We start from the raw sequence: 279,945 nt of genomic DNA on the forward strand, positions 1-279,945 counted from the left end.
TGTTGATTGGAAATTTGTACTATTTTTCTTTTTTAATTTTCGTTGATTGGAAATAAACTATGATTGAATTGACTGATTGATTGATATCCAAAAAGAGAACAATTCTAATAAAGTGTAGGACCCACGCTTTATTACGATTGCTTTAGTTTACTTTTTTTTTTGCATTTTTCCGTCATTCCAAAGCCGATTTTCATCAAATAAACTTTGAATTCCTCTTAAAATGGTATGCTCTGTACTATATCATAAATCATAAGTGTTTTCTTGGTATCTCACAAAAAGTTAAAAGCCCAATTCTCATCTCCACCAACACTGTACCGTCCCTTTAATGATGTTTAAGTACACCGCGCTTTAAACTATTTGTGACCCTGCACCTCAAAACAAACAAAAAGTCGCCAGACATGAATTTTTAGGTAAGACCATATTCTGAAAGAGCAGACTTTAAGCTTTAAAATGATGTATAACTCAAATCAAATGGATTCTTCTAACATATCTAAATATTTGAAAGAAAGCACAAACTCAGGAAAAGTGTGAACTGAGAAAAGAGGCTCTGAAGTACAGTGTCTATTCAAGCGCTTAATCTTTACCAAACCGTGCTGGCTGTGCGATGAATGGGACAGAAAACAGGAAGTAAACCACCAGATTAACAACAATGAAGGGATTATCAAATTAAACTGAAATTATAGGCATGCCTCATTAACACATTCTGTCCATAATTAATGCCAACTTTCAAAGCAGTAGCACTATCCTTTCAAAAGTTATTCGAGTTGAAAGTGAAGAGTGTGGACAAGGTTTTTCAGAAATGAAAAAGGGATTCTAAAGACACACCTAATCACACTATTCTACCAAAAATGTTTGAGATAAACTGCTAAAAAAACACACTTTCCTGCCCGTTTTATGATACCAAATTTTAGCATAATGTAAAAGAAGACCCGCTCTTTCAGAAAATATGAAAAAGTCAAATTCGGATAAGGTGACCCATTTCACTTGAAGAGTTTGTTGGCAAAAATCGATAAGTCCATATTTGTCAAATGGAGATATTTGCCATTAAAGGTCAAGAAAAATAAAGAGAATAATAACAAAAATTTTGCTACTTTTGACCATAACTTCAAAAATGAACCTGTATAATGTAGTGACCAATATATCATTTAAAAGGTATTATTTTGTACTTTATGACAGAGACCGTACTTCAAAATCTTCAAAAATGGACTTATCGGTTTCTGGAAACAAACTCTTCACTTATTTCCAGTCCTCGCGCAAAATCAGTGTGTGCGACTTTATGTTCGTTTTGAGGTGCACGGTCACATTTGTACAATGCCATGAAAATATGCAATGAAACAATTCACCTCAAAAGTGTGTGCGTGTGTGTGTGTTTTTTTTTTCTATTTACGGTTTGAGGAGATTAAAGTGTATATGTCGTAAGATTGCATTGATACGCATATGTGAAATTTTACACTGGTTATATTGACGGTATCATTACCACATACAACGATCTATGAAATGATACATTGATTTTAGAAATGAATAAATCCATTCTACCTACCGCTTTCCTTCACGAGCAGAGATCCGACAACCAGAAGGACTAGGCACGCAATCCGAAAGTTCTTCATTTTTCCTAGCGAGTGATAGATCAGAGAATTTTTTTCAGGCAAGTGTCTTCTGCTATCTGCCACGGTAGACTCTCTGGACCCTTCTTAGTTGCTCTCGGTTTCATTTACCTGCTGATCCACCAAATACATCTATTGAAAATTTACTATCCGTGCACTGTTTATTAGGCCATACAATGATGAGCCATTTTTCCCTCCTAGTGAAATAGCGACATTGTGTCAGACAACAAAGGAGAATGGGTGGTCCTCTGCAAAACAAATATGGGGCTTTCTTGCTTCGTCAACGGTCAACATGGTTGAAATGCCAAACTGTTTATACAAACAGCACTGACAATTGTCCCAAAAGAAAAATATGAAAGGAATAATAACTGAAAGCCTGTTGACTGCCTAGCTAATTCTACAGACGATTGACGGCGTTACAGTTTCATGATCATAATTTTTCAAAAAAATATCTTTGACTGTCTTTATCATTTTCTTTTTAAATCTGTGATTGGTAAAAATCTAGATACCTTTTTACATAAATTTAACACATATGCATCTCCTCTGTTGCAACTATGCATTAGCACTTGAAATAATGAAAAAAAAATCCATGAAATCTTTCTTTAAAAAAAATAAAAAGCACAAGGTTCTCTACTTGTTACTAACATAAGCATGCTAACAGGGCATTATTATCATTGTTATACTTTTTTTTTTCAAAGAGGCCAGTCGAGTGCTCTTTTATCGTGTTATTATGTTTGTCTTTATGTTTATGTTTATGTATCGTTTTATTTTTGGATACATTTTCTTTTTTGTCCATGTCCTCCAGTAACGAATGGTTGCAGTCTTCTCATTGAGCGTCTAGCGATGGGGTAACCGACACTTTTCCCTAAAACATCAGTTGAAGTGCTTTAGTAGTATCGCTGCTTTCAGTCATCCACTATCTTCTGTCAACTTTCCCCCTGAATTATGTCATTCGATTTTCTTCTTTATTTTTTTCTCTCTTTTCTCCTTTATTTCCTTACAACAGATATAACTATGTATAACCGAACGGTGTTATCGCTTTACAAAGTCCATTATTCTTCTTGTTGGCTCCTATCATAATTGCACGTACTATGACTTTTTTGTTTTCCTGTTTTATCGTTTGCTATCAAACTGCGCTTGTAAGCTTTTTTGGTATACTTTTATTTATTTATTTATATGTTTTATTTTCACAGGGTGGATCCATCAGTGGATTAAACACTGTTGTTCTTGGAGGCCCTGCATGAACACATACATACAAATAGACACATGATAATTATACGATACCAACATCAAAATCAAGTTTGCAGTATCAAATCTGCATATATCTTAACATACTATACACTAATATATATTAAACTCACAATTTAACAAATATTATGTAACGCATTACATCCTCATATTCTTGAATTTCTTATACCTAAAAAAAAAAAAAACAGGAGAAAAAAAACAGAACTTTACTAAATCATATCACTATATAACTTTCATACTTTTTGCCATAATACGTTTCCTCTGCAAAAGTTCTTTATTCATAGTTAATTCATAACGATATCTAGCTTTATCTATATGACTAATGGGAATAAACTGAACTTGGACTTAAATTTCAATACTCACCATATAGTTTGGGTTTATTTAGATGTCCGTTTAGTGGCGGATGCGGCGACACGCCATTTTTCAGCGACAGTGCTCCTGTCTTATTCTCTCCAAGGACTTCTCTCCAAGGGTTAGGATTAGAGTTGTGGTAGGATTTAGGTTTAGTTTGATCTGAGGATTAGGATTAGGTTATGTGTGTGGGTAGGAATTTATGTTTATCTCAATTTTAGCCAAGCATTTCAATTGCTTAAGAAATAGGCTAATCGATTTTTTATTATTTCTCTTTTGACCCTATTCGTCTGTCAATAAGTATAACTTCCTTATGTCGCTTAGGGCGGACGTCCACTTGGGCGCGGACAAGCCCCGGAAGGGTTGCGGAAGCAAAATCTGTTATTTCGGCATCCTGTCCGCGACAAACGCGGAATAACTTTGTGAATCGGCTTGTCCTGGGACATTCCTAGGACTGTCCGCGGACTGTCCGCGGACTGTCCGCGGACTGACTGCGGACATTCCTAGGAATCACTACGGAAGAGCGCGAAATACCTCGGAATATGCTAATCGTAGCCGGGCAGCGCGGAAACATCTAGGATTACACCAGGAATGAACGCGGACAATCAGGATGCCTTCCGGACAACAAAAGTTAGGCATGCGGACAAACTGCGGACAATACCAGGAAAATGGAAAGGTATAAATTTGGCGCTGACTTTAACTTTTCCTCATTTGACTGCTGAGCCGTCATTGATGCTCCTTGTTTTGCTTCCGCAGTAGCGGCTGATATTATATTAATATGATTGGTCAATATCATTTGATAAATGTGACCACCAAAAGTCGAAGAATAGGATTGTCTGCATGTCGGCTGATGACTCATTTTTTTTTTATTTCTGATTTGTCTCATCTGGGAGAACAATTTTTTTTTTATATCTATCTATATATATATATATATATATATATATATATATATATATATATAATATGCATAAAAATGTAAATGTATATACATATATATATATATATGTATATACAATTGTATAATCATGTTGATAAGGTAGTCCACGTATGGGCAAGATAAAAAGATAAGTAACAAAACTGCAACAAAGTTCATGCTGTATTCACCAACGATTTATTTCTTCACAAGAAATAAACTGTTGGTGAATACGGCATGAACTTTGTTGCAGTTTTGTTACTTATATTACTAACTGTTACTAATGTTACTATTTATATATATATATATTCTTTATTCCTTTTTTTTAGACATGTGCTTTATCCATCGTGAAGTATATACATGTTTTGTCTGATACTTCTGTAGAGCATGCCAAAATGATCCTAATCATTAAATTTGTTTTTCTTTCTCTGATTTTTACCCTTGTGCATCTCTAACCCTCTCTTATTTTGATCACTTTTGAACATTTTTAAGTCCGAGAATTTTTTTTTTCATGCTTAGAGCTTACTAGCCTATTGCTAATGAAGTGTAAAAATGGGGAAATATTTGTAACCTACTTTATTTTACTTTTTTTTTTTGGGGGGGGGGGTTCAGCTGGGCTGTCAAATTGGACCATCGAGTTTGTTTGCAGCTAAAACAAAAAGAAGAAAAAGTATTAGGTAATAACAACTACGAAAATCATTTAGTTAAAGAATATTTCTGAAATGATTTGTGATGCTTAATGTGTACTTAAATATATACACTCAGCAAAAAACAAAGCAAAAGAAAGACAAAAATGTAACACTTTTTCGAGTTCATGATTTATTGCTTTTTCTCTCATTTCACTTGAGTTTTGAAGTGACAGAAAATTCTTCATTTTCCTCCATCATCTTTACCTTTCGTTGTTATTTTGGGCTTCAAAGATATTACATTGTAATGAGACCACAGGTATATCTTTGCAATTGAATTCATGCTTTGTAGTGTGATGAATTTGTCTTTTGTTCTAATATGTTGTATCAGTAGAAAGCATTTACGTGTGAATAACAACTTGTTCATGTTTATATAATACATTAACATTTAGCTAAAAATTCTATGCTTTTTTCTGAGTGTACTTCCACCTACTTTTGTGATTTTTCAGCTGGGCTGTCACATGAGACAACCTAGTTTGTTTGCAAATAAAATACGAAAACAACATAAAGGAAAATGTACTATAGTAAGTAATAGGAACCAGGAAAGTCACTCAGATGAAAAATAATTTCTGAAAAGATCAAATCAAAACAAACTTACTAGGATGTTAGGGGGCTGATTTCACTTCTTTCTGGTTGCTTTTGGCACAGTCTCTACTACCTTCTTCTTTGCCTTCTGGGACCGGAAATTCCTTAGATTTACCTGTTCGTCATCACTAGACGAAAGGTGTGCCTGTGATGGGGATATTTGCATGGGGGCCTCGCCTCCCTTCTTGGTCATTTTGCGTTTCATTGGCATGAAGTGTCGACATTTTCGTGTCTGGATCACAAAATTTCCGCATCGGTTCCGGACACTGGCATATATAGATCCGCATCGGCTCCGCGCTGTCCTAAAACATTCCTGGTGTCTTCCGCTTTCATTCGGGAAGCTTCCCCACGCCGTGGGATTCTTTCCGGAGCGTGTGCGGAAGGAGCGGAAGGGTTCCGGACAAGCGGGACATCCTCAGGACAACGTCAGGACAAGTCGCCGAAGGTGTCAGGAAGTTCATTTCCGCGTCCAAATTTTGGTCTCGATCAAAATTTGGACGCGGAAATTTTTCTCTCTCCCGAAGGTGCGGAAACGCCCGGACATGTTTAGGACAGTGAGCGGACACGTTCAGGAACGTGCGGACAGGTTCCCGAAGGAGTGCGGAATACCAAATTTGCATTCCGGGGCTTGTCCGCGTCTTGTCCGCGCCCTAGTGGACGCCTGGTCTTAAGAAACAGGACACTGGTTGCCCTTAGTATTGATGTATACAACAGCTGATGTTACGTGACCAGCGAATTTGATTTCTCCTTTTTACGATATACAGGGAGAGGATAAAATAACATACTTGTGAGACAAATAAGAAAATCTCACACTTTATGTCATAAGAAAAAGCAACACGCCACACAAAGAAAGAAAACCGAAGAACAAAGTTTACAGTTTGCTTATGTTTATTGATATAAGTACCAAAACATGAAGTAATTTATAAGAAATGTTATATGTTCAGTGCTTAGTCATTCTCACTGTAAGTTTCATAATAGTTCATACTGTAAGTTGGCCCTATATGGCCAGTAAGAGACAAAGCATGATGGTCGTGGCGGGCTTCTAATTCCCCAAACACAGTTCAAACTGCATCTGCACCGGAGACGTCACCTCAGTCATTGCCCACATCACTGACGTCACGTTTGGTGAGCTCGACATTCTCCATCTTCGACACCTCCGGAGCATCCTTCACTTCACGTTTCATGATGTCCTGCAATCGCACTACGAAAGTTAAGAAGAGCAACAAGACATAATCAGGAATGTTACCGGACTGTCTTTGCTTTTTCACTGAAAGTCGTTGTGGCGTCATGAGAGATATTATGTCATTGATAGGTAGATGTGTACAAGCGCGTCAAAGCGAGCGAGAGTGCATGAGAGCAAAAGTGTAAGTACACAGGTGACAAAACATATTCTATATCACATGCGCAATGTAGGGCAAATTGACATCAGTTTGTCATAACCATCAAATTATGTGAAAGAAGTATCTATTCTTGTCATGCATATTATGTGGTCGGAAGTGGATTTTCTAATTGATATAAACAAGTTCATATTTCTGAAGCATTACAATTGACGAAACACAACTCCAAAAAAATCTGGGTAAATATATGAGGAGTGCTTACAATATCTGGAAATTTGTGCCAGAAGTCCACCAAAGAACAATCTTTGGATGCAGTAATACCTTATGCATAGGAAAATAACATGATTATTTAGTATTACTTACCGCCTTTACGAGGGTACCAGTCGCCTTGTATACCTCCACCTTGAGCAAAGAAGTAAAGAAAATGGGTGAAATGATTATTTTATGTTATCCAAAATAAGAATAGTAGCACGACTGTCTTTACAATACAGCAAACTAGTGTGCACAGTGGTGGAACACATGATTTATTAGTGGCATTATGCAACCCTCAAATTTACCATGGATCTTTCCTTCGTTCTCCGTGTTAGTGATCAATCTGCAACCCTTCCTGATAAATTTTCTCCCTGCTTACACGTCTGACATGATGGTTCAATATATAATATCTGACCATTTCTTATTATTCTCTACATTTACGAGAAATATCATTTCAAGACAACTAAAATTATTTTTAAAAAAACTTAGAGTGTTCTGATAAAACATTGTTCAGACGAACTGACCGCCCTTCTGTTTAAGACAATGAGGATGGAAACTGTACACATTATATTTTCGGTTACAAGTACTGATTAATATTTCATTATTCATCACCCAATTCAAGACTTACAAAAATAATTATACAAAAGAAAATGCTGGGTTTCAAATTTTCTTTTGCGATCAATCAACAGAAAATAAATATTTTGTTTTACACGTATGCATTCAAACCTATTGGAAAAAAGTAAGTTATGAAAAACTGTGATAAAGGCACAGTTAGAAATGTTTTTGAGAAGGAAAAGTAATTATTTAAAAAATCGGTTAAACCTATTTACAAATAATATGACAAAAATTAGTTGAGGATTTTCTCAACGCATTTGCCTGGCGATATAAAAATGAATAATGATTGCTTCACTCAAGTTGAATCGTCTAAATTTTTAGGTCCTTATATTGACCATGAATTAACATGGAAATATCATATAGATTACTTGTCTAAGATGTTTTCGAGAAATACTGGGATCTTAAATAAGCTAAAACATTTTTCCCAAGTATATTATATATATATATATATATATATATATATTCAACGCTTGTTTTACCCTATCTCAGTTACGGTATACTTGCCTGGGGCAACTGTGCCAAATTACACATTGATAGAATTTCCAAACTACAAAAACGGGCTATTCGTTCAGTTAATTTAGCCGATTTTTATTGTCACACGAATTATTTTTTTCTTTGAGAGCAGACTCCTATATAAGGTTGCTGACTTGTTTTCATATAACTTACGCACATTTATGTTTCAGTTGTCAGCCAACGGCTTGCCCGACGTATTTACCCACATGTTTCAGAAAAAAACCATGCCGTCCATGCTTACCCAACAAGACAAAGAGATTCCTTTTACCTTCCAGATACTCGCACACTACTTGCTCAAAAAACAATTGTTTTTACCGGACCTAAATTCTGGAATGATCTTCCCACCGACTTAATCAATTGCTTTAGTATTTTTATATTCAAACAAAAATTGAAATCAAAGTTAATAAATGAATAAAAACTGCCTGATTAGAATTTTCTTTCATATGCTATCTGCAGTATCCTCATTTAATGTATGATGAATCAACCTGCAGTTTATGATTGTTTACTTCTGGTTTGTGCTCCCATTATACAATCACTGCATCCGTACCAGTAGTAACATATTGAACTCGTTATGAATTTGATTCTAGACATGTGTGTGTATATACTTGTGTATCTATATGCTATATTACAATTTTTACCCTGTTCTTATTCCTTAGGTTTTTTTCCTTTTCTTTTTCATCTCTTTTATTTTCTTTTTCCTTTGTACCTTGATAATTTAGTTTTTATATAGTTTCGTCATTATTACTTTGTGTCCTATCTCCATTGAATGCATATTTATGTATATTACATACATATGTATATTTCGATGAAATGTATCTCAAGTGAAATATGAAAATAAATATGCTGGAACTGTTTACTGTGTCTCGAGTGTAAGACCGTTGCAGTTTCATTTATTCAATTCAATTCAATTCAACAATTGTTACACATATGAATGGAATATTTGAATTATTTAGACTGATATTGAGAAGGCTTTTGTAATATCGTTTGTTATAATTAGTCTCGAATCTAGATCTTATTCAAAATGTACCTCCCTTTATAAGGAATTCCATTTTTTAGGTTACTCAAGCTCGGACACCATATTCTTCTTTTCCTATATTATAGAAAACAGAGCTCATACATTTTCTTTCCAGATTAAAAGAACACCATTGAGCACCCTTGAACAATCGGAGAAAATTTCAACTTCGTGTCAGTTATATTGATGAGGGGTAAAACAGGTTAAAATGTCAACGGTATAACTATTAAGAAATTGGGGACAATCACGATTACAACTTAATTCATGGTAGCTTTTAAAGGACATAGAACGTAAAATGATGTAAAATTGTGGACACTGAATATGTATTATATACTTTAGGATTTCATGCCGTTTCATTTCGTTTTATTTATTTGTTTGCTTTCATACGCAAATAATACTAAATAATTGCAAATTAGGAAAATCGATTTGTACATGGTAAAATGTCATGAAGCATTGATACAAATGAAAACAATAATATTACAAAAGTTTAATACATGTACAGCTGTTGAAAAGAATTTCAACGTAGAGAAGTGCAAATTGGACTTTTGTACTTTTATTTGACGTGTTGACGAATAAATGAACTCCGTTAAATTCGATCTAGATGAATATTTTGTTTAATGATCATGATTGTATTGAAGATATTCATCACGCACAATCAACTGCTTTTAGCAGTGGGGGAGGGGATGTCATGTAAGATTCATGTATTTGATGCTGGCCATGCGCATTACGGTATTACACGAGTTGGTGACACATTATCTCCCGTTTAAAGTAGTAGACATACATTGGTACCAGTAGTCTTCTTTGGTCAAAGGTTTAAGTCCGAGTCATTTTCTTCAAACTGCCCATACCGTTACCAAACGTTACTTATACGTATTCTGCTGTCCAGTTAAATATATATATATATATATATATATATATATATATATATATTATAGCGTTACAGGCCATGATTGGCAACAAAATCTGCAATGACAAATTTGAATCTTCTTTCAAAATGAACTTTGTTTTCTCAAAATTTGCAAGAATTACAGAGGAAGGTGCTCAAAAAAGGAAAAAGTTTTACATTTGGGGGTTATACTCTGATTCTTGACCATCAGCGCTGTCATGCGGCTGAAACCATCGGAAATCCTTGTCAGGAACGTTTTCTGTTAGGGATTGGCTAAAAGAGAAGGTTCAGAAAAATTTGATGCTGTACTTTCAAAACCCATGTAATTTATATGAAATTGACCAAGTTGTAGAAGAAGAGCTACTAGATGCAGGAAAACTATAAAAATGGGTGATTCGTGTGCTCGTTTCTGTGCCAGCAGCGCCCCCATGCGGCAGAGATCATTGTACGACCCCATGACAGATTAGGTCATACACCTATCCAGGGATGCCCTGATCGGGTGGGTTCAGGAATATCATGCTGTACATTCAAAACCCATGACATTTTCACCAAACTTGACAAAATCATAAAAGAAGGCTTTCTAATTGCAGAAAAAGACCAATACAAATGGGTGGGGGGGGGGGGGGGGGTGATGTGTCATGTGCTCGTTTTTGTGCTACCAGCGCCTAGGCGCATCAGAAATCATCCTTAGGACCCCAAAATCTGTTTATAAACCTATCCTGAGTGCACCGATGAGGTAGGGTTCAGGAATGTCATGCTGTCCATTCAAAATCCAATTCATTTTCATGCAACTTAATCAAATTGTAGAAGAAGTGTTTCTTAATGTAGAACAATTGTAAAAATGGGGAGGGGGGGGGGGAGGGGTCGTTAGCTAGTTTTTGTACCCGCGGCGCCTCCGCGCATCGGAAATCATCCAAGACCCCAAAATCTGGTCAGGAACCAATGGAGGGATAGCCTGATAGGATGGGTTCATGAATGTAATGCTTTACACTCGAAACCCCATGTATCCCTCCCCTCCCCCCCCCAAAAAAAAAGTAAATATATTTCAGTGATATAGGGTGGAAAAATATTACGAAAGGGAGGTCCATATGCGTTTTTGTTATTTTGTTATTGGTCTTGCACAGCCCTTAATAATGATACGTGGATGCAAATGTGGAAAAGTCCACATTGACCTAATTTGTTTGTTTGCTTTTTACCCACTTGCTGAAACTGTGCCAAAAGTAATACAGTGTATAAGGAATTTGGTGTTTTGACATTAGTCTGTCCTATAAGAGGGGAAAAAACCCACACTGAATATAGCGTTGATTACAGATTGCATTTGTTTTTCTGTTGAAGTGGTTGGTATGTTGTTAACTACATAGCGAAGTGCCTTGAGTACCGGGCGCCCATCCACCTTGAAAAAATATAATTCTTTGAATCTCCTTTGCTACACTAGATTTGGTCATAAAAAGTAATATTTTAATAGTAAAAGTGCTAAATACATATCTTTTTGTAACCTTGTATTTTGATTGTAACGAAAAATTATAAAGATATCAGTAATGACAAGTTTATGTCTAACTGAGATTTTAACAGATATATACTCGGGTAGTTACAGTTGCTAAACTAAAAGATGAAAAGTGTCCCCTTCATGTTTTTTTAATACTTCGAGGACGGACTAGTCTCGTAGACTGGTAGTGGTGATACTCGACTTGATCATCTTGATGAACAGATAATAAACTGCTAGTAACTAAAAAGATCTAAGGAATAAAAATGGAAACAGCTCATTAAAACTTCCAATCTTCCCAGTTCCATCGATCAGTGCTGTTTACGTGCTACGCGGCTCGGACCGCTGAACTGTGTGTATACGCAACGCGTATACAGTCGGCACGCGGGCAGAGTGAAGCCGCCCAGCGCAGCCACGGTGGGAAGCTGTCGGGTATCCGTACAGTAGGTATAGCTCAGCTCAGCGCGCTCAGCGAGCTCATCACTGACCAACCTGCGCATTTAGGATGCGCACAAAGGCACAAACGTAAGTGAGGAACGTCCTTATAAGCATGTTTTCAGCATCCTTCTCATCACGTTTCGATGTGTCTGACCTTAAGGGCAGTGAAAATAAATAAAGTAAATCCAGTAACTTGCATCACCACAGACTAACATTGATGACTTTGTGTAATAACTATGTAAAATAGGTTCTGTACGAAAGTTGAGAACCTACCTCCGAAACCACCTAGTTGTGCATCTGTTGAGCAGAAAGAGACAAAAAAAGAAACCGATATCAAAACAGATTGAATGTAAAAGATGTTTTACAGAATTCTTCAGAAGGAACATTTATTAGAGTGATGGGTCTTATAAGTGACTCTCGGGCTGGGTTATGACAGGGCGAATCTCCACTTAATAAACGATAACAATCCAATATTCATTACTAACCTTACTGAATATAAAAACAGTCGTCGAAAGATAACATCAAGAACTGGTTTCAAGAATCTACAATAACTGATTGCTTAACCACTACAGTGCCTTACTTATGTACAAGTGCAATGGGCACAAACATACATATTTATTGCGACGAAATGAAACATTGAAACAATTCACGTCAAAAGTGGGTGTGTGTATTGTTATCACTGTCTTTTCATTTACGGTGGGCGGATATTCCGATGTAAATATGTAGCGTGATATTTCAATGATTATGTATTACTCTCATAAAAACCCGAAATTTGTAGAAAATGTTTTGCAAAAAGAGTTTGTATATGGAATCATGGATGGCTGATAACAATTTAAAAATCAATGTTGATAAAACTGTATGTTATTTGGTACAAATAATATGTTAAAAAAGCAAGAGTATTTGCATGTTAAACTTAGGGGTAACAATTACTTCAGGTGAATAGTTTTAAATATCTGGGAATTTTTGTAGATAACAAGTTATTATGGTATGTTCACATTGAACAACTATGCAACAAGTTAAGTAAAATGATTAGTTATATGGGTCGTTTGAGACAGTTTGTTAATATGACTGAATTGAAACTGATATATAACTCTATTGTGTTACCTCATTTTGATGATGGTGATGTAGTGTGGCAATCCGCGAACGGTAACTCTCTTTCCCAACTTCAGAAGATGCAAAATAGAGCCGGGAGATTGATTTTAAAAGTTAACCCTTATTCCCATATTACTACCAGTGATGTTCATTATAGCTTAGGGTGGAATGCAGTAATCAATAAACCAAAAAAAAAAAAACTCATCTGCTTTCATTTATGTATAAGATTATGAATAACATGGCCCCCGAATATATGAAAGATATTTTTAAGTACAAGACATCACCATACTCTCTCCGTAATCATAACGTTTTACAGTTACCTCGGCCAAAAACTAATTATTGTAAGAGATCTTTTTCATACAGAGGTGCATCAGCGTATAACAACTTACCCAATGATTTGCGTCAAATTTCCTCTTTACCCGTTTTTAAGTTCAATTTAGTTAAAACCGAAATCCTTTCTATTTGATCTTTTTTGTGCTTCAAACCTTTGAACAATGTGTGATAATATGGTATATATGTAGTTACAATGTAGTAATGTATGTACCGTTCTATTTGTGTTTGTGTATATTTTATTCTATCATCAGTCCCTGATTGTATGAAATCTTTGTGTACAGGACCCCATGGAAGACCAGAAGTGACTGTCATTGTCACTACTGAAAATGGGCTACCCTCCGTATGTATTTTTTTCTTTACTGACCTTTTTGTATGAAATGTGTTGGTTTTTTAGTACGGAAATAAAACAACAACAACAACAATGTATCTTTGAAAATTCACAGCGGTGATATATCAGTAAATGTTTCTAACCAAGGTCACTTTGAAATCATGCATTGATTAGAAAGAAGTAAATAGGGTATTGTCTATAATTCAATTCCACCTACCGCTTTCCTTTACGAACAAAGCGCCGACAACCAGAAGGATTAAAAACGCAATTCCAAAGTTCTTCATTTTCTCCGCGAGCGAGTAGAAAATTGTTCGTGATTCAATACTGGAGATTAAGATGTGTCTTCCGTTTAACAACTGAGGGAAACTCACTGAACTCCTCCAAGCAGCTGACAGTTTTATTCATTCGCTGTTTGAACCAACTACACAGTGTACATGTATACATCTGATCTGTGCACCTCTTATACATTCATATATACCTACACGCTTTTTTATCCCTCCTATAGCAAACATTTATAGTGTGATAGGTTCAAACAAGGGAGGAGAATGGGATGGTCTTCTGCAAAATAAATACCGGGCTTTCATGTTTCTTGATCCGGACAATCTGGTAAGAATTCCAGGTATGTCAAGGAAACGACAATCACAATTCTGTCAAAAGAAAAATATGAAAGGCGCAGGCCCCATGAAAGTGAGAGCCTGTTCAGTGTCTCGTTTTTTCTTTACACGCATGACCACATTCCTGCGCCATGAGAATGAAAATAAAGAATATCGGTCCTTTTTTTAGTAGTAAAAAAAGAAGATCCAAATAGAATGGCCCATCCCATTCTCGTCAAATATTTTGTGTGTGTGTGTTTGTGTTTTTTTTTTTTATCAGTACAGAACCTGAAACGAGCGCTTTTTACTTTGAAATACATGTACTTCATTTTGTCGGACCGGAGTCAATCTCGTAAAAGTTTTCAATTTTTTTTTCATTAAATAAAAATGAAGAAATATATCCTACATGTCTAATTCTTATACCTATCGGTGTCTTGTTTGAAACAACAACTAAAACAACAACAACAACTGCACCAAAGAGGTAGCCAAAATCATATTTGAAGACAGAAACATCTGTAACCTGAATCTTCAATCATCAATCAGTTCTTTTTACACCACCGTGAATTCATTTAAGTACACCCACATTTTAGCAGAGGGATTTCAGATCTTAGAGGGCATTCACTATCATTCAGTGAATGAAACTATATTTTGTGTTATTTAGTGAAAGATGATTAGCATTATAATCATGTCAAAATTTTCATTTGATTGCTTTTTATTTAGATCTTATTGCATTTACAAAATTATCATCGACCGACCTTTAGAGAATAAAACGCAAAGGATCTTGATAAAGCGGAAATTATGTGCTCCAACGTGTTACAGGTGAAAAGGGAGTCGGAACCTGGGAAATGCTTTGTGATTTTAACGCAAAGAAGGACAAATTTAGATTTTCTTTTATTTTTGCTGGGCTCACAATGAAAGTGAAATCTATAGGATTCGAAATACGTGGACTCTTCTTTCATGATTCCCATTGTTTTCTGGAAATTTCATCAAGGGCATCCAATGTTTGTATAGCTACGTCGAGAAAATGGCATGTATTAGATGCTGTACATGCGTATTGCACGCGGATTGGCGACCTTCCATATTTTGGGCGAACGTAAAACTGTACGCCCGCTGATTTAGTATGTATAATATGTATTTCGACGATGCAGTAAAATGATACATATAAAACATTTCTGCAATTCACACTTTATTTTAGGCTAAAATTGACCATAATAGAAAATAACACAACGAAACAGTCTTGCATCCACCCTATTTACATTTGCAAAGTTTTGTGAGTGTTGATAAACTTTCTACACCACCATCCAAATAGAATGGCCCATCCCATTCTCGTCAAATATTTTGTGTGTGTGTGTTTGTGTTTTTTTTTTATCAGTACAGAACCTGAAACGAGCGCTTTTTACTTTGAAATACATGTACTTCATTTTGTCGGACCGGAGTCAATCTCGTAAAAGTTTTCAATTTTTTTTTTCATTAAATAAAAATGAAGAAATATATCCTACATGTTTAATTCTTATACCTATCGGTGTCTTGTTTGAAACAACAACTAAAACAACAACAACAACTGCACCAAAGAGGTAGCCAAAATCATATTTGAAGACAGAAACATCTGTAACCTGAATCTTCAATCATCAATCAGTTCTTTTTATACCACCGTGAATTCATTGAAGTACACCCACATTTTAGCAGAGGGATTTCAGATCTTAGAGGGCATTCACTATCATTCAGTGAATGAAACTATATTTTGTGTTATTTAGTGAAAGATGATTAGCATTATAATCATGTCAAAATTTTCATTTGATTACTTTTTATTTAGATCTTATTGCATTTACAAAATTATCATCGACCGACCTTTAGAGAATAAAACGCAAAGGATCTTGATAAAGCGGAAATTATGTGCTCCAACGTGTTACAGGTGAAAAGGGAGTCGGAACCTGGGAAATGCTTTGTGATTTTAACGCAAAGAAGGACAAATTTAGATTTCTTTTATTTTTGCTGGGCTCACAATGAAAGTGAACTCTATAGGATTCGAAATACGTGGACTCTTCTTTCATGATTCCCATTGTTTTCTGGAAATTTCATCGAGGGCATCCAATGTTTGTATAGCTACGTCGAGAAAATGGCATGTATTAGATGCTGAACATGCGTATTGCACGCGGATTGGCGACCTTCCATATTTTGGGCGAACGTAAAACTGTACGCCCGCTGATTTAGTATGCATAATATGTATTTCGACGATGCAGTAAAATAATACATATAAAACATTTTTCCAATTCACACTTTATTTTAGGCTAAAATTGACCATAATAGAAAATAACACAACGAAACAGTCTTGCATTCACCCTATTTACATTTGCAAAGTTTTGTGAGTGTTGATAAACTTTCTACACCACCATTCCGTTGTGCATCTGTTGAGGTAAAAAAAAAACCTAGAAATGTCGCTATGGCGACTGATGCTTCCGCATTGATGCATGATTCTCCCAATAGGTGTATGGTACAATGTCTTCACAATGTGTTATGACAGTTTCACATAACTGGCAAAATATTGAAATGACAGGTTTGTCAAAAATATTTTGAATGTTCACTTTCCTTGAACTAGGTTTGCTATAATTGCCTAAGAGTGCAGGTACATGTATTTGGGGAATTAAGGATTCTTATTTGACTTCTGACCAACCCTTTTATACTTTCATGCATTGAGTAATTTCCAAGGCATGAAGGAAGAGTCTAATTAAAGTATAAACTAGATTTTTTTTTAAATTTTGCATTTAAACCTGGCCTTTGATCCTTAACCTTTGACCTTTGACCTTCTGGCTGGAAATTTCCCAGAGAATCTCCATTAGGTAATACATGTATATATCAAGCTTCAAAAATGATAATGCAAGCATTGCATTTACCAGTACATGAGGGAAATAGTTAAATTTTGAGGAGTTAACCTTGACCTTTGTCCCCCTGACTATTGACCCATGACCCCTACATTCCCTAGATAATCCCTGCCAGTCAGTACGTACGTATGTTCCAAGTTCCATGAAGATACATTGAAGCATTTGCGAGAAAAGTGAAATTGTAACATTTCACCTAACCTTTGACCTTATGACATGAAACTCTCTGGAGAATTTTTTATGCTGTAGTACATGTCTACACTAAGTTTCAAGAAAATACCTGCAGGCATTGCATAGATAAGGGGGAAATAGCAACATTTTAAGTATTTGACCTTAACCTTTTGACCTTTGACCTCTTGCCAATGTCACTTGCTTGATCCAGTCTTGAGTATTGCGTAAATGGATACAATTTCATGATTTGACCTCGACCTTTGACCTTTGGCCTTTGGTCGATTTCACCCAAAATCTAATTACGTAATTGCCTCATCATACTTTATACTTGGACCAAGTTTGGTAAAATTCCAAACAATCCTTACTCAAGTTATCGCGTAAACGACCGCGGACGGACGTACGTACGGACGTACGGACGTACGGACGTGCGGACAACCCGAAAACATAATGCCTCCAGCACCACTTCGTGGCGGAGGCATAAAAAGACATTCAAAGCAGAATGAATAAAATGTACATTTCACAAAGTAGCTCAACATCTACTTTATAGGAAAGGAAGGACTGATACAAAGGGCCTCATAATTATGAAAGAGCAGGTCTCCATGTACACTCTAAAAAAATGGAACTGGGTTCGCTGCCCCAGTCACACAGTGCTTTACGATGGATTACGTCCGCCGCGGATGATACGAATGAGTGGACGCAGGGGGACACATTGTGGACGCAGGCATCCGCAGGGACGTATGTAGACGTAACTGTCCGTAACTCATCCGTAAAGAAACGCAAAATGACGTCGTCAAACCTGCGAAATTTTGAAACGTTTAAAATTTCACAGAGGGACGCCACCGACGCAAACTTAAGCAAGTAACCATAACCAAACGTAAGTCTCCGTAACTGAACGTAACTACCCGTGGCTTGGACGCAGACCATCCGCAAAAAAATACCTCTCGTCTGTTTGCGTTCGCTTACGTCCACCGTATAAGTATCCGAAATTAACCGCAAGTTAACGTATCACAACAGTTTCGTCCGCTTACGGATATTTACGGACAGCTACGGATGCTGCGGACAATTGCGTCCTTCGACGTTTTCCGTTTTCCACTCGCATGGGAACACAGAGGCTCGTGGGAAGGCACACTACTCCTGTTGCCAAGCTGCACCGCCTTTACCTGAAGGAATGCTATACAGTCGGAGCGGTGGAGAGGCAGAACTGCATGGTCATATTATGAAATTTCTCCCACAATTAATGGTCATTTTAAGTGGCACCCATATACCACATATAATCATGACATCGGTTGACTCTTGGTGCTGAACTTTTTTTTTCTTGTACTCTTCGAATGTATATTTTTCGAAAAAAGCAATATTTTGGGTAGGGGATGGGGTGACAGCATTTTATTCACTTTTCTGGCCGGGAAGGTGTGGGACAGGGGCAACTATATAGACTTAGAACGAATTTAGTATTTCTCTATAGTCTTACCCACTTTACGCTCCATCGAATGTGCATTACATTTTTTACAATAATAATAATGATGATAATAATAATTATTAAAGGACATTTATATTGCCCAGCTACTACAATAATACACTCTACAGCGCATTACAAAATGACATGCATACAAGAAACTCAAACAGAAAATACATTACTTCAAGAGATGACTTGATATTGTACTTGGGTGTGGGAGGGGTGTTTGAAAGTTTTGATGTCTTTTTTTTCTGTAAATTTAATAAGCATGGCTTTATCATAAATATCTCCTTAACATAACCCAGTAAGTCATGAATATCGCTGAACAACGACAGCGTAACCACAGTTAGTCTATTCCATGACTGCAAGTAATATTTTCTCACTCTAATGTTAGTAACTTTTCGATCTATATTTTATTTAATTTGTGGTATAGTGATGTTATATGTGACCCTGCACCACAAAACACACAAAAAGTCGCCACACAATCATGAAATTTTAGTTGAGAGCATATTCTAAAAGAGCAGACTTTAAGCTTTAAAATGATGTATTACTCAAATCAAATGGACTCTCTTAACCTATCTAAATATTGGAAAGAATGCACACACTCAGAAAAAGTGTAAACTGAGAAAAGAGGCTGTGAAGTACAGTGTCTATTCAAGCGCTTAATCTTTATCAAGCCATGCTGGTTGTGCGATGAATGGGACAAAAAACAGGATGGAAACCACCGGAGTAACAAATATGATTGGATTATCAGATTAAACTGAAATTAATAATGATAATAATGATGATAATAATACTGATGATGATAATAATAATAATAATAATAATAATAATAATAATAATATTTATGATAATAATAATAATAATATTTATGATAATAATAATAATAATAATGATAATAATAATAATAAGGCCTTATTTACCCAGGGTAGCCAAGTGAAGATCGGCTCTGTTGACCCATTTCCCCTATTTTCAGTCCTCACACAAAATCAGTGTGTGCGACTTTTTGATAGTTTTGTGATACACGGTCACATATATTCTTTACATTTATGACGTTTATTCAAATTTGAGTTGCACAAATAAAATTCAAACTTCAAGTTCAAAATTTCATATATCTTTTATCATTGTAAAGCAAATTAAAGGTTTACGATTTTTTTCACAACTTGTACGTAATTCAATTTCAGTTTTCCCCAGTGTATAATGCAAGACAGTCCAAAATGTGATAACCTTGCTGTCATAATACACTGACTTAGCAGGGATCGTAAGAGAAAACAAATTGTCCATAGTTATTCATAACAATCTGTAACTATCCGTAACTATCCGAAAATATCCGCAACTCTCCGCAAGTGTTCAGAACTATTATGTGCCAATTCGTAAGAATATCCGCAAGTGGACGCAAGTATTCGCATCTGGTCGTATCTGTCCGTATCGCCCGCATTTTTTGCCCGCATGTTTTGTACAAATTTCTGGTGACGGCAAAGGATCCGCGGGGGTCCGCGGAAAAATGACTTTTTTGGACGTAACGCCGGACGTAGAGCATTGTGTGACTGGGGCTTAATGCCCCAGTCACACAGTGCTTTACGATGGGTTACGTCCGCCGCGGATAGATACGGATGAGTGAACGCAGGGGGACGCAGCGTGGACGCAGGCATCCGCAGGGACGTATGTAGACGTAACTGTCCGTAACTCATCCGTAAAGAAACGCAAAATGACGGCGCCAAGCCTGCGAAATTTTGAAATGTTCAAAATTTCGCAGAGGGATTCTACGGATGCAGACTAACGGAAGTAACCGTAACCAAGCGTAATTATCCGTAACTGAACGTAACTATCCGTAGCCTGGACGCAGACCATCCGCAAAATATTTTACCTCCCGTCCGTTTGCGTTCGTTTACGTCCACCGTAAGTATCCGAAAGTAACCGCAAGTTAACGTATCTCAACACTTTCGTCCGCTTGCGGGTATTTGCGGACAGTTACGGATGCTGCGGACGATTACGTCCTTCGACGTCTTCCATTTTCCACTCGCATGGGAACACAGAGACTCGTGGGAAGCCACACAACTCGTGTTGCCAAGCTGCAGTGCATTTACCTGAAGGAATGCTACAACACAGTCGGAGCAGTGGAGAGGCAGAACCACAAGGTCAAACTTAATTATGAAATTTCTCCCACAAATGGTCATTTTAGGTGGCACCCATATACTCATGACATCGGTTGACCCTTAGTGCTGAACTTTTTTTCTTGCACTCTTTGAATGTATATTTTTCGAAAAGGCAACATTTTGGGTAGGGGATGGGGTGACAGCATTTTATTCACTTTTCTGGCCGGGAAAGGTGTGGGACAGCGATAACTATATAAAATGAGAACGAATTTAGTATTTCTCTATTGTCTTACCCACTTTACGCTCCATGGAATGTGTATTACATTTTGTGTGTGTGTGTATATATATATATATATATATATATATATATATATATATATATATATATATATTGTACTTAGGTGTTGGAGGGGTGTTTCATTTCATTTCATTTCATTTCATTTATTTCATTCTTTCTTTCTTTTCGGCAAACATAACACGAAATGAATCAGAAGATATAACATAGGCATGTATTCGACTTTACATGGTAGATAATATTTAACAAATACAAAATTATACATGCATACCGACAAGATACAAAGTTATGTCTGGAGAAAAAAAAGAAACAAAAAAGCTAAGTAATGAATCGTATATTATCTTAGTATGAATTCAACAAAAAAAGTTTCGAATTCAAAGATAAAGAGTTTTTTATATCACAGCTTAAAGAATTCCAGAATCTAGGGCCAGTGTAAATAAGTGTATTTTGGGCCAATAAGGTTCTCAGAAGGGCTAAATGAAACTCATTAGATCGCCTCATGGGATAATTATGAAAAAGTTGATTTCTTGGAAACATTGAATTAAAAATACTGGGAAGTGCAAGACAACGGGATATGAGATTTAAGTCTATTAATGATACCAATATTACGCAAAATTATTTTACTAATATTAATAATATGAGAGGCTTCCACGAAAGTTTATCGTCCACTGTAATACCGAGATACTTCATGTGAGATACACGTTCTACATGAACGTCATCAAAAATGATATCTGTACGTAAAACTTCTATAGACTTACTAAATAACATATACTTGATTTTCTGAAGATTTAGTGATTATTTATTGGCTCTTATCCATTGAGTCACTTTTTAAAATTCAGAATTGACAGTATGGACAAGGGTAAATGGATTTTGATGGGAGAAAAAATATTTGAATCATCGGAAAAAAGTATAAAAGAAAGTATGTCGGATGATATGTAAAAATCATTAATGTAAATGATGAAAAGTGAAGGTCCTAATATAAGTTTTTGAAGTGTTTGAAAGTCTTGATGTCTTTTTTTTTCTGGAAATTTCATAAGCATTGCTTTATTATAAAAATCTCCTTAACATAACCCAATAAGTCATGAATATCGCTGCACAACGACAGCGTTACAACAGTTTGTCTATTCCGTGACTGTAAGTAATAATTTTCTTATTCTAATGTTTAACTTATTAGTAGAGGCTACTATGTAATCCCGTGAGATTTTTATGCCAAAATTGATTTTATTAGCTAACTTTGTCAATATTGGGGTGCTGAATCCAAAAAACTTTGGTTCCATTTTTTCCAACCACGTCTTCAGCCGCCATTTTGAATTTCAAAATGGCCGCCATAGCAAACTGTATTTTGACCCATATTTCATAAAGTGAGCATTGTAGAAGCTTCAAATTTGGTGCAAAATGCATGAGTGTGATGTCAGACACTCTGATATATCTTTTTCTGATATTGTGGATTGTTTTGATACAATTTGTAGGCTGCCATCTTGAGTTTCAAAATGGCCGCCATAGCAAACTGTAATTTGACCCATATCTCATAAAGTGAGCGTTGTAGAAGCTTCAAATTTGGTGCAAAATGCATCGTTGTGATATCAGACACTCTGATATATCTTTTTCTGATATTGTGGATTGTTTTGTACAGTTTGTAGGCTGCCATCTTGAAATTCAAAATGGCCGCCAAAGCGTTTTTACCCATATCTCAGGTTGCAATTATTGTAGAAGCATCAAATTTTCAAGAATGCACGTGCTTGTGGTGTCCAACATTCCAGTACAGCCGTTTCCTAATTGTGGATCATTAGACAGGCCACCATATTGAAATTCAAGATGGCTGCCATAGAAAACATATTATACTGTTGTAAGCGCCTTAGATGAATTTGCCAAAATTGTTCTAGATAGACCGAATTCATTTCCAGGTCAAGCAGAATGACAGCCATCTCTCAATTCAAAATGGTCGCCGTAAATTCAAAATGTAAGGACGAGGTTCCAATGACGTCATCAAGCCATTGCTGAGGGGCAAAAACTGCGTATGGGGGGAGGGGGCATATTACACATTATTTTGCATCGTGGAACCTCGTTAATGATTATATTTAAGCCCAATCAGTAAAATATTTGTACAAAAGAAAGTATTGATACAACTGAAGGCGATCTTCAAAAACTTGATGCTGCCTCGAGAGAATGAAGACAAACAAGGAAAAGTCTCGCAATGGCCAATGGCAAGAAAGGCCATGGTCACCCTACCAGGCATCACATTCACAAGCTTGTTTGTTGGCCACAAACTGAAACAAGATTTGCTGGACACTAGATATATTTCTGGAATAATACAGAATGAATAAGGAATGAGTAGGCTTTTTCCTGATTGCCCTTGAGTGGGTCATCTTCAGTTATTAAGACTTCCAAAATGCTTACTGCTGTACTGCCAGTGATTCTAAAACAACAAAGGAGCAGTAATAGCTCAGTTCTGTGGCGCTTTGCATGCGTCAGAATTCCTCCACAATTTAGAAGACCATCACATGAGGGTAATCTCAAAAATTGTCACTGCTTTGAAGCTGATGAATGTGGTGTTCGGCAATCAGCTATCAGAAACATTCAAGGGGGATATTTCTAGAAAGAGATGAAAAGGGAAGTTGTCATGTTCTGTACCAAGAATTTGTATCTAGGAGAATTAAAATAATATATCAATCTCTGGGATAGTGTGAAAAAGGGCAGACATTCAACTCGTGCGATTAAAATACACCATGTAAGATTGGATCCAAAGTCATTAAGCTTAAGAGGATCACCAACTTCTCCTAACATTTCTACTGGCTCTACCAGTCTACAGTCTAATAGACCTGTCATTATCCAGTCATTGCTGAACGATACAATTATCGGAAGGTATAAGTTCTAAGTAATTCCACAATCACTCTTCATCTCATAATTTCATGGCCATCTCCTCATTCTCACTATCGAAGGTTCATTTTTCATACCCATGCCTTGGAAACCCACAAAACTGAGCCATATAATCAGCCTGAGAGTTGAAATACTGATCAGTCATTTCCATCTGACACAGAGACTACATCACTGAAAGAAAAGAAACAAAGGGTTCATCAAAGATGCCATGGGAGCTGTCACCCGTCACTCACAACGAGGAAACAGATAGCCTCATTCCATTGTATGTATAGATGCTACTTCAAGAGCAACGGGAAAATCAGAGATATTGATGATTCTTACGTAGACACTGACATCTCAATTCTCCTCATGGATCTTGTAAGTTTGCTTTACTTACTGCATTGCATGATATTTGCTCCATCACTGTATGGAAAAAGAAATGATAAAAGTACAATTGACATTATTGAGAGATTATCTTCTGCAGTTTTTCGAAAAAAAAAACCAAAAGTCTGCTTTTCCATGCCTTTTATGGTGCTGGCTGAAGTTGAAAATTTGAGGATGTCTCAAAGAGCAGATGGACCAAGAAGTATCTAAACCTGGAATCATGCAGAATGTGCAATGACACAGTCCATGCCTCCCAGAAGTTTGGCGTGGATGACTTCAACCAGGACAATCTCACGCTTTACCCTCGTAGAGTCTTGATACAACAAATCCAGAGAGCAAAGCTCGTAAACTCTCACAACCTAATTTGTGCCTCTAAAACAGGGAAATATGATATATTACATAGTAGTTGTTTCCAGAGGTTATGCATATAGAACGTTCAATTAAATGCTTTGAGATTTTCCTACACCAACGGTGGCCACAGAATTCATTATCATGCTCACATAGCAAGAAGGATTAATGCGAAAGTCACTGTTTCTGGAAGAATTTCATAGAACCAATTCTCCCTTGTGTGCAGCCTTAAAGTGCTGTGACTTCAAAAACATATGCAGGGAATGAGCCTAGAAGACATATCTATTAAAGTGACTATCCCATGAATTTTTGGAATGTAGGGCTAATGTTGTAAACTCTACAACCAAAACGTCTAAATGGGGCATCTAGTCATTCAGACACAGTTATTAAGAAAGGTTCTTTTGAAATTCATTTGTTTTGACGTCAGAATCAAATGATTTCCCATTCACAATTTTTACCCAAACGCAATGCTTTTAAAGGAATGTTTCCCATGGCAGCCATTTTGCATTTCAACATGGCAGTATACCTATAGGACAGGAAGCAGTCCCGCCTACGCAATTAATTCACTGTTCGGGTGATCGACTTACACATGAGTGTTCCAGCATGCTTGGGTTTGCAGTTTAAAGATCTTGAATTTCAAGAGTGGCGACCAATGCGAATAATCCATTATGATTACAGAATGTATAGGCCCTATGTGTGTTTTTTAAAAGAATGCATACTGTACGCCACCATAAGCATTCATATGTCTAAAAGTTGCTTGTAACCAGAGATAGCTGAAAAGCAGCCATTTTGAATGTTAAGATGGCCGCCTCGAAAGTGATCTGCAATTTAAGGGAGGGAAAAGTGCATCTGAATGCTCAACATCATGAGCCCGGTTTATGCCCGAAATGTGAACTTTCTTTATTGCTTACAACATGAGATATGGGTCAAAAAATACGTTCTGGTACGGCGGCCATTTTGAATTTCAAGATGGCCACCTTCAATATCAAAATGAACCATCGTTTCAGAAAAAGGTGTTTCAGAATGTCTGATAGCATATACACACGCTCTTTGCCCCAAATTAGAACCGTATACACAATGTATACAATATGAGATACAGGCCCAATTACATTTGTTATTGTGGCCATTTTGAATTTCAAGATGGCCGCCAATGAAAATGATCCATCATTTAAAAAAAAATGTATGTTATTAGCATGTCTGACATCACAAGCATGCTTTTTGCCCCAAATTTATACTTTCCATAATGTTTACAATCTTAGATATGGGTAAAATATATTTAGCAATGGCGGCCATTTTGAATTTGAAGATGGCTGCCTAAAAACTGTATCAAACCTATCTACAGTATCAGAAAATGGTGCATCAGAATGTCTGACATCATAAACATGCTTTTTGCATCAAATTTGAACCTATTATGATGCTCACATTATGAGAACTGGGTCAAAATACAGTTTGCTATGGCGGCCATTTTGAAATTCAAAATGGCGGCTGAAGACGTGGTCGGAAAAAATGGAACCAAAGTTTTTTGGATTCAGCACCCCCAAATTGACCAAGTCAGCTAAAAAAAATCAATTTTGGCACGAAAATCTCACGGGACCCAATATCTCGACATAGCAGACCGTACTATATCGATCTATATTGTATTATATTTGTGGTATAATTATGTTAGGCATTCTTTACATTTATGAAGTTTATTCATATTTGAGTTGCAAAAATAAAATTCAAACCTCAAGTTCAAAATTTCATATATCTTTTATTACTGTAAAGCAAATTAAAGGATTACGAACTTGTACGTAATTCAATTTCAGTTTTCCCCGGTGTACAATGTAAGACAGTCCAATATGTGATAACCTTGTTGTCATAATACACTGACGAAGCAGGGATCGTCACAGAAAACCATACTGTCCATAATCATTTATAACAATCTGTAACTATCCGTAACTATCCGAAAATGTCCGCAACTCTCCGCAAGTGTTCAGAACTATTATGTGCCAATTCGCAAGAACATCCGCAAGTGGACGCAAGTACTCGCATCTGGTCGTATTTGTCCGTATCGCCCGCATTTTTTCCCCGTATGTTTTGAACAAATTTTCTGGTGACGGCAAAGGATCCGCGGGAGTCCGCAGAAAAAATGACTTTTTTGGACGCCACGTCGGACGCAGAGCATTATGTGACTGGGGCCTAAGGTCACACATCGTTCCGGATCAAAAAGGACTTAGAAATTGGTCATGAAGACCCGAAATGGTGTCACCCTGATCCAATTCATGACTCTGGATGGGATCATATCTGACCCCATTCCTTGTCATTTCTGACCCGCTTACAGGTACAAAGAGTGCGGGAAACTGGTAAAGTCAGGAATAGAAATAAAAAGTACGCAAAGGTGCTAAAAGGGGGAACAGAAAATAGGGGGAAGAAGAAGAAGAAGAGAGAGAGACAGAGAGACAGAGAGACAGAGAAAGGAAAACCTAAATTATTTTGATGCATACACCCAAAGAGCTTCAAACAGAACCTTCTTGATTATAATAAACAATTCACCTCAACAAGTGTTGTTGGTTTTTTTTTTGTTTGCAATATACGTTGAATCGAGTTTCATATGAAGGTAGAATGAGTTTGCGTTGATATGAACATTTGAAATTATTAAACAGAGGCGATATTTTAGTAAATTTTGATAAATAAAACTGCTTGTGACAAAATGCATTAGAAAGACAGAGATGAAAAGGAATGTATTATTCTCTTGAACCTGAAGCTTTCATTCTCCCCGAACAACGTTCCGACAGTGAGGATTGGATATAGATATGCAACTGCACTTTTTTTTTTCAGCGAGTGGGCAAAAAGCTTTCAAGTGGTTACATATTGTTCAGCAAGGTTTGTCTTCTGCTGTTACAGCCAAGGTAGACGCTCTGGTCCCCACCAAGCACCTCACAGTTTCAGTCATCCAGCGAGCGTAGGCCTATACACTATCCTCAGCTGACTATATACCCCGAATCCAAGTTTGCTTTCCTGTGCATTTTTTATGCAGCAATATACTGATACGCCTTTTCTCATCCTAGTGATCCAAATAATTAATACAATGTTCATTTACAGTGTCACCCCGAGTGTAAAGCAACAAAGGAGAAAAAGATTGTCCTCTGCAAAATAAATACGGGGCTTTCATGTTTCGTCAACCGGTCAACGTGGTTGGAATTCCGAACTTTTCATACAAAATTGCACAATTCTATTGTTCAATTCTATTCTGACAATTCTACCAAGAGGAAAATATGAAAGCTTACAGAAAAGCCTCTTTCACTGTCTAGTTCTACGCAAGCATGACCACGTTTACTGCTTCACGCATACAATACTTTAATCGAATCTCTTCATCAATTTATGAGAAAACTAATTATATGCAGTACTACCATGCCCGAACTTGAACGAATATACTATTCGTGCATGTACTATCAGTACATATCATGCTTTAGTTGACAAGTATAATAGATCGGCGACAATAGCAGTGCTATTTCATTATGGTCAATATTATACAATTGACATGAAGAAATAACGCTGGAACACAGTCTTGCAACAATGGGGACAGACTTCTGCATTTTGTAAGACTTAAAAATTGAGTCCCATTTTATCGCTTCTTCAGTTTCCATTAGCTTCTTTTGGAATGATAAGATCTAAAAGGAAGAAGAGTAGCATTTTACTGAACTCCTCCGAGGTTTATTCTCGTGTGGTTGTAGGCTTTCAACTAATGCATGGTTTTTGTGTAGGATGTGAAATAGATTCTGCATGAAAACAAATCTCCATTCAACCTTTCAGCTTTCCTTCTGCATGAACAGAGCTTCCACAATGAGGACTAGATAGATATGTAATTACAAATTTTTATTTTTAATTTTTTAATTTTTTATTTTTTTTTGTGAGTGGGCAAAAAGCTTCCAAGCTGTTGGCAATTGTTCAGGAAGGTTTTCCTTCTGCTGTTAAACAGCCAAGGTAGACTTTCTGGTCGCCTCCAAGCACTTCACAGCTTCAGTCACCCAAGTGAAATTGTTTAACAAGATTTTTCTTCTGCTGCAACAGCCAAGGTAGACGCTCTGGTCCCCACCAAGCATCTCACAGTTTCAGTCATCCAGCGTAGGCCTATACACAATATACCTCGAATCCGAGTTTGCTTTCCTGTGCATTTTTATGCAGCGATACACTGCTATACGCCTCTCTTCATACTAGCGAGATAGATTAACCCTTTCTGTGCCAATAAGTTAAATGTGCACAAATTACACACAAACACCAATGGACAGGAAATAAACGTGGTACACAAAGTGTTAACAGTGTCACACAACAAAGGAGAATGGGATTGTCCTCTGCAAAATAAATAGGGGGCTTTCATGTTTCGTCAACCGGTCAACGTGGTTGGAATTCCAAACTTTTCCTACAAAATTGAATAGCGCTGACAATTCTACCAAGAGGAAAATATGAAAGCTTACAGAAAAGCCTCTTTCATTGTCTAATTCTACGCAAGCATGAACACGTTTACTGCTTCATGCATATAATACTTCAATCTAATCTCTTCATCAATTTATGAGAAAACCTTTCTTATATGCAGTAATACCATGCCCAAAATTGAACGAATTTACTATTCGTGCCTATACTATCACTATACATTTCATGCGACAGGTAGGAGACAACGCGGCAATAGTAGTGCCATGAAGAAACAACAATGAGGACAGATTTTGCACCTGGAAACTTAAAAACTTCGTCTCATTTTATCGCTCTTTTTCAGTTTCTGTTAGCATCTATAGAATGAAAAGATCTTATAGGCAAAAAGGTAGCACCTCCGAAATTTATTCATATTCTTGTGTGATTGTATTACAGACTTCCGAAGAAGCATGGATTTTAGGTACGATGTCCTGCATGAAAACAAATCCTTTATTAAACATGACAACCTATACCTCCAGCAGAAAGCAGGTGTTGTGGAAAAGCTGCATCTGTCACGGCGGAGAAGAAGAAGAAGAAGAAGAAGAAAACCAACAACAACCAAGAGGAATTAACGAAAAATGAAAATGGACATGGTTATGATAGAATTTTCCCAAGCCAAATTCCGTAACTGAGCAGAAAGGTGGCGTTATGCCGTAACATATATAAGATACCAGCGCGCTGGATAATGACATAGAAAACCTTCTACTTAAAAATCCATTAATCATATGTGTTTGATAACATAAACGACAATACAAACGATACTACGCATCTTTATTCAGTTTACTTTGTGTGAAAGTATTTGTGGATGAAAAAAATGCGGAAATATAGAAACTATTATTTTCAATGTAAGCACTGTTTTTTGGCGTAAATGTACACTGCACACAAAAGACACAACAGTGGAACCCTTTCCCTCAAAAACTGTTTTTCCCTTCATTAACGGTGGTTGGAGGTTCAGTTGTCTATGTGGTGTAATGTCACTTGATAGGCTTTGCTCGATTTGTTTTCTTTTTTAAGAGCCAGCAGTGGAGACATTTTATTTGTTGTTCCAAAATAAAATCAACTGTGAAAGTCCGCATTGTGTTGATTAGACGGAAGTAAAGAGGATATAATCGATAAATCCATTTGACCTACTACTCTCCTTGGCCAACAAAGCTCTACAATAATAGTATGATATTGTCAGGCCACAAAGATAAACGGACCAACTTCTGCAAAATAGTGGGACTTTCATGTGTTGCCTCAACCGGACTACATGCATTCCAAGCATTTCATGGAAACTTTCACAACAGCTCTACCAAGAAAAAGAAAAGAAAAAGAAAGAAAGAAAAGAATAATGGTAGTAAAATCTGAAAGGCATTTGAAGTCTGGTTATTTCTACATATGCATGACACGCTTCTGATTCATGCGAATAATTCTCCTAAAATCTCTACGCTTTTATCTATTCAGTAACACCAAGGTCGAACCTGAATGGAATAGCAGGTCAAAATCTAATTGTGGAATTGACAAAACCTGAAACCACCGTATTTAGGAGATGAACGTATAGTACTGTGTCTCATAACATCGTTGAGTTTTGCTGCTGTGGATGCACTTTGGTAGTGAAAAGTGTCTGAGATCTGTGAGCTGATAAAAGAAGTCAAAAGATTTTAACTTGATTGTTTTATCAGATACGACTTATTTTGTCGAATCGTAATCATCCTCGTGAGAGTTTTCTACCGGTTTCCTGCTAAAATGAGGAAATTTACCATTATATGTCTGACTCTTCTGGCTGTCGGTGCCTTGTTCGCGAATGAAAGCGGTAAGTCGAAATTGAAATCGGTTACAATCTGAATCGTTTTACAATATCATTAGTTAATTTTCTAATGTCATTTGAATTGATTTGTTCGAAATTACCCCTACATTCTACAATAAAAGTAACGCTTGTTTTTTTAGAATTCAAGGGCGTAAATGGTCACTGCATTGCTGGATATCCTATTCCACAAACGCATGATGTAATGTATTTTTAGCTTGTTGTAGGCATATGTACTAATCTGTTTTAAAAGGTGTGTTAGTTATCGTTCCCAATGCATCTGGAGAAATTATGTGCGACCTTTGATATAAAATTGTAATATTTTATCTCATCTTGTCTCAACTTTTCTCCTCTGCTGAAATAGATGCAGCTGTTTTCCCGCAGCGGGCTCCTCCTCGTGGTAGGTTATACGCATCCAAATGTGTATTATCTTAGATTTTGTGTAAGAGTTAGTGTATTATGGCAGTGTATTATCCTTCCCGGAAAATTTGTTTTGTCGTTTTATACTTGGTGACTCATAAGCACCAGGATTTCTATTGGCGATTTTAATCATCGATATGTATCGCTCCTTATTGATACAGACATTTTCTTCATTGTTGTGTGTATTTCTTTCATATATTATGTGAAGAGGCATATAGTTTTCTTTTGGTAATGAATCAAAAGTAACGTATCCATATCTGTGCACATGGGCATTTTATTACTACCTTAATGGACAATGTTTTACGATATTCAATTCAATTCAATTGAATTCTCGCTATCGCCAATGACGTAAAAAGTACCCGGATGTGGCTTTTTCGTCAAGATTTAGTGCACTTGGTAGCAAGGGCACTTCCGGCGCGGGGCATTATTTGCACAACGCTAGCGTGCGCGTACTTGTACCTTACCTATAGCGCAGCGCCGACCACGGATACTAGTACAGTAGGCCGCTGTACCGCCCGAGCCAGCGAGTGGCCAGGCCTGTCATACTCGTACACTGTAGTCCCCGCCCGCCGGCGGCCGGCCTTGCATTAGCATGCACCACTGCACGCAGCGCATAAGCTAACACATACCGGTACTGCTTGATCATGCGATCGATGTGCACATCACAGATCAGTCATCTCTGCATACGCTGAAAATATGCTGGAAAATATTCATCCACCTGGATATACAGTATATCGTCATGGAATGCCCATCTTTTGTCTTTATTTGTTCTCTGTCGAAATGTCGCGAACACAATCGGGAACGAACAGTGATCTCGAACTTATCCTGTCTCCGAAGCAATTTCTTCGAAGTAAGTACGTACAATGTACGTAGGCACTAGGCCTATCTACTACCTAGTGCTACTACCACTACTAGTAAGTCGCGCGTGCACGTACTGCGCTGTGGAGTCACCCGCAAACTTCACCCACGCTGCCACGTCACGTCTCGCATGCCAGTAAGGGTTCTATTTCTGCGGATTTTTTTCATTTATTGTCGTGCGAACAACACATGCCAGCTTCCCAGCAACAACCAATAGTTGTATTAACAGCAATTTCTTAAGAATGGAGAAATTTCAAATCATATTAAAGCTGTAATTCAAGTTGAGAAAACCGGAAGTACACGTAGAATACAGTCGGTTGTGTGTGTAAATAGCATTAGTCATGTATCACGCGCGTACGAACGGAAGTGATTTTGCTACCGGACTATCCCACAATGCACCGTAAATGACGCTTAAATCAACATCCGGGTACTTTTTACGTCATTGGCGATAGCGAGAATTCGTTTATTCATCTCATTCTCTGATAAAATAATACAACAGTATTTAATTCTACAATACAGAACAAAAAGATAATCAGTCATTTACATATATCTGTGAAAATGAAAAAAAAAGAACTTGAATAAAGCCAGAAAGGCCTTGTAAAGTAAGTTCCCTTATGTACGAGTATGCACAAAATAATTGATTTTTAAGGTACAAAGTGTGACATGGACAGAGAACCAACGAATACAACGATATTTCGTGGTTAGATAAATAAATAAATAAATAGGTAAATAAATACAACAATATTTCGCGGTTATGCGTCTTTCTTATGTGGGTATTGTATTTCTATAAATTGTATTTGTATTGTATCGTATGCATTTATATCTATAAATTATATTTGTTCGTATGCCATGATGATGATGATGTCTTAACTCATCTTGCATCTAACCATCTGCTTCAACAGGTGCAGTTTTACTAAGGGACCATCCTCCTCCGCCACCGTCGGGAGGTACGTAACCGAGGTTTTATGTTTTTCACTTTTGCTGCACGTACTCCTTCATTTGTTTTTCGTGGGGGGGGGGGGGGTTCTCATAGAGAAAAGAATCAAACACATTAAAGATTTACAAATACATCTGATAAAGTGGTCTGGATACATTAATATATTATTTCGGAATTTCTCGTAGATCGTTTTTATCTATTATGTCAAAACTACTCAGCAGTGGATGTTTAATCGATGTAGGATATTAAACGACAACACGCTTCATTGTTTGAAACTACTGTTTATATCTGCATGGTACAAGGAACGTGACAAAACACTCGTCCCCGTCCATCTTCTGCCTCAGTTCAACAGTGTTGTCCCTCTGTTATTACACGTTAGGTTCACAAAGCGGAGACATTCATTCATATTCAATACGTATACTTTTTAATAACAGTTATTTGAATAACTTGAGAATTCTGTTGGTTTACAAAACTTTGCGCATCTGGTGTTGGACCTGATTCATGAAATTATCTCCCTAACCATATGAAAGTAATTTACTGAAAACAAACAAACAAACAAGAAAAAAAATCAAATGAAATTAGAAGAAATGATTTTTTATGACTTCTCAAGGATTGGGTTGACGGTATAGCCAAATTGTAGCAGAAACACATAATTATGTCCAATTCATTATCTAAAGCATAACCGTATTCAGGGCTCGACACTAACGGTGGCCCGGTGGCCCGGGGCCACCAAAAAGAAAGTCGGGCCACCAAATTTCAAAAACGGGCAAATTTAGTGGCCCGCCTTGGGCCACCAAATTATTTTGAAAAGTATGTCAATAAATTCGTAACTTTTTGCGCCGGAAATTAGCAGTTAAACTTGTTTAAAGGATGGATGAAAAGGACTGAATTAGTGCCTGAGAGTGAGTATTACGAGTTTGTTGAGGTTTATTTATGAGTAGATATGTCCAACTTACAATTCTTACTATGATAAAACTTAGATATTTGACTGATTACAAAAACAGGACTTTTAATGTTTTTTATTTATTTTTTTTCGGGCCACAAAATTTTTCTCTCGGGCCACCAAAAATATGAAATTGAGGATTTTGTTGGCCCCATCGGGCTACCAAACAAAAAAGTTAGTGTGGAGCCCTGCCATATCCATTATTATTCTTGATTATCCAGGACACTTTCACTTTGTGTTTATGTATGTGTGTGTGTGTGTGTGTGTGTGCATAGGCGCCGGAAGTGGGGGGGGGGCAGGGGGGGCGGCCGCCCCCCCCCCCAATCCAAAAAGTGGGGGGGCAAAACGCATTTTTGCCCCCCCAAAAAGCCCCCCCCCCAAAAAAAAAAAAATGATAATAAAATAATGATAATAATAATAGTGATAATAAAAATAAATGAATAAACAAAGAAAATACAATAAATATGTATATATATGAATAAAAGGGAAAAAATATGGCTACAAACGGCAGCTTTTGGACTGTAAAATGTCAAAATTTTCAAGCTCGCTCGCTTCGCTCGCTCGCATCCAGCAGTTGAGCCCAGTGCGCCTCCCCCTTAATTTCTAAAGCGAAAAACATAGCTGCGACGGCAGTTGTTGGACTCTAGAATGTCAAAATTTTCAAGCTCGCTCACTTCGCTCGCTCGCATTGAATCGTTATGCCATTCTCCTAATGTTGCTGACAGTAATTGCCAGTAGTTGCGCCCGATGCTCCCACCCCTTAGTTTCCAAAGCGAAAGATAAATATAGCTACAAACGGGAGTTTTGGGACTGTAAAATGTCAAAATTTTCAAGCTCGCTCGCTTCGCTCGCTCGCATTGAATCGTTATGCCACTCTCCTAATGTTGCTGCCAGCAGTTGCGTCCGATGCCCCCCCTTAATTTCCAAAGCGAAAGATATAGCTACAAACGGGAGTTTGGGGACTGTAAAATGTCAAAATTCTCAAGCTCGCTCGCTTTGCTCGCTCGCATTGAATCGTTATGCCATTCTCCTAATGTTGCTGCCAATAATTGCCAGCAGTTGCGCCCGATGCGCCCCCATTTATTTCAAAGCGAAATATGTAGCTACGAATAAAACTCCAGTTTTGGAACTGTAGAATATCAAAATTTTGACTTCGCTCGCTCGCATTTTATTGTTATGCCATTCACCTTATGTTGCTGACAGTTGAATTTGTCGATCGTTTCACACCGTCATTCCATATTCCATGTAAGGAAAACTTACAATGTTCTTCAATGACTGCGTCGTTGAATGTATCACATTCCGTAATGTATTGTAGTCCCATTTTTGCTCACGCACACACGCACAAGCATACAGACCGTTAAAATTACTTTATGGTTCCCCCCATGTTTCGACCCACCGTACGCCACTTTACATATATATATATATATATATATATATATATATATATACATGTATATATATAATAGATTTGTGTGCGTGTGCGTGTGTATGTGTATATTGTGTAACATATGCATGGTCTAATCTTGAGCCCCCTCCAATGTTTGCCCCCCCCCCCCCCCCAATCCAAAACTGCTTCCGGCGCGCCTGTGTGTGTGTGTTGAACCTGATTAGAGCTTTTAGTCGCTTTGACATTATGAAAGGGTGGTCAGTCTTAAAGACTATCATTGCATATGTTTATTTCGAGAATCCCTGCAATATGGAACATGTCATGGAAGAGAATGCAATAATGTATTGTAATATCTGTCTATCAAATATTTCATTTCAATTCATTTTATTTTCATACTTCTCATTTATGAACATTACAACAGAAATAATGATACAAGTTCTTTTACCTTGTAAACAATGTGCAGAAAACAAACGATATACATGGTGATAACACAGCAATTGTAATGATGACTGGTCAAAATCGAAATGAGGTTGAACAAAGAGAAGTATGACGGGAACTACATGAAAGCTAGCTTGTTTGGCTGTAAGGAAAAGCCTACTTTTATTTGGTATATGCATTATAAACTATACAGATTTCTTTTGTTCAACCCGATTTTTGGAAAGAAATTAATTCTGCCTAAACCTCTTTGAATAACATTTGCGGATTTACATTCTTATTGAAATTGACGTTGAAGAAAGGAAATGATACAGTGATTCTTTGATTTCTTTTTTAGTCGACAAACCCCATCGCTGAGGAATGATTTGATGCATTTTCTAAACTTTTGCTTGGATTCCCTTTCTCTTGTAGTGCGAGACGTGACGAAACGTGAAGTGCAGTATGTTCTTGAGCTGCTGAAGAAGGGAAAATAAATGATGAACACAACAATGATGAAGGCAATGACTAAAATAAAATCGGCAAAGGCCTTGAGGTCATAATGAAATGAAGTGTAATGGTTGTGTTTGTTATTGTTTCTTTTTCTTCGTAATTTTGATAAAATTACTATGGTAGCGTCAATGTCTTCTTTGTCGTCTTACTACCTTGCTTGAAAACTTTCCCGATGTTCCAACAAAACTGCTCACCAAACCCCCGATTTTCAATCCTGAGAATGCAAAATGCTCTCCGTGTGTTAGTGTGTTTGTGTGTGTGTGTTAGTGTGTGTGTGTGTGTGTGTTTGGGGGGGGGGGGAGGAGGAGGAGGAGGGGTTACATTCTCTCCTCCAAAACACCCGCTCGTTCACTGGCCATAGATGTTAGATTTTTTTTTTTACTCATTTATACTTTATTAATGAATATCGTCCATAACACATGTCTAAGCAGTCGAGACCATCACACTGGACGTCCAGACCATCTATGTATGTTATATTTAGCTACTACTCCCCTGTATCTCTATTAGTTACATAATCGAAGAAAAACAATTCTTTGAAATGTTCCACAGTACCCAATACTTTTCCCGTCCTGAAGATGTAGTTTTGTTTTGTCTATGATAATTGGACATGTCGGTATTAACATGATAAACAACTCATATAACTACACCAGCTCTTTATTTACTTATTTTTTTTTTAGAAGGAAACATAGCTGCATATCATAATAGTTTATCAATACTGTTATCATATGGCAACCACGTATTGGATCATAATAATGTGTTCACAGTCAAATGGAAAAATAAAAACCCACCACATATGACTTGATGTACATCTAATTTTGAATTTTGAGAAGTAAACATATGCTTATGTGTTGTTTGAAGGTTTGCATGGTGAAGTACATGAGAAGAAAATATTTGCGGTGACACCATGTGTATGTAGTCCTTAACCGGATCGTTGTTTGGCAGAAGAGCCTAGAAAGAGGATAATTGAAGAGGGAATCGACATATGGGGGTTGTAAGGGGGCAAAAAGTGAAGAGTGGAGGACAGTAATGGGCTAGAAGTTGAAGTTGCATTAGTGGAGACGGCAGAGAAAGGAACAGAGAGAGTGGTAAGGAAGAATAGAGTGAGAATCAAGTAAGATGTTCGGACATCTGTAGAAGGGGAAAGATGAAATAGAAGGGAAGAAGAAGAGGGAGGAGTTGAATGTTGGAGAATCATGGAGATAAGAGAGAGAAGTGAAGATTCATGAAACCAAGAGAAGAACGAAATCGGCGAACAGTGTGGACTATGGAATGCGGAATCAATGGAGAAAGGACGAATAATCCCGTGAAGGAAGGTAATTAGTAGAGGAGATGAGACTATGTTGAGAGAAGGGAAAGAGAGAGAAAGAGAGGGGGAGAAAACAAAAAAAAAGAAGAAAAAGAACAAATTGAAATTCAAGAAGTAAAGGAGAGGGAGCTTGGGTGGATCCTAGAAATAAATGCTGCAGAGGAGAGAAAAAAAAATGGAGAGGAAAATTGATGACAGTTAAATCCAGAAAAGGTTCTTGTAGGAGAAATGCCAAAAATGAGAGATTGAAAAAAGGTTAAAGTGTAGACCTGAGGGGAGAAGGCAAGAGAAATAACTTGTGGAGAAAACTGTAAATTAATACAAATGGTAGATGTGTAGATTATGTGACCGTGCACCACAAAACAAACAAAAAACCGCACCCCTTGATTTTACGTAAGGACTCAAAACAGCTGAAATGGGTCACCCAAATCAATCTTGAGTGTTTTTCATATTTTCTGAAAGAGCTATCTTTCTTCTACAATATTCTTTAGTTTGGGATCATGACACGAATGGGAAAGTGTGTTTTCAGCATTTTTTTTACAACCCCTTTTTGGGGGAGAGTATAAGAATGATCAGGTATGTATTAGATACCCTTTTCATTTCTTGAAATTGTTTGTAACCTCTTCACTTTCAAGTCTAATAACTTTTGAAATGATAATGCTACTGTGTTGTAAATTGGCATTAATCATGGATAGAATGTGTTAATAGAACATGCGTGATTTCAGCTTAATCTAATAATCCCTTCATTGTTGTTGCTCCGGTGGGTGACATCCTGTTTTTTGTCCTTTTCATTGTACAGCTAGCGCAGCTTGGTGAAAGATTAAGCGCTTGAATAGACCCTGTACTTCAGGGCCTCTTTTCTCAGTTCACACTTTTCCAGAGTGTGTGCTTTCTTTCTAGTATTTAGATTATACATCATTTTAAAGCTTAGAGTCTGCTCTTTCAGAAACTGCCCCTCCCTAAAAATCCATTTCTGGCGACGTTTTGTTGGTTTGGTGGTGCAGGGTTACATATATACACACATATATATATATATATATATATATATATATATATATATATAATATATATATATTTATGATACAGACCTGCAGTGCATGACAAAAGTTATAGCGCACGCAGAATATAACTATCCAGATGTAATGAATATATCTGAAAATACTTTTAAAGTTTAAAAAATAAGATGTGGTTACGTTATCTGTGAGAAGTCAACTGATATAGTTGAAACTTTTAATGAGCATTTCTCTTCAGTTGGTAAAAATTTAGGGCGGAATGTTCACCCGACGCATAAAACATTCAATGACTTCTTAGGTGCGTCTAACCCCAATCCAATATTTTTTCTTGTATCAACTCATAGAGAAGAAGTTTTCAAAATTGTATGTGATCTTCTTGATAAGAAAAATTCTGGTTTTGATGGTATTAATAACCGTTTACTGAAAAGTATTATTGTTTATGTCGTTGATCCCCTTGTCCACATTTTTAATCTATCTATCTCGGCTGATGTTGTACCCGACAATATGAAAATAGCTAAGGTTGTCCCAGTGTTTAAAAAGGGGGACAAAATTAAGTGATGTTGATAATCACAGGCCCATTTTTTTATTATCAAGTATGTCAACTGTTTTAGAAAGAATTAAATATGTTAGAACATCTAGATTTTGCCAAGCAAATCATATATCTACTGATTCATAATTTGGTTTTTCGTGAAAGCCATATCACATCACATGCTCTACTTTCGTTTGTAGAAAAAGCGACACATGCATTAGATAATGTTTTGTCATATGGTAGGTATCTTCCCGGACTTCTCCAAGGCCTTCCACACTATCAATCATGAAATACTACTCAGCAAATTATATCATTATGGAATTCGTGAGAAGGCCTTGGAGTGGTTCAGGAGCTACCTATCTAATAGAAAACAATTTGTGACTTTTAACAATATAAACTCTCAGATGTTAGATATAAATTATGGTGTTCCACAAGGTAGTTTATTAGGCCCACTGCTCTTTATGATTTATATTAATGAATTTCATAGATCTTCGAAATTATCGTTTATAATGTTTGCAGATGATTCCAATCTTTTTGTTCCGCCCACCCCACTCCATTTTTATTTTACCGTATTTAATTTATGAGATTTTAGTGTGGGGCAACACATCAATTCCTTTGAGAAAAAAAAATGTTATTGCAAAAAAAAAGTCGTTAAGAGTAATCTCTAATTTAAATCCGTGTGCTCACACTGATAATTTGTTTTGTGGTAATAAGTTATTAAAGATAAATGATTTATTTCAGTTGGGTCAATTTATGTTCAAATATGATAATTAAAGTTTACCACAAATATTTGATCAAATCTTTCGACGAAATGATGCTGTACACAATTATCCTCTCGACGTTCCGGTGAATATCATTTACCATTACTACGTACAATATCTCGCCCAATATACATTCGTTTTTACTGGCCCGAGGTTCTGGAACAGCTTTTATAATACTCTAAAAGATGCTCTGACTTTTTCTTCCTTCAAATCAAAACTGAAAACATCTTTTGTCATCCTCACGTAAACAAACAAACAAACAAACAAACAAGCAAATAGAAAATTGATTTTTTGGGTTATTTTCATGACAATGAATAAATAAATTAATGATGAGTATTTTTTTTGATAATTAAGAGTTTTGCTTTTAAGCCAAATTCGTATAGAATTTCAATTTCTTCCCCATGCCTTGATTACCTTTCCAGATAACTGAATGTAGACATTGTCTTCTTTTGTTTCCCTCCCTTTCTTTGTCATGCCTATCTATAGGTTTATTTTCTGTCTGTTCCGTCCCTGCTTTTGTTTTTGTCCTTGTCTTTTTTTATTTTCTGATTATTTCGCCTGACATCAGGATATCAAAATTTTATACATGGAGTCCCTGACGGATCGTGAGATGCCCTCACCTTCTAGAGTAATTCACAAATTTTACAAGCTATGCTTTTCTTGTGAATTCCTTTTTCCATGTAAAGTTGTAGATTAAGATTGTCATGCTTACTTGTTTATTTATTCAAACCAGAGTTGATATCATTATAATAATTGTATTCATGTTTTGTTGAAAATTACGTGATTCAAAGTTCCTTTTGATGTTATGTACTCATGTAAGCGTTAGGTTTATTACTTTGTATTACTTAATGTGAAAGTAAAATAATTTTGAATTGAAAAAAAAATGCAAATTTATTTTGTACTCCAGTCAAATGGGACAAGGAGTAGAAAAAAAAAATCCGCACACAGTTATGCATTGTATCCTTGTAACATTTGGTTAATATTTGCATGAATAATATAGTATAGTATAGTATAGTATAGAATAGTATAAGGTGTTGAAGTATTGCCACTAACGGTCATGACTGCGAAGACACAATGTAGCTTCCAAACTGTCTGCTCGTACTAATTTCCTTCCCAGAATATTAACGCCACCTAACGACAGTAGAAGCAGCAGGTTCAGCTGGATGGCCTTCGGAAAAGCAATCAAATCGTAACGAAAACAACATCAACGCTACATCGGCTGGTTACTGGAATGTAATACTCGAATGTATCATCTTCCAAAGTCATTAACGATCTTAAACACACATTTCGTTTAAATGAATAGTTTTGCCTAGAAATTAGCTCGCACACATATCATACGAATTTACCTTTATGACCTATAGCATAAGATCATCTTATGGATTTATGAAATATCAATCTCAAGGTATAGCTTTGACATTCCACTCTAATGTGTGTTATATCTTTGGTTGTTGTTATACCTTGCGCATTATAAAAACATTGCAACGACTTCATGGAAAACTTGTCAATGGAAGTGGAATAAGTGAATAAGCAAGTGAAATATTCGTAATCATTGCAACAATTATCGTCATGGGGGAAAAATTAAAGTTACGACATTGCAATGAAAGAAAAAATGAAGCATGAACTGATGAAGTTCCAATGAGTTGTGTCTGCCAAATCTTTGATATTACCAAGAAATGCCACATAGCAAACGAATATTCGAACTACAGATAGCAAAAACTTTAAAATCATTATTCCATATTGATCATACAGACTCTCTGTCGTCTTTTGGTTGAAGACTTGTTCGGCTTAAAGAGAACATTTTTTTCTTTTTTGATTCAATGTACCTTAAACTAACAACCACATCTGTCGGATTTTGCGTGTGTGTGTGTTTGTTGTTGTCGTTGTTGAAAGTCAGTCAACAATGTAATAGTAAATGAAATAGTGCTTTGTTGACCATAATATGTTGAAGTACCAAAATATGATGTAATTATAGTTTTCGAAAAGCCGTAAAATAGTCCTCTTATTCCTTTTTATGTGACAAAAAGGTATCCAAACAATAGATATATCAGGTCTGATAGAAATGATTAAAAATAGCGATTTCCTAAGATTTTTCTTTCATTTCATATGATATGGAATCATTTACACTACCAATTAAGCTTTGCTTTTGAAGATGGTCCCTGCATTTCCAATTTCAAATAATATTGTATACATTAAAGTAATTTTAGTCTAATTTGAAATGTTCCTTATCGCACAATTTACATTCAGGGTGGTGAGTTGGCTCAGTCGGTAGCGCGTCTGCCTCACAATCCTAAGGAGCCGGGTTCGAACCCGAGTCTGGACTGAGCAATGTTGTGTGTAATCATACCGTCCCCTCTGGCAAGAGGTACAGTAAAACACTCTGTCCCTCGGAAAGGACACGGAGGTCCCGTGTATGAGAGAGTCACAACTCATGCGCGTAAAAGATCCCGCTTCATTCATTCATCGCAAAGAGCAGGGTGTTTGTTATAACCCGGTGAAGTGGTCCTGCCTCACATCTGACTGGACCCCATGGAAGACCAGCATTGCACAGCTGAATATGGGCTATCCAGCCATCGTCCCAGATGTAAAAATGAACAAACATTCAATTTGGCATTGTTGAATATTTTTCTCCCCATATTTTCTTTAAACTATCGTACCTCACAATGTGTAACAATTCATACGTTTTATGACATATTATTGTCTAACCTTGTTATACATTGTAATGATAACGGAATGCAGAAATCAACTAAACATGAATTGAATTGAACTGAAAGGTATAATGGAATTGAGTATGAAAAAAAAATGGAATTTCGAAGCTGCTCTACGGACAACAATGTGTTCCATTTGGCAGTTTACAGCGGATTTATTATGGCACTGAAAATCTGCGGGCTGTTTAAAGAATTTGTTAACATCAATAATACACTGTTAAAACATCCGGGTCAGAACTGACCCAGAAAGGGTCCGTTGGGGTCACATCCCATTCCGGGTCAGATATGACAAGGAATGGGGTCAGATATGACCCCATTCAGAGTGATGAATTGGGTCAGGGTGACCCTATTTCGGGTTTTCATGATAAAATTCCAAGTCACTTTTGACCCGGAGTGACCCCAAAGGACCCGGTTTCGGGTCAGTTCTGACCTGGATTTTTGTAGAGTGTAATGATGATAATACGGTATTCCCTTATAATTCTCTGTAACTCTTCAATCTTGACCTTTTTCGCTCTAAGACTCCGTTTACAGTGCAGGGCTGGGCCGAGCCGCGGCCCAGTCCAGCCTCAATTGCGAGGCCGAGCCCCGCAATTTTGTCCGTTTACACTGCCGGGCTCGGCCGCGCTTTTAATTCAAACCTTTCAATATTTTGTCGTAGTGGCGCTCTGCTTGTAAACAAACGCAATTTGGTATAGTCTGGTTTTCAGACCCTTTGTCAACTGGATTCCGTGGCGACGAAGTCGCCGTTCGGGCAAAAAACTTTGCCGAAGGAAAAATCCTTTGCAGGACAAAACCACCTTAAACTATACTAGTTTTCGACGTTGAGGGGGTTAATATCCTGAATAACGAAATAGTACGAGCAGAGGGTTTGGAAGCCAGACTAAAATTGGGCCGCATTTGGCCCAGTTTGCGCTTACACTGAGAAAGGGCCGGGCTCGCCCGAGACCACCTCCAGAGCGTGGCCAAATGCGCGGCCAATTTTGGCCCCGCATTTGGCCGTTGCGCGTTTAAACTGAAATGAAGGCGGGCTCGACCGCGGCCGAGCCGCGGCCGAGCTTCGCACTGTAAACGGGGTCCAGCCTTTGGCACTCTCTCTTTCTCCATCTGGAAGCAATATGATGTTGTTTCGCATCATGCAGAGCGCCCTCAGAGTCCGTACGGTATGCAACCTCCACTCCAGGGCTCACACCCGTAAATACAATGGAATGTCCCAGACCCCTTCACAAATTCGTACCAAAGATACCAAAATGAATGAAGGAAATCATGGATTAAAAATCTATAATGTAGTTTGGCAAAAAAATGAATAGCTGTATAGATATTGAGTATGAATTCCTCTACAAACAGCATTTTGGTTGGAAGATGAAAGCTTTTCTGATGGAATTTGAGGGGACTATATTTCATTGGGTACGTGTACGGAAAATAGGAGATTTTTTGAGTGACAAGAACTCGTAATCTGGCTTTGCGGACCCCTGGCAGAATTTGGACTGAAGAATCCACCCTGAAAATTTGATGGATGAAAGGGTATACCTCACTTATCCAGGACAGTGAAGCTGAAACACCTCATTTCTCCTAGCTATTTTACATAATTTTTTGAGATTTGATTTTTAACACACATCCCTATGGGGAAATATTTATGGGTGTGAGCCCTCCAAAGCAATCTTGAGCTGGAGGCGAGGAACTCAGGAGCAAAGAGTATAGAAGCTACGCTAATGGGGCGTGCTCTCGCGATTTCGCGGGTGTAGTACGCCATGAATCCCCACATGGAGCCCAACGGCGGCCATTTTAGTAATAATACCGCGAGCTTCTTAACACGTGAGCCTATGGAGCGATCTGTACCTTCCTTTCATTTTCTTCACTTTAATGAGGCACAGAGCGGTAGAATTGTGTTTCAGACCTCAAAATATCACAAGAAGTATATTTTCTATCGATGCGTTAAAAAAATTGAAGTAATGTCATTACTTTTCAATCTGTGGTGCCTCAAAGTTTGTGTTTGAGCTGACAAACGTCGTCTATCTCTTTTGCTCTCCCTCCCGAAACATAGTTTGTGCTACTTAAGCTCAAACTTTGTGGGACTGCAGATTGGAAAATAAATGACATTAAATTTTCTTCAAATGCATTTCGGGATTAGACAGGAATGATACTTCTGTATGACAAACCGAGATCCTAAGTTCATCTCTAAATAAGAACTCTGTCTCTTTGTTTCAGAGCTGCGTACCTTCAGGTGCTATAGCCAACAATTAACACGGTATCTGCAGGTTGAAAGAGAAGGGCAGATGCACTGATGAGATATGTAATCCTCTATCTCCCCCCAAGTCTTTGGCGCGAAGAAAATGTCAAGAGTCCAAAACGTGACAAAGACTGATCCAGTAATACCGTGGTGTAGTAATAATAACGCTGGGAATAGGTCCATAAAGTTCCGTAGGCAAAAGAGTAAAATCCATAATACGAAACGCGAAAACAAACCAAAGTTAGAACAATGTTCAGAATCCAAAACTGCTGGTAAGCACAACTATAACGCAGGAACACAACAACAATTTCAAGGGAACTGCATGGCTGAAATCACATGGAGTAATCCGAGTGCCAAGCAGGCTGTCTGGTGCGACGGGCAGAGCGTCGGGGTGCAGCAGGGGTGCCAGGCGAGGGGGAAGCGACGAGTGCAGGAGCTGGAACCGGGTCAGGAGGTGTGGGAGGTGTCTCGCGTGGCGTCCCTGGGCAGTCAGCAGTAGGGGGGGGGGGATGGCCGTATGGAGATGACGCCGTCTAGGAGAAGCATCACTGGCTGTCATCTGAAGTGGAGGATCACTGGGAACTGGTTCAGGGTTGCAGTGGGGAACATCAGCAGCGCCGGTTGGGTGTGGTGAGGGTGGTACGCATCTCGCAAGGTTGGAGAGGGGTATGGGTGCTGGCCGGCGAGGAGCAGAGATGTCGACCTCCATAGTCGGTGGGGGTGGGCGCTGTTGAACAGGGACATACTTCCGAAGAAATTTCCTGTTACGGAGGGTGACCCTCCCAGAACCGTCAACTACAGTCCCGGTCCTGTCCCACTTAAGTGGATGTGGTCCTGTCTGATTCTGAATCCGGACATGGTCTCCAACAGCAAGGGGGAGGAGTCGTTTGGTATGCTCAGCCCAACGTTCCACATCTCTCATGTGGCGGGTGCGAAGTGCCTCTTCCCGAGCTACCAGGGTTTCACGCCATGTCTGGTGCGGTAAGTATTTGCCAGGAGCAACAGGGATGAAGTCTTGGATGGCATGGCCAAAGACACACATAGCCGGAGACAACTTGGTGTCCCTATCGGGCGTGTTTCGGTACTGTAGCATGGCACGTTGGAAGGCATCAGTGTCCAGGGCACCTGTGGGGCTGGTGTTGGACATGATAAGGCGCTTCACAGATTTGACAGCTACCTCAGCCCGACAGTTGCTATATGGATATGCGACAGAAGAAAGTCTGTGATGAACACCCCAGTCCTTGAGGAAGCAGCGCGTGGTAACTGCCGTGAATTCAGGTCCACCATCTGATGCTAATTCGTCTGGAATCCCAAAGGTGGCGAATGTCCGTCGCAGGCAAGAAATGAGTCCAGGTGCTCCCTGAGTGGATCGCTCAACGATTGGCCAATTGGAGTAGCGGTCTACAATGACCAAGTAGTTGCAGCCTCTGTAGTGAAAGTAGTCTGCGCAGACACATTGGAAGGGGTAGGCCGGAGACAGCAGAGGAGTTGGTGGTGCACTCGGGTTGGAGGGTGCAATCCTGTTGCATTGGTGACACTGTGCACGGAGGGCCGCGATGGCTGGAGTGATCCCAGGCCAAAAGACGGAGGACTCCGCTCTGGCAGTCATGGAGGTGACACCTTGGTGTGCAGCATGCAGATGAGCCAGGACTTCCTCCCGGAGAGATGGTGGAATGACAATGCGATCCTTGTAGAGGATGATACCATCAACTGCAGAAAGTGCGTCACGGAAAGGGAAGTATTCCCGGATAGTTGTGGGGAGCTCATGACGAAATTCCGGCATGCCAGCTTCGATAGCATTGAGGAGCGCCTGCATGTTGTCATCACTGGCTGTGGCAGTACGGACCCTGTCCCACGTGACTGACTTCAAGTGGAGGGATTCCAGGGCACATGTGACAGAGGAGAGCATGCAAACCTCGACAGAGTTGTCGTGGGGGGTCATGGTGCGGAGACCCGTCATGAGGGTTGCGGAATGCAGGAACGTGGCGGGGGTCAATGCGATCGTGGCAATGTCATCAGGCAGGTGCAGTTTTTCAGGTTCACCAGTTGGGTGGCGAGAAAGACAGTCTGTGGCACGGTGCCTGACGCCGGGAATATGAACCATGCGGAACCTGTAGCGCAGGGTTTTCTCATTCAAATTCCTCAGGCGGGGATTTGGGATGTCCTGAAGGGCATGGTCTGCGAAGATCTTGAGGAGGGGTTTATGATCAACCGCTATGATGAGGTCCTCACAGCCCAAGACAAAATATCTCGCCTTGTCCAGGGCGTCAGCGACAGCAAGGGCTTCGCCTTCCACTGGAGCATAGCGTGTCTCAGCGGCATGAGTGAACCTGCTGCCGACGAGGGTGATCTTCCAGCCCGAATTGCAGCAGAAGGGTTCAACGTCATTGCAGCTGCAGTGTTTTTGCAGGAGCCAGAAGCCAATGCCATCCTTGGACCAGTCCGTGGCAAGACAGGTGAGTTTGCTTGGGTCAAAAATGCGCACACCTTCTTCAATCTCACTGGCAATAGCAGCTTTGGACTCGTCGAATGCTCTCTGGAGGGCTGCAGTCCACACGAAGGGTGTTTTAGGCTTCAACAGTTCACGGAATGGTAGCATCTTCTCAGCCATACTGAAGGCGTAGGACACTTGATTGACGAGACCAAACCAGGAGCGCACGTCCGTGATGTCAGTAGGCGTAGGGAAGTCAAGGATTGCCTGTAAGTACTTCTGGCATGGGCGAACACTGTCTGGAGTAATCTCAAATCCAGCGAATTCCACGACATCTGCGCCAAACGTGAACTTCTTGGGATTGAGGGTGATCCCATTGCGGCCGCAGATATCCAGCCATTCGACAGCCTGGAAGAAACTGTCCCGCAGCGTGTCAGCCCACAGGAGGACGTCGTCGACACATTTCGTCCTGTTGTGGATGCTGGAGACAATCTCATCATACCGCCTGGTGTATCCGTCTCCAGAGGCAATATACCCTTGAGGGGCTGTCTTGTAGCGGTACCTGCCCCACGGAGTAATGAAGGTGGTGAGGTGTCGGTCCTCGGGACATAAGGGGACACTGTGATAACCGTTCCATGCATCAAGTACGGTCTTTTTCTTGCCATGAGGAACGGATCGTGCCTGGATGAAGGGCGATGGTGTGTGATGTGTTTCACGGGTAGCGTGTGCGTTGAGAGCCTGGAGGTCAACTGTTCGACGTGGTTTAATATCCTTCTTAGCACACACCACCATCCTGTGGCACCAGGTAACGGGCTCTCCAATGGGGACGGGTTCCAGTACACCCAACTGTACATCGTGATCTAAGCCAGCCTTGACGGCATCCCGCCAATTGAGCGGGACTGGCACAGGCGTGTGATGGGCGACTGGCTCCGCATCTGGGTCCACCATCAATTTCATAGGGGGGCTGTCCATGAGCGGCAGGGGTTGATGCTCGCACGTGTTGAATGTGCTGGACTGGTAATAGTCAAAAAGATATTGTTGGAGCTTCACCCGGTTTGCCGCAGTTGCAGGGAATGGCAGTTCGGTAGGAGGCGGTGGGGGCAGTTGGCGTCGAGGGGAGGTACAGGCGATCTTTTCGGGGGCCTCCTTAAGGGTGGCGGCCTTGTCCAATTGGGGTGCACCTGGCGCCATGCCAAGAGTGGGGAAGCTGTCAGGGATGATCCCCAAATCGATGCAGGCCTCTTTGCTGAGGAAGAGCTTGTCAGGACTGTCTGTGATGTAAGTCAGTTGCCGAGACTCGACGACGTGGCCAAGGGGATTCCTGCCCGATAGGCGTAGAGGAACAGCACCAAGGATCGCAATGCCACCATTAGTTGCAGTGTGCATCTCCATGGTAACTGGGATGAGATCTTGCTGGCGTAGCCCGAGGCGGTGGAGGACCTTCAGACCGGCGAGGCAGCTCTGGCACCCAGTGTCCGCCATGGCTGGGATGGCACTGGTTTGCGAGGGGGATGAGAGGTTAAAGCCGAGAGCTTGGTAGTCCCCTGGGACAGCCTGCACGGTCACGTTGAGGTAAGGTTGAGGTTTCGATCTCTTCCTGTGCCATGCTTTGGAAATGTCGTCATATACATGGTGGTCAATGGGGAGGCCGGGTGGGTGTCCAACATCGCGAATGGTGCACAGGGCGTCAAAGATGGCCCCTTCCTGCTCGCCCATAGAGGGCGACTGTGGGACCTTTGGCTTGCCTTTGCTGCGGCAGACATCCTCGACATGATGAAACTTGTCGCAGTGTCCGCATTTATGTCCGTATGCTGGGCACTGCGACTTGCGGACTCGAGTGGGAGCGCTCCGTCCGTGCCCCTTCTTTCCGCAGTAGGCGCATAGTTCTTGCCGTTCCTTGGGATGTGCCTGCTTTGCTTTCCTATAGGAACTGCTGGCTGCTTCCACCGTGTGCGAGTCAAGGAGTGAGGAGGCGGAGCGTTTACCAGCCTCTTTCGCCTCAATGAACTGGAAGACTTCTTCTAGGCCCATATCTTGTTTTTTGTCGCCTAGGAGATCGAGTTGGATTTCAGAGTCGGCGATTCCCCTGGTTAGCACATCCCGCATAATTGTGTCAGTGTAATTAACATCTGCACCACAGGAGGGGCAGGCTATGATGAATTTGCAGATGTCTGCCTGACCTCGTAGGCGAGCTCCGAAGCTGCGAACTGTCTCGTCTCTATCTTGACGCATGTTGTGGAGCGTTACACGGGCGACCATGGTGTTCTCCTCACGAACCGCAAGCTTCTTGATGGCTGCCAGCACCTCGTCCTCAGTTTTGTTGGTGAGGCTGCCACCAGCGGCTCTTGTGAGGTCCTTCCGGAGGGGTTCATCGCAACATTCAAGGAGCTGTACGACCCTGTCTTTCCCTGTGATCTTGGTGGCATCCACATAGTCGGACCACCTTGACGTGAAGTAGTTCCATTCGTCGCTGGTACCAGCGGCAGCAACCGTTGGCCTCTTAACCTTCTCTACCTTGGCAACTTGTCCAGAGGTGTGAATGGCAGTGAGGAGGGCAGCTACGATGGCGGCGTCAAGGTCTGGTGTGGTGTAGTCACAGTTGGGTATGGGGCAGCTAACCGCAGGCATGTTGGGGAGTTGATCGAATTAAGTTCACAATACCGTGTTCATAAATAAGAACTCTGTCTCTTTGTTTCAGAGCTGCGTACCTTCAGGTGCTATAGCCAACAATGAACACGGTATCTGCAGGTTGAAAGAGAAGGGCAGATGCACTGATGAGTAATGTAATCCTCTAATCTCTTCCCCTGTGTGCCCCCTAAAAAGGGGGAAAAATGAAAGGGAGACAGAAATACGAGGGCCTAGTGATACGGCACGCTGATTATGATAGCGTAGATATACGCCCTCTATCGGTCTGTTACTTTTAATGGCGCAATGGCGCCCGTATTTCGCCCATGAGCGTACTACGCGAAATCGCGGGAGTTAGCCCTCTTAGCGTAGCTTCTATACTCTTTGCTCAGGAGTTTGACAGATTTCCCGGTCAATTTTCAAATTTCTCCGAACACTTTAAAAGAAACCTGTTCTGACATTTTTTACTTGTCTGATAATTCTAATCTACATTTTTTGATGCCTACAACTGGAAAGAGAGGATTCTAAAACCCAGGATAAGCCTGTAATGATTTTTTGAAAAAAATGAAAACGAGCAAGCCAAGGAACGATCCACACAATTTGGCATACGTCACAGGTGCCAACCTCCGACTTTAGCAAAACGAACTACACATGTCAATTTACTGATGAAATCTCACACGAAATACTGCAAAAACTGTTATTTAGTAAAATTGCAATATGGAGCTGAAATAAACATGTTAAGCAATATTTATTAATTTTTAGAAGGAATCTCTTCAAAAGATTTTTATTTAGATAAAATTCGTGGAGAATATTCCAGATATGCAAAATGAAATTGGCATCATTGTCCGAACGTGCTGCCCATAGAAAACTGTGTGTAAGTAACGTTGCACTAACTATGCATTGATGATAAGCGATAATGGTTCGACATCACAGTTCAAACTATCTAACGAAGATGAGGACTGAGTGATTCTTAAAATCTAAATCCAAAAAATAGTCAACGGCAATCACGGTTTACGCCTAGTTAGAAGAAAACAGCACCCAGTACATATAAACTCTAGCCTAGAACTAGGACTAGGACAAGTGAGCAGTCAAGGACCGAGAAGATTCTACTCGCCGCCCCGTCGACAGCTGTACTGTCACAGCGCTAATAATAGGCACAGCGTAAACGTTTCGTATGCAATACATACCCCTGCTGCCAGAACTTGAAGAAAGTCCAGACGAAAGTCCAGACTCCAAGGTCTAGCGTTGCCGCTAGATCTAGGCCCTTGTCCAGCAGGCCCTGTTGTTTCTGTGCTGAATTTTGCAGGTAAGGTATCTGCTTTATGGATTTTCAATGTTTTTGTAGTCGAGATAAATCACATGGTGGTCGTATTAACACCATGGACTAACTTAGATCTAGTTTTAGTAGGACCCATCTTACCTCGGAAGAGTGGCCTGACCACGTAGATACAAACAGTGCCGCCGCTTCGCGATCCAAGCGCTGGTGTAACGCTAGGCATAGTGCTAGAGTACTTCCGTATCCATGTAGATATCTCAAAATTCACTTAACCAAATTGCACCAAAATCACAAGAAATATTTTATGACTCGTGTCCACTTGCTCACGCTAATTGGAACCAAATCGCAAGTCGGGAAGCATAAGTGAAGTTGTTGACTTTCCTGTCGTCGCTAAAAACAATCTGCTCTGTAGGACTAAACAAGAGTGATCGCGGCGTAGTAGCCCTACGGCCTGCGCACGCACAGACTGAAGTTAGCCACCTAATATCATGAGACAAATCTTTCAAGTAATCGGGAGCAAAAATCAATTTAAAAATTTTTTGAGCTCAGTTGAATGAAAAATAAAGTTCGTAAATCACACAAATCGCCAAAATCATGACATTTTTTAGTTTAGTTCCCGCGTAAATTCCCCGTTCGCAAAGTACTAGTCGGCTAACTTCAGCTCTAGATTGTGCATGTCGTGTTTACCAAGATCTCTCGCGAAGAGTGAGTTTTTTTAACTTGAAAGTCGGCGTCAATATTAATACTTCTCGATTACCGATTTCGTTCAAATATAATACAGTATTTTAAAATATGCTTAGAAGTATATCCTGTAATTTTGGTGCGATTTGGTTCAGCGAAATTTGAGACAGCTGCATGGATAGGACAGTACACAAGTGCCGCCTGCTAGCTAAATTGGGCCTAAGCGTCGTCTGCTACTCGGCACGATTTAACGCACGCGTATGCGGGGGCTTGTAATCAGAGATATATTTGGCACCTGTGACATCACAACATCCGGGCTCGTCAGCTCATTAGCATAATTCTCGCCAAAAAAGTTCCATTTTCAACACGAAGTTACGGGCTAAATCGTTATGAAATTTTGATTCTGTTTGCACCTCTGGGTGAACAACATATAAAAAAATAAAAAACCGGTACAATGCCCTTTTAAAGGGTGTGTACAGTTCTGGTCGAGGAGAGGATTTAGCTTTCAACGTTTTGCGAGATATTCAGAAACCACTCTATGAGATGTCAAAGAGCATGCAATTCTAAGGAGTATCAAAAGTTTATTTGATGGAAATCGGTTTTGAAATGGCTGAGATATCCAAAAACAGGGTGGAACAAAGAGATGCTAGTAAAAGACGTGGCCTGTCGCCTTTTATCATTATCACTTTTTTGGATGTCTCAAGTCTCATCAAATAAACGTTGAATCTTTCTAAAAATTACATGCTCTTTCATATCTTTATAAGAGGTTTCTCATTATCTCACTTAGGAATGTTCAACACATGAATCCCCATCTCAACGAGAACCGTGCAGTCCCTTTTACATTTGGAGCAATCAAATTCGCCCGAAATACGATTGCGGTAAACACAAAACCATAAATCATCTACCATTATTACGAATAATTCTTGCCCAAAACACATTCGTTTTTACTGCACCGAGGTTGTGGAACAGCCTTGACAACACTCTATAAGATACTCTGACTTTTCCTTCCTTTAAATAAAAACTGAAAAATATTTTTTGTCATTATCAAAAAAAAAACAAACAAACACATAAATAAAGATGATTTTTTTTGTCATCCTCAAAAATATAAACAAATACATAGATAAACATTTGGTTATACTTTCCTGAAAGTTTTCGCATCCCTGCAATTGCATTTTTATTTGATTTGAGAAGCAGAATAAATGCGAACGAAATGCTAGTAACTGTGCATGGTAACAGTTTTGACCATGCGTTTTCCCGAAATGAAAATATAAAAAAGGAAAAGAAAATGGCCCCAAATTTTGTCCCATGCAGACAGGGCACCAAGGGGGCGTCCCTGGTGTGAAATTTACGAACTTGAAACTGCATTCACCATTATACTTGATAACTCCAACTTAGCTTTATTACATCGTATTCTAAAAATGATTGAGAAAATGTTTCAATTCCGACGATTGGCGTGTACGTTTGTCTATGTACGCATGCTGGATCGAAATGTCTGTTGTGCCGATGCGGATACACTGTTTGCAATGATTCTACTTTGGATGAAAGAGCCAGCAAATCGACCTCCAAATAAAGAATGTTTCATGCTCATAAACCATTATAATGATTTCTTTAGGTTATTGCAGACATGTCTGATTTAATCGCGCATACACGAAAACGTTTTGCAATCAACATTAATTGGTGGCGCAAAAACGAAATGGGTGCTATTCGTTATTCCGAAGGTTCGCTATTCCAAAGGTTCGTTATTCCGAAGGGTCGTTAATCCGAAACACACAAATTCTCCATACCCAGAGGTTCGTTAATCCGAGAATGAAAAGAGGTTCGTTAATCCGAAAATGAAATTCGGAATAATGAACCTTCGGAATAACGAGCTGTAACCAACGAAATCACGGGCTCTGAAACGAAATATCTGGCTGTTTGAATTAACAGAAATGACCAATACATGTATAGGCAGGATACAACTATAATATCCTTTGAATCCTTATCGTTGCTTATACGAATTTGGTTTTCAGGAGATTGTAATTCACCTGTATTAAGGAGTACACACAAAGCAGATGACAGTGTGACATGATGAAATAATATACATTCTCGACATCTTCCCAATGAAATCAAACTCGCTGATCAAATTCTTTATTTAAAAGGGAAATGAACATCCGATGATATATCACGTGGTGAATTAAACTAAAACCGAGACAAAGATCAGATGGGCATATATGATTATGGTCACATGATGCATCGGCGTGGAGAAATGTATAGATTTGATTGTTCTTTTACCTGCAAAATAGATAATGATAATAATGTTATCATTATCTATTATTACAATATTACGCGATAAGTTAAGAAAAGACCAGCTCCTATAATTTTGTGTTTCATGAATACAATAACTTTGGCAAGGTGTGAAAACTCGATGCAAAGATTTTTTTTTTAATTATTGCTGCACTGTGTTTTTAATAAATTGTTGTAGGCCTAAAAAAATGATTTCATGTCATCATGTATTCAAATCTACGTGTATTCAAACGTTTCATTGTATTTATATTTTGTTGGAGATAATCAACAACATGAATTGGAACTTAAAAGATGACTAAACCTCTTTAGTCTCACTTTTCTTTTTCAAGAGGCGTCGTCGATTTACACCCAACTCAGTTTGGGTTTTTCTTGTTAGTGCGATATATTGGTATTGATATTGAAATTGATTCGTTCTCCCGTTGTAGGCCTATAGGCCTACGTACCAAGGCATATCATGTACTGCACATTTTACATTCATAAATATGAACTCATCTTGACCCAATCGTGAAGCCCTGTCATATTTGAATAAAAATGAAGGTGAAAAGAAAAAAAAAACCCCGAAAATAACTGACTTTTATATTTTCATGAATGGGTAATTTCTCGAACAGAACAGAAACCTTATGTGGGGGCTGGACGTGATGTCCTTCAAATATACCGGGACAATCCTTTATCGTTTCCTTGAGCAGCGTGTAGGCATTCTCTTCCTTCCTTCCTTCCTTCCATTTTTCCATCTATTCTGTCGAGTCGTGTCATGTTGCTGTGTGTCTCCTATTTTGTTCCGTCTTGTCTTAAATTATACTTGTGTTAAGCATATGCAAATAATAGAAGTATTTCATTAGATTTTTCTTGAGTGGCTCACAGTCTACAAGCTTGCTTTTTAGTGGACCTCTCAGTTCTTTTTTTTTCCCAACTGAAACATAACCTTATATTATTTTGCGTATACATACATATATATGTAACTTTATCATTGTATCATTTGATATCATTTGCAAGTTGTATGTATACGATTGTGATATGATTCCTAATTTATACTGTGTTACGTTCTGTTGGAAAAAGGAGAAGAATAAAATAAAAATGAAATGAATGAAATGAAATGAATATGAGATAGGTTCACCAAACATTATGCTATTATTTCATGCGTGAAATACAAAGAAGCACACAAGCCAAATAATACTACAGTCTTTCCCTAAATGACCCCATAAGCGGGAATTGAACTGAAAAACTTTCTCGGAGAAGATGTCAAGGCTGACGAGAAAAAAGGAAGAAATTGCTATAACTGTGCATTTCACTCATTTTTTTTTTCTTGTAGAAGTGATCATGCATTTCAAGGTATAAGACCAACAGAAGCTCAATAATGATTGAAATAACACATGAGCAATGCCAGCGTGCGGGATGGCACAGAATCTGAATTTGGATTTAGGATTGGATATGTTACTCAGCTGTTGCCGTTAGCTTGTGTTCTAGGTGTGTTAAAGTCACGAATGAGGACTAGACGTTTTCAAGTCACGAAAGTCATAATTTTTATAAAATGACCTCGATGAGTCTAATCTTACCCAAGCATTCACAACGTTTTAAACCCTCTCATTACGCAAACCCAGGCTAGAAACATACGATATTGTTCACGTTCGCATTTCGATTGATAAAGGGAAAAACAAATCAAAGTGAAAATATGAATTGCAAAACCACCCTCGCGTAAATACAATTAAACACCACACCGACTCAGCCTGCAAACTATACGCTAATGCATAATATGCATTAGCGTATAGTTTGCAGGCTGATGACGAAAATGTTACAAAACGGGAACACAACATGATTAATACATCATGCAACTTCTAAGGAATAATTCCGTGATTGGGGAAATCTCTGATATCTTACTTAAACGAATGTTTTTCAGGGAAACAAACATATTTAGCACACAAGCCAGACAAAATCGTCCATAGTTAAAACGGGAGAGAGAGAGAGAGAGAGAGAGAGAGAGAGAGAGAGATCGGTAGGCTTCTAATTCAATCATCTTTTGCCAATAGTCAACCAGTTAATAATGACCACGTGTTCGCTTCAAGTTGTCTGCTGTTCCCCTTTTGTCGAAAGTAACGTTGGCATTGTCTGTTCAAAATTTTGGCACATGCCCAAGCACATAAACTTTTCATACAAAGCTCACCTGCTCACATCAATGATTATAGGTTTGAAAGAGCGAAAAAAAAAGAGAGCGTAGTTCTCGGCCCTATTTCACAAATCGGTAGAAATATGACACGGTTTTACATCTCAGGTAACGATTTGTAATGTCATGATTTATCCATGTCATGGGGAAAGGCTATTCAAACAATACTGGAAAGATGAATATCACTGTGAAAATGTTCATTTTTTATAGTTTTCATATGATACCGAGCATAAACAGAGTCAACAGAGAAATTCATTGCAGGAGCGAAATACTGTTCAAGGACGTATACATGTCAGATAGAAAATGCATTGTTTGTTTGGATGTAAAAGGTCATGGACGATAATTCAGAGCAGAGTTTTCCCTTTGTAGATTCCCGAGGGTGCTGCAAAGCGATTCTTTGTCTGCTTGTCTAGTGGGGTGCCTATCAGTCGAAGTTTATCACGTGATTCTCATTGCCCAATGTAATGCTTCGTCTACTAGCGATGATTTATTCGTACATTATCTTCTTATATGTATGAAAATGACGCATTCTATCAACCCTGGATAAAACAATGAAAGTGATCACTACAATTCATGAGGGCCATATCTGCCATTTAGTTCATTCACCCATTCGTCGACAGGCGGTTCTCATTTATTTACCCCTGGGTCAAAGGGAACAGTATGACGCATCTATTCATAATCATAGAGACTTTCCAAGAGTTCAGAGCATCCTTCGCTTTTTGATTCTCCACACGACGCCCATCTAATGTTGTACTCAGCATGACTTGTTATACTACAGTAACCCTACAACTGTGACATTACAACTTATACTGAAATATATAAATTGTCAATTAGTGCACATAAGATTTATTTGTAAACATACTGTGAATTGATACGCAAACTGTCAATTGACGCACTGTCTCAAGCGAGTAAAACGATTCCAAAGAGTCAACTTCCGTGTAATTCCTTGTGCTGTAATTTGATAAAAGCTGAAATCGAAAGGTGCAATGATAGTGTTACGAATACATTGCAATACACTGACATACAATTATTGTGTAGACTATACCGATCTCGTAAGATTCAACACTTTGATAAGATTAAAAACGCAACTATTACACCCGCTACACATGTACTTCTTCAATCCCAACAATTTGAGGAGGCTAAGCCGCTAATGGTTACGGCCATGAGCCTTATCATCTTGAGACTCCGGGTTCGAGTTTATTGTGATCCGGCAATCCATCTTTTGCCAAGACACTGTATTTTCATTCCCAGTCCTTCGAAGCCGAATAACAGACGTAAGTCTTGTGTTTGCTGGTTTTAAATTCACCAAACTACTTTCTTAGTATCACAACCTAAGAAGAATAAAGTCCTAAATCCAGTTTAAACGCAAACTATGTCCAATTTGATTGCATTTATTCTGGATGCAAGGCGACATTAGTAAACTGCACAGCAATCTTTTGCCTTACGTTTTCTTTCCACACCAGCTGGCTTCTACAAATGGCGATATGACATTTCATTAATTTTCACGATACCATGCGTACTGAAGGAACCAATGAATGATTCATAGTCTTTAAATGCCAAAAAGCTCCAATATAATAAAATTCCAATTAACTTCACTGTATGAATGATGTCTTAGGGTAAGCTTTCTCAATGGTTTATATATAGCCGGCCGCCAATCCAGACACTGACAAAATTCAGTGGTTCATATTGTCCTTTGACGGCATGTCCCGAGTGGAGTAGGCCTAATATCATTATGATAAATAATTATGATCATATTTACCCATGATTCCCTCGTATCTTTAACACTACCATCCTAGCATCGACAGGTAGGCTGTACTCCTTTATAGGCCTATAACTTGGTAGTTTGGTTTCCAGACCCATTGCCAAGCAGTCACTTCCACAAAATGGACCCTCCGCGGCGACTCGTCGCCCCCGATATGCCCGATGAAGTTGTCGCCCCTTGCCGAAGTCATCTGCAGGACCAACCAGGTCAACCTGCTACTTCTTTCGTCGTTAGAGGGCGCCCATATTCAGGGAAGCAACAGGTAGTACAAAAGGGTGGGGATGCCAGATTGATAACTTGGTCTTGAAGGACATTGTGGGCAAAACATCTTTTTTTCAGTATCTTAATTCTCATTTTCTTTATGTAGTATGCATGATTTCCTATGATTTGTTTTTGAGTGTCTGTTTGTTTGATTTTTGTATTTAATTTTTTCTTTTTTTTTCTTTTTTGTTACTTTTTTTTTGAAAGTTTCCTATACTATGTATAAAATGTTGTATTTTGTAATTGTATGATTTTTTACTTCACGGACTCACAGAAGAACAGCCATTGGCTGAAGTGAGTGACCCGTGGTGAAATAAAATAAACTCAAACTCAAACTCAAACTCATTCAAGGATGAATACACCAGGTGGAATTCGAACCCAAACTCTGCTGTTTGAAAAGCCAGTCTCGTAACCACCGCTGTTTTACACCTTGTACGACTAAAATATGATTACAGTGGTCTCCTTACAAAAGGTTCAGATATCAGATATTGATAGATGAAATGAATGGCAGAAATGGAGTAAGAAAGTTTTAACTTGGAGAGAAAGTCATCCTAGGCGGCTTGGATGCCACTTTTAAAGGAGGTTTCACAGTCGGAGCCGGAGGCTTACTATAGTCATTTATGTGGTCATTGCACGGTCAATTGGTAGATGAAATCAGAAGAAAGTGGTTAAACGAAAGTTGAAGAGAAGAAGTACAGTACGGTGGGAGGGAGAAGTAGGGCAAAGTTTGGCGAGGACGGAACAAGACAATAAGAATGGTGAGGACCATTTTGAGTGCTAGGGTGCTAGGGATTAAGTCCGTCTTCAGTGTATGGAGGAATTTCTTACAGGCAGACCAGTTAATTCTATGTTGTCAAATCTTTGTCTTATCAAGATGTTTATCTTTGCTTGTTTATTTCTCTCTTTTTTTTCAAAAGACAGTCAACCATTTAAGTCATGTGACAAATAGTGTCCCTAAGCTTTAGTGTATTATCGTTTTGCTCTTGAAATATCCGGTGTTTTGCAGCTGCCAGTGTTTTTATTACGACAGTGACTCATATTTATATTTTGTTATATCATTTATAGTGACTGAAGTATTATTATTTTTCTTATTATTATTGTTTTTCTTCTTCTTCTTTTTCTTCTTCTTTTTTATTACATAAAATTTGGCAACCTTACATCATCATTCTGGTCTTATCTTCTATCCGTTCTCCGTTTCTTTTTCACAAACACTGATTACTCGGGGCTTACAGCCAAACAAGCTAGCTTTCATGTAGGTCCCGTCATACTTCTCTTTGATCAACCCCATTTCGATTTCGATTTTGACCAGTTATCATTACATGTAATTACTGTGTTATCACCATGTATATTGTTTGTTTTCTGCACATTGTTCACAAGGTAAAAGAACTTGTCTGGTTTCTGTTGTAATGTTCATAAATGAGAAGTATGAAAAAATAAATGAATTGAATTAGTGCACAAATTCACGCCAGCGACACTTCAGTGACGCCGTTGATGAATGTTTAGCAACTCATCGCTCTCAATTTTTAGTTAGAGACTCATAATCTACTTTCTCTTCGTTTCCTCTTTTCGTTGAAATTCGATGTAAGGGAAGAAAGAATTATCTTAAAAGCAAGATCCTTTATATGCACCGCTTTCGAAGTTTACAAGATATGTTTTCTGAATGACCCACCACGTATAGAGAAGCGGGCATTGCTTATGCATTATTTGAAAAAAAAAGAAACAACTGCCAGATGGTGGAAAATAAATATTTTTGAGACCAAAATACGAATGACAGTCACTGAGGTGTTAAATTAGGGGAGAGTAAATCTGTTCTTGCCAAAACGGGAAAAAGAATCAGGTGTTGTTTTCTTTCATTTTTTCTTAGTCTTTATGAACGTATATTCTCTAAATTGGACGAGCTCATCAAATGGTCTGAACGTTTTGAGAAAGTAACTATTATTATGACGAGTTTGCCGATCATTCATGTTTCTTTTCTTTTATTCTGGTTTACTGAGCTTTGCTATACGATGTGCATCTCAGGGTGATGAGAGAGAGCACTCGTCACTATGCATGGGTTCGATCCGGAGGCCTACACCCCCTGTCGTTACGTGTTCCTAATCTTGACGTTGATCAAGGCTAACAGAGTTTGATGCGGCTGACACAGAAACCCATTTTTAAACATGATCTTTCTGGTGCAGGTGAACAGTCATTAAACAGTCTTTTTTAAAAGTAAAGAACAATAATAACAACAACGTATTTAAAGTGAGATTCCTTGCTCGAAATTCACTTTGGACAGATTTCTTAAACATCTAACGAATGAATAGCAAAGTTAATGAAATTGTCACTTTAATGTGGTTTCATGAAAGAGGGAAATCTGTCACAATAATTAGGTTATCAAGCAAAGAAAGTAAGCTGAAGTTATCGCTTCAGAACTCGTCATTAATTTGTGCACGTGAACATAAACAAATGATTCTCTTTGTCAATGATTGAAATCTTAATAGCGTTGAAAATCTCTGATAAACTGCTGTGGGGATAGAAACTATTTCTTTTCCCCGTTGGCTTAATGAATTCATATAAAATGGGATTAATATTCAAGATGAGTGAGTAGAGAAAAGAGAAATTTTAAAAGTCCACAAAGTTCTTCTCTTTCGTCCAATTCCACTTTAACTGTCACTGACATGCACTATTTTGTCTTCCATTACTTTCCTCTCCCTTTGTGTGCTTTGAAGGCTGATTGCAACAGAAAACCCTGAGCTATAAAACTGTACACATGCACTGTCTAAAGTTCATGGCACAAAAGGGGTAATAAACTCAACTTGAACACGGGGTCGGGAGGATAATGGCTTAACATGCAGTACAAAAATCAAACAAGCAGGCAAGAAAATAAAAGATTAACTAATTTGTAGGATCAGGTACAGTCTGCGGAAGATCTGTTTCTTCGTACCTTAGGCGTTTAACTTAAAAAAAAAATTGAATTCGAGGCCAAAAGTCATTGTACTAAAGTGTGCTTCATGTTTATAGCGTTGCCAACATTTTGATCTCGCTACAAGCGATGTGGCTGTGGGCCTGTCAGGGGGTGTGCATGCACCTGGTTTAAAGTAACCCATTTTAAGCATATCTAATGAAGTGACGAGAAACGAGGAAATACGCAAGCATGCAAGCATGACAAACATGCGCACAAAACAAAACAAAACAACAGACAGTCAAAAACGTAACCGAATAAAATGTTTGGACAAAATTAATGATCAGTATTTGGGTCCCCAAAACATCTTAGTTTACGTAGGATTTACAATATATTTCGTTGACTGTGTAAACTTGTTTTACTTATTAAACAAATTTCCATAGTGACTGCTGAAACTTGAGTCCCATGATGTCCCTCTCACTTAGAAATGGTGAGTCGGTGCATGCTTCATTTGATTATGTGAAGTTCTATACACATCATGCATTTGAAATAGCATGCATACTTTATGATCACATCAACAATTATAGAAATGTCTTCTAATCAAACTATAGATTGGAAAGTGAATGACAATTGATAATAATTTACCTTACCTTAATTACCCTCGTATTTTCAAGGTAATTTTTTGCTCAAACACGGACACGCAAGAGCTCACAAAAATGCGTCTGTCAAACATCAAACATCTTGTTCAATCTTAACACAAAAATTGTTTCTCAAAAACAAACCTCTAGCAAATTGGAGACAAACAATAATGATAAACCACTATTAATCATTGTTAATGGATTGATCACGTAATTTCCAGTTTTTACTCAGTTAAGCGACTTATCGGTACACTTTCTATAAAAAGCAGCAAAACAGATCAAAATCCAAAACACTTGTTTGTGCCATGAACAATTTGGTTGAGAATTCAATTCTTTTGTTTCAGATAAGTTAAGTAAGAAATATTACCAATGGCGACGTGTCAGTATAAAACAAGCGAATATATTTGTGGAATATCGCTCCTTCTTCGACAATGACGTAGTTTTTTTCTTTTTCACTTGTAGATACAAACTTTACCCCTAATGTAAATTTCCAAGCCATTTCACAAAATCGAACGAAATAAGAAGAAGACAGAATGAAGATCAATGGGCAAATGTCAGATTGACCGCAATTAGATACTAGCGGTTATAAGTGGTTATATGGCATTTTTTTAATTACTATTATTCTTAAAAATATTACTTCCCACCAAAATTCTTTCTCCATCCCTTAATAGACTTTGAGAAGAAAACAGCAGCAGCAGCAGCAGCAACAACAAGAACTGATGTCCACAAGTGTTGTTTTTGCAAGTAATTTTAAAACCGCTTTACGTACTAATGCCATTATTATTTTGTACAGTAATACATGTAATGCATACATGCAATATACATACGATACATACATACAAGATGAGTTAATTGCTGCTAGATTTTGACAATGGCTATATCAGTTCTTAAAAGAAGGAAATGCATACAGGTGCATATAGGCAAACTGTGAATCGTATCAAGGAAAGGTTGTCGGAAACGGAGGGAACTGCTAAATTGCCTTGCTTGTAGAATGCAGTCCCCTCATGAGCAGTATCTTTCGCTGGTTCATATTTCTAACTTTACTCTCTTTTAATATCGTTAACTTGAACATGGAGGGGAGTTCCACTTTAAGCTATGGTCGGAGTAGGTATCACTTGATATGATGCTTCCTATAGCAGATGACATACCTTTAGCCACACGGATATCCAAATACCCAGGTCTGGCATGGATTACCGTCTGTTCTGACCGCTTTGACCTTGTCAAAAGTTTTTTTCTTTCTTTATTATGTCTTTGTCCATCTGAGTCCACAGTAGCTTGTGGTATATAGCACAGGTCAATATAACCTGTGCCCATTATTCATAATCACTACCTTCTTCTTTGCCAAGCAATTAGTCATTGTGTGTTGAGTTAATGAGTCCTTTACTTTGTCTGGCACAAAATAGTGCAAAGATAATCACCACCCTCTGATTTGGGTTTATAAACCGAATGTATCTTGCCAATCAGGAATTTGTGTAAACGCAAAGTTTGAAAAAGAGAAGTTTCATTAGATGTACAGTGTATATCAATGAGTCAGTCGGGTGTCCATATTTATTTTAAATATTATACAAGACAAACTATAAAGTCTTATGGGTTTCTTCACTCCTCCGACACTCTATTAGGGTTCTGTCGCTTAATACACTTGGAAAACAGCGCTTATGGCTTTTCTGTCCTTTCATTTGAAGAAGAATGGATTCTTCTCTCGTCTTGGTGAAAGTGCAAAATGTTCTTCTATTTATAACCATTTCACTAGGGGTCTAATTGATATTCTCGCTTCCTTTTAAGGTAGTTTTGTGATTTGACCATCCGCACATGATAATATAAAATCATCACATTTTGATTAAGGTGGAGAGCAGTAATTTTAGTCATTTAAATCACATCATTATTATTCACATGCTTTACAAACAAAATCCTACACATGGTAGGGATCGTTCACGTGGAATTGAAAATAATTTACAACTGAATCTTATTGAAAGGACAAGTAATAAACAATGAACACAGATAAAACTGTGACTTATGACTCAAACTTTTATTAGAACATGATAACATCGATTCAATCTTCAATCATCGTTCAAGCAAACTATACATGCATAAGTGTTGTAAGCTCAACACACGGTTTTTTTTTGTAATTCTCATAGCACACTCTACCTCATTTCATTTCATTTCAATTACTTCCATATCCAAATAATATAAAATAATTGCAAAGTTGCATAATCGATTTGTACAAGAAGGTGAAAACTTTAAGCCGATTCCGAATGATACTTTTAGAGGAAAACACATTTTTCGTTTGTTGTTTTTGTGGATTAATATCACATTTATTCGACATGATGAAACGTGCTTCCCTGAACATATACCGTTAGGAGATGAATTGTTCGTAATCACAGGTCAAATCATGTTCAAGGATCATTTTCACAGTTGTTAAAGAAGAATAATCTCCACTGCGAAATCAGCCAACTTTTCATCACGCAATCTTCTTATTTGTCATTAATATAGGGAACATATGTCTGCAAAGCAAGTTCCAGGAAGTTACGCCCTTGTACAGAGAAAGACGGATTTTACTCTGACCGTCGATGTAATGTTTCGGTTAATTGAATACACACCACGAAATGAAAGGTCGTTCAAGTCAGTATGAATAGTTATGACGTTAAGATGACGCAATTAAAGAGAAAAGAACATTCAGGTCCTTGTGTGCCAAACCAAATGACTTGTGGGAGATGAAGTAAGATGAAAGAACATTTCCACTTATGGTGTGCCACGCAATGTGATTTGTCATCCGCCCACAAGCACGACAAGTATAAGTAGGTGAGAAAGCTCTTCCCCTTTCATTCTCACAGCCATCGAAGCTCCGCTGGATGTGAATGGTATCATACGGTATAGTGATCCTTAAAGGTTAACATAGGATGTAACCCTATAATCTCAGTTGTCATCACCTAGTCGCCTGCACATTCGAAGAGACATTTCCAGGCATGAGTCAGAGGCCGCCGGACGTCAGTTTTGACTTCTTCTTGAATTCAAGACATGACATCTCTCATTGTTCTTCGCCTAAATCGTTAGGCATAGCCTTCACTAAAGTTTGCTGTTACCTGTCCAACGATACGACTGAATAATACAGTGAACATTTCAATCATACCACCGAAATAAAGGCAACTTTGTGATATGAAGGAATACTGCGTTGGTTATATCTCTGTTCACTTCGTTTCAAGTGACAAGTGAAATTTCAGTCTAGGTTCACGTAATTATTGAGATAACTTAGGGTTAAACATACAACTTTTATAGCGAATGCAGAGTCAAGTTTCATTGCAATGGGATTCTTGATTTGCTCATCTCTGCCACTCGTGTATTTTGTCATGTCTGGGAGATTTCGAATCAACTATGGCATTCCATTGAATGGAAACAAGTTTGCTTATCGTGCTATTATGAATGTCGATCGAGATAAGTAAAGCTAGTATAGCTCATTAAGCGTGACTCAGCATTTCTTGTCGAAAAACATGCAGAAAAGCAATGTGTACGCCTGTGTTCATCACATGGCGGTTCGACGAGGTATGCAGAAAGAAACAACAAACATAATAGACTAAAAGAAGACGAATCTCGATGACCCCCCCCACACACACAAACAAAACAGCAGCAGCAACAACAACGTAAATGCGACAATTGCTTTACACGTGACCCTTATAAAAGTGCGAAAGAAAGAGTGGATAAAAAATATAAAGAGAAGAAATGGATGAATAAAAGAGTTGAATAATGAGCCAGTCAAGTAAATCATAATTACACCGACTCAGTGGTAATAAAATGTGGCAGCAAATTAATGAACAAGTTTAAAAGGGAGAATGAAACCTTAATGCATAACTATGCTGTTTAAATGAATGCAGCTATTTTCTAATAGTAAAACTTATCAGCGAAGTTTTAGACAATAATTTTTTGAAAAGTTATGATTTTTTTTAAAGCTTGGGTGACGCCATTGCTGGATGAGAAAACTGCATCGATCTGTTCTACTACATCCTCAATCGACATGTATATTTGGATTTCATACTCCCTTAACTTTAATCCTCTGGACAAAAGAACAAAAGAATGAAAGATATTTTGTTTATTAAGGCTTAATAAATGAACAGAGGACAATAAAAATAAAGACATTGCTCCATCATCAACTACATTATGCTTTCTCTTGGTGGTTTAATATTAGATCATGGAATACTGCCGTCTGTAATTAATTTGAAGAAATTTTATCCCTTATGTTCTACGATATATCATAAGTGACAAGACAGGCAGGAATTGTGAGGGGGTGGACGTTGACGCAAGCATTTGTTATCATTGTTTGTTGGGGATCGGTTATTGGCACTCAGTTCTCGAAACTCGTTGTATGCAGGCTGTAATTGAACAGCGCCATCTAGCGGAATAACGACGCTCACAACGATCTCTGTGTGAGAGGACTCTCATCATTTCATCGTAATAAATTCCATTGCACTTTCAAAGTGCGGGATTGGGGGATGAAGACACAGAATATTTATTGCGTTCGTTACAACTCTTTTTTTTTTCAAAGAAAAAATAAGGAGAAATAATCTATAATCACAATTATACGGACACACATGCAGGCAGGCACAATCTTCTATCCCTCCCCGAAGTTTGTGTGTGTGTGTGTGTGTGTGCGTGTGTGTTTATTTTTGTTTGTTTTCAAGTCGCTCTGTCTTCTTCAATCCCCCCCCCCCCCTCCGCGACCTACGTATTTCAAGCTATATCAGCTTTTCAAAAGGGTTCTGTACATTGAAGCTCAGACATATATCGAACGGCATTGTTTTTCACTTCAGGTAGATGACTTACTAACTCGGCGCCTCGACAAGCAACATATAAATGGGCATATCTTATGAGGACAAATTCGGCAATATGTCACATATATACCTTTTGGTGCAATGACATAATCTCTCCAACAAGTGCAATGACGTCATAATAACAACAGTCAACAACCACGCAAGTGCATTGCCGTCTGCTCACATTTCAGAAATGATTAGTCGCTTTTTTTTTTCTTTTCTTTTTTTCCTGGCAAGCTAAAAGTATGAAAGAGATGGAGAGATTGGACGCGTGATCGAAACACGGTTGGTTGATCAATTATCTCTCACTGGGACAACTGACGCTTTTGTTTATGTTTTTCTGCACATATTACCGCCATCTTGGCATCGCTGCCTCTAACTATCAGGGACATCTTTTCGCACACACAATAATAATGTTCTTCCTTTGAACAATGCCGTCGCCGTCCGACAGGGGTTTCAAGATCCGTTAGCGTGATATTCAGTAGGATATTAGAAGAGACAAAAATAATCTCTTCCCATTTAATCGTGAACACACTGTATTACAACCATCACTTCTACTGCTTCAGATACTATATACTCTCGCTACTACTACTACTGCTGCTGCTACTATCTATACTTTGTAATGTTACTACAAATCCTGCTAGTACTATACTTCTGCAGTGCACACGATTCTATAAAATATTTCTGAAATATGGCGGCAGGGTCGTTACTATAATTGCAATTGATACAGGTGAAACCAGCACACTTTTGATTGAGAATTAATTCTGAACACGTGGGCGAACGTCGTGCTAAGGTTTCAGAGAATACCTGCCCAATTTCTTACCGCGTTATCTTTCCACACCTTCCCCCTGTTGTTAATACTTAGATAGTTGTTGGGGGCCGTGGAACAGAACGGATTATAAGAAGCCCCCTTTCGGTCCCCACCCTATTCCTTTCCGTTTTTGATGTACCTGTTATTCTTCTGACCTTTAACTGAAAGAAAAAGGATAACACCTCACCACGCTTAAACAGGTGTTCTACTCGGCTTCGTGATCTTTTATGTGCTGATAACATGTAGTTATTTCTGGGAGCCACGTTGCGAATTATTCACCATTCAATGAGGCAGGCTTATCTGTAAAATAAGAAATACTTTATCTCAGAAAAAAAAATTGCGTCATGACGAATGATGCTTCGAGATGTATTCAGAAAGAATGTAAAAACAAAAACAAAAACGCACTCGACAGTATTAAACACATTGCTCCCCTCCGATCCCCTCCCCCTCCCCATCCCCTCCCCTTCCCCCAAAGTTAAACGAGTTATTAGTTAGTCCTCTTTCGTCGCAAAATTTGTCAAGTTCTCGGACTTCCGAAAAGTGGGCGATAAAACTGGTGGCACCCACAGAAGATAAAGCAACACAATCCTTTCTGACGCAAGACTACTGACTTGCCCTGTTGAGACAAAGGGACATCCTTCAAGTTCATCGCACGCTTTTGCGCTGCAGAGCCGTGATTTTATTATTTTAAATGTAGAATAACGACTAACTTTAGTATCTAATTGCTTGCAATGTACAATTTTGATCCATTTTGTAAGTGATTGAGTGCATTATGTGCTTGTGTGTGTGTGTGTGTGTGTGTGTGTGTGTGTGTGTGTGTGTGTGTGCATGTGTGTCTATGTGTCAGTGTATGCGTTCGCCTATTTCAAAAATTTTGTTCGTTTTCAGTTTACTGCTCACTTATGTTCGGAAAGATATTTATTATGGGTAATAATTATGACTTACTGTGCATAGTTGGGAGGGGAGGGGAGTCATGTTGTTAATACTTTCAAACTTCTTTCACATCTGTTTATTGCATTCTTTGACATGAGATGTTATGTTTTAAGTCCTCTTTTTTTACATTTGTACATTTAAATGGAATGGATATGACAGTGATTAGTACGAGGAATGATAATTTCTAAAAGAATACGGGGGGGGGGGGATGTATGATATCCCTCAGTGCAAGTTCATGTGTATGACAGTGAGTCTATCGATGCCATCGATGATATGATAACCGATACTGCAAGTGACATGTTATCACATGTTCGGTTGCTCACTGGAAAGTTTGTCGATTTGCAGCATTGAAAAAGCACTTTCTTTCAAAAACTCTTCTGTATCCTGTTTCAATATGAAAGTCGTGTAGAATCTATAGTGTAGTAGAAAAGCAGTCATCATCTTTGTTTTCTGTCATATGAGATAGGGACAGTGGGAGAAAGAGGGGGAGGAGAGGGGAGGAAATTAGGAACATGGACACATTGTTAAGAAAAAGTGTTATCGACAGGCACTTGGCACTCGTTTGAAGATGTGTCTTGTCATGCTGTGAGCGCGTACTACTGCTCGCCACTGGGGCCGCGGAATGTTTTGCAATGTGTGTGTGTGTGTGTGTGTGGGGGGGGTAGGGGGTGTGAGGGGGGGGGGGGGGGGTAGGGGGTGTGAGGGGGAATCCAGGGGAAACAAGTTCAAGTAGGCCCTATTTGAAAGAGCAAATGCAATTATGTGCCCATCTCCATACCTAATGATGAAAATGATTTTAAAAAAGAGGACATTTGCGGAATACATTCGGATCTTTTGAACGCAGTACACCTTAGTGAAGCTGAAGAAAAAAAAAGGACAGTTCCTTCAAATGTTATGAAATTTCAAGACTTTGGTTAATCCATGTTCCCCTCATCGCTAGATAAGAAGGTTTCTAAAAAAATGTGATGTCACAGTAGGGCAAAGATATGAAAGAAATTTTCTAGCATGTAATATTAAAGGGACACTTGACTAAAGGCTATTTGACTTGTAAGCAATATCAATCTTTTTCAAGAACCAATTAGGATGAATGGCTTATCATCCTCCACAATCAAATAGTTCTTTCGTAGTCAGAAAACTCAAGCCATTATCGAATTAAGACTGAATTCTTTTTTTGTTGTTGGTAGAATTCAACTAACCCTATCAAGACCGTCATCTCGGAACACTGAATCTACAGATGCCGCAGTCAACTGTTCTGCCCTCTACAACCCTGGAACATGTATGTAAAACACCACTGGATTTGTTCACAATGTTATTTTGCTGCAAAGAATCGTCATACTTCTGTGCGTCAGTCCCAGGGTCCTTGTTCTTGTAATTCTAATGTAGCTGCACGTCCCTTGTTTCTTTCATTCGTCTGTCATCTCTTGTTTTTCTCGTCTTCCCACAGTTTGATGGCCCTCATATGCGACCAATATATCTCCCAAAGTGTAAGGCACAAGAAGCAAATGATACTCTGATTGGGCTTTTGAGGATTGTTAATAATCCAGAGAGGCCCCGGTGCCTTGAAAGATAGAATGAAAAGTGCAACTCAAAGAAATAGGATAGTGGGGAAAATAACAACAACAATAGCAACAACAACTGCAGCAGCAGCAACAACAACAAAAAATAAAATATCGGAAGGGAAAGTTAAAACTCATCTCATTGGTTGTTCATACCCAAACGCGTCCCTGACTTTTAGTACGCCTCCGTTCAACAACCTCTTTAGAATTCCCAGAACCGAATCAGCAGGTGACTGGAGGAAAAGACTATACTCGTCTTGTATCGTATGCGTTTCTGCGATGAGCGACCAAATCATGAAATACAACATGAAGAAAAGAAGAACGGTAATCTAGTACCACAGGCATCAATACACGTGAAGTAAAGACTTATTCATCGTATCATTTGACTCCTAAGAGCTGCATCCTCACCTGAATGTGAAGAAAGAAAGAAAAGAAAAAAATATATACTTTTTGCAACCGATGAAGACGATGTGCTGACTTACTCAGTTGCTCAGAAATTGATAGCAAGTGAAACCTGTCTTGTTTACCAATTTAATCTTTAAAAGAACAATGATAACTAAAATAATGTGATATGAACTGAAACATCAATTCTACGTGTCACATGCATTTGACTTGCAAGGATTACAAAGTAAGATGAATTATCAACACGTCGTAAAACGTGATGTATTAATGTTTCATAAAGTAATCGTAAGGCTATACCATGATTATGCCACAACGATCACAATTATTATTTCGCTAAGGCTACAAAGTCTGACATTGGTGTCGTTAGAAGTCTCAAGGGGGTTGAAGGTTAATTGATATCTCTCGTTGGAGCGCCCCCATCCCATTCTCTGTCTGTCATTCAAGGTCGTTACGGTCACTGGGTTAGCCCCTTCCCTCCTCCTCGACGTTCCTGCCGGTATGACAGTATGGCAAGCCAAATGTCCCAGAAAGGCGATAAGCTGAGTTTAGACTTGTCGGCGTTAAACTCAGTATATCGCTCGAAAGAAACTTAGTTCGTCGCTCTATAAACTTGATTTATTGTCAAAATACTTAGATTATCCGTGGATAACTAGGTTTAACAGGATGAACTTTCGCTCGATAAAGTGTAGTTTTCACTCTACAAAAAAAAATATTGATAAACTAATTTTGTTTGTTTATTTGTTTGTTTGTTTTTTTTTTTTAATTCATCGGTCGATAAACCAAGTTTTTCGATTTATGGGACATTTGGCTTGCCATATGACAGGCGGCCCTAACTCACCTTGGCTGCCTTGAATTACTCCCTATTTTCTTAGTGACGCATCTGATCTGTTTATGGCTCCCTCGCCACAACGTTACGATGAAATGAAGGAACGGCATTCGATGTTCATCCAGTACTGGCAATATATCAGACACTTACTTACATTTTCTGACACTTCGCTCCTCTCGTACCAGAAATAAATTTCTCGAATCAAGAATGTTTAGGTTTAATGTTTAACGCTGAGGGAATTTTCTTCTTCTTCTTCTTCTTCTTCTTCTTCTTCTTCTTCTTCTTATCTGTCTTTGGCCCCTAGATTTCTCACATGTAAAACCATCCTAACAGACTACGCAGGGGCATTAAATAGATGACAAGAACATCTTCTTGTACAAATCAATCATTCTCAAGTCACGTCGTACTCATAACATTTTACACTAGTATCGTCTTGTACACCTATGAATGCATCTGCGTCACTGTAGTGTTTTATTATCTTGTCTGGTATGCTTTTTTTCGTATGTTGTCTTTGAAAAAAAAGGCATTCATCTCATCAGAACACATTAATTTTTATAAGCTCATAGAGGTTAAAATCAAATTATTGGTGCATCTTAGGAAATGAAAGCAGAATTGGGAATCGCAGATGCAACACTAAAATTTATGCCATGATGTGTACGTTATTATTTCCAACATCAATCCCTTGATGGCCTCTGTTTCTTAATCTATAAGGAAGTGTCACATTATCATCTTTTTCTGTCATTAAAAGGCATGATCTCGACGATAAAAATGTAGACAGAACTTACCTGACGAATCACATCCTACTTCCTTGATGGAACCTTGGCAAACACCCTTGGCACTTCAAGGTTATTTAAAGAGCTCTTGGCTTCAATCTCCTAACAAGTTGCGGAGGTGATGTGCGCTAAAATTACCGCCCGCTATATACTCTAGATACAGAATGTCGTCGGAAGAAGTGTGGCGGGAAGTGTGTGGGATGGGGGTTGCTGACAAGACAAGGTTGTGTCCTGTACCTATAATATTTTAGCAGTTACCTTGGACCCAACCGCACGATTTCGTAGTCTCTTTTTTTGTCAACTTATATCCCAGTAATCAGTTGTTGTTTGCTGTTCTTGTAAAGATTGATATGATGGGTTTTCTATTTACACAATCGAGTGCTTGAAGAAACCGAAATGTTAAAACAAATTATCTAACCTCGTGTTTGCAAGATGTTAACATATCATTTTCCCATCTTTAGATGAGTTGAATTATCTCTAAGTTAAAAAAAAAAGAGAGAGAAAGTAACACACGGCACACGTCTGTAGCTGAGGGAAATATTCGCTTCAGCGGATGACGTTATTCTAAGGACTTCTGTTAAGAAAAGAAATCTCTTCGTTACTGGGTGGGAGTTACTTGGCTCCAACTTGCTGATCACGTGCTGATGGTAATAATGGAATCCGGTGAGTTAAGTCCTTCTGCAGTCCGCGTCTCAGCTTTTTTTCTTTTTTTTAATCTTACCTTTGAGTATTATCATAATATACTTCAGACTGGACCAGGAGAACTTTCTCCCGGTCCTTCGGAGGAAATACTTCATTTTGACACACTAAGGGTGAGCGCCAAGAAACAACAGAAGTTGCAGGGTCCCTGCTGACAAATTTGTCTCACTTGTCTGACCAAAACAAAAAGAAAAGAAAAATGTGCCGACTCATCCTATAGCATGTCATCAAATACAGTCTCCTGAGATTATTTCAAAGGTGACGTAAAGTGCAGTGGCTTTCCATGTCTAAGTTGACTTTTAATCAGATAAATACACAGAGTAAAAACAGACAGACACTTTGGTAGAGGTCTAACCAACATCGGATGTTGTAATAAGAAAGTTATGACATCTTAAAGTTGTGTGTTTGGATCGAATTTAGGCACGCAGATGGGAGAAAAAGGCGACGATGTAATTCCCTCTCAGTTACTCTTTCTTTGGTTTGCAAAAGAAACAAAAGAAAAATGACCATGTTTTTGATCGATTACTCAGCAATTCCAACCGCTGTCTTCTCTATCCTGTTGCTTGGTTTTAAAATGGCTACAATCTCACTAAACAATGTGTATACTGATTTCATGAAAACGAGGAAACTTAGTAATCTTGGTGACATATATGGTATCATCACCTTTATTAACATGAGTTTGTTGTTGCGACTATTATCATTGAGTATGACGAAACATAAAGAACTTTAAAAGTCTATGAAGTTTCTTATTTTTTGTCGATTGTCACGAAACTTTACTTTTCTGTTTGTCTGATAGTAGGCCTACTCTTGTCATAAAAGCCAATGTACATGATGTGGAATCACGCCTTAAGTGCGCTAGCCCACAGTATTTCGTTCCCCTCCCCCATCCCACATTGCCAAGTGTATCGGCCTGCGACCTGCTCTAATCCTTTCCGCGTGTAAATCTCCCTCAAGACCGCGACACCAGTGAACGAGCAAACTGAAAAGTGCTGTTAACGCCCTCCTGCTTTTAAGCTGATCACGTGGAGCTTCTAAGCATAATGCGCTGGCTTCACCAATGAAGGCCGGGTTTTTTTTTTTCCTTTATGCAGTACACAAAGCAGCACGACAGTAGCCTTCTTGCAGGAAGATTCCGAGCTAAGTTTTCCTTTGCGACTGGAGGTTGCCCGTCTAGAAAGACCAGCATTGTTTTCGCGAAGACCCTAGCGCGCGAGGCCAAGAAGACAGTACGTCGCCAACGATCAAACATTTGCGTTCGATGGCTCATCGACTACCATTATGGTTGCGAAACGAATCGGCAAGTACATGTATGAAGGGGATTTCTGTCGATGGGATATTCAAAATGAGCAAGGCTGAGGGGAGATAATTACGATTTCGTAATTGAGAGGGCCAGTCTAGTGAAATCACTCATCGTAGAATAGGAAGCCAATTAGACTCACGGCATGGACATTAATAAAGAAACTCTTACATAATGTTTCCAGTGTGAAAAAATCTGAGATGCAAATCAATCTGCTTCAAACCAATTATTCTCAACATTTGCTAGGATTATAAACAAACAAGTTAGAATAAACCATTTAAGGGACAGTTGTTTATCGGCATGGTGATATTGTTAGGTATGATTTTTTTCCATGTATTTGAACATTGGGCGGTACCTCCCACCCCATATGACAGTTGTATGACCCAGGTTCGATTTCCGAGTCTTGATGTTGTGCGTATTAACATTCATACCTTCTCCTCTGGAAGAGGCAAAACACTAGCTGTCCCTTAATAAGACATAAAATGGAGGTCCCGTGTTATAGAGAGACACAACTCAATGCACGTAAGAGATTCCTCTTCATTCATTCATTTCAAAGAGCAGGGAGCATAATCCGGTGAGATGGTCCGCCTCATATATCCAACTGGACCCCATAAAAGACCAGCTAGTGCAGCTGAAAATGGGTCATCTAGACATCTAATTAGATGGAAAACGAATGAACAAAGAAACAAACATAACGATACACCTCAATCAGCAAAGTTCTACAATTCTGAAAATTGTGAGCAGCCACAAGGATAGACCGTTTATTCAATGTTCAAAGCACGCCCACATAATAGCAATCAGCCCGTCATAACCAGTATGTCTGCAGTGCGGGCGTTTAAAGTTATTATTCTTTTTTTTTCATTCTTTTTTTTTTTTTACTATAGCAAAAGCAGTGTTTTAACTCCATCCAGTGAATTTAATTCAGCGATGGTGAGAGAATGGTTCTATTCTTTGCTTTTTTATGTAAGAGAGAAAGAATTACGGTTCGCTGACAGTCAAAAGATTTCAGGACAAAAGACAATTGCCTCTATAAAACAATGGATGATGAAACGATGAGAGTGGAACCAAGAAGGTCTCGCACGTACCTGCTATTGAAATGGAGTTTCCGGAGCCCCTTTCAAAGGAGAACTCCGGATGATTTTCAGGCTTTTGCATTTGAACACCTACAAACTGATTGTACTGGGCACAAAGACACATAATTTGATATACAGAGATTGGGATAAGAAATAAGAATGTTTTCAAAATTCATAACAAATCACAGTGAACAAGAATGATGACATATAGCGTGTAGCAACTTCATATCAGTAAGCATGACTGGGTGCCCATGCAAGCAGATAGAACAATAGAAGAAAACACAGGTGAACTTGTTGAACTTGTTGAACATTATGGTATTGTAATGAATTATGTTGTTTCTTGTTACTTTACTGGATTGAGTCTCTATGGGTCTCTATGTCTCTATGTCTATGTCTCTGTCATCATCCTTATTCAATGTATAAACATATGATTTGAGTTTTTCAGAGTATTGGTTTGTTTGATCAAGAACCCCAATAAGTTCCACAAATCCATACGTGGCACTATCACTTTATGTACAGTCCTACCTAATCTAAAATTGTGTAAATCGTCTACAATGTCCCTTTAATTTGTCTCAGAGAAAAGGCACTATGTTAAAAGTATTAAAAACAAACTAAAATACCAGTTCGACGAGACTTAATTGATTGTTGTTTACGAAGGTGAACTCTTTGGAAATTCCTTCTACCTCGAAGGATATATATTCTCTCCTTGGAATTATTTGGGGACCTTATCGTTTCTTTTTCATTCACAAAGCATGAAGATGTTTTTGAGTGATTTGGAGCGGAATATGACTGCGGTTTGTCTCCAGTATATTCTCATTAAAGCATCAGCGCCTGCCCACATGCAAATTGTATGATTGGAAACAAAAGAAGTGAGTTTATACAGTCAACTAAACAAAACGCGCAGCAGATAATACATACCTCGTACTTTTAGGTCAATTAAAAACAAAGAAGAAGAAGAAGAAAAAAAAAAAGAATATAGTGTGCGTCTCCATGAAAAAATCATTTACAGGTGTGAGATCAGACGGAGCCGGAGATTTAGGGTCCGTGCCAAATGGGGGCGGTATAACGCTGATTAGTTATAACCCGGTTTGCTGCACACAATAAGCCCCAGCCGAAGATTGAAATAGCGTCCCGCAGGGAGCGAAATGATATCTCAGCGAGATCGAGAAGGGATCAGGAGGGACATCCCTTTTTAGCCTTTTCCTGAGTTCGCTCTTGGCTTATCTCACTGATTGTGGATCAGCCGGGAATCCAAGCCTAACATTTTGTTTGTTTGTTGTTGTTTTTTTTTTCTTGTGTGGAGGGAGTTCTTGTTTGATGAGGAAAAAAAAACAGAGAAGCCAGACAATATTGTACTACAAGTGTGCCTCGAATTTGTTGATTTTTTTTTTTTTTGACGAGAGGTCCCTCCATTTTCCCCCCGTTTGTTTGTCTGCTCTTCACCTTGGTGCGTTGGATCTATCACGCAGGGCATCGCAAATTTCATTTTGTCCGCGACCTCGTAGCTGTGGCGTAGAGACGGAAGGCGATGTTTGTTAGGTCGACACGTACAAATATGCCGATCATTCCATCCCATTAAGAGAGATAATCGTCCAACTTCGAGCAGCCCCTGTAATCCAAGGAGCGGAGAACCTCCCAGGGCACAATCGAGGTGTGCTACTGGAATTTGACTCGGGCGACTATCGGTGTGTAAAGTCAAAGGTGTATATTAAAAAGCAAACGCATGAACTCCATGTCAACAGAAGCGGAGCCCTTTAGTAGAGTGATTCATACTTTTGCGGTATAAGCTCGCTTGCCCTTACCTGTTGTGGTCCTAGTGTATGCTAACAGCTCCCAACAACGTGTATAGCTCTGTCAATCGATAAAGACGAACATACTTTGATTGGCAGGGCAACTGTTAACGTTATGAGCAGCACCAGCACCTGCCGATTTTGCAAAGTCAGACGGGCGCCTGGACCAGTGGTGCGACCTGAACCATTGCCGATCATGTCTTCCACTGGGCAGACCTTGATGGACTCCTTAAAATGGATCTATGTCTACTTCTTCCTCTTCCTCATGCTGCTTCTACCACCTGGATTCAACACGAGAAATCACATGTCCGAAGATTTCGGGGAGGCGTTACAGCTCCGAGGTGAGCCATGAACATCTTGTTTCATGCGTAATTTCTGCCTGTGACTGCAATGGGAGAGCTGTATCACAGAGGATGAGGCCCTAGACTCCTCCTCTATAGGGTGCAACCTCAACATGACGTTAAACCCACTGGCTTTCCCATTATTATTATGACCTATTATACATACGTTAATGAGTATAAAACGTCAGAGCCATAGTATTTGCAGGCCCTTGTTGGGGAACATTTGAATACTGAAGAGAATACACTTTACCCCCCAAAATAAATAAATAAATAAATAAAATGCAGTAATAATCATTATTGTCATTTTCTTATGTTCCAGACAACTTTGTCATTGAAAGCAAGATATTTATTAAGCAGAGGGTGAAGGTTGAGGTGTGAGTTTTCTTCAATTTTTTCTTCCTCTATAAGTGAAATTTGAAATATCACAACACACTGCTGATCTGCAATTTTAACAAACACGTCTAGAAAAAAAAAAAAGAACTAGTGGGATTGGAACCTGTCATCTACTGCTGCCGGGCAGCGACATTACCACCAGGATATACCTGGTTCCTTTTTTCCGACATGTTTGTTTAAATTAGATCAGGAGTTGCGATCTTAGTAATTTCATTGTAGAGGGAGAAAAAAAAATGAAGGGAACTCACACCTCAACTTTATCCTCACTAATATATGATCGCCATGCCGGTCTTAAATAGTGGAATAGTACAAAAGGGAAGCAGTTTTATGCTAATAATTTTGTGATAATCTGCACGTTGTTGCAATGATGATGATGATGATGATGGTGGTAATCATAATGATAATTATGATTATGATAATTGTAATAGCGATCATAATGATGATGTACTTTAATTGAGCCGGAGTGGCCTCATCGGAGAGTGTGAGCGCCTCTCTGAGAAACAGGGTCCTGACATTATCGTCACTGGTCACAATCCTCGTTATGTGCACCTGAGTCAAAATGTAACGGCATGGGTAAATGTCGTTGATGGATCATGCAGACGAAGCTCAAAATCTCTAATTCATGAGCCCAAAGCTTTCATCGCCATACTACAAGCACTATTAGACATCGGAACTTCCAGGTCGACATAATTTATTATACCCACTTACCCTAGTGATACTTTTCCAAGAAGAATGATCACATCTCTGTATACATGGTATAATAGCAGCACCCCAGAGTTCATTTCCCGCTAGTCTGATGCGCCATCTTTCTTTCCAAGCTTACTGGCAGTTGTTAATCCATTTCGTGATGTAAAGGAAAAATAATAACATCTAATTCAAAGAATAATTCCAAACATTGCTTAAATTAAATTAAATCACAGCACCCCAGAGTTCGTTTCTCGCTAATCTGAAGTGTCATCTTTCTTTCCAAGCCTACGATGGAAGTTGTTGATTCATTTCTTGATGTAAAGGAAAAGTATCAACATCAAGTCCAAAGAATAATTCCAAACAGATATCTTTAGATAAGTTACATCAAATCGAAACCAACATGTTGTGCACGTTTAGTTACAACAGCAGTGCTGTATTTACCTTAGATATAGACTACATACGATTTCCATGTCATCCACAGATGATGCGAGTAAACATGGCAAAGTTCGAGGGGGTTTCACGCCCTTACACCATAAGTAAGGTACTTACACATAAGCTTTCGGTGAAATCAACGCCAAGGGAGCTATGCGCACAGTTGCTCATGCTCATTCAGTACGTAAATAGGAGATGTAACACACGTCAAGTGTATTATTCAAGCATTTATAACCGCATGCAACATCAGTCTGAGATCTTTCTCATTTTCATTGGCAAACAATATCTTCTGCAGCGGATCTTTTATTCTTTATACCTCTAAAATCTAACTCAATTGTTATCATGTCTCATCAACGTAGACGATATTCATTACGAATTGAATCGAAATCAATACATTTTAATTTGTTATTTTGCTCATGCCCTACGGATGACATAATAGTGTATTATGCATAATCAAGCCTATGTAGATAAAAGGCAATGAAGGAGTATTTTGCGTCAGTATATCTACATTATTTCAAGCACGCTATGCAGAGGTCGGAGATTCGGTAGCAAGATATGCAAATGGCATAAATGACGCTGTACCTCTAAAAATGGCCACAACGTGCTCCTCAAAACAATGGAAAATTCCGATGATATCTTGGATAACGCTTGAGAAATCGTATGTTCGTGCATAGCACCTACAAAAAAGAAATGTAAAGACGAGCAACCGAGCAGCCAGTCGGAAAGACAGCGACGTGTGGAATTCAAACATTGTTTGAGCAGCGAGTTGCATACAATGGTAGCTCAAACACTAAGGCCGGAATCTTAAATGAACGTCAATGGCCTAATTACTAGTGACACTATAGGCCTATACGACCACATTACCGGGCCGGGAGTTTCTAGCCCGCGAGTTGATGACCAGGATACCAAACAACAGTAATACAAGCATTAGTCCAAGTATTTAAAGTTCCGTATCGAATCAGATGTTTACGAAGTATATAGCATTGATACTACAAGTCTTTAACGTTCCGCATCGAAGCAGATGTTTACGAAATAGCACTGTCCGATGTCTCTTCTCGAGGTATTTATTCATATCATTGTGATGAGTTTTATACGTTTCTTTTTCGAGACAGATACCCTGCGCATGCAAAGCAATGTGTTTTATACATATTCACACGCCCCCGGAATTCCTGTCCTTTTTTTCTTCATTTCACCCAAAATGTCAGGTATGTTGACAAAAAGATGGGGGAGATATGGCTGCCTTATGCGTTCATATTTCTTCATATCTTTGAGCTTCCTGTTAGCTTCACATAATAATACATGTCTACACAATACTTTGTACCATACAAAATCCATTCACCTTCAGATAAACTCTTTCGCAAACAAATAGATCAATATTTGTTCGAAGGCTAGGCAAATAGAGCGGAAGACATACAGTGTACACGGACCAGATTGTGCTCCGTACATTCATATTCCAGCGGTGATGCGTTGTATAAATAAAGCCTTCTGTAATATGAGTCAAATCTCAATTTCAAACATGAGCCCGGCTCTGTGATTTGTTTCTCAATCATGTCGAGTAAGTAGGCTATTTTCTCGGCGTAATTCGAGCCTGACGAGGCAGCGTTTTGCATTAACCTTATCGGACAGAAAAGTTTCATTTTCAATAATGTTTTTTTGGGGGGTGAAAGCTAGAAGTAATACAATTTTCATGCTTTTCATCTGTTACTGCGATCTGCTTCAGTCTGAGGGGATTCAACAGACACAGACCATACCTCTGACAATGTCTGAATTTTGAAGAAAAAGAAAAGAGCGAACGTGACACGGGAACTGAAATTTCATTACCGTTTTCTTATCATGCTTCCAAACTTGGATCACTCCCTGGTTTCAGGCTGAAGTAAAAAAAGATAATAACAACAAAAAATACAAAAAAGCAGAAAGCGAAAAACAAAAACAAAAACAAAGCAGAGCGAAAACAAACAAATAAATGTTCAAACTAGAATTTGACAGTTGTCAATTATGATTACCAACGAGCAATGATGAAGTCATGTTTGCGAGGATTATCAGAAGGTCAGCGATGCAAATAAACTCAGAACATCATCTCCCATACAGGAGAAGTTCATTGTAGTCAGTCAAAACTTCAGTTCTCTGTTCTCTAGTGTGACAGAAACATTTTTTTTCTTTATTATCATTTCATCCCCAGTGGTTCACCTATATGAATTCCATTGGTCCTGACAATTCTTCTACACTTATCATATTCACAACTGGGAGTCATTTTAACATCGAGTTGACTTGATATAGAGAGAAGAATTAAAAGAAAAAGAGAGAAAAGATTCAATACATCAAGACTTCACGTTATTTCTTGGCTAGCGAGTTCCTTATTCTCCGGAATATTCATTTTTGTGTTGCACAATGGTCAGCCTGCACCTGTCATAAGTTTGCCAGTACTTGTGTGCCTCTTCTCGCCATCCTTCGCTCTTTCTGTGGGGCCCCGCAGTTCCGGTCTGCGAAGGCCAGCAGAGTACACTTTGAAGGTTTCGAAAGACAAGCAGATAATCTACGTCAGTTCACAATTAGAAATCCTCATTCAATATACAGCCAAAGTTGCCTCATTTGTCATGGGTGCCCCACGAATCAAGCACCACGCTGACATTTCTTTAAAGAGTACACGAAAAATGTAAATCGTGCCCATCGACTGAGCTCGGAGAGACCTCAATCTTCTTCCATTTGCATCACACTTTGATTGGGCTTGGAGTGATGTTCACACGCTTCAACAGCAGTTCAATGTTGCATGTTGAATTATGGTGAATATCCACTTCACTAAACACAAACCAGTTACGTGGGTGGACTGCAAAGATATTTCATGGGTGCTGGAATGCATATTATGGGTGCTGGAATGCATATTACACTGCTAGGGGGGGGGGGGAAAGCTTTATAGGGGCATGGCTGATGTTATGACTTCATTAATCAAACATTTATGGTGTTCAAAGAAAGAAACGGTTGACAGAATAACGGTTCCGCCAGCTATTGTAATCTTCTTTTTCCCTTTGATTTTGAAACTGGCTGGTACTTGTTTAACCATAAGATTAGGCTTCTATAGTTATACAGTATATCGAAGTCATGAACACAGTCTACATCTGCAAATACCATGGCGAATCTGTTTGTGACGAACTTATACAACCGACACTGACCTGCACGTACACATAAACAAGAACTTTTATTGTGTAATTTTTTCCCATTTCTCCTCCAAACGCACACTCACACACATGAATAACACAGCTGTATATATTCGTATAAATATAAGAATGAGTCTCAAATTACGCCATCTGTAGATCCAACAAGAAGGTTTTTATTCACAAAATTTTCAGCCTGCCTCAGGCCTTCGTCAGTGTAGTGTAACCTTCTTGCTGGATCTACAGATGGCGTATTTGAGACTCATTCTTCTATTAATCATAACATTCGAAGTCCAACACGTGGAAAATTCCAAGATGAATATATAAATGTATATATATATATATATATATATATATATATATATATATATATATATATATATATATGGTACAGTGATGTAAATGCTTGAGTAATATCCCTTGAGTCTATTTCCTCTATATTATAGTCCGCAATATCGCGGCTACTGTTTTAGGTATAACATTGACCGTGGTTACCAATATTACGGACTCGGTAGAAAAATCTGGTAATAATTTGTTCCTCTCCTTTCTTTCCATACTTGGTTTCTATTCATTGCGTCATCTGGCAATGGATCATACCACAGTCTATAACTGACCCCATAAACTGACAGATAAAAATGAAATTGCGTTGTTTGATTGCTTAAAACGACTTATCTGAGAGAGTCTATTGGCTGGTGTGTTTATTATGTTGTTTGCATAATCTTATAACCCTGTATCCAACCTGTGACGTGTGTTCACATGTAGCGTTGCTTCTCTATATAATTATTTATCTCTCTCGTTTTCACGATGCGCAATATCCAGGGATATGTCCGCAACTTACTGTACCCTATTAGGCGGGAATTCCCTGGCCGTTGTAGCTAGTATATTCAGGATAATCGCTGATATTGATGTAATAATTATGTCATCCCCTATGAACAAAACGCTCTGATTTTGTCATCTCAAAACTACACAGAACTAAACGTTGATAACATATCCTCCCCTAAAATATGAACACATTCGTCACGTCTGATTAGAAAATTAGCAGTGATGGATCCCCCTGTACAATGGTTTTGGTGACCAGGTGGACACGATTGAATATTGTCGAATGTCAAAGCATCTAAGCCAGAACAAGGAAGATTATGTTACCTTGTGGAGAAATAAAAGGAAAATGAAAATTATTACTTCCAGTATACTTTATGGGAACAAAGATCACATTCTTAATAATGGATATAACACTGGTTAATGAGAGTAATGTTAATAATGACAATGTTGATAATAGTGATATCAATAGTACTTTGTCTTACACAGGATAGCCTATTTTTGTATGTAAAGCTCCACTTTGACATTATCATCCCCTAGAATTGTCAGGTATGCTTTACAACTATACTACTATTTTTATATGTTATACTCTACCTGGGTAAGGAGGGATAATTATGGTTGCATGGTCCCAAACCCAAGGGGTCAGTGCTGTTCGTTATTCCGAAGGTTCGCTATTCCGAAGGTTCGTTATTCCGAAGGTTCGTTAATCCGTAACACACAAATTCCCTATACCTAGAGGTTTGTTAATCCGAAAATGAAGAGGGGTTCGTTAATCCGAACATTTGTGGCGTTATTCCGAAGGTTCGTTATTCCGATGATTTTTGATCCGAAAATGAAATTCGGGATAACGAACCTTCGGAATAACGAATCTTCGGACTGAAGAGCCTTCGGAATAACGAAACTTCGGAATAACGAGCTGTAACCAACCCAAGAACCCCTCCCTGATTTCGCGTCTGCACATTAATACCACATGCTGTCTCAGATTATTCACAATTGATAAACTTATATCAGCGGACACTCGGTATAATGTCCGAATCTTGACCTCACCACTTGCGTTGACTGTTCGTAACATAAGGCCACTATGTCGCTGATGACCATTTTGATTATCGTTATCAGGACAGGGAGAGAGAGAGAGAGAGAGAGAGAGAGAGAGATGGGGGGAGGCGGGGGAGGGAGTTGACAGATAAACCTATATGGTTTACTGATGGGGATTTATTTTGTAGAAAGATGTGTGTTTTTGACGATTGTCGACTTTCATGGTCATTATCTTCACTTTCATTTTCCCGTATTCAGAGGTAACGTTGTTCTTGACTACTTGTTATTACTTGCCTATAGATTACCAACACTTCTTCGCAATGACATTCATGCACATGGTTGGAATTGATGGTACATCCTCTAGGCAATAAATCAAACTAGATGATAGCTATGAACTAAATGTTTGATAAAACTGCCGCGAGGAAGAGTGGTAATAATGGGACAAACCGGTCGTCATATCATTGTGATGATCATGATAGTATCTACCACCTTGCAATATGTACGGGTAGGTGTTGATAATGAAATGGATACTTGGTTTTAGGTGTCGAAGTATATAATGACGTGGCTTTGGCGTTGAATTTCTGGAGTAATAGTTGCGTGTGTTGACTGCTTCCTTTTTTTAACGAACATTCCTAATGATGTACAAGAAAATGATACGGGATCATTATGTTATATATGTGTCCGTGCGTCTGTGTGCGTATGTGTGTGTGTCTTTGAAAACATAAAGTGATAGAGGGAGAGGGAGAGAGAGCGGGGGAAAAAGGAGAGAGAGAGGATGGACATTTTCACGAATAACAGGATGTATCAAGTGACAATATTTTCTACATCGTGAAGGCTACGTGTTCTTGAACTGTCGAGATTTTCCCTTCAGATTCTGGTTTTTGCCGGAACGCCCCAATTTTCGGGTGGAGGTAGCGAAATGAACTTCTGCCATGAACATAACCAGTCTCTTCGAAGATGTAGCAGTAGAATTACCTGTCTGTATGACTGTCGCACTCTATCCCTCTCTGTATGGGTTGCTGGGTTATCGAACTTACCAAAGTACGATAGAGAAGATTGCTCATCTCGAAATAAGATGATTTCTATGCAAGAAAAGCAAGCATTTCTGAACGTTGTTTTAGTTACGGTATAGTAGTTTGTCCCACTATCATATTTATGGATGAATTGTGGATCGCTGAGAGGATGTTCATACTCTTTACTTTCATAGGAATTAAAAACTACGTCATCCTAGCTTCAACTGAGTGAGTATAACAATCAGTAGTTCCAATTTTACAATGGGGGTGCCCAAAATCCAAGACAGTATCTTCCAGGATGTAGCGGTAGAATTATATTTACTGTGCAGAATATGACAAAATTAATTGCAATCGTTTGTTCATGAGAATTTTAAGTTTACAGAATTCTGCCTGTAGCGTACGTCGAGCTGGAATGATACAGGTGGATGTTTTTTCTTTTGCCACTTTGGTTAGAGATCACTCTTTAATATGATGAGCCATTAACAATTTCCTTTAGTTCAAAACAAGTGTTCAGTTTCTGAGTTATGGCTCACGGATGTGTAGACAGTACAGGGGCAGGGTACGTGGGGGCCTTTAACAGACGTCTCGAAGAATGTGTTTGCATTCCGTGTTGCATTCTTGCGCCTAAGTACTTTACAATGTTTGCAACTATGTGACACGCCACTTTTGCCGTTCTTCAAGTGGTGTGTGCATGTGTGACGCAAATGCTGATTGCCCAGCACATACACACTAGAATTTTATATGAGGTTCGCTGGCAGTGACTCAATCATGAGGTCAAAATAGACCCAGGGAAGTCGTCGAACTATGGTGTCCTGGATTTTTTTTTCCTCTCTGAATTTTACTTTCAAAGAGAGTGATGATTTTAGCCAGAAGGACACGCAAGCAAGGGGCAGCTTATGCTATAGGGTTGTACGGGTGTTTCACTCGCTGAAATTAAAGAAAGAGCAACGCATTGAATAAGGAACCAAGGTTTGTAGTAGATTACATATGTGTATGAGTGTTTGTGAGCATCTGTGTTTGCTTAACAGAGGAAGAGGAGTGAGAGGGAATGGGGGGGGGGCAGGGGAAGGTGAATTAAGATGGAAAAAGACAGTGTGAAGAAGAAAAGACGAAATACTGCGTATCGATCTAAAAGTGGCAGTCTTTTTGTCATGAATGGCGATTAACGTGTAAGTGACCATCTAATTCCTTCCAACATAATAATATCCATGGCTCTTCATTGTAAGCCGTAGGTTCAGAAAAAAAAAAGTTGGCTGGCTGGAGTCACCAAAATTAGCACAAAGAGTCGAGATTACGCGTCCCTCTGTAAAGCTGTTTGAACAGGACCATAAGAATTAGTCTCGTTTTTGTCTGCGCTTCTCGACCGGAAAGACATAACGGTCTTCTCAGCCAGTTTTAGCTGCATATAGTCACCGCAACGCCGTGGAAATGGGATTTTTGAGACAGAGGAGTTATGTAACGAAATTGATCCTCAATAGACTTGTAGGTATCTGCCCTCGTACTGAAAAGGGTGATCAATAGAGGTAATTACCCGTTTCCCACAAGATTGTCATGGTCTGCGGATAATGAAGCAAGGCAATCGACCTTAATACATCGATAATGGGGTAGAATACTCAAAAAGAACATTCAGCAAGAAGTCTGTCAGATGGGAGAACGATGGCAACACTCCACTGAGAGGGAATGAAAGGAGACTTGAGACAAAAAAGAAGAAGAGGTGTATATAGAGTGAAATGGTTGGACCATGGAGCTACTAACTTAGTAGCTCCTTGGTTGGACGAAGTGACCCGTTACACCATGGAACTGAAATAGCTCCATGGTTAAAGGCATAGTTTACCATTTGCAGATGAAACAAAAATCCGGCATTAGTGCTTCAAATAGTTCTAAAAATGTGAGTTAGTGATAGAAACAACCAGTGTAAATATTTGAACCAGTATAATCTATGTTAAGTATTTTGAAATACACAACATGTGAACAATATGTATAATAAAAATGTTTCCAGACTAAACCGTCTACAGTTGTGGTTTAACGAGAAAAATAGTGATATCTCTTTATATTTCATGCTTTATTGTAAAAGCAAAAGTTTTATATGGTAGGACGTTTTGCATCAAAAGTGATGTCTTGCATATCTTTTAAATCACTGCTCCCAAAGGTAAACGGGAGCTATAAACGATCCGTTACAGCATGGAGGTGCAGTATCTCCATGGTTAAATAATTAAGTGGACCATGCCTGCGAAGGAATAACAATGGCTTTTTTCCCTGAATGCGTATGCCAGAAACAAGAGATACACAGCTCCGTATAGATACAAATATTTCTGATTAACTTCATCTCTCATTTTCAGTTTCTCAATTGTTTCGTCAGAAAAAAAAAAATGGAGTAGATATGATTTCAAACGCCAGAGCGTTTAACGATATAAGTTTAGCTCCGATAAAGCGATGGAAGGATACGCTTGTGGTCGAGTTATTGTATCATAGATGGTAATAATATATGTTAATAGTGACATAGATCGAGAAGAGGAAGAGGAATGGAATAAAGAACGATAGTACGAAGTTGAAGAAGAGAAGGAGTTGATGTGTGAAGTGAAACCCGTCTTATTTTACAGTGATTGGTTTGCCACGCCCCTCTACCACAAGGTCAAGAATCCTGCCTGAACATGCCGATCGATTATCACCTTCAGCCTCGCTTTGAACCATTCATGTCTGAGGTTCCCTACACATAACTAGCGGGTCATCAGACGAACTAGGAGTATTGGAAGGTTAATTGAATCCCCGCATGTGCACTTTCTCCTTAACTCCTACCCCACCCTCCTTTTCCTACCCTCGATCCTGTCGAATCTCGACTCTCCGTGATAGAAATTTCCACTTTGGCGCGAAACAATGAGGTCTGTTTTGCCACTTTGTAGTATCTGAGGCGTGACCGACTGGATTTCAAGAAAAGGCTCCGACAAAAAAGATCAACAGAAAAGATATGAAGAAATCAAGGATGAATTCCTTTCCCACTTTAACTTAAAAGATGTCCGGGAGAAAGCGCCACTTTCCGAGATGTACGTCATCTTCTTTAGACGAAAAGGTCATCCACTCGTGGCTGGTATACACAGAAAGTTGGCGCGCACAATGGAGCTTTGATGATATGGCGATCACAGAGAGATGGAGAGAGAGAGAAATATAAATTTCCGAAACGCTACATGTTTGGGTTCCTCTCGCAGTTTTAGTGAAAAGAAATTAGATTATCTCTCACAGATCCTGAAATACACGAGTCCGTTATGAATTACAAATGACATTTTAGTATAGTGTTTGAAAAAGGGGCAGAAGCAGACTCTACATTGAGGACATTTGGCGCCTGATCGTTGCGGCAAAATTTTCCTCTTTTTGGCAGAATACTCGTGGGATTCAAGGATTATTGTCGATACCTGCCATTAACCCCTTGGTGTGACGTCGGAAGCATGTCGGCTTGGGGGGGGGGGGGATTGGAGGGCTTCTGTGTCCAGTCGAGAGCAGTGCTATGGAGAACAGAAAGTCAAAATAGACGATTAAGACTGGAAAGAACTAGTAGAGAAGGATATTACAATGGGGAAAGATCCCCAAGACGAATGAAAAAAAAAAATATATCAAGGAATAATAGATGAATGAACATATTACAATTTGTACAATTTGTTAATTTTAGAAAACGGGATGCAAGAAGACACCCAACCCAACTTTCTTCTCCTTCATCACATTTCAGAAAAAAGAACGAAAATTAAAAACCTTTGTCGAGAATATGTGTCAATTATTAATTTAAATGGTGAGACGGATTAAGTTGGCATTCACCCCCCCCCCCTTGCCACTTCCAACGAAAATTAGATCGAAAGAAACTGAAGAGGATCTAAAAAAAGCATTCTATTTACGAAAGAAAGATGCTTTTTAATCTTATCTTGTAGTCTATTCTGTAATCCTTTACTGTGCAACCTGTTGATCAATTATTGCAATGCATTCATGTGTATCTCTCGGGAAACCGCACGAGGGCACACACAATTAACTGAATGGAACTCGAGGTTAAGAAAAACGAAAACATTACTGTCGTGCTTTTAAGGGGAACTTGCATGAATCGTCTAAGCCGTTCTAACAACTTCCGAGTTCTTGAAAAGAGCGATCAGCTATTGAATAGAGGAAGAGTCGCTAAACGACAAACACATCCTATTAGTGCTTCTAAGACGACATTGCTCAGGTATCATGTAGCCGGTGTTAAGCATTTTTGTTGCCGAGGAGCGTGCTTCATGTATGATTCTAGCGTGTCCCGGGATTAGGTTCTGCCGTTACGGATTCCAGTTCCTTAATGGAGCAAAAACTACTCGATCGAAAATGGTTTAGTGCTCCATTGAGAAAGATCATCCACGGCTTGATTGACAGGCTTCATCTCACCCTCCTCCTCCTTCTCGCCCTCCGTTTTCTCCTATATCTGCTCAGTGGTTGTTCACTGTTGTCTGATCAAGGAGGTGAAGTCGTCTCACCTCCCTGGTTTGAGTGAAGATCGATGCACTGGAAGATGTACAGGGAAAGGGGGAACCAATATTCCTATAACAGTTGTAGCAAATTTTGATTCTGGAAAGTTGGTAATCCCTTTTATGTTAGCCAGGACAGTCTGTTGTTAATGTCCATGTTCCCCTATTGTTCCTTTCCGTCTTTTTTCTTTTCCGCCTTCTACTGTATAGATCACCTTATTTTCTTCTTTTCTCTCTTTCCTTTCCTGTTCATCCCGATAGACCGATTTCTGTCGAATTGCAACATCCTGTGTTTGTAAAGAAGATGTTATTAAAGTCTTGCGGAATTGCAGTCCGTGTCCACCAGACATGAGTACACGTTTCGTGTCTCGCGTCCAGACTGCCTTTGGCTTTCATAACGCGTTACGTCGATAATTGACGCATTGATACGGGCATTACGAGAAAGAGCGAAAAGACATGGGGGGGGGGGGGGGCGAGGATGTGAATGAATATCACCAAAAAGGAAAGGGGAGGGGGAGGTTCTCAATTAGGGGTGAGCAAACTTTCCGCCCGCGTTGACCCTTATTTAGCACGTTGAGTGATTATTTCCCGCCGACCCAGACGAGATAATATTTGCAGGCTTTATTCGGCGACTTCAAGGCGTACGTAGGTATCAATAAATTGGACAAAGAGTTGATCAACGGTGGTCTGGAGGAGCGACTGGAACACAAGGAGATTGACACGACTACCGATGATGTCATTGACACCAACGTCACAGTAGACAATGACGGTGATCCCAGACGGTGAGCCTCGCCAAAGAGTAGTATCTCGCACTCACAAGATCTCTACGAAGATTTAATAGAAGTACCCACTCTCCACTCTTTCTATATACAATGTAGTTGTCTCATGTCATTGTATGGATGCCTCATTATGGTCACGAAACAAAGATATTTGACCGGATAAAGAGTCATAGAGAAAGATGATGCCCATCTCCAGACAAGACGACCGAATGATGTATATCAACCATTGCCTACGCTAACAACCCATTATGCTGTGCATCAAAACTATTTGTGGGGAATTACAAAATTCGGAAGTAACGGATTAATATTCGTTGTATGGCGACAATGCAATGACATCCGCAGTCACACCGAGGCACAATCTATTTCAATTCATCTTTTATCATGTTCAGCAGGACACCCCAAGACCCTGTCTAACTTTTTTTCTTCAAAACATCTCAAGCGTCAAAGCCCCAGTGGGCCATGTGTGGGGTAAATCTCCTTTCATCGTCAGGTTGAGGAATAGGCTATAAAGCTTCGGTCATGTTGTCATGGCGATCAAGCTATACCCCACGACAAGAGATCGGCCTCACGCAAGTCTTGCTATTGATGATAGTAACTTGGAATAGAAATAACTTCCATGGTTACATGCCAAAATCTTGTCAATTCATCATAGCCGTTTCTTTGGTCGCTACATGTAGGTTATGTATGGGAGGTAATTATTGTGCTGACAGTATTCTGAGGCATTTATATAGTGTCTCTTTATCACAGTCAAGGGCATGATACAAGTAGGATCGAGACGCCGCAGCTCTCTTAGGTCGAATACGAATAGTCAAAAGTCAACACCTAAAAGATCAACAAGCTGTTTATAGTGATAACAAACAAATTTGTCTCAACTCCTTGCAATGTCCCTGCACAACGACAGTAGTAAGCAACGATAGTAATCACTGCCACTCAAAAAGCATGGATTTACAAGTACACGCACGCACACAAACACACACACGCACACACACTCTAAAAGAACTGTGAAGAGTTAACTGTAGTGCTACACTTTTAATGATGTACCAGTTGGCACTGCTGATGACAAGCATGTGTTTGCCCATTCACAGTTCAGCTGTTTTCTCCTTGGCGATTATAATGGCGTTGTACTTGAGTAACTGCCTCCACAACACCAGCAACGTGACAAGTGATAAGTGATAGAATCTATAGCCCTGCAAACACAACAGGAAAGAATGCATTGGTGGCAGTTGTATGGTTTTGGCCTCAGATCGTTTAATCAAATTTACTTTATTTCCACGTCACGCTTCGTCACGTGTAAGCCGGGTATAGACAGTTGTGCTAATAATAGGTTTTCCCGGTCAATTTCATACTTTTGTCACTCAAATTCATTAATGTGCATTCAAATTCACGCAGCGCACGCACGCGAAAATATTCGGGCATTCAAATTAAGATTCCGAGCGATCAATTTCATTTATGAGCGTTCTATTTCGTTTTCGTGAAAGCAAATTCACGATTGGGCATTCAATTTCAAAATGCGAGCACCGATTTTCCTACTCGTGCATTCAAATTCATGCGATAGTCACGTGATAGTCCCAATGAGCTTGTTTGGAGCAGTCAAATTCATTTTTAGGCGGTCAAGTTCTTACTTCGTGCAATCAATTTAACGAGGAAAATGGAGGAGACTTTTAAGAAAGGAAAAGGGGCCAACACAACCAATGAATGCTTGCATATAGTGCAATTAGGACTGTTTACACGTTCTAAATTGTTCTCTGTTCATGTATTCTTTGTTTTTCATCTCAATAAATTTCAAATTGCAATGTCCAATCAGCAGTGCATCCAAACAACACAACGAATAGTAATCATATTTCTTGATGACATTGTATGCTGACAACGCCCCAACACCAACCACATAATGACAATTCATCACTTTAAGACAAACTGACACACAATGAGCTCACTTTAGTCCCGCAAAAGTAAATCAATAAGACAGCAATACTGACACAACAAACAGCACGTATAAAATGTTCATGTATCAGTTTCAATATAGTCGAAATTGTTTTTTTTTTTCCTCGAAAGTGTCAACCAACCCTCCGTATTATGCTCGTCTGTAGGCCTATACAGTGCCTAATTTTGTTTGTTTGTTTCCTTTTCTATCAAAGGAGATGGCTGGATAACCCATATTCAGCTGCAAAAGCTGGTCTTCCGTATGGGGTCCAGTTAGATGTTCTGCTCTTTGCGATGAATAAATGAAGTGGGATCTTTTACGTGCATGAGTTGTGACTCTCTTACACAGGGGACCTCCATTTTATGTCTAATCCGAGAGGGACATGTGCCTGTATATTCCTATTTGCTAAGTGCGAGTTCAAAATTGTCAATGAACAGGTGGACCTCTACTGCAAAATAAATAATCATCATAAATCCCAATATATTCAAAGCCAAATGAGAAACACATCCATACACGGCCCAAAACTAACTAAATTCAGGACTTCTTTTAAATTGTATGCAGTTATTTGGAACATGGTTGCCTATTCACGAATTTGAATGACCGACGAGATTCTGTCGCCAGCTTGACATGAATTTGAATGCTTATTGATGAAATGCGTGCTCCTCTCTTAAATTTAAATGCTCTGATAGTGAATTTGAACGTTCCGATAGTGAATTTGAATGCTCCGTTAGTGAATTTGAATGCTCCGACAGTGAATTTGAATGCTCGGATAGTGAATTCGAATGACCGGATTTTGAATTTGATTGCTGGTTCAGTGCTGCGAGCGTGGAATGCGTGAAATCGAATGCTCGGAATAGGAACTTGAATGACAAAAGTATGAAATTGACCGGGAAAACCTATATTATTGCATTATATTGAGTTTTTGGTGCGTCAGTTCTCAGAGAACATATATATCCACGTTACACTCTGAAGAACAGACATAATATTCTATACAGCGTTATCCGAATAACACGGCTAATACAATTCATTGACAAACGTTGAATTTGTCAGACGTTAAAAAGATGTGTGCAAAGCATGCGGATTCAACATGAAATCACCATTCTTCAAATTATTACTTCAACGAAACTTGGCTACTACACTCGCTGATGTAAGACATTTCCAAAAGTTTACATTGCATTTACAGATAAACGGCTAATACGGTTTACAATACCATCTTACCATCTGGTACAAATTTACATTAATAATCATGCCATGATTCATGAGCTGAATGTGATATTTTGGAAAGAGTTGACATCTCTGTAATTCATAGCGACCGTATTACATATTGCACATTCCACAGAATCAATGATGATTCGATGACGAATTACCATTACTATAATGCCAGGAACCAGATGGCATTCTGATGCCAGTGGAAATATGCTGATGACATCTCAAGGAATTTTTGGGTGCTTAAAAAATAAGAACAACTGAGGTCTACAGCCTTGAAAGGGATAACCACCCTATATAACCAGTAGTAGGCCTACAACATTTTACAGCGGTATAAATATACATCTTGTTACATCTCATCACACGCTGTGACGACGAACTTTCGCCATCGAACAAAATGCTATCCCGCACTGAGAGAAAAATCCCCCACCAAAAGGCGCCAATATCCGGGCCAATTACCCAATCATACCCAACGTTAAAGTCGCTCACCTGGCCAAGGTTCCAACCGAGAAGGTTCGGTACTCACACAGCGTTGGTTATCCGTTTTTTCGAGTCTGTGTTTACCGCGGCTGGTGTCACGCCACGCTGTGTCTAGCCCGACTCGCCTTTTATCCGACTTATCTCAGACTGCACACCTGAACTCGGCGTTCCGGCCTTAAAGGGGGCAGTGTCCCAACATTGACTTTGTTCCAGTAGGACAATCAGATGGATAAAAGTATCAGTCTGAGCTGTAGAATAGTCAGAACTGAAAGAAAGAGATTATTAGTGCAGAGATGGGGAAGATGTGCTGTAACAGATTGCTATCAAAATGTTACCCTCTGTATTTTTATTGAAGATTGCAACTGCTGATGTATAATTTTTACACATATCGGAAAAATGAAACCAGTGGAACTCGAACGTGTCATCTACTGTCAAGCAATGTCTATAGAAATCTCTTTCCCGTGGTGCATCCTTTTATTAAACTATTCGTTGTTGATGTTTTCACAAAGTAGAGTGAAAACGTCTCTTTCTATTTGTTTTGATCATATACAATTTAACTGTTTTTCTTTGGTGTTACTCTTACAGGATAACAAAAATGCTTAACCATCCTTAAATTGGCAATATTATTTAAAGAGATTGAAGTTATTATTCTTTATGATAACATACATTAGCAAATTTGTATTTTGTTTGTTTTGGTCTGATTTCGTGCAGATTTGATGAAATTAACGTGTCCCATTAATTCAGTAATGATATGCTATTGGTATTACAATAATACTGTGTTTGTTTGTTTGTTTTCTGAAATACATATCATGCAGTAGAATTCAGAGGTGCCAAGTTTTAGTGAAAGCAAGATGATAGATTCTGAGGCAAGCTTACCCCAAGATGTGATGCGCTAACAGACGAGAGTTTGAGTAATGGTGGGACATTGATCGCTCACTCAGGCGACTGAAGGAGAGACCTTACTTTCGAGCACTGTTATAAGTATCGAGTTCTAGGTGGCGTGTGCGATCACCGAAGGAGCCGAATGTCGATTAGTATCGGTGTCTCTGACTAGCTTCCTGGTCGCCCACGCCATATGCAATAAGGATAGCCTTGTATCAGACGTTTTTATTTTGGGAATATGGATACCGAAGTTCATTACAATCTTTGATAGATATTGATAGAATTAGATTTGACCTTGTTGGCATCTTCTCGTATACCATAACAATGCTCGGATCTGAAGGAAGAGTAGGCCTAGATACGCCGAAATGAAGCGACGATAGACCCGAGCTACGCTAACAAAATTCTTTTGGAGTACTCAGTATATACATGTATTGGAATTCTGTTTGATATTGATAATATAAACATGAATCTGACTCATATGATTTCACATTAAGTCTTCGACAAATATCTTAAAACTGTTTCTGGAAACTCACCTCGGCAACTGATGAAATGGAATATGGATACGTGTCCTGACAGCTTGATAAGAGCGTGGCAAATATTGGCAATGTCTTCTTGCAGCAGTGAATCAGACTTTTTATTGTCATTATGTAATCATTGGTCATTTCCTTTCATTTTTCTTTATCGATGTCCAAACGTTCACGATAGGACAAATTGATACCAAAGAGATTCCATTCTACCACCATACAAAATATTGCCTGCTTATAATCGCTGCATGTGACTTTTGCATGATTCTCAGGATGACAATTGTTAAATTTTAGAAGAAGCCTTAACGCTAAGCTAATGTAGCAAGACTGACAGAGTTGTGTTTGATATGGCATGAACTATCAACACTCCCGTCTTGTTTGTGTCTGCTCCAGTAAAACTAAAGTTTGCTGCAAAACATTGACTGATGAGCTGAGGTCCTGTAATCCGTCTAGCTGTCCAAGAACATTTCTCACTTATTTCGGCGTGATTCCCAACCCGTTCAGCGGCCAAGACTTGCTAGACGGCCAGACTGCAGCATTAAACATCATTGTCATTTTAAGAGTTAACAACAATTGCAACTGGCAATGATTGCAGTTGGCATGGAAACAGCTTGGCAACAAGTCAATCAACTGCTAGCAATGTAATGTACAACATACGAGGCACGAAAGCTCCTTTAGAAATGCCGCCTGCCTACCTTTGAAAAGTAGTCACTACCAAAGCGAAGAGTCATACTTTACCCATGATCTCGCCCTTTAACTTCACATTCACTACAAGCACTGGGTACGTGTGTATGTCGAACATATGCTAGCATTGAACTGTACACAATAGGACATGGTGTTTGTAAATGGTATCTTCCCATGCGTTTAAAGAAAGATGTCAACCTTGAGAGGCGATTGTACGCGCGAGGAAATGTGGAACGAAAACATTGCGAGTTGTATAGGCCTGCTCGTTCAAACTTCCAATTAGAGTTGGGGAAAAATAATGTGCTGTTTTCACAAGCATGAACAAGTTAATGAGTTATAGAAAACACGGGGATCCAAATTATTTTGTGAAATCATTTGACCTTCGGATTGCAGAGCCAAAAGAACAGTAGACAACAGTTTCGTTTGCATGAAAAAAAGAACTTAATCATGAGCAAACATTTATTTCATTTAACAACATCGAAGCTTTCAGTATTACTTATAAAGATCATGTCGAAGGGGAGTAACAATAGTAACATATTCTCATTTAAACAAGCAATAAATCCAAAGCACATACGATTTTTTCTTGACTAACGTTGGTCATCGACATTTAGCATTTTTTTCTTTTAAATCGTGTATCACCTGTGACCTGTAGTACTTGAAAACTATTACCATATTACTGAGTATATTGGAAAACGCTTTGACTGTTGCTATAAAGGGGAACGTAACAAGTATCGCTGACTGGGAGAAAGATCAATCAGGGGCCCGTTTCATAAAACTTGGCATAAGTGACAACTGCCACATTTCTATGACAAATTTGCTCTAAGCCAATCAGATGCAAGGATTTCAGTAGCTTGTCACATCTATGACAACTTGTCACTGATTACAAGTTTTATGAAACGGGCCCCAGGATCCATTGCTCCTTGATTCCGAAAATATCATTCAGTATTTCCAATGTTTCACAGTAGGAAAGTAGCAAGCAAAGGATACCAAAAAATCACTAAGATATTAAACGCGGGAGCGCGTGTGCTCCTTTAAATGTTATCCTAGGACGCTGCATATGATGCGGGTTCAAGCGCGGTGCGTGCATGCATATAGCTAAATCCAGCGTTTCTCCTCAACTGGCGTGGACGAACTCTTAATGACGTCATGTGGCGTGAAGTGGCGGATTGATCCTATCACACTCACTATTTCTCGCAACATGCGCCGAACCCCTGTATCCTGGCCTATTTACGATACCATGCATGCGACCCCTAGGTAAATGTATTAATGGCTATTATATGCAATCATGTAGGTACATAACTTGTTCGTTGCTGTTCTATACTGGTTGCCTGCCTGCGTGCGCGTTTTCGTATGAGGATGGTAGATAACAATGATGTGGAATGTTTTTGTGATCATCTCTTGTTCGTTTATTCCCTCTGTCACTCATCGACATATTGACATCATCATTCTAATCTGCGTCTTTCGATACGACGTAAAAATCGCAGTTTGCGATTATACCCTCTCAAAGATTTATCTAATGGATCCCCCAAACATATTGGCGTTAGCCATAAATCCGTAGGCTGAGCTCTCGCCTCGCCCCCCCCCCCCCCCCCATCCCACCAGAGGAGGCGGCGAGGAGGAGTTCGAGGGTCAGGATGAAGTGCCGAGTGATGACTAATGTTTGTATCTCTGCGCATACCTTCCATCCTCTTGCATCTGACCCTTATTCATCGGTCGTGTCTGGAGTGACAGCAATAATATGGGATGGGGGTAGGGGGAAGTAGGCGTTGGGGGAGGGGTGGAGAGAGAGAGAAAGAAAGGGGAGAAACATGGATACTGTAGGTAATGTGTATTTTTGTCCGGAAATTCGGAACATTCACTGAAAGGGATTTACAATACTGGATGAGGTGAGGATTCAGGTTTATACATTTTTTTTTGGGGGGGGGGTGAGATAATGAGAAACCTCTTATGAAATATGAAAGAGCATGTAATTTCAAGAAGGATTCAACGTTTATTTGATGAAAATTGGCCTTGAAATGGCTGAGATATCTAAAAAAGCGATCCTGATAAAATTGACAGGCCACGACTTTTATGAGGATCTCTTTGTTTTGCCTTGTTTTTAGATAGCTAAGTAATTTCACAACCGATTTTCATCAAATAAACTTTTGATTCCCCTTAGAATTGTATGCTCTTTAACATTTCATTTTCTAAGTATCTCGCAAAACGTTACAAGCTGAATCCTCACCTCAACCAGCACTGTAAAGTCCCTTGAAATAGGTTTATTTCCCCCATATTGTCTTCGTCATCTTTTCATTTGACAGATGCCGGGTTGTGGCTTTCTCTTTCTCTATTTCCTTTTATACACAATACCCACATAATTCATGAGCAAAGCAAGGGAATTTGAAACTAATGTTCACATAGATAGAACTAAATCTACCTTAAGGCTTTAAACCACAACTCTGATGATTTAATCAAATAAGGAGAGTAAAAGCTCCTCAAGGCCTCACATTCAAACCTTTACACCTCAAGGAATGTGTTAAAGTTAAAATTTGTAGGAAATAACATCATATAAATTGACTGTTGATTAATTTCTGACGTAAATCATGCAATAAAGTTGTCTCTGCTCTGAATATAAGAATTTTTATTTTTACCAGATTTGAGCACTGGAAAAAGTTCGATGCGGCTACGAAAAGTGCCAAATCTATGTACGTCACCAAATGTGTACTCAACCCAGTGAGATTTACGTATCTATAGGCAAACTGTGTGCACTTTTCAGGAAATTGTCAATCTAGAATAAATCGTCCGCCAAAACAATATATTCACGTCGTGAAATTGTTTGTTTGTTTGTGTTCATTGGAATCATTTTTACACCCGTAAATTTACGGAAAAGCAAAGTTTTAAAAGCACAAAACCTATCGTCAGCTCAAGATTCACGATCGCCGTGATCAGCTGTTCCTTCGTACAGCCACAATTTGCTGCTATTATTGACACAACAAATCGATCATTGTGGGGGAATTGCGTATAGCTCAGGTAATCTTACATACTCATGAAGGATGATAACTAAGTCAAAGAGCTGTAATTGATTGGAAATCATTTTTACACCCATAAATTTACGGAAATACGACGTTTAAAAAGCACAAAACCTACCGTAATCAGTTCAAGATTCGCAATCGCCGTGATCAGGTGTTCGCACAACAGTACCAGCAGAATCGGCAGTGGAGAGGTATTCCTTGATGCCGTGATTTCAGCTTGATTCTTCTTCGAAATGGCATGATGAAGGTTTGTTAGATAAATGTGACCTTCTTTTTCTCTTGTGTGTTGGTTTAAATCCGAATTTGTACCTCATTTAACTTGCTAAAAAAAAACAGTCTAACAAAGCGGGAAACTGCAACATGTCCGTGCTGAGCAGCAGTCACGATACACGTGTTGCATGCAAGCATGCACCGCTGCTGCAGCTATCCCCATAGTATAATACGTAGAATGCTTGTAAACAAGGGGGTCCTCGTCGCAGTTGACCAATCGTGAACACGTATTTCGATCACGTGTCTTGGTACACAAGGCTGTTTACGCGTCTGGGAGTCGATTTGCATAAACTTACGCATGTTTCAGACATGAGTGAAAGTGAGTAGCATGACATCATGCCATGACCATATTTGGAGTAAGCAGACCTAGAGCTTTCTGTAGGTACCAAATATGTCAGTGTTCAACGCAGAATAGACACGATCGCCAAAAGAATAGTCATTTTCGCCGTAAGCGAAGGCGATTTGGTCTTAAGACGTAAGATTTTGGCCAATTTTCGAGATTGACATCCCACTTTTCTCTTGAAAATTCCACATTTTGCAGGTTGTATTTCGAAATGTTGTTGATATCATCAGAAACTACATAATTTCCCCTACAACGTGATACCCAAATGTCAATTTGGTCCCTGAGGTCATTTTTTGACCCTTTTTTCGGGCTATAGCGCGAAATCACATTTGCCGAGAAGTTTCGGGTTTTGCCAGAGCGGGTCTCGGCAAATCAGCTCATACACATTTGGTGACGTCACTGAAATCCGATGTTTCTTGTAGCGAACGGAGCTACGTGGTCATGGAGATTGGGTGTTTTTTCAATCTCAAAAACAGTTTGGGGGTAAAGTTACATCGTCTAAAAGATATCCAGTTTTGTTAACTAGCTTCTTAGCTTTCCGTAGATATCAAACTTGTCATATTTCTAGATTCTCTATTAATTTCAACTTTAAACCCCTCAAATTGGAATTGGCGTAATAGCATGTTATGTTTGCATGCATCCTTGTATTCTTTGCATGACTCTCTTCCAGCTAATAGTCAATCAAGGACAAACAACAAACATACACTCAGACAAAACTTTTGCTCCATATCACCCATGTACCCAGGCTGTATACAGGAGATATGCATTGGTGCATTTGATATTTCTATCTTTACGTCTTTCTGGAAATTCCTTACCAGCAAATCATGGGGTCGAGTGGAACACACACACACACACACACACACACACAAATCCTTGAAAATCTTATACTCACAGTCACACAGAAAAACAAACAGCAGGACAATCTACTCAAGGATTGGCACTTTTCATCAGTGGTTGTTTTCTGTATTGTTTTGTTTTGTTTCGTTTTGTTTTGTTTTTAAAGATGTATCCATTTCGTTTTAAGTAATGTCTGTGTTTGAATGTATTTTATACACTTGCGAAATGGTACAAAAATACATGAACCACCGTAATTCCATGCGAACTATGATTATAAGCAGTGATATTTGAACATCATGCACTATATTAATCATTATTTATCAAAACGCATTTCAACGTGTATGAGAGCAGCTAGGAAGATATAGAAGAGAGAGAGAGAGAGAGAGAGAGGGGGGAGGGAGTAATTGTGACTAACTCTTTCTTAATACCATTATTTCACAATCCAATAAATGTTATCATAAATTTATGATCCTATTTTTTCTATATCTATTATATGTACTAGAGCTGCACGCAAATCAAGCCACGCTTAAGGTGTATCCCTGCTGTATTATTCATTGTACGGTTGTATTGCTGATACGTTTCTGCTGTACATTGTGTAAAGGCAATGAAGAAAAAAAAATTGTCAACAACTGACGTTTATGTATATCCATGGCTCCAACAATGTATGTATGTATAACATGTATATGTATGTTCATGTACAGTGATAATTCAGGAATCAATAAATCAAATCAAATCAAATAAAAAAATAATCCAATTATTTGTATTAGAGAGATACACTCATGCAAACACATTGGAAACTACAGACAAACAGCTGCCAGATAGCCTATATACACAGACAGACAAGCAGAATAATGAACAAAAACAAAACAAAAACAAAAACAAAATAAAACAAAATAAACAGAACAAAACAAAAACAAAACAAAACAAAACAAAACGAAAATAAAAAACAAAACACGCACGCACAAAAAAAAAGAATCCTCACACATGCACTCAAGCATATTCACACAAACACGTGTGCGCGCGTATGCCCACACTCAAGTATAAAGTCCATCCCATGCACCATTGAATTGAGAAACCTACAACCTGCTCACAGACTGGAATTTCACCACCTTTGTAGACAAGCATCAAGGTTATGATAGGATATACATGTATTTAGTCTGACAATGAAAATTTGCGACTTTGCCGCTTATATTGGCAGATCCACTGATAACAGGGTGAAAGAAGGGACGTGTAGTATGATCACTGTGTTTTGTCAAAGAATGCAATTCAGCCAAGGGACACGTTGCTAAATGCAGGGCAACCAAACTGGCATAAAAATGTCAACAATTTTTCATGAAACTATGCGACACGACACAGGAATACGGGGACTAAACTATTGTGCACAATCATCTTGGAGACAGAATTCTGAGTGGAGAATAAAGGAGCAAACTAACGTTTTTTGTCCATCATCGTATTGCACTTTGCAGCGAATCGCTGAAGTCGGAATGCGAGAAGTGGATGGGCCTGTGTATGGGGAAAACTGTCAGGTTCCACTTTCCTGACGAGATGTCACCCGGAAGCAAAACCTCTGACGTTTAAGGGGTTGTGGCATTAAGTGACGCCATTGGCCAGGAGGTTCTATGACCTGGGAGACCCTTGATGACTTGGCTTGGTACTCGTTGACTGTCCGTCACATCCCGTGTTTCCAATAATCACATCATCCCTTGGCTCTTCACTCTCATCCTGCCCCTCATCCTCCATCCTAGTCCGCCCTCATCCGTGATAGCCTCCCTTAAAGGCTGATCAATTCCTTTTGTTTGTTCTCTCGCATTTGAGAAGCGTAGCAATATTTGTATTTGTAGACATCTGCCAAAAATTTCCTGCCGAAATTGATTTTATACTCCTTACGACAGTAAACTTCCGTTTGAATGGTATTTCACTTCTAAGGGGGACGAGACAATAAGCGAACACTGGCTTTCTAAAAACGCCTTTATTTGTTTCTTTCTTCTCACTCATAACTGCATACGCAAGCATTCATTTATTATTACATATATGCCGTAGACTCCTATTTGTGTGAAAAAAATTAATTGCAATGGTTTATGACGATATAGATTGAAGTACTAGGCCTGCATCAATACTACAGACATTAATTTGGATTAGGCCCTATTGCCAGACAGGAAGACTTTGGGGTTTTAGCACATGATGGCATTGTTTTGCTTCTGTTTTATTTTTCTGTTCCCGCCAGGCGCAAGATGAAACTCGTGGAAAATGGCAGACTTGTGAATCTAATGGTGTATACATTTCATCTATAATCGATTCTAGAAGAACAGATTACAACTGTCAATTGCCGCATCGAGTATGTTTGATGGCAGGGTGTATTCATTACAAGAAAGATTATTTATTAACACATCACCACCCCTATGAAAATTTGGAAATTTTGCTAAGCTATACGCCGGCCACGTTTATTTCACTATCACCTTTGAACTTGTTTCCAACAGCTCGCCCTCTCCGCCCTCAGCTCGCACAAGGTCTTGACCCTATAGGGAACAAATTAGGGTCAGAAATGGCTCTGACATGTAAAACAATTAAAAGCGACCAGAGGAATCAAGCAAGCAAGCAAGCAAGCAAGCAAACAAGCAAGCAAACAAACAAACAAACAAACAAACACCCAAACATTTCATATCATATCATTTCACTTTATTTCATTTCCAACACAAGTATAAAGTATACAGTACAACATACCCACACATCTGGGGAATATTCAATGTGCTGTACCCGCCGCTTTCGACCGATGCCAACATCATTTTCTAAGTTCGGTGCTTCTATAATACCACGGAGTAAATAATAGAACGACTGAAATAGCAAAGCAGACTAAGGAAAGACATTCTAAAATCAGATATTTATTAATTCATTTTTTGTGTGTGTGTGTGTGTGTGTGTGTGTGTGTGTGTGTGTGTGTAACAGCAAATTCTGATTTTGTGATTTCTTTGAAAGACGTGAAAGAGGAGATCCATAATAATACCTGCTGCTTACCATGCTTGCTCGCCAACATAATGTAAGGTTTTTCGTTGAGTTACTTCCTCTTTTCGCCACCTTGCGTTGAATAACGTGAATGCAAGACGCGGGAAAAGCTCATAAAAATGCTACAATGTTCGCCTCATGTTGGCATGGAGTCATGCAAGCTCTTCAATTTGGACTGACATTATTTCCGCGCATATCGCTATCTAATAATTCTTACAAATCTAAAAATATTAAACAGACATATACAACAAGCCCAGCAGCTGGCAGAATCACGCTCAGATCAGATTTAGTGTACCATCTTCCACTTCTTTGATTAGATGCTTCTTGTCATTAAGGAAATCCTCTGAATACCGAAGCAATCAAACGAAGAATTTCAATTTCAATCATTGCAACACGCGAAAGACCTTCATTTCTAAAGGATAATTAGATGAGGAGACTCTCTCTCCTTATCTCCGGATACCAGTTAATTTCTGAAATTATTAAGCTTAATTTTTGCTGAGTCATTTTCAGGCAAAAGCACATGGCTGTAAGGAAATTACGAGACAGACCTTGAGTAAAGTGCCTATAACTGTCAGTTTGAATGTCAAATTTTGTGTACAAGGAGCAGAAACAAAATCTACTGTTGTAAACGTTTACTCTGCAAATAACATTAATTTAAGAACATAAAAAAGTAATTCCTTATTCATGAGGGTAACTTCCTGAGATTAATTAGGATTTTTAAAGACAATATGAACAATTGGTTTACTAAAATTCAAAAGATTTAAAGTGAAACGCAATTTTATGCGCAAGCTGATTTTGACAAAGAGGGCGAGGTCAAACAGAAGCACCAAAAGTTATTTTTTTTTAAGTTTTATGTGTAGAAGAAAGCAGTAATAGCTTTCAAAACCCGAATGAAGTGAATTTAGGGATGAAAATATAATTTTATGACCAAAATCATGTGTTTGCACATTAATTTAGGAAGTCCCCCCCCCCCACCCTCTCACCGTTATGCAAGTCATTATTGCGAGTGCCTTAAGACTCTTAATTATGTCGATTACGATGGGTATGATTTGTATTTCTTTTAATATCATTAAACAAAGAGAAATGTAGGGGCGATTTGTAGGCAGGTCAATGTTACAGCTACTGGGGAGGCTACAAAATGTATGACGTCATCGTCTCATTCTGTATGGATGTGTTGTTTTTTTTACCATTACCACTGTTTGACAAAAAAAAATGTGAATTAAAAAAACAAACGCTCACTTAATGTCTAACTTAGTTGAAACTTGTACCATTCTGCTTGTTTAAGATTATTTCTTGTTAAATCAATTGAAAAATCACGGAGTGCATGGCGTTTCACTTTAATCTCTCCCGCGTTGAAATGAGGTCAGCCAAGGATAACGAGGACCCAAACAAGAACAATAACAACAGTTTACAGAGAGCAAGGACACTAAATCCTGGAAGGGCTGTGTCTCTTCTCTGTTTGTCTCGTCTTTGGCGAGAAGTGTTCATCAATTTGATTTTGATTTACCGTCTGTACGGCGAAAGCATAGTTTGGTCGGCTTTGTCTTTTCTTAAAGTGCCACACCCCGAGTTCACACATGACCCTTTCAACTCGAGACCCTTCTTTTCGAAATCAGCACCAAGTGGTAGTCCCCATGTGCCCGTTAAAGTGTGCGGTATTCTCGAAAAAGTATAGGAGGAATATCTGTTTTAATTTCTCTCTCCGAGTCACTGTTTGCAAACGCGGATTCATAAATTTCACTTAAAGCAGCTCTGAGAGCGTTTCAGTTTCGACATGCTGCCCCCCCCTCATCCCCATATTTATGACGGACAGTACAAACACTGTTGACTTGTTCAATTATTTCGTTAGTTACATACAGTCATGCGTATTATGTTAACATAATCACTGTAAAGATATAATGTGGTTTAATCTGAATAGCTATCCTGATTTCGTTAATAAGTCAGGATGAAAGCAAATTACTAAATTAGATCATGACCAATTTGTTTCAAATAAAACTTTATCTCATTGTCAAACCACTAATAATGAATGTTAAAAGAGACATGCAAACTCTTTGTTTGTATACATGTATCTTTGTATGTGATGTGTGTGTGTGTGTTTGTGTTTGTGTGTGTGTGTGTGTGTGTGTGTAAAAGAGAGGGGGAGAGGGAGATCGATGCACGAACGTATCGGGAATATAGGGACAAACAATATCATGAAGACTTCTATATTTTTTTTTTCATTCCTAGACGGTGTTGGCGCGCCCATTCCCTGGATCCTACTGAAAGCTGGGATTACTTCCAATAAAATCCGCCGCCATTCCCGTACTTGACCTTGTCTCGTGTCTCCGTTGGTTCGCACAACCACTCCTCAGACGCGTTTTTGTTGTGATTTCTACAAATTGTTTAACCCACCCCAAAAATGTATGGATGGGGGGGGGGGGGGGGGGGTGAGGGGAGCTGCTAAGGCCAAGTGTTAGAAGGAGAAAACAAGAATGGAAACAGTTTCGATGGGAAAATGGGAGGTAACAAAAAGACGAGGAGAGAACGGGCGAGGGAACCGTATATGTGATGACGTGCAGTCATTCATAAGAAAACATCTCCGGGGTCAATGTGCGTTTGTGGAGAATGGAAAAATAACACGGACATAGGAAGAAAGATAAAAAAAAAAGAAGAGAGAGAGGGGGGGGGGGTGGAGAGGAAGGAGACGGACAGATAGAGAGTAGAGAACGGCAGGGGAAGAAAAGAAACATCAACAAAAATATGACGTGACAATTGACAACACATTTAGGATAGGGGAAGATGGATGCAGAATATGTCGGGAAATTATTCAGCATACAACAACAACAAAAAAAGTTAAGCAGACAAACAAACGTAAAAAAATATAGGGAGCAAGAAAGAGAAAAAACGAAGGGTGAAAAAATTGAACCCGCCAGTAACATTGTCTTAAATGTAAATGTAGTTACTTTTAATTCTAGAAGATACAGCAGGGTGAATGAATGCTTTGGCACATATCAAAATCATGACTTACAATAAGGATATTTTAGTAAATGAGACACTGTAATAATCGTAACTTTGATCTCATAGCATAAAAGCTTGAACGGTTTTAGATATTTAGTAATCGACGAAAGAGACGCAAATAGCGAATAGGCGAAACATCGTAGCCATGTTTACGAAACCTCCATGAGTATGCACCGGGATGGTCTCGTGAGAGGTGTAAAGAAGTCGATCTCTTAAAACCGCAGAGTAAGTTGTCGGCCGATGAAAACGTGAAACAACAGAAGCCCTGCAGACTTCAGCCAACACTTCATGTTTCTTTAATTCCCTGCGAGCCGGATTCAAAATTAGGGAGGCGATACCCGCCTTACAGTCGTTTATCACGTGTAAAGAGTCGTGATCTCGCATTCAAAGAATCGATCTTATGTCATATACATAAATCTTTTCCAAAGCATTATCAGAACAGCTACAACTACGATCTGATAGTTGAAAAAAAAATTAAAAGATTCAACGCGAGTCCTCTAATGAAGGGGCAGAATGTCTTCTCTACAAAAATCAGTTAATATCGTTAATCTACATTAATGGTTTAGAAAATATAACCCCGGTAATAATGCTGATAACACTCTTCAAGATATGTAAGGGACGCAAACACGCAACATCCAGTAGCAATAAAATGCGCTGTCTGCAAATGACCAGGCGATAAGATCAATGAAGTAGATAAATGAAGGAATAGATTAAGGAATTTTGGGGAAAAAATCATTAATGAATGAAGGGGTTTAAAAGAAAAAAATAATTCGTGTTCCGGATGCAATGCGGATAAAGGGCGTCATTGGGTGTATTCACTATAATGCACCCTGGCGTAGAATTTAGTGAAGACGCCCTTTGTGTGTTAGCCAACATGTTTCCTTTGCATACCCTCCCAGGCAAGGACTGCTAGGAGTACTGGTATTCATTATCTCACGTAAACAAACATTGGCTTATCGGTTTCCTTTTTGGCAAATTTCGGCACGTGACTACTCTGTCACATGAAACCTAACCTCTGCGTCCACAGGTATGTAAAGGCCGACGGACCTACATTATGTGCGCCTTCGTTCGGCCAGACAGCACGCGTTATACGGCCTCAAAATGTGTACGACAGTGCCCATTCTTTATTAATCCCGAAAGAAAAAAACTCCCCAAGAGAGCCATGATATGTCCGGGCTTTGGCGGCGTGTTATCGAAATGGCCTTGCTGTCTGTGTGAGCTACAAAGATGTGCCAGAAGTAGCTGCCCGGTAATAACGCCGTTGTGATCAGAAAGACGCTTTACTGGTTCATGACTGTATCATTCACAATTTATGCTACACGAATTTAACGGGCGGAACTTCACATGTAGCAATGGTGTTCCATAGTCCCTTTGCAATCTTCATTAGATATGACATGCTTGAGACTTCCACTGTATCACTGATCCCATGTCGTTCCCATACTAGGTGTTGGTGGTGGCAATGCAGCAGCGAATTGTAGTGCATCCTGAGTTAAAGTTGGCGAATAGTCTTACATTTTAATCCACTTTGTACAGACATATCAGAGTCGTTGATTGACATAATAGCTGTGTCAGTGCGTGCTAGTCAGTCCGTGTGTCTGAATGAGACAGACTACAGCCAGATAGTACGAAATGAGAATGGTGTTGGTTTCGAAATATAGGGAAAGAGCAGGTATTATAAAATTCATGAGAGAATTACAACAATTCCATGAATGTCTTACGATGCAAATAATGCTGACTATGTTCCGTAACATGGAAACTATGATATTGCAAAATGGCTGACGTATGGTGATGTATTTGAATGATTTAGCAATCGCTTGAAAGGCGTATTGGCAAAGTTCATATGAAATTATTTCTTTTAGTTGCTGCCTGTAACTTAGAAGTATCCCAAGGAATTCCACTAACCCATCAATAACAGGGAGTATGAAAAGAAGAAATCATCTAGATCTATCTTTCGATGAAAATCAACTCCACAGTGATTTCGTGCAAATTTCTTGCCTGTACCCCTTCTGTTTTTTGTGTTCAATTTTATTTCTGTCTCTGCTTACCCGCTTCAACTGTGGGATATTGGGAGATCTTGCCACAACCTGACAGAGCAGGGAGTGACGCGTGGCGCCTCAAGCTTACGTCGGTCGGATATAAGCCAACTTCCTACCGACTGCCAGGGTCACGTCTTCTCATTAACAGTGATTACAAGTATGGTCGATTGCAAATTACATGACTCAATAAATTTGGACCGAAGATTGCAGTTTCGCCCCCTGCTCTCTTTCTCTCTTCTCTTTTTCTGTGTGTGTGTGTGTGTGTCTGTCTGTCTGTCTTGTGTGTGTCTGTCTTCCTGTGTGTCTGTGTGTCTGACTGTCTCTCTTGCAGACATGTACATCTATGCGTTGAGACGAGTCCCGAGTATACTCGGGCATCTATGGGAAATGTAGCAGTTCGTCCTCATTAAGGAACATTTAAGCAAATTGTGATTTCTGTTTCTGCTAATATTTACCGTGCAATCTGATGCCATGGAGATAACGTCTTGTTTGCTTTCTGCATTAACTCTATACCTGTGCTCTAAGCAGAGAACGCCATTGGATCGAACACGTTCTATAAAAAAATATCAGTATCATCTTAGCAGGGGGTAGACTGATTGATTGGCTTTTCTCTCCCCCCCCCCCCCCCCCCAAGTATCTCATGTGGGAAATTATTCAGTTTCGAGGCTATGAATTTTATCTCTGTTAAAGCTCTGACTCTTGTCGGTCGTAGGCAGGCAAAAATAAGGCCTTATACACAATTATCTTATCTTCAAGACTGAAACCCACCCCCTGAAAACTTTCCATTGGCAGTCACTATTGAAAAAATACTAAGGGGATGATACATGAAGCCGATTGGCTTCCTTACAGAAGGTCTAAGGTTAAGAAGAAAACCCAGTGACAGTAGAACATGGTTCGAAAGACAGTCATGCTGGTTGATGTAATCATTAAACACTGTACAGATCTTCCAACTTCCCCCTCTTCCGCAGTGGGTCTAATTAACAAATATGATTTCCGCCCATAATAAGCTAATCCCGATGATTCTAGACAGTCCAGATTCATTCGACTTTGGTGCATGTGCCAAGTTTATTATGTGTTCTTTTCTTGTCGTTTCCTTCTGACATTGCAACCCTGGGGACTGCTTTCTCGTGTTAGAATGTTATAACGAAATGATTTAACCGCTGTGCGTTCCATGAAAAATAATAAAGGAAGAGGTAAATTTGCTTAATTCATCAGTCATACTTAAGGGAAATGTCTCTCGAGGGTTTTTTTCTGACTTTTTCTCTCCCTCTTGTTAGGGGAAAAAGAGCATAACATAAAATGTATCCTACTCACATTGATAAGACTTTTCCCTTTATTTCTTTTTTTTTAACCTAACCCTCCATTGTACAACATATTCTTCAAGACGTACAGGATACACCAGAAAATTGTAAGTATTGTTACTTTTAGTCTATGTGTATTCTACAATACTTAGCATCGATTACAATATCAATTATTTTTTACACTGGTTGTTTCTATCCCTAAGTCACATATTGGAACTATTTTGAAGCACTGAAGCTGTTTTTTTTTGTTTCATCTGCAAATAGTACATTATGCCTTTAAATATTGATGGGTATGAAGCTTTCTGTATAAATTACGAAATATTGAAACATACACATATACAAATTTGGAAATGCCTGAGTTATTGCCCCTTCTCTTCGATTTCTTACTTTTCAGATGCAAAACCTATTCGGATTTTTTTTCACGATAAATCGAGCCCATCTAATGATATATTCATTCATTTTAGAATAAAAAAAGAGAAAAAGACAGAAAATAGCATACCATCTCGGTAATCTTGTTTGATTGGGCGTGTCACGGTTAGGTATATACCAAGGGAAGGAAATCACATAAGAAGAAATGCTAGGCTTGCTCCAGATATTATTTTCGCCTTAAACCGGGTCCGATTCGACAACGTTCCAGCTCGATTTTTAAAACCACAGTATCACGTGAACGTGTGCCAGATCGCACATGTTTTCCATAAATTCCTCACGTTGTATAACTTCCTCTTGGAGAAATGGTATGACCTCTAAAGAACTTTGTGTGCGTGTGTGTGTGTGTGTGCGTGTGTGTTTTCCTCACATGATTGTAACCGACGTCTCGTAAACTTGAATTCCTTCCCCACCCCACCCCCCTCAAAAAAAAAACACGAACAAATAAATAAACAAAGTAAGCATGAAGTGACATTTCAGTTTTATTATTCAGTACTTTTAAGTCCTTTAAATTTCTGTAGCTTAAAAAGCAAGTGTGGAGCAGTACGTCAGACGATTACTTCGAAGCACCTATAGTACGTGACGTTTGATAATGAGGGTGATGTTCGTTATTCCGAAGGTTCGTTTTTTCCGAAAATGAAAGAAGGTTCTTTTTGTTTTGTTTTGTTGTTTTGTGTTCCGAAAGTTCATTATTCCGAAAACTAAAATGGGTTAGTTAATCCGAACATCTTTTTTGTTTTTGTTTTGTTTTTGTTTTTGTTTTTTGGTGGGGGGGGGGGGGCAGTTTTTTTTTTTCTATTGGTGATGTCATTCCAAAGGTGCGTTATTAAGAGGGTTAATTAATCCGAAAATGAGAGGTAAAAGTTCGTTATTCGATCCGCAGGTTCATTAATCTGAAAATAGTTAAGGTTCGTCATTCCGAATGTTCGTTAGTGGAAAATGCAATATGGTTCGTAAATTCCACCTTCGGATCAACAAACCTTCGGAATAACAAATATTTTCTTTTTCATTCTCGGATTATCGAACCTTCGGAATAACAAATCTTATTTCACTTTCAGGATTATAAGCCCTTGGAATAACGAACCTTATTTCATTTCCGAATTAACGAACCTTTGGAATAACGAACATTCTGAATAACGAACTGTAGTGGATATTTCACTGTCACTTTAATGCACACAATGCAGCTCAGATATCAAAATTCAAGTATATAGGCCTACATGAATTTGCAAAACAGGACTTAACATTTACATTTCAAATCGCTGTCGATTCTTTTTCGGTTTAAGATTTGAGACATATAGCATGTGACAAATAGATGAGGGTGAAAACTTTATAAAATATCCGATTCATAGATTACTGCTTCCGACTCCAGGGAAAATTAACTCCGGTACGTTTAGTAACTTAGTGCTAGTTTGTACAGGGACCTTTAGAGTGATGTCGTGAAGAGTAATGCATTCACAACTCGCGTAGAAGCTGAGAATGATAATACTATAATAAAAAAAGTCAAAGTGACTCTTGTCAAACGTACACTCATTGGTGTTCGTAATTATTGTCATGTAGATAGAGGCACTACAGGTGTACCTCTAGTCGACTCTCTTGTAGTTTGCTCCCAGACGGCGAACCAGACTTGGTCCCGGTTGGGAAGTGTACCGAATCAGTTCAGCATGAAATCGCACTTTGTTCGAACTCAGTTGTAACGGTCACGGTACAGGAATAGCCACTCTCGGCGTTGGTCGACCGGTACAAATTGTGTCGCAGGCTCTTTCCCGCCAACAAGGAGAAGTTCACACGGTCGACAAACTCGTTTAGCCTGGACGACGCGAAATTTGATTCAATTGAATGCACCAGATTGGTGACGTCATATCAGCGGTGATAGTAGTATGGCCAAATAGCGTATCCAGAAACGAGAAAGGAAGAGTGTATCATAGAGGCAAAATGGATAGTCGATTAGCAGATCGAAAGCTTGGAAAGTTTAGGAAAGGTTGCTAAAGAATCTTACCACACTCCATGCACCACTCAGGAGAGGAGCAGTGTCATGTCAACTTCGATTTACTCCACGATATTCACAATCATATTTGACTGTGAATTATTGTGGCACGGTCTACTTTCTGAATGTGAGCCTAAACTCATCATTACATTAGGTCACAGCATGCTCGTCACCCGACTGGCCTTGGTGTCCCTATCGAAAAAGGGGTTAAGGGGAAGGGTTTTACCCCATGAGAGAAATGCTCCCAAGGGCATTTAGGATGGGTTACTTGGTAAGAGTATGAGGACCGTGTCTTCGCAGTCCGCTCCCATGGCAACGCAATACAGAGAAGCAGGGCCACGCACCCAGTTAACACTCCTTTTCTGTGATCTCTGAGGCAACCAAAAAAAGAAAAAAGAAAAAAAGTATAACATCAAAGGAAAAGCACCGTGTCGGTGAACACAGGCAATCCGATAGTCTCACTATAAAAATAAACAAACAAACAAACAAACACACTATGTCAGATTTATAATTGTGGGTTATCTTTATGAGCAAGACTTGAATTTCAGGTTGATCTTGTCTTGTCTCGAGATCTGGGTGACGGTTCCTTCCCCCTGTATGATCACTCCTCCCTGTCTCTGCGATAGGGTCGCAGTTCTCGGATCAGCGCAGGTCTCTTATCCTTGACGTCAGGATGACAGCCATCACGAGGCCATGTTCACTTCCATTTCACTTGTCTTGTTTTTCTTTCCTTTAGTAATACGCCTCAGCCCTTCTCGGCGGTACGACACGTCTTAGGCTGTTAGTTACGGCGATATAATACACACCTTTAAAGTTGACAGTCATTTTGGCTGCCTACCCTTCAGATTCTGACGTACTCTTTCTAAGACCCATTATAATGCTGTCAAATAAAACTTCTGCACTTTTACGGGCGCGTAATTTTTACAGCACATTACGATTTCTTTTAACATGGATTTAAAATCCCGAATGATGAAAACATGTTGGGAGAATGTACTGTATTATATAGCTTAACATTCGCTGTGCACCACATCTTCACCTCGAAATCATGTTTATAAGGGATACCTTCACTTATCTCGGCACCATCATCAAAATGTCCATCTTTTAACTTTTTTTCCCGTCATTGTTTTGGTTGTAATAGGTCTTTCCGTCTCCCGTACCAGTGCCGAGATTATAAACACAACATTCAACATCCGGATTTGTCACGGGGAGCTCGTAAGCCCCGTCATCTGACTAGAATTTACACTTGGATTAGCTCGTATCAAGAGGGGATCATGTTAATCCTGCTTATAGCAAACAATATCATCATCTAAGACATTCGCTCATGAAGGCAGACGGTTGCTGAAAATATACCCCTTCCACTTCCCTTATTCAGCGAAAAGTGTTGTTTAAGTATTAACATTCCTCTTTGCAATACCTTTGTATAGCTAACGCTCAGGATGAATTAGGTTATAATTTCTCTGTGTTCTGGGCTTAGGTTATTTTATACGTTTTATTCAAATCAATACCCTGGAACGTACTAGGCTTGGCCAAAGTTTCCCGACCAAGCACTGAAAAAAAAACAATATAAAAGTTGACAAGTTTTCTTATAATTAATGTCCAAACTATACGAAACCACAGTCGTTTGCTTCTTTAATGTGTAAAATCAACTTCTGAATACGGAACTTTTAGGGATATTCAGATGACGACCAACTGCTCGCGAGAGCAGTTGACGTCACTTTCGAAATTAGTTTTAAAAAAAAGAAGAAAATGATACCCATATGATAATATGGGTATTATTTTTTTCTTTTTTTTAATACTAATTTCGAAAGTGACGTCATGTTTCTATTGAATCGTTTCAACATTTACTGCGTCAATGGCAAAATTGACTTGGCAGAACTTAAATTAAAGTTTGAATTTTAAGTTAATTTTTGCTCAAACTAAATAGTTATTAGTCGAACTATAATTGTTTAAGCGGCGTCACGTCAAGTCACTATGCAAAGAGCCCTCATAGTTTACAGCAAGGAAGAGAAAAATCATCATTTCTCACAAGTTTGGACCAGCGAGTGCATTTACAGTCGGTGTAGCAACAATTTCGAGGATGAGATGGGGACATGTTTATCCAAAATTGAAACGGAGTCATAAAACATTGGAACACATCGAAACCAATCCAAAGTACTTCCAAAATCCTTTATCATGCTTGAAACAAAAGCACCTCCACCAAGGAGGAGCTGGGGTCAATGTTTCCAAAGTTTTCCGTCCCCCACCCCTCCCCTCCCCCCCTCCCCAACAAAGAACAGAATCTCAGACAGCGGGAAGCTCATAGTGCCTCTGATGAGATTCCTCGTCTGAGACTGAGTGGTGGTAATTGACATTCCCCCTGGTAGCACCGGGACACGATGTGGGAATGTAGCAGCCTTTCACATCCACTTCATGGAAATCGGCATGGCAAGACCGATGTGGCTATCGGGTCATGTTCGTCGAAGGTATGCAGTGGATGTATATACCCCTGTGCCCAACTCGTATTTTTGTCGGCATGCCGCGGGCGAAGGTGGCAACGAATGTTAACACACGAGTCAACATTGCTTGTTGTCGAAGAGGAACCCGTTGACACCTTCTACTTTTCCCCAGCGACATACTGCGAACAGTGATGGACATTTTATTTTCAGCAGTTATCATAAACTCTATGACCCCAAAGCCGAATCACCTGGGGATAAAGACTAGGTTTATCCCACGATGTTGTCCAAATGATTCAAAGAGACGCTGATGGCAACATGCCCGAAAATTCACGGACCGATACAGGGATTTCAAGTGGAAAATTATGTGGTTGTTTCTCAAGACGTTTTCGGTCAAACTTAAATATTATTGCAGTCACAAGGTGTCCTCTTCAACACATTGTCCTTTGGGTATAAAAAAGCGGAAATGTTACTGTTCCATTTAGTTGCCTCTGGTTGTATGAAAGCTTTTTTTCCTATCTGCGGGGGTGGGGGATAAGAAACAATCCAATAGTAGCTTAAGGACCATTTTTCCTTCACGCCGATACCCCCTCATAGCCATCTGTTAAAAAAAGGGACAGTAGTGAAACTTTTCCTTCTTGGGAAGTGTCATAAGCGCACTTATATTTTTCTTTCCGTCCTCGTGAATTCATGACGTTTTTCTGGTCAACTTGACGCCAAATCGGGATGATATCTTGATAAGAAATCTGACACAATGATTATTTGCGAGGTATACTCGGCAAGTCATCATTCCAAACTTTTAAACGCGAATCCGTTTCTGTTCAAGACCATCATAAGAGACAGAAGCAAGAAACAGCACCTTTAACAAACTGTGTATGAAACGGAGAAGTGTTTACCCGTATCCACTTTCCCATACCTTTCCCAGCATATCTTTCTCGAAAAAGAAAGTCGTCTGATCATGATCTGGCAGTTATTTGAATTGGACAGATACTGATGGATAATCCTTTCGATCCACGTCTATCAACTCTTCCTTTCATTGGCCACTTTCCCTTATGTGTCATTTCATGTGCTGATGCTATATCCACAATGTCGAGACTCTTTTTCTCCTTCTGTTTCGTGACGTTCTATAAATACCTCCAATGTAGCTCATTTTGCATTTGATTCATGCCGTAAAGTTGCATGCGATGTAGGCTTTATTTTACCTCTTTACCTCCCAAATTGAGAAAAAAAAAAACCCCAAGACAATTGCATTCAAAAGTTACAACAAAGAACGAACTCACAGGCACTGAATTATAATGACCTTTTTTGACAGGATTTAGCACGACCAGAATATAAAATATTCATCTCTCTTGACATTTTCATCTTCCTAGTAATCTTAGTAATCTTATATATCGAAGACATTTTGTCGATGCCTTGATGTGCCTTGTCGACCCTCAAACAGATCACGTGCCTACTTCGTGATCAATTAAAAGAAACCTTCGAGTCTCCGACTCGCGCTCGTGCAGGTGAAAGTGTCATCTTGTTAAAGTGTCTATTCTTTCATTGTTCTCATTTGCCAAATCTGTTCCGCTTGAGAATTGGATTACCTGAGTGGCAACGGACTTATATCTTTTTGGCTTGTCTTCTTTGTAGCTTTGCATAATACACCTGCCACGGCCGCAAGATAGAAGCGACGCAATGAGAACTCGCTGTCGTTATCTATACCACGACCACTGGTAACTTTGTCACAGTTATGATGTAAGGGCAATGCATAGCGCTGGACCTGGAAGGGGTTAAAAAAAAATCAAAAAACCTTGCTTTACAAGAAGATATAACAAAATTTGCTCTCAATAGCTCCCACTTAGTCCTTCAATGGCGGGCTTTATAGTGCTTTTACGGAGCTCACAATGCCCTCTCTACTCCGTTGACAATGAATCCGTCAGACCTAAATTTTCTGACCTGATTGTCATGAATGGTCCGGCGACGTTCTTATGAGGACTATTAAAGCCATCTTCACATTGCCATTTCTTTACCTTACCCTCGCCCAACCCCATCCCTCTTTCGTCTAAAAGTTGTCTGTTTATATGTCTGTCTTGGCGACAAGAAAGACAATCTACTGCAGATCCCAATCTGTCAGACTGTTTTGGGATGCGCAGGAAACAAAACAAATCACAGTAGACCGAGTAACTCAACACTCTCTAACGAGTTTCTCATAGGACGAAACAGGCATTTCTCTTGCGCCTCAAGATGATGTGAGATACGTGGGACGAGGTAGGAAAGGGGAACACTTGAATACTATACAACCGCATGATGGCGCATGGTTTATTCAGAAACAAACACAAAATGCATTGCCATTATAATCATCCAAACACTTGAGCTAAAGATACGCGTAATCTGCGATTGAATAGTTATAGATTAGTGTTTACGAGACAGATATAAAAAGCAATTATTTTAATATCTCGACATCGAACTGAGAAGTCAATCTACAGTTTTCTGGCCAATGATACTTTATTGTAGTTATTTGTATTGGGTCGGTATTGAAGTGTCTTTGCCTTTGAATAAACGCGTGAATTTCAAGAGGCAGTTGTCAACCTGCCTTTCAAGGGGCTATTGTGAGCAATACTATTGACTGGCGGTTCGGGGATAGGCAATAGGCCAGCGGTGTCATTTCGGCCACTTGAATGGCGCGCTTTTGACTACACCGTCACGATCGTCTGTCTGGAGTGGCCGGCAGGAAATTCGATTTGCTCCTGAGACGTCAGTGGCAGACTTTCAGAAATCACAGAAAACTTTTGATTCCAGCATGATAATCATCAATTATTAAAGTCGATATTGCAAGCTGATATCCCGATCTACATACGCGGACCCCGACCTTTGATTCACATTGGGCTATGGGAGTTGACTCTATAATCTTGAATAGTGTGCGCCAACAAGACCACAGACAAAGTAAATATTAAGAATCGGAAGGCATTGGGACCCTGGAATGGAGATTTCTATCGAGCAAGGTCACGTCAACAGGGCAAAATAGTAACCCAGGCAGAGTCTTGCGAGTTGGAAAGTCACCAGTCTAGCTATTATGCCTTTTACATCTCAAGGAGTTGGCATTGACCTTGTTTTACGTTATTGCTCTCTTTAAAGCCACTATACTTGTCCTGCGACAAATCTGACAGCAAGCGTGTGGTTCCCGCTGAAGTGGAAGGTTAAGATAAAGGTCAGAAGCTAAACTTTGCACCAAACTTTTCTGACGTGAACTAGATATTTCGCACTTTTCTACATACTTCAATTTGTAATGTTTTTTTGCTCTTCTCACTGCCTTTCGAATTCGATTAGAGAGTGAGAATATAGCAGCTGCTTATGGAATGCGTGAAGAACAAGAAATGAGGAAGAAGAAAAAGAAAGAAACCCTTTCCCAGGCATTCGTGTATGATTTGGACTAAAAATAGACGTTCTAAATCTATCACGTCTATAACAATTGACAGGCTTGGGCACTCGAAATTGTAGACCGAGAGTTTGGTTTACTCATGAATGATGGGGAAGTCAATTTATTAAGCACTTCAGGCACGGAATATTTGTCGACAACTAATAAAGGGAAATCCAGGGCCGCGCTGTTTCCAGAAAGTAGTGGTGCAGTAATATAACTTCATGTCGTGTTCTTTATTGTGTAGCCATAGAATGAGCAATTGAAACGGGTATTGTATGAGAACACAGAACTCTCCATCAGGCGTGTTTGTGCAGTAATGCTGATTGTCATACGAGTGGACATCAAAATTCATTTAAGTTTTATTTTGATTGATTTCGTACTCAAAGAGTTGGTCCGGATCGTTTCACTTTCTGTTGACGAAATGCTTCCATCAGTAATCGAAGCTGCGCGACACTCCAGACATTGACAGGCTGCAATAATCATGATTATTTGAATTCTATATCACTGCCAGATGTTCTACAGGATGAGATTGTGATATTGGAATACTGATATTCCATATCTGGTGACAGCAAGGAATTAGTTTTTGAGTTCATTGGTCCCGGAATGTCTTTTTGTGCTATAATGTTGATGGTTGGTAGTAGTATCGTTTGGAGGCAAAGGAGAAGGAAATATCATTGGGCCACACAGTTTTAACTTTAAGCACAGTTTATTGGCAGAAACGTCCTACACAGCTGTAACTATTTGCGCAGAATAGGTTACAACTCGTCTCAAAGACAACATTATTCTAATGCTGCTCGTTAGGTATTCCCCCTTTATACCAGTTGGGGATAAACAATGATGGAAAAAAAAGGTGAAAAACCGGGATTACTTTGCGCCAGAGTTCTTTCCGCTGAACAGTCATGACAGTGACGGGGGAAATCCCCCACTTTTGAATATGAAGTGGTATAGTACGTCTAAAAGAAAACCCTGTGAGCGTGGTTTGGCATGGTGATGTTTTATAAGGTATGGCAATAAACAGTAAGCGTACGAACCCTGACGAAACTTAAATGTGCTAAAATACGTTATAAGTTTCGCAAACATTCTCCGCTTCCAATACTTCCAATACCTCCTTTAAAGAAAACACAGAGAGGTTAATGGAAACACCGCAGCGTGCTGAGATGAGTATGAATAATATACAGTATACATGAAGCGGAGAGTGAGAGAGAGAGAAAGAGAGAGAGGGGGGGCAGAGATAAGGAAAAAAGGATGAAGAGACAACAGATGGACAGACAGAGAGATAGACCGGCAGACAGTGAGACGGGGTTATGTATGGAATCGCTCGTGTCTCATCACACGTTTTTAAGACTCCACTCGACACCACATAATCGCGCCTAATGATGTGACGAAACCATCACTCGCCAAGGTCAGTGGCGAGTTAAGCATTTTCGCACCCTTCTCCGCGCGCGAGGCATTGGCAAGCACATGACTGCCCCGGAGGACTCGGGCAATATTGACGGTTCGGTACAAGACGTGATCATGCTGCTATGCGCGCCGTGGATGTTTCCCACTCTTCGGGCCTCAGGAGATAATGTATCATAATTTTACCCTGGATTCTCCACGACAGATCTGCCACATGATAGTGACATTAGTGCGCAGCGGTGAGTTAGTTGGTGGTCCGTACGTGGCACCGATAGTGAATGTACTTTGAACTCTTCCAGAGAAATAGCACATCGAAACTAATGTCTATTTCTGCTTGAAGATCCCGGTTTAACAGATCTCGGAAGTGAAAGTATGATGCAATGTCCACAGCATACGAGGTCAAGTTTGACCTTATATAGTAGAATGACATGAAAGATTGCACTACATAAGGAGATATCTCGAGAGCCGTTTGAGAATGCAATGCGCCTCAGAAATAGAGAGAACGAGAAATAGGGAGGATAGATTTTAAGAAAGACATATTCAAGTTATAACATGCATGTATAACGCACTGACCTGTCCCAATGGCTGTGTATACAAGGAAAAGGACAGACAAGACAAAAGGAGATAAATTAAAGACAAGGAATATAACGATAACAAAAGTTGTGGACAACATCATCTTTTCAAGGGTAAAACATAACTATCTATTTTGCTACTTCTCCATCTATCTATTCATTGCAGTATATATTTTACTTACATGTATGTTGATGATATAATGGTTAATATGTTTTATCAACGCAGTGGATCTTACAGAAAAAGCCTAGTCCGATTGAAGGAATTGTAGGATCCGATTGATTAGTGCTGGTGTACTTCTAACATGTCTAATGAGTTGCAAAGGTTTTTTCGTGGCAATGGTGATAACATTGTTAATGGTAAGTCCTAAATTCAAAAGGGGTTAATTCAAAGAGTGGACTCTTTGAAGAGCAGATGGATGTGCATCTCGCTCAGACTTTGCAAGGGCTAGCCAGTAGCCAGGGACCGTAAGACTTCGAAGGAGTGCATGATGAATGTAGAAAACAAAAGATTTAGCCGCGTTTACTCTCTAAAAAAAATCGAGTGAAAATATTCACTCTTAAAGGAGTGAATACGAAAAAAGAGTGAAATTAGAGTGAAATTGGAGTGAATTTTGAGTGAAAATGTTCATTTTCACTCGTTTAACAGTGACGTCAGGGATCACTCCAAAATCTCCGAGTGATCCTTGAGGTCACTCCAAAATGAGTGAAAATGAACATTTTCACTCAAAATTCACTCCAATTTCACTCTAATTTCACTCTTTTTCGTATTCACTCCTTGAATATTTTCACTCGATTTTTTTTAGAGAGTAGAGTGTGGATGACACCATGGAGCTACAAACAGCTCTATGATGACACCTACCTCCACATAGGAATTAGAGCCAACACCCCTTTCGTCGGTATTTCGGTCACTTTATCCCCAAGGGGGCGACTCTTCTTCGCCGGACGCCACCTCCGTGTGGAATCTGAAGAGGACTGACTGGTCAGCAGACCAAAACAAACCTGACTTTCCAAAATAATATGGGGGATAGCATAATGTTATGGACAGTCGGTCATCTCGCGAACCCCGGGCTATTTCATTTCTACCACCGAGTTCACAAACCTTGCGGATTGGACCTCCCTCTTTGAGAAATACGCCGCATACCTGACAATCAATACTCGCCCATAGGGCAGAACTGAACTCCTGGTTCACGGTTATCGGAGTCCCTGCCATCTTGTGCTATGGTCTTTTAGAGTAAATCTAATATAGAAAGTAAGTTTGGGCAGTGGCTCCCAAATGACAAATATATTTACCCATCCCTCCCTCACCCCTCTTTCTGAAAGCATGCAGCCATCAGAAGGATAGCAATTCTGCAGAGCCTTTTTTTTTTTACATATCACCAAAAAATGTGCTACCTACTGTTATCTTGATAATAATGATGATTATTAAGACACAATTATGATGATGACGATGATGCTGATGCTAATGATGATGCTGAAGGTGATGTTGTTGGTGATGATGATGATGATACTACCCATAGATGATGTATTGTGATCTTCTACGTACTTACATACAGTTGTATGTACCTATCAAGCTAGCCTCTTCAAGCGTTAGCACTGACTTTTTTTTTATATTATGCATTTTTGATGATCATTATTAACTACTACACTGCTGCTGCTGCTACTACTACTACTACTACTACTACTACTACTACTGCTACCTGTACTACAACTACTACTCCAACAGCTGAAGTTACGCAGCCAGGAGCCAGGGTCTCCGAATCGCACCGAGCCATGTCGCCGACACGGTCGTTACGTTGAATATCCCAGTGGCGCTTGGCTGTCAGAGACTTTTAGGACAATGGACAAGCGATGTAAGATGACGTTCAACATCCTGGTACGGAGACTATGCTTTACAGCTTGCCCGAGAAATTGAACGTGACAGTTAAGTTGTTACGTGCCAACCTTGACGCACAGCACGCGCAATGGCAGCATACACATTTTACAAGCACACACACACACACACACACACACACACACACACACACACACACACACCATTAGCACACGTTGACACAGGCCAAGGGTATGAACAGACAATTACAATTCCAACACCTCTCATGTTATCCCGCATAAAATCCCAACAAGGAGCTATGCTAGCGACGAGGGTGTGCTCAATCCTTCCGACAGCATTAGGGCAAAACTTTTTTTCCCTAGAAAAGTCGCAATATGTAAATAGAAATGCATTAGTAAGAGTATAAATGAGATTGTTGAGATGTTATCGTTTTTTTTTTTATTCAGGAACATTGTCCCGGTGTTATTTATTACTTTGCTAAGTTTATGGATTTGAAAATCATACTCTTGACTGAAAAAACAACAACAACCCAACAACTTGCATGCACACACCGCGGTGTCTTCTATCATTGAACAGCATGGTCTAAATTTGATCTGCTCCTGTAGACTTATAGTTGCAGTTCGTACGTAGATCGTAACCTGGTATAGTTCGTAACCTCCGATTCCAATTTCAGCAGCATGCCACCCAGGGAGATTGTTTTGAATTGCAGAAAATTGCCATAATTGGCCAATAACAACCCGCTAAATGACTACATTGTAACGTGCTCACCTTTCTAATGACCTAGTATGCGCTGGTGGCTACAGTAGTTAGTGCGTAGGACCTCTGTATTGTGTTGGAAGATACTATAGAAAGCTATATATATGAGAATGCTAGCCTCCTTTAATGCAAGTCCTGACACTCTTTCTAATTGGTGCAAAGTTGACACGACCTGTTCCTCCATGACAACCCTTGTTGTTTGCTTGGTAGAGCTCAGCGAGCGTTTTCACCTGTTAGAATGGAGTGGCCCTGTTCTGCATGGGAGCCACCCTATTTCTCCCTGAATTCAACTGTGTCAAAACCATCGGCAATCACTTTATCACTCGATGTTAAAGGGATAGTACAGTATTGGTGGAGATGAGAATTGGGCTTTTAACTTTTTGCGAGATACCAAGAAAACACTTATGATATAGTACAGAGCATACCATTTTAAGAGGAATTCAAAGTTTATTTGATGAAAATCGGGTGTGGAATGAATGAAACATCCAAAAACAAAGTAAAACAAAGCAATCGTAATAAAGTGTGGGTCCCACACTTTATTAGAATCGCTCTTTTTTGGATATCTCAGCCATTTCAAAGTCAATTTTCATCAAATAAATGTTGAATTCCTCATAGAATTACATGCTCTTTCATATTTCATAAGAGGTTTCTCATTATCTCACCAAAAAATGTTAGAAACCTGAAATTAGGTCTCAACCAAAACTGTACGATTCCTTTAAAAGGAATAGCCGCAGGAGGGTTACGATCATAATCAAACGACCCTCTATGCTTTATATACATACATGTATATATAGTTGTATATATATTTAAAAAAAAACTCTTTCTTTGAATGTGTAGTCGGCTTTCAGTCAGTGTGTGATAAAAGAATCTATATAAAAGCAAGGTTTTGTTTTTCCATTATGATTGTTCAAAATAAATATGTAAACAGTTGAGATCTTTGATATACAAATACATCTGCACAGAACTTGATTCAGATCGCGAATAATGGCATCATACATGTCTTTTTTAAACATGCTCACGTACACAAACACACACTCACATGGAATTTAATAAAACCTAACGCATGAGAATAAAAAAGAATTCATTGTAAATTGTAACATACGCTGTTCAGAGAGCATCGGCACTCAAAGTTTTTAGTTCAGTTCAATTCAGTTCAGTTCAGTTTCATTTATTTTGAGTTTGGAGTGAATTGCATCAATAATGGCATAGCCATCTTGTCTAAGAGTCAGACTCAATTTGTCGTAATTTCCATTTACGTTTTTCTTTAAGTTTACTCTTTGCTCGATCCGATAATCCGATTTTACAGTAAATATCCCCCGGATGTCCACGGTGTCTGCAGCGGGCGGACAAGCTGACCACAAGAGGTACGTGGGCCGGGGTGACCGTGAAAGAACAGAGGAGGGGAAAGTCTGGAGACCTGCCCTGTCCGAATCGGTTTGATTCCTGGCAGCGCATTTCTGGTTCTCCCTTTAAGAAGCCAATATTTCGAGCTGCCAAAGTTTATTCGTCAAACATACCCACCAATAACTACACTAGTTGACACAAGGAGATACCTTGTAGCTCCATGGAGGTACTATAGGCGAGCTCGCCTATAGGTAGCTCCTTGGTTGACCAAAGAAAGCTACGTCATCGGCGCAGATCTGGGAAACCAACAGCCAATTTACTCCCAATTATTTGTTCATTATATATTTATTTATTCATTCATTCATTTATTTATTTTGACGGAAAAAGCTCTGTTATTGTCATTCTTATTTGGCTGAATAAAAATTAATGATGACGATGATGATGATAATAATAATTGTAATAATAATATCGTTATGACTAGGATATGGCTAAACACGGGTATCCTATGTTAAATCAGCATTTCCGTTGTTCATGATAAGTGGTTACACCTTGCTGTCGAAGTCAATGCTATGACATCAATTGTCTTCATAAGAATCACTACGTTACTTCAGATAGCATGTTACATTCCCTTTCCTATTTATTATTAACGTGTTTTTATTTTTTACGCTACATGAATAGTAAAACTATTGCAACGAAAGTCATGCGATATGGCGATGTATGACAAGTTTTGGACAGGAATAAAGACGCATTAGATACAGTGAGAAACTGTGGAAAAAACAGACATTGAGTTGATGATTCTATCCAGCCAGCTCCGGCTGTCTCTACCGTTAATGAGGAGCAATACATTCAGAGAACTGAAGAAAATCCTTTGTTTTTGAGCATTTATCATCAGTACCATCTGTTGGCCTCTTTGGCAATCAAGCAAGGGTAGAGCAGAAAAGGGAGGAAAGTAAGAGCTGAAGTGAGGTCACACTACTTGTTTTCAGAGAAGACACAATTCTGACTGATCTGGCTTATAGGCTGAAGCTAGCCACTGATTGTGTCATGCTGGCTGGCTTACCATGTTGGGGGTAACTATTGTGTTCAGCCGCCACGTACACCCACACAGAAACAAACATACACACACATAAACAAATACAAATAAATTCAAACAACAAACGCACGCACACTCCCACATAGCACAACCGCCATACCCCTAGCTCCTCTCTATCTCTCCCTCTTTCTCTTCATCCTGTTCAAATCTTTTTAGCAATCAATCAATCAATCAATCAATCAATCAATCAATCGATCGATCAATCAACCAATTGATCAGTCAATCAATCTATATTACTTGGAAAGTAGTTGGTGACATACTTCTTCGACGTCGAGTGGGCCCTATGTATTTCGCCATGCGACACACTTGTTAGTGAATCGTTTCATAATTTGTGTCTTCATTACATCGAGTGAACCATATGACTTGTTACGAGTTAAATACGAATACTAGTGGTCATTAACCTTAGCTACCATCATTCAATTTTGCACTTCATTACAGATGATACATTTACATTCCTAAAGATAACAAAGCGGGCTGGAATTATGGAGATGACTGGTCCATATAGTCCAGTCAAAATATGAAATGACCCACAACTAATTGCAACAGAAACGATTCCACTTGCATTTGACCCGGAAGAGCTATCAAAATAACATATTAAAAGTTCCCTAAAATTCGAGTGGTGGATCAGTGTCTAATTTGCATAAATTCAAAATGGCCGCCAAACAACCTATTTATGCCTATATCTGGGGATATGTAACCCACAGAAAGTAAATTCCGGTGTCTAATCCTATGTTTTTTAGGTCAAGGAATACAAATATGTTATGTATAGCAACTTTCAAACATCCTTTTATATAGTTTTTGCATATATTTGCATATAATTACATGCAAAATGGCCGCCATATTGCCTGCGCAAGCCCGTATCTTCGTATATCATTAATGTAGTACACTCAGGAATAAGTCGCTATATATCTGGACATAAAACCGCAGAAAATAAATTCTGGTGTCTAAACCTATAGATGTTTTTTAGGTCAGGGAATACAATTATGATATAAGCAGTAACTTTCAAACTTCCCTTTATACATTTTTTTGCATATATTTCCATTCAATTAAATGCAAAATGACCGCCGTAGTGCCACTACAGGCTTATATTTCTATCTGTAAAAGGTACCTAGTGATGGTGTCTGTGGTCTTAATTTTACTACTGAGAATCACTGATGTAGAATACGTTCCACTCAGCAATAGTTACCTATATTTCACTAAAAATTTGCATATATTTATACATAAATCTATTCAAATTACTACCGTGAATATGATTTCAGATATACGAATACAAGCTGCAGAAGGTTGATTGTACTGTAATGTCTCATCCAAGATATCAAGGGAAAATTGTTATACCATTTAAAACCTTGATGATTATCCTACACCTAGTGTGTATATTCTTGCATTTATTAAAAGTATTGTATTACATTGTACTCACATTTTCTTGAGATACAGCCTCAAAACAGAGAACAACTGTAAGTAGCATCGAATAGAACATATCTTTATTAACTGTAAATTCAACTTATCTTCCAAAGTGTGCTCAATAGGTACACAAATATTAAAGTCTAAAATTATGTAGTAGGAATCGTTAAAATATTTCATGATTGCATGATATCTAATGTATTATGTTTTGTAATTTGCCCTCATGTTTACTGCTTATTACTTGTGTCTATGTTGCAATTCTTTATTTCTTCTCTCTTTTTTTTTTTGCCAAGGGGGGGGGGCATGTCATCAAGTTCATAATTATCCATAAGCTACTCTACAAAAGTTTAATGAGTTTGTGATTTACAGCCAGATACAAAGAAAAAGAAAAAAAAAAGGAAATGCCTTAACATTTCTATTACTAGTACTCTGGATTCATCAGTCGATCAATACAAACAGCATCCTTCTCATTGGCTTCAAGCTCATACAACACATATAAATTCTTATACGTCTTACTTTCACCATTTTTCATGTTGTATCTGCAGCTTTATTAAAAGAAATGTTTCCTATTGCATTGAGGCTTCGCACTAATAACATTTTCACCAACACACAGTTGTTGTTTTTTAGAAATGCGAGCAGCATGAAGGCTGAATTCAATTTTGCTGGCGAAAAAGCAGTCTTAAGTCAGATAAAAAACAAAATACATAACATCATTTTCTGTTCCTAACCCTTCCAAAAGGTCCCTTCCCTCCAGCTTTTCTTCAAGTTAAACAGTGGAAGGGAAATGCATTACAATCATTGGAATTGGGACGATTTTAGGAAGATGTTTAATCAAAAATATGTTCTGATCACTACAGAAAAAGCTGCAGCTATTAAGGAACTCCTGAAGAAAGTCTGATGCAACTGCAAGACAGGATGTTAGCAACTGGCAGTGTATAGTTGCAGGGCAAGCAGATTTGACTGCACACAACCCATACCAGTGTCAGATGCGGGCCATTATATATCAGACACTTGTAATGTTGTATTTCTAAAATATGTGAGGAGTGAGATTATGCTGTTCTAATTGGTGACTAGGAATAAGAAGCATTCTCGAAAGACATCGACACAGTTTACAACAAACGTGAGACTTACCACGCTTCAGTATGAAATGGAGCCGAGATCCTGTTTGCTTTAAATTAATCAACTGCAATTTCACACCATCCTAGTCCAGAATTTGTGGTAAACACATAAAACACTGTGAGTGTAAGCTATAGTTTTGTATACTCGTGTTTCTATTTTGAGAGATCACATTACATACCTTAGTATCTGTATTATCACAAGCTAGAAAATGAAAATGATGTACAGGAAACGAAAGTTTTCTTGAAATCAAGTGACTTTGATCCATTAGATTTTAAACTCATCTTAGCCAAAGGTTCAAGACAGCAAAAAAGATTCAAGCTAATATTGCAAATAGCCATCATTTATATTCTACTGTCCGGTCGTCGGTCATGCATACATTTTCAAAAACCATTTCCAGCTAGGTTCTCTTAAAAAAAAACCCATGTAATGACAGATTTTCAACAAACTAGGCAAGTAGCATCCCAAGGATGATAGGCTTTCAAGGTGTTCAAATAGACACCATATTCCGAAAGGTCCCAGAACCCCGAAATTAAGGAATCTATTATAAAAAAAAAACTCCCGTCACACACACACACCCTCACACACACACACACACACAAAAGTAGAACCAAGTGTAACAGAGCTAGGTATAATGTACAAAGTTGAATATCTTGAAGATTGCATATAGATTTAAGTTTACTTTCACAGTTTAACTTATTTTCGAAATATTACACATTATATATATATATATATATATATATATATATATATATATATATATATATATATATATATATTGACAGCAAATCTTGCACATATAGACGTGGCTGGTGTTGGGTAGCACCCCTTTAATCATCGAGTGTGGTCTTGTAGTGTTGTCTGTGTACAGACAACACTACAAGACCACACTCAGCACCAACACAATCCTGAAGAAGGGCTTTTCGCCTGAAAGCTCGATGATTAAAGGGGTGCTACCCAACACCAGCCACGTCTATATATGCAAGATTTGCTGTCAATAGATTTACTGTTCTTGCACTGCCCCGCCATGTTGTGGTTAAGTCCTTTGATGTCAGTATATATATATAATGATACTTGTAATCAATGTGTTGGTACCAGTACAGAAAGATGACGAATCAGGGTGGTAATGCATTTCAGTCCAACAGTGCTATTTAGTCAGACCAAATTTTCGACGCAAACATTCGTCTTTCTTCACAATTGTCATTGTCGATCCTGAGGAAGATGAATGTATCCGTCGAAAATTTGGTCTGAATAAATAGCACTGTTGAACTGAAATGTATTGCCACCATACTTCGTATGTATATATATATATATATATATATATATATATATATATATATATATATATATATATCACGGGTACCATCTACCCCAACCCCCCCCCCCCCCCCTCCACCCCAGGCCACAGGATGCCCAAAGGCACCTTAAATATTACCTATAGGTGCGGATGCCTTGGGGCTGGGACCAGTTATTGGGGGCCACTTTTGATTTTTGATCCTCTTTTTGAAAACATATGGTCAAATTTTCAACAAACTTAGTACTGTAGGTGCATTTATCGCTAGTGTCATGAATATATGAACATCATGCCTCCCTGGGCCATGGAGGTCCCTAAAGGCTTGTAGAAATGGCCCTTCCCAAAGTCTTCCAATTTCCTCTCTCCCAAGTAATAGTCTGTAAGAATGCATGGAAGGTGAACTTGAGATACTCGAGTGAGGACTGGACCCCTGGGTCTTTTATTCAGAAAGTGAGTGAGTGACATGGTATCCTGATATGACAAGAACATTCTCTAAACAAATGTCCAAACTCACGAAGCTTTTGTAGAGTAGCTTATGGATATAAGCTACTCTTAATTTGAATAGATTTATGTATAAATATATGCAAATTTTTAGTGAAATATAGGTAATTATTCCTGATTGGAACGTTTTCTACAACAGTGACTTTCAGCAGTAAATTAAGACCATAGACACCACCACTGGGTACCTTTTACAGATAGAGATATAAGCCTGTAGAGGAATTATAGCGGCCATTTTGCATTTATTGAATGCAAATATATTCCAAAAAATGTATAAAGGGAAGCTTGAAAGTTACTGCTAATATCATAATTGTATTCCCTGACCTAAAAAACATAGGTTTAGACACCAGAATATATTTTTTGTGGGTTTTATGTCCAGATATATAGCGACTTATTCCTGAGTGTACTACATTAATGGTATACGAAGATACGGGCTTGCACAGGCAATATGGCGGCCATTTTGCATGTAATTATATGCAAATATATGCAAAAACTATATAAAGGGATGCTTGAAAGTTGCTACAGATAACATAATTGTATTCCTTGACCTAAAAAACATAGGTTTAGACACCGGAATTTACTTTCTATTGGTTACGTATCCCGAGATATAGGCATAAACAGGTTGTATGGCGGCCATTTTGAATTTATGCAAATTAGACACTGATCCACCACTCGAATTTTAGGGAACTTTTAATATGTTATTTTGATAGCTCTTCCGGGTCAAATGCAAGTGGAATCGTTTCTGTTGCAATTAGTTGTGGGTTAACCCACTTTTTGTCGTATTTTGACTGGACTAATAGTGTTGGGGGGGGGGGGGGGGGAGGGGGACGTCGTCGATTATACTGGCTAGGATACCATCTGGATTAGTGCGTCTCAACCTTTTCTAACCCGTGACTCGTACAATTATTATTGCCAAGACTTGGAATGAAAAAGGTTTAATTTCTCTAACGTTGTCAATGGACGATAAGTACAAACTGATATCTTGAATAATTTGTATTTGAACGTCAGAGAAGCATAACCGCAAAAAGCCATCATTTTTTTTTTCACAATACCATCAGCTGTGGTAGGGATCAGTGACTTCTGAGTTATGTACACTTAGAGTGAATTAAGGAATGCTATCATTCAAATTCCATCACATTCTCTTACAAAAACAAAAACAATAAACAAGCGAACAAGGAAGGGTGCTCTGAAACATCATCTTGCTGTGTGTAAGTGATCATTCTCAAACACAAGTTCCCTGCGAGATATAAAAAGAAAATGAAATATGTTTTACTGAGCACCGGGAATCTCAGATGCTTATACCTTCAACTCCACTTTCAGAGTAGGAAGGAGCTCCCGGAGTCGTAGGGGTTGTTTCTCCACTCACCACGCCTGTCGCGATAAGTGATGAAGAACTCCGCGTGACACGCATCTTCGCGGCATCATCGAAATTTTGGCTTCTGACACCACGCCAATTTGTCGTGGGTGTGTATAGTGGCATCCGAGGAGTAGACATGCAGGATTGCTGTAGACCTCAGTTAGAAGTACATTGTACTCGGATCCAAACGCAATAAGAGAACTTTGCTCTTCCCCATGCAGCGTAATCAGTTTGAGCAGAGAATGCTAATAGTGAAGATGTTTCGTCCGCTGTCTTAACAACAACAACAACAACAACAACAACAACAACAATACTAATAGTAACAACAATAATGATAATAATGATAAATAAAACAATAATAGAACAAGTATCATGATATTTCTAAACAAATTTAGACCTCAGTATGGTTGCTGGTGCTGCACAATAAATGGGTCAGGACGTTCTCTTACTCACGTAGAGTGCACGCTTTCAAAAATACAAGCAGGAATGCTTTATAAACACTGGACGGTGTTTCCCTCTGTCTGTGTTGTTCTATCTTTTTATCAAGACAGCTTAAAGGGATATGGTATGATTTTTGTTGAGATGGGAGATTCACAGTTTAACTTTCTGCAAGTTAATTAGAAACCACTTATGAAATATAAAAGAGCATAAAGTTTTTAGAGAAATTCAAAGTTTATTTGTTGAAAATCAGTTATGAAATGGCTGAGATATAAAAAAACACACACACCCACCCTTTATCAGGACCTCTTCGTTTTTTAGGATATCTCAGCCATTTCAAAATCAATTTTCATCAAATAAACTTTGAATTTATCTTGGAATTGTACGCTCCTTCATAATTATTATTTCAGAGGAGCTTTTTTTCATTATCTCACAACAATGTTGGAAACCTGAAGCCCCATCTCAACCAAAACTTATACCATCCCTTTAAGTACATTATCTCTTGCTTACTTTCATTTGAATTTAAAAAGTAAGTGATGAGATCATAGAATGAATCAGGTATAGCTGTCAAAAAGTGGTTACATGATACACCTGCAAATGGATCTTGTGTATAAAAGGCAAGACTGATCAGATGCACTGAATAGTATAAATCGTACTGGTTGGCACCATACGTGCATACTCGGTTCCCTTCTTTAACGGGATATGCTGAATAATCCCCTTCGGAATAAAATTCATATCAGATGTCAATCTGCGGATTATACCATGACGTACATTATCTGAATAACTGCTAATAGAATAGAGTAAGATCCATTATATTTCTCTTTCATCTTATTGTGGAAAACCCATAAAAGTGCGCGGGTAAATACCACGAGGACATTATTTTCCAGGTAATTTGACAAGACTTTTTCCCCATGTGGTTGTAAATCCTTTATGTTTCTTTACAGTGTGTTTCTTTCACCACTCAGTATTATACTGTAAATAATATGGTCTTGTTAAAGGACATTGTTGTTATGAGTTATTATCACAATTACTCACCTCTTCCAAAAGGAGAAAGATAAATGACAATATCACTATAAAGCAACACGGGTCATCGAAAAAGTAACTGCCATACCTTTCCATTTAGAGTGTTTGTTGTTCCGTGTAGCTAGTATCTCAGGTAAAATCTGTTTCATTTTTATGCGTTGCCTCTCTTTAAATACGTATTGAATATAACGACGTTACAGATTGACATTACTTATGCACTTTGCTTTGGCAAAGTTGCCCTTGAAATCGTTGCAAGTTAATCTGGGACTGTTTTTGGCAGGTATACATCAGAGCTATTCTTACACGACAGAAAATTGCTCTAACTGCTGTCTTATCAAATAAACGAGAGGTATAATACATCATCAACTTTATCTATGTTTTGGTTGAAATACTTGGCAAATGTTACGTTTGAATATTGTAGTCGATAATGGCTTCCAATTTTCAATCCTGTTTTCATAATTTGTAGCTAATAACTAACGATATCTAACGTAGACCAATTGATTGATGATTTCAGACCTTATTGTGGTTTGGGGTTGAGTGCATTGTCAATCTGCTGCCACTATTAAATGACCCCATTTGGAGACTCCCATTATGGTATCCATTAACATTTGCTTCTCTCAAGCTAATTCAGGCAGTAAATTGGTTCAAACAGTCATAAATCCATCATGGGCCGTCTATTGTAGTGAAAAGAGTGAGTGAAAAGCACATTTTGACTAACGCCACGTTTCCAACCTTACCCCCCCCCCCCTTTATCCCAACAAGATTTAAAGGCATAATATACAATTTGCAGATAAACAAAAACCCAGTTTTATTGCTTCAAAATAGTTCTAAATTGTGAGTTAGGGATAGGAACAACCAATGTAAAAATTTGAACCAGTATAAACGATATTAAGTATTGTTAAATTTACAAAATGTGAACAATACTTATGATAAAAATGTTTCCAAACTAAACAGTCTACAGTTACGGTTTAATGAGAAAAATAGAGATATCTCCTTGTATTTCAGGCTTTACTGCAAAACGTTTATATGGTAGGATGTTTTATGATACATCTGACCGACACATATGCATCAAAAGTGATATCTTAAACTTTTTTAGATTCCCAGCTCCCAAAGGTACAGAACCTTTAATATCAGGCAGTCTGTACCCATGTCATTAGGGATCCATTTACTGCATTATGCTGAGAGAGCTAGCGACCCATACCCAACATTCTTCTCTTCTGCTTTTTTTTTCATTTCTAACCGTATTATTGATATTCTTTATGTGTTACTATGATAAAGCAGAGAAGATGTATGTAAGTTATAATTGGAAGAGATTTTGAGTTTGAAAGATGCTACCTTTAACCAGCTATGGTGCCTTTTCAATTAACTTGTCTCCAGCAAAAATTATGATTCTTGGCAGATGTACTCGTGTTAGCAAGAATACCGGATGTTGACTAGCTTCTTTTTTTTTGTTGTTGTTACGATATATCCTTTCATGAGATGAATATCACATGACTGTCGTCGTCACCTGACGGATTTAAATCTGATGGGCAGTCACATGACATTGCCAAGCGTTTTTGTCCTGGATGAAGGCTAACCAAGGGGCTAACATTGTCGCTTCGATTTACTCTATTATCATTGCTACTATTATTTCCTTTCTTTCTCGTTGCAGCGTCTTTTAAGTCACTGTCATGTGATTGCAAAGCAGACGTCCATCTATTTCTGTTTTGACTTCCGCTGACTAAAGTTTATATTCACTGTTATACCTATACTTTTAGAAATTAAAGGGGGTGGATAGTAATTGATCAGTGGAAATCAGTGGGAATGCTGGGTGATGATTGTTCCAATTCTTGTGGGATTCATTTAAGAGTACATTATGTATCTATTGTTATGTGAATATCATTTGCTTCAGAATAAAATGTGCAGTTTAATGTTTCCAGGTTAGCATGCCTGTACAGTGACGGGGCGATTAAACTGCACATTACTTGAATATGAGACCATTCTGAAGCAAATGATTTTCACACAACAATAGCTGTCGAATAATGTACTCTTAAGTGAATCCCACAAGGATTGGAACAATCATCCCCCAGCATTCCCACTGTTTCCCACTGATCAGGTACTAGCCATCCCCTTTAAAGGACCGTACGTGCCTTCTTTTAGATGTTCTCTGAATATTATCTGTCCAAGCTAGCCCCTTCGTTTTCCCTTTCTGTACATCTGTGTTTTCAGTGTTTTTACTTCATACCCCCTCTCTCCCTCCCTCCTCTTTCCTGCACTATCTGCCTATCTCTCTCTTTCACACACACATTCTCTCTCTCCCTCCTTTTGTCCGTTCGTAAGCTCCCCTATCGGTTGACATCTTGCTTCTTTCATGAGGTGCTTTCACTGCTTTTATATCATCCGTCTGAGACTTAAGGTCAACGAGAGTAGGCTAGTTCTCATCGAATGACTGAATCCAACACATCATGAAAACATTAATATGTTTGAGTACAAGCGAGTACATTTTAGAGACTTTATCGAGAACAAACTTAAAGTAGAGGTGACTTGCTTTTTCCTCGTTCAATTTCTTGGCCCAACTACAAACAGTGACGTCATTCCAGCATATTCGTGACTGGTCACGCATGGGTGAAGTCCTCGCGTGTTGGAAATTCCAAATGGTTCTCGCCTCAGTCCATCATATCCTGTGACTACTTGAAATCGTCTTCAAGATGTCACGACATTATGTGAATGTTTATATTCATATGGTGAAATCAACTCAAGACATAATGAGAAGCAGTCGACTATCTAGAGGTTTCGAATAATCACATACTTATATAATCTTCCTTGAAATGTTACTCACCTCTCTCTTGAGATGAAAGGAAGACCGAATATTCAAGAGTTCAAGAGGGTTTGTCTTTGCTCTTATTTTTGTCTTGTTTTTTATTTTTCCAACATGAAGAGAGAAGAGTGATTTGATTGGCTCTTTTTCATTTCCTACAAGACATTTCTAAGCCCAGGAAATCGCATTGTCCGGCCATTGTTGAAAACCGCATTCAACATGAGCCTCTGGTTTCATTATTATGTTCGTCAGGGTATTGCATGATGTATTAGATTATGTTTTCCCCTAGTAGTTCATATCTAGCTCTTTATATGACACGACTGGAGAAATCGAATCACACCGCCGAGTCACCAATGCAACATTTTGTTTGCGTGAGATTAGTTTATGACATGTTTCGAATCGCTGGATAACAGCCAAATTGCAGGCGACATTGACTCTTTTCTTTTGGGAACCGAATGTCCCCATGCATTGCGTCTACGGGGAACTACGGTTTCGTTGGATGCAACGGGTTAAACAGGCCACGAAACTGTAATGATTCCTGTCATTTAAAAGGAGATGAAATTATCGGTTTAATGCCCGAGTCTCAATCCCATGGCTCTGGTGAAATACATTTGGGCTCCTGTAGAGGTTCAAAGCCCTCAGGACAGAGTAACCTTTATGATCCTTTATTATCATATTTATTATCATTATCATAGTAATTATCATTATTAGTATTATTATCATTATCATTTCCTTATTATTATCATTATTATTATTATTAGTAGTAGTAGTAGTACTATTACTATTATTATCATTGTCATTTTCTGTCGGAACTGTCGACTGAGTTGTATAATGATGATTAGCCCCCCTACTTAAGAGACAGAGAAATGAGTGTAAAGAAGAATCCACAACATTGGTACGAATTTCAGAATTTCGAATGTGCCATTAAATTTCTATGATTCAACAAAACGAGCTGTCCATTCAACAAAAAGATACACGTTATACAGCTATCGCGTCCGTTATTAGGGTTGTTTGATGACTTACAATAATCATACCCTGTGGAGAAAGTTGCCATTTTGCCATTATTCCTCAGAGCATTAAAGAATCGAGAACACCTTTAGTTGCGAGAAACACAGATGCTCGGGTATATCACCAAACACATTTTACACTCTTTGAAATGTGTTAATTTGTAAAGGTATCCTTCAGTTTCCTTAAAAAGAGTAACGTGTCTCCTAGTTTGTACCATGGAAAAGATGGTTGTGGTATTATTTTAGCCGGTGTATTCATGACCTTTTTGAAGGAGAAAGATTTTACCACTTCGATGACGAGGGTCGACGCGTAGCTCATCAGGTCATAAAAACCAAAAATAATCGACGTCGAGTTGCCAAATATTGTGATTTTCACCATCCGCTGAAGACCAAAGTGTCCTGCGCTGAACCTAGGATTGTTGTTGTTGTTGTTGGTTTTTATTAAACAGGCGAGTTATCGTGGCTTTGCGGGAAGGAGAATGAAGAATCGGATCAAACTTCGCCTGTCTCTATTGCCCATCAGTTTTTCATTTCTCCGTTTCGAGTAACAATGGCAGACACGACATTGATGGAGTGCGATGTCAAGTCGAATTATTCAGACAATATCGGGTTCAGTGGTCATAAAAGAGACTTCTGTCTCCCGTTCCGCCGTGTTCGACGTCTGGGGATGATCAGCGTACCCGTCCTCTTACTTGAGTCATGCGACACCCTTTCTAGTACCGCTATGACCGAGGCCAGTCATATATGCAGTATTCATCGGGTCATGTTTTGTGGGCTTCAAATCCCACATGGGAAGTTTGCATCCCTCTTGAGACAACTTGAAAACAAAATTAGGACAAGATTAATGTTTTCATGTTCATATTCTCCAATAAATTGCTTGTTGTTTTTTTGTACATTTTTTATGTTCGTCATCCCATTGTCTTTGTACATTTCATATCCAACATAACATGAGGTCATAAGATACTTGTTTGCGTCGATGAAGGGCAATTTGTCAGTCAATTGATATAAAAACAGCTCGTCACAAGAATTCATTAATTTTAATAAATATGCATTTACCAGTTTCTTTAAAGGGATATGAACAAGCACTGGCTGTGCTGGCGGAAGCTCGATTTACAGTCTAGTGGATACGATACCTGAATTGTAATCAGGAGATCGCTGGTTCGAGTTCTGTTCGAGTATGTAGGCCTTTGCTCATGATTTCATATCACGGCTACTACTAAAACACTGAATGATCAGTGCTTATTTCCGTCGATAAAGGGCAATTTGGTTAATCATTTGCCAAAAAAGATGAGTTGTTGCATTTCGTGGGCTTGATGAGATTCCAGTGCATAGAGTTGAAACTCGCAATGTTTATTAGGTAAAAAAAGTAAAGAAGGTATCACTCGGGAAAGGGCCTACAAAATGTAATAGTAACATCTGAAATATTCATCTTTTAAAATCTTAATAAATTCACAGCCATTTTGTTAGTATCACATGGCATAATGACTTTTGCAATGGGCGCTATTCGTCCTTTCTTGCTGACACATCATCGTGGGGGTGTTGTGATCTATGTAACAACATAACAATCTAATCTGTTGTTGCTTTGTCAAATCTTTGTTTTGACAAGAGTGTAACACTCATCAGATGCATATTGCAAACCCCTACCATTAAAATTCTAACCAATGAGGTACAAGAGATTTATAGTCAGGACGCCTCACAGGTTCAAGTAAGGCCGCAGACGATCAGACTGACATTTCACGCCTTGATTTTTTGGCGCCAAGCGGCGTCCTTATATAAGCGCCTTTTTTTTTGTCACCTGTCTTCGCTAACCTTTGGCTGTCGGTCAAACTGGCGACTAGCACCCAATGTTTAAATGGTCAACAAGAAGCACAAGAATTAATAATCGCTTACAGTTCACGTTTTAGACAGTGTGAATGTCATTTTCTCCACCAATTGAAACACATTTTTGTCCTTTAATGTGCCACAGAATATCATAGTTTACTGGTAAAAGTGATGGTACTTTTCGCACAGCTTTCTGAAAATAGCTGTGAGAGCAGTAACCACATAAACTTGGAATTTGGAGCAATGTTGACAGTTTTGATACTCTTACATTTTCTTTGTAGATTTACGACCCGTTCTTGAGAATATGATACCTTTAGCTAGATTTCTTTTTCGTGTTTTGGGTTTCTTTTACCTGGTCCGCACGAATTCCCAGGAGTTATAAAGTGAAGCCAAGCCATACTCTTTTTCAGCACAACCAGACATCTGAAGTAAGTGTGAGATGAAAACCACCTATCATGCTTAGTAAGCCAATAAGTCAAGAGCATTGACCCCTTTGTGATGTGCTTGGTGGTTTATATTGAATCTAACTGTAAAGTATTTGATAATGAGCAATACCACATCTTCGACGATTTACGAGGAGTTTTACAGGAGTGCGTCGTCTTGGCGCTGGTCAGACTTTGTTATTCCGACTTTGGAGATCGGTTTCTTGATCGTATCGATACTAACATGTGTTAGTCCTTGTGCAAGTACTTTTGGGGTAAAATTCCCATTAGGTTTGTACTGGTTAGTGAGGCATTGTCGGATAGTTAGTCCATGGACTCTAGGTGGTAGGGTCCATGGTTAGCCACTGTTCATGACGCCATTTTACTGCAAGAAAACGACACAGGGATAGCTGCCGAGTGATCCTTGCATGACGTGCAGCAAAGCAAGTGTCCAGTTAAGTTTGTCACAAAGTAAAATCATCCTCTTTGTCGCCTGATACAGTTACAACGAAGGATGACATAGATTTGGTACTTACACAGCCTTTGCGTTTACACTCTTCCGACCATATCATTATTCCTTGTCGTCAGAATATTATGTGCAGCATCCCCCCCCCCAAAAAAAATGCATCTTTTCCGCAATACCAGAGCTTGCTCTAGTGGATAACAAAACAGAACAAAACGACATGTCAGGGGAAGCTATAGTGCTGACTGTTTCGTTCTTCTTCTTACATCACTGAACAATTTAATGTCTACAGAAAAGGAATGGGTCTAATATTTGATCGTATCCAATGTCTGTTCAAAGGACAACATGCTGGAAATAACTAAAGAACCTATCCCACTAATTCTGTTCCTTATACAGGAGACCCTTGGGTGAGACTGAGAGCAGCAACAGGTATCCATTTGTTTTCATTTCAAACACTCTTCCAGTCATTTTAACAGTATTCTGTCATCGGTTTGACCATGGAGTAGCTCCAGGGTGTAACTCTCTCTCCTTAGAATAGGGACAAGTTTTGGATGGTTTAGTGAGACGCAAGCCTCTCTGGTGGAGTTTAATCTGCATCATACACAGATGCAGAACAAGAGGATTCAGAAAGTACCCCACCTCGCGGTTCGTCCGGTCTTCAGATGGGTACTGGGAGGCTGCTCCAAGCAGAGTACTTGAACCAGATCAAAATGGAATGCCGGTTGCGATGACGTCACAATTCGATAGGGATCTACACACCGAACAATGGTAAAAGGCGACCAGAAGACAGACAGAAAAAGGAAACACTGGACGCTTATCCTCTTTGCCTTAGGCGTCCGCTGGGTGATTTAGACCAACCTAAGGACGAGTTGATGAGTGGAGTAGGATATTCTACTTTTAAGCTGCCGCGAAGGTGGTGACACTGTCGCGGTAATTGGTCTGTTGACCTTCTCCTGACATTCATCTTCCTTGATATTCATAAATGAACGATTGCAACGTGTAGGCTTTGTACCACAGTGAGTAATCTCAACACGGCGACCATGATGGTGTTGACGATGAGGATAAAACATGTTTCATTAACACTTATTGGGACTTTTCTCAACAGTGTCAATAATGTTGCACATTCATGCTCCATCCTTTTTTTAGCATGCTTTCTTATCCCTGATCACCTAAAAAAGAGTACATACATGATATACCTGTAGGCCACATAGGAGCTACGAAACCCATCTCGTGTGCAGAAAAAAAAATGCTTTAATGTAAAGTTGTGTTTTTTCAACCCCTAAATAGAATATCGGGGGGGGGGGGGGCGCTTATCTCATTCCAGCTATTATAGAAACTATTTCTGGTCAACAAGCCCGTAGTGCTCGGCGCGTATTTCTGACTACTAATTTTAAATGATTACAAAATGGGCGCCGTGAACTTGCACTGGGTGCCACGACTGGGTAGATGTTTTTTCTTGAGGTTTAATACTGAAGGACCACACGGTGAGAAGCATCGACTGAGGAGATGCCTCATTTCTTTGTTTCATATGCTCACCGGAGGCACTGGTGGTCAGGGGTGTAGGGTTTACCTCGCGTCGATGACTCAAATCACTCTCGACGTTTTTCCACTGCGACATTCTCGTTTTCATATTTCGAGGAACCAGTTTGAAAAGCTCGCTGCATCTTAAACCTGAAACAGATGCGATGAATGAAGACCAATTAGTAGACAAAAAACATGCATCATCGTTATTGTAATCACCGTGCCCCTCCCCCTTCACCCTCAAAAATGCCAAAGAAATACTAGACCAGCTACTCTTTCAGAGTGTGTTGATCTTTTTTTTTTTTTTTTTTTTTGGGGGGGGGGGGCATTGTTAATTCTCATCGTTAGTCATTCAAACCACAGGGTTCCGTTAATCCTTTGTGAAAGAAAGTCAGCGGTATCTCCTTGACAACCCGCATCTTCGTAATCAAAGTTATGTGTCTGGGTCCACTTAGGGGGGTATGCCTTCGACATGTGATTTTTGTTTGGACGCGGGACGAGGCGAGGCCTGTCCGAGGTTCTGCTGCATGTGCTCGTCAAGCATCCCCGTTGACCCAATGTAGGGACATTGGTAGACAGATGAGAGGAAACTTGGGACCAGGTTGCCAAATAGCAAGGATTGGTAATAGATAACTGCAGCGCGCTTAAGGAAAATAAGGGGGTGTGGCTGACTTAGGGACGCTCTAGTTCGGGGCTACTTTTCGCAATGTAAGACAACGCGTGGGACAATCTTTCAGGGAAATTTCTGAAACATCATTAAGGACCGCGAAGGTCAAATATTTCTGCAAGACAAAATCGCGAATGCATATAGGCAAAGGGGAAAATGATGAAATTTACTAACAGATCAGCGATGGAAAGTCAGGGCATGAAAACAAGAAGAAGATGAGATTGAGATGTAAGGAAGAAAAATAGTAATGACAAGTTAGATAATTTGGAGGTTGAATTTGGAATAGGTCAACATAGGTCACGCCAATCAGTGGGTTATTACTGTGCACCAGTCAAGGAATCGGCAAACGAAGAGGGAGAGAGAGAGAGTCAGCGAGAAAGAGACTGTAACCATGGCAATGAGCAAATTGGAAATCACAGTCTATTGAATTACGTCTGGTAGACACTGGCTTCCGTTGTCAGTCCGAGTTGAACGGCCTGAAGAACCACCGACAATGGCAACTGAGATCCCGCTGGCTATCACAGGAGGTGCCCTTGATTCCTTGTTTCCTGTAATCACGAAGATTCGCCATGGTCAATGCTAATCCTGGGAAGCTATTCACATCCGAAACTTGATCCGACGCGGACAGTTACGGTGAAAGAACTCGGAAAGGCGCGGTTGACACAACATCTCGCATGTTGTGCTTAGCCGACTTTAAATTTCATTTTGAGAAGAGGTGTGCATGCAGAGCGCGAAGCTCTAACAAGCAGGAGTAGCTTAAGAATCGTAGAGGAAGAAAGATTGTACAGTATTATCAACTCCTTTTGATCGTATACTCCATTTTCACGTATAGATGTTTGATGGAGTATTTACTGTTATTACTGTTGGGTCCCGTTATCTGCGAGTTAATCAATCTCCAAATATGCTAGACTGAGTGAGCTATTCGTGACGGTATGAGAGAATACCAAGCTCAAACAGATCATGTACCTCCTGGAGTGTTGATTTGGTTGCTGATGAGTTTCATTATTTGTTTCAGCGTCAATATTACTTTACCGAGGTACGGAAAACTTATATTCCAAAGAAATACATGTGACAGAAATCGTCCAAACATCTTTTTTTTTTTTTGTAGTACATAATACCCTTGTTTTTAGTTGGTATTCCATCTCATCTGTATCTATATTTCACTGCCATTTTGTAATTGTTTGTGATGTAGTATCATACTGTATAATGTATATCATATTTCTCATACTCCTGAAGGAGTCAAAAGAAATAAAGTTCAAAGTTCAAAGTTTAAAGTTCGCAGGAAGCAACATTGATTTTATCGAACCTTGTGACAAAGAAAGATGCAACGTCTTAGCTCTTTCGTTCATTCAACGATGAAGCTCCATGATTTAACTGAGTGATAAGATTTGAAAAGATGTTTTTGGCCATTAATGACCCCAAGGATCACCGTTGGTGATTGTTGTCATTTTGGAGCGTTTAATCTCCTCGTTGGATGACCTGCCCTCATTTTTTTTTTTTGTGGAAATAGAGTCGATGTTTCCTGTTTTTAATTTTGTACGCCACCTGTAATACGACACCATAACGAGCGGATATACCGGTCTTTCTGGATGTGAAACGGACGTTACATCTCAACGAACAATCTTTGGACGTGAAAGTTTCCTCACATGGTAGTGCCGATATCAGGCGAATTTAAGATTTTTACATTGATAAATCATTCCTCCGTCATCCCGTATCATTTTGAGAGGTCATTGGAAGAACGTGGCAATTAATGATAATATAAACTAGAGCAACTCTTTACCAGCCCTACTACTTGCCAGTGAGGCTATGAGCCACATAATTGTGTTTTCTCGTAATCTAATAGAGGGGCGGGGAATAGGAAGGAAGGTAATGGGTGAGAAATAACATCAATTGGGCAGTAATACCAAACAGGGACTTGGTTAGCATCGCATCTGAGGAGGGTCAAAAGTTCAGGAATGCTTCTCAGCAACTGACGGAAGGGGGAAAAGACGAAACTACTTAATTGTATACAGATAGATAACTCTTTCATGGGGTCACAGGCGAAAGGGGTAGTATAGCTTTGATTGACATGGAGATTTAAGCTTTAACTTTTTGTAAAATAATTCAAAACCGATTTTCATCAAATAAACCTTGTCCATATAAGTTCCCCTTAGAACTGTATGCTCTTTCACATTTCATAGAGCGTGGTTTTTAAATATCTCGCAAAACGTTAGAACAGTAGAAGCTGAATCCTCACCTCAATCAATACTATGCCATCCCTTTAAAGTATTTATTATTATTTTCATTAATCTATAGTCTGTAACTTGAGGTTTATTAAAACTACACAGACGACCAGAGCCAATAAGTAGATGACTAAGCCCCACACCAACGCTCTACCCCAAATGATATGAAACAGGACATCAATGGCTTATGTGGAATTAAATGACTACCTATAATGACCATCATATGACGTCATTTATATGACGATAGTATAGACTCTACATATAGACTTTCAACTCCGGACTCATCTAGGCATTTGCATCTTGGTTCTTGAGTCGTCACTTTTCATTCTTCTCCTTTATTTTATCAAAGCGAACTCAACGCCAATCATATGAATGTGGGATATGGATGTGAGAAGGTCATCTATCTCGACGTTGTCTAAGACCTTGAAAAGTCAGGGAAGTGTTAAATAGACCTGTCTACACTCTCTCAGCAATGACTTCAAGCTATGCTATTTTATTCCCTCGATTACGAAATTCCTGACCTGTCTAGAGTTTAGAAACTTATAAAGACTTAGAGCATGACCTTATTAGGTCAAAATATAAACATCTCTATGTATATCGTGACACGGTCCATATCTGCATACAAACGCGGCAAAAACACAATTAAAGTCCGCCTTCTGTTTTGTTTTGTTTTGATTTTGATTTTTTTTGTGTGTGTATTTATGTCAGTAATAAACAGAGTTATGAGCTGCCACAAGTGATTACTAATCCAAACTGACAAAGGGTCTTTTTATTCGGTTTAAAACCACAATTCCACAGTGCAGTCCTTTCAGTGTGTATCGTCACATTTATTTACTGTTTATGCATTTAATTGCATAATCATCCGGTGTCAGCAGTCATTCCGCTATTAATTTAGACAATCCGTGGAACTATACTTTGTTGTCGGTCTAGGTCCCATCCCTTTTGATTTAGTTCCACATTTTTGTTTGTTTGTTTTCTTCTTTTTCTTTTGTATATCAGGGGTTAACCTTCATATGTCATATACGTAGTGGCTCTTGTATTATGTTTGTATGGGATTCATGATGGCAAGAGTAAACAGATTTTATGATCTTGTGAATGGGCCTAACATCATAGTCATTCAGCAAATCTGCTGGCAGGTCCAGGCGTTTAATACCAACTCGACATTGAGGACATTGATTTCTCGCATCCCAACATGCACCGGGCAACATCGGTTACTCGTGTCTTTGGCCTTCATTTTCTCTAGCTCCACGTGTATAGATTTTACACGTGATAGTTACTATAGGATATGCTGGTATTTACGCTTAATGATATCCAGCGGTCCTTGTCAATGATATCTTATCTAAAGGTCAGCAATAAAAGCAATGCGAGGACGAAATTAATTTCGAAGAAATCTGACAGTGACCGCACCCTCTGTGATCTTGAAACCCCTGTCAATCCTTCTGTTCTTTCTTTTATGCAGGCGCCAAAAACCCGCTTATAAGAACGCAGACGGTTATACGTATGACCTTAAACCCACTCTCCCATAATGTGTCTGCTTTTATCGCGACCAACCTTGGGCTTCACTGGTTGTCCGGGTCCTCTCTCTACTCTTTCCTCATATTAATGTAATGGAATAGATAAACACATAAACAAAGTAAGACTACCATCATTTTTGTTGAATACTTGCCAAGCCGTTGCTTTAACAGTGTAGGCCTATACAGAATGCGACTTTTGTTTGGGACAGTTGCAATTAGTGCACGTGTTTGCGTTTGCGTGTGTGCTTGTGGGTGTGTCTACTGAGTTTGAGTAGAATTTCTTGGATATGAACTAGAGAGTCATTGATGGTTGTTGTATCATTCATTTCAACAGACGTATATGATGAAACAACAACAACAGCTACCAGCGTTCGTGTTTGTGTTTCCAAATCATGCGTGTGCTTGATGCATTGGTTGGAAGGGATATGGAATGCTTTAATCTATTCTAAAGCATAATTTTCTCCTACATCGAAAGAGTTTTGTTCATTAATGAGACATGGCCAGTTCGATTCATATCGCACATCGATTCAATCTTTATGTTTTATGGTGCGATCAGCTCTTTACACTCAAAAGGAACTGATCGACGAAGTAAACAATGCAACTCTACAATCAGGCTACAGGTTTCTCTGATTCTCATTGATATTCACTGGTACGAGGCATAATATTACGAATTTAGATGAGTTTTTAGCTTGTCGAATGTGTGAAGAATATCTTCGACTATGAACTGACTACTTTGTTAAACCATCACGGGTATAACTATGTAAGTCTCTTAGAACTGGTTTTTCGTAGCAGCCCTTGCCATGTCATTCGGAAATTGCTGTCGTCATCCCGAACCAGCGTCACACACGACGAGGGTTGGACAGGTAAAAAAGTCAGCTTCTGTCAGCTTGGCGCCTTTCCACTCCCCATCACTCCCTTTCAACTGACCACGTGAGCATTATGACGTCACAGACTGCCAGGAGCATTCTGTTTTGCTCATTTGGGCAATGTTCCAATATCCTCTATTCCATATGCACTCCAGGGTGATGTCAAGGAAATTCTTTCGCAAATAACCATACCCTTGATAAATGAAGAATGATGATAACTTCATTGGTGAAACCAGCCAAAGTGATGCCAGAGGTGAAAATAGTGCTTCCTCTATAAACAACACTTTATAGCTCTCCTTAAAAGTCAGTGACTCACCACTGAAAATTATCTGATCATCGTGATTCTTGCAAGACCATAGAGCCTCACAAACCCTCGAGGTCATTCATGATCATTCGTCTGAATTTCTTCTTTTTTGCCCCCACTGCTCCTGGACACGCTAAAAGTTCAGTTCTCTAGACTAGTTTCTGAGGCAGTGAGTGAGTGACCGAAGGTGGTGGCGTTGAAAAATTTCCGACATGACTGTCGAGGGCGATGCGATTTGTAGTGATGGTTATTTGCCAAGGTTGTCCCAGTTTCCTCGCCCGCCCGTGTGTAATTGAACTCCACTTGAAATTATGACGTCGATCTCGCCGAGCTGCTGTGTCGACAGGGAATGACAGAAACAACAACGACAACAACAAAAGCAAGCATGAAAGGGAGTACACCATGTAGCTGAAAGATGCAGGGTAGAGAAAAAGGCTGACAGAAAGGAGGAAAGTTGGATACTGGTAAAAAAGAAATTTTGAGAGCGCGGCGGGGGCGCAAGCAGCTCGCGTGCGGGCCGAGCGAGACTGGGTGCCCTCGGTGGGAGAGTAACCCGTCGGTAGCAAAGAGGTCAGTGAGATCGAGGACCAGTGATGGAGACATTCCTGTGGCTTGTTTTCAAGGCGGGAACGTGTCTTACGTACCCAATCGGTTCTGATACATCGAGGGATACTCATGAATGAAGGTTGCGCTGCGGTCTCCCGATTCTATACTTCAGAAGAATTAAAACAATAGCAAAAACAAAACAAAACAAAACAAAAAATGGAATCGGAACCTTTAATTTCTTGCATGCACCGGATATTTGCAGTAGCATCTCAGCTAACAAGTTGACATAAAGCTCTCCTTTTTTTCGATCGTGCGGCGGAAAAGGTGATTTTTGACCCCACGTTGAAAATCCTGTAATTCGCATTATTGTTTAAGTATTCAGAAACTCCAAGCCTCTGGTCGCAATTTGCATGGCTATTATGGGTATAATGGAAGTTTCGAAAAAGTGCGGAGTACTCTGGTTCCATTCGCGTTCCATTTACCGCTGAATAATGCAAATATCATCCGCTAAACTGAGTTTGTATAAGAATAAAACCGTACATGCCATACAATGTTTGACAAATGGATGACTTCTTCTTCATCAAAAGTACTCTACAAATCAGTAGCAATAACTCCATAGATCACTGTGTTTTTGTTTCACGCATCACCTTATTACGTAGTTTCCAAAGTGTTTGTTTGTTTGATTGTTTGTTTGCTTGTTTGTTTGTTTCTTATTCGTGTACTTGTGAAGTTGACTTCTAAGAGATGTGTAATTTCGACAGGTGGCACATATTTATTTGATATTACCCATAGCGCATTATGCCATTATGATATGTCTGTTTTGATGATTGCATGTTTCATTAAACCATTAGAATGCAATGGAACCACGATAACAGTACATTCGACCAGCACTTTCTTCAGGTATAAAGAATTCGAAGTTTGGATGTTTAAGCAACGGTTTGTAATGTCCATTGTGTCACATAGATGGACCATGAGTCACCATGGTCCAGAGAACACGACCTATACAACGTATTGTGAAAAAACCATGAAATTTGGGTGGACAAGAGCAAAAATGCCATCAGGGGGCTAAAAGTGACGAGGTGGCGAGGACTTCCAGGTAAAACCATGATGGAGGTATAGGAAAACCTCCCTGGTTAGACCTCGAAGGTGTTCCGAAAACTACCTCGCCGCTGAGACACAGTCTACTTTGGACCATAGCATGGAATGTAACACAAAAACCCATGATGATAATTGGCTTCGTCCTAATGAGTTATTAAGCCGAATCAAAGCAAGAAACCGCAAAGCTACCACCAACTTGGGCAACGCCTCTCCATGTTACCTCCGTGCTGCCGATGTCTCATATTCGTGGTTGCCACCTCCTACAGTATGTTACAGCAACTCCTACAGCCTCAAATAGACCCAAGTTTAGCTTGCGTGAAATGATAGATACAACATCTCGGTGGTTGTTTTCATAGTCCATCACATTCTGCCGGAGACGAAAGGTCAACTTAAAAAATCACTGAGTTAATGCAAACAGTGGTTATAATGTGCAATTGTATTACGACTGATGAATTCTGGCATTTACTTTTTATTCAAATTCAAACCCATAATGGGACTCATTGAAATACTATTGGATGCTCCGAAAAAATAGCTCTTATCATTGTGGTGACAATAATATTGTATCGGTAATCAGTAAATTGTGACTGAGGTACCTTGTATTGAGTTCTTTACCGACCTATTTCACTTGCTGCAACTTTAACAGTGGGATAAGTGTAATACATCAACTGAGCGTGTACAAATGGTCACATAATATTTCAAGAGTGGAATAAACTGTTAGAATTAATAAAGCTGTGTACTTGAACAACGCATGAGTCAGGTACCAAAAATGGTGTAAAATATAAGTGAATTAAAGAAAAGAGAAGCATTAGAGAAATGGGAAACGAAACAGGGGAGGGAGAGGAAGAGAAATTATTGCTATAAAAGACGGAGAAAACGTCAGTAGGTATAGGCCTACAGATATGACATTATGACTTTAAACGGAAACCCACATCAGTACATTGTAACTCTCTGGCTAACTATATAGTGAACTTCGAAAAGTTTGCAACATACAGTGCAACGTTTAACAGTGATGTCAATGCGGTTATCAGTGACATTTCAAAAGCGCATGAAGAAATTGCACACATCGGAATAAGACTGTACAATATTACGATTATAGGTCTCATCCATGACCATTGTTTGTACATTTGTACACGTTTCAATAAATCTTGAAGCTAGCAAATTAATGTAGATAAAGAAAATCCGTCAGAGTACCATCGTCACATATGTTTTCGACTAGATCGATAGTATTTACTGTCATCATGACTTCCCACGAAAGTGAATTGATTATTCTGCTGTCCCCTTTACTTTAGTCTTGTATCGATTTTCTTGTCGCGATTATCAATTTTGGTTGAGTTCCATTCCCCCCTTGAAATATAATTTAAAAAAATCATGATTTCACATGGTGAAACATTGAAACAATGAGTTCAAATTCTGCAACTTTCTCGAGGTGCATGGTTTCCCCAACTTTGCTCTGGAAGTAGGCCTATACATGTAACTTAAAAGAAAGGCTCCGAGCATTCAAGGAAATGAAAGGAACATGGATATTTTGGGATGGACAGTCTAGTTGTTTTTTTTTTATTTTTTTTTAAAGTTTTCTTGTCCTATAACTGAAGGCAGTTTGACACAAGTTGCTGTGACGTCAACAACCAGCCACGGAATAGTAACTTTGTCTCTGGACTCGTCATGCTTTTGAAATTATAATTAACCTGATTGTTGTTAGAGCTAAGATGCCATCATGACCGTTTCCTGCCTGTGTGTGTGTGTGTGTGTGTGTGCGCGCGCGTGTTTGTGTTTGTGTGTGTGTGGGTGTGTGTGGGTGAGTGTTATTTCTCTTGGTTCCATACCACACAGAATCCTCATCGAAACCAAGAAATAAACATGCCTCGTATTTCAATCCCTGCTTAATTTGTCCATTTTGGCTGACGAGATAATATTTCGACAGGGCATGCACAACGCTGATTCAGGTGAAAATTATGCTGTATTTGCTTTTGTCCTGTTTTTAGCGTTCGCCCCCAACAGTAGACTTCAATGTGAAGTATTAAGATGTTATAAAGTCAACGAGAGTGTAGGAGTGCTAGAATAGTTCTTACTTAACGCTGCAACTGTGATAAAAGGGTGTACATTATCTCTTTCTGCAAAGATTACACAACTTACAAACGACAACAACGACAACAACAACCAACCATGATATGCTGTGTAAAGGAATGTTTGGTTCCAATGTCCTATAGGTAATAGGAGTATGAATGTATCCAATTTAGTATCGATACTAGAGGAAATTAATGACAACTTGCAAGCAGTGACAAATTGACAGTCACCTCTCTATCCACCTCTCCCCCCCCCCCCATCCCTCCCTTGCTCCCCTTGCCTCCTGTGCGAAGGGGTAAAAGTGTCAGCCGAAGTTCCTTGGACTCCCGAAAGGAGTTCGCTGCAATCAAGAAGACCTACTGATGCTACATATCGATGGTGCTCTACGTTTCCCCAAAGCGGAAGTGGTCACTAGCCGCGAACTTCCGCGTGTAAAGAGGAGCAATAAGAAGATTGTCAGAACGCAGAGAATTAAGAGAAGCTCCATGCACACTGTGCAGATAAATACTTCAAGAGATTGTGGCTGGATCTTTCCACAGTCTTAGGCCGCTCTTCATGTTTTGTTCCATCACCACCCCCCCCCCCCACACACACACAAACACATTAATGGCCTATATGCACACGAAGATAGAAACAAACACCCCCGAAAACGCCTCTTGCTTCACTGCATCACGCCCGAGAAACGCTACAAACAAAAGACAAAGACGCTTCACTTCCATCACCTCCCAAGCTCCCGAAAAGAAAAAGAAAGGAGAATGCGTTCCATCATTATTTCACTCATGAACTGCTGTATTTTTGTAATAACAACACCCGCAAATCATAATGTGAGCAAAGACTTATCACAGATAACTCCTTATAGTGCGATTATATTGGTAGCACTGTCAAGGAAATCACGTTGACCAAAAAAAATAATAATAATAATAAATAAATAAAAGTGCTTCATGTCAAAGTGACAGTGAGTGAGTTATAACTTTTGGGCCAATCAAGAGAATATACTATTACTTAGATTTGAAATTTTGACATTCGAATGTTATGAAGAGAAGAAGAAAAAAGAAAGAAAAATGATTGACTCTGGGTGATGATATTCCCATTAATGGATACTGTGTTTATCATGACAAAATATTTTGTGGAAAAACAGGAAATGCGAATGTTCCCATGTAATCTTAAGATTGGGGCAATACCAGTGTTATGCTCGAAAGTATGAGAGAATTCAAAGCAGATGAGTTTTCCTTTTGTTTTACAAACAAATATGCATAGAATGACTATAACTTTTTTCCACAACCAAAGTCAATTTACTTATTTTGCTTTCTTTGTTGACTTCAGTCGCACTGCTGTAGTCATTCACAGCAACCCAGATTTAAAAAAAAAAGAAAAAAAAAACACCCAAAACCAAAAACCAAAAACAATAACTATGTAGTCAATGGCCGGATGCAAACCTCGCCCATTAAAAAAACAAAAGCAAAAACTAAAACTATTTATATACAGGCGATAACGCGAACCCAAAAGAAAGATTTACACGGGATCATGGAGTATATAACATTGATTACCATGCGCATTCAGACTGTGCTACTATATGCTGTCTTTGTGACCATTGAGTTCTCCAGACAGTCGTAAAGACGGATTTTTATTGGCTGACAGTGCGCATGACGGGGGTCAATGACCGTGGTAATATTTCACGGCTACGACTGACAAGGAGAACGACGAGCTTCCCTGTCTCGTGCAAGATAATCCAGCCGTTACTATAGCAACGCAGCACCACGTTAAGGCTGCGGAATATAAATTCTTGTCTTACCATAATCTTTGCAGAGTGAGCGATAACTGTCTTTCCACTCATGACCAAATAAATTTCCTTGTTCACGTTATTTGTGATCCCTGTCGATAAAATTCTATGTATTATAGCTTTCATTTTCATTCAGTGCAACAACAATTTTCTCGCCAACGTATTTCTAAAGAAACAACAACAACAACTTCGAGGTCGCAAAAGTTTGTGCCATTTTACTTCATTTTTCATAAGTTTAAGGCAAGGCATATAGGCCTATACTAAACTGAAATCAGATGAATTAAGAGTGTGTTGACTACTTGGTAACATTAAAGGGATAAAGGATTTATAATCTGATTCTTCTGCCAATTCAATTTTGTGTGCCTGTGTAGAGTTTTCCCCATGAAAGGACCTTGTGAAGAAATAAAGCCATAATTAACACTGTTATGTCATGAGGATTCCATTTACCACAAAAAAAAAAAAATAGTTAAAGGTGGAATTTGGAAACACTGCTTTCGTAATAAAAGCGTTATAACTATCATAATGAATGGTCTTTGGAGTCATTATCACAATCACGATTTTGGCCGTCATTAATGAAAGCTCTCAGAGCTTGTTGTGTATGGAGTAACGCTTCACACAACTGACGTAATACGGCTTCTCTAAAAACGAGTCTCGGCATTAATCGGGATTAGAACAGATTAGATTATCTCCTACTCAGCTGTCCAAAGAGAGCAATATGGATGCGGCGAAGGATATTGATCACCGTAGGATCTGATATGGTACAAGCATGACGTATCGAATGCATCTTGATCTAATTACATTTCAGGTATTTACGTAGGATGAAGTAACTAAGGATTAATACCTGACCTCTAGCGGGAAGCCAGCAGGAATTTCATTTAAGATTCCTTTGTTGTTTGTTCCGTCATTTCACTTCTCGGACATGCATATGCGTTTGTCTCTACGAGAATATGTCCATTTCCGCGCGTGTACATGATTTCCTTCGTACCTCATAATTTTGTTCGCACACGATTTCGTGCTCATCACTTAATGGCCACGGTGTTTGGAGGCCTTGAAACCGCACTATGCCCGTCCTCGTTTGGTATATGGAGTGTTTCTTGATAATGATGAGCGCATTATAATAATACGAACACTATGGACTTTCGGGGACCTGCAATGTAGGTATTTGTTGAACTGAGTAATTCTTCGCTAATTTTCCTTTCACTTTCATGGCCTACTCTCTCACTGCTAGAAGATGATTGCGTTTTAAGCAATTTCCCTCTTCAAACACAGTGAAGGCATAATCATGTTATGTCCCTTTATATCACCATGACCACAGTGCACGAGAAAAAGATTCGCAAAACATAACTAAGATGTTAGAATCTTAATCAAACACTTGTGTTAAGTGAATGTTCATCTCATCGATGTTTTTTTTTGTTTATCAATAATTAACATAATGTCCTGAATTTGCAGGTAACAATATTTTACTACTTGATTAGTTTCATGTACTCTGAGGAAAAATAAATCACCCCTTTATTTAAGGCATAATTACATTGTATTTCTTAGTATCTATTTATCACTAAGTCACTTTTGTACAAGCAAATATCAAGAATAAGGACTCAACAGGCGGGGTATTTACTGTTATGAATTCTTTCATATGTTCTCGTCCAGTCATTTTTTCTTGATTTATTCACAATCAGCGCATTAGTGCTCAAAGTAATAATTATACTGTGTAAATCGTAAATCTAGTTCAAAATATTATAGTTACGGCATGCATTGCGGTCCAGCATCCGTCTAACAGGTCTAAATGCGTCGTTGTATAAGGTCACACGGATCCCTAGTTTGGCTGATTAAAAACCCATTATCTCCTAGAAATGTTGATGTTAGACGTTGATGCTCTGTCATTCCACCAAGTGGATAAGAGGGTTATCCTTCGTTACATGCTTGTCTGTCGTCTTCCAATTATACACCATCATCCCGCCTGTCAAAAGGCAGGACGTCCAGCGTAAACCCTTGCCGAGGTCATGACTCAAAACATTTAACAACACCAATCAAGGACTGGCGCAGACTTCACAACAAAATGATAATCCATGTCAATTATCACACCTACGCCGAAGACCCGAGTCAGTTGCTTACCCCCTTGCACTGTCAATATTTGAATCTGATCTTTCTTTTTGGTCACCACCGTGTTGCATGACAACATTGATTCTCTACCAGCGGTGAACACGTGCGACAGGTAAATTTACTCATCGACTTAAGATGAGGAAATGGGATCCTTTCTTCTGACCGTGCTGGGTGATGAGCCATTAAGATATTATCCCTGTACGTTGAAGACTCATGTGCTAGATATGTGTTCTCTTTCTTCCGAGTCAGATAAATCTGCAGGTGCGTCGCTGATCACGCGGAAACGCAGACACATAGCGATAAGCCATGTATTGCTCCAGGGTCAGAGTTAATTGGGGCAGTGGTGTCTTCTCTTATTCAGACGGAAGACATAAAAAATATCCCGGGATATAGCTTCAAATTGGCGAGGACACTTTCCATTGAATTAACACTCATGGCAACCATGAAAATACCTACTTATACCATTAAGTTTAATTTTACTCCCAATTCAACGTTTTATGTAAAGGATGTAATCTGTCTTTTGGTCGTGTTGTAGGTAGCAATAGCCGACCGCAGGGCGAATGGGCCACTTACCGTGGAATTTCACATTTCACAGTCATCCGTAACGAATAGAATCCCTTGGGTCTGTCCACACTTTTGCCATTCGTACAAAGAAACCTAGGAGTATTGGAAAGGTGATCTACACATCCTGCAATTGCCTTTTTATTGATAAATGCTGTCTTCGCCTCGTACGGGTAAACAAATTAAAAGAAGAAGGGTTTCGCTTCCCGCGAATCGTGAAATATCTCGATACAAAGACATTTCATAATTAAAAGGCCCTTCCCTGAAGCTGAAGCTTTCCTTTAATTGAGGAACCCACACTCATCCAATAGACAAATACTTAGTACTTTAGCTTAATGTGTAGTTCAGAGGTTCCAAGTTTCTAATGTGAAAAAGGAATCATTAATTTCTTTTTCTCCCAGAGTGAACCCATCGTATAAGTTATATGTTAGTTGGGGTCTCACGAAGAGGGTTGGACAGGGGCAGGGACAAGTTTCACTCGTTGTATGTTGTTTCAGGTTCAAATATTTTGACGACTTTTTTGCTATCATTCCTAACGTTTGCCACCACGTTTGCCACCAACGGCAAGAAGGGGTAGGAAACAAAACGTCACTCTCCAGTGACACAAACACTGCAGGCATATAGAATGGATAAATATTGTCCTACCTACCCTAGGTGATTTGTTTCTCCGAGGTCTTATTGCCACGGAACACCCACGTCGCCCAGCTACCTTCTCCAGTCGCAGAATGGTTCATCCTCATTAAAATATTTTGACGTTGCCAGTAGCAAACCTAGCTTGTGAGTGAGCTGAGAAAGGAAGACATATATATGTCATCTCTCCCCCTCCTTCTCTCTCCTTTCTCTCTCTCTTTCTATATCTATTAATTTTATCCACGTATGTTGCTTTCTCTATGCTGCACTACTCAAATAATGTTCATCCAAACCGATCAACAGGAACAAGACTTTCTCAATTCGAAAGGAATGTACTTTCATTTCAGAATAAGGAACAAGCATCATTTACTCAGTCTTTCATTTCACGAACGTAAAGAAGTAGCTGGAGTAATCGTGTACACCCTTCTCAAAGTCGAAAGAGGTCAATACCATTGACACCACTTCCTTTCAGTGATGATGTTCATTGAGGTTTAAAGGCATTGACCGTGACAAATATCATATTGTTCCCCTCTACCGACTTAAACCCTTGAGTAATGAGCAACCCCTTTCCATGAATCAGACGATGGAAGAATAATCTTTCAATAAAATCTAACTTCTCATTTGATTTTCTTATTATCGTGTTGCCTTTGTAGACAAAATAATAATGTAGAAAGTCGATCATCTATCAAAGATGATGATGTATTAGAATCCGCTTGAAGGCAAAACTTGGACAGTGAATGAAAATCATTCTTTGTGGAAGCGACGATGACGTCAGATCTTGTAACCATACGTATGTCACACAAGAAAAATTGGAAAAGTCGTGCAGTGAACAGACGCTTGGAGAACCAGTGATGATAGGCAGGGGGAAAGCAAGCGCGAGGTTACTATAGTACATCATCTTTGTATGTCCCCACAGGACTACCTTTTAATAATCTGTTCCGTCTTGTATTTCTCGGCAGTCGGCAGACGGATATCCTGCCAAGACGAAAGAATGCAATTTCACATCAGAGGGTTTAAAAAATGTCAGTACCACTGCAAACATGGCAACGAAAGAAAAGCCATCGCACTCATGTATGAAACTATTCAATTCGCCTTCCGCTCTCAAAATCAAATAGACAGAAAAAAGGAAAATCAGCTTTCATTTAAAGGGTGTGTACAGTTCTGGTCGAGGTGAAGATTTAGCTTTTAACGTTTTGTGAGATGTTCAAAAACCACTCTATGAAATGTCAAAGAGCATGCAGTTCTAAGGGGTATCAAAAGTTTATTCGATGAAAATCGGTTTTGAAATGGCTGAGATATCCAAAAACAAAGTGAAACAAAGAGATACTAATAAAGTTGGGGCATGTCGCCTTTCATTATTATCACTTTTTTGGATATCTCAGCCAATGGAAAACCAATTTTCATCAAATAAACGTTGAATCCTTCTTAAAATTACATGCTCTTTCATATTTCATAAGAGGCTATTTATTATCTCACTTAGGAATGTTCAAAACATGAATCCCTACCTCAACCAGTACTGTACAGTCCCTTTAAGCATGATTATTCTTTTTCCACGAAAACATTCTATGTTTGTAGAACAAATCCTCATGAACTATACAAGTCCTTCATTACACGGAACTAAACATCGAATGAAAAGAAAAGAAAAGAAAAAAAAGTTGCCGCTGATAACGCTGCCAAGTATTTTTCAACATGAAGTGCACATATGCATCTGAATGAGCTCTGAGCAATAATTATATGTTTGTTTTATTCTTTTTTTTTGCGCGCCCGGTGATAGATAGATAGATAGATGGATGGATGGATAGACAGATATGTAGATATGGAGGGAGGGAAGGAGAGAAAGAGATAGAGAAAGAGACATGATAGAATAAAAGAATCTGAAAACATAATTGTGAAGATGTGGACGGACAGATTGTTGAATAGACAGAGAGAACATGACTGTCTAGACAGATTTAAACATATAGATATTTACAGTCACAACTGCATACTTCCAAAATAGAAGAAGAGGCTAATCAACAAAAGGATAGAAAGAATAGATAAATGGAAGTGTGGATAGATTAAATGAATTAAAAAAAACATAAAGAGGAAGACTAGACTTACGCAGAGAAACAAGGATGCGATGTCTTAATCAGATTTCAAGGGAAAGGCAGTTTGACAACAGTAAGAACGACTGATAATAAAGAGAATCGATATATTGAGAAGCTGATTAGAGCAACTATTCTCCAACGGATCTTGTCAACCATCATCAATGAACAGATTAAAGGACAAGTTCACCTTCATATACATGTGGATTGAGTGAAGGCAACAATATTAGTAGAACACATCAGTGAAAGTTTGGGGGAAAATCCGACAATCCGTTCAAAAGTTATGAATTTTTTAAGTATCTGTGCAATCACTGCTGGAGGAGAAGACTACTACAGTGTGTGATATCACATGCGTACAACAGTATAACGAAAATAAAAAGAGAATTTCACAAAACTTTACTTTTTGAATAAAGTGAACATTTCTTCAACATGTTACTGACTTATGGTAGGGGTAAAATTATTTCCCTTGACTTCTGAAAGAGAGAAGTCGAGTGTTCTTTTATTATGTGAGAAAAGTGAGAATATCTTGAATTTTCTTTATACTTTCTTTATATAGTTGTACTCATTATGACATCACAAGCTATAGTAGTCTTCCCATCCAGCCGTTACTTAGCAGAAAGTTCAAAAATTCATAACTTTTGAACGGATTGTCCGATTTTCCTCAAACTCTCATTGGTGTGTTCTACTAATATTGCTGCATTCACTCCTTAACCCACATGTCTATGAAGGTGAACTTGTCCTTTAACGCCTCAAGCCAACAAGTGTTACTCTTTACATGCGAGTCTGATTCTGAGACTAGGCAAAGTTTCCGTCAAGTGACGGCGACTCTGTATCGATAATCCAAAACGCAGATACAAGTATGCGATGATTGAGAGGCTGAGTTGGTATCGATACTTAGGTTATCACGGGATGAGATCGTTATCGAATTGTCAGTGTTTATCACACGTGGCATGGGTATACCGCCTCTGCGTCATGATTTAAACTTGTGCACTTTCACTCTTCAAATATGTTTTTCGCAAAATTCAAGGAAAAATTGTCAGGACTGTACTGATAAATGCTCTGTGTATTGTGAAGTATTGTACTTCGTAGATCTGACATTGAAACTAAGTCTTTTTACAGTAATCCATGCGCTGTTGTGAAATTTATCCAGCATGATATGCCATCTCCATTTTGTAGCGCTTTTCCATGATTCCATGTAGTCTGTTGATTTCTCTTACATGTGGTGGACATATTTAGATAATCGAAATGCGCTGATGACACATAAAACATGCTCTGCCTTCCTTCATCTCCCTCCCCCTCCCCTCTCTGTCTGTCTCTGTATAATATTTGAACATTTCTCTATTCATTTCCGTGACTACTCTGGCAAGCTTTCTGCTACACATTGTCGGAACTATACTGAAGAGTGCTATCATGTATCTACTTTGCTCTCAGAGCACTTGTTCCCCCTTTTTTTTTTCAGACAATGATGGCGTTACAGGCACTGCAAGTCGTGTATTGTGACCTTCTATGACTTGACCTCAAAATCATTTCATATCATGCCTGAATTAGGAGAAGAGGTCCATTTGAAAGATTTCAACCAAAATCATTAGTCATCCATCCATCCAGGTAGTCATTGCACCCCTTTTTCTCCCCCCCCCCCCCCCCCCGTGCGCTTAGAGTAGAGGGAAAGCGTGATGTGTACTGATAGCAATTTACCACTGAAGTGTTCATGGAGACTGAGGGATGTGGGACTTTTCTTTTTTTTTGGGGGGGGGGGGGGGAGGTGAGACTGGGACACCACGGGATGGGTGGGGGAGGGGGGGGGGGGGGGGAGTTGATCGAGGAGTCCGCTTTGTGGATGCTTCATAGATCATAGGTGGGATTCCCACCTCAGCTAACCAGCTCACGCTTGTAAATCCAATCGTATTATCCGGATGTGTGGAAAAATCCTGTTAATAATATCTGGGGTGCCTCTTCGAGACTCGAGTTATCCTTCGGAATAATTAATCACAACAGAGATAAACTTTAATACATGAATGAATGATGTGCGTTCATGTAATCATTTGAGATAAGAGAGAAAGAGTTAAAGAGATAATTTGGTATTGCTATGATGTGAAGAACTCTTACTCTGCGCGTTAGGCTGCGGCAAGGTACAAGGCTGCAGGGATATAATACACGGCAAATCGCATACTAGTACGGAAAAGCTGACGTCGTAGAATAGGGTTTGTGAAGAGAAGATGGCCAGCAAAACAGTGACCTTAATTGCATTCGAATCTTGACTGTCTCTATCACTCGCTTTGTCACCTAATCGCTAGAAGTACGGTTCATTTGAAATGTATCGTCAGGCAAAAGCTCTGGAAACAAGATTATATTTCACACTGTAGAGGGTTTTGCTGCAGGAAGAAGTACGTGGCATTAGGATTAGTTTCAAACAGCGGTCATCGATCGTGTGAAATTCTGTCTCCTGCCCGGGGTATCTATCCTTTGCTCGTCAATCAATAGACAATGTGGACGAAGTGTAAGAAACACCATTCACTGCTGGTGACAACATGACCACCAGAGGTGGCAACATGACAAGTCTCCAAGATCGTATCAACAATTTTGTCCAAACATTCGGGGTTCCTCAGACCATGGCTGGATGGCTGTGTATTCTGCGTCTTGTCAGTGAGAGAATAAACATTTGATGTGAATGTCAGTGTGTCCTTACCAATCAGACGAATCATCTACCCCCCCCCCCCCCATACACAGACATTATATGTATGCACACACACCTGCCTCGCAAACTCAGTTTGAGAAACATCACCTCAAAATACCGTTGCAGTTGAATACAGAGTGGTTTGCGATAACGTAAACGGTAACGATGGAGCTATAAGAGCTTAATTTTACACCATTTCACTTCTTTCTGTCTTCTGTTGAAAATTGAATAATGGAAACTTCAAATTTGACACTCTTCTGCCATTATATAATAGAGACAAAGTTGTATCATGATAATTATCTATTCATGGTGATACTGATTGCAACGAGACAGAGTTCAACGCAATATTCTTTCCTCTCACCACAATAAAGCAGAATGTGTGTGTAATGTGTGTAATGGTTCAATAATGATGATAGTTCTGCCTTACAAGGGACATCAGGCAGCAATCCGTTATAAACGATCGATACGAGGTTGACAAGATAAAGGACAAGTCCACCTTCATAGACATGTGGATTGAGTGAATGCAGGAATATTAGTAGAGCACATCAGTGAAAGTTTGAGGAAAATCGAACTATCCGTTAAAAAGTTATATATGAATTTTTGAAGTTTATGCTCAGTCACTGCTGGATAAGAAGACCACTACAGCTTGTGATGCCACGTGTGTGGAACGATTACGAAAGTTTTATAAAGAAAATTTAACATATTTTCACTTTTCTCGCATAATAACTTGATAACAGAACACTTGAATTACCTCTTTTAGGCAGGGGGAATAATATTACCCTTAAAATACGTCCGTGACAAGTCGAGGAATAAAAAATAGATACAATTTTGTTAAATTCTCCTGATATTTTCCTTATATCATTCTACGCATATGATATCATACACTATATATGGAAATCTTCTCATCAAGCGTGTAAGTGCGCAATAGCTAAAAAAATTCATAACTTTTGAACAGATTGTCTGATTTTTCCCAAAATTTTCACTGATGTGTTCCATACGAATATTGCTGCATTCACTCAATTCACATGTTTGAAGGCGTGGGCTTGTCCTTTAAAGTGAAAACATACATAAAATCATTGCTTCTTCAAAACCATTGCTTCTTCGATGCCGTCAATCGAACGTACTTCACCGCAGGATTGGCGCCTTTGAGAAATATGCTGGTCCCATTAAGAGCGTCAACATTAACCATGCCACGACAGATATCAAAAATATCATTGCCAAAATCCACAAAGTTTAACGACAACGGCTGCAAATAGGTTCAACGTTCAAGGTGAAAGGCGGGGAAGGAGTGTTACCTCACCACGCCCCTTCTCGAAAATGAGGTTATTATTTTGAAACGGGATGAAATACTAGTAAAGGGAGTGCAGCAAGGAAGAAGTGAAGGAGGAAATCGAGTAATGTGATCTCTCGTTATAGTGAAATTTGAAATCTTGCCATTTCCTATACCCTGAAATTAGAAACGAATGAATGAGTCATGCATGGATCTATGGTTTACAGACGTTTATATCAGTGCACATTTTCACTGCCATGAATATGAAATGAAGAATGGTGCCAAGAGTTAAAGAATTATATTTTGGTGTACAAAGGTTATGACAGTGACACTGGACTCAAATTTATTATTCAGTGCCAGAAACCAGAGCCCGTCTACACCCCAAATCTGTCATCGTCACTACCAGGAAGGTAGTCACAGCCTACACTGACGTAGGCCTATACTCTTTTCCCTTTTTTGGGTGGGTGGGGGGGGGGGGGGGGGTGGGGGTGTTAGCATTGCTGTTGATATTACTAGAAACTGAGTGACCAAACTCTTCTTCTTATTTCTTTTTTTTTTTTTGCTAAGATTCATAATAGTCTAATATCACTTTACCATGGATATTTCACCGTAAATGTTTTTTCCTCTGTACAGATGTCAAAAACGTTTGGTTCAGGGAAAATAGGATTCCCGTCACTCTAGTCAAGGAGTTGGCAATATTTCCCTATGGTCCGCTATATTTTTTTTTTCTCGCCAGGGGAAGCAAAGAGATAGGAAAGACAAACAAAAAACTAGGTCTTCAGTCCTATTTCTCCCAAACAGGTGGTTCAGTGTGGCCAACAGCTGACCGGATACTCCCTCTCTTTGTCAAGCCATGACACGACGGAAACATTTTGTTTGTCTGCTTCTATGCGACTGTTGTTTCTGGAACGCTCATGTTGCTGAAGGACGAAGTTTGCTTTTTCTCGATGGTCTGTTAATTGGTCTGGTCAATCGTTTTGTCGAGTAATTACCTCTGTTTAAATAAATGACGCTGAGACGAAAGGGTATCATACTATTATGACGCATTTGCACAATATTATATCATCGCTATGTTTTGCGTAGTGAACGCATCATCCATGCTTGCTGGTGACTATTGATATTCTCTGTATGATGAAAGTCGAAACGAATGGCAGACAAGAGGCGTGAATGATTCTTACGTATTGTCACTGAGTACCTGTCCATGAGGAGCTGTAAACTGACTTCCGCCTTAGCATTTTGTCTGTATCCACACCTGGCTGAAAGACTTCAAGGCGAAATCGTCACCGGCATTAATTCAAAGGATGTGATACACATAGTTATACTTGTGAACTCCATCTCATAACAGACTACTATATTATCCTGGTCCTGTATAGCATTTGGACCCCTATGGAAACCAGCTCTGCTGATCAGGGTGTCCCACCCCATGAAGTGGCAATAAATTCAATAAACCGATCACTCATTTAACTATTAAGTATGGAAGTATTTCTTCTCAAAGTGTCTATGGAATATTGATGAGAGGATAATTATTATATGTGATGTGGATAATGCTACTGAGTGAACGAAAATCTTTAATGTTTCTTTACACCTTGAACAGGAGGTTGGGTCATGGTACCAGCACTGAGAAAGTTATAATTTCGAAACGGTGAGAAAATAAAGTCCAGACTCAAAGTCCCTTGGCCTCATCTGTTTTTCCACACTTTTTTTTTCTATTCCCTGTTTCCTCAGTTTCCCGCACTCTTTGTAGTTGTAAGCTTTTCCACCCCCTCTTTCCCCCTTCCCTCAGAGATACCCACATAATACATGCATAGTCTTTTCAGTGGGTACCTCCACTTCTTTCGCAGAGTGTATGAATAGGATTGTATTTTTTTTTTTTGTACTCATCACATAGACACGAACATGAACATGTTGTTATCTCCGGAGGGTTATGTATACTTTCAATGACACGCATGTCAAATTTTACATATTTTTTGTACATCCTTTTGAAAAAAAAGTGAAAATAAAGTTTGAAACATTGAATCATTGAATCATTGAATCATTAAATTTTAGAATAATTCAAAAATATAAGGCAACAATAAACCTTTGAAGAGCCTATTATGATCCACAAAAAGTGTATAATATGACGTATTCCATGTAGCCTACAAGCTATAATATACATATTTGTATGTCGTGTATGTACAAGTATGTATTTTGTGAATGGATGAAATCAAATCAAATCAAATTCTGAAAAAAGCACCAAGTGAATAACAAAACAAACCTAATGCCCACTGACGTGTTTCCATTAAAGGGTCGAAATCATAACAGTCCATTTGTGTAAGACAATCCATTCCATGCATTTACCTTTTAAAAATCGTTGCAATACTAAAACGTTTCTACTTTATAGTCAGTGTGTAATATTTCGAGGAAGTGAAGAGGAGAATAAAAACCACAAGCCACTCTATCAATATAAACTCAACCGATGTTGTGTGAAATGCGAGAATAAGACTAGTTTTCCCCTCCTACTTCAATATACTTTCAGAAGGGAATGAAGGCATGTGAAAGTATGGGAAGGCAAAGTTCACAATCATCTCGAAGATCTTGATTATGTATTTATTTGGTTTTCTGAGTTCAGCACAGCTATAATTCTTGTTATTCCGTGGAGAGCTCAGAAATGCGCAGAAACTGAGGACAATACGGATCGTTGAAGCCGGAAGTCATGACATTCATAAATCAGTTCGACCAAAAAGCTAAAAAAAAAAAAAAAAATGTAGAGGGATATTCGATCACTAAAGAAAGTGAAAGTTACCTCTACACATGCCCTTCGACTTGTTTATCTGATCACTTTAGAGAGAGACAATTGATTTCAAGATATTCCCTCCCCTGCCCTAATTTCCCCTTCTCGATATGCGTATGTAGCTGCCCCACGCCCTTGTTGAATCCAGTGTTTGCGCAGTTAAAGCCACTGTTTACCATTGGGAGCAGTGATTGAAAAAATGCATAGTTGATGCATATGTATAGTTCAGTTGTATCACAAAAGATCCTACCACATAAAAAGTTCGCAATAAAGCCACAAATATGAGGAAATATCACTATTTGTTTTCGATAAACCATAACTGTAGACGGTCTATCAAACGATTTTGATAGAATTATTGTTCAAATTTTGTATATTCAAGAATACTTAACATTGAATATACTGATTGATATTTTTAAATTGCTTGTTTCTATCCGAAACCCACGTTTTAGAACTATTATTTTTCAAGATTGACGTAACTCCAGCACACTTACCATGCTAAAAGAATTATCATATATGTCTGTGTGATTTCTGTGGTATCAAGGGAATTCTTGAACATGCCACCTTTTACCCCCTTGAGAAGGAAAACTATGAAATAATTTTGTAGTGTTTTCGGACAAAATACACTAGATGATTCGGACAATATCTGGTCATTAATAATTGTTATAAATAGGCTGGGCAATACATGCAGTGTAAGACAAGACAATAGCAGAGGGGACGGCAAAATTATCAGCCATATTGACTAGCATTTTACCAAACAGGGTATCATCAACATTAGTTTATCTGGCATCCGTGTTAGCGCAAGAAACCAATACCACCTTACTGGTATTGGTTTCGTCGTCTTTAGATATCATGATAATCACCGTGGTAACAAGACGTTATCGTATCAATAAGTGGTTCCACTTTACCATGATTTAGCAATTCCTTCTCGCCTGTCACCATTTCCTTAATTGGTATTGATCTTCATTTCACTATGATTTCGCAATTTTGCAGTTTCAGACACATCGTGTGAAGTGACAATCGAGAGTAAAGTTTGCTCGGTGGACACAAGGGGAAATTTGTTTTATGATATCAAAATTGGTCTTTCAAAATAAAGTGTCGAAATGGTGTCACACTTACAGGTACAAATTTCCCCTTTGCAGTCAAATTTCAAGGGTCTTCCGCCACGAGAAAGTGCTGAAAAATAAATAAAATAAAATGAGCGCATGTTTGGCCCCAGAACCTAATCCATTTCATCATCCCTTGTAATCCAGATTCTCTGGGTTGAGCTGCATTCAGCCAGCGTTTTTGCCGACTCACTGTTTAATTTGTATTTACTTGTCTATTTTTTTTTATTGAGATCTAACATACCGTCGTGGCTTTGCAGGAATCTTAATGATGTCATTATTAAGAGCTTTGATTGCTAGGTGGTATTTAGCTACCGAATGGCTTGTAAGCACTTGCAATATAAACTCAACTCCGGTACGATTTGACATAATATTCAGGCATAGACAGATCAATACCAAGTAGTTGTTGCTTTTTCTTTTTGTAGTTATATATTATGTGTTCTCTTTCTTTCCGAATTAGGGGATTTCTATGTAGCAATTCACCAAGGTATTTGGGAGAAAAACAAAGGAAATGTATAATTTAAATCTCAGAGCTCACAGGATTGCCCTTGACTTAAATCTGAAAGCTTGAGTCTTCGAACTTTTTCCAGTATGATGAAAGAAGTTGAATTGAATTGACTCTGCAGAATTGGGCATAAGCAGTATCTGTTCAATCCCCCCCCACCCTTCAGTCATATGCAATAAAATAGTCTATATGTATAATGGGGGTTACACGGGGAGCACTGTTATCCACAATCAACAGGTCCAGTACACCCTACTCATGCTATACATAATTATGATGTGCCACAAACCGTACATTATCTACAGCAAAATTGTCACAAGATACTCTGATTCAAGAAAAACAAGGTTCAGTCCTATGTAGCTTCAAATCGAAGTAAAAGTCGAGGATCCAAAAGAAAAAAAAAATCCTTATGTCAATTTGCAAATCAATAGTCCGATTTCAGACAAAATGATAAGCTGAAATTCAAACAGTCGTAACTTTGTAATTACTATGACATCTCTTGTTTCTTACTGTTCGATTGTTCATGTCTGCTGCGTTTTAAAAATAATGACGTAAGGTAGAAGAAAGCATTGACCTTCAGCAAAATGATGTGCAGACCGTTTCTGCTTCAGCCTGTCTCACCACAAAACCCAGAGGGACATGATGGGCAAAATTTGGACTGTGAAAACAGGATGAGTTTCCTGAGATCATCGTCTGGACTCGGCACTGACCGAGAAAGAACTAGAGCCCGATGAGTATCGTGTATGACTGGAAATTTTGAATGAGCGTTTTGTTTTGTTTTGTTTTGTTTTGTTTTGTTTTGTGTCTTTTTTCACAATATCTTTCCAGTTTTAGCGACCGTTTAAAGCTGAATATAAGGCTTCAATAGACTAATTCTCTATTTAATTTGCTTTCTGAAGAAGAAAACGAAACAATGTGGGTAGCATGTGATGTATTGATTCATAATAATGTTTGGTAAAACTCGAAAGGAGTTCGTCTGGCAAACGAAACAATCGTGAAAATTTAATCCATGTGGGAGCACATATTGTACTCCAGATGTCATCCTCAATCTCCCGAAGGGTTCTTTCAAGCAAATGCCTTTCCAAGAATCTGGCGATCTGTGATGCGAAATTCGTGCTGCAGACAGTAAACACATCATTATTCAATTATCTCGTAATGTTTTCCTGTGCACTGAAGACATATACAAATTTATAACAGTCTTCTCTTTATCACCCTTCCCCTTCTTGTGATACGATCACTAGATTCCCTCCGAAGTTGAGAATATGCTGTCTCTTTCTTACGTTTATGATTTAGGTGAGGAACACAATGTTTCCATTCTTCCTTTAATCATCTTTTTTTTTGGGGGGGGGGGGGGGAATGATACTATCAAAGAGATATAATTACTTTCTGATGTAGCAGTGCGATGACACTATTGAGGAAAGTCTCAACAGATGAGATTGTCCTAAAATTCAGACGATGTTGAACGAGCGGTGACTTTGATATGAGCCTTTAAACCAGAAGCTTAGAGGGGATTATCAGATTATGGTAAAAAAAAAACAATCAATAAATCTAGGTTTTCTTGCTTTAAATGCCACAATGGGACCTTAGACAGGAATGGAATTATAGTTTAAACAAACAAACAAACAAACAAACAAACAAACAAACAAACATACATACATACAACCAAACAACATTGCATGACCCAATTCTTCAGCACAAGAGGAAATTCGATTTCTGTTGACATTTACCAGAGGGTCGGCCAGGAGTGGATCCCTGTTTGCACAGACAAACTTTCTCTCTCTCTCTGAACCGTGTGACTAGGCGATACATATAAAAATACATTCACAGTATTCCGATAAACTCGAGTTTTCGTCTTTTGTGGGCGCACTACATCCTGAATGCCAAGTTTAGGAGAAGGAAATCTGTCGTGTCTCTCGATAGAAACTTGACGCGCACAAGACAAGTCGAATACTACATGTATATAGATAAACGAAGCCTGGAAACAAAGTCATAACGAAAATAATTTCGTGGCTCATTTTTTACTTTGAATAAACTATTTTGAGAATCGTTGTATATACATTTTGCCACGTGTTTTTCTATCAGGTGTTCGTTTGCACTTAAACAGTGTAACCTCGTACATATACTAAGTACATTCAGACAGAGTCGAGTTTTTGTCTGTCGTGCGTGCATTGTAATTTTATTACGAATGCCAAGTTCAGCAGAAGGAATAAGTCATGTTTCTCGGTGGGACGTAATAGCTTGACGCGCATACTCCAAGAAAATAATCATGTCGAATCAAGACTAGATATAGTAAAAGCGAGAGAACAAAATCATGACGAAAATAATTTCTTGGCTCATTATTTACTTTGAAGGTATTATTTTCTCTATCTTTGTTTATCGTTGTGTGTCACATGTGTGTTTTCTTATCAGGTGTTTGTTTCCACTAAAACAGGGTGACTATGAGTAACACAAAAATATACTCAGACGAAGTCGGGTTTTTTGTTCGCGGGGTTCGCATTATACCCTGATATGAAAGAAATGCCAAGTTTGGCATAGAGGAAATTAGTCATGTTTCTCGATCGAACGTCATAGCCTGGCGCACGCAGTTCAAGACTATATCTAGGTTAACAAAACTGCAAAATAAAGTCATTACTTGATATCTTTTGGCTCGTTATTTTATTTTGAAGAGACCATGTTGTGTATTAGGTGTCCATTTCCAATAAATTAATGGTCCGTGTGTGTCACAACGAAGAAATTTAATGAGTCAAGATTGGATTGTTGATAATTCCTTCTCACGAACATTGTACTCTCTTTCTCTGGACATCATGGGAGCCAATGAAATAGATATTCGGAGAGAATGGAGAGGAGAGCACGAGATAATGAGTAAGACGAGTTCAAAAATCAAGAAAGTTAGGACATTTGCTGTATAGTTTCGCCTTCCACTTAAACATCTGTCCATGGGTTGTAGTGAAACTGGTTTCTCAGAAGAAAGTTTCCAAAATCATTCTGACATGAGGCATGTCTCAAAATGCCAGCTGGGAATGAAAAGGGAAAGAGGAGGAGGGGAACAAATAAGGGGCGGGGGGGGGGGTGAGTGGTGAGGGAGAGACACAGTCACACACACACACACACACACACACACACACACACACACACACACACACACACACACACACACACACACAAAAACACCGTATCTCTCTCTCAAAAAAAAGAGCCCAACCCTTCCCGATCTTGCCGTTATAGTTACACTGCTGATGGATAACAATGTACGAATACCGTGGATGTAGCATGATGTCTATTCAGTTCCATTGTATCATTCCGGAGGATATTTCGTTTTCTTCTTCTCCAATTTGTCATGGAATTACTTGAAACAAAGCTCAGGGGGTAGAGGCGATACGAGCATTGGGATACTTTCACAGACCTCAGGAAAGCCAAAAGAAAAAAACAATTGAAGTGCTTAAGTGTGTTGACTGATTAACTGCAAATCCTCTTTCCAGACCACCCATAGACAACCTTTTGATATTCATACAAAACAAGATGACGGCTAAAAGGAGCGACCGTTTAGCGGCACTGATTCAGTACACCGTCCTGCTGCTTGTGTAAATATTATCGCGCGTTTCCGAGACTATTTATATGGCAGTTTGCTCACACAGTTTGAACCAGGGGCGCGACATGGAAGTCGGTGCGAAGCCATCGAAGTTGTAAATCCGTCGGCAACTTTAAGGAGTGAAAGAAATGAGTTATTTATGCCACTTATCGTCAAGTCAATCTCAGATTTTATAAATTATGAAGGAGCATGTAGAGCGGAATTCCATTTTGTTACGATTTTTTTTTTCATGACGGACCAAAGTTGATACCTGTATGATCAAGAAAAGTAAAAAACAAAAACAAAAACAAACAAATAAACTAAACACCAACAAAAAGACTTGCACGTGTATGTGAATATGTGTCCGTGAATAAATGTGTAGCTTGCTTGTTGTGTGACATGTGCGTTAATTGCGTGCGTGTGTGATGATTTTGTCCGATTTGCATATAAGAAAATAGAGATGATGGCTATAACGTGATACAATAATCACATAATATCGTTCAAAAAGGGTAATATGAACGGTACAATTACGAAACATCTGTCGGAGGAACAGCCTAAAGGTGTACAGGAAGATACTCAACCTTAACACTTTAACAACCTTAATCTAAGAGGGCTGTGAATGTGACCTTGCCCCATATTGGTGGAGAGAGATTTCTTTAATGTTAGGGAAATGTTTTTCCCCTGCTTGATTTCGCATCGAGGGTGTTAAGGTTGACGTCAATGTCATTTTGCAGATCCTAGGATTCGTCAGGCTCCCACGTGACCTGAAGGGGAAAACCCCCGTCGACAAACATTCCGCTGTGAGGAAGGCTTCACAGCAAATTGAGCGCGTGGTTCATGCTTTTAAGTGACAAAGACCAATGAGGAGATAGGACCTGATAGGAGCAGGCAGCGACAGGAAATTCCACGGCAACTGACTTGCGCCACGGAGATAAAATCCACTTTTGGTGACTCACGTCCTTCAGTCTTGTAGGGATTTTAGCCCACATTGGCAAGTTTTATTAAATCCAGAATATTGGCTCATGCTGATAGACGACTTGTCTATAGTCTGATAGACGTGAATAATGGTCCGAACATCTTTTTGATGAAACATTTTAGTTTGTATCGTTCCTTCTCGCCTTTTATCCTTTCCATGCAACATGGAACAGACGAGATTATTAAATGTGAATCTTTAAATCTTAAAGATAAAAAGTCATGAATCTTAAATTCTAGGATTATGATGGTACCTGCTCTTGAGCAGATATTGAGCAGATACCTGAAGACTGTGCAAAAAGCAACTTGGGAATAAAGATTTTAAACAATAGGTGTAAATCATTACACAGTTACGTTCCAAACTTCAATAATTATGTTCATCTTGTGTAATGTATACCTGAAAGTGGTACACACACGGTATAAGTGAAAAGTGGAAATAAATGTAAATCATAACTCACAAAGGTAAAGAATTTGGAAAATTGTGGCTTAGGAGAGTTGCGGTTTATCTCGTTAACTATTGCGAGCTTCTATGTTGCAATTCCTCTAAAAATGCTGTTACTATTAAATACCTTCTCAATTTCGATGAAATTTTCATCGAAATTGAGAAGGTAAATGCATTTTGTATAGAAGGCTCCCAGCTTCTTATACAATTGATGATTTTCAAATTTGGATAATCATCGTCATAACATCAAATATGGTTGAAATTGTATGGGGTGAGGATGGGGTTGGGAAAAGGGAGGCGTGTCTTAGAACACTGGCTGGGTTCTATCCCGACATTTAAACACTTCTCCGCACATTCAAATTTGTGGCACCACTGGTTCTCGTACTTAAAGGCATAATTTACCATTTGCGGAAGAAACAAAGGCCAAGCATTAGTGCTTTGAAATAGTTCTAAAATGTGAGTTAGAGATAGAAACAACCACTGTCAGAATTCAAATCCGCATAACCGACGTATTGTTAAATACATTAAATGTGAAACAATAGTTATAATAAAAATGTTTCCAGACTAAACCGTCTACAGTTATGGTTATGGTTATCTCCTTATATATTAGGCTTTATTGCAAAAATTTTGTGGATGTTTTGTCAAACAACAGACCTACACATATGCGCCAAATGTGATATCTTGAACATTTTTTTTTAAATCACTGCTCCCAAAGGTAAACAGGACCTTTAACAAGAACCAGTTCAATCCCCTATGTAAAATGATGGTTTAAAGCTGCTTAAAAATGCCATTCAAATAAGTGTGAGAGGAAATGGGGAGTGTTCGCAAACATTATTTGTTACTTCAATAATGTCTAACAGCAATTATTGCAGCAATTTATTTTTTTTAGGGAAAAATCATCCTGGTGGTTACACCGTGAAGCTACAAATAGCTTCATAGTTACACCCACTTAAAACAAAAATAAAGAAGACGAAATCTCTACAGTCATGCGACCGCTCAAAAGAGGAAGGAGTTAGCTATATCATGTGGAAATGTTGAAACAAATACCGAATTATCTCAATAGAACGAAGTGAAAAGTTTCGCAATGCGGACATGTAAACAAGAACGAAAAATTCCTATTAAGATACAATGTTATCTGAATAGAAAGTGACAACGGATAGTCACTTACTGGTACTTACCAGATAGCCATCAGTGATAATGGTAATGATGGCATGATACCCTTTCATGTCCATGTATGGTTCCTATGAATATTTACTGTCCCAGATCCAATCTCTAAACAATGCAGTGATCGTGATCGTGATACCACGAGAAATCAATCTGAAATGAAGAAGGGGGGGGGGGGGCAGAATGCATCTTCATTCATTCCTTTGTAATTCCATAGATGGGCATTGATATCTGACGAATAGAAAATAAAACAAAAATGATATTATTCAAACACCAAACTCGAAAGATCTATTTGTGATACTGAGTTTCTCTGAACTCCCTCCCCCTCTTCTGTCCCCCCCCCCTCTCTCTCTTTCTGTCTTTGTTTCTTTCTCCCTCTCCCTCTCCTGCACTTTCACAAAAAAGACTATCAAAACCAGTTTAGGACATTCGAAAGGGAAAGTCTAAGAAATGTATTGCTCTTTTTTTTTGTTTCCACACGTGACAGCATTACAATTCAAACTTTATACGTGAACTGCCATGATGCAATATGAGGCCACAATGTTATTTTTTATATCTAAAGTTTCGGTCCCACGTTGGAGGGACGTTTTCAACCACAGTTACCATGGTTACAATTCTGAGAAAGCAGCAAACAAATGTAGGCCTATATATACATTTGATCCTTTATTAAACATGCACCATTTTTAGATAAGTTTTGGTCTTCATTTCAAAGAAAAATCGTCTGGTCAGTTCGATCTTTTCCTTTTTCTTCCCAACATGTGATATCATCGATATAAACGATTCATAATAGTATACTAGTACGTTACACGGGGTGATGCAATATGCTGTCACGTGTTATTTTTGAGATTGAGGAAGTTGCAGACACATGTTGAAATGACGTTTTACAGATTAGGCCTACATGCTTCCAGGGAGGATATAGATTCTAAATTGTCAGAAAAGATAATAAAACTCATACGTAGGCCAACATACTCTTCCTTCTTTTCTTTGATCGAAAAATAACTGCATTCGTCCTGTTTACCTACCATAATTGGCACTCGGAGCTCATGCAGACCAATACTGGTACTTTTTTTTTCTGTTTTAACAATGCGGTTAACATTTGACTGTCTGCCAGAATGTATGAGGGAAAATGTGTTACCACTAACATTATCTTGTCAGAACAAGCTATATCCAAGCAGTTTCTTTCGCGAGTCTCGCCCGTCACTTAGACTGGGGTTTGCTTTATTTCTCAACGAATACTCATGCTGGCTAAATCAACCATGAACTCTTTTTTTTTTGAATACTCTCATGCTTTGAATGACAATGGGGATTATATTCACATAGAATTACGTTAATAATGCAATGTACCCCCAGTCAAATTTTGGAGCAGACACAAGACATCGCTAAATCGGTGAGAAATGGTCAGGTATAAACATTTAACTTTGGTGAGCTTTGATGTCTAAAATCGATCAATAGATGCAGGTATATTATTCCTAAGATGTACGCCTCGAAATCATTAGTTGAAATGCTTCATTGTATAGAAAACAAATCTTCAAGAGCATAATATTATGTTCTCATTAATTATTCGGTCGAAGGAAGGTTCTTAGAATCTGAACGCTCTGGTTGTTTTAACGGTTGTGCGTTATAGCCATAACGTGCCACAGTGGCGGCACTTCTCGCATAAGATTCTTGACTGTTTAGTTTAAGGTCCCGAGTTCAAATCCCATCAAGTGTCCACGTCCTTGGACAAGATGTTTTTACCCGCCATGTCTCTCTCCACCCAGGTGTATATGCTGATGCTGTGGGTAATAATAATGGCAGGATCTTCTGACAGAGCAGCGACAACACTGAATGAGGCTACCCTGGATCAGAAAGACAATATCATTATATAATATCCCTGATACATTTTTGTTGTCGTTAAACAAGATCATTGCCCGGATGAAGGTATCATTGACATATTGTGACCGTGAAAGGGATTGTCTGCGGACTGATGCAGCTAGTGAAACCTTTAAATGTTTGCGCTCTTCTACATGGAGAGAAATCTAGCAGGTGGATGTTGACAAGGCTATAGGATACTGTTAGTCATCCGGGATAAGGCGCGGGTGACCCCATAACATAACTGCAGCTTCCACCCTCTCTTTACTGATCTCTGTAGACATCCCTATTATACTTGCAATAGATTGTTCACTCGTTGTTCTCCAGACCAACCCATGTTCTGCTCACCCAGGACAAGGGGTGCAAACAAAACCCCCACGTCTTATTCAATAGCGACGCCGGGTTTCACAGTCGCGTGGACGACTGTCGAGGAATGTCTAGCAAAACCTCAACAATCCTTCGACTCCGTCAATTGTTTGATCACTCAGAAAAACGTGCCCACTTTCCTGATGATCTCACAGCTCCTTTGCTTGGCCGCATGACTCTCACTGAGCCCGAGGTTCCCCTACACCCACCTAAAGGGTTTCGCGTACGGAGGACTCAAGGAGGTCAGGAAACCTCAGATTCCAAATCTTGCCTTAAAAGCAAACCGCTGGAATGTCTTAAATGTTTTCTTATATCAAGTTTCTTTCTTTTATCATACCGTTGAGTGTATATTACTTATGTGTGTGCCTTGATTTCTCTACGTATATGACGTAATCGCAGACATGTTGAGATTATGCTATGACGCAGTGTCGAAACATTAATAGATAATTAATTTTGTTGAACTAAATGGTCACTTTAGAAATCGAATTTGCTTAACTGAACGGCCCAAACTTGCAGAAAACAAAGTAAAACACAAAGGATAAATGAGTGAGTGAACGAATGACTAGATAGATAGGTAGATAGATAGATAGATAGATAGATAGATAAGTTTATTACACCCCCCTGATTACACTAACCAGGGTCTACCTCCCTGCACTAACTACCACCAGCGCTCGCCTAGTTCCTCCTTGCTACCACAAGGGCATACATCGTAAGGTGAAATCATTTCCACCCCTTGCAGGAATTTGGAGTCACGATCATTTGATTTCTGTCACTTTGCTTCGGAAACTCCTTTAAGCTACCTTTGGGGTGAGTTATTTCTGGTTCAGTCTGATGTGTACATAAAAATGTTGTGCTTGGAGCAGAGGGGTAATTGCACTATTGCATACTTGCCATCTTGTAAAGTAGGCGCTAGAGGCGCCACGGAGAGACAGAGAAATCCGGGGGAGGGTAGGGAAAAGGGGAGTTAGAAGGAGGGAGCGAGAGAAAGATAGAGAGAAACTAACCCAGCAAAAAGACGCAACTAAAAGTCACATCCAAAGTTGTGGTAGCTACTTACTTGTGCCCCATAAATACGCTATCCCTTCCGAAATCATGAAAATTGATACTTCATGGGTCCCCTATCCCCCCCCCCCTCAAACTTCATCCCCGCCTCCTGTTCCACCAAAGAAAAAACGTTTGATTTGAAAAAGCCTTCTGTCGCGTCGCTTCGAACTTGCATCGGCATTAAATACTTTTTTAAATCCGTTTAAAGTGACGAGGAATTACATTTCTTTCTCTATTCTTTCTTTCTTTCTTTCTTCCTTTCTTTCTCTCTCTCTTTCTTTGTTTCTTTCTTTTTTCTTTCTTTGTTTCTTTCTTTGTTTCTTTCTTTCTCTTGTTCTTTCTTTCTTTAATTCTAATCATAGTCTGAGAGTGCTCTGTCGTGTCATTGCACTCTGCCGGTAGGAGCCCAGCCGGGTGAGCTGTGCCGCGATGCGGTCCCCCGCGACCTCCTCTACTCTGGAACATGAATGTTTTAGGCCAAGTCCCTCACCTTGATCTAGTCAATGACTTCGAGCATAAATCTCTCGGTGTGCCACCCTGTCTTACTGCGTAACCACCATGGTTTTTACCTCCTTGATCTTGAATAGGAAACACGCTGCATAAATTACTGTAAACACACCAAAATTTATTGCCTGAAAGCCGCTGTAGGGATTGTCCCAACACGCCGCTTTGCTATTATACTTGAAGACATGATGTGCGTAGGCGGGGCCTGGCTGCAGACACTTTCCCTTGCCAAAGACTGCAACTTTGGATTGGTAGACATTTTCGAGCGGTTTTATGCTACTTTTTGGAGACCATGGAAATGGGGTGATCGCGCCATCAAACTGGTAAGATCACTGTGACCTTGGAAGCAATGATGGCGTGATTAGTGCTCGTTGTAATATCATCATAGCCAAATTATTTTCGGATTCACCGGATTTCTATCGCAAACTCTCCTCGAGTCAGGTCTCATAGATTATCGCTGAAAAAGAAGTTTCTGAATGGATAAAACATAATTATGTCTACAAGTCAATCAAATGATTCAACGAATGATGTCGCAAAGAAATCAAGAAATGAAATAATGGTAACAACAACAGCAAAAAATAGCAAGATTTAGATTAAGCTAAACGAATTTGTTGTAGTTATTGGCATTGTCGTGTAGGCCACCTAAAAGCCGGGTTTGTTTACTTATTTGTTTGTTTACTTCTTGTTTGTTTGTTTGTTTGTTTCTTACCTTTTTGAGAAGGCAAATTAACCATTTTGTGTCGGTCTGCATTTGAAAAGCCTAAATTTAATGTCCATGCACTCTTTTCTCTCTCTCTCTCTCTATCACAGAGACTTTCTGACGTGCGTAATATAATTTGTTGAATGCTATAATGGTGACCATACAAGAGATGACCATTGTGCAATGTATCAAAATGTGTGTTCAGATCATGACAAAATCACACAGAGCACAAGAACTCTTTAGTTAGTGTTTTTTTCCTCAGCACTGTTGAAGATGAGATTCCTCAAAAGCTTTAATCTCCATTCTTATTTACTGTTATTTTGGCTTTAACGCTTGAGACTCTACAATCCAATTTTTATACTTCTGACCGTTAAGTCACACACAATCCACAACGTCTGAAGAGAGAAAGTCCTGTCCATCTTCACTCTCCGTTTTTCTTTCTATTCTCGATTTCTGTTTTTTCTTCACTTTCAAACCCACAATCTCTTTCCTGCAAATTGCAAGTCAATATCCGAGAATGACTCAACTTCAATCTCCCCTGAATGTTTAGAGTATGATTTATTATATGAAATCGACTTACACTGCAGGGAATAGCAACCCGGCCATGTTCGGCGATTTCATCTCATCACAACTTCCATCACCCCATACCATGCAATGCGTGTTTATCATTTGAAACAAATTGCAGTGCAGGGTTAATGATAATGGATGCCTTATCGTGAGTTGCTGTAAATCCCTGTATATTTAGGTAGAAAATAGAGTAGTAGATTTCAATATAGGCCTATATCTTCTTTTTATTGTCATCTATTAAAGTCACAATTTACCATTTGCAGACGAAACAAAAACCTAGCTTTTGTGCTTCAAAATAGTTTTAAAATGTGTGAGGGATAGAAACAACCAGCGTAAAAAAGTCAATCAGTATAATCAATGTTAAATTATTGTTAAATGTTAGAAATGTGAACAACAGATATAATAAGATTGTGTCTAGACTAAACCGTCTACAAAAATAGTGATATCTCCTTACAGTTTAGGCTTTATTGCAAAATTTTTATATGGCAGGATGTTTTGTGATACTACTGACCTACACATATGCATCAAATGTGATCATTCGAACATTTTTGAAATCACCGTTCCCAAAGGTAAACAATACCTTTAACTTTTCGTAACCGTAAGGGCTAATTTTAGTAGGGTTTTACTATAATTTGGAACCGTCTTACATGCCTTTTCATTTATGTACGTCACGGGAGTGGGCGATAGGTACTCTTTCTGTGTCGAGCACGTCAGATAACCGATGTCTTGAAAACCCGACGATGATACTTCATATCCGCGCGTTCCTCTGGTGATATCACGGTGACGTAGAAGGGGAGCACCGTTTCGCGAGCGCGCTGAGTCGCGACTGGCGTACAGATCAGATTTCGTTGGTCTATCAATAGGCATTACATGACTGTCGCGCTGAGCTGGGCGGTCGGCCGGAATTTGTCGGTGAAGAGCAGTATCCAATAGGCTTTTCGCTTCACTTCATCTGCTCATTGCTTCTTAAGCCGGAGTGAATCATTTTAATACACGTTAACCACCGACGGGCATTTTCTACTGCATTGCACTGAAAAAGTTTTTTGCCTCTGCGAGTATAGCCACCCCTATAATTCCCGGAATGACACGGTCACACCATCACTGAGTGCGCTCGCATCATGACAATAGTGTATTAATACGCGTTCTTGAGAGCTGCGAAACAGATACATGTTGCTCGTCAGCCGGAGAGGACGGCATGCGCGTACCGCTTGGCGGATTTTTAATCAGGATATAATCCAAAGTGAAGTGAAGCGAACTGTCAGTCTGAACTTGACACAGATTAAAACGTCGTGTCCAGCGAGTGTTTGTGGAGCAAGTAAATTGGAATACAAAATGTTATCAAACAGAAGAAGTATACTGGACAGGAGGACTATGTCGAAAGTGGGGCTTTCAGTTGTTCTTGGATTGATGTCATATGTTTTGTCATGTTGTGCCCTAGATGATGGCCAGCTAAGACTCAAGGGCATGCACAACGGTGAGGGGATCGTCGAAGTGTGGTATCGGACTCGATGGGGTCAGCTGTGCGCCAGTCGCTGGACAATGACGGAAGGCGACGTGGCGTGCAGGCAACTCGGCTACGAAGGCGTGACGAGGGTCATGAGAGTGTCGCCCGGCGACGAGAATATTGAGCTTCAAGTCGTACTCAACGGGACGGAGTGCCGGGGGTCGGAGTCGATGCTCGCCGAGTGTCGGCATTTGGGCTTTGGGAATTACACGGAATCTTGCCAGCCGGTGGAACTACCGTGGGTCTCCTGCATCGGAGCAGAATCTCCCCCGAGAGCAACTGTCGGCGAAACGCATACCGAGCTTGCCAACGACGTGCCCGCGGCATCGGGGAGAGTGCTGGATACTCCCACCAGTATGTGACTTAATCCCTCTCAAGTGTTTAATACATAATGATATAGACAGTAATCTCACATCTCTTTTCAACAATTATCCGATGTAATTGATCCATAATTATCATCACACATTGTTAGTACTCTTTGCTTATTTGATACTCAAAGAGCGAGTAGTGTTTTTACCGGTAAATGCATATAACATAGGGTACAATTTTTGAGCTGGCGTTAGATGGCGCCAAAGCCATTGGGGTTTGAGTTACAGAAGTTACTTGATCCTTGGGTGTAACAATATTACTGGGAAATGAAATGTTTTTTTGTTTTGTTTTTTCAAACCCGTCCTGTGAAGTGTTTTTATGCCTCCGCCACGAAGTGGTGCCGGAGGCATTATGTTTTCGGGTTGTCCGTCCGTCCGTCCGTCCGTCCGTCCGTCCGTCCGTCCGTCTTTCCGTCCGTCCGTCCGTCCGTCCGTCCTTCCGTCCGTCCGTAATGAATTTTGTGGACAGGGTAACTACCAAAACCTTTTGAGGTATCCTAATGAAACTTGGCATGTATGTGTATTAGGGGGTGAAGTTGTGCCTATCAACTTTTGGGTGTACATGCTCAAGGTCAAAGGTCAAAGGTCAAGGTCAAATGCTTAAAATTTTACTATTTCCCCCATATCTATGCAATGCCTAAAGATATTTTCTTGAAACTTAGTGTATACATGTACTACTCAATTAAGATTCTCTGGTGAAAGTTTGGGGTCATGAGGTCAAAAGGTCAAAGGTCAAAAGGTCAAGCAAAATGTTAAAATTTCACTTTTTTCTCTGTATCTTGGAAATTGTTCAAGGTATCTTCATGGAACATAGTATATATGCATCTACTGACTGGCAGTGGTTATCTAGGGAATTTAGGGTTCATGGGGTCAAAGGTCAGGGGTCAAAGGTCAAGGGCAATACTTCAAAATTTTACTATTTTCCTGATATTTATGCAATGCCAGCAGGATTTTTTTTTAACTCGATGTATGCATGTATAACCCAATAGAGATTCTCTGGGATTTTTTTTTTTTTTGCCAAGAACGTCAAAGGTCAAAAGGTCAAAGATCAAGTGAAAGTGCTGAACTTACTTCTTTCTCCATATCTCGGAAGTGGCTCAAGTTATCTTGAAACCTAGTACATGCTGTTCTGCCTGACAGTGATTCTCTTATAAATCAAAGGCCAGATGAAAATGATAACAATTTACTGTTCAATACAGAAATTGCGCTTTTTCTCCATACCTTGAAAATTACTCAGTGCATAAACTTATGAAATGGTCAATGTCAAGTTAAAGTCCTTAAATCCCAAATACATGCTCTCCTATTCATCCAATTAAACATAGGTCAAGGAAGGTAAACATTCAATACATTTGTGACAAACATGTCATTTTAATATTTTGCCAATTTTGTGAAAATGTAATCACACATTGTCCACATGTACTATAGACCTATTAGGAGAATCATGCATTATGGCGGAGGCATACCAGTCGCCATAGCGACATTTCTAGTTGTTAGTTTGTTTTGTGTTTGTTTTCGCTTGTTTTGTTTTGTTCTATGGATGCCTTCTTCCATGGTTGAAACAATGTAAATGTAACGGCACATTACATTACTCATTGTCTGAAGTGAAGTTTATACAACGACAGGTTTCATTTTAGTGGCAGCAATAACTAAAATTTATGTTGTTGTTTTTTTTCTGCAAACAAAGAAGTGACCTTACCATTGAAACTGACAAATAAACACTTGTACAGTTTGTATGAATAAATCTTTGTATAGTCCACCAGCCAAAGAAGAAAAAGGAAATTTGCCTCGACTCCCAATCCATTTTTGTTTGTTCAGTTTCGGAGTCGTGTATTTTAGTTTCCAAATTATACGAGTAATGTTAGAAGCCTCAAAATAATATTGCTGTTACACTGTTTCCATTAAGGAGGGGATATGATTCTAGAACACAATTTTCCATTATAAGACCAAAATGCGGAAATTTTAAGACAGCTCCTCCCTTCTGTGAAGGCTATTAAATGCATTTAACAGAGAGAACGTTTTTGTGTCTGTCTTTAAAAAGCTGAGCCAGTAAGAGCCCTCCCACCAGTAACCATTACTGATGTGACAAGCGACCGCGTCACGCTTAGCTGGCAAGACTGGTATGACCACCTCCTCCAAATGAGCGACCGCACCGTTCACCGCGTACGCATCGTCATCAAGTATCGCCGCGTCACGGATGCTGACGTTCAGGGAGAAGAGTCGTATACCGTCGCCGCCGAGACGCCGACCTACTGGACCCACTACACGATCACCGGACTGCAGGAACTGGCTGCCTACGAGTTCGTGGTCGAATCTATTCGTCGGGATATAATCATGGGCGGTGAGGTGGTGGAGGTGTCGAGCGCGCCCGTTATCGTGCGCACAACATGCAGAGGTAAGAAGGTAGAATGACTATTGTATTAGTATGGTAACGCTCCTCTTTCCGTGTGTGACATGACCGTTAGATAAGAAAGAATACACTTTTTCAAAGACGTCATGATAAGATGGTAAAATGTTGAGATAATGAAATGACGAGAATGACTAGAATGAGATGAGCACGCTTTCAGCCATCGCTCCAGAGAGTTCAAATTGTTTGAGTGGTTCTGTTTGCTTCCATGCGTCCATGGGATACTGTCTTGTCGCAGCATATTCATCCGAAGGTTATGGCACTCTTTGATAACCATCTGACGTTCCCACAGAAAATCATTCAAAAATCACAATGTTGTTTTCGTTGACATTCGTTTGATAATTGGAGAGTAGGTTGCGACTAAGGAAGGAAGATATCAGTCTCTGTTATGGTTATCATAGTAATCTTCTCCGACCTATCTTTGCAAATTTTGGCAGGAGTCAGTATTATTGGCCCTTTTATCAAAGAAATTAGATAAGGAGGGTGGGGTAATGTAAGACCTCAAAGAGATAAATATTAACAAATGAAGAAACTGTGATTAGATAGGACTACAACTGTGATTATATCGAATTTCAGGAAGTTATCTGGCCTCGGTTGAACAGTAAATGGCATTTTTTCTTTTGTCTTTGTATTTTTCCAAGAGGCCCGTGCAAACTGCGAACCGAAAAAAGGGGAGACCGTAGAAGCAAAGGAACTCCGTATGTCCTTGAAATATTCGAGGGGAATTATACATTTTAATTTGAAGAGCAAAGCCAACAATAACTTCTGCGCGACCGAAGACGTAATCATTATAACCGAGGTGTTTGTTATTCTAACAGACAAAAGCCTTCAGTATTTGCCCGATTCCGCTCAATCCTTCCGTGACTGTACATATCACTCTTTTGCACTTCATTGCGTTTTCTTTTTTCATGTTGAACATGTTTAACTTGGTTTTAATTTGTAATGTTCTTTTTCCACGCAAAGTAGTAGAAACTAAAAAAAAAAATGATTTGAACATGTAAGGTCATTCTCTCAGGTCTCAGCACTTTCACAAACCTGTCAATGTGTCAATTTTATTGATGAAGAAAAAGGTAATCTTCCTCCTTTTTAGCTATAAATAGGCCAATGCTTGTTTTCTTCCTGCCACCATCATAAAAAGGGAGATTTCTTTTTTCCGAATACATTCGGTTAGCGTGGTTCGCATATAATTATATCTTACGCTTGAAATACGATATGTTGTGCTTAGCTAAAAATCGATCTTTATAGAGTAAAGCCTGACAGAGCACGTGGGCTGCCACAAATTACAATTATAAGACGATTCCAAACGTTGGTTTCCTCGTAATACAGTCTCCAAGTTTGGGATACGGTTTCACGATAATCTACAATGATTTTACCCTACAGGTCCGCAACCTGTTCGAGGTCTGAATGTCGTCAGCGTAGACGGCAACGCCACCAGTCTCCATCTCGACTGGAACAGACCGCTGGACGGTGGATGTCCCGCCGACCACTACCTGATCGAGTACTGGCAGGACAACGTGGAGCAGTGCGACGCGGCGGGGCTCGATGCACGACTGGTGTTCGTCAACGTGACGTCACAGACCAGGCACGTCATCAACGGACTCCATCCGTACTCGACATACACCGTTTTCGTGACGGCCAGAAACCGCTTCGGAAGGAGCGCGCAAGTCAACGCCACCGCTACGACATCAGAAGCAGGTGTGTGCATCATTTATCACCTGTGGAAAAAAAATGTGGCGGAATGGGCAAGTGGTATTGCTTTCTTTTCGTCATTTTTAAAGTTCCAGTGAGCTTCTTAATTTTTTTTGTATGTTTATGTCATACATACCCACATTCATGTTGACAATATTTGTCAAAAAAAGACACACATAATGGTTTGTTTCTTTGTTTCACTGAGAAGCTCAATTCGATTTGTATCCTATCAGCCAGACGGTTGCGGACTGTGTGCAGGTTCCAGACGCAGTCACGTACGGCTTATAGTTGTCATGATGCCGATCAATGTTGATTGTCTGCAATGACTAATGCTACAGTAGTAACAACAGTCACCCGAGAATTGTAAACAAAAGTCTTGCAGGAGATGTTGATGTCACGGTCAAAATAAAGATGAGTCAATGCGTCTAATCATGGCTCCCTAGAAAGGTCACATCTGTAACCGAGTGTTGTTATAGTTGTTTGGTTACATGGGATGTTGATCAGAGCAGTGAATAAAATGTTCGGGCCAGAAATATACCCCTACCTCCCCCCCCCCCCCCCCCCCACCTCCCTCAAAACACACAAGAGAAGGACAACAGGGTTAAAATTCACAAAAATTGGAACTGTAAATCCCGACAAATCCCCCAAGTCAATAGGTGAAGTCCTTTATATGAATGCCGCCGCTCTGACATGTTTGACTCGGGGAATTCTTTGGGATTATTCCGCTAAAGGAACATAGATGTCAACATCATGTTCGCAATCCGTCTCAGCGAAAAGTGAGTTGCATTCCAAAATGTCCCCCGTGGTATGGGAAGCACATTTGCCCCGCTAGCATCTGTCGAGATGAGTGGAGGGGAAAACTCACATGCACGAAATGTCTTTACCAAGTGAGAAGAACGGATGCGAGGTGGTTCCCGCAACAAACTCAGCCTTGTTCGCCCCAATCGCCCCCGATAAAAAAGTTCATCAACTTTGCGCCAAAGGTCAGGGGATTTTAACGGATTAATTTTACTTCGTCTCACGGAGTAAATTTGCGAATGGTAAAGAAACATTTCGAGAAAGCACTCCTTGCAGAACACTTTCTCTTCTGAAAGATTTTGAAAGACTAAAACATGGTTGTGCTCAAGTGGCGTCGTGGCAATCATCGATTCGTGGACAGGCTTTTGTTCCGGACTACACGTCACTCGTGAAATCACCATCTGTGTTTTGCTATAAAATGTCACATATCATGGTCCTTATGTGTTAACCCGTTCCATACTGAATTTTTAAATCCCCATAGACATAATCCCCACACACAGGTAACCGGGTTCCCGTCGGGAACGGGTTACTTTTGATAATGCTATCAAGAACAGCTCAAAGCAAAGACTCTCTGTTGTAGTATGGTGATAATCGCTATCATAATTTCTGGTTTCATTTCATAAGTATCAAGCAGAAATTGACTCTTAGAGCTGTTTGGAAGTGATATGAAGTTATTATATCTGTTTTAATTATGCCTTCAGTCGGGAAAGAATAGTTCGTTCCTTTTTCTGTAATTGCTGCTTGCTTTCGCGCCAGTAAGAAACAAACATAAACGCATGATTAATATGACTGGAAACTAGACTAGTCTCTTACGGGAACAATGACATCAGGTTTATGATATTCCCCTCCCATGCATAACAACTCGAGTATAATGACGAGACCCAAGACTGTAAATCTCTTGGGAAGATGTCTGCTGAGCACCCATACTGTCACCTAGTGTCAAAAGTAGACCTCAGTCTGGTCGTCATGGGAGTTATACGAGTCAACTCCGAACTAGAGCGCAATTAATCGTGATTTTATGTGGAATATCGTGTATCAGGGTGATTACTGCCCGTGTATCCTGTGTATGAAGTGAGACCATTCATCACTGTCAAAGGTGTTGAGTGCGTGTTGCACTCGCACCAGGAGTCTTATCATAATACGGTGTATTAGTGACACGAATGCATTTATTGAACAGGGTATTATGTGCGCATTTTAACTTTTGGTCGGCAGAAAAAAAGGGGGTACATCAGAGCATGGAGCTACTACTCCATGATCAGAGTGAGGACTTGAAGTGAGAGGCACGTGGCCAAATAACGGAGGAGAAGAAAGAAATTAGTTACAGTACAAAAAAAAAACGGTACTCGAAAGGAAGAATTAAAGGATTCCTGAGCACTGTGAACGTGATACGAACACTTCTTTCTCTCCCGACACTAAATGACACAAATGGACACATGAGCACACGGAACATTTCCAGACTGTTGGTTCAGTTTAGAGTGAATTTAAGTATTAATTTTTGGTCATATCAATTACATTTGTGAAGAACTTAGATGTATCAGTCGAATGTGAATATGTTTATGATGATTTTTACTTTTTTATAAAGGTTCGTGAGTTTTTCTTTGAAGTGGGCAAGTTGAACACCGTTTTTTGCTTCCGAGGAATAGAAATAGGAACTTGCTAATGAATAAAGTAAAGTGCAGCTGTATGCTAATCTATCTGCCAGCTGTTCGTTCTTATATAGTGGAGGACATACGTAGGAATAGAAAGAATGGAATCAGCTTGTGCTTTTCATAGACGTTTCGACATCTAGCTGGGAGAAGAGCTTCAAAATACTCATTGCGTGACATTTCACAATGCTTGCGAAAGTGCTACTCCGTCCCCGTGGCTGCTTGCCTGGATGCAAGGATTAAAACCGAATTCATTTGTGTCCCATCGGATGATCGTGCTTTCAAATGAAAAATGTCAGATTCAGTTTTCATTGACAGGATGTCGGCTCTCCTGGGTTTTTTCTTGTTTGTAACAATCAGGCTGGCTCTTGGAAACAAACCCTTTTCTTACCTGCAACCTTTGATTGCCTTAAGGGAGGAAGAGGGTATGATTCTCATCTGTGAAATTCTCACTTCTTCCGACCGACTTGTGCGTGACTGAACATATATGAATTGTCCGATATCGATCAGTGCCTCCGCGATTTGCCGCTGTGTCCTCTTCTGTTTCACATTTGTTTCATTCTCCAACACATTTTGCAGGGAGAAAAAGGGGAGCATCGAAAATAAACCAAGAGTGGAGAAGGCGATGCGCTCAGTGCATGTGATACAGTGTGTAACAGACGACACTCCACAATACCAGACGTCACCCCTAAAAAAGCGCACGCTGACTTTGCTTTTGTAATAATTGAGTCCTCGTGTGTTCACAAATGAGCCACATATCTCCTCTGTGAGACATATTGTTATTTAAACTAGTTTTCATTACCAACAATATTGGCTAAACCTTTACCAGACCTGTTTTATATGATTTGATACAGCTGTTAAAGTATAGAGCAAATGAAACATCATTTGATAAGTATACAGATCATCTACGTTCGTTTCAATTTGATTAGATAATCCTCAATATCCTAAAAGTCGTGAGATATCATTTTCTTCCCGTGAGTGGATACTTCGCTTAGGATCTACTTGGTTTATTCATGCTTTATTCATGCCCTAGAGGTCACGATCACATATCCATTAATGACCTTCCCACGGAACATTACAAAATGAGGGTTGATCTTACTCCCCCTAAAAAGAAAAGTTTCTTCATTTTTGGATTGTCTTTTCTCATGCCTTTAGTACCCCTTGATGCCCCGATCATCCTTCGACACAACTACCAGAGTCAGAGCGTGCTGAAGATCACGTGGGACCCGCCCGCCTGCGGCCGTCGAGGGGGCAACCCCCGGCAATTCGAGTACATGCTCATCAATGTGAACACGGACGTCGTGGAGCACAGTGGGATCACCCATCGAGAGTTCGTTGTCCTCACCGACGTCGATTCCCTGGAGAGATACAAGTTCCTGGTAGCTGCTATCACTTCGGCTGGCAGTGGTCCCTTCGCAGTGGCAGATGTTCCCGTCTCCCCAGACATTCCGCATAGTAAGTAATTGTTCACTGTGAGTCAGGGTAGCAAAACTATTCATTGAACAAGGGGGCGGGTCAAAGAAAGGGTGCTAGCTGGTAGAGAGAGTTAGCTCAATATCAGTTATGGCGCGCTAATTTCAAACGAGACAAAGGTAATCGTCACAAGTCATTACATATTCCAGTATCTTCTAAAGACAGTGGAAAATTTGCTAATGTGATTGTTCGGGGGTTTTTTATTTTGTTTTATTTTTGTTTTGTTTTTGTTTTTTTAGGGGGGGGGGCGAGGGTAGTACCGACCAAGGGATGGATTCAAGGAATAACTAAACAAGAAAAGCTATATAAGACTGACGCTCACAGGGAGGAAATGGACTGACTGAAGAAAGGAATGAATCGGAAAGAAAAAAAAGAGAGTTCTTTGTTTTCACGCCATGTGTACTCACCCTCATGAGTGACTGAAAACAAAACACCGGTTAGCAGGGATAAACTATGACCCACCACCTCTCAATTCCCCCCCCCCCCCGAAAAACAGAAAAATCCGGAGAATATGTCCTTAATGATAGTGCCTTGTCATTATCTCAACATTTCTCTCAGCCACACCATCCTCATGTGTGATGGAGCGACATACCGTAACATCAAAACAAATAGTACGGCTGTACAACTCATTCACACGAAGTATAACGGGAAGCAAACCGGCGCCAAAACAAAGAGCTCGCGCCGGACGCTAACGTCATCGTAATCACATAGCCTGATCCGATGACGGCAGCCCCTCTCCTCCCCCCCCCCCCCCCCAAAAAAAGTACTTTGACCCCAGCGCTGTACTATTACCTCGAAGTTCATCATCAACATGTATGTGACTCAAAGACAGACGCGCTATATGTACGCCGCACCAGACAACGTGCTGTCTGGTGATTGGGCGTTCATGATCAAGTCATGACTGTGACGAATCAGGAAAGAGGCCTACAAGCAGATGCAGTAGGGGATGAAACGTGTGTTTGTTTGTTTGTGTCTCTCGACAGCTCCTGAATGTTTGTTCTCGCTTTGGATCTATCAATGTGTGAGTCTTGAAGGCATCTTACACGCTCTGAGACTCTTAGACGCGTGTAAACTCTTCGAAAAGAAACGAATTATTCAATGTCTTTTAGGAAGAAGAAACGTCAGTGTCTAAAGCCATGTGATGAATCCCTTTCGTATGTAATAGTTTCGGTAATATCGCTGCATCACGACAACAAATAAATGAAACAAAAAAATAACGCCAGATAAATCTAAAACCTGCTCAACAGAATTCTTGAAATGCTTAGATATATTGTACAATTCACACACTGACGTTACTGTGATCCTAAAGTTGGATCGGATCAACGCTAACACTTAAGTTTCGTCCAGTTCAAAAGAAAGTACGTGTATAATGTATGTTACGTGTATAATAGTAGGCCTATCTTATTAGGTGGCATAGGTTGTGACTATGGCTAAATATGAGCTCATGTTGATGTTCCACTGTATTAAATTTACTACTGGTGATGAAAAATACTGTAACAACATCACTTTCGATTTGCTTTGGTCACACTAGTAGGTGACATATCCTTTGAGCAAGATGTCAGTGAGCGGCGTTTTCAGCTAATTTCAATGCATATTAGCCACCCCTAACCTTTCTCCCCTCTTCTGAAACTAGCCATTCCCCGCTCTCGTGCGTAGTAGAAAGATTTAAATTTTCGCCACGCCGACGTTCAGAGGGGAAAAAAAATGTGTTGAGCATGTGTAAAATCGCTTTTCAAAATCGATCTACATAATTATTTACATCTCGCGTCGTCTGAGTTTTCACTACGCCTTGTGGGCTATTTTTGCGTCCGCTCAATTCACGACGCAGAGAGCTATGAATTGATGCAGTGATCAGATGGGGGCGCCATTTAATTTGTTCTAGGTTGCGTCCTCGCGTAATCTGTAGCTACTATGCAACACGACGCAGAGAGAAAGGAGAACGTCCCAAGGCAATCATCTTCTCAAATGTCTCCCTGCACTAGCTGTGTGATATCGAGGCTCGTTTCATTTTGACACCAGAAATTCCAACCCATCTCCTACATTGTAGGCCAAATCTACCAAGTCTATAATGTCCTGGTGATGCTCTCAAAACCTGAACCTGAGCTATGGTGGGATACTTTTTTTTCTCCATCACATTAGATTGTATCTGCTCTTGACGTTCTGAAATTTTGGGAGAAGGTTTCAACTTCCTCCATCTTCCACGCTGCTATTCGCAACATTCGATCCACCGACTGAAGGAGCGGGGGTTGACGGTGCAAATGTTTTCCAGTAGTTTAGGCTATGAGAGTTGCCTGAAATGAAAGGCAATTCATTACCGCATTTTGTAGCATCCGGATCAGTAGAGAAAGGACTGCAATAGTGCAACAGGTGTCGGTATCCAAAAGAATATTAGTCCGGGCATACAATATCGGTTACGGCGACCGATGGTATAGGGACGCATCTAGTCCAAACAATTGAGAGGATACTGTAATACACTCTGTCTTCCCACACAATGATCCGGGCAGAGATTCAAGGTGCCTGCGTCATGTACTCCGTGACGCATTCCACGGCTGGGCCCGGAAGCCCCTCATCAGCGGCACCTCGCAGCCTGTGTAATGTATCATACCACATAGAGAACGTCGAAATCAGGGACATTCATTAACTTGTTTACATTCCGCGCACTTTCCTCCGCGAGAAGGATTAATGAAGTCATATTCAACGCCAAAGAATTATCAAAGTCCATAACGTTGAAGCGAAAACTGTAAACTGGAGTTGTATTGCACAATCACATGTGGGAATGCACAACCCCATCACTGAAAGTAGCTGTCATTTTCACGGCAGTTGCCATTTTGTATGCTTATCGCCCGCGAGAAGGAAAATGAAACAAAAAGCCACATTAATTTTAGCTAGTCTTGTTGCGTTGAAGCTGGGCAAATTGGTAAAGAAGAGTCGAAACGCCACTTGTAATTATTGCATGCGTCTCGGGAAAGCCGTCGGTCTTAAATTCCAATCACACATAATTATTATTCAAGGTACGTTGTATTCAGCGTATAAAAGAGATGCAAATGCATTGCATTTTTAGGTTTCCGAGGTTGATATAAGAAAAAATAAGATTGAAAAGCCTGTGTTTCTTGAGGTGATCCCTTCTGAGAGGTAATGGTGATAACAAATCAAGCGGGATAACAACACATTTTGTCTAAGCAGATTGTAAAAAAAAAATCTTGGAAATGTAGCTCACGTACCATTGACATCGATAAAGTAATTTACCCATCATAATTTTAAAGACGTCTAAACGGAAGAGCTCGTCAGTTTCATAAGAGAGTGGTTATGTTGCAGATTCCCCTACATCGTCATTCATGAGCTAATAACCCCCCGACACATGCCATCCACCCTGTTCGTGTTTCTTCTTGTCTTGCTGTCTCATTGCCCTCGATAAATCATTAGTCGAAAGACATTCGTCTCAAACATTCGCCAACACCTCCTTCTGATTCCCCAAGATACGGGCTACCCCTGCCCAGTCTCCTCCTAGCGGAATCACCCCCGAAGATGTCCCTCCGTCACTGGCCCCTTAAGGAACCCGGCCACCTGCTGCTCAAGTCGGGGGTCGACAGTGCACAATCGCAGTCAGATTATTCTTAACGACGTAACGAGGAGTTATCCTTGGTCGCGTCTAATCTCTGTTTCCTGATGTAGAAACAGATAAAATTGAGGGGGATGGAAATACAGACAGATAGTGAGAAAGAAATGGAAAGAGAGAAAAAGAAGGCAATGATATATCAGACAAGACCCTTTTTTCCTGATTGTTCCGTCTCAAAGAAAAGGTCAAGCGAGAATTACGTAATAAATGGTTGGCAGCCTCGCTTAGATTTACAACCGTGCCTCTGTAAGGATAGACCGGACATATCAGTCTCTCCTGTACATGTCCAACCTCCACAAGTACTTTTTAAGTTTCGGTAGTCTGAAGGCAGGCTAGATTGAGCATACAAACAAGACGAAACAAAAACTGAATTTTTGGGCGTATGGAGCGTGCACATGTCCTGGAAAACACTTCACAAAGAAAACCACAGCCTGTATTTAAAAAAAAGACACACAGAGAGAAAATGTCAAAATGTTATGACATCAGCAATACTTTTACGAATGTATACGTCACCATTGGTCAAAAGACGTTAAGATCCTGAAGGAAATTAATCTCTGATGAGATTATCATGCCATGATAGCACCACGAGTATTAAGCGAGCTCCTTTTAATCCACTGATACTAAGATAATGTTTCAATGCAACTTGCTTTCTGACAAATAAATCGAGAAATTTCATCTTAAATGCTAATTAACAAAGTTGTCTTTGTTTTTCGCTCCATATCTCCCTTTATCTGCTTTATTTCCTCCCTATTTCCTTTTGACTGTTCTATGTGCCTGGATCTATCCATCTCCTTGCTTTTCTTCCTTTCTTTCACTTTCTTCTCCCGCCTTTACCTATGGCTTTCCGTCCTCCCTTTTCATATTTCCCGCCAATTTCTTTTACGCCCATCCCTCCTTTGTCCGTCATAGTATGTGGGCAGATGCGGGACCCGGTAGGGACCGGCTACCGTCGGTTTGGCCCTTCGCCCCGGATCAGCACCGGCTTCGATTCGGCCCCGGGGGCAGCGCCGTGGATGGCCCAGTTGTGGAGCGTGCGGGAAGGCACGCTGTTCTGCTCCGGAAGTATCATCAATGAATACTGGATCTTAACGGCTGCCCACTGCGTACCGGTAAGTTTGAGCACGAAGTATTAACGGTTGCTCTTTCTAGTCTTTAAAATGCTGAAATCGCTTCCTTTATCACGATGTCATAAAAAAACTGCAGCGTTCAGCACGATTGTTGTTCGCTAAACGCCGGCAAGTGCTAGAGGGCCTTAATTAAGAAATTATGCCTATTTAATTTTTGAAGGGGAGTGGGTAGGCGGTGACTGGATTTAGCATTCGAATGTAATCTAAAAACGTCTACACATAACAACTATTGCGTCACCTATACAGTTGTTAAGGTTGTAGGTATCTACTTGAGGAGGAAATTTATAATCTCCGCGAAATTGATTTGCATTGTGATAACAATGAAATGTAAAGAGGCGCAGTCATCCAGTAACCATGTAGGATGATACAAAACAAGTGTCAGTTCACAGATGTCACAACGAAGAATAGAAAATCATGATCCTGTTGAAATTGGAAAAATACCTTTCTAAAAACTAGTCATAATGGCCGTGACGCTCTTTTGAGATATTCATGCATAAGACAGGTCACAGGAATTGGGCACGTGCACGATTCCATCGTCCAGAGTTGGCATTATATTCATTAGTCGTGAGGAAAGTGCTACGTTCAGAAGTTTGTGACACACCATCTAACTGCGAGATTAAGGAAAATATACATTAATTAACAAGAATAGAAACTCTACAAATCGGACTGCGAGTGCATAATGCACGTTGTTTAGTTACCATGGTAACCTAGGTCATAATGAGATTGTAATCGTTCGTCTTTCAGGTCACGTGTCCGTTGCATTGTCTCACTGCCTGTCATGCATCATGAAATGAAAAACAACCCCACCCCCCTCTCTCTCTCAAAAAAAAAAAAAACAACCACAACAACAACAAGCTACAAGTCTTGATGTACTCGCGACGAAAGCTCCTAGATGGGAGACAAAGACAAAAACTAGTCGGGAATGATATTTCCGTTCCATGTCTATATTTAACTCCGTGAAGACAGCTCAATGTTTACCCCTTACTCATTATTACTGTTCTGCTTTCCGAGTCTCGAGGAAGTGGGTTTGGGAGAGCCTTGGCGCAAAAATAAATCACAAAACTAAACGGAACTAAATTTGGGGGAAAACGCTAATACGCATTAATTGAAACATCGAAAGATTAACCATCAGACAGAAGGGCCTGTAAGTCGCCATGGAGAGTACAATGACAGTGACAGCCGTACTTACAGCCCTCCGCGATGAATCACGGGAAAAATCAGCGACAGATGATAAAGCAGAAACGACGTACGCGGCTTATTGTCTGCTAACTCAACCCAGACATCAATGTTAAAGTGATAAACACTGAATCATTAATTCAAGGCATGGATTCCAAACACCGACAGACGACTGTATTAGAGACGCTGTAGGGGAAATGTGCGAACTACACCTAAACAGGGAGGTGCACCTCCCTGACCTAAAGTAACACATGCCACACAGTGATATGACTGTGTAACAAAATGATGGGCATGGTATATATCATAGTTATCATTTGGAAGTGTCTTGTAGTGAGAACAAGGCGAAACGAGTGAAAAGAAATTAGACAGTTATCATTTGTTTCCTGGAAGCCCTGACACACTCTATAAGAGCAGATAAATATGACTTTAAAAAAAAGTAATTCATTACCTCAGTAATGGAACTGAGAATAACTTTTAGTTTTATCTTTTTTAAATTTATTTACTTTTTTACCGAAACGAAACTAGCGCACGTTCACAAGGCTTTTGTAAAGTCAGTTTGTTTGTTTGTTTTCTGAAGAGAACCCTCTCTCCAGCCTTCTATCGCTAGTGGGGAGGTTCTAAATTGGCAGGGGGGGGGGGGGGTTAATGCATGAGAGTTGGATTTGTTTCGTACATCAGCAGTATATGAGAAAAAAACCAAACAAACAACAAACAAAAGAAAACTGTTTCTTGAAACCCACAAATTTAAGGAAAGATGAACGGACCTGTTTAGGGTTGTCGGCTCTATTCCAAGTCGACTTTCTCCCAAAGGGTTGCAGAGGATGCTAGATTAGGATCTGCGCTTCCCCCGTTCACCTGTGTTCGCCTTCCTTACACCTTTGAGAGAACGCCGGAAAAAGGTTCTGTGATAAGATGTTAATGTGCAGAGATTGAAACTGCTCCCTGCTGTAGCTTTTTTTTTTGGATCGGTGTTGAATGCTTTGATCGTGATGAGGGAGGGGGTAAGGAATACCACTGGATGAGACAAAAAGATAATTTTATTCAACTGCACCAATACAGACTAATGAGCTTCCAGCTTGACACTTTCACAGCAGCTTGGAGCTAATCCGTAGACGTGTATTCCATAGTATTATGCACCAAGAAGATCTAATCATGGAAAGACGTCTCCTAATCTCTCGAGTTCCGTTGCAGCACTTGAACTCTGGACAATGGCTGTGATGCAACCATTGAGACTCATTGTCATACGTTGCTTACACGGATACCAAGCAAGGAAAACACTTTCTTCAAACGTTAATTTGTTTGTTTGCTTGTTTGTTTGTTTGTTTGTTGTTGTTGTTGTTGTTGTTGTTGTTGTTGTTTTTTTTTTGGGGGGGGGTTGCCAGTTGATTATCCCTGATCACCTTTTTAAAATATAGGACCTAGAAATAAATACACGTGATAAAAACGGGATTCCCAACGCTCAACAGGGATATTTTTTTCTTCTATTTGCATGCATTATTTTACTTAAGTCGCATTCGTACATGCACTTAAAGGTGATCAAATTTACACATCTTTTTACTCTCTTCTGGAATGCAAAAATGGCCTCGTATTTTCTGCTCATGCGCAAAGCTGTAGCTACCAATTCTCTTGTACTTTGCAGACTCCAAACACGATGCCCCACGATCTGAGAATCGTCGTCGGCGACTACGACACCACAATGCCCGAGACTCACGAGAGAGTGTACGACGTTGCCGAAATCATCACTCACGAGGATTTCAGCACCGTCGTGTTCGACAACGACGTGGCGCTCATTAGGGTCTCCGAAGCGATAAGGTTCAGCGACTATATCAGACCCATCTGCGTCCCGACCACCAAATTGGCCAGGACTATGCTGACGGTAAGTCAGTAGAGGAATAAGGTCCCAGAGTTTTCCATTGGATGTTCAAAATAATACTGCTGGTCAAGTTCACTTACTCAAGCTTGCCTCTTCTGTGTTAGCACTGTTCAATTAGAGGACACTGCCATGTATATAGTAAATACCGTAGCAGCGAAGAAAATCAAACTGAAGATGACTGTTGACAAAGTGAGAAGTTGATAACAAGGGTTCAATAAAAACGCCATTGAAAAACGATCTTAGGTCCCAAATTTGATGTCTGTATGGGGAAAATGTATTCATGGGCGTTAAGGTTTTTTTTTAAAAACTTGCAGAATATATCGAAATTATTCCTGAGTATACAACACCTGGTTTTTCTTTTAAAATAGCTTGTGTTCCTTTTCTTTGTTCTCGTCATCGTTGATTGACACAGACGGGAAGCTACGGCACTGTTTCAGGATGGGGCCGGGAGAGTGTGCCTTCAGAAAATACACCTACCCGTTACCTCAAGCAAGTCTTTCTACCCGTCGTGCGGCGGAAAACGTGTAAGCGAGCAACCGAGTATGGCTTCACGTCCAATATGTTCTGCGCAGGATACAAGGCGGCAAATCAAGGCGATGCGTGCGCTGGAGATAGCGGTGGCCCATTTGTTGTGCAGCACACGAACAACAGGTGGTATGTCTTGGGGATCGTTAGCTGGGGAGACGGATGTGACTTGGAGAACAAATACGGCTACTACACGAAACTGCACAGGTACACCTCGTGGATCAAAAGTCACACGAGAGTGAAGGTGATGAAACACCAAACAGAATGAAACGTTTTGTGGTAATTGTCATACCCGACCAAATTTTGGGTAGTATTACAACTGAAAACTTCCTTCATAATGCCGAATATTGCCAGTGTGTGTTAACACTTCGTCGCTGATGACGCCACTTGTCGATGAGGCCACTCATGAAGCCAGCGATTGACTTCGATGTCGAGTTAAGGGAGGTAGCGGGCAATATTTTTTTTTCCATTCGTAAACACCTTGAGAAGACCTGTGACGTTATGTGGAAACTCGATACGCCGTATATCGTCTGTAGACTGTGACACTGAAGTAATCATGAATCGCCTTTTCATGGACGTGGACAATTTTTAATGATTTTAAGCCAGTCTCTTTTAGCGTATGATCCAAAATATTTGTATTACCATCACCACTGTAAAACCAATCATCTACATTACAATAATGTGACAGTTGCCGCCACCACCACCACCTCCACCATCGCCATCATCATCATCATCATCATCGCCATCATCATCATCATCATCATCATCATCATCTTCATGTTAGTTGCTGTCATCGTCTTCATTTTGCTTTCGCCATCCCCAGTCTCGTCATCGACTGTATCAGAATGGGGAATCATGTTTAACCCTATAGTCGTCATCGTCTCGTAGAGTTCATCCCTGACGTCATATCACCATGAACATTGTGGTAACATTCGTCTTATGATGTGTTTACCGAATGGCTGCGTTCTCGCATCGCCTCCATAGAAGGCAATGTCTCTTAAACGGCACTTGTTACCTGATCCGTGTGAACATTTGGCATGTCGACAAGAATTTTGTACATGAAAATTAATTTGAGGGTGCTGTTTACTTCAGAAAAAAAGACTTATGCTCTCTAAGAGAAATTATGTCGTTCTTTTATCTGTTTATATGTTATATAATTATGTTATTTATTTCTCAGTAGCCTTTCATATGTGAATCTGAAGAGAAATTGTGAATAACGAATGAAATGTGAATTTAATGTTGCATATTATCATAAAACCGTATGAATGTATAAGACGATGATATCTAAGATGTAATCGACGTGACGAAATGAATTTGTTCTGTTACATTTATTGCAATATTTTCAGAAAACTGTTAATCCTCTTTGAAGGCTGAGAGAAGACGCACGTAGAATATTAGAAGCTGACGTTGTTCTCCGTGCAAACCATTCCACTCTGTCCAGTGGCCTACTGTCAGCACAAAGGTCATCACAGATCACATTTCTAGGAAGACTCCCGTTATTATTTGAAGAAGAAGAAAACAATCGTTTTCTTTTAATCAAAATGTTTACAGGAAAAAAAAAACACCTTTGGTAAAGACAACCAATTGCAATAGTTCTTTGACTACATCCGTTGAAAAAAAAAAATATTTCATGTTGCTTGGCATGAATGTATATCTTTACTGCGTGATGTACGACTGCACGCGCAGACCAACTCAAGAAATGCTTATATCCCTCTGAGTGAATGTCGATGCTGGCTGCACAGACAGCTTCTTCAAGTTATGTGATTGGTTTTATCTTAGAAAGCACGGAAGCATCAGGCTGATTTGGTGTTTAGTTTGAACGTGACAGCGTTTGTTTCACGCAATGTGCCTTTTCTTTCTTTCTATAAAAATCACTAAAGATGGTGCTGTTACTTCACGACTTTTGCAATGTTTGCTCACATACAATAAAGAAGAAAGAAATTCTGCGATTCTGGAGCTTGTACACGTTCCAGTGATGCTCAAGTGATGTTTATATTTTGTGATTCTAACTGTGGTTACGTTTTGTGACGTAACTGAGGTGCTTGAATGCAAGAGGTGCTATATCAAAATGATATGTTCTCTAATTTCGCTTTTTTTTTAATCGTAACGCATTTAGTGTTGCTTAAGGAGGGGCACGCGCCTTCCCGTCGATAGAGGGCATATTTTGTGAAGTATTTACTTCCTTACATTATTTTGGTACTTCTGACAGGGCTAATGAGAAACTGATGAGCAGCGCAAAGTTTTCTAACAGTACTGAATGATTTATGTGAAATGGTTTGTTGCTCGATATCGTTTTTGTCAGCCATAGCAAGGATGCAGTATACAGTCAAATTGGCCTTAATTACTTTTTCTTTGTATTTCAAATTCAAGTGCATAATTGTAGATCACTTATCTCCAATATTTTTTTTTTTCAATTTCATTTCTCAAAAAAAAATCTCAAATAAGTGGAGCTCTCTTAGATTGGATTTCCAATTTTCTATCGTGGGCACTTCCGACGTTTTTTAATTTTTTATGAAGGCAAACTGGTTTCTGGGAAGAATAATTGTTTTGAGACATTAAAATAGTGCCTTGCTATCAATAACATGATCTTGCATTGACCTTTTTTCCACATAATGGAATAATGTCAAATTTCTGTGTTTTTTTTCCTTATAGATAAAGCCGGAATACACAATCGAAGGGTTGATGTAACGGATGCGTAAACATCTAACATCTAAACTTATCAATTGCTATTTATAATGGAGTTTCGTGCCATGATCTTCTGTACGTGGTATCGTCCGGCAATCCATCAATTATCCATCCTCAGCTTTTGTCTGCTTGGTATTTTCATAACTCAGGTTTAGGTGACTTGAAGATCTATCCAAAGTAGAAGATAAAGCTGGTAACACTGACATGGCTTAAATTAAATATGAGCGTATGGAGATTAGAATTTGTTATGCTGAAGGTGATACATGTATTTTGTTTCATTATGTTATTGACGTTATCTACAAAAGCAGTGAGCTTACACAATAGCTGATTCATCATGAAATTAAAAGGACACACCTTTCAAAGGAATATAGTCATCATCATTTTTGTAGATATGCACATAAAACAACAAATAAAATAACATCGAGATTGCTGCCACTTTCGTCATAGAATTAGCGTTCTATGTGACCAAAATTGGTTTCTACATGTATTGTTAGTTTTATACATATAGCACTACTCTGCGACTTGCAAGAAAAACAATTCTGGAAGTTAAGCTGAATATATATTCCCTACAAAAGTGAAATCAAAGTGACAGCAAAAGTGCTTCCCTCTTTCTTACAATGGATGTATGTAAAAGTATTGTGTTGAATTTTATGTATTAATCGTATACGCAATTTATTTTTGTTTATGTAGACATTGTCGACGAATTCTGCGGTTACCTATGTGAGTTTAAGTTTCGTCAATGTCTTGTACAGTTTGTATCTATGTAAATACATGTACACCATATATTTCGTTCAATGATCAAATTGGATAGGTTCTATTTATTTTCAGAATGGTAGGGACAATGTTGTACAGCAATAATTTATTTAATAAACGGTGAAAACGGGGCAGAACCGATTTGCGTGGAATCTCGGCTGTGCGTAATCGGAGAGACCCGCTTGGACAAGTGTTTGTGTGCGAGTGTGACTCATTTGTGGATTTTATGTAGCCTTATTTCGATTTTCTATGTGTTGAAGATATACATTGCATCAACTTAGAACCATGAGATTTCAGATTTACGGTTGATTTATTACAAGTTCATAAGGCAGTGTCAGCATAGAGATATGAATTTGTACTGATAAGATTCAGTCACTTGTATTCACGATATAGGCAAATTATTCGAAAAGAGCTTTCCTTTTTGTTTTCTCTCAAACATCTCAATATTTGAAACATGATTCTTAAATAGTGCGCTCTTGATTTAAACCAAATATATCAAAAAATATACTGTATATAACAAAATATTGCTAGTTTCGATGAAATTCTCATACATACATACACACACACACACACACACACACAACATATCTACACGTATTAATTAGTGGGGAACTGTTGTTCTTTCTCTTATCTAATTTCATAACTGAAACTTTTTTTTTTTCTTATGTGGCGTTTACACCTCACGGACATGACGGAATAAAGGCTGGTACTAGTAATGCATATTCTTACTCTATGTATACTTGAGTGACCCGCGCCTCGTCATAATTAATGTTTATGCATTTTTCAATAACACTACGTCACTGAAATTCCATGAAATCTCACTCACATAAGGGAAATATGCAGAAGATTTCAATAGAACTACTGTATTTTTTTTAAAACAATATTTTATTTCGATTCCATCATTCATCGTTGATTACAATTCAACATTCAGTTGTGTTGCTTGCTGCGTGACATTTCAAACATATATCAAAATATTACAAAATAATTCTTAGGACTGTCATTGTGTCAATTTCTGTTTATTGTACTATACAATACACAGTAACTGCTTCACAAATATAGTCATCCCCGCAATAATCATAACATCAATTTTTGATAATGGGTCAGCAAAACCAATATGTATTTACATTGTACAATACACAATACAAAATATATCCATTAACTGTATACTCATCACAGCAGTAATTATTAGATAATGAAATCAATTATTGTTAAGGGGTCGACTGTATAAGTTCAATGATCGACATCACAAATTTGCAGCTATCGTCGTCAAACGCGAACGATGCGGAATAGTTGTGCGCTGAGAAAGGGGTCCACACCTCGCCGCCCCGCGCTCCCATAGACAAAGCACGTAAAAGCCCTGTCACACAGCGCTTCAACGACTGTCCCGTGAAGCAGACGATGTTGTTCGCGTTGATATCGAGTTTAAAACGAGCTACGGTCGATTTATAGACGTGGTAGGACGCGGGGAAAAAATCGGAACGGCGTCGGACGCGGTAAAAAGTTTTGAACTGCTCAAAATTTTATTCCGCGGACAACCACAGGCGGCACACGTGGTAAAGACATGCAACTCACGTGAAACACACGTGATAATCCGTGTTTCGGCAGTGATTAAAACTTGGGGAGACGCGGAAAGACGCGAAAGTTTAGCGGTCTGTCACGGGCAGAGCACGGTCATGCACGGAAAATGGATTTTTCCGCGTACATACACGTGGCTATACGTGGCTGGACGTGGTTAGCCGTGCTTAGGCAGTGCTTCAGCAGTGGAACAGCCGCCAACGGCCATACATCGTACAAAGCACGGCCTAACAAAAAATTGACCAAAAAATAACCACTTATCACCACGTCCACCAGATTTTCATAACTATTGGTACGTGATTTAGACGTGGAGTGCTGTGTGACTGACCGTTGTGATACCGATAACACGTATTCCTTATAGAAATTTAAGATTTTCAAGAAAACTGTTCGGTTTTCACCTCAGTTTGCTTGGCTGTGGTAGGTGACGATATTAGGGCCCCTGACGAGGTGCGGGTACCTCACTATGCCCCATGAATGAATCCATTGTAACACGCATTCACACATGCTACACGCTTGCCTTTTTTTTTTGTCCACGCTATTAGGCTTATTACAAATCTACATTTTTTTTTTCACTCCAAGGTACGACAAAATAAAAATAAGACCACTTTTGAATTCAAAATCATAAAGCGCAGAAGCTTACTGAATTGTTGCTGAAAAGTGTATTGCCTTTATCTTAGATATAACTGTTGATCCGACTCTGAGCTACACTTTGGATTTTCTTTTCACGTGCAGAATATGGAGAATTATTTACACTGATTATTAGTCCATGGGCCAAGAGCCGAAAAATGGGTTGTTGGTACCACCCGAGGTGGCAAAACCTTTTTGGTGTCATTTTGTTTGTCGGACATAGATACGCTTATCAAGCTATGATAGCATTTCCAAATGAGTAGCTTAGTCATAATAAATGAATTTTTAACCAATTTGGTCTCGTTTTTATATCCCTATACTTCTGAATCGAAACTAACCGCTTTATACAAATACGAGCACTGCCTTCTGTATGTCCACAGGTGTTCTGTTGTAAACGCGGTGCGCTTAGTCTTTATTCAAGGCAGCGAAGGGAATATCCAAAGGGTTATGATGTCCACAGCTGTCACGCGGTGCGCTTAGTCTTTATCTAGAACAATGTACCGTTATCATATCTAAAGTTCCTAATAAAAGGGATTATCTATACTGTTTTTATACCACCCTCTCAACAAATACATCAGTTCATTTACAACATTATTAATTATAATGTATTGTATACCGGTACATTGTTTTTGCATAATCTTTTATTGTTGGATGGAAATAAAGCGACACTGGCGTGGTATTAGCGTTTCACCGTAGCGTTTTCACCGGAAAATGATAAGTAATTGAAAAATACGCTAAAATTCACAAGAAATTGCTTTTTTGTTGTTGTTGTTTTTAGATAAAGGGGTAAACACTGTATTATAAGCTTTGGATATTCCCTTCGCCGTCTTGAATATTAGACTAACCGCTGTGAACATCATAACCCTTGGATATTCCCTTCGCTGCCTTGAATAAAGACTAAGCGCACCGCGTTTACAACAGAACACCTGTGAACATACAGAAGACAGTGCTCTTCTTTGTATAGCGGTTGGTCTCGATTCAGAAGTACAGTGATTTAACAACGAGACCCAATTGGTTTAAAATTCATTTACTATGACTAAGCTACTCATTTGGAAATGCTATCATAGCTTGATAAGCATATCTATGCCCGACAAACAAAATGACACTAAAAAAGTATTGCCACCTCAGATGGTACCAATATCTGGCCTGGCCCATGGACTATTATGGTCTCATTATTCTCGCCAGCTTTTCAGTGATCAATCTATCATTTGTCTCCCATCACTCATCCTACGATAACAGAATCCATGAGGAACAGCATTGAACAGCATTAAACGTGGCTTTGAAGTGTAGGATCACAACAGTGTAGGGTTCAGCCATTTGGTCAACAGGTCAAGTTAAGATAAACTGTATCATAGTAACATAAACGTATAAATATTAACGGACTTAAAAATCATTTTGCTCTGAAATTCAGCCAGGAGCTTGTCGTTTATGTAAACTATATGTCATCAAATTCATCTAATTTTGCAGTATTGCAGCTTTCGATTTATCGAGCTAGCTTATCCATTTGTCACACATTAATAGACCCATTATTTATCTTACTTTTCTTTCCTCATCGTATAGTCCAGTCAAAATATGAAATGACCCCCAACTAATTGCAACAGAATTGATTCCACTTCCATTTGACCTTGAAGAGCTACTAAAATAACATATTGAAAGTTCCGTAAAATTGTGATGGATCAGTGTCTAATTTGCATAAATTCAAAAAAAAAAACAACCTATTTATACAGCCTATATATCTGGACATGAAACCCGCAGAAAATAGATTCTGTTGTCTAAACATGTATGTTTTGTTTTGTTTTTTTAGGTCAAGGAATACAATTATTATAACAGCAGTAAATTTCAAGCATCCCTTTATATATTTTCTGCATATATTTACATATGTAATCACATTCAAAATGGCCGCCGTATTGCCTGTGCCTGTATCTCCGTATATGTACATCCGCAAATGACCCCTCGTTGTCTGTGATCATTCTTCTGTTAAAAATTATAAATGTAGTATATGTAACACTTAGGAATAAGTCACTAATGATCTGCATAAATTTACATATTTACAAATCTATTCAAATTACTACCTTGTTTACTCATGTTTATACTTTCAGGGCCATATCTGGAAGCCTTTGGGAACCTTCAGGGCCCAGGGAGGCATGACGTCCATTTATTCATGACACTGATCATTTACTGTATAATGTATCACATTTAGGGTTCACATGTTATCTACATTCAGGGCTGATTTTACATTTTGCGTTTTTACTTTTCTTGTTATTTGCGTTCGTCAATCAACGGGAGAGTTGTGTAGCATTCCCCCCCCCCCCCTCCCGTGTAGATACGTTTAAACCGCACCCCCCTCAAAAAAAAAAATCCAGGATTACATATAATTCTCCCCAAATTTTATGAAATCGCTATCGTTCTGCGTGTGTGTTCCTCGTGTTTTAAACTGTGTTATTTGCAGTACGTCTTTAACACACCCGTACACACACACACACCCGAATTTTCATGTAACAAACAGATACTATCACATCCGCAAACACCATAAGACACATACATGTATTCAATAAGATTCTACTATCATAAACGCACAAAATCGCTTGCTTTCAAGAAGTGGCCAGATGCTGATCGAAAACCAGGATAGTGCTTGATGTCGTTATTGCAATAATCCTGGCAATACTATAATTACGGTAAAATGGAGTAAGTGGAACACTTAAGCCTTTCTTTTTCGTAAATCAAAAAAAAAAAAAAAAACGCACCAAGAAATATTCAGGCATCATAGTTTGACCATTAACTCAATACAAATATGTGATATTGTTTTGGGTAAATATTATTCATAATTGAGTTCAAGATTACACTTAAGTCATGACTGTTCCATTGTCCCACTTGCCCCGACGTACTGGGGTAAGTGGTAGAGCATTGTACCCATAGGATTGTCTGCACAAAATGAGAAAGGTAAAAGTACGCGTAACTGATAAAGTCGCCAATGTCCATTCAATTTTCATGCGTCTCACTTACCCCAACCCCATGGGGTTAGTTGGACAGGAAATTCTTTAATGTCGAAATTGAGGAATGTAGTATTTTCTCCCCTATTTTGATAGATAATAAACTGAATAATACTTCCCTACAAGAAATTACGGTGAAAGAAGTAGCACCATAAACAAGATAAGTAATTTTTAAAACCATTCTTTAATTGTGCGTGCATTACGTAGATTTTCAAATTTACCGCTCTCACGTCATGGTCTCATACAGGCCAACAAGATGACATTTCTATGAGTAATTTAGTCCACAAAATTATCATTTTATACTTAAAGATAATTTTCAAAAGACTAAAACAAGTCATTTCAGGAGTTTTCGGACCTGTGGACTTGCCAATGAAATATTGTGAAGAAAAATAAGCCTAAAATGAGTCTGAATAAAACAAGAAACTGACAGGAAGCTCAATGTTTTAGATGATGACGTCGCTCTCAACACACTGTCTATCAATATTTCATCTGAGGAGAAAATGCCCGAAATCAAACTGATGGATAAAGAAAATAAAAATCTACTTACGTTTTGTTGACGTCTAGTTATCAGTTGTACAACCTTTCAATCACGACACTAAAATACGTTTTTTTAATCAAATAGGACACCAAACACTACCACGTCTTATCCACTTTTGTTCAGAAAATAGCTACGACGCAAAATCTTGGAGTGAGGCTGTGGGATTTTCAGGATTTTTGACGATTTTAGCTTTGATAATTCTACTTTTTATCACAGCGAAGGCATCCATTTTGTTTCTACATAATTGTTTGCTCCTACAAAACTTTTACTCCGCTAATGCCTTCTCCTAAACAATGAACGTACCCATAATCGTTCAAGTGTTCCACTTGTCCCAGTGCTCCACTTACCCCATTTTACCCTATGCAGTATGTTTTTCTTACAATGCTGACTGTTTCGTGTGTGAGTGTGTGTGTGTGTGTGTGTGCGTGTGTGCGTGTGTGTATGCGTGTGTGTCGTTATTTTCCAGATCTAATCATTACGGCTGCAACAATCTTTTTCTGAACAATTGTCACGAGGACTCCGACTGTCTAGCTATATGTGCTATAAGGCGTCGTGCGTCGAGCTTTCTCATCTTCAAATCTTCGACCATCATCTCTTCATTGATTGCCAATAACATCAGGCCATCGATGTCCTCTTTGTAGAATATATCGCAGTACTCGGACAGACCAATTTCACGCAGGAGATCTACAGTGTCTTCAAGATAAAGAGGAAACAAGCTGTAAATAAATGTGTAAGAAGGAAGGTTGGTATTCTTTTTAAATTTTGACACTGCGTCCCCCAACATACACATGTTCTCCAGTACAAATATTTCATTCAGTCCAACATTATGTATGGAATTGAAGTGTGGAGAAGTAAATGCAAATTTTATTTGAATTGCCTTTGTCTTAGTCAGAAGATTGCCATGAGAGCTTTTACCTTTAATAGTCCACTCAGAACACCCACTGATCCCCTGTCCGAAAACTGGGAGTTATGGATAATTATATATGAACTATACAATTTTTTCCATAAATTATGTGCATTTGTTTTTGATCCGTTTAAGGGAAATATGCCACATGATCTGATAGAATATTGTCAAAATATCAAACATTCTTATATTACAGCAAGGGGCAAAAAAGGAAGGCTGCTTTATTTACCAATATGTAAAACTATTTATGGTCATTAACTCTTATTTTCTTATACAAGAGTTTAAATGTGGAACGCTGATCTGCCCCCAAAAAGTAAGGAAAATTGAAATCAGGAAATCTTTACGAAGTAAACTATCAAAGCACATTCAATTTGTATAGACAAGGTCCTAAAAAACGATAACGCTATAAAATAATTTTGATACATATTCATTTGCTTATTATGTAACACGTGTTAAAGGAAAAACACCTACTTGTGCTATATCTCTTACAATGTCTTAGTTCTTCTAGCAACCTCATTGTGTAGGCCTACATTCTTACCATCAATATTGTATGTCCAATGCAACTCTTTTTCGGACATTTTATTACTCGATAACTTAACCATTATGTATTTGATATGTTTCTTAGATTGTTTAGACTGTTATGCGTGGTATGTATTAATGTTGATGTTAACACAAAAGTGTAGTGTTAAATTACCATTATGTATTCAAATTTCCTTGTACATATGTTGCTGTTTTAGATAAAAATAATCTCAAACTCAAATATAATCACGGTAAATAGATAACAACTAAAAGGTATCTTCGCTGAACGACGGCGGGGTGTCATCTTTCATTGGGAAATTAAGTATAATGAGAAAGAATGGAAATGAGTGAAAAAAACCAAATTACGCCTTCACTCACAAGATGAAGAATTCATTGAAGTAAAAGGCACTCAAAATGGAAGGAAGATTTCGGCAATTTAATTTAATTCGCTCTCACGTATATGCAATACTTATTAGAAGATTAATAATGCAAATGGAGGGTCTCACCATCAGTGGTCATCTTTCGTGAAATCTTGATATGTTCCATGGATCTTTGAGAGGAGCATCCGTCTGCCTCTAGCTCTTCGTAGACACATTCCCTTATACCGGATCTTTGCATTTTGTCCAACCTACTTTGCAATCTACCAATCTCAGCACGGTCAGCCTGTTGTGACGACATGAATCCATCTCTTTCTCTTCTTAGAGCCTTGGAGAAATTAGAATGCAGATAAAACATCCATACCACGTTGACATTAGGAAGTCCAGGTTATTTGATTTGATTAGATTGATTTTGATTTGATTTATTCTCTGTACGCCTTTTTTTCCTCACATATATCGTCGGCGTTTTCACGAACCGACGCTATTTCGTTTTTGAGCGAAAATGCAATTCTGAGAAAATCGCGTTTAAAGATCTCACAAGTTTTAGACAACGTTTTCAATGACTTTTCCTATCTTGTGTGTGAAAATTTTGACAGGGTGATGAGAGTGGAAGTTGTTCTTCCTATCCATAGTGTAATTTTAGTGTGAATTCAAAAAATTTACGATATTTCTGTCTTCAAACTCACTGCGTCGGTTCGTAAATCCATCGTTTCTTGCGCGCACCATAGGTTATGTACTTAAGCGCGGGTCTCACGAACCGACGTAAGTTGTATTACGCCGGTTCGTGAGACCCGCGCTGTAGGGCCTGTACAATAGGTAACGTGCAATACGCGTGCATTTACGAACCGTCGCTATTTCATTTTCGTATGTGTTTACATACAAATACTATTAGGGCTATACCTGCTTATCAACAATAACCTTATTAATTGAAATTAATTGTCATGTAATGATTGTTGTGATGATTACAATACATTTAGTGATAATTAAGATGATAATACAAGCCAGTTTCTCTTAATTGTTCTAAAAAGAGTGTTGTCATTGTTTTCATCTTCATTTAGTACACGCATGTATTGTTATTATAGCTGTGGTTGATCGTTCCAAAGATTTCTTTGCCCCCCCTTTTTTTTGTGGATATATTATTATTTAACACTTTTGCATTTGGACATCTATCATTTGGTAATACATGTACTCGGTATACTGTTTCATATTTTTTACTTTTTACTGTTTTTTTAAACTTTATTAACTTACTTTTTCATTTTTTCACATTATTTTTAATTCAAATTCAGTTCACTTCTTTCATAATAATTATGAATGTTTGTTCTAAGATGAAGGATACCGCTAAATCTTGGGAAAAAGACGTGCCAGTCAGTAATAATTACTTGTATTTACTCATCTTTCATACTCATGCATGCACTCTGTTATTTCTTTCTCTGAAATAATATATTAATTTCTTTATTTCTTATTATTCCACATATTTGTGACATTTACTTTGTCACAATTTTTATCAGTGTCATTATTGTCATTTGGCTCGCATGCGAATTCACTCATAATTCCTCATTTTCCATCTTTCTCTTTCCTGCTCAACAGATTCTATGATAGCTGCACCTGATCATATAAAAACATAAAACTCATCCTGCATGCACTCTTCGAAACTGATAAACTCCTAAAAATACATAAATATCAACACTATCAGAATTTCAAGCTTCATTTTAAATATATAATAATGGTCATGTTTTATTATGCCTTTTGCAGCAATATATTGAAGAGGTACATTATGTAATCGAAGAAACATAGGTCCTCAATAAAATATCAAATTTGAATTATTCAGAGATGAGTAATGGCAATGGGAAGGATAACAATTGTGGAAGAGCTCCATAAATCAATACATATCTAATGGCAAATGGAGATGGAATCAAGATTCAAGAATATGTGTAATTCAAGTTCATTATTATATCAGTTCTTGTGTGTTCACAAAAAGAGGAACACAGTTCGAACATGCACACCAAATCTTACATCGTACATTTACATCTATAGAGTGCGGACGGAACATATACAAGAGAAAGAATAACATTCTCAAATTAATATATCAAGCATAACTATGTATATGAACACACAAAGATGTTGCTGCATATGCATGAAGCTTGAGAGTGCTGCAACACCCATATGCTCAGATAAAAACTTGATGTATATCATACAAAAGAGAAGAGGTACTGCATGTACATGTAGTTACACTATTCACAGGACAGTAGAGAAAAAGCACGAGAGAGAGAAGGAAATGGGTGTCTAAAATAGGTCGATGTAAGGAGTGCCAAGCCAATTAAGTCTCTAATAGAAGTCATACATATATAAGGAAACAAATTAATCACAACATAAATGATCATGCTCATGTTAACCAATAATTAGCATCTAAAAATGTGTGTAGAAAGCCCATAATATCAGCCTTTCGCCCCGTAGGCTTGTTACATATGAGAAAAGAGAAATTTTGGCCGACCCCCCCCCTCCCTGTGAATCCTTAATCCACCAGTACTAAAAACACATTCTGAGAATGTGTTTTAGTACATGTACTAGCAAATTCACAAGAGGGGTGAGGAAATTCAGCCAAAATTGTGTGTGGCTAAAATAATTCAAAAAAAGGTCATCAGCAAAACTACGGGGTGGATGGAGACGAATTTGTGATGACTAAAAAAAATGCAGCTAAAGGAAAAAAAAAAGACAGCGGAGAGGGGCCAAGGCTAATTTGACTCCCCTCCCCCCCCCCCCACCAAAAAACAAACAAACAAACAAACTCCACTGTTTTACAGCACCTTTAAAGGACTCTTAATTTTTTGTTTGTTATAAACAAACGTCTCGAAGTAAAGAATTCCATATTGTAGGCGAAATGTAGACCGATACAGTGTATAAAGTGTACATCCCAAGCTATTAAAGAAAAAAAAAACAGATTATGAATATCATTTAAAGTAAGAATTTCAGTGTGTTTAATCATCTTTAGTTGAGTTGCAAATGACATGTACATATTCAATAAGAGCAGTAAACTTCGAAGCGCCCCCAAGCCCTTCTATACTTAATTATTCATGTGTAAAGGTAGCGCCAGGGCACTCCGGTGGTCTAGTGGTTATGACGCTGGTCTAGTAATCCAGAGGTCGTGGGTTCGAATCCTGCTTGGGCTGCCTGTGATTTTTTTTTTCACAGCAGCCTACAAACTGCACACTGCAGTTGCGTACGTTACTACGGATGAAGACAAATGAATAATCTATTATTTTAATATGCAATGTTTGACATCTTTATTGCAATCACTTTCTTTAATTGTAAATTTAGAGACATAATGAATTATTATTAAAAGAAATCAAATTTCTGTATTTTGTTGTGAGTTTGCATGGGAACATACACGTATCATAATTTACAATTTTAGTTAGATAAAGAACATCTTATAACAGAACTGTCTAGTGATGGTTGAATAATTATGTCAATTTGTTATAAGTCCTATCAGTTACATGGAGTGCATGTTCCCATGTTTATAAGAATCATACGTGACACATTCAAAGTGGGTTGAAGACAACAAAATAATAAATAAAAGAATAAAGGAGAATAGAACTTAATCTGATTACAGCATCATCTAAATATTGCCAATGTGCACTTAGAAATCTATCAAGATTTATCACAAGGTTATGATTACCACACAAAACCTTCAAGATTTATTATCATGAAATACATGCCAATGAACACTTAAAAAAATCTAACATTCCATATCCACATGAAGCTTTCCTTGATATAAATGTCTCTCTGTAGTGTTATTAAAGTGTAGCAAAATTGTAATTACGACATCACAGAATGGAATGCATTGTTTTCACCTTCAATCTTAGGATCTCCTTTCATGTTTCCACTTTACAATCACATTTCACTGTAGATATACCGTCCTTATGTTGTCGCCCTTCATCCCGATTTCTCCCTTCTATCCTATCTGTAAACTGTCTTCTTTCCTAAGCCATTGTATTCACATTCCTTGATGATCAGCACGATGCTGTACTTTTTTCTTCTTCTCTGAAACAGTCCAGCTCTTCGCTACTGCATGGCATCAGTCATCTGAAAGAAAAGACAGAAATTAAGAACTTTCGATTAAAATCAAACATCATGATACAAGATACAACTTTCATTTTGAGAAAAAGAAATCAGCCAACTAAACTGTAGTTGAAATAATTGTGCTCTATTTATATTAAACATAAAACAAAACGGTATACAGGATCAAAGAATGTCAAAAAAATACTGCTGTTCGTCTTTGATGCATATTCAAATTGTCTCGCCTTTTACATATTGTAATGATGCAAGATCTTGTGTCTAGCACTTAGTAAGTCTCATGTAGAATTTAAATTATTATTCACATGAAAAATCTGCATGTCCTTGTAAATAAGGCATTGCTTTGAAAAAGCTGAATATTACTAATTGCATTTGGGAAACAGTCTACGACAATCAAACTTGTTTATTATCAGAGACTTTAATATCTTAATTAGACCTAGACTCTACATTACCATTGTATTCACATCCGTTGGTGATGTACACGACCCTGTACTTTTCCTTTTCTTTTCTGAGACAGTCCAGTTCTTCGCTACTACATGGCACCAGTCATCTGAAAGAAAAGAAAGAAATTAAGAACTTTTGATTAAAATCAAACATCATGGCACAAGATACAACTTTAATTTTGAGAAGAAAAAAAAAATCAGCCAACAAAACTGAAGTTGAAATTATTTTGCTTTATTTATATTAAACATAAAACAAAATGGTAGGCCTATGCAGGATCAAAGAATGTCAAAAAATGCTGCTGTTCGTATTTGATGCATATTCAAATTGTCTCGTCATTTACACATTTTACTGATGCAAGATATTATGTTTAGCACTTAGTATGTCTCATGTAGAAATTGAATTATCATTCACATGAATATAAATCTACATGTATTTGTAAACAAGGCATTGCATTGAAATAGCTGAATATTACTACATGTACCTGCATTTGGGAAACAGTCTATGACAATCAAACCTGTTTCTTATCAGAGACTGTAACATCTTAATTAGACCTAGACTCTACATTATCATTCAGCTTTTAAAGGTATTAACCATTCACCTATAAAACACTGGCATTGTCATGTGCATCATATTTCTTTGATACTGCACATATTTTCATGAAGTCTGCGCAAGAATGCAAATGAAACACGTCTGCTGTTTGGTATTTATGAAAAAAAAAATCACTAACCCGGAAGTCCTTGGCCTTAGGAATAACACGTGGCGAGTTAGTAGGAATTGACGTTAAAATAGAATAAGAATAGATCTACTAAATAGGCCTTTGCCTCATGAATGTCTGGTCTAATTATAGACTAAGTGAAGTCTAGACCTTTCACTTCAAGTTACCAGTGGTTCACAAAATTTATATTATAGATCTAGACTACATCTAGATCTAGACATCTAATACTATTAGATCTTGGCAACCTTTGTCTTTGTGACACGAAATTAACACGTCACGGATGATATTGCGGCGATATCCAACAGGATGACAGTACCACTATTACTGAATCAGTAAGTTGACATAAATAACTAACATCAACTTGTTAACGTACGTTAGAGATGGCACCATATACAATGACCGGTGACACTGACACTGACAGATCTAACGACTACGTTTAGACTAACGTTAAAGAGTTAGACTCGCCATCTCTGTAAGTCGGCCAAAGACAAAGTCAATACAGGGCTAAGTCAGTGTTACTGTTATGTTAGGCCTAACAAATGTTAACGGTTACTCGGTTATGTTAGGTTTACCAGGACTCAAGAGTCCTGGTTAAATCAGTCGAGGGACATTTCTTAGAAGTCCTTCGATTCCAAGAATAAGAAGGGTGAAAGAACAAAGGGAAAAAAGGAAAGAAAAAAGGACAAAAGATTATGTATGGCTGCTGTGGAAATCGACAGCGGTACTGTATCACTATCAATCACGCGTAAATATGTAAACGCCATTTGGTTGGGCCGCATTCACAAGTTTTAGGGAAAAAAAGCCCCACCGCTGTGCTTCAAAGGTACTCCACTCGAACTAACGTTAGACATAATGTCACATATCTACACACAGTACGGTACTAGGGCTGAATTCACAAGTATACTATAACACTGCACTGTACAGGAAAGCCTCCTAACCTGTAGAGTACTACTCGTAGTGTTTAGGTAGTATCACTAGACCACATACTGTCATAGATGACACCTACACCAACGCTGCACACTGGCACTGGTCCGACGGTCCCTGACCAGGAAAAATCACTGTTGGACACCGACCAGTAACTTTTTCAGGAATGGACCAGTAAAAATTGGGGGAAAAAATGGGTGGACTCTACCTACTATTACCACTAGTCTAGATGTAGATCTAGAGCTAGACTGTAGACTCTGTGTTGATTTGACTTGGTCTTAGACTTCAGCTGATCTTAGTTTTAGTAACTGGCATTACAAGTAAAGTCTTAACTTAGACTTAATAGTTAAACTTGAAAGTTAAAGTCTAACATGTCTAACTTTATTCTTTACTCTTCCTTTGAGTTTTACTTTTAGACTTTTTACTTTTTTTTTAGTTTAGTAGGCCTACTTTGTCAATCTCATGATTTCATTTTCAACTCAAGTCAAGGCATAGCCATGAGTGTCTTCGAGACTTTGACATCTTGCATGTCTTGCACACAGACGTTACGACTACAGTACTCAGCAGTCTCAGAAGTAACGACATAAGTTGAAAAGAAACTATAAATAATATGATTTGGGATCTAATTTGAAATTGGATGGCGTTTACAGACTAGGCTTCATAAGCATCACGCGATTGAATACATGGGACTACACTCTACCGCAATGAATGGTTATGGTAGTCCAACTGAAACTGTTATTTTGAGCATGATTTTAATAGGATTATAGCTTACCATTCACTTCACTCGTGGACAGTGGGCTGGCTTAGGTCGTCATTCATCTTTCAGAAGGTTTGGTTCTCACTCTGAGATCTGGATTAGTGCCAAAACCTAATTCTAGGCCAGTAAGTTGAACAAAGCTCAAAATAATGCAACTGCGACGGTTCGTAAAACCCGCATTGCTCTTCACCCTAGCAATTCGGGTTTCACGAACCGGCGTATCTTTACTGCGTCGGTTCGTGAAACCCCTTTTTCTCAATTTCTCGATATTTCGAGTACCGTCGTTTTTTTCTTTCTTTGATAAAATTAAGAATAATTAATTTTGTGATCTAAAATTTTGGGATTTGGTAGAGTTTTGAAAGCACTTTCATTTGGTACCAATATCTCGATTTTGAAAATTTTGACCAAAATCGAAATAGCGTCGGTTCGTGAAAACACCGACGATATTGTACATCAATTATCTGCAATTTCATTGAAATGATACTAAAATGAAGATTTGGAAAACAAAAGCAAAATTACGTTTTAAAGGGGAGTATCCCATATAACAAGTCCGTATTTTAGTAAGAACGTTTAGGAAAAATACAACTCTGAATCAACAAATTTTGCAGTTCTACAGTACGTCATGATCGACAGCTAAAGGTGAGGGTAAAATGTTCAGCTACACATTTCTCTTGTTGACTTATTCAATTGTTAGCCATAATCTGACATGTTTCACAAGGGAATGAACCACTTGGGGCTATTTTCTCTTTAATCAATCCTTCCAACATTCATCTGCATCATGATGTACACGCCTTTGACATGCTTTATGGACCAACTAAGCTCTTACAGAAGTATGCTTTAACTTACCACTAATTTGTCTCTGTGTTCTTTCTCGGTGGTGAGCAGTTCACAAATCCTCTGTAGAGGCAGGACGGAATTTTTCATTCATCTTTTCATTCATTTGCTTATGACAAGCAAGGAAATAAGAATGCATTCCTTGTAACATAATCACATGCAGAAAGACGTCTTGTTTCATACTAGACTAGAATGACAATAGAGAATACGCCGATGACTACAAAGTACGTACACAAGGCGGAAAGGTCAATGGTGACTAAATGTCATTTTTATGTACTTGCTATATCTGAAGCATGTAGCCTTTCTCATACAGTTCTTCAGAACTATTTGGCTAATAGAACGGAAGGCTACTAGAAAGGTATTACGTGTGTGGGGGAATGCACCCTACAAGCTCAGCTCTTTAGCATTCCTCCCCATTTCCAACATTTTCCTATACCTACAAGTTTTCTGTAAATTTATCCTTTAAATTTGTATAATGAAATTTATGTACTGTATTCAATTTTTGTAATATATTTATATGTTTTTGTTGGAAATGAAAAATAAATGAATGAATGAATGAATGAAAAGGATGGCAACAAGTGATTGAAGTGATTGAAGTCTAAACGAATAATGTGTCGCCTATTGTCGCCAGAGCATGTGCGGGTATCTTTAGCCCTATTGATACTCATCATCAGTTTACTTAAACATTGCTAATCCACACTAAATCCAAAGTTGAAGTGGAGTTACCACAGATTTTTTTTTTGCCTAACATTCCTTTCTGACGTTGATTTGTTATTATGCGTCTGCAATATCTTAAATACCCACGACTCTAATTTTCCTTAAATTGTTAAAGGGAGTTAAAGTGTGTCTCCCATTCAGAATTTTTAACCCATCTACTTAGCCGATGTATAAATGTAATAGAACGTGAATGAGATTCCATACATTGTCTTAGTTAATATTCACCGAAAAGAATTATAGGGAGAATTTTTTATTTTCATGTTAAGGACACTTTTTTTTTCACTCTGACGAAGTTTAGAGTCTACTTCCCATGGAATAGGGACCTACTTACAACATGATTTTCCTGCCAAGTTTGACTTGAACGCCACAGCCCTTCATCATAAAGGTGATTCCTCGTTAAATGTATCCAAACAATTAACCTTTCCCTTGAGCTCTGAAATTCTTTGTCATGTTTGTAAAGTATACTTTCACCGACAAATATAATGTAATGGAAATTGTTGATAAGTAAAAAAAGCCATGGTACAAATCAACTTACGATGTCTTTTTGTTTAATCTCTTCCCTCAGTTCCTTGACAATAGTATTCTGAGCGGTTTCAAGATCGTTCTCGTCATCGGGACTGCAGGGTAGTTGGGCAAGTCAATTCATATAAAGTGTTCACAAGAAATATAATCTGATGATCGAATGGGCATGTAAAAAAAGTTAGTGAAAGAGTACCAACCACTCCATTTAGAAAAAAAAACAAACACACAAGCAACAAGCATATATAAGAAAAATGCAAAACTAGCAAACGTATGAATAGGGATGGATTATATAATTTGAAACGCGGGCAAACGTTAATTTTTTCAAATCTTGAACAGAGCTGAATTTGTCACCGAGAGCTCAAATGGCTGTGTGGACGTCATCATGACAATACAATTATGACGTCATTTTATTAGACCTTCGAAGATGTGTTCTAATATATAACGACATCAAACAATTATAGAATCCTGAAATGTGCTGGTAGAACCCCCTTTATTGACAATAATTATGTGGGTTTCAAAGGAAATTGAACTCTGAATCATCCATTTAGGTTTTTTGATTTAAGGGTTCGCAAATACCAATGAATGATGATTTGTGTTGATTTATGATACACTCAACATCACTTTTGCAGTGAAACGAAACATTATATATGCGATTATATATATTACTAATTTTCTTCAGATTACTTGGATACGCCTACAAAAAATCCTTCCAAACCCATATTCCTGTTGTGACCTCCTCTGTCAATCTTTGCTAAAGTACTGACATGCATAGCAAAAGACATTGGAATGCATCTTCCCCTCGACTCAGCATAACGTGCACGTTCCTTCGGCGTGTCTTTTGTTAGTCACATTATTAATAATAGGGAGCTTTAGATTTTGACGCGCGGACGTTTGAGATGACGAGTGCGCTGGACGTTCTCCTCTCCCTGCGTCGTGTGGAAAAGTAGCTTTAGATTACGCTGGGACGCAACGTATAAAAAATAAAATCGCGTCCCCAGAGACTCCAACCCCAAGCACCTTCTGATCTGGAGATTCTCCCGCCCGAAACCCCTAGCAAACGGGAGACTCCAAGTTGATGTGTGCGAAGCGCAAAGTTCCTAGGATTCTAGATGTTCTCTGGTGCTATCTAAGGCTTATTTTTTCAACATACGATAGAAATAAGTAAGAAATCCTTTCCACCGGGAGACACAGAGCCAGGGCGGGAGAAATCAAATCTCAAACGGGAGAACGGGAGATTGTGCAAAAATGGGCTTTCGGCGGGAGATCTCCTGTCGAAAACGGGAGAGTTGGAGTCTCTGCGTCCCCATATGATCAGTGCATGAAGAAGCTGTCTGCGTCGCAAACTGTGCGGACGTGAAAATAGCCCAGTACGCGTAGTAAACAACTCAGGCGACGCAAGCTAAAAATAGATTGACTTTACGCGCGCTACTCAGATCATGTTTTTTTTTTTCCTTTGAACGTCCGCGCGTCTAAAATCTAAAGCTCCCTAATATCATCACAGAAACATACAAGTTATGCTGAGTCGAGGGGAAGGTGCATTAAGCAATGATTGACAAATGAGGTCACTACAGGAATATTGGTTCGGATTTTTTTTTGTGTGTGTGTGTGGACGTATTCAAGTAATCTGAAGAGAAATAGAAGAAAAATTAGTTAAAAATATTTGGAATGTTTCTAGATATTTGTTTCACAGCAAAAGTGATGTTGACGGTATCATAAATCAACTAAAATTGACATGCATTTGTATTTCACAGAACCTTTAAAATGATATCCGTACAGGGCATCGCTTAGTTGCGTGCTCTCATGGGTGATGGGAGCGTAAATGGACACTAACCTGCAGGGTTTGTCAGGTCTGGCCTCTACAGGAGGGGTCCCTGCCGCATGCGTCGCTGTTTTTTTTAGAGTGGAAATCTGCATATTCAAGTCCATGATAATATTCTTCAACTTCTTCTGTTCTTGTCGGGAAATTCTTCCGCTCTCTTTCTTTCCTGTAAGGAGAGTGCAACGGTTACATTTTTTTTTTCTCCGAAAGTGAAAAAAAAAAGTTCATTAATAAAAACAAAAAATGAAAAAAAGTATGTAATTCCGAATGTTCGTTAGTTCACTTAATTTCAGTGACGAACCGTTTTTCATTTTCGCGCTAACGAGTCTCCAGTATAACGAATCTTATTTCGTTTTCGGATTAACGAACCTTTTGAATAACGAACCTTCAGAATCGCCCGAGTTTAAAAGGGGCTCAGGGTGACTGAAAACACAACAAACCTATATCCATTAATATAACCATTATTAAGAATCACATTGTGAGGTAAACACACTATAACTCAGGAAATAGGGGAAAGTTTATGATGAGATGTCCATTCATCGATAGTAGCGCACTGGGATCAGATAAAAAAAAATAATATGATTACAAAAATTAAAGCAGTCAGGGAATGTTATCAGATTAAGATCCTTTTTTTTTCATCAATTTACAATACGACACGGACAGCCCTTTCGGGGAAAACTTGTCTGAATATCAACTGGAACATTCTAAATCTTTCCATCTATCTATGATAAATGTATCATTATATATATATATATATATATATATATATATATAATGATTATTCATCATACATAATATCACTATACATAACACTATACCTCCACACCGACAGCTAAGGGCTTTTTACACTGGCAAATTTTTGCTTAGTCCCGTACCAACGGTGGGGCTAAGCCCCCCCCCCCCCCCCCCCCCTTAAGCCCCACCGTAGGTACCGGACTTTCCTTAGCCCACTTTCTGTTTACACTTGTTTTTGCCAAAGTGGGCTAGCCCCACAGATAATCCCGTACTATCTGGCCCTGCAAAAAAGCAGGGTTAGCCCCACAATTTTGGTGCTAACCCCGCAATTGCGGTGGCAAGCAAGCGAGTGTAAACAGAACGAAGAAATAATTCGGGGCTAAGCAACGGAGACAAAGCCCGAACCCCACGGAACTAAGACATACGAGTGTAAAAAGGTCAGTTTTCTCTTTAGCCCGGAACAAGAGCTTAGTACGGGATTTATTGGCGAGTGTAAAAAGCTGAAAAAAATTGGTACGGGATTAACGATAGTCCTGGGTCAGAGAAAGTACGGGGTTAAGAAACACAAGTGTAAAAAGGGCTCTAGTAGATGTTTAGGGCCTACATACATGGATGATTTCCTTTTGTAAGTGGACCTACCGCTTTTGTGGACATCTGTGGATAGGCAGATGACCTTTTATCGAGAATGTCGATATCTGATGAATGAGCCAATATCCGAAGCTTTTGACAAGTGATAGCTTAGGGTCAGTATGATATTGGTCTAACTCGTTTAGATTTCTGTTACGCTAAACTTTACACTGCCTTTACATGCCTCGGGTTTACCGTTGTCTCACGTACCTTCATGGCTTTTGGCCCACTGTTGAAACACATCCGGTATCGGCTTGGGTATGGGAAGCATTTCAGTAGGTAACCTGGGTTGGGTAATGTCTACCACATCCCACGTGGCGTTCACACGGTTAAATACGGCCGGTAAGAGAGCTCGCATCTCTTCAAACGTCGCTTCCACCAGGTGAAATTCGAAAGATGTGCTGAGGGGTATTGATAGAAGGGTGTTGTCTCTGGCACGTGCAGTGATGACGTGATAGTCGGTGTAATGATGATGCAGCATTACAATTCCATCTTTTGAAATCTTTCCCGTGTCAGTATTGTCAGCATCTAAACGGCGGAGGCGCTGATGAAGTATTTTTTTTTTTTACCGAGACAGATAAAGTTGGAGAAACCCACGGTAGTGAACGGTTGACAACTGGAGATTATGCACAACACCTCAAATTCTCTTCAAACTTTCGTTATTTAATGCCAACATTTTCTCTTCGAGATTTCGATGCTACTCTAAGGTACTGTTTACCATTGGTAGCAGTTATCACTGAGGGGAAGACAAGATGATGGTAACTCAACATGATCACTGCCACAAAACATAATCACCACCATTGACCAAACTTTCTTAGAGTGAACAACGAAACTTTATTCCTCCCCTCGAGCGCCAAACATGGTTCCAAGTCTCGAATCTTCCTCTGCTCCATGTGGGCTGAACAGGTTATACACGTACTTACTTTACATAAATGCATATTCATGACATAGTGATTAAAAGTTCGAATTATCACATTCGATGCATATGCGTAGGTCAGTTGTATCACAAAACATCCTGCCATAATACAAACTTCGCAATAAAGCCTAAAATGAAGGAGATATCATTGTTTTTCTCAATATACCATAATTATACTGTAGACGCTTTATTCTAGAAATAATGGTGTTATATCTAGTGCTCGCACTTTGCATATCAAACATTGATTATACTGATTTAAGTTTTTACATTGGGTGTTTCTATCCCTAGCTAACATTTTAGAACTATTTTAGGTCATTAAAGCTGGGTTTTTGTTTCATCTTCATTATAATTATATTGTAAATACTGCCTTTAAAATTACGACCATCTAGGTTCACGCTATGGGCAGTGCGATAAGTTACTCTGCACATCTAACATTATTGCTATCGCACAGCTCACAGCTTGACGCTCATCCACCATGACGGCGACATGCCTAGTTCGATAAAAGCCACCAATATCCCAAACGCTATGCTGCTGAAATTGCCATAACTTTCTTATGTTATTTCTAATTTGAATGGAACTCTGACAATTCTGTTGGTCTGATTTTTTTTTCTGTCTAACGAAGTCGACTAAAACTGAGTTGCATTCCGCATGAAGGACTTTGGGGGACTCGGTTGATTCAACCACTGGTCACAAGTAGGTTGGTGCCTCATTCTCTCACCTGTGGCATGTCATACTTGAGCAGCGCGAAAAGTGGAAGGTCATCAGCTATCATGGTCGAGTAGGTAGCCATGCCCATCGCTTCTGGAAACCGGACCTCGGTACCCTGTTCGTCGATCCCAACCAATACCTTGGTTGTATGAAATGAAAAGCTCACATTATTAATATGTGTGTGTATGCGTGTGTGTGTGTGTGTGTGTGTGTGTGTGTGTGTGTATACGCGCGCGTTCAGGGAGGGGAGTAATTTAATATCAAAATCAAGGTAAGGCTATCGAGCTAAAGCGTAGGTTTGGGTGTGATTTAGTTTACCGTGACATTGTGACATTGGAGGCAAATCTTCACCCTCTGCTTAGGACACTGGGGAAGCATTTTAAAGATGTTTGAAGTTTGGAGCAGTGATGCTTTCACAAAAAAAAAAAAAGTTTCAGAAGGAGATAGCTTTCGAGCGATCGATCGTCAAAATCCTTACCTGCTTCTCCTACAATTTTTTTTTGCATATTTTTATTATTTCTATTATAATATTACTCAGAGAACTTAGCCGTTTTGTTATGAATTCTTTAGGCCTGCACTCATAGACATCCAAAACAATTAGCAATAGACAGGTAACACTTAATAGAGGAACTCACTATCAAAGTCAATATGCATGGACTTATGTCATCAGACAGTCTCACATTCTTCACATGTTTAAGAGTCCCTCGTCCTTATTTTGAAAACAGAAATGAAATGATTTCGTTAAGATCCTTATATGGAAAATTGTTTTAGATTACGATACTCTGAACACTACCTTCGAAGACACACGGCACATAAACTTTGGGACAGATACTCTAAACCTTAATTTTCTCTATTCATAGATCGTTTCCACTTGTTTCTGCCATTCTTTGTGGCTGTTTGTTTATTTGTTTACTTTTTTGTTTGCTTGTTTGCTTGATTGTTTGTTTGTCTTTGATGGGAAGGAAGTAATACCCAGAAATCCACTATGTAGGTCATAGTCTAAAGTGTAGGTCATATCTAAAGTCGTCAGCGTCTATCACGCACAGCCACAACCCTTAGCTGAACATCACCGTCAACACCACCATGTTCTTTCATTTCATTTTATTTCATTTCATTTCATTTATTTCCACTTTCATACTTGGTTTACAAACTTTGCATTAAAAACAAACAGACTGAAAAAAAAAATACATGGTGTCAAATATGATAGTGGCGGAATCATGAGAAGCACAAAGTAGGCTTATTGAAAATGATCCCTTAAGAAATATTGTGATGTAGATATATGTATTCATGTCTAATCATTGGTTTGTAACTGAATTGAAACAAACATGAATGCAAAATACGATAAGATTTGCAACTTGAATCAATAAAAAAAACCCGGATATGTGTAGATATGAAAGTAGAGAAGAAAAGAAGAAAACTCCATATCTAACTATTCGTCAACTTGTGACTTAATTGCATCAAAAAGATGTTGTTTATATAATTTTTTAAATTGTCTTACGGTCTTACTGATCCTGAAAACTATATTCAAATTATTCCATAAAATAGTACCTTTGTAAAATACTGATGACTGCGTACAAGATGTGCGATTTAATGGGGAATGAATACTCTGAACAGTTCTGGTATCATAATCATGAATTGAACTATTGAGGGTAAATTTAATAATCAGAGAATACATCAGGGAGAAAACTATTATTAAGTTTAAACATGAATATTGCAGACTCTAATGAAATTAAATCTTGAATGAGTAATATTTGAGTTTCTAACAACAGAGGTAAACTTCTTCTTCATCTTCTCCTTTCCATTTTCTCACTTCTTTTTCAAGCTCTCCGCTATCACCACCACTGCTATTATAGTTGAATTCGAGTTGTAGGTCGAGCTGCATATTAGCGTTACAGTCGAACATTTAGCATTAAAATACAAAATGTAAATCAACCTCATGCTTATGGTACATACGGGAACACTATTATTTTGTGTATGTGTGTGTTTTGTTTAATACTGATATGTTCTAAAAGTTCTAATCCGTCCTAGATATTTCTCCCTCAATAACTAAAATTTTCACCCACTTCAAAAACGTTAGTAGGCACAATAGAAATCAAATTTAGGAAAAAACAATTAGTTCATCAGTACTTGAAAAATTGCGCCAATCCTTAATTGGGCAACGGCATGATCGCTTTGCCGTTTATTTTTAAAACTATTTTCATAGATTACAGCAATTTATTTACTTATTTATTGTTTTATCTCCTATTCTTGAACGTTTTAATTTTAAAGTATCAAGGTTGCACCTGTGTTTTGTGATTTTAGTTGTAATATTTCATGCATTTGATTATGTTATCATATGTAAAGTTGTGTTTTGTTTATTATCACTTATTCTGATAAACAAATAGTATGCGATATTAATATGTATTGTCACTGTGTACACTACCTCTATTTGACCTATTGGCAGTTGGCTGCCATGGTGGTTGTCTTTAATCCATCACGATAAATAAATGGATGAAAATAAATAAGTAGATAGCAATATGCTCTTCATCTTATAGGACTCCATGGTATGACGTCACGCATCAATACATTTTGCTCTCTAGTTATGCATTATTACCCTTTCTTTCCCTCTCTCGGGATGGTCCTGGACATCGACTGTTCGAATGGTGATGACGTCACCTGACGACTGGTTTGCCATTGGATCAGCAAAGCCGTACTGCGCATCAACGATGCGCACTTGTGCAGGACGAGGCTTAGCTTCAATTAAGGCTTTCGTTCCACGGTATATCTTGTCGTCCAGACGAGGATCTGGTGTAAAGGAAGACATAAAAATGATAATGATTGTAAAGAATGATGAGATATAGGCCTATATGTATGAGATAATGTGTCAATAAGTGCATTTTATCTTCTTCACAAGTATTTCCGATATTTTCCCGAAATTCGTGAATATAGTAGCTGTTGTTATATATCCAAGTGCCTCAAGGGAGCTAAATCGTTAGAACAAGCAGTCACAATGTAAAATAATAAACAAATGTAATACAATTGCTGACCTTCATTATTGCTATCTCTGTGTTGTTCCTTATTCCTTTACTCTAATAATACTGTGATTACCAAACTAAATCAACGTGCAAACGTTTAAAACGCCCGAATCAAAATGTTTCATGTTGATAAATGTCCGGTCTGAGGCAGAGATATCTAAGTCATATTTAGGACCAACTAACTATGGGATGATACTAGATGTAAGACGATAATAATGTATAAGAGTTGATACACAAACTGTAGCCTCTGAAAACAAAATGCGACATTTAAGTGAAAAAGAAAGAAAAATAATGTATGATAATGCATTCATGTCATTATCGCAACTATGCATGCAAGAAATTCTTCAAAACACTAACAGATAACCTCAGAAATCCAGTTTGGCAACCTCTTCTTCTTCAACATGAATAGCTCCACATATTGAGAATGAATTCTTCCACAAATTGCATTTTGATTGGAAGATGAAAGCTTATCTCATGAAATTTGAATGGACTATATCTGATTTTTCTATTTGATAATAAGAACTCGTAGTCCCCAGAAAGACTTAACCCCAGAAATACTAAAATGATATGGATAGGAAAGAATCGGAATTGTAGAACTAAATTCTTGGAAGATTGTAATTTTGATTGGATTTTTCAGGGTAGGTACTTTAGGAACCTCGGAGTAGAATTTTCAGTTAAATTACATGAAATGGTTGAACAAAATTACCGTGAAAAAAAAGAAAGATGTTACAAGTATAATGACCTCCTGGTCTAAGCGATCACTACTGTTTTAGGAAGATTGACTGTAGTTAAGTCATTATTGATGTCAAAATTAAATCATTTGCTATTATCACTTCCCGAACCAAATTTTAAAACATTGCCAGATATAAATCGTTATTTTTATTCGTTTATATGGGAAAATAAGCCCGATAAAATAAATAGAAATCAAATGTGCCAATTATGTTGTCATGGTGGTATTAAAATGACTGATATTTTTATGCATGGCAAATCTCTTAAACTATCCTGGATCAAAAGTTTCTTTGTGATCAGCAGACTGAAAATTACACGTTCCATATGTTCCGTTCTTTCTTGCCCCAATCAGTATCATTTCATTTATATACGGGATCATTATACTATGAGAAAATTGCCAATGTAATGCTTAATGATTTGTTGAAAGAGGTACTTCTGGCTCTTTTAAAGTTTTTACAAATTAATACAAATGATAATTTGGCAAGCCAGCCTCTTTTGAATAATCCTTTGATTAAAATGAATAATAACACTGTATATTTTAAGTCTTGGTGTGAGAAAGGTGTACGTTTTATAAACGATATGTCAGATAATGACGGAAAATTTCTTTCATATTTTGAATTTCAAAGGAAGTTTGGCATACAAACTAACTTTCTTCAGCACTGTGGATTGTTTACTTCTATTCAATCATTTGCTGTCGAAGATGACAGAACCTTTTATTCCTCATGGTTTAATTGTGATATTAAAACACAAAAAAAGGTTGTTCTCATATTTATCAAACGTTTTTAAAGATACACGTCAAAACATTGTAACAGTTTTGTAAGGTGGAGTAGCATGTTGGATTTTGTGATGAAACATGGTCTTTATACTGTTTAATTCCTTTTCAATCAACTATTGAATCATGAGGTGGTTCCAATTAAGATTCTGAATAGAATATCATATATAAAAGACGCTCTTTTAAAATGTGGTTTTGTAACAGATAAGAAGTGTACGTTTTGTAATGATAGTGAGGAAACCATAATGCATATATTTTGTTTTTGTCCTTATTCAAACAATACATGTATATGGAATAAGTTTGCGCGATGGTTACTCCTAAAGATAGATTAACAAATTGTATTTACAAACCAACATAAGCTATTCGGACTTTATGGTTTCAACAACAGTGCATTAAATTGTATGATGATTGTTATAAGAAGAGATTTTTTTTCAGCGAAATAAAAAAAAAAACCGTTCCGTCATTCGAACATATAATACTTGAGATAAAATTTTATTTTGAGATGAAAAAAATGTATAAGTCAAATGAATTGTAGAGAACAGAATTTTGTGAAAAGATGGTCTTTATTTATGAAGTGTTTTTGAACATTTAATCAAAATCATATAATACCAAAAGTATTTTTAGGGTTGTTTCTGCCAATTAAATAAAGAATGATATAAATCATATGTTGTAAAAAGTTAAAGAAATATTGTTATTATATGTATAAGTGCAGTAGGCCACTCTCTGTCGATGATTGAATTATTATTTAATTCTTATTCTGTTTTGTATAAAAAATTATTTGTAAATGTCACTTTCTGAATATGTGCATAAAAAAACACCCTGTGGAAGGGGAAAAAAAAGAACTCGTAGTCTGGCTTTGCGAACCCTTGGACAGAGTTTGAGCTGAAGAACCCCCTTTCGAAATTTGAGGGATGATAGGGTATATCTCACTTTTTTTGCATGTTACCGAAAATGAAAGATCTCATTCCTCATAGCTTTTTTACAGAATTTTTGAATTTTGAATCTTACTCACGTCTCTTTGGGCACATATTTACCAATGTGAGCGCCTTATTGCAAGTCGTCGCTTTCCAAAAGGGTTTGCAATCTTCAGACAGAAGTCGTCGTAGATGGCGCTATGACAGGTTTTATTTAATGTGAAGTTGACAAGAACGGGCACCAATATGATGTTTCGAACGTTGAATCTAATCCATTATGAAAATAATCGTTGGTGCATTTTTAGAATCCAGATGAGGGAAACTCCTTTTCAGGATAGATATTTGAATTTATTGCAGTTGTTTTATCGCCATTTTCGACGGCCTCATTCCACTGAAAGGAAAATAAGATAAACCCGTATTACTTCGAAAGGTTTATTTAAAGGACAAGTTTACCTCCATAGACATGTAGGTATGACATCCTACACTGTAGCAGTCTTCTCATCCAGCAGTTACTGCGCAGATACTTTAAAAATTCATAACTTTTGAACGGATTGCCCGATTTTCTCCAAACTTTCATTGATGTTTTACTAATATTGTTGCATTCACTTAATCCACATGTATATGAAGGTGGACTTGCTCTTTAAAGGTTCCACCAGACTCAAGGCATGATTACAAGTAAAGCGTAAATTCTTAAAGAGCAAACTCTAATCTTTAGAATGATGTATATGACTCAATACAAATGGACTTTCCCATCTAAATTATAAAAAGAAAGTACACACTCCGGACAAGTGTTTACTGAGAAAACAGGCCCTAAAGTTTCAAGTCTATTCAAGTGCCTAATCCCGCATTAAACCGTACTCTGTGTGGTGAATTGGACAAGGAACATAACAATCACAGTGAGGAGGTTTTCAGTTTAAACGGAAATTGTCCATTAGCATAAATTCATTAGCACATTCTATTCATGACTAATTTCAACTTTCATTGCAAAAGCAACATCACTTCCAATGTTACTCGAATTGAAAGTGAAGACTGTGTAAAGGGTCTTCAAGAAATGAAGAGGGGCCGGTATAAAACCTAACTAATCACGATATTCCACAAAATGAACTGTTCTATAGATTATCTGCTAAAGAAAATCTCATTCATTAAAATTTCCCAACTTCACCATACTGCAGAAGAACTGCTCTTTTGCTATGAGATGTCAGTTTAAACGGAAATTGTCCACACTCTATTTATTAGCGCATTCTATTATGACTAATTCCAACTTTCATTGCAAAAGCAACATCATGTCCAATGTTACTAGAATTGAAAGTAAAGACTGTGTAAAAGGTTTTTAAGATATGAAAAGGGGCCTGTAAGGCTGAATGAAACCTAACTTATCACGATATACCCCGAAAAGAAGTGTTCTATAGATTATTTGCTAAAGAAAATCTTATTCATCAAAATTTCCCATCTTCACCATACTGTAGAAGAAATGCTCTTTTGCTCCTTGATAAAATTATATATATATATATGTATATATATATATATATATATATATATATTGTAAAAACATACCCTGTTTGTTTGTTCATTTCCATCTGAGAAGATGGCTGGATAGCCCATATTCAGCTACGTTTAGCTGGTCTTCCATGGGGTCCAGTTGGATGTGAGTTGGGACCACTTCACCGGGTTAAACACCCTGCTCTTTGCGATAAATGAATGAAGCGGGATCTTTAACGTGCATGAGTTTTTACTCTCTCACACACGGGACCTCCATTTTATGTCCTATCCGAGGGACAGAGTGTTTGGCTCTTGCTAGAGGGGACGGTATGATTACAAACAACATTGCTCAGTCCAGACTCGAAATGAATGATTCTATGCAGTGATCCAACATTTTGTTGAGCCCTGATAGGACTTGACGCAAGCCTCCACAAACCACATGTAAGATAACAAGAGTCACTGAGAAGAGACAAATATATACAAAAGGGCGGTAGATGAACGAGTTGAACTTGTACATGCAGTTTGCATTGCCAATGTGAACACGGCTAGAAATGTGGCGTTATATGCTGTGGACAAGAGAAAACTATGCAAATGGCGCTGTCACACCCACAAAACAAACAAGAAGGCACACCGCGAAACCAAAAGCTATTATACATAATGCCAGATATGAAACAATGCCCACTCAACTGACTCATGAGACTGTGTGTTTAATCGTGCCAATCTAGATTCATATTACCACTATCATTGTATTGTCTATATCTATGTCATGACTAGTACAGCGATAATTGTATGGAAACATACGAAAAGAGTTGCAAAGACTTGAGTGTACATTTCATATTGTAGATTCCATCAAATACACGATAGTACTCAAAACGTGAAACCATGTGATGTTTAATCGTTACGAAAGGGAGGCATCAAAGGAAAGTGGCGTTGTTTTTATTGTACAATGAATAAGCAAAATGCTATTATCTTGTAGGATTCTTTTATGCTTATTTGCTAATGACCTTTCATGACGTTCAGTTCAGTTCAGTTCAGTTCAATTTTTATTTCTGCATTTCAAAATCAATACAAATCAACAAATCAACAAAATACTTACATAGTCATTTACACAGCTAATATTCGTAACGTTTGGATCTTACATACATTTTCTTTTTTTCAAGAACGAATATCATATATGAAAGGAAGCAATAGGAAATGATAAAAATGAAATGCAGGGGACCATCATCATAAGCTAAGCTTGACGAGGAAGATGGCCCCAGGTAAAGAGATACATAAAGAAAATCTTGCCACTCGCTGAGTGGGGGTAATTGTGCAAAGGGCATAATAAAGAGATACATAAAGAAAATCTTGCCACTCACTGAGTGGGAAGTAATTGTGCGAAGGACGTGCGGTGCAGTGCGGTGTGCATTGTGTTGGGATGAATCTTGGTTTGTACGTTGAGTGTTATTTTGTGTATCAGTGTGATGAGGTGAATGTTACTTCAGTTATGGCCGTGAACTCATTGTTTAGGGTGTTTGTTGACCAGGTGGTATGAATATTTATGTGTCAGAAGTATACTGGATTATGAGGGTGTTTTTTAGTTCTCGTTTGAAAATGTTCAACGACGTACATTGTTTTAAATTAGAGGGTAAAGAATTCAAAATATCTGGTCCATTATGTTTTAATGATTTTTGAGCTAAAATGATTCTGGGGTTTTCGAGATGGTAATCGGACGACTGACGTGTTGGATATGAATGAACGGTGGAATTTGGAGTGAAGAAGCCATCAAAAATTTTTGGAAGACAATTAAATGTATATTTATACATAAAAACAGCAGTTTGAAAGGTGTGAAGATCCTCAATTTTCAATGTTTTTAGTTGACGAAATAGGGGATTGGATGGGGATAAGTAACGGGAATTGGTAATCAAACGTACAGCACGTTTTTGGAGGGTAAGAATTGGATTAATTTTAGTTGAGCCACAGTTTCCCCAAACGATATTGCAGTATGTGATATGTGGTAAGATCAAAGCATTGTATAGAATAGTCAGGGAATTTTGAGAAATGAAGTTTTTCAGTCGATATAAAATTCCTACAGTTCTTGAGACACACGTGCGGATATTATGAATGTGATCGTTCCAAGTTCAACTCGAGTCAATTGTGATTCCTAAAAATTTAGTAGATCTTACCTCAGTTAAGGATAATCCATCAATATTAACATTATAACCGCTGTTAATGTTCTGTGAAGCAGTAGGTTTGAAACGTATAAAATTTGTTTTAGAGACATTAAGGGATAATTTATTACATATGAACCATTGGGAGACTTTGTCTATTTCCGTGTTCAGAGTATTAAACAGTGTTTCGAGGTTCTCATGGGAGTAAAAAATATTAGTATCATCCGCAAAAAAGTATAAATTTAAGAGTTTTTGATGTATTTATTATATCATTGATATATACAAGGAACAATAGGGGGCCAAGAATTGATCCCTGGGGAACACCACATACAATATTAGAATTCGGAGATTTAGATGACTTAAATAGTACATATTGCTTTCTGTTGGATAAATAATCAATAATCCAAGAAAGTGCTAAACCACGAATACCATATCTTTTTAATTTGTAAATTAATATATCATGATCTATGGTATCAAAAGCCTTTGATAAATTCATGAAAATTCCTATAAAGTGTTTTTTATTTGCAAAAGATTCAGTAATCTTATCTAACAATTGAATTATAGCTAAATCGGTGGAATGGCCCTTTCTAAATCCAAACTGATTAGGTATAAGTAGGTCATTTACATGAAGAAAAATGTACAGGCGTTTATGAATAATTTTTTCCAGAATTTTAGAAATACTAGGTAATAACGATATTGGTCTATAATTTGTTAAAAGAGAAGGGTCGTCTTTTCTTTTGAAAATTGGAACTACTTTCGCAATTTTTAATGAGTTTGGGCATATTCCAGAAGACAGTGAAAGATTGAAAATGTAAGATAAAGGTGTGGTCATTTTGTTTGATGATTTTCTTCAGTATATAAACACTTATTTCATCATGGCCACTAGATCTACTTGGCTTTAATCTGTTAACAATCTCCAGTATTTCTTCCTCATCTGTTGGGGTAAAGAAAAGGGATTTGTCGCAGTTTGGTGGAAGAAATTCAGTAAAGTTTGAATGAACATGTTTGTTTTTTTATTTTTGAAGCTAATTGGGGGCCAATATTTACGAAGTATGAGTTAAAAGCATCAGATATTTCATCAGGGTTTGTGAGTTCTTTGTTGTCATTATAAAAAACGGACGATGTTTCCTGGTAGTAATCGCCAATTTATACAATTTATTACGGGTTTTTTATTGAATTGATGATTCCCTTTGTAATCCAGGGATGTTTGTTCTTTCTACGTGTTTTTTCTTAACTAAAGGAATGTTTTTTCGATAATAATATAAAAGTTTATCTAGGAAAATATCATAAGCTTTATCGGCGTTATTTTGAAGATACACTTCTTGCCATTCTTCCTTCACTAAGCCAAGATTAAGTAATTCAATATTCTCGTCTGATTCTTTTCTGTACATTATTGGCCTGGGTTTTGAAATACTTTTGACGTTTTCAGAATAACGAAGAATAATGAATATCGGTAAATGATCAGATATATCATAATATAAGATACCATTAATGAATTTATTTACAGAAAAATTATTAGAAAAAATATAGGTTTTCCCGGTCAATTTCATACTTTTGTCATTCAAGTTCCTATTCCGAGCATTCGATTTCACGCATTCCACGCTCGCAGCACTGAATCAGCAATCAAATTCAAAATCCGGTCATTCGAATTCACTATCCGAGCATTCAAATTCACTATCGGAGCATTCAAATTCACTATCGGAGCATTCAAATTCACTATCGGAACATTCAAATTCACTATCGGAGCATTCAAATTTAAGAGAGGAGCACGCATTTCATCAATGAGCAGTCAAATTCATGTCAAGCTGGCGACGGAATCTCGTCGGTCATTCAAATTCGTGAATAGGCAACCATGTTCCAAATAACTGCATTTAATTTAAATGAAGTCCTGAATTTAGTTAGTTTGGGGTCGTGTATGCATGTGTTTCTCATTTGGCTTTGAATATATTGGGATTTATGATGATTATTTATTTTGCAGTAGAGGTCCACCTGTTCATTGACAATTTTGAACTCGCGTTTAGCATAGGAATATACACGCACATGTCCCTCGGATTGGACATAAAATGGAGGTCCCATGTGTAAGAGAGTCACAACTCATGCACGTAAAAGATCCCACTTCATTTATTCATCGCAAAGAGCAGAACATCAAACTCGACCCCATATTATGGAAGACCAGCATTTGCAGCTGAATATGGGTTATCCAGCCATCTTCTTCGATGAAAAATGAAACAAACAAACAAAAATTAGGCACTGTATAGGCCTACAGACGAGCATAATACGGAGGGTTGGTTGACACTTTCGAGGAAAAAAAACAATTTCGACTCTATTGAAACTGATACTTTTTATACGTGTTGTTTGTTGTGTATTGCTGTCTTATTGATTTACTTTTGCGGGACTATGGGAGACCATTGTGTGTCAGTTTGTCTTTAAATTGATGAATTGTGATTATCATGATTATGTGGTTGGTGTTGGGGCGTTGTCAGCATGCAGTATCACCAAGAAATATGATTACTAGTCGTTGTATTGTTTGGATGCACTGCTGATTGGACATTGCAATTTGAAACTTATTGAGATGGAAAACAAAGAATACATGAACAGAGAACAATGTAGAACCTGTAAACAATAATAATTACACTATATGCAAGCCTTTATTGGTTGTGTTGGCCCTTTTCTCTTTCTTAAAAGTCTACTCCATTTTCCTCGTTAAATTGATTGCACGAAGTAGGAACTTGATCGCCTAAAAATGAATTTGAACGCTCCAAACAAGCTCTTTGGGACTATCACGTGACTATCGCATGAATTTGAATGCACGAGTAGGAAAGTTGGTGCTCGCATTTTGAAATTGAATGCCCAATCGTGAATTTGATTTCACGAAAACGAAATAGAATGCCCATAAATGAAATTGATCGCTCGGATTCTGAATTTGAATGCCCGAATATTATCGCGTGCGTGCGCTGCGTGAATTTGAATGCACATTAATGAATTTGAGTGACAAAAGTATGAAATTGACCGGGAAAACCTATATTATCCAACAAGGTTTTAGATGTTTGGGATATTCTTGTTGGGTTGACGTGAGTAAGCCCCAATCGTAATTATCATTATCAATTCAGTAATGTACAGCCATGAAAAAAAAAATCATGGTCGCAGTATACTCGGACTGGACGAGAACGTACGATATTCTGATCACTATACAGGCATCGTATCCAATGGAAAGACCAAGAAATGGATTGCGCTCTCACTATTAAAGGAGGTGACTCCATGGCGACTTCAGCGACGTCTCCAAATAAGATGATAATTTATTCATTCAGAATTAGCGCAGACGTCGCCGCAACATCTTCGACACGTCTCCGAGACGTCTCCGAGGTCACCAATGGGTCTTTGCGAAGTCGTAGAGACAATTTGGAGACCTTGCGAATAAAATAAATCTCCGCAACTTGGCCGTGTGACCAGCTGGAGAGTGGAAAGAGCCTCCGAAAAAAAAATCGAACAGGTTCGATTCTCTCACGACTTCCCTGAGACTCGGCTACATTCAAGATGTTGCGGGGACGTTGTTGCGGAGATGTCGCGAAGACGTCTCCGCGACGAGGGATCCTCGAGTCTCCAACAGGTCGCCAAGTACTCTCCAGCTCCACGAGACACACACTTTATTTACGTCAATGAAGGACAATCAGTCAGTGCAGTTGTAATGATAATAATTCCACGCATGAATCAATCAATTTGAATATAGGCCTATATGTTTTAGGTTATGCGGACAGACTGTACTGACATCCATTTTGTTCACAGACTATGGTGAATTAGAAAGATGTGGGTTCATAAAAGTTTTCTTATACATTGTATCGATTTGTTTGACTCGTTCTTTTAGAAAAAAACTACAAAGACTATTTAGTTCCTGGTTTCATCTAGATATTGCAAACACTTATCAGTCTCTTCAATGAGTAACAAAACTATCACTGCAATTTTGTATACTACTGAAGTACGATGATTCATTAGCGTATTATTTGTACGTCATTATCGTAATTGGATTTATGACATTTGCAATGAGAATATCATTAAACCGATGATTACAAGAAAAATTCACTGCAACTGATTAACAAATTGCCCTACATCGACGTAAATGGCTACTACTGAATTTTCATGGTTAAAAAAACAAAAACAAAAACAAAAACAAAAAAAAAAAAAAAACAACTCACCTCTAAATTTAGTGCTGATTTAATGTAGGGTAATTAATCAGTTGCAATAAAAATAACTCGACGGAAGAGTATTTCATGAATTTGAAGAAGAAAAAATGTCATTATGATAACCATCAACATAGATAACAGAAATTTGCGAAGCTGTCATTCTTGAATGAATTGATTGCACATTATGAAATACATTAAATATTAGACATATACATGATGTAACCAATGATGTTCTGTTTATTGTTGCATTGATTTTTATAATAATATTTCCCCGATAGCAGTGTTTAAGGATAAAAACTCACCCAGAGGTAATTTTTCGTAGAGTTGATTGGCATGGATAGGAAGCTCGTAGGTGTTCTTGCCCATCGTGACGTGCACTCTCTCCACATCTAAGACGAAGCACAAGAGGAGTAGTTCGCCGCTCTGAAAAGCTACTGGGGAATTCTTTCTTGTGAAGTCTTTTGCCAGACGTATGGAGACGGGTAGAGTGCTCGTGCTGACGACACGGGCCAGGGTGGACGTTCGATCCTCAACTCTCAGCTTCTTGAAGTTAAGACAAACAGAGCCAGGTCCGGTGGTTGGAGTCGCGGCTCCTGCAGGCTGCGGCTCCTGCATAGCTTGAGGTCGCAGCTGAGGCGTTTTGTTCTTCTTTAATGTCCCCACATGTCGACTTAGCATATGCATGATGATATGAGGTGTTTTCACTCCAGGAAATTGCTTTCATCGTTATTGATACGTCAGTGAAACCGTTTTAGATGTCCACCATTGAACCGACAGACTACGACACCGTATTGAAGCCTGTCATATGATAACGGCATTTCTCTCCACTTTACTTCCGCCTGTGTGAAACCGTGCCTTGTTATACTGCAGACAGTCAGTGCTGCCCAGTCCACAAATACATTTATTTGAATGCAGCTCACACAATGACCCATTCAAGTCTACTAGCATACACACACTAATTCAAATTAACCCGTTGAGGACGAGTCCCGAGGATACTTGGGCAGTTGTCTATGGAAAATGCGTGCGTGCGATATGCACATTGACATTCAACAACAACATGCGCACAAGTCCAAGCTATATCGTATAGGCCTGTATACGCAAGTTTACTGGTACATAACGATGTGAAAAAAGAAAAACAACAAGACAGCAAACCTTGTGCTTCGAGCGAGAGTACTGTACAAGATGATTATCGCCATTCCAAAATAATAATGATAATAATATCGTCGTGTCGTTTGTCACAAATAATTATCTCTTATGTTTGCCTCCAAGGCTTACTTAAAGTTGTCACCACATCCGCATTTTTGCTATCTGCGTAATTATTCATATTTTCGTTACCATCGTAATAATTTATATCTTACTTTCCAAGGTAATGTAGAAGTCTTTAGAGTCATTTCAGGTCGTACGTGTCAAAGTTGATTTGCTAGACTTGCTTATGTCTAAGATTCACTTCTAATTATTTGATGTCTACTTGTGCCGTTCATATAAAATTTTCCTAAAACTGTTCCCAATCCTCTACAATTTGCGCTGAACACACCTTTGTCTTGGAGACTCGCACAATATTGCACGTCTGTTGAGACATAAATTGTCGCCCCCAGCTCGAGGCGACAATTAATGACGGAGTTGGCGACATGAATTGTCACCTCGTCACAAATTGTCGTCTATGTTTTTCTGATTGTGGCCGTGCCAGTCATTCATGGGCAACGTTATGTGATCGCCACCGCTGCATTCATCACTTATTCAGTCATAATAATGCGCCAGCTTTCTCCACGACTGTGCAACATGCTACTGTGCAACAATGTCATAAACACGGACATTGTTCAATGCATGAAACACACGTGTGCATACGTACGCATACGTACACATATACAAGTACGCTAAGGCACAACAGAAAAATTGTGTTAGTGTTAGGGAGATATCTTCGTCGCGACGATATGAGACAAAAGATCGTCGCCAATCGTCCCCGACGATCCAAATTTTGGGCCTCATGTGCTCATTACTGCGCTCTTTTTGGCTCATTATAAATATCAACAAAAGATGGTTCCGACGAGTCGGAACAAAGTCGTCTCTTTTCGTCGCGACTAATCAATTAAGGAGGTCTTTTGTCGATCGGCGAAGCGTTTCAGTGATTGTTCAAACGTCGCACATCGTCCCCGACGACTGCGTATTCAACTTGACTAACCGTTTTGTAAAGGTTTTGGTGATGGTTTCTTGTCGCTCATCGTCCCGACGATTGACCATTGAATTTAAATCACCGTTCCGTGGCGAGTTAATTAATCCATAATTGTTCAAACGTCGCACTTATCGTCCCGACGATTGTCCATTCAACTTGAATCACTGGTCAGAGACGCGTTTAGTAATTGTTAAAGCGTCGCGCATCGTCCCTAGGCTTGCCCATTGAACTTAAATCACCGTTTGGTATGAGTTTGAAACGTCGCACATCGTCCCGACGATTGCTCATTCAATAATAGAAATTGCTCGATGCTGAGGTGTTTATTTTTTCTAACATCGCGAGTGGTCCCGACGATTGCCCATTGAATTGAAATTGTCGTTCAATGATTGCCACCAGGGTAATTCATCTTCTATGAAGCCTTGCTCTCATGTTTGCCATACTTGTCTGTAAACAATACAAAAACATTGTAACGAGATCCGATGGCTGTCAGACTCCCGAAATTCTTGAATGAATCATGAAAAAAAAAAGTGATGAACGTACATTATTATCTTTCCACAAGTCCAGAGCTTGAAAGAAAACATCCGGCATTTATTTTATCATCGTACGGAGTTAAATATCATTGTTATTCATTTCCAAACGTCAAAGCAAATTTCCGACACTTATATTAACATCTTTCAGAGCTGAATGTTATTGCTATTTACTTTCGAACGCATAAGCAAATATCCGGCATTTATCATCGTACGGAGTTGTATATCATTAGTAGTCATTTCCGAACGTCAAAGCAAACATGCGATATTTATTTAATCACCGTACGGAGTCGAATATTACTGTTATTCATTTCCGAACGCAAAATCAAATTTCTGACATTAATTTTAGCACCGTACGGAGCTGAATCTTACCGTTATTCAAATCCAAAAGTATAAGCATCCTTGGTATAAGCAAACATCCGACATTTATTTTAGTACTGTACGGAGTCGAATATTACCGTTATTCATTTCCAAAAATAAAAACATCTGACATTTATTTTAGCATCTTATACGGAGTCGACTGTTACCGCTGTCCATTTCCAAAAGTAAAGGCAAACATCCGACTTTTTTTGGTGGCCCGACGTGCGTTTTTGGTGGCCCCGGTCCACCGAGCCGCCGTTAGTGTCGAGCCCTGGTGTATACCTCACTAACCTCAGCTTGTTGGGGAAACTTATACTGCCATACGAGGGGAGATGCTTTCATCTCTTCTAGAGAGCTTCCCTATGAGCGAATGAAAATCTTTGTTTGGCATTTTCATTTCTATACCCCATAATCATTCGTTGTTTCCAAACATTTTCATGATGTCGGTATTTCAATATCATGATATTTTTCTTAATGTATTCCATTTTCATTCCTTGACCAAAGTCAGTAAGTCCGCCACAAGTACGGTAATCGCTACGTTTCGCGCAGTGCAATATGTGCCGAAGTGCGAAACACGTGGTTATCAAGTTCAATGAAACGCGCCGTCCATGCGTGCTTCTTGTTTGGTTTCTAGTAGCTCCGTGGTTACGGCAAAGAAAATAAACGGAGGAGGCACTCCGTATAGTGTTTTTCGTTTACAGTGAACAGTTTACATTCGATACAAATAAATTAATACTAAGTATATAGTCACGTCTTTTACTGTATGATGATCGCCAAGTCGGGAAGAAGTATCTAGAGGAACTTCTCAGTTGATATGTCCGTGATGTTCATTCTAATTTTCACACGCAGTGGTACGCAGATTTATGAGTGTGAGATCGAAAGAAGTTTCAATATGTTGCCATGATATTATGTAGGCCTACTGTTGTGTAATTGGGTAGGTATAGCTCTTACACTATAAACTGCAGCTTGTTGCAGCGGCATCTAGGAAAGCGATATTTTCTTCGGCATTCGGGACCTTTTTTATATTATCATTATTTTTTTTTGACACGTGATTCGATTGTAAGTATGAAGCGACGAATAACCCCTTTGTTTTGTTTTAGTGTTAACATTAATGTGTAATACACCAATACTGTTCGACGTGTGTTTTTTTTTTTACTGTTAAAGAAGCCAAGATAAGGCGACATTTTAATAGAATTATGCCGTTCGGTCGGTTTACAGACTGCTTATAACCTGAAATACAGTCAAACCTGTCTATAGCGGCCACCCAAGGGAAACGAAAAAAGTGGCCATTATAGACAGGAGGCCGCTATAGACAGGTAATCCAACTTCATGTGCATTGCCTATACATGTAAATATATCATCGTTGAATACATCGATAAGTATTTTATGTACATAATGTACTATGCGTAAGTATACACACGTGTATTTCATGCATTGGACAATACCGGTGTTTATGAAATTGTTGCACAGTAGCATGTGTACAGTCGTGAAGAAAGCTTTACACTAGTTCATTATTATGACTGAATAAGTGATGAATGCAGCGGTGGCGATCACTGAACGTTGCCCATGAATGTCTGGCACGGCCACAAATCAGAAAAACACGCTGAATTACCGGCTCTGTGGCTGCTATAGACAGGTCAAAATCTACCGCGGGAAACTAAATTTGTGGCCGCTGGCCGCGTTAGACAGGTGGCCGCTATACACAGGGTCTTTAACAGGGCTTTTCCCTGGGGGGATTTTTCAGTGGCCGCTATAGACAGGTGACCGCTAAGGCAGGTTTAGTTACAGTGCGCGCATTTTTTTTTTGTCACCTGTTTTCGCAGAAATTTACACTAGAAAGGTTGTCAGTTTTTTTCTTCTGCCGTTATTTTCTCTGATATGATTTGTCGTGGCCATTAAGTTAATTTCAACCTAAAAGATACGTGTCACGTAGGTCCATTGGTTGCCAGCACGCATTTATCTGACTTGTTGTGCGGTTAAGTCTGTTTTTGTTTTTGTTGTTGTTGTTGTTTTTATCATTCATGGGAGGGGGCAAACAGTGAGAAATGAGGGAGAGGTGAAATCAGAACAAGGAAACATCTGTTTATTTAGCTGTCACTTATGCCAGCAGTAGTAATTGTCATCACCATTGCTATTCAGATCAGTTTTAGTCACATCCTATAACATTCAATACACGACTATCATCATCATGACATGAGAGAGAGAGAGAGAGAGAGAGAGAGAGAGGAAAAAAAACCGCCACCCGTTCAAGGGCGTATACAAAGCAAACGAATCGCAAAGTATAGATCAACCAGGGGGGGGGGGGGGGGTTCATCAACGAGTTCGTCGGAGGTTTTCACCGACAAATTTGCTATCAGCCAATCAGACGCAAGGATTTCAGTAGCTTTTAACAGTTGTCAGTGTAAATCACTGACAAAAAGTTTCATGAAACGGTCCCCAGGAAGGTGGATTCCTGGTACAATATTCCGTATGGCATACCAGCAATACAAACAGACACGTTACTGCAAAATAAATGATAGAACACAGCAAGCGAGCAGGCTAGAATCAAACCTTCTTTTGTAGGAAAGTCCAACAAAAGTCTTACAACATACCTGTAATAGGGGGTTCACACGTACACAAATTAGCATGTTACAGAACTCAATATTGTTACCCTTTAGCAAACTCCAGTCTTTTGCACATGTGGACACACACACACACACACACACACACACACACACACACACAACAGAAAATTAGTGCGAACCAGTAGCGCGATGCATAACCTCAGAAATCTTGCTGATATTTCTGAATGAGCGCGGTATTTGCCCCGACGGTCGGGTTTAGAAACTTGATTGAGTTCTTTTATTCCCATCATTAACAACAGTGTGCTCTCCACACCACTGTGAGGCACAAGAACAATAGTTTCATCGATTGGCAATTAGCGGATTACTTTCTGTACGTGTGAACGGTTGCAAAAAAAAAAAAAAAAACCTCAAGTTTCCGAGGGTGGCTGGAGCGTCTGAACCAAAAAGTGTACAATCCTCGCGTGTACGCTCTTTTGTCTGAGAAGTTGGAAAAAAAAACCCTCGAGTATTGGAGCATGTTCAGTAACGCGCTATTTTGCACATGTGAATGCGGGTATTGATATATCAGACTCAGCATGGGGGGGGGGGGGGGGCTGATGAAATCTAGCATTAAAAGAATGAACTACACTGACATACTAAAAATGATAAAACTGGACATGAAGTTCATGACCTCTGTCCGAGTGCCTCTGACACGGGAAGTACTATGCATGTATCTACAAGCTACATTAAAGTAAAGCATAATGATAATCATAAACGCTGCGATTCGAAGTGTTCTTCTGTTTTGCTTTCAGCAATAACCAAAACTGTATTTTTACGCTCGATTCACAGTGGTGCACTAAATAAATCGAGTGTATAATATCAATACTTACTCTTTAAGAAGCAGGCCTGTGATTTCTCTATTTAGTCTGTTGAAGTATCTCACTGATATGATTTTTTTTCAGTCAATTGTGCTCCCCTGACTAAGCTATCAAGAGTATAGCTTTTGTGTTCGGAAACTGGATTCACGCAAAGCATACATTCACCATGTATAGTACAATGCTCCAATATTGATGAAAGCAGTTTCGTGTGTGATACGTATTCCTCTTTCGGGTGAGTGTGCTGTGAAATCCGGTCATTTTGTTTTATTTTCACCTACATCTCCTTATTTTGTAACTGTGGATGAGACTTTATTTCATTTTCTAAATCATGCAGGATGAGCCATACGTTTATTTTTCGGCATAAATAGATAATTCGCCTTTTTGAATGACGAACCTTACGTGTAATTTTTGGATTAACAGATTTGTTACAGCTGCACTGGGATGTCTTCTAAATTATATTTTGAGGCCCCTGAGATCAAGATGATCATGCGTAGGCATATATAACTCTCTACACTTTAATGTACATGAAGTTGGTCAATTAAGAAAAATTAACATAATTTACTCTTGCTTACAATCCAGCACATTACAACGCATCGCAAAGTAACCTGCCAATGCCCAATAATCTTGGTAACAGCTCGTTATTCCGAAGGTTCGTTATTCACAAGACTCTTTAGTCCGAAGATTCGTTTTTCCGAAGCTTCGTTATTCCGAATTTCATTTTCGAATTAACGAATCTCCGGAATAACGAACCGTCGGAATAACGCCACAATGTTCGGATTAACGAACCCTTTTTCATTTTCGGATTAACGAACCTCGGTATAGGAAATTATTTGTGTGTTTCAGATTAATGACCCTTCGGAATAGCGAACCTAGGAATAACGAACAGCACCAATAATCTTATAAAGAGAAAGGATGCCCGATACATTAAAAATATTGAGGTATAATTAAGATACAGCATTATGTACATAACAGCAACAACAACAACAAAATTAGGATTGAGTAAGCAGACAAGTTTTCAACAATGATTTGAACATATCATCAACACTTTCAGCTATACGAATATAGAGAGGGAGTTTATTCCAAAGGGGTGGGGAAATACAGAAAAGGTCCAGGCGTATATCACCATAGCGGGTATGTGCGGGACCACGTGATAATTGGAGAGAAGAGAGAGAACAGGCTGAAGTGGAGGAGCGGAAGGGAGGTAGGATTAGTCCATAATATTTATCTTGTAAACAATAAGGATGATTTTAAAGGTGATACGTTGATGTATGGGGAGCCAGTGGAGGGATTGGATAACTGGAGTAATTTGGTCAGATGTTTTTGTCAGGGTTACAAGCCTTGCAGCTGTATTTTGAATTTTGAATTTGGTGCAATACTCGAAGCAGGGAGACCAACAAGAAGGGAATTGCAGTAGTCAAGATGAGAAGTAACAAATGCGTGAATTAGACGTTCGGTGGAAGACTGCTCCGATAACTTACGGATATTAATAATTTATTTTTACAAATACCCCTGAAGCAGCAGAACGACATGAGTTCTTAATGTGTGTGTTATTTTATTTGTTCGTTTTTTTTAAGTTCAGATGCTTATCTACCATAACTCCTAGATCTCTGACGGACTGGGAGATAAATTTTTGTGAGAAAACTAGCCCGCCTGACAATTCTGATTTAACAGAATTCAATTTCAAATGATTATCGCGAGACCATCGCTTAATATCATCAACACAACTATGAAGTTTGCAGAGCTCTTCGACGTTGGGTATTTGGTAGTATGATTATGTAAATTTGAGTATCGTAAGATATCTTCACGATCTTTCACAAATATTTCTTAAATGATCAATATTGGATGCCGGCGTTCTACAGCTGATCTAAATTACAGCGAATTATGTGTCCTGTCAATTGGAAACCTTCACAATACCGCAATTTAACGGTCAAACGCAATAGAAATGCCACAACCTAAGGATTTGAATCCTCGTTCATCATTATGGTTTCTATTAATGAAAAAGAAGGGACAGAACGAAATGAGATTGAGACTTTTATGTTAGTGAAATTGATCACTCTCAGCTGCATATATTTTGAAGGAAAATTAATGATTCGGACATGTGTTAAAAGCATCGTCGACAGCGCGATGCTACTCCATTTGGCATGTTTGGTAAAGCCTATTATATCCCCTACTCCATTCCCCCTTTCTTTATGAATTTTGGGGATCACATAATAGGGTACGCGCTCTTTTGAAATGAGTCAAGTCTTAGTTAGGCATATAATCTTACCTTTACAGTGATCAGTGATCACACTAAAGAACCCAATTCCACATCATTCTATCTAATCAGAGAATCGAAAAAGATAGCTTTTCTAATTGATGTTTGTTGATAGACCAAATCAGGGATATCCGTCCCGTGATTGCCTATCAGTGACGTAACAGCGCGAATACTATGCCCATACAACTGCTTGTGTTATCATAGGCCTAATCAGTTACACTAAGAAGCTGTCCGTGAAGTGTGGTGTTTGCACCAAAATTAGTATGTAAAATTCATACAAATTTTACACTAAATGGCTTACATGATTTCTTAGCTAGTTGGCAAGAGGGATACCCCAACTCACAAGCGAGCGCACCCTCTGCGAGCTGTGTATAAAACATGTCTCGTTGTGTGTGTTGTTGAATCAGCGTGTCTTATTCGATTCTTCTTGTATTGTTCCGCCAGGATGGTGTCTTTCAAGACAGCTGGACACTGCTTTCATTGTTCCTGGGAAAGGGTCATCTTTCTTTTGACGGTCAAATCCTTTCATTATTATCGTGGTGAACTTCACTAATCGTCCCAACGCTAACGTACAAAGGAAGGAAATGCTTTTATTATGTCCCTTACAAAAAATAACCATGAAATTTACGGTATTACCATGGTAAAACCTCAATTGCCATAGTAAAACCATGGTATCGATGGTATTACTACGAGTACCACAGAAAAACCATGGTGATGCATGGTGATACCACAGAAAAACCATGGTAAAACCTCAATTGCCATAGTAAAACCATGGTATCAATGGTATTGCTACGAGTACCACAGAAAAACCATGGTGATGCACGGTGATACCACAGAAAAACCATGGTAAACTATCAATACCATGACACGACCATGGTACTGATACGTATACTATAGAATAACTGTGAAGTCTATGGTATTTCCATGGTTTTACCATAGGCGACACAAAATAACCATGGTAATAGTATGTTATAATTTTTATACCATAGCACTACCATGGTATTACTACCAGTACCATGGAAAAACCATGCCATCTACTGTATTTGCCTGGTATAACTATACAGGTACAATAAAATAACTATGGTGATGCCGGGTTATGGCCATCATACCATGGCATCACCACGGTATTACCACTTGTACCATAAAATAACCATGGTATATAAGGAATTTCCCCAGTATCGCTGCACTAATTAACCATGGATATACCATGTAATAACCATCATACCATGGCACGGTTCTGGCACTACTAGGCCTACTTGTACCATAGAATAACCACGGAGATACCATATGATAACCATCATACCATGTACTACAACCACAGGGTCTTTAATCGTACCGCAGCATATATAACCATAGTCATTTTGTCATCTTCTGTATTTCTAAGGGTACACAAAAATAGCCATGGTGATACCATGGTTCAACAACAACATATCAATTATGATATTCTTATAGCTGAAAGGGACTGTACAGTAGGTACTGGTTGAGATGAGGATTCAGATTTACAACTTATTTTTTTCTGTTAGATGATAAACCTCTCATGAAATAAAGTGTATGAAAGAGCATATACAGCTGTAATTTCAAGAAGGATTCAACGTTTTGAAGAAAATTCGTCTTGAAATGGCTGAGATTACCAACCCCCCCCCCCCAAAAAAAAAATGAAATTGACAGGCCCCATCTTTCATTAGGAGCTCTTTGTTTTAATTTGTTTTTAGATATCTCAGTCATTTCTCAGCCTGTTTTCATTAAATAAACGTTTGAGTCCTCTTCTGCTCTTTATCATTTCAAAGAGTGGTTTCTAAATATCTCGCAAAATGTTACAAGCTGAATCCTCATCTCATCCAGTACTGTATACTCCTTTTAAATGTCAAATAATGACGAAAAAAGGTACATTCTCTACTGGTATCACAAGGAAAAAATTGTCCCATTATAGCTATCCGTTTGACCCAACTTGTTCAAATAGTTGCAAACTGGAAGTAGGCCGATACTCGTTCACATGGTGTGAATTACCATACAATTAAAGATGAAAATTAATACCAACTCACGCCATTCCAGCTGACACTAAATTGAATGAGCTGGCACACTCTGAAAAAAAAAAACCCAATCAATTCCAGCTGAATATTATGGCCTGGCTCTAAATCATTGATTATGAAGTTTTATTTGTACCAACTGGAAAACATGTCGTTCAACTGGCAGACTCACTAGTTGACTCCACTTAGACAAGTTGACTCCAAACTAACATTTCATTCCAACTGACAGACTGAAACAAATGAAATAAACTAGGCAATTGTCTACCAATTAGAATTCATTGACATAACCTACAGATTCACCACTGGATTCCAATTGCAAGAAACGGAATAAAGTGTCATACTGAAATATCAACTACCCGATTCCTGTATAGATACAATAATTGTATTGAACTTGACTAGACACAACTGGCAGATTTACCAGTTGATTCCACTTGAAAGCGATGGAATGGACTGGTACACTGAGAAAACATAGATGACTCCAGTTTGAACAAATGGATCAAACTGTGATGAGTGAGTTACATGTGTGTAATAACAACATACCTAATAGTAGTAGCATAGTGGTACTGGTGATGATAATGATGATGATGATAATAATAATAATAATAATAATAATAATAATAATAATAATAATAATAATAATAATAATAATAAGGTCTTATCCAGGAGAGCCTCTCCAGTGTTGTCGCTGCTCTATACCACAGGGCCCTGCCATACCACTAACAGTTGAACTGTTCTAATGAAAATGACAGATTAAAAAAAATTAGATCTATTGTGTAAACTGGAACATTAAAGCCTATTGGTTGATTCCAGTAGGACGAAATAGACCAAAGTATGCCCTTAGACAAAGTGGGATCAACTGGACACAACAAGCAGATTTTTCAGTTGATGATCCACTTGAAAGAAATTGTGTGAAATGGCATACAACAACCAGTTGATTACAGTAGAAACAATGAGTGCACATTGGAGTTCGACACCCACAAATCATACAGCCAACAAATCAAACAACCCATGAATTTGACACCTAGCGAACAAGGCCCACATGACTGCGACACTAGGTAAATAAGGCCCACGACACTTTTACAATAAGCCCCATGATGCAATGTCGAGCTTGTGGGCCGTATGACTTGTGGGATGACCCCGAAAAAGTTGGACCAATTTGGTGCAGGTTGAATCGACTGGACACAACTGGCAGATTTACCAGTAAGAACTGGCATACTAAAACATCAACTCCATGATTCCAGCAGATTCAACTTTTTTGAACCAGGCTCTTGTATACCTGTTGCAAATGACTTGACACAACTGATAGATTTATTCAACTTCAAAGCAATGCAGATTTAACCTACATGCACTTTGATAAAGTTTAGGCTGTAACAGTTAGTAGAACCCAGCCGGGTAATGTATCAAACTGGCATGACTGGGGAAGTTCATACCAGTTCATCAAATCTGGCAGTTTTACCAATTGATTCCACTTCTTAAACGATTATAAACGTACCAATACATTACAGTCAAAACTATTGGACCATTATGAGTATACTTGTAACGAATGGGAAAAATCAAAATATATATCAACCGATTCTAAAGGTAAACCCCTTAAACTCTAAGGGACGTGGCAGGAGAGGGAAGGGCGGAATCCACCCTCGATGTTTCGAGTCTGCGATGGAAGAGACCCTGTCATGAGACATTTTCCTGACTTTTTTTCAAGTTCAACTTCAAATTCATTGTTGTTTTTTCCACAGCAAAATAATCTATTTGGTGAACATAAATCTCGCTTTCTTCAATGAAAGTAGAATGCATGTAATTTGTACAGAGAAAGCAATAATTGAAAACCTAAAGTAGGGGTACAATGCAGTGGTTGCTGAGGTAACAAAAGTGAAATAAATGAAATATGCATTGTGTGAAAAAAGCAGGGACCCACTAAAAAGACAAAGCTTGTGAAGTACGGTCCCTTCTCAGATTGAAAAAAAAATCGACGCAAAGATTGATTGAAAACAGCAACAAAGAAACTCTTTAAAAATCTGACTATTCTTTATCGGAGCAGATCCAGGAATTCCGTAAATGGGGTGGGGGTGGGGATGGGGGAGGGATCTGTCATGGTGCCACTTCCGCAATTAAAGGGGGGAGACACGCCCATTTTCATTTTGTTTTCTTTTTATTTATTTATTTTTATCTTATCAAAAATTAAAGAAGGGGCCCCCTGGAGCTATCACTGCTGTAACATTAATCACTGCGATTGATTGATCTTATGCTAATTATGGTATAAAAGTGGTCAATGAGAATCTCATAAGAAAACAAAGGAAACAATAAAAAAACAAAGAAATACATTTGAAACTAAAAAAAAAATCATATACTAGTACATAATAAATTGGCTTTTGGAAGTCCTTTAATGTCTGATGCATGGTCTTTAAACATGTAAAAACAGACTTACAACAAATGATTAAGAAATAGACTCTTAATGCTTTTAATTAGGCTAAAATAAGATGATGGGCCTAATTTGCACAAATAATTAATTGATGAATTAAAATTAGAAATTGACAATAAAAAAAATATTATAAGATATATAACACATAATTTTGTAGATTACAATGTGGTTGTAACTTGGGCCAAATTTCGCTACGATCGTAATACTAATGGTCGAGATCTTGTGGAGGGGGGGGGGGAGGCGAAATTCCCTCCCAAATTGCAATTTTTAGCATTTATAGCCAAATAAGCCTGGCCCGTTAAAGATAAGCAAAGTTTTGGAACTAATTCACATTGTGCGTTATCTCATACAAATTCCAAGTACGACCCAAAATATTATACCGGTATGTTCATGTAATAAATGTACTACAGCCTGTATTTAGTATATGTGTGAATGTGTGTAGTGTGTGTATGTGTGTATGTATGTGCTTGTGTGTGTGTGGGGGGAGGGGGTGTGGGTGAGTGCAAACACCCGGTTAGTACTAATATATCCATGGTACCAAGAACTGACTTCTTCCCATGCAGTTTAAACCTCATTAACCCAACTGGAAAATGTAACACAAGTTGATTCAAGTTGCACGAACCATGTTTTGACTTGGTTTCTGTATCGCTCATGAATATTCATGAGAGAGCATCTAACATGCAAAAGTGAGAAAATAGATAAAAGACATAAAAACCCAAAGTATATATTCTGGGTTTAAACTTTGAAGTATGTTGGGAAATTTCTCTTTTGTTACCAACTATTTTAACTTGTGTTATAACAATGCATATTCATATTTTGATAGGACTAATATTATGCATGACATGTAGTTAGTAACCATGCCTTAAACCTTTTCAGATATCAGCCCATATATAAAGAACTGATACACTAGCAATGTATCTAGGAATAGGATGTATACTCTAGGTATACAGATAGGTAGATCTGTATAGATTAGGATGTAGGTCTTGTACAATAGTGTAGAAACAGGTATTTGAGGCCAGGTTATGTAGGTAACATACTAGTACTGCATGCTGTAATTACACGACCATTAATGTTATTTTTCTTCTCAAATTGTAAATACCATGGTAATACCAGGGTAATACCATGGTAATACCATGGTAAAATCACCTCAGAAATACCATGGTATTGTACCATGGTACCGGTACCATGGTATTTGGTAAGCACAGTAATACCATGGTAATATACCATGGTACATGGTAAGAGCAGTAATACCATGGTATTTTGCCATGGTAATACCATGGTAATGTACCATGGTTTTACCAGGGCAAAATTACCAGGTTTCCATGGTTCATTACCATACCATGGTATTACCATGGTAAAACCATGGTTCTTTTTTGTAAGGGGTATCAAAGCACGCGTAACACCATCAGTATAGGCCTATAAAACGAAAGTTTGACTCTATGTCCCGAACTGTAGGCCCTGTAATAGCAACTATACATGAAGTCAAGTATGGAAACGATGGATTCCCACTGCCAATCAAATCTCTCTCGACAAGGACGCGATCGGAATCGATCTGGATGTGATCGATCTACCGCTACCTTGATCGACATTGGTTTTGGCTTCCTCCTATACACGATATTTTTTAACACTCTGTCGGACTGTAGATCATAACAAGCAGATTTGATCGGCAGTGGAACCCAGCCCTAAGGCGGATTCTTGTTCGAAAAGTAATAGCAGAAAATATCCTACACGAAATTCAGCATTGCATATACCGAAAGACAGATAGAGAGGAAAACATCGAGAAAGTAGTTCCAATCTAGAATTGAATGGAAGGTATATAATTTATATGTAACTGAATGCCATAAAAAGATAGATAAATAAATAAACAAATACAGCTCCAAAGTTATTCGCTTTGCGACGTCCGCCACGTACACAATCTGAAAGTGAAGTTGGCTGTATGATTACATATTGCGCATAATGTCCGTTGGTCTGTCGAGGCGGTTGCTCAACCAAAATACGTAGCATTACACTCTTAAAAAGAAAAGGGCAAAACGGTGTTTTAAAAGAGGCGAGGAGCGACAGCGTTTTCAAAATGTTGTATTCACCCTTTTTCTATAGCTGTATCTAGCACATCTAACGTTGGATTCAGCTGGATAGATAGGGTGAATGCAACATTACCTTAAAGGGACACAGTCCTCACGAAATTTAAAAAAAATATGTTGTTGTTGGTACCTCCAATGAACTACTTTCACCAAAAACAAACTTTAAAATCACCAAATAAGCTCGCACATTTTGGTTGAAAAAGTGTGACTCTGCATGGTGAATATGCTAATGAGCAAGTCTTGGCGGAGAGTCATACGTCGTCGATGCACAACTCTTCCCAGCCGTGTTCTGCCCGTTATCCGTACGCTCCCCAGTTTACCCGGATGCATGAAGACGTCGGTGGCTACTCCGACTCGTATTTGACATTGTTTCTACGTTGTGTGTGTGTGTATGTATTGTGTACTAGTATTATATTCGCACGTGTGGACGGTACAACTAGATGATAGATCTACGGTAGATACGCGTACGCACCCCGTACGTCGTTTGCCCTTCGCACTTTTCCAGTCTCAAGCGCAGCTGCAGCCCTACCTGTCGCCGCTCATGCATGTTCTATAGTACGTACAGAGTGTACATATTTGTAGGTAGAAACGATTCTACACAGACCTGCTAGTACACTACAGGGGCGACCGCATTCAGCGTCGTCTGGTCAGGCTCTTACATCAGTAGTTTTGCTCGAATCGTGCAGAAAATTTCCCAGGAAAATCCTTTTTTCCGTCCCAGACCAACAAAAGTATCGTGAAAGGTGAGCTGTATGGCTGGGAAATATCGGTACAACGATGCCGAACATAAGAAACTTAGGGCCTAGAAAATCTCGAAATCGTGTTGTGACCTACCTGTGCGTGGACAATTTGTGAAGTGATGTTTTTACGTGGACCGGCAGGCTGTGGCCCTCGGTTATAAACCGAGAAAAATCCTGAAACCAGATGCAATCCTGACCATTTGCTCACATGAGTTATAAAACAGAAACACCTCGAGCATCGACTTCGAAGAGAACCGAGGGAAAAAAGCGGAGAGAGGTAAGGAAAGTGGCTAGCTATGTTTAATTTACCGTGGGCCTGCAGCCGGGGTTGGACTGCAGTACAGTGCCACTGAGCTAGCTGCTGCCAGTGCCGACTGGACATGCACGGCAAAGTGGAGCGAAATCATATCCCTACGACCCCCTGTGTTTACCCTTCCCGGCTCACGTCATATTTTTTTTTTTCGAGGAAAGGCGATTATCTGACTACTTACAGAAATATTGAGATACAAACAATATTTTCTTTGAAGAATTCGACTCTCTCATGCACAGGTTATCTTCGGTTTGAATGCCAAAATCGACTGGACGGAGTCGAGTGTACTGTGTATTGGTATGGTAAGGATTTGCGCGCGAGAGTGGTTTCTACGCTAAGAAGTATGCAACACGGACGGAAGCTAGAAAACGACCGTGCCTATTTGATGTCAAGTTCATGGTATATTTGGTTTAAAAATACATATAAATTTATGTTTACAATATTAATTTTTCGTAAATTATATATATCTAAGCTTGAAATATTTTGTTTGAAATTATAAAACCACAAACTTTCACATTATATGATAAAATTGCAACTAATCATTTGAACACTTAAATTGGTTTTTAGAGGCACGGCTGTCAACTTGGTGAGTAGGGCATGCACTACGTAGCATCTTTTGCCGGCTCTTTCACGATCGCTTGCAGAAATTATTTTTCAAAAATCGCGTACGGAGACAATTTTTGATGTCCAAGCGTATAAATTGGTGAAAGTTTATATTTTTTACTCTTCTTAATTATCAGTACAGTGAAAATCTCAGGACTGCTTCCCTTTAAAAACGCTGTCACTGCTCAGCCCCTTTAAATGTTGATTTACCCTTTTCTTTTTAAGAGTGTAGGAGGCTAATTTCAATTTCAGATCGAACAGCTAGTCACGAGTCGTTTTGACCGATGCCATGCAATTTGCCGTAATTCGCGATAACGGGTTCGGTTCAAATTTACGAAGGTGATCGGAAATTCTATATTTAGCGTTCTCGTCATTTTGGTGCAAGTTGGTACATTGTTTAATTTGATAAGTCCCCATGGGTTTGAAAATAGGCCCTACACTAGCGCCTGTTTCTCTTTATTCGAGACAGTGTGTATATTGGTATTGTGCCATCATCACACTTGTGCTTGTTTTGTTCAACACAAACTGTCTTTTTCTCCATCCTTTACAAGTTACTTTCAATACGCAGTAGTTCAAAGGATGTTTTGATATACAGGAAGGTAAACGAGTAATTGCTGTTCGATCACCGCGATCCCCCGACTTTCAGCTAGAGCCGCGTTGGCCGGCACGCAATGCTAAATCACTCTAACCAAAGATTCTACGGAACAGTATTACCCAGTGATGAAAAAAAATCCAACAAATCTTTATTTCCCGTTTGTTGTTGTTGTTTTTTCCGTCTCAAACACTGTCATTTCTCGTTGTAAAGTTATCTTTCGACATTATTGCAATAGTCGGGTAACGGGAAAACAAAACGTAAGGATTTTGTGTTTGATTCCGCACATATTCTCTTTATTTTACATATGTAGAGAAAGAAAGAAAGAAAGAAAGAAAGAAAGAAAATGACCCCATGCTCGTCTAAAGAAGTTTAAGCTTTTCACGCTGCAACCTACTAGGTGACGTCTATTCGGTGTGGCGCTCTCTCAAAATGAGTACTATGTCGCACGTGGAGTTTTCCTGTAATGAGCCAGAGATGAAGGGGATGCACTACTCGGGTCAAATAGGGAAGTTATTTTATGACGGATAATGATTCCTTGTGTTTTATTTATCTGTTCAGAAAATTTCAGTGTGAAAAAATTAGTAAAAGTGTCCCAAATCACGGTTGCTTTGAGACATTTTCTTTCCGTTACAATTTTTTTTTCCAACCATCGACTTTACGGTGCGCTTTGCACCTATTGTTCTTGCCCGATCGTAGCCTTTTGTCAAGGCCCTCTCGCTGTAATGGGCAAGCGAAGCGAGCTCAGCCGACCGCGCCAGCGCGCAACCCCACTCAGCTGCATTTGGGCTTTCTTCACCATACAGCAAGAGGGCCTTGACAAAAGGCTGGCCCGATCGAGACTCCGCTTCCGTTGTAGAGCATAAGATGCTAATGAGCATTGTAGTCCAGGCGCAGGGACCCAGAAAAAATGACTTCGTTCAACCCACCCCGCAGAAAAGGTTTGACTGCATAGGGTGGTCGGTTGGACTCTCTGGAACACCCCTAGGTAGTATGTGATTCGAAATTGTGGTATCAATAAAATTTTACAGGCCATTTTAGTTGCGACAAGACCTTATTGTTCAAAAAAGAGTCTGCGCACGCCAAGACTACTACACGCACCACTAGCACTCGCAGACTTTTTCCTCGGCAAACAAGGGTTTTTGCCAGCAAACTCACTAGCTGAGGTCAGTGTAGTTTAGTTTCTAGCCGTTTTTATTTCGTGTATATTTTTTCCGAGTTGCAGCAAGCCGAGTGAGGTTGCATACCCAGTGATTGTGACCCCAAACCGTTCGGGCGTCGCAATCACTTGGTATGCGCCTTCGCTCGGCTTAGCACAATAAAGTGGGCTTCTACACATGCGCAAGCTGCAACTCGGAGAGATGAAAACGAAATAAAAACGACTAGAAACTAGACTGGGGCCGGTTACGGCTGGCACTGAAAATTACAACATAATCACAGTTTTTTGCAGTTATTTCATGAATAATTCCTCAAAACACCGTAAAACCATATATATATATATATATATATGTTGCTAGAGATGTCAGCAAAACAATGGGATACATTGTAAGTTAAAATATTGTGCATGGTTACCATGGTAACCACATGTATACAGGTGATTGATAATCCAAAAAATGCCTCCAACTGCTGCAAACTTTGGTATTTTTTGTTCAGTTTTTTTTTTGTAGATAGGTGAATTAAAAACAAAAATTTCTATTGATTATTGTTCAAAAAAGTTTTTTTCCTGTTGCCATGGCAACCAGTAATATCCAATCAGGATTCAGCTGTCAATACTTAAGAACTAATGCCCATATTTTCAAAAAGCTCAATAAGCATGTCATTCTGCATAATTGTACCATTTACCGTACTTTTAACAAATATTTGACTTCAAATTACAGGCAAATGTTGTTTCCACCAATGTATGGACACAAAATTCCCTTCAAAATCTATGTTAATACAGAGAGCAAAGCCGACGATATTCTGATATTAGCTTTTTAGAGTATATATTTACAGAGTAATGGTTATTCGAAACAACCTTGGAAAAGAGCAGAAGAAAGCAATTGATTGTTCTTGTTCTTAAAGGAAATTCATTCAAGAATGCAGATAAATTCCTTTCTAAAGAAGGAATATACACGTACACTGGTATCCATCAATGGAATTAAAAGCGTACTTTTCGTTGGTAAGCTATCCATCAATGGAATTAAAAGCGTACTTTTCGTTGGTAAGCTATATATATTTGGACAACTTGTGGTGATATTTCATAATCAAGTTCGAATTACCAATTCTTTGTTAAATATGAATTCAATTTTTCATTTCTTGTTAAGCCTGTTACTAGAGCTCACAGTGTGATGGATTGACTTTCAGTACTTTGTTATATATATGTACAAGTATTCTAGCTTTATTTTCAACAAGTTTATTTGTGGATCGAGGTATTTGTGAATCAGGGTATTTTAAGGACGTCTCAGGGTCAGACAATTCAGACAATCAGACAACTTTCTGTCTCAAATATACCATCAGCATTTATGTTAATACCACACCAGCGTGCGATAAAAGTGGAAAAAAAATATCTCGAGTGTAAATACTTTTTCGTGCTTTTCGTGGACTGTAAGTGCACGAAATTTGAATCATTCTGTTTGTTATAGGCTATATCGTCGGCGTTTTCACGAACTGACGCTATTTCGATTTTGGTCAAAATTTTCAAAATCGAGATATTGGTACCAAATGAAAGTGCTTTCAAAACTCTACCAAATCCCAAAATTTTAGATCACAAAATTAATTATTCTTAATTTTATCAAAGAAAGAAAAAAACGACGGTACTCGAAATATCGAGAAATTGAGAAAAAGGGGTTTCACGAACCGACGCAGTAAAGATACGCCGGTTCGTGAAACCCGAATTGCTAGGGTGAAGAGCAATGCGGGTTTTACGAACCGTCGCAGTTGCATTATTTTGAGCTTTGTTCAACTTACTGGCCTAGAATTAGGTTTTGGCCCTAATCCAGATCTCAGAGTGAGAACCAAACCATCTGAAAGATGAATGACGACCTAAGCCAGCCCACTGTCCACGAGTGAAGTGAATGGTAAGCTATAATCCTATTAAAATCATGCTCAAAATAACAGTTTCAGTTGGACTACCATAACCATTAATTGCGGTAGAGTGTAGTCCCATGTATTCAATCGCGTGATGCTTATGAAGCCTAGTCTGTAAACGCCATCCAATTTCAAATTAGATCCCAAATCATATTATTTATAGTTTCTTTTCAACTTATGTCGTTACTTCTGAGACTACTGAGTACTGTAGTCGTAACGTCTGTGTGCAAGACATGCAAGATGTCAAAGTCTCGAAGACACTCATGGCTATGCCTTGACTTGAGTTGAAAATGAAATCATGAGATTGACAAAGTAGGCCTACTAAACGAAAAAAAGTAAAAAGTCTAAAAGTAAAACTCAAAGGAAGAGTAAAGAATAAAGTTAGACATGTTAGACTTTAACTTTCAAGTTTAACTATTAAGTCTAAGTTAAGACTTTACTTGTAATGCCAGTTACTAAAACTAAGATCAGCTGAAGTCTAAGACCAAGTCAAATTAACACAGAGTCTATAGTCTAGCTCTAGATCTACATCTAGACTAGTGGTAATAGTAGGTAGAGTCCACCCATTTTTCCCCCAATTTTTACTTGTCCATTCCTGAAAAAGTTACTGGTCAGTGTCCAACAGTGATTTTTCCTGGTCAGGGACCGTCGGACCAGTGCCAGTGTGCAGCGTTGGTGTAGATGTCATCTATGACAGTATGTGGTCTAGTGATACTACCTAAACACTACGAGTAGTACTCTACAGGTTAGGTGGCTTTCCTGTACAGTGCAGTGTTATAGTATACTTGTGAATTCAGCCCTAGTACCGTACTGTGTGTAGATATGTGACATTATGTCTAACGTTAGTTCGAGTGGAGTACCTTTGAAGCACAGCGGTGGGGCTTTTTTTCCCTAAAACTTGTGAATGCGGCCCAACCAAATGGCGTTTACATATTCACGCGTGATTGATAGTGATACAGTAGCGCTGTCGATTTCCACAGCATCCATACATAATCTTTTGTCCTTTCTTCTTTCCTTTTTTCCCTTTGTTCTTTCACCCTTTTTATTCTTGGAATCGAAGGACTTCTAAGAAATGTCCCTCGACTGATTTAACCAGGACTCTTGAGTCCTGGTAAACCTAACCTAACCGAGTAACCGTTAACATTTGTTAGGCCTAACATAACAGTAACACTGACTTAGCCCTGTATTGACTTTGTCTTTGGCCGACTTACTGAGATGGCGAGTCTAACTCTTTAACGTTAGTCTAAACGTAGTCGTTAGATCTGTCAGTGTCAGTGTCACCGGTTATTGTATATGGTGCCATCTCTAACGTACGTTAACAAGTTGATGTTAGTTATCTATGTCAACTTACTGAGTCAGTAATAGTGGTACTGTCATCCTGTTGGATATCGCCGCAATATCATCCGTGACGTGTTAATTTCGTGTCACAAAGACAAAAGTTGCCAAGATCTAATAGTATTAGATGTCTAGATCTAGATGTAGTCTAGATCTATAATATAAATTTTGTGAACCACTGGTAACTTAAAAGTGAAAGGTCTAGACTTCACTTAGTCTATAATTAGACCAGACATTCATGAGGCAAAGGCCTATTTAGTAGATCTATTCTTATTCTATTTTAACGTCAATTCCTACTAACTCGCCACGTGTTATTCCTAAGGCCAAGGACTTCCGGGTTAGTGATTTTTTTTCTCATAAATACCAAACAGCAGACGTGTTTCATTGCATTCTTGTGCAGACTTCATGAAAATATGTGCAGTATCAAAGAAATATGATGCACATGACAATGCCAGTGTTTTATAGGTGAATGGTTAATACCTTTAAAAGCTGAATGATAATGTAGAGTCTAGGTCTAATTAAGATGTTACAGTCTCTGATAAGAAACAGGTTTGATTGTCATAGACTGTTTCCCAAATGCAGGTACATGTAGTAATATTCAGCTATTTCAATGCAATGCCTTGTTTACAAATACATGTAGATTTATATTCATGTGAATGATAATTCAATTTCTACATGAGACATACCAAGTGCTAAACATAATATCTTGCATCAGTAAAATGTGTAAATGAAGAGACAATTTGAATATGCATCAAATACGAACAGCAGCATTTTTTGACATTCTTTGATCCTGCATAGGCCTACCATTTTGTTTTATGTTTAATATAAATAGAGCAAAATAATTTCAACTTCAGTTTTGTTGGCTGATTTTTTTTTTCTTCTCAAAATTAAAGTTGTATCTTGTGCCATGATGTTTGATTTTAATCAAAAGTTCTTAATTTCTTTCTTTTCTTTCAGATGACTGGTGCCATGTAGTAGCGAAGAACTGGACTGTCTCAGAAAAGAAAAGGAAAAGTACAGGGTCGTGTACATCACCAACGGATGTGAATACAATGGTAATGTAGAGTCTAGGTCTAATTAAGATGTTAAAGTCTCTGATAATAAACAAGTTTGATTGTCGTAGACTCTTTCCCAAATGCAATTAGTAATATTCAGCTTTTTCAAAGCAATGCCTTGTTTACAAGGACATGCAGATTTATTCATGTGAATAATAATTTAAATTCTACATGAGACTTACTAAGTGCTAGACATAAGATCTTGCATCATTAAAATATGTAAAAGGCGAGACAATTTGAATATGCATCAAAAACAGCAGTATTTTTTTGACATTCTTTGATCCTGTATACCGTTTTGTTTTATGTTTAATATAAATAGAGCAAAATAATTTCAACTACAGTTTAGTTGGCTGATTTCTTTTTCTCAAAATGAAAGTTGTATCTTGTATCATGATGTTTGATTTTAATTGAAAGTTCTTAATTTCTGTCTTTTCTTTCAGATGACTGATGCCATGCAGTAGCGAAGAGCTGGACTGTTTCAGAGAAGAAGAAAAAAGTACAGCATCGTGCTGATCATCAAGGAATGTGAATACAATGGCTTAGGAAAGAAGACAATCTACAGATAGGATAGAAGGGAGAAATTGGGATGAAGGGCGACAACATAAGGACGGTATATCTACAGTGAAATGTGATTGTAAAGTGGAAACATGAAAGGAGATCCTAAGATTGAAGGTGAAAACAAGGCATTCCATTCTGTGATGTCGTAATTACAATTTTGCTACACTTTAATAACACTACAGAGAGACATTTATATCAAGGAAAGCTTCATGTGGATATGGAATGTTAGATTTTTTTAAGTGTTCATTGGTATGTATTTCATGATAATAAATCTTGAAGGTTTTGTGTGGTAATCATAACCTTGTGATAAATCTTGATAGATTTCTAAGTGCACATTGGCAATATTTAGATGATGCTGTAATCAGATTAAGTTCTATTCTCCTTTATTCTTTTATTTATTATTTTGTTGTCTTCAACCCACTTTGAATGTGTCACGTATGATTCTTATAAACATGGGAACATGCACTCCATGTAAATGATAGGACTTATAACAAATTGACATAATTATTCAACCATCACTAGACAGTTCTGTTATAAGATGTTCTTTATCTAACTAAAATTGTAAATTATGATACGTGTATGTTCCCATGCAAACTCACAACAAAATACAGAAATTTGATTTCTTTTAATAATAATTCATTATGTCTCTAAATTTACAATTAAAGAAAGTGATTGCAATAAGGATGTCAAACATCGTATATTAAAATAATAGATTATTCATTTGTCTCCATCCGTAGTAACGCACGCAACTGCAGTGTGCAGTTTGTAGGCTGCTGTGAAAAAAAAAAAAAATCACAGGCAGCCCAAGCAGGATTCGAACCACGACCTCTGGATTACTAGACCAGCGTCATAACCACTAGACCACCGGAGTGCCCTGGCGCTACCTTTACACATGAATAATTAAGTATAGAAGGGCTTGGGGGCGCTTCGAAGTTTACTGCTCTTATTAAATATGTACATGTCATTTGCAACTCAACTAAAGATGATTAAACACACTGAAATTCTTACTTTAAATGATATTCATAATCTGTTTTTTTTTTTCTTTAATAGCTTGGGATGTACACTTTATACACTGTATCGGTCTACATTTCGCCTACAATATGGAATTCTTTACTTCGAGACGTTTGTTTTTAACAAACAAAAAATTAAGAGTCCTTTAAAGGTGCTGTAAAACAGTGGTGTTTGTTTGTTTGTTTGTTTTTTGGTGGGGGGGGGGAGGGGAGTCAAATTAGCCTTGGCCCCTCTCCGCCGTCTTTTTTTTTTTCCTTTAGCTGCATATTTTTTAGTCATCACATGAAAATTCGTCTGCATCCACCCCGTAGTTTTGCTGATGACCTTTCTTTTTAATTATTTTAGCCACACACAATTTTGGCTGAATTTCCCCAACCCTCTTGTGAATTTGCTAGTACATGTACTAAAACACATTCTCAGAATGTGTTTATAGTACTGGTGGATTAAGGATTCACAGGGAGGGGGGGGGGGGTCGGCCAAAATTTCTCTTTTCTCATATGTAACAAGCCTTCGGGGCGAAAGGCTGATATTATGGGCTTTCTACACACATTTTTAGATGCTAATTATTGGTTAACATGAGCATGATCATTTATGTTGTGATTAATTTGTTTCCTTATATATGTATGACTTCTATTAGAGACTTAATTGGCTTGGCACTCCTTACATCGACCTATTTTAGACACCCATTTCCCTCTCTCTCTCGTGCTTTTTCTCTACTGTCCTGTGAATAGTGTAACTACATGTACATGCAGTACCTCTTCTCTTTTGTATGATATACATCAAGTTTTTATCTGAGCATATGGGTGTTGCAGCACTCTCAAGCTTCATGCATATGCAGCAACATCTTTGTGTGGTCATATACATACATGTAGTTATGCTTGATATATTAATTTGAGAATGTTATTCTTTCTCTTGTATATGTTCCGTCCGCACTCTATAGATGTAAATGTACGATGTAAGATTTGGTGTGCATGTTCGAACTGTGTTCCTCTTTTTGTGAACACACAAGAACTGATATAATAATGAACTTGAATTACACATATTCTTGAATCTTGATTCCATCTCCATTTGCCATTAGATATGTATTGATTTATGGAGCTCTTCCACAATTGTTATCCTTCCCATTGTCATTACTCATCTCTGAATAATTCAAATTTGATATTCTATTGAGGACCTATGTTTCTTCGATTACATAATGTACCTCTTCAATATATTGCTGCAAAAGGCATAATAAAACATGACCATTATTATATATTTAAAATGAAGCTTGAAATTCTGATAGTGTCGATATTCATGTATTTTTAGGAGTTTATCAGTTTCGAAGAGTGCATGCAGGATGAGTTTATGTTTTTATATGATCAGGTGCAGCTATCATAGAATCTGTTGAGCAGGAAAGAGAAAGATGGAAAATGAGGAATTATGAGTGAATTCGCATGCGAGCCAAATGACAATAATGACACTGATAAAAATTGTGACAAAGTAAATGTCACAAATATGTGGAATAATAAGAAATAAAGAAATTAATATATTATTTCAGAGAAAGAAATAACAGAGTGCATGCATGAGTATGAAAGATGAGTAAATACAAGTAATTATTATTGACTGGCACGTCTTTTTCCCAAGATTTAGCGGTATCCTTCATCTTAGAACAAACATTCATAATTATTATGAAAGAAGTGAACTGAATTTGAATTAAAAATAATGTGAAAAAATGAAAAAGTAAGTTAATTAAGTAAAAAAAAAAAACAGTAAAAAGTAAAAAATATGAAACACAGTATACCGAATACATGTATTACCAAATGATAGATGTCCAAATGCAAAAGTGTTAAATAATAATATATCCACAAAAAAAAAGGGGGGGGGGGGCAAAGAAATCTTTGGAACGATCAACCACAGCTATAATAACAATACATGCGTGTACTAAATGAAGATGAAAACAATGACAACACTCTTTTTAGAACAATTAAGAGAAACTGGCTTGTATTATCATCTTAATTATCACTAAATGTATTGTAATCATCACAACAATCATTACATGACAATTAATTTCAATTAATAAGGTTATTGTTGATAAGCAGGTATAGCCCTAATAGTATTTGTATGTAAACACATACGAAAATGAAATAGCGACGGTTCGTAAATACACGCGTATTGCACGTTACCTATTGTACAGGCCCTACAGCGCGGGTCTCACGAACCGGCGTAATACAACTTACGTCGGTTCGTGAGACCCGCGCTTAAGTACATAACCTATGGTGCGCGCAAGAAACGATGGATTTACGAACCGACGCAGTGAGTTTGAAGACAGAAATATCGTAAATTTTTTGAATTCACACTAAAATTACACTATGGATAGGAAGAACAACTTCCACTCTCATCACCCTGTCAAAATTTTCACACACAAGACAGGAAAAGTCATTGAAAACGTTGTCTAAAACTTGTGAGATCTTTAAACGCGATTTTCTCAGAACTGCATTTTCGCTCAAAAACGAAATAGCGTCGGTTCGTGAAAACGCCGACGATATCTAAAGTGTAGATACATTTTTTGTGCTTTTCGTGGACTGTAAGTGCACGAAATTTGATTCATTCTGTCGATATAGGGTATCATTATTTGGACAACTTATGGTGATATTTCATAACCAAGTTCGAATCGTTAGTTCTTTGTTAGATATGAATTTCTTGTTATGCCTGTTACTAGAGCTCACAGTGTGACTGACTTTCAGTACTTTGTTATACATTACAGTACAAGTTTTGTAACTTTTTTGTTCAACAATTTTATTTGTGGATCAGGGTATTTTAAGGACATTTCGGGCTCAGATAACTTTCTATTTTCCACAGTCATTTATAAGTTTGCCACAACAAAGTAGGATAAAGTGAAAAAAAATATCTGGAATCCAGACACGTTTGTTTATTTTGCCTTATGTGCTCATGATCACCCATTGTAGGTCGGGTCTTAACCCTGTAAAGCCCAAGCTATTTTGACCCCTTTCAGGCCCAAGGGGGGGGGGGGGGGGGGGCGGCACATTGTGCCCCCTACATAACTTCTTTATTATATGATGTATGACCGTCATATTTGGCACATGGGTAGAGCAACTCATGCTCTACATGACCCAACATTTCTCAAGGTTACCCACTGAGGGCACTATTTCCCAAAATATAAAAAATACATAGAAAATATGCTAAAATCATGTTTTTTCTTTCTATTTCTTTATCCCCAGTAAATATGTTGTTATTTTATATAAATCATTTTCATATTTACTACAAAGGAAGAGCAAGTCAACGTTCACTATTTGTTATGGTTGAAATTTCTCAAGGTCAACATGTGGGGGCGTAATTCATTACAATATAAAGAAATATATGAAACCTATTACGTATTGCTTGGAATGGGTGCATATATTTGTATCACATTTCATATTTCCAAAATACTGAAATTTTAAGTTTACAGATTGATATTATGATAAACAAATGATATTCCAGGCAAAGCTTGTGTGAAGATAACACAAAATAAAAAGGTAATCTTTGAAAAATGCTGTATTTTCGATTATTTCTATTATATCTATTGTTTGATGCCTATGTTATATAGAAAATAAAGGAAATAAAAAGAAGACCATTTCAGGGTAATTCTCAACCATAATTACTTCACATTTCTTTCCTTTAGCAAACTATAGCCAAGAAAACCCCAATTTCATCCATAATTATATTGTTAACTGAAATTGAAACAGAAAATCATACAAAATCTGACTAACATGGTTGTCAGTTTACGGTTGCCATAGCAAACAGGAATATCGGACATACCTAAATTATATATCAAAATGTTTGTAATAAGATTTTAGGAAAAGCCACCAAATTTGGTTGAAATCGGGTAAAGGGTTTAGGAGCGGCAAATGAAGATATGGTAGGGGGCACAATGTGCCCCCCCCCCCCCTTGGGCTTTATAGGGTTAAACTACCCACCTCAACACTACAAAGTTAACCTGGATAAAACGGATAGGACCCCTAAGATTTTCCCTCATTCTCTCCTTAATAGCATTAATTCATTACTGCACGTTTTAATACAAATTTACATGTCATGACTTTTCATTTTATTTTTTTATTTTTAACCCTAGCTTACCAACGAAAAAGTACGCTTTTAATTCCATTGATGGATAATGCAGTGTACGTGTATATTCCTTCTTTAGAAAGGAATTTATCTGCATTCTTGAATAAATTTCCTTTAAGAACAAGAACAATCAATTGCTTTCTTCTGCTCTTTGCCAAGGTTGTTTCGAATAACCATTTCTCTGTAAATATATACTCTAAAAAGCTAATATCAGAATATCGTCGGCTTTGCTCTCTGTATTAACATAGATTTTGAAGGGAATTTTGTGTCCATACATTGGTGGAAACAACATTTGCCTGTAATTTGAAGTCAAATATGTGTTAAAAGTACGGTAAATGGTACAATTATGCAGAATGACATGCTTATTGAGCTTTTTGAAAATATGGGCATTAGTTCTTAAGTATTGACAGCTGAATCCTGATTGGATATTACTGGTTGCCATGGCAACAGGAAAAAACTTTTTTGAACAATAATCAATAGAAATGTTTGTTTTTAATTCACCTATCTACAAAGAAAAACTGAACAAAAAATACCAAAGTTTGCAGCAGTTGGAGGCATTTTTTGGATTATCAATCACCTGTATACATGTGGTTACCATGGTAACCATGCACAATATTTTAACTTACAATGTATCCCATTGTTTTGCTGACATCTCTAGCAACATATATATATATGGTTTTACGGTGTTTTGAGGAATTATTCATGAAATAACTGCAAAAAACTGTGATTATGTTGTAATTTTCAGTGCCAGCCGTAACCGACCCCAGTCTAGTTTCTAGTCGTTTTTATTTCGTTTTCATCTCTCCGAGTTGCAGCTTGCGCATGTGTAGAAGCCCACTTTATTGTGCTAAGCCGAGCGAAGGCGCATACCAAGTGATTGCGACGCCCGAACGGTTTGGGGTCACAATCACTGGGTATGCAACCTCACTCGGCTTGCTGCAACTCGGAAAAAATATACACGAAATAAAAACGGCTAGAAACTAAACTACACTGACCTCAGCTAGTGAGTTTGCTGGCAAAAACCCTTGTTTGCCGAGGAAAAAGTCTGCGTGCGCTAAGACTACTACACGCACCACAGGCACTGGCGCCTGTAGCAGTGCTAGTGGTGCGTGTAGTAGTCTTGGCGTGCGCAGACTCTTTTTTGAACAATAAGGTCTTGTCGCAACTAAAATGGCCTATAAAATTTTATTGATACCACAATTTCGACTCACATACTACCTGGGGGTGTTCCTGGAGGTCCCATCTACCACTCTGTGTGGTCAAACCTTTTCTGCGGGGTGGGTTGAACGAACTCCTCAATTAAGGCCCGTACAGGAATTAGCGCCTTGACTATTGCTCTTGACCCCATCGAAGACAAAAGGCATAGAGCGTGCGGCGGCGAGGGCTTTAGAATTGCGCAATACTGATGAGCTGAGCAAGACTCTGATCGGCGATATACACGCACCACATTTCATGAAGTGGTGATTGGCATGACGCACAATGGCGTTTGAAAAGTGTAGACACAAAGTACGTATATATATGTATATATATATATATATATATATATATATATATATATACTCAGTATATGTATATATCGTACTTTATAAATAATATATATATATATATAATGTGAGATATTTTATAACAGCTAAAACACAAAATAGCGAACTTACGACAACTCTCCGTGTGTACATTTACAAAGGTTATTGGCTTCATCAATAGATAATTCATTCAAATAATGATAATAATCAGCTGTTCCCTAACTATGTGACGGGCTGTTCAAAGTTTATCTTTGGAGAGATACAAGGTTAATTTCCTTTTCGCAAAGACAATTCGTGTAATAATTCATTCGCTGATTCGCCAAATGAATATATTGTGTACTTTTCCCAGTCCAAAGACTTATTGAATAAGTTATTGCAGGCAGGGAGAGAAATCGGAACAATAACTGATGCCCATTTTTAACTCGTGTTCTCTTTGTGAAATCTCTTCATCTGAGCACTTTTAGAAGTAGGGCCTATTTGAGAAAATGCCAGAAAGCTTTGTCGCTACACAAAATGTGTTTGTTCAATAAGAATGTTTATTTATTTATTTATTTATTTTTGTTTTGTTTCAGTAGGGTAGCTCTGTCAGTGGCTTAACACTGTTATTCTCAGAGGCCCTACACATATAATAACGTACATCACGAAATACATTGTAGACACATTTACCAAGAAAAATAACATAAAGTACAATTACGGTACACTTACAACATGGCCAAATAATTGAGCATTGCGGAGGATGGTAGAAAATAAATAAATAACATCATTTTTATCATTACAGATCACTGAAAAGTGATATGCGAGACATATCTAAGAAAAATCAAAATGTCTAGGTTACAGCACATGTATATATTGCATAATCCATAAATTCTTCATATCACTTCAGATTACATAATTGTAATCTTTTTCGGAAACAATCAACACACAAATTTATTCATTTTTATTATTATATGATAACAGGGCCTTTAAAAACAGGCTAGCTAAATAAACACAAATTTCCTGCTCACTGAACCTTTCTTTCATTCATTATATATAATTACTGAAATACTATAGCATATGAGAGAGAGAGAAAAAAAAAATCCTGTTTCAATCAGTATCATATCTGATGGTGTAGAATTCGTAATATCCAACCATATGTAACATTGTTTGAGGAAATAAAGAAGTATATTGAAACGCTGTCAAACAAATAAAAAAAATTATTTCATACACACATTATTCTGAACAAAAAAAAAATTACATTACTGGATATCATTTTGTACACAATCTATGCATAATGAAACGTACATCATGATATGAAATACAACACTAGAGATCACAGAATTCATATGAAGAAAAGAATAAAAAAATACTCTCAATATTACATCTGCAGTCGGAATTACTATCATTCCATATACATTGTATCACTCTCAATAACACCGTTTTAACACACAAAAAAATACTATGCAAAACATACTATTTGTCTCTTACACTTGAATAACACAGTATTCCTGTTACTCTTGTCTTTCAGAAAAAAAATGTTTCACTACAAAACATTTGGCACACAAACTAATATCATATGAAAAAATGAAATGAAAAGAAGAAAGTCAAATAATAAAAGAAAAAAAAATGATAACTTAGTAACCCAGCTATTTCGCTCATTCTCAAGTATGTCTCACCATCTCCTCCAGTACAGATTTGTAAAAGCTTGTTTTGAGGATGCCTGTTTAATATGATTTGGGAGTTGGTTCCAGATTATTGTTGCTTCATGGGAGAATCTGCGTCTTCCCATCTGTGTACGAGTTTTTGGCAAGATTAGACCCAAATTTACAGCACTTCTAGTTCTGTGACTATGCAATGATTGAGACTGGACAAACATGTTTGACAGACAGCACGGTGATTCAGTACTTAGAGCATGGTATACCATTTTGCATTTGTGAAACTTCCACCTTTCTTCAATGTGTACCCATCTCAATTCATCTAATACTGCCTGAGTCGGCGTTCGAACATCAGCTCCTGTAATAACTCTAGCCATCTTTTTGTGCTGTTTGATTATTACATCCTTTGTATTTTGTGTACAATTTGACCAGGCATTGCAGCAGTATTCAAAGAGGGGCATAATGAGTGAATTTGCAAGAAGTTTCAAACTACTTCGTGGTAGGTATTTTTTGACGCGGCACAGTTGAGCAATTCTTGCGCCAATCTTTTTGCTGGTATTTTGAATGTGTTTCTTCCATGTGAGCGATGGGTCTAACCAGACTCCAAGATATTTGAAAGTGTCAGCCTGTGAAAGCTGATGTTCATTTACACTGATGCAAATACCGTGAGACACTTTGGACAAATTATGTGGCGAACCAAATATCATGTACTGGGTTTTTTGTAAGTTCAGGGCCAGCTTATTTGCAGTCACCCAGTCATGTATTGATCGCAGTGCTGAGTTCAGAGTCTCTTCTATTTCTTGTGGATTTGAGCTGCTATAGAAGAGAACAGCATCATCGGCATACAGCATAATTTGACATTTTGTTGTAACCTTGGGTAAGTCATTTATCATAATAGAGAAAAGGAGGGGTCCCAGTATGGAACCCTGGGGAACACCTGAGTCAAGTTCACCCCAGCTGGATTCTACTTTACCAATCACTGTTTTCTGTCTCCTATTCTCTAAGTAGTTAGTAAACCAGGCCAATTCAATACCTTGCACTCCATACGTATGTAATTTTTCTAAGAGAAGGCTGTGGTTGACGGAATCAAAGGCCTTGCGAAAATCCAAAAACACTACTCCCGTTAACTTCCCTTGATCCGTCTGTTTCAACAAATAATCAGAAAAATACGTGAGTACTGTATGAGTGCTGTGGCCCCTACGGAAACCAGACTGTTGCGGTGCAAGTAAGTCATGCTCTATCAGGTAAGATTGCAGTTGATCGTGTACTGCACGCTCCAGAATTTTCATAACAATTGGTATAACAGAAATCGGTCTGTAGTTATTTTTGTCTGTTCTATCCCCGCTTTTGTAGATAGGGGAGACTTTAGCTTCTTTCCACTCACGAGGTACTTTACCAGCTCTTAGTGTCAGATTAAATAAGTGAGTAAGCTGTGTGTATATGGCCGGGGCAGCACTTTTCGACAGCTGTGCTCCTATCATATCCAGACCAGTTGCTTTGTTTGTCTGTAGTAGTTTCTGTAGCGCGTTTAACACAAAATGTTCCGTAATTTCAACAAATTTGAAATCAACATAGGGTACGCGGCTATATGTGACATGGGTACGTAAGGACTTTTCATTACAACAAACATTTGTACCAATTGACACAAAATGACTGTTTAATTCATTTACAATATTCCCAATGTCATGATCAAGAGTATCATTTATCTGCAACCCTGTGATCTTTTCAGCAACTGACTTTCTACTTGGAGTTAGCTCTCTTAAAACATTCCACAGTTGTCTGTGATTTATTCTGTTTTGTGCAACACTCATTCGATAATAATCACTTTTCAGTCAGTGTTACGTAGATTATTCAGATGATTCCGTACTTTGCGGTATTGTCTCCAAATTACACATGAGTTTTGCGTCTGGTCTTGGTTTTCTGCTTTCTTCTTCAGCCTATCCCTCAAATAAGATAAAGATACATGTTCCTCAGTGACCCACTTTGTTAGATTACCTTTGACTCTATGAGTTACGAGAGGGGCATGTTTGTCACATTCATCCAAAAACAAATGTTTCCAGATTGACCACGCTTGATCAGGATCACTTGGGACTAGACAGTTACCCCAATCTTTTGCATTCAAGTCTTCTACAAAAGAATTCGGGTCAAACCTTTTCATTGATCGGTACGTAATTAATTTGGGCGGTAACTTGGGTCTATACAATTTCCGTACGACATATATCAGGTTGTGGTCACTGACACCAAGGGTCACAACTCTGTTCTGACAAATATTGTTTGGGAAGTTTGTCATTACAATATCAATCAAAGTTCTGCTGGTCTCAGTAACACGGGTTGGATCTTTTATCATTTGCTTCAAATTATTTTCCCTGCACAATTTACCAACAGACCTTGACTCATTCTTACAATACATATTGTAATTGAAATCGCCAAGTACGATGACTTCACAGTTCAGTTCTGTTACTCTGGATACACATTCATCAATATGATTTTGATAATCAACATTAGCTCTTGGAGGACGATAAAACGTTCCTATTAGAATGGGCTTAGCATTGGTGCATTTGACTTCTATCCACAAAGCCTCTAACTCACATGATTCTAAATCACATCTACGCACATATTATGTGACACTGTCGGCAATGTACACTCCCACCCCACCTCCTCTTCGGTTTCTGTCAATTCTTTCTATCTTGTACCCATCTATATTTAACTCAGAATCCAGAATTGTATTATCCAGATGGGTTTCAGACATTGTAAATATATCAAGAATATGATTCTTAAGCAAATCTTTCAGGTAATCTAATTTTGCTGGTAAGCTGCAGATGTTCAGATGTGACACTTTTAATCCTTTCCCATCGATGTGTAATAGCTCACCTGGCTGATTTATATACTCATGAGTCAAATTTATGGATGATGAAGATAACTGTCCGGTTTTCTTTTTGCCTCGTCTTGTCTTTTTTGTTTTTGCAATTCCAAGGGTAGATATTGTTTCCCAAATACTCAACGGCAGCCTCCGGGACTGTGACACATATTGAGGGGGGCTCAGATTATGAAGAAACGTTGCGTCATAACGAATAATCCTCGAGTTAGCAGCTGTGATACGTAGGGTGGTGTACCATCCTTTTGGATGACATTTATCGGTCTCATAGGTGTTTTTTCTCCTTCCGGTCCAGGGTTGGGATCCACATCTCCTGCTTTAAGTAAAAGCTGGAACGTAGACACAGAGTTTGCATAGTATGGGGTCCTTGTAGATGCATATTTCCATCCATCTGTAGATTTCCCATAGCTTCTGTACATGCAGGTACTTCTTGCACACAGCATGCATGGCTCCCTGTAAGCTTGGGTTGATCCAAAGAATAGTAGCAGTGTCAGGGCAATTGTGCAGGCATTAGGGACTTCCATTGCTGAGGCTTGCAACTATTGTCCCGGACAATACATTGAAGAGCACTGTACTTGGTAGCTGAATAGACTTTGTGGTGTCTCAAAAGACCCAAAGGTTGCTCAGTCAAGTAGGTCTCTTAGAAATGGCACCCCAGTCAAGTGTGTAGAGCCATATCATGGGAAAAATATATGGTCAACTTAGTCATATATTTGACCATTTAACAGCTTCAGGACGGTCTTGATGGGTCCTGACGCGATACACAACAACTTGGTCATGAACATATACCACAAAAATCCACTGGACGGTACTTAGAAGCAAAAAGAGATGGAGCAGTATGAGGAGCTGCCTAGGCGCTCACTCACTCACTCACTCTGTAGTACGTGTACCTGACAGTTCAGAGGTCAGAGGTCAGAGTTCAGAGGTCAAGTCTGCAAAGAATTTGCCTCAACAGCTTTGCGAAACTCGAATCAGTTGCCTGTATTGAAATGTGTAATCAGAATGAAAAGACTCGGACCTTCACGCCTTGTAACTGAGTACCACAGAACCACACACAACGAAACACACACACAAGAAAGGTGAGCTTCCTGCAATCTCAAGGAATGGATAATCAAGCAGCCATCATCCTTTCTTCGCCATTGATAGCAGGAAGTGACGTAATGGAGCGATGCTGTTGGAGAATCGGCATAAATGTCTGCTACAAGTACTATGTACAAAAAAATTCAGACCCCCTTTCTGTTCATGTTTTGCCAAAACAAAAGAACCACAGTCAGTGAGACGCTAACTTACTTTATGTCCTATAAACTATGGTTACTATAAGTTGAACGTTGAAACTGCCTTTTGCCTCCAGGCTTTTATAATAGCATACAAAGCTTTTATTGTTTGCCTGTATAAAAAAAGGCGGGAATATATGTACACCCTTCTCGCAATCATCCTGATCTGATAACAGAGTGATACATTTTTTTTTGTTATCGTTCCCCCGACCAAGACCGATGCCATTAAAAAAAACAAGATCAATGCCATTAAAATAATGACCAAACAAACAAATAAACAGATCCATGCATATAACGAACAGAATATGCGTGTGTTTCATGTTTGTATTATCTCTTGATGTATATTATAAGACAATTGTTTTTATACCGTTTCCTAATAAGTACCTCTAGCGAAAACCCGACTTTTTTTTTCTTTTTCTCAAGGAGGGAAGTTAACTTCAACGTAAAGATAGCTTACAGCTACATGCAAATGGGGCAATCATACATTCGCATTGTAAACTGCAAATTCGTCGGATGACGCTTATAAACGTTTGATGATTTTCGTCTCCCCCTCCCCCTCCCCCCCCCAAAAAAAAGGCATTTTGGTTATGATTACAGACGTATCTACTTACAAGACATAAGCGATGGTTTAAAGAAGTGATCTTCAATTTAGCAAGGATTAGTCTTATAAAGTCATGAATTCCCTTTACCCATCATGGTTAATGGAACTGCGACATCGTTGAGGCAACCACACCTTTCAATTTTCATAGTTCAAACCTATTAAATGCTATCACCCAACGCATCCAAATGTTTTTGAAATACATTTCATTGTTTTACTATACTGTTTGAAACGTCGAATTTGCGAGTCCTTTAAAGGGTTACTACTCATATTATCAGGCAAAAATAAAAGTATTAGGATTTCGATTTGCTCGCAAGACTAACGATGCCATGGCGATCGTTCGCAGCAGTGACAATCCGCTTCAATAGATCTATTCAATTATTCTGTTTTCATTTAAAGAGGAAGGAGAAGTCAACTTTAAACTTCATTAGTTTTCTCGCCTTTTAATAATGTTTTCATGTATCATGCGTGGTATCGCTATTCCTTCTCATGGTAGTGCGTGAGATGGAGCGTGAACGCCGTCGCTAAGCAGAACTGCTACAGCGTTTCGTCCGAGAAAAGAAACAGGTTGTAAGCTTCTCGGATATACAATTCAATGGTACGCGGCAGTTTCTTTTTGAATGGACTCCTATATTATACTAGCTACTTTCAGGAGATTAAGATGGCCACGCGCTTAACGTTTCACATAATAAAAGAACCTTCTTCATCCCCATCCCGACAATAGAAAGCGTCGCCTAAGCAACCACATCCTGTGTACCACCGATGCTTTTCGTCTCGTCTCTTTGTACTACTGGGAATGTCTAGACCATAAAGTCTTTATAGATCCGAGCATGAATCATAAGAGGGCTTGCTCCAGTCGATTTGAGCGACATCATTAGTCGTCTTTAAGATGACAATAGCCTTTCAAGAACAAAGTTCAAAATTGATGCGCCCCTCTAGCCTGAAATAACTATCATTCTCATATTCTATATAGACACTGAGGTGTCCACCGCGTACAAAAAAGAGGGAAATTTGGCTCTTGCATTAAAATGGGTAAATGGTGCAATTCTAAGCATACTAATTCTTAGTTGTAAACTTACTAGACATTTGATAGAATGCATGGTACTGAAAAAAAAGCACTTTGAATATGTTTAATGTAACAAACCGTTGTCAAGAATAACTCTATTTAATATCTAAAGTCAAGAATAACTCTATTTAATATCTAAAATGGCGCATGTCCATTTTGATACATAATATATATACTGAAAGTTAACGTAAAAGACGAAAATCGCAAAATTATGATTAAAGATTACAGGTACTGTAACAGTATATCGTATAAGACTCGATAACTTATTATGATAACATCCATAAGTCGGCTTTCATTGCACACTATTCCGCTGCTATCAAAAAGAAACTAATCTAAACATGTAAAAAAGTACAACCTCAGTATTGCAGTTTCATCAAATCAATGTGCTACATGCTGATAAACTGTCCGCATTTTTTTTTCGAGGGGCAGAGAAGCATATTCAAGGTGCTAAGCATGAAATAGTATTGGTTGAGATGAGGATTCAGCTATTAGCCTTTTTACAGATACAATGTACTTTGAAAAGAAAGAAATATTAAAGAGCATACAATTCTGACAGGAAATCAAATTTCATTTGGTGAAGATCGGTTCTGAAATGGTAGAGATATCCAGAAACAAAGTGAAACATAGCGATCCTTGTAAAAGGCGGGCACCTATATCTCAGCCATTTCAAATCGCACTTCTCTTTGGGTTTTGGATTCACGATGAGCCCTTCCTGTCATACTAAAAAAAATTATCATTGTCTGATTATGTCAATTACTATCGCAGTATTTCAAAGTGAAATGAATATCCCTACTTACTAGTTACATGACACAAACATAATGATGTCTTGAAATTTGTTGTGAAGATGATAGATGAATGTTACAAAGAGATAGGAGGTGAGAACATATCCTAACCGCATTCATGCAAGACTAATGATATTGTGGCAATAGTACCCCCCAAAAAAAACCCCGCAATAATCATAATAATGACAATAACGATAATAATGATGATAATTGCAAAAAAGTCTTCTCTATTTAGAGTAGCCTCTTCAATGCTATCAGTGCTCTAGCTATCAGAGGGCCCGCCTGACATTATTGCCCTATATAGAGTTGCTATAGGACGGAATAGGACGTAATCGCTGCGGGGAGGGAATTGAACTCGGGTCCTTCGACTGGGAGTCGTGAAGCTTAAATATCCACCGTGCCACGGCGCCCTCGCCCCCCCCCCCCCCCCCCAAAAAAAAAGGGGAAAACCAAAAAACACCCAAACAAAAAAAAAGAAAAGAAAACAATGTTATTTGGCATAAAACAGTCATGATTATGCTTGATTTTTATGGTTCATCCCTGCAATACTGAAGATTTGCGATTCTTAATATCATTAAAGTATCCGTGGCATGAATAATTATGCTTATTGTCGCTGGCATTCAATGCATATAGTGTAGGCAAGAACTTCCACTTGCATGCTAATCTCTTGGTTCTCGGGAAATTTGCTAAATTATCATGCACGCAATTATTCCTCGTTTTACAGTAAAACCTTGTGTTCGCATGTTGCAACTTAAGCGGTAAAACAATACAAAACCAAAGGCAAGGTTAAACTTCGTCTTCTTTACACATCATTCTTAGGATGATCACTGACATGACAATTTTGTGTGTCCACCGCTTCAGAAAGATTAACTGTCTTATAATTTGATCGACATTGTGGGATTAACATCTGCAGGAAGAAAACCTGAAGCATATTCCAAAATTCGGTTCAAATATATTAGGCGCCAAATCTTCAAATTTCATTCTATGTTGACGAATTCATATACACGGACGAAAGGAGAATGGTTAGCAATGTATACAAATTTCCGTCAAACTTCCAATGGCCCATTTAAAATATTATGCAACATGTAGGTTAATTGTCAGATCATCAAGTGATCAGTAACAGTGTGAATACCGCTGTGCCAGCGTGTAGTCATCACAACAAGCAAGAATAGCTTTTCCGTATAATGTACAAGCACGTCAACAGTACGCGGCAGTTTCTTTTTGAATGGACTCCCGCTATCTACTTTCAGGAGATTAAGTTTGCCACGCTGAACATTTCACGTTATAAAAGAACCTTCTTCATCCCCATCCGGACAATAGAAAGCGTCGCCTACATCATCATCCCCATCCCGACAATAGAAAGCGTCGCCTAAGCAACCACATCCTATGTACCACCGATGTTGTTGTTGTTCTTTTAGTTTTGTGGAGCTCTCTGCCGGGTGTGCCGGGTGGGCAATTCGTCGGCGTTTTCACGAACCGACGCTATTTCGATTTTGGTCAAAATTTTCAAAATCGAGATATTGGTACCAAATGAAAGTGCTTTCAAAACTCTACCAAATCCCAAAATTTTAGATCACAAAATTAATTATTCTTAATTTTATCAAAGAAAGAAAAAAACGACGGTACTCGAAATATCGAGAAATTGAGAAAAAGGGGTTTCACGAACCGACGCAGTAAAGATACGCCGGTTCGTGAAACCCGAATTGCTAGGGTGAAGAGCAATGCGGGTTTTACGAACCGTCGCAGTTGCATTATTTTGAGCTTTGTTCAACTTACTGGCCTAGAATTAGGTTTTGGCCCTAATCCAGATCTCAGAGTGAGAACCAAACCATCTTAAAGATGAATGACGACCTAAGCCAGCCCACTGTCCACGAGTGAAGTGAATGGTAAGCTATAATCCTATTAAAATCATGCTCAAAATAACAGTTTCAGTTGGACTACCATAACCATTAATTGCGGTAGAGTGTAGTCCCATGTATTCAATCGCGTGATGCTTATGAAGCCTAGTCTGTAAACGCCATCCAATTTCAAATTAGATCCCAAATCATATTATTTATAGTTTCTTTTCAACTTATGTCGTTACTTCTGAGACTACTGAGTACTGTAGACGTAGTCGTAACGTCTGTGTGCAAGACATGCAAGATGTCAAAGTCTCGAAGACACTCATGGCTATGCCTTGACTTGAGTTGAAAATGAAATCATGAGATTGACAAAGTAGGCCTACTAAACTAAAAAAACAAGTAAAAAGTCTAAAAGTAAAACTCAAAGGAAGAGTAAAGAATAAAGTTAGACATGTTAGACTTTAACTTTCAAGTTTAACTATTAAGTCTAAGTTAAGACTTTACTTGTAATGCCAGTTACTGAAACTAAGATCATCTCTGAAGTCTAAGACCAAGTCAAATTAACACAGAGTCTATAGTCTAGCTCTAGATCTACATCTAGACTAGTGGTAATAGTAGGTAGAGTCCACCCATTTTTCCCCCAATTTTTACTGGTCCATTCCTGAAAAAGTTACTGGTCAGTGTCCAACAGTAATTTTTCCTTGTCAGGGACCGTCGGACCAGTGCCAGTGTGCAGCGTTGGTGTAGATGTCATCTATGACAGTATGTGGTCTCGTGATACTACATAAACACTACGAGTAGTACTCTACAGGTTAGGTGGCTTTCCTGTACAGTGCAGTGTTATAGTATACTTGTGAATTCAGCCCTAGTACCGTACTGTGTGTAGATATGTGACATTATGTCTAACGTTAGTTCGAGTGGAGTACCTTTGAAGCACAGCGGTGGGGCTTTTTTCCCCTAAAACTTGTGAATGCGGCCCAACCAAATGGCGTTTACATATTCACGCGTGCTTGATAGTGATACAGTAGCGCTGTCGATTTCCACAGCATCCATACATAATCTTTTGTCCTTTCTTCTTTCCTTTTTTCCCTTTGTTCTTTCACCCTTTTTATTCTTGGAATCGAAGGACTTCTAAGAAATGTCCCTCGACTGATTTAACCAGGACTCTTGAGTCCTGGTAAACCTAACCTAACCGAGTAACCGTTAACATTTGTTAGGCCTAACATAACAGTAACACTGACTTAGCCCTGTATTGACTTTGTCTTTGGCCGACTTACTGAGATGGCGAGTCTAACTCTTTAACGTTAGTCTAAACGTAGTCGTTAGATCTGTCAGTGTCAGTGTCACCGGTTATTGTATATGGTGCCATCTCTAACGTACGTTAACAAGTTGATGTTAGTTATCTATGTCAACTTACTGAGTCAGTAATAGTGCAAAGTGGTACTGTCATCCTGTTGGATATCGCCGCAATATCATCCGTGACGTGTTAATTTCGTGTCACAAAGACAAAAGTTGCCAAGATCTAATAGTATTAGACAGGGCCGGCGCAGCCGTGGGGGCCGTGGGGGCTCGGGCCCCCACACTTTTTGTGCACCATACAAAGGAATACATAAGGTGTCATCACTTTGTTAGCTCATGAAACCCGGAAGTGGGCCCCCACACTTTTGAAAACACTGCGCCGTTCCTGTTAGATGTCTAGATCTAGATGTAGTCTAGATCTATAATATAAATTTTGTGAACCACTGGTAACTTAAAAGTGAAAGGTCTAGACTTCACTTAGTCTATAATTAGACCAGACATTCATGAGGCAAAGGCCTATTTAGTAGATCTATTCTTATTCTATTTTAACGTCAATTCCTACTAACTCGCCACGTGTTATTCCTAAGGCCAAGGACTTCCGGGTTAGTGATTTTTTTTTTTCATAAATACCAAACAGCAGACGTGTTTCATTTGCATTCTTGTGCAGACTTCATGAAAATATGTGCAGTATCAAAGAAATATGATGCACATGACAATGCCAGTGTTTTATAGGTGAATGGTTAATACCTTTAAAAGCTGAATGATAATGTAGAGTCTAGGTCTAATTAAGATGTTACAGTCTCTGATAAGAAACAGGTTTGATTGTCATAGACTGTTTCCCAAATGCAGGTACATGTAGTAATATTCAGCTATTTCAATGCAATGCCTTGTTTACAAATACATGTAGATTTATATTCATGTGAATGATAATTCAATTTCTACATGAGACATACCAAGTGCTAAACATAATATCTTGCATCAGTAAAATGTGTAAATGAAGAGACAATTTGAATATGCATCAAATACGAACAGCAGCATTTTTTGACATTCTTTGATCCTGCATAGGCCTACCATTTTGTTTTATGTTTAATATAAATAGAGCAAAATAATTTCAACTTCAGTTTTGTTGGCTGATTTTTTTTTCTTCTCAAAATTAAAGTTGTATCTTGTGCCATGATGTTTGATTTTAATCAAAAGTTCTTAATTTCTTTCTTTTCTGTCAGATGACTGGTGCCATGTAGTAGCGAAGAACTGGACTGTCTCAGAAAAGAAAAGGAAAAGTACAGGGTCGTGTACATCACCAACGGATGTGAATACAATGGTAATGTAGAGTCTAGGTCTAATTAAGATGTTAAAGTCTCTGATAATAAACAAGTTTGATTGTCGTAGACTCTTTCCCAAATGCAATTAGTAATATTCAGCTTTTTCAAAGCAATGCCTTGTTTACAAGGACATGCAGATTTGTTCATGTGAATAATAATTTAAATTCTACATGAGACTTACTAAGTGCTAGACATAAGATCTTGCATCATTAAAATATGTAAAAGGCGAGACAATTTGAATATGCATCAAAAACAGCAGTATTTTTTTGACATTCTTTGATCCTGTATACCGTTTTGTTTTATGTTTAATATAAATAGAGCAAAATAATTTCAACTACAGTTTAGTTGGCTGATTTCTTTTTCTCAAAATGAAAGTTGTATCTTGTATCATGATGTTTGATTTTAATCGAAAGTTCTTAATTTCTGTCTTTTCTTTCAGATGACTGATGCCATGCAGTAGCGAAGAGCTGGACTGTTTCAGAGAAGAAGAAAAAAGTACAGCATCGTGCTGATCATCAAGGAATGTGAATACAATGGCTTAGGAAAGAAGACAATCTACAGATAGGATAGAAGGGAGAAATTGGGATGAAGGGCGACAACATAAGGACGGTATATCTACAGTGAAATGTGATTGTAAAGTGGAAACATGAAAGGAGATCCTAAGATTGAAGGTGAAAACAATGCATTCCATTCTGTGATGTCGTAATTACAATTTTGCTACACTTTAATAACACTACAGAGAGACATTTATATCAAGGAAAGCTTCATGTGGATATCGAATGTTAGATTTTTTTAAGTGTTCATTGGTATGTATTTCATGATAATAAATCTTGAAGGTTTTGTGTGGTAATCATAACCTTGTGATAAATCTTGATAGATTTCTAAGTGCACATTGGCAATATTTAGATGATGCTGTAATCAGATTAAGTTCTATTCTCCTTTATTCTTTTATTTATTATTTTGTTGTCTTCAACCCACTTTGAATGTGTCACGTATGATTCTTATAAACATGGGAACATGCACTCCATGTAAATGATAGGACTTATAACAAATTGACATAATTATTCAACCATCACTAGACAGTTCTGTTATAAGATGTTCTTTATCTAACTAAAATTGTAAATTATGATACGTGTATGTTCCCATGCAAACTCACAACAAAATACAGAAATTTGATTTCTTTTAATAATAATTCATTACGTCTCTAAATTTACAATTAAAGAAAGTGATTGCAATAAGGATGTCAAACATCGTATATTAAAATAATAGATTATTCATTTGTCTCCATCCGTAGTAACGCACGCAACTGCAGTGTGCAGTTTGTAGGCTGCTGTGAAAAAAAAAAATCACAGGCAGCCCAAGCAGGACTCGAACCCACGACCTCTGGATTACTAGACCAGCGTCATAACCACTAGACCACCGGAGTGCCCTGGCGCTACCTTTACACATGAATAATTAAGTATAGAAGGGCTTGGGGGCGCTTCGAAGTTTACTGCTCTTATTAAATATGTACATGTCATTTGCAACTCAACTAAAGATGATTAAACACACTGAAATTCTTACTTTAAATGATATTCATAATCTGTTTTTTTTTTCTTTAATAGCTTGGGATGTACACTTTATACACTGTATCGGTCTACATTTCGCCTACAATATGGAATTCTTTACTTCGAGACGTTTGTTTTTAACAAACAAAAAATTAAGAGTCCTTTAAAGGTACTGTAAAACAGTGGTGTTTGTTTGTTTGTTTGTTTTTTGGTGAGGGGGGGGGGGGAGGGGAGTCAAATTAGCCTTGGCCCCTCTCCGCCGTCTTTTTTTTTTTTTCCTTTAGCTGCATTTTTTTTAGTCATCACATGAAAATTCGTCTGCATCCACCCCGTAGTTTTGCTGATGACCTTTCTTTTTAATTATTTTAGCCACACACAATTTTGGCTGAATTTTCCCACCCCTCTTGTGAATTTGCTAGTACATGTACTAAAACACATTCTCAGAATGTGTTTATAGTACTGGTGGATTAAGGATTCACAGGGAGGGGGGGGGGTCGGCCAAAATTTCTCTTTTCTCATATGTAACAAGCCTTCGGGGTGAAAGGCTGATATTATGGGCTTTCTACACACATTTTTAGATGCTAATTAAGGTTAACATGAGCATGATCATTTATGTTGTGATTAATTTATTTCCTTATATATGTATGACTTCTATTAGAGACTTAATTGGCTTGGCACTCCTTACATCGACCTATTTTAGACACCCATTTCCCTCTCTCGTGCTTTTTCTCTACTGTCCTGTGAATAGTGTAACTACATGTACATGCAGTACCTCTTCTCTTTTGTATGATACACATCAAGTTTTTATCTGAGCATATGGGTGTTGCAGCACTCTCAAGCTTCATGCATATGCAGCAACATCTTTGTGTGGTCATATACATACATGTAGTTATGCTTGATATATTAATTTGAGAATGTTATTCTTTCTCTTGTATATGTTCCGTCCGCACTCTATAGATGTAAATGTACGATGTAAGATTTGGTGTGCATGTTCGAACTGTGTTCCTCTTTTTGTGAACACACAAGAACTGATATAATAATGAACTTGAATTACACATATTCTTGAATCTTGATTCCATCTCCATTTGCCATTAGATATGTATTGATTTATGGAGCTCTTCCACAATTGTTATCCTTCCCATTGTCAGTACTCATCTCTGAATAATTCAAATTTGATATTTTATTGAGGACCTATGTTTTTTCGATTACATAATGTACCTCTTCAATATATTGCTGCAAAAGGCATAATAAAACATGACCATTATTATTTATTTAAAATGAAGCTTGAAACTCTGATAGTGTTGATATTCATGTATTTTTAGGAGTTTATCAGTTTCGAAGAGTGCATGCAGGATGAATTTATGTTTTTATATGATCAGGTGCAGCTATCATATAATCTGTTGAGCAGGAAAGAGAAAGATGGAAAATGAGGAATTATGAGTGAATTCGCATGCGAGCCAAATGACAATAATGACACTGATAAAAATTGTGACAAAGTAAATGTCACAAATATGTGGAATAATAAGAAATAAAGAAATTAATATATTATTTCAGAGAAAGAAATAACAGAGTGCATGCATGAGTATGAAAGATGAGTAAATACAAGTAATTATTACTGACTGGCACGTCTTTTTCCCAAGATTTAGCGGTATCCTTCATCTTAGAACAAACATTCATAATTATTATGAAAGAAGTGAACTGAATTTGAATTAAAAATAATGTGAAAAATGAAAAAGTAAGTTAATTAAGTAAAAAAAAAACAGTAAAAAGTAAAAAAATATGAAACACAGTATACCGAATACATGTATTACCAAATGACAGATGTCCAAATGCAAAAGTGTTAAATAATAATATATCCACAAAAGGGGGGGGGGCAAAGAAATCTTTGGAACGATCAACCACAGCTATAATAACAATACATGCGTGTACTAAATGAAGATGAAAACAATGACAACAGGCTCTTTTTAGAACAATTAAGAGAAACTGGCTTGTATTATCATCTTAATTATCACTAAATGTATTGTAATCATCACAACAATCATTACATGACAGTTAATTTCAATTAATAAGGTTATTGTTGATAAGCAGGTATAACCCTAATAGTATTTGTATGTAAACACATACGAAAATGAAATAGCGACGGTTCGTAAATACACGCGTATTGCACGTTACCTATTGTACAGGCCCTACAGCGCGGGTCTCACGAACCGGCGTAATACAACTTACGTCGGTTCGTGAGACCCGCGCTTAAGTACATAACCTATGGTGCGCGCAAGAAACGATGGATTTACGAACCGACGCAGTGAGTTTGAAGACAGAAATATCGTAAATTTTTTGAATTCACACTAAAATTACACTATGGATAGGAAGAACAACTTCCACTCTCATCACCCTGTCAAAATTTTCACACACAAGACAGGAAAAGTCATTGAAAACGTTGTCTAAAACTTGTGAGATCTTTAAACGCGATTTTCTCAGAACTGCATTTTCGCTCAAAAACGAAATAGCGTCGGTTCGTGAAAACGCCGACGAATTTACTCCAAAAATATATATTCAATTTAAATATACACTTAAATTCAATTATAAAAACCTACACTACTTCTAATATTTACAAAATCTAATAATGATAATAATAATAGTAATAATAATAATAATAATAATAATAATATATATATATATATATATATATATATATATATATATATATATATATTCACAAATGAGATATTTGCAGAGAAAGAAAGGGGACACGTTTTTTAAGAAAAGATATCGCCTGCCTATACTCCTGCACCGACATGCAGGGTTACGCCATTCCCGTCGGCAAGCAGGTAGAGGACCCGCCCGCCGACGCCGGTGAAGTCTAGGCCTTTCCCGGGGGCAGGCGCCTCTAGTGTTAGCCTATATGATAGGCGGGGACATCATGGAAGAGGAGGGATGATAGAAGAATAGAGGAAAGGGTGAGGACAGAACAGAGAAAACAGACACCGATGCTTTTCGTCCCGTCTCTTTGTTGGGTATGTCGGAGCACTAGACCATAAAGTCTTTGTAGATCCGAGCATGCATCGTAAGAGGGCTTGCTCCAGTCGATTTGAGCGACATTGTAAGTCGTCTTTAAGATGACAAAAGCCTTTCAAACACAAAGTTCAAAATTGATGCGCCTCTCTAGCCTGAAATAACTATTCTATATAGACACTGAGGTGTCCAACAAGTTCAAGAAAAGGAAAATTTGGCTCTTGCATAGAAATGGGCACATGGTGCAATTCAAAGCATAAGATACTCATTCATAATTTGTAAACTTACCCCAACGTTTGAAAGAATGCATGTAACTGAAAGAAAATATCTTTAATATGTTAAATGAAACAAACCATTGGAAATCGGAGAAATCTCTCCACCTGAAGCTTAACAATATGTTACATCAATAACAGTCAAGTTTCTTTACAACTCGTCGTAGCTACCATCAACCTTCTTGGCGACCATTTCTTAGCACTCA

The 279,945-nt window shown here is 38.7% G+C and overlaps 3 protein-coding genes across 4 annotated transcripts; 1 reads left to right on the plus strand and 2 right to left on the minus strand.

Annotated features, from left to right (window-relative positions):
- Positions 1 to 6,478: 6,478 nt before the first annotated feature.
- Positions 6,479 to 50,046, minus strand: LOC139736855 (uncharacterized). Its single transcript, XM_071647517.1, has 3 exons — positions 45,324 to 50,046; positions 7,088 to 7,126; positions 6,479 to 6,588 (listed from the first exon to the last, which is right to left on the minus strand). Exons 1-3 carry the CDS (start codon positions 50,044 to 50,046, stop codon positions 6,479 to 6,481), a joined length of 4,872 nt encoding a protein of 1,623 aa, XP_071503618.1.
- Positions 50,047 to 76,578: 26,532 nt separating this feature from the next.
- On the plus strand, positions 76,579 to 195,146 carry LOC139736849 (uncharacterized). Of its 2 annotated transcripts, XM_071647511.1 has the most exons (8): positions 76,579 to 77,283; positions 177,317 to 177,736; positions 179,789 to 180,142; positions 181,535 to 181,849; positions 185,443 to 185,742; positions 190,286 to 190,485; positions 193,319 to 193,555; positions 193,965 to 195,146. In XM_071647511.1, exons 1-8 carry the CDS (start codon positions 77,058 to 77,060, stop codon positions 194,343 to 194,345), a joined length of 2,433 nt encoding a protein of 810 aa, XP_071503612.1. In that variant the 5' UTR covers positions 76,579 to 77,057; the 3' UTR covers positions 194,346 to 195,146. The 2 variants fall into 2 exon arrangements, with proteins under 2 accessions (XP_071503612.1, XP_071503613.1); XM_071647512.1 differs by lacking the exon at positions 76,579 to 77,283 and having other exon boundaries at positions 177,101 to 177,736.
- Positions 195,147 to 203,502: 8,356 nt separating this feature from the next.
- On the minus strand, positions 203,503 to 233,145 carry LOC139736856 (uncharacterized). The gene is made up of 9 exons (XM_071647518.1): positions 232,373 to 233,145; positions 221,428 to 221,618; positions 218,845 to 218,973; positions 217,421 to 217,754; positions 215,861 to 216,014; positions 214,043 to 214,130; positions 212,803 to 212,853; positions 205,175 to 205,373; positions 203,503 to 203,938 (listed from the first exon to the last, which is right to left on the minus strand). Exons 1-9 carry the CDS (start codon positions 232,752 to 232,754, stop codon positions 203,754 to 203,756), a joined length of 1,713 nt encoding a protein of 570 aa, XP_071503619.1. The 5' UTR covers positions 232,755 to 233,145; the 3' UTR covers positions 203,503 to 203,753.
- Between the last annotated feature and the right edge of the window lie 46,800 nt (positions 233,146 to 279,945).

This window comes from Diadema antillarum, unplaced genomic scaffold (assembly GCF_040938485.1).
Source record: "Diadema antillarum isolate AM-2024a unplaced genomic scaffold, OU_Dant_1.0 seq00000667_RagTag, whole genome shotgun sequence".
NCBI classification, from domain to species: domain Eukaryota; kingdom Metazoa; phylum Echinodermata; class Echinoidea; order Diadematoida; family Diadematidae; genus Diadema; species Diadema antillarum.

Coding starts and splice junctions, on each gene's coding strand:
- LOC139736849 (XM_071647511.1), top strand. CDS start 77,058: ATGAGCAGCACCAGCACCTGCCGATTTTGCAAAGTCAGACGGGCGCCT. Junction 181,850..185,442: donor CGCTACGACATCAGAAGCAG/GTGTGTGCATCA, acceptor TCATGCCTTTAG/TACCCCTTGATGCCCCGATC. Junction 185,743..190,285: donor CTCCCCAGACATTCCGCATA/GTAAGTAATTGT, acceptor TGTCCGTCATAG/TATGTGGGCAGATGCGGGAC.
- LOC139736856 (XM_071647518.1), bottom strand. CDS start 232,754: ATGCATATGCTAAGTCGACATGTGGGGACATTAAAGAAGAACAAAACG. Junction 216,015..217,420: donor GTGGGCCAAAAGCCATGAAG/GTACGTGAGACA, acceptor CTCTCCTTACAG/GAAAGAAAGAGAGCGGAAGA. Junction 212,854..214,042: donor AGATTAAACAAAAAGACATC/GTAAGTTGATTT, acceptor CTGCCTCTACAG/AGGATTTGTGAACTGCTCAC.
- LOC139736855 (XM_071647517.1), bottom strand. CDS start 50,046: ATGCCTGCGGTTAGCTGCCCCATACCCAACTGTGACTACACCACACCA. Junction 7,127..45,323: donor TGGCACTCGGATTACTCCAT/GTGATTTCAGCC, acceptor TCTTTGCTCAAG/GTGGAGGTATACAAGGCGAC. Junction 6,589..7,087: donor CTGGTACCCTCGTAAAGGCG/GTAAGTAATACT, acceptor TAACTTTCGTAG/TGCGATTGCAGGACATCATG.